General features: G+C 43.6%; 5 protein-coding genes across 6 annotated transcripts in view; 3 read left to right on the top strand and 2 right to left on the bottom strand.

The window, feature by feature from the left end:
* The window catches only part of SYNM (synemin), a 20,846-nt gene extending 15,316 nt beyond the window's left edge, over positions 1-5,530 (bottom strand). The window contains exon 1 of the mRNA XM_059858611.1: positions 4,670-5,530. Coding sequence (XP_059714594.1) covers positions 4,670-5,455 — 786 coding nt within the window. The 5' untranslated portion in view covers positions 5,456-5,530. The remainder of the gene's footprint in view (positions 1-4,669) is intronic.
* Positions 5,531-52,912: 47,382 nt separating this feature from the next.
* On the top strand, positions 52,913-224,710 carry IGF1R (insulin like growth factor 1 receptor). Of its 2 annotated transcripts, none has more exons than XM_059858610.1 (21): positions 52,913-53,867; positions 83,369-83,914; positions 179,952-180,264; positions 182,756-182,901; positions 184,368-184,512; positions 188,749-188,963; positions 190,960-191,086; positions 192,316-192,554; positions 193,007-193,174; positions 193,347-193,551; positions 197,692-197,978; positions 199,411-199,547; positions 199,847-200,006; positions 201,023-201,125; positions 202,465-202,535; positions 203,777-204,006; positions 204,267-204,377; positions 205,005-205,164; positions 207,303-207,432; positions 211,047-211,181; positions 217,179-224,710. In XM_059858610.1, the coding sequence occupies exons 1-21, from the start codon at positions 53,774-53,776 to the stop codon at positions 217,543-217,545; spliced, it is 4,089 nt and encodes a 1,362-aa protein (XP_059714593.1). In that variant the 5' UTR covers positions 52,913-53,773; the 3' UTR covers positions 217,546-224,710. The 2 variants fall into 2 exon arrangements, with proteins under 2 accessions (XP_059714593.1, XP_059714592.1); XM_059858609.1 differs by having other exon boundaries at positions 201,020-201,125.
* A 1,337-nt stretch (positions 224,711-226,047) lies between these two features.
* On the bottom strand, positions 226,048-228,116 carry PGPEP1L (pyroglutamyl-peptidase I like). Its single transcript, XM_059858112.1, has 3 exons — positions 228,004-228,116; positions 227,335-227,564; positions 226,048-226,411 (listed from the first exon to the last, which is right to left on the bottom strand). Exons 1-3 carry the CDS (start codon positions 228,073-228,075, stop codon positions 226,222-226,224), a joined length of 492 nt encoding a protein of 163 aa, XP_059714095.1. The 5' UTR covers positions 228,076-228,116; the 3' UTR covers positions 226,048-226,221.
* Positions 228,117-240,736: 12,620 nt separating this feature from the next.
* On the top strand, positions 240,737-280,522 carry LOC132333471 (protein FAM169B-like). The gene is made up of 9 exons (XM_059858608.1): positions 240,737-241,000; positions 252,824-252,954; positions 255,649-255,748; positions 261,785-261,870; positions 263,413-263,587; positions 270,185-270,367; positions 272,716-272,844; positions 275,479-275,549; positions 280,139-280,522. The coding sequence occupies exons 1-9, from the start codon at positions 240,967-240,969 to the stop codon at positions 280,358-280,360; spliced, it is 1,131 nt and encodes a 376-aa protein (XP_059714591.1). The 5' UTR covers positions 240,737-240,966; the 3' UTR covers positions 280,361-280,522.
* On the top strand, positions 275,577-280,128 carry LOC132333470 (crooked neck-like protein 1). The gene has a single exon (XM_059858606.1). It carries the CDS (start codon positions 276,517-276,519, stop codon positions 278,575-278,577), a length of 2,061 nt encoding a protein of 686 aa, XP_059714589.1. The 5' UTR covers positions 275,577-276,516; the 3' UTR covers positions 278,578-280,128.
* Positions 280,523-286,440: the final 5,918 nt, after the last annotated feature.

The raw sequence follows: 286,440 nt of genomic DNA, 5'->3' as shown, positions 1-286,440 counted from the left end.
AAAGGTTATATATATTTGCACTAAATGGCAGAAGGAAGAAAAGAGTAGAAAGTGCTTTAATCAAGAAAAGAGTAGAAACTGCTTTAATCACTGGTGTTAGCTCTCACACGAAGGGTGAATTGTCATTTATATATATATTAATACCAATTCTAACCTTGCAAACAAATATGATATAGATTGCACTTTGTTCTGGGGGCTGGGAAGACAGAAATTAAATATCAACAAAGGCCAAATTCTGTTTTGTTCACGTCACTCTGCACTATGCAGGAACTCTGAAATGTCATTTACAGAGCAAAACCTCATACACATGTACAATGCTATACAAGAATTCACAACAGTGTATTTTAGATTTCATCCTGAAAACTGCTTTGCAATCAAGCTGGAAAATGAAGGCACTGATGGTTTAGTATTAAAAAATTCAAAATATATCACTTATAGGCAGCAAGTGCTCCAGTATCACAGTATGAACAATAGCATAAAAATGAAGATATAGCAGGGGACTCTGCTGTTAATGCCAGCATGATGTGCTAGGCAGAAGTAAGAACTAAGAATATAAAGCACTGGCATGTCAAACATTAATAGTTTTGGGTTTTTTAAAGTAAAACCAAAAATAAAGCTCTATGAAGGAAGCTGCCTATATTTGCCTATACACGTGGGTACAGTTCTCTATATAACACATTAATTTCTTTCTTCATTTGCCTTTGCAGCTCTTGCTAAATGATCACACTGATGCTTCCCTTGACATGACAATCCTTGCCTACAGTCTTCAGTGTACTTAAAATTCCTCTTTTATGGCAGAAGACAAATCATATCTGCAATCTGAAAGAGCAGCACAAACCCCCCAACAGCCTCCTGCAGACTCCAGTGGAGGCACCATGCCATGGCCAGGCAGACCTTCAGCAGCTCTGTGGGAGCAATCCTGCTCAAGGACAGCACAGACACGACGGGAAATCCCGAGGTGAGAAGGGAAGAAAAGTACAAGTACTGCTTTTTAAAAGGAAAAGGCTATCCAGCAAGAATGGCCAGGGTGCAACAGAACCAGGAGTCAGCAGAAGGTGCAGAAGAAAACCAGTCCCTCAGAGCTCTGGTACAAAAGTTAAATGATTCAGATGTTTCTTGCCTGCACAATTAAACACAGAAGAACCTATACGTGTGCATGCATTCCTTAAAAAGAGCTTTAAAATGCAGTCCCAGAAAAATCCATACAGGAAATTTTACACTGGACTACAGAGTATGGGGAGCTCTGAAAGACAGGGGCTGTTCAAACCTATCCAACAACACAGGAGCTTCAGTCCTCCACCCCCAAGTTCTCTAGTCTGGGTTTGAAAAGCCACCTGGATTCTGCCCATGGGGCTGGAGAGCACTGGGGATCCAAGAGCTGGAGTTAATGATTACCATAAGGGGCCACATAGCCCAGCCAGCTGTGCAGTAGTTCCAAAGGAATTAATTCCAGTGGGAGCAGACACTCTATAGACTGAGTGGCAGACAGCCAGACACCCAGCCCTCCATCACTGATGCTCAAACATAAAGCAGAAGACAACTGGTCTCAAGTCCTGTCTCCAAGCACACCAAAAGCACAGAAACCAATCCATCAAAGTCCAGCAGACTGTGAGCCAACAAACCCATTTTGCAAAAGGTAACCTCTACTTGGCAGATTTGGTGTTTTCTTCACACAGGACTCTCTGGGAAAGATCTGCTTCCCAGCCACATCAATCACAGCCCCCAAATCCCAGTGATGTCCTGCTAGGACTAAGTAAAGGAATAGAAACTGTTTTCTCACCCTTCATGTGTTCCTTTCCAGGCAGCACTGGGAAATTTTAGAAGGGCAGCAGGGGGGAAAGAATTTACTTGGGTTGTCCAAGCTGTACCTACTGAGGGAATAGAGGATTCCAGGCCCTAGCCCTTTCCATCTGGAACTATTTACTGATCCCATAGCTCATTCATGGCTCAGCAGGGGAGGACCTCACCCTGCACTTGGCTGGCTCAAAACTGGTACACAGAGAAAGGAACATGACATATCGACATTAAATGTGCATTTGACAAGATGTTTTCTCCTTCTCTCGAGCTCACAGCACTGACACAGGAACTGATCCTAAACCCACTCTTATCAGTGAAAAATATCTGCCTGTTTCAGAGCAGCAGGATGGGCCATGGATGGTTTTACATCCAAATAATTCAGGGTTTTCAAACCACCAGAAGTTTTTTCATCAGTATTTTCGTAGCACACAGCTAAAATTATGGAAGTAAGAGATCTACTGAGTTCATCCCTTTGCACTCAGGACCAGTGAAAATTTTCCAGTGTATGATTTACTGCCTGCCTGGTTCAGCTACATTATAACTCCAAATACTTCTTTTCTATTTAACACTGCTGAAAGCTGCAGTGAGGATAAGGGCAGTTCAGGAGGCAAAGATGAACATATAAGGCAACTGGATGATATATGGAAAATATGAATAAATCTAATTGCCATTGCAGCTGCAATGAACAATAATAACTTGACTTTAATCTGCACATATGTATCATTTCTAAGTGACACTCTACAATAAATAAGCATGGAATTGATGCTTTTTAAAGAGTAGTTTAAATCCCATGCTGAACATACTTCAGCCAGTAGGAGAAATGAGTGAGGAAAAAAAAAAGCTTTGATCCCAAGAATGGAACCTGAAACAGCTGCTCCTACGCATTCCATAATTTTTCTTCCTGGATGTGAGCAAAAGATTTTATTTCTCATGTACAGGAGACTGGCAACTGCAAAAAGGCATTTCTCATTAAAGCCAAACATAATACCATGCAGAATTAATAAACCCTATGAAATATTTGAATATACATCTAGATAATATTTCGTTTCTCGTGAAAACGGTCAGATATTTTCGGTCACACTTTTTTCTTCTTCTTGTATTGCTAAGATATGAAACTATTTTTCCTATAAAATCTAAAGACATCAAACATTCAGGAGATCACCAGAGAAGTCTGTGATGTTGGTGCCAAAATAACAATCCATTTTGGAGCATTGCATCAGGACCATTCAAGGGCATCCACTGATTTTGATTGTTTGACTTCTGCAATAGATTGCTGTCATCTACAACGGGTTTCTCCAGTTGCTCTTTCAAAGAAAATTCTTTAAAAATATAACCAGATACAGAGATGACTGGTTTAAAAACACCTCCCTAAGCTGAAAAAGTTAAATAAAAGCCATTCTCACTGGCTGTAGAAGATAAACTTGTGGCATGGACAGCAAGCTATACAAAATGCTCTGTTTACTCCATATTTAGAGGTTTTCAGTTTGAGCAATGATGCCTCTCTTTATAAACTCCTAATAAAAATACAGACAGCAAGAAGGTCGTGTTTTGGACATCTAAGAAACTTTAAATATAAAATGGAAAAAAATGAAGAGATTTGTTTCTTCTTTAGATTTTCAGCAGGTTTTACCTGTTGGATAGATTTAATTAATGAGGGATTTACATATGTCATCTTCTACAGCTTTGGGAATGTTTACATGTGTGACTGTCAGAATGAATTGTCCTGTCAAAAATGGAAAAAAAAATATTTAAAAGTTAAGAGCCTTTCCAATTACTTTTTACATACCTAATCTGTCTCAGTTCACAGCATCTGCAAACTATGCAGCTTCCAAACAATCCAGCAGAGTACAAAAACCAGACACGCACACAGCCACAGGTCCCAGTCCCTTCCCAGCTGCCAACATCTCCATAATCTGCACAAAGCTGGGCAAACACGGGGTTCAGGCACACACCGAGCTCCAGCAGGGTGTTAATAAAGGGTCTAACAGTGAACAAAAGAAATGTTGCCCTCAGGAAACGGATGGATGGGCTGCATGATCTAATATGTGCTCTCCCCTCCGAGCTGGATGAGCGGATACTGCGCTGTTCCGGCAGGAGCTGATCCCCTCCTACGCACGGGGGATCGCACATCACACCGAACATCACCCTGACAGCAAACAAACCCTCAGCTGCACATGCTGTAACCCCTGCTTGACACCTCCAACATCTTCTCGCCTTTACACAAAGTTTTCTTAACTACGCTGGGGACCACAAGCTTTTCCCGAGGCTCAAGGCACACTGGAACCGGTGTAAAACAGGAAGAAATTCCAGATTATTTCTGTGATGGGGACAGGCCACTCTCAAGCCTCAGGGCCGTGTCCCACGGTTCATTTGCTCCCAGGGACTGCTCCGTGTCCCAAGCGCTCCTGCCAACCCTGCCAGGAGCCTGGCAAGGTCGTGTGCCTGCTCCATGCTCTTGGCCACTTGCCGAGGGCAGGTTGGGAAGGGAGCACCTGTCACCAGGATGATGTCCTCAGGGTCACCGTCTCCCTTCTGAGTCACACCCTTCGCACCCAGCTCTGCCCAAACCCCCCGGGGGCTCCGAGAAACTCTCCGCCCCACAAAGAGAAGGGCTCAACAGCGAAAGGATCCTGCTGGGCCACCTCCTCCTCCAGCCTGGGGAAATCCCACTGCCAGGAGGCAAAGAGGGGTGGGAAAGCCCTGGACCACACCGAGCCAGAGCGGCTTTAGCACCTCCCGGAGCGGAGCGAGGAGGAGGGACGGGAAAGTCGCTCACATCGCGCTATGGACCAGAACTGAAGGGAAAAGGCGAGTGACGGGAGCGTCAGGGGAAGCGGGAGAGTCCCGGGGCCGGGGCCCATGTGCCACCCACCTGGTACTCCTCCAGCTCGGCGCCGTGGCGGTCCTGCAGGGCCAGCATCTCCTGCTCCAGCCGCTCCCGCAGCGCGCACAGCTCCTGGCCCTGGCGGTGCAGATCCTCCAGGTGCTGCCGGCACTGCCGGCTCTCCTCCCGCAGCAGCTCCAGGTTCTCCCGGTTGCGCTGCGCCTCCTGCTCCTGCAGCACCTGGATCTGCTCCTGGTAGCGCAGCAGGGTCTCCCGGCAGCTCTGGTTGAGCAGCATCTCGTAGGTCTCCTCCAGCTCCTCCAGGCTCAGCCCGGCCAAGGGGGGCGGCAAGGCGGCCAGGTTCAGCCGCAGCTCCCGCATCTCCACCGCCTCCCGCCGCTGCCGCTCTGCCATGTGCCCGTGCTCGGCCTGCAGCTCCAGCAGCAGCTCCTCCAGGGCCACGCACTCGCCCCGCAGCCGCTCCAGCAGCGCCCGCTGCCCGGCCAGCTCGGGCTCCAGGCGCCGCCGCATCCCCAGCACCTCCGCGCCCAGCGCCCGCAGCTCCTCCAGCTCCCGCCGCAGCCCGTCCCGCTCCAGCTCCGCTTCCAGCTTCGCCCGGCTCAGCTCCTCCAGCTGCATCCGCAGCCAGGCCAGCTCCTGCTCGGGCACCTGGAGCCCGATCAGCTCCTGCTCCCGCAGCTCCGCCAGCTCCCGCGCAAGAAAGCGGTTCTCCTCCTCCAGCTCCCGCACGCGGGTCACGAAGACCCGCAGGCGGGAGTTGAGCTCCTGCAGCTCCCTCTTCTCGTCCCATCCCGGTTCCCAGCGCCGCCACATCTTGCCGGACCGCGGGGGTCGGGGCGCGGTGGCCCCGGGGCTGCGGGCGCTGCGCGGCTGCGGCGGGAGCTGCGGGGTGTGCGCGGCAGCGGGACAGGCCCCGCCCCCAGCCCCGGCCCTCAGCCCCGGCCCCGCCCCGGACACTCGGCCCCGGCCCCGCCCCGCTGCGCCGCGGCGCCCCCTGCCGGGCTCCTGGCAGCTCCCGCCAAGTTCCTGGGCGGGAATCTGAGCCCGCCTCAGGGAGCAGAGCCCCGCTTAAGGAGCTGAGCCCGGCTTAAGGAACCAAATCCCGCTAGGGGAGCAAAGCCTCGTTCAGAGAGCAAAGCCCTTTTGAGGGAGCAAACCTGGGCTCAGGAAGTAAAGTCGAACTCAGGGAGCTGAGTCCCGTTCAGGGAGCAAGGCCAGGCTTGGGAAGTAAAGTCAAGCTCAGGGAGCCAAATCCTGCTCGGAGAACAAGGCCCTGTTTAGTCAGGAGCCCAGCTCTGCTTAGGGAGCTCCCAGCATTGTTGTCCTGATCCCCTTTCCTTGGCATTCTCCTCCTCCCTGCTGGCACTGCAGTGTTGGGCTCATCCTGCATTCCCAGCACAGCCCCGGCTGCTCTGCTCCCCACGAAGGAATTTCTCAATTTACCCTCTTTGCCATCACCTGCTGCTGCTACTGCACCGTGGCTGGGCTTATGTTTATATAAAGTGTCAAATGCCACTTCATGACACTACTTTTAAGTGGAACACCTCCAGTTTTGATTTTGTGTCACAACCATAAACTTTTGCCCAGCAGAAGAACATCTCACCTCGGGGCCGAGGCGCCTGCAGCCTGCACGTCCCTGTGCCCGCTTCTCCCGGCCTCATTTTGCACCATATAAGGGCTGGATCCAGCTGGATCCTTTCATTGACTGCCTGGAACTCAGTGAGGAGGCAGTGAAGCATCACACCCTGTATTATCTACCAAATTAGACAAAAAAGACATGGAGTGACTCATTTCAGCCTTTCTCATCTCCCCAGGCATTCTTCTCTCCCTCTCTGACACACACACATTTCTATTTCACCCAGTGCTGCAGCACTGGGAGTTTTGCAGAGATTTGCTGCTTCACACAAGGCAGCTCAGCTCCCACCTCCGTGGTTGCCCCTTAGGACCACTCCCAACCAAAGCTCTCTCGTGGAAAAGACTGGAATTTGGCACAAGTCCCACAGATCTGGGATCAGGGCACAGATGTACCACACTGACCTGCTCTGGGCACTGCAACTCCTTCGCTGCTCTGTGTCACCCTTCCCAAAGCCTTCCCGCAGAACTGCACCTCCCTGCCCTCAGAAAGGCCCAATTCTGGCTGCTGCTTTGCTCTCTGCTGAGCAAGTTTTCTTCTAATCTCAGTAAAGCCTCCAGGATTTGAGCCTAACCAACACAGATAAATCGTTGGCTTTGGCCTAAAAGTCAGCCAATTTAGCCTTGGCAGATTTGCTCCCTCAGAGGTCACTGAGAAGCCGAGATTTACTAAAGGCACTTGAGTTTTCTTGGCTTTGTGGTCGAAGTCAAGTCCCTCGGTGACACTCTAACACCTGCTGTTCTTTTATGAGGGAAACCACTGTGCTTCTGGGAAGAGCTACCTTCCTGTGGTTTACGAGGCTTTTTCTCCCTCTGATGTCACTGTTGTCCTAAAAACCCCGAGTGACACTGACATCCACACAGAGCGGCGCCGCTGCCCCGGCCAGAGCCGGGCTAAACCAGCTCCCAGGGGTCCACTGGGGGTGTCCAGCCAAATGTCCAACTCTCAGCACCTTGTCATCTCTCACTGACAATCTGACTGCTCTCTTGCTGCAACAGTATTCATAAATTTTTATTATTTTGCCATTGAAAACAGTAGATGCTGAATCTCTGCTTTTCTGAAAAATCTCTGTTTTTTTGAAAAAACACCATAAGTAAATGTCTCTAGATGTGGGACAGCTTTCCAGGCTGGGGAATCTACCTCTCCACTGGCTGTATCTATATGGTGGATCTGCAATTGAGCAAGGAATTTGTGGGCTAGGGCAGGGAAGGCTTAAAGGGGCAAAGTTTGGGCAAGTAATTTCTGAGATCTTGAAGTTTTGTGGCTGGCTTCCAGCACTCAGTGGACCATGGAGAATTGCCTGATTGCTGCAAATATGTGGACACATTAATTCATTTGCACCTGCAGAAAAAGGGAAAGAAACCTGACATCGTCAACCAATGGTGGGCAAATTAAAAACTGCTAAAGGCTTTTGCTGCCACAGTTATTTCTCCTTCTCTGTGGGAAGAAAGATGTTGGAGACCTTGACAGAAGGGAAAGTGAAGACCTACAGCACTTCCAAGGTGGAGGTGTGGAGCATCCCTCCTTCCAAGGTAAATCCCTGCTGCCAGAGGCCGCATCCTGCCCCTAGGAATTCAGCTGTAATGCACAGGTAATAGAATCAAAGACCTGGGGAGGGGGAATTTACAATTTTCTTTGCCACTTCAGTGACAGCTGAGGCAAATTGGGTCTCTGTGTCGCTTCAGCTCCAGCAAAGGCCTTGTGCTTTTGCAAGGCTCCTTGTCAGCATCCTCCAAACTACAAAGTGTCACCCTGGTAACTCTTAATCCTGCCTCAGCACAGCTTGTTCCATGTGCTCTCTCATCTGCAGAGTTTAAAGGATGGAGCTGTCACTGGGGAAATGTTCTGATTCCGACGTTCCTGAGATGGATTTGACGCGAGGAAAACAGGGTTCATTAAAATGGTGCAAGATGTTGTGATTGCTATTTATATGGGAGGCTCAAAACAGGTTTTTGTTTACAGACAGTTCCTGCAATTAGATCAGTGGAGGAATATTCCCCCTGTGGTGGGTGGGAGGGAGTGTGAAGTGTGGTATTTCTCATCCTCACCTTTTGGCTTTCATGGCCACCCAGCCATTTCCTGTTAAAGGAATATCAGATATATCCCCAGTACCAGCAAAAGGTGGACTTCTCTGCATCCTCTTTCTGGGCCTCTGCAAAGCCTGGAGACCCTCAAAAACTGGCTAAAATGTTGCTGGGGCAGGGAGTGATTCTCCATGGGCCAGAACTGAGGCTTCTCTCTGCTTCCAGCCCAGGGGAATGCTTTGCCACTCCCACAATCCCTGCAGCACCTACACCATCCTGGCTTTATTGGGAGTTTTACAGTTTATAGATTCATTCTTTCTTTCAGGAAGATCAATTCCCTCTATGCCATCCTATCCTATTTGCGCCCCTTTGGATAAATCTTTGCAGAGCTATAACTCGAAATACAGGAGCGTGTCGGCAGAGTCCTTTGTGCATCCCTGCCTGCCACAGCCCCCCCAGCAAAGCACCTCCCTCCTGCTGTGACCTTCAGGTGTTCCAGGGAGCAGTGACCTGGCTCTCCTTGGAAAGGCCTTTGGAAGCAGGAGCTTTATTTGACCTGCTGCAGAAGGGCCTTTGTTTAGAAACTCCCGCGGAAATATTCATTTCAAAGAAGGCAGCGGTAGTGATTAAAGCACTTTGTTGCCTCTATCAAGGTGATTTTCCGTCCCGGTGGGAGGTTTAGCCGCTCCTGTCGGCGTTTTGCGGAGGAGCACTTGCAGAAGCGGTGGGCACCTCTAGATGGTGCGTTTTACTCAGGAGAACTTTGTGCCCGGCCCTTTACATAACTTTGCTCCTTGTCTGAGGCTGCAAACTCTCTCCAACCAAACCACACAGGTTTTAGTATTTCCTTGTTTTCTTAACTTGAGAACCTGGCTGCACTAGTGCAAAAATAATAAAAATGTAGGTCTTAGATGCCTTAAAAAGGTGTATTATGTGGCACATTTGGTTGGACCTCTGAGGTATCTACTATGTGGAATATCTGCTACATAACTGTTGGCATTCTCTCTCTTCTGGGCTCATTCCTGTGCTAATTAAATAAAAATTAATCTAATTTTTTTTAAAATACAAAACTCTGCTCTTGTACTTGAATGCAAAGAAAGAGGGAAGGAACAGAGATGGGTAATACCACAGAGATAAAATGTTGGTGATGTTGCAATAACTTACTCCATCTATGGCATTTATACTTCTTTTCTCTGGACAGCATTCCCCTGCTTGAAGGAACAACACAAGATAATTTAACTGCCTCAGTTTTGGTCACTTTAGAAAAGTCATGAGGAGGACATAGAGAATTAATATCACTAATTTGGGGCTGGGGATAAAGGCCATTTGGTTTTCCTACTTTTTGTTCTGGGTTTATTTTTGAGAAATTGAAAGAACACGTAGTTGTCTTTAGCATTCTTAGGCGTAGGAATGGTACAGTTAAATTATCCAGGAGCAGAAAAGACACTAACCTTCTAGCATTGTCCAGCTCTACAGACAGTAATCAAAATGGAATAAATTGTAAAAAAATAAATTAGATCAAAAAAATCTTCAGGGCTTTCATAAGCTAAGATGTTCTTCATAACACAAGTAAGGAAATTGCTTGTGCTTCTTCAATGGGTGCAAGATTTTCTCCATGATTTCTAACCTGAAATTGCTGCTTTTAGAAGCTTATGAAAAGGCCACGTATGGAATAAACTCTTCCAGTGCATTATGAGTAATATCTACTGCTCCTGTTTTACATCTCAGCCTAGCGACAGAGCTTCCTTGTAAATAAGGGTTATTTCCACTAAAAGGCTATTATGAAGTTATCTTTGATGCCGAGGCTACAGTCTCAGCTCCCAAGCGTAAAAGAACACTTTAGGATATAAATAGCTTTGTTCTGCCTGCCTAAATACCGTGTTTTCTGCAGGAGCAGCCCGGGGAGGAGCGGGGACACAACCTGAGCTGCTGCGTGCGACATTCCGGCAGCTCCCGGGAAAGGCCAGCGGGCAGGACCCGGCCTTTCATGTGGTTATCGCAGGGTGTTGCTACAGGGTTGCACTGGGCTTTTACGAGGAGATTGTTCTTCACGATAGCCGGGAGGCCATAAATGCCATGAGAAGCGCCTCTCCCGCCAGCCCCTCTCCGGTCTTGTTTGATGTCACCGGGGCTGGGCCGCCTCGTGGCTGTTGCTGGGTCCTGATCTCCTGCGATGCTCTCCTTCACTGGTTTTGGATGCTGGAGGTGGGAGTTGAGATTCATTCTTACATCATTTGAGTTTTTTCCTTTTTTTTTTTTTTTTTTTTTTTTGTCCTGGTTTATATCCCCCAGTTTCAGAGTGGATGACAGCTATTCCTTGCTGCAGTGCAGGAGCCACTGGGAAAAGATGGCACTTGGAGTCTTCTTGGAGGACACCTCTGTCCCCCTCCCACTTCTTCTTGGTCTTCTGGTCTTCTTCAACCTCCCACCCTCTGCCAGTGTCTCACTCCTCCCAGCCTCCCATTCCACTTTTGGGTCTCCCATTCCCTCTCCTTGGAACCCCAACCCCTCCTGGTCTCCAATTCTTTTGCAATCTCCCACTGCCTCCAGGCCTCCCACTGGATTTTGGCCTCCCACCCATCTTTGGCTCCCCTCCCTTTCTGGCCTCCATCTCACTATTCAGCCTCCATCCCCTTTTCTGCATCACAGCCCTTCCTAAACTCCCACTCCTCTTTTTGGCTTGACACCTTCATTTTTGCCTGGACATCCCCTTTTACAGCTGGACACTCCTCTTACACCCCTTTTTGAACCTCCCATCATTTTGAACCACCCTTCCCTTTCCTTCTGGGACTGCACTCCTGTTTTTCTTTTGCTGTCTTTTTTTTTTTTGTGCCTGCAACCCTGTTTTTACCTGGCACCCTATTTCAGCTGTTTTTCATCCTCTCACCCCTTTTTAGCCTTCTACATTGTTTTGGCCTCCAGCCTTCTCCTGCTGTCCTCCCACCCATGTTTTGGCTGCCCCGGTTTGGGGGTTGGTGAAGGGCAGCCCGCATCTGGGCTATTTTAGATTCTGGAAAACACACCTGATAGGCTGTTGATCACATTTTTTAACAGCAGGTTGTTTGCAAGGAAACTGCTGGGAGCATTTGCACTCAGAATTTAATCAGTCCCAAAATATTCAGAGGAGCCTCAGCAACAGCGCTGCTCTTCTGCTGTCTGTCAGCCGGGCGTCTGTGCAGGGAGAGGTGGCAGATCTGCTCACACAGATGCACCACCTCTGACTTCAGCTGCATCATCCTGTTTTCCCACATCCCCACAACCTTTTGGCTGTGTCTGACCATCAGCTGTAATTGTTATTTAAGGTTAAAAGCCCCTGTGCTCTTGGAGAGGCTGGTAGCTCTGAGGTGGTGGTCCTGCCTCAGCTGGGGCAATGGCACAGGGACAGGAGAGCCTGCTAAGGGCAGCTCACAGGAGCCAGGCTGGTCTCTCATCTCCTTTTAGCCATGGTAGCTTGGTTTAAACCTTCAAAATGGGAGTTTCCAGCCCGTGTGTTAATACATCTTCCCCAAATTTTCCACACCCCAATCCACTCTCTGTGTCATTCTGATTGGGAATGCACTGGCTGTTTCCACATAGGAGACACATTTTAAGGTTCTTCACATGCACAAAAACAAAAAATGCATTTCTCAAGCCATGCAACGATTTTCAGTGTTCTAGAAAGCAGTGGTGGGACAGACCTTTTCAAATTTATCCCAGTTTTATCTCAGACTTGTCTAAACTTCAAGCAATTGGATTGGCGGACAAATCTTAGCTCTCCTCCTCCCATGCCCTTGCCCATTTTGATGGTCAGCTAAGGGGGATGAGTTTAATTTGTTATTCCAGTCATACTGACCATTAACCCATCCTCATTTAGGACAATATTTAATCACAAGCTCAAAAAGCCTTGAAAGGAGTAATTTTTATAAATGATAGTCTGAGCCGTTTGTCCTGCTGAAGGCCTTGAGGGTTAACAACAGGAACATCTGCAAGGCAGTTATTGTGGCAATCAATCCCAAAATACAAATAACTCAATAATTTATAACAGACCCCCACCATTAAATTGTACTGTGCTATTTTCATTTATCTCAGTGCTTATTATGGTGTTACACTGATTTTTAATAATCTCTCTGGCCTTTTCATTTGCCTGCTGGTGCTTGTCAGATTTAGCTCTGGTTTGGTATTGGAGAGCCTGTGAGCCAGGCTGGATCTACCATTTTAATTATTCCAATTCACTGGATGAAACAAATCTGAATTAGGAAGTAACATTTAGCCATGTCAGAGTGATGAATTCCTGTCATTCAGAGGAACAAATACATGCACTTATTTTGTCTTTTCAGGGTTCAGTGATCCAGTCCCAATGTTAACTTTTGCCCCCATTTTGCCCCTCATTAAGTCTGTCTCAGAGAGTAAAGTCACCAGGCCTTTACCTCACCTTTGCCAGCACCTCTGAAGCAGCACTTTTTTGGTACATTCAGAACCAAAACAATGATCTGGTTTCTGCTCTGACATCTTTTATAACACCAAAGCTCTCAGCATTCCTGTGCCCTGGACACATCCTCAGCTCTCAGGTGGAAGCTCCAGCTCTGTGGTCAGAGGATGCAGAAGTGTAAACCCAGAAATTCAGCCTGTGAACAGAGGGTGTGAGGATAAGCAGACAGGAAAGAGGCACAAAGATACTGTGATTTTTGAGCATAGATGCAGTTCCTCTACAGCCTGAGGGCATCTGCATCCTTAGTCATGCAGCAGAGGTGGCTTGTGCAGGGAATGTGCTTCCTGTATTTCCCTGTGTTGGGCTCCTGTCAGGTTTTCCTCGCTAGACAACATCAAAACGAGACAGGCGTAGGGTAAAAGCCTTGGGACGAGCGTGTGAGGTGGTGCCAGAGGTTTCACAGGTGTTATTTCTGAGTGAGAGCAGAGGCGGTGTTGGGAAGGGTGGTGTGTTCTGCTGGCTGGGGTGAGTTGGGAAAACGAGGTCATTGGGGATGTTGTGCAGCACCGGGAAGGTTTTACAGCTCCGCAGCCTCGCCTGGGATTTCTGGTTCCCACAGCTTAAGCAGCTCCATGCAAACCCTCATTTCCCAGAGGAGTCGGATCAGGTGCTCGCTCAGGAGGATCCAGTGATTTGGTTTTCAGACATCTTTCACCAGAGAGTTATACAATTCTATTTTTTAGAAGGGAGGTCTTTCCACAGCCAGACTTGCTCACGCTGTTCCTCAGATGGTTTCCACCTCCCAGCAGCCAAGGCTGAGCTCCTGCTCCCTTGGCATTTCGGAGGGGTGGGCTGATCCCCGCCGCTGTTCGCGCACAGGGCTGCGCTTCAGTCCCCATGGAAACAATTTGGAGAGTTTTCCAGCTTGTGTAGCATCGCTGAGCTGTGTTTTGCCTTCCTTTTCACTTCCATCGGGAGGGCGGCAAAGCTTTAACGCATTCATGTTTGAAAAGCACTTTGAGGTGCTTGAGGAAGGTGCTACAGAGGAGAGAAGTGTTATTACCCAGATTAACTATTTCTGTTTTGCCCGGAGTCACAGCTGTGAGTGTCGCTGTGCCCGCTGGAAGCAGGATGGGGCAGTGAGGTCGCCGTGTGCCCGTGGCCTTCTGGGCAGCTGTTCTGCAGAGTTGCCTTGACACCAAGGGAAGGCTGAGCAGGACTTCCACAGCTGCAGTCAGGCAGGGAATACATTCTGGAAAGCTCAAAGGCCTGATTTGCACAGGCAAAACTGAGGGAATTCACCACAAGGAATGGCTCCACACATTTCAGGTGCAACAGGAGCACAAGGCAGGCGAGAGCTCACGGCCGGAGGAGCTGGGGATCTGATGCTGCCTTGGATGTGAGGCCCCCCCAAAGCTCTGTGAGGAGACCCTATTTGTGCTGTAAAATACCCGTGTCAGGGGTGTTTATCCACTCCAGGCACTGCAGTTGGGCCCGTTCCTGCTCCTGACTGTGAGTGCAGAGCGCTCCCAGACTGCTCTGAGCAGGCTGCACCCTGATGCTGTGGAAGGGTAAAACCACATACTTGTCTGGAGCCCAGGAATGTAACACGCTAGGGCCTAAGGGATTTTACATTTCTATTCCCTACCGAGTGCCTCAGCACCTTCCATGTACCTGCTGTGCTCCAGACACACCTGAACTCTGCCAACCCATCTGTACTTGGGAATCACTGCACAGCTCTGGCCACTGCCGCATGTAGGAATCAGGCTCCAGTTTCCCCAGCCCTCATTCCTCCACCTGCTTCCCACAGGGTGGGTCTTCTGCAAATCCTCTCCAGTTACTAGGCACACTGGCCTTCCTAACTCTGGAAGAGGAGCCTGGAGCTGATGACAAGGGTTCCTGAGGATCCTGCCAAGGGGTATTTTGTCTGGGCTGCCTTTTTTCTCTCCTCCTTCAATTCTGGTTAGGTTTGGTTTTGTCAGTTTTTGCAGGGGGATTGGTGGTTGTTTGCATTTTTCTAAATTATTTTTCTAAAATTATTATTTGTAACTTTCTGAAAAAGAACATTAGTAACAAACACCAGCTGAATCTACACTCCCTGCCTAGTTAAGGGTACAGTGAACTGGGACCACATTACCCCCTCTCTGCTCTTAGTTCCAGCAGCAATTAAAAAATCCAGTTATAAACCTCTTGTTTTAACATTTGAAACAAATCTTTTCCCATACATGCTCTCTCTCCAGTTCAGTGTGATCAGCTGAAAACAAACCATAGCAAAAAATGAAGGGATTGATTTCCATCTGCCAGGTCCTCACCTGCCCAAACCCTCGGAAGGGAGAGGCCATGGGACACACAGAGTGAGTGCAGCCAGAAGGGGCCCTCTCTGTCACAGCAAGCTTTAGTCAGCTTCAGCCACCCACGAGTACACCCTCACTTCATTCTCATCCTTCCTGGAAAGGCCCTGGCCCCTTCCAGCCTCTCCCCTTGCTCCTGGCCCTCAGCAGTGCCAGCTGCTCGCTCTGCCTGACCTGCCTCAGTTCCCCTTCCCCCTTCCATACGTCCTCTCTGTGCTGTTGCTGTGATTCATTAACGCTTCAGAGACACCAGTCTGAGTGGAAAAAACCCAAGCAAGCACCAGGTTGTGCCTCTCTGTACGTTTTCTATAGTGACTCACAAGCCTGACCAGGTAACTCCCCTTCCCTCTCACTTAGTCACTCTCTCCCTCCCGGATAGGCTGGTCTGACTCCTCACTTCACTTATTGCTCTTGTTTTCTTTGCTCTTTCCTCCCCAGCTCTACGTGTGAGCTTGAGGATGGGAAGTTCTCCCTCGCTGACCCGTGGCACACAATGAAGAGCAAAGGAAAACACTGACTGCAGCAACTTTGCCTGTGGAGGGACCACAGAGCAGAGCTGCCCCCCTTTCCCCGCTTGGGCCACGCACAAATTACTTTGTCATTGTGGAGAAACAAATAAGGCTTCGTTCTCATTACCATCCTGATGGGAGTAAACAAGTTTATTTACACTTGAGCACTGCTGAAGAATTAAGTCATAGAGAAAAGTTCAGGGTAGGTGGCCTGTCTTTGTCATTAGGGCCAGCTTTTACAAAATCCCTGCCTGCTCGGCCAGACAGGCTGCTATTCAGGCAGGCCCGGGTTAATGAAAGTACGGTGTGTGCTTGTTAAAAGGAGGACTACAACACTTGTAATCATGGGTGGTCACATTTTTATTTAATGATACGTATCTTTCCTTTCTCCAGCCTTCCCTCGTAACCCTTTGCCTCCCACTCAGCCATCCTTCTGCAGTGACTAATTGTGAGTCCTCAGCGAAAATCTGATACCAGGGCCACAGCCAGCTAAACCCACTAAACAAGGGATTTTTATTTTAAAATAATCTGTTCGTTTGCAGCCCTGGGATTCTATCAGGGCAAAAAGCCCTCAAAGCATGAGGGGCCCCACATGTGTAATCGCTGGAGCTAAGATAATAATAAAAGGACAACTGCAAACAAACTTTGGAGAAGAAAGGGCTGCGAAACCGAACTGCTTCCTCTCTTTCAAGGCCTTCGTGTGGCCCTGGCGATAAATCTGTTGGGACAAGGATACTTCAAAGCCAGAGGTCGAACTCTGCTCTCATTTGTGCAAGTCTCACAACTCGTGTCAATGGAGTTTCACCCAGGCAGGAGGCTCAGACCTGCTATTCTGCTCTCATGAATGCAGTGAAAGGCAAAGCCAGCCACGATGGGGAAAAATATCTATTTATCTATGACCCGACCTTGCTGAAGTGCTGAGTACAATCAAGCTACACTAGAAAACCTCCCAATGTCTCCCAACTTTCCAGCTATTTCTAAAGACTCACCAGTCTGAAGTGATGTGCCTGGGCTGAGGAGTAGTTCAAGCTCAAGTGTATTTTTTTTTGCATGTCCGGAGTGTATTAAGGATTCTCATAGAAGGATGTACTCACACAGAGGCATCACTCACCCAGCATTTTCACCTGCCTGTTGCAGGCTGTTGCTTCTTTCTGTGGTCATGGATGGAAGGTTTGTCTGTGTATACCCCACAGTCATTCTTGAACTTCGCAGTCATTTTTGACAGAGGAGCAGAGATGTGAGGACATTAAATTTTTCCAAATTTTACAAAACCCACAGCTGTGTGAGAAGCTGATGCTTTGGTACATGTAAATTATCGCCGTCACTGGGCTGTCTTATTCACAAGCATTTTCCACTGTCACTTAGGAATCTAAAACCCAATTACAGGCAGTTTTGGGAATGGAGAAGGACCCCTTCTCATTGAGACTTCCCATCTGCTGATCACCCGCATCCATTGAGGACAGGGAGAGCAAAATGCTCAAGACAAAGTGTTGTGCAATGATGTTACTTAGTTACAGTCTTTGTTTCTTTATGAGGTTGGAATAGACCTCACCTTGGTGTTCCTGCCCTACCTCCTGCTTCCCTCAAAAAATCTCAGTCCCCACATCCCATCTGAGGCCTGGGGCAGCACTTGAGCAGGAAGAGCTGCCTCTGATAGCAAGTGGAGAAGGGAAAAGGAGCAACACAAACGTGTCACTGCCTGCCCCAGTGCTCCCAGCACTCCCTGGCCCTATTTTCACCTCTGTTTCAAGGCATATTTATTATTCCAGAGGAAACAGCCTGTTGGCTCTATGAGTTATGATGAGAGGGAAGGAAGGAAGGACTTCCAAACCTGGGTCAGCCTGAGCCTCAGCCTGTTTCGGGTTCAGCAAGGAAAATCTCAGATGTCTGAAGGTACAATTCAGTAGTACTTGACACAGGGCAGTGGGAATTAGTTCCATCAAGGCTCCGAGTACATTCTGAAGAGCTCAGGAGCACTGCTGGTGATGAGCACCACCAAGGGGTTTGGTGGGGTGCTGAGGCTGTGCCTGTGTCCCAGGCAGGAGGGGAAGGAGAGCCTGGCTGAGGCTGCAGGTGGCAAACAGGGCAGCATGGCCTCTGAAGCAGTGCAGACTGATACATTTATTAAATAAACATGCTGAGGTAGGTGGCAATGCTAAACAATGTGCATAACTAATACTCATGGCTTGAAAATCATCAACCTCCCCAAGCGCTTTGCACATATTAGTGAGCATCCTGTGGAGCACGGCTGCTCTCCCCAGTGGGAGGCAAACTGAGATCCAGAGGGTGAAGGATTCCAATCCCTGATGACGTCCCTCAGTTTGGGAGCACAATATGAGCCCCTCTAAACTCAAGGGAATTCTTTGAAAAAGGGAGATGAGAATGAGGGGGTTATTGCAGAATGGCAGGAGCTGTATCTCCGTATTTGCAGCAGAGATTAATTTGGGTAAAGAAATTTCAAAGTGATAATGTGAACCTCTCCCTTTATCTACTGCTTTGTGCTCAGAGGCAGAAACAAACCCAAGCAGAGAATCAGGAATAGCCAAGCCAAGGCCAGGCTGGATGGGCCTTTGGGCACCCTGGTCTAGTGGAATGTGAACCTGCCCATGGCAGGGGTGTGGAATGAGGTGATCTTTAAGGTCCCTCCTATCCCAAACCAGTCTAGAATTCCATGATTCAAAGGCCTCCCCTGAGCTCTGCAGCCACCAAAGCCACCTCTGAGTGTTTTCCTTCACCTTTTCCTCTTTTTTTCCTGGCTTTTCCCCCCAGCATTTACAGAAAGCATCATTGGTGGTGTGAGGGTTAATGAGCACCTTGCTACAGCAAGGCACAAACTCATGAGTCTTCATGTTGTCACGAAGGTGTTGCTGAGCTTACGCTGCATGAAATATCCCAGAACTCCTGCAAACTGTGGGATTTAAATTCACAGGCTATAATTACAGAGTCTCCAGCACCCTCCCACACTTCGCAATGTCTTCTCAAGTGGGAGCAGCAGGAACACCTGTCCCGGGCTCCTGTGGGCTTGTAGGTCCTTGCCTGCAGCCAGGCAGGGCTTGCTCCCTGGCAGGAGGCTCTCAGCAAAGCCTCCTGCCACGCTGGGATGATGGGCTGGGAGTCTGGACTCTCCTGGCTGTGCTTAGGAAACAGCCCAAGGCAGAGTCAGCACGGTCACGTTTGCAAACAGGTGCTCACAGCCAGGTTAATTGGATGCCATTTCACAGGCAGCTTGATGACAGCCTTAAACACAAGGTTTGGGGGATTTAGAGAAGCAAGGGAATGAAAAGAACTTTCCTGGAATTGCTCCTTCCTGAGCGAGCCTGGGGAGCATCACAAGTGTGAACACCAGCAATGCTCCTGAGGCTCTTGGGGCTCCCCCAGATCAGCATCAGCACAGCAGATCTGGTGCTAACCTGGTTCCCAGGGTGGGGACCTGTTCTGATCATGGATGCTGTGGTGTAAATCAGGTCCACATGGAAGGGGCAGGTTCAGCAGGGGGTGAGGGAATGGTTAAATTGGTATAAAATCCCCAGTTACCAAAAATGCCATCCTGGGGTGATCTTAGCCTTTGTTAGGCCAGTACTGCTCAAGGTGAGGATCACCTTCATGCATCTCCTGTGTCCTGGCAGGGACCTGGGTGTCAGGCAGGGTCCCAGGGGCTCTGGGGACAGAGCAGAGAGTCCCTCAGAGGTTCCAGGCTGTCTGTTTTGCAGCGTGGATCCACCTCAGCCAGAGCAGGTTCCTCCATGGCACACAGCAGGGTCTCCTCGGAGCGTTTGGAGCTGCTTGGGAGCTGATGTCATGAGGGCTCTGCCTGGACTGGCACAGGCAGGCTCTGCACAGAGGTGGTTCTCTCTGCCTCCAGGGCACTTTTTGGAGAGTCTTCCACAGCATCCTCCCCTCCCTGCCCCTGCAGCAGAGTAGCAAGGCAAGGAGGAGGAGAAGGAGGAGGAGGAGGAGAAGAACTTCCCAGGGCCACCTCAGGAGCGTGGCTACAGCCTTACCCAACAAATCCTCCTGCCAAGTGGGTAAATGTAGAAGCTGGAGCTGCCAAGGATATCCACAGCCATCAGCCAAATTGCAGCAGCTCTGGTGATGGTGGAGCCTTGGGTTGTGTGGGGACAGGGACACCCCCATTGCGTGGGGTAAGTGCATTCATGCTGGAAAAGCTCCTCAGTTCCTTCTATCCTTATGTGCTTAATTTTTTTTTATCCTGTGCTGGTGCTTATCTCATCCCATGGTGATACAGGAGGGTATTTCTCTCCATAATGAGTTGGAGAATTAATATTGGGTCCTCCTTTGTGGCAGGAGGTGCATTTAGTGCTGCCTTGCTGCAATGCCTGTCCCTGTATTTGTGTTTGCCTTCCCCCTCCCCGTCTTGGCCCCTGCTGCAGCAGGACCCCCATACCTGGGATGAGCCTGTAACTCCTTCAGCCCACCTCTGCCCACAGCCTGCTCTCCCACCCCTGGCTGCTCTAGCAACGAGTCCTGGAGCTGCAGGAAGGACCTCACAACCCCTCTGGCATCCCAGTGCACAAACATCCTCTGCATCCCAGAGGAGCAGAGGGGACGTGGAGCCCCCTCAGGGGGAGCAAAGGCCCTCTGTGGGCTCTGCTCCAGCCTGTCCTGGTGGGACACCTGCTGGGTCACCAGAGGGGCCAACTGCACCCCTGAGCAGCTCCTGCTCAGCCTGTGCTGGCATGACCCTGCCTGACCTTTCCAGCACTCGTGCCTCTGACTCCTCTCTGCCTGGATTTGGGCTGAGGTGGAGCACCCCAAACTCTCATTTACTGGCAGCCATTATCACTGGAGCTTTATTAGCCCTTAGCAGTTGCTCCTCTGTGGTCTCACTCCGAGGTGACTGATGCAGGATCTGATAAAGGGCACCTGATATCACTGTGAATAGCTGATGTAAACTTAGCAGACAGTCCTGTGACACATCATGTGGGCAAATTAATAAACCCCTTCCCAATAAATTCAGCATATGTCCTATAATCCCAGTTCAAGGGCATCTCTTATGTCAACATCACTAAGTTAGCTACTCTGCTCCCCTGGGAATGCAGCACCAGGACTGTTCTGGTCAGAGGAATTCCCCCTCTTGCCACCACAGAACAGCAGCTCTGGCTGCTGTGGGAGTCAGCTTTATGCTGGGAGATCCATCAGCTCGGGGACAGAGCAGCTCCAGCCCAGGGCTCTGGTTTCTGCAGGGTTTCAGGCTGACACCCCAGTGTGGGACACCAGGGTCCCCACCTGCCAGTGGGGTGTCCAGGGTCATGGCACTGTTGGGACCAGCATTTCCCACTGGATTCTCATCCCCACTGCTGGGGTTCCCTCCTGCAGAGCTCCTGTACTGCTGCTGAGGTGGCTGAGCCCCCAGTGACCTCAAGTGCTCTGGGGGTCTCCCAGCAGGATCCCTGCATGGCCTGGGCTCTGCTGCTGCAGGAGGGTGCCCCCAGCCCCATGGCTCAGGGTCTGCTCTGTGCTTTTCTGTGGGAATAATCCCAATCCTGTGTGTCCTGGAGCAACGGGCAGCATCCCTCCCATGCCAGACACCAGACACCCCTTCAAAAAGGGTTCCTTCTGCACACAGATTCCCACTGGGATCAACGCATTGTGGCTCCTCAAATGAGCTGTTTCAGTGATTATTTTGCCCTTGCCCAAACAAAAAAGCAGCCAGAGGGATATGAAAAAGGCAGCAATAGTGTTTTATTTTTCAGAGTCCCCAGATGATCTGATTGAGGAAACAAAACATTTACCGGAGGTCTCAAACCCATTCGCTTGGCTCTGCGTGTCTCACAGGACCGAGTCGTTTGTCACAGTGCTCCAAATCACCCTGCCATCAGCCAGCAGCTCTCCCGGGGATCTGCACAACCCCTCAGGATCGGGGCAACCCCACGGGGGCCCAGGGCCACCCACGGAGCTCCACCAGCCTCACGCTCACTCCAGAGGGCTGAGCCAGCCCTGAGTGTCCCATCCAGGCTCCTTCAGGAGCAGCTCTGAGGTCCGAGGCTCTCTGCAGAGCCACCACCATGGTCCCCGCTCAGCCTTCACATCCTGCCATGTGTTCTGTGAGATCCCCTCAGCCCTGTTTGCTCTCCAGGAGCTGCTCCTGTCCCCACACCCCCAGCAATCCTTCCCTGCACACTCCGCTCGCTCCTCGGCATTGTTCCCCAGCGGGCATTTATTTGAAGGGTTTCATTAAATTATCGCACAACATCACTTGGTACACAGCTACAAATTAATTTAGTCAGTTTGCATTTGGCTGACCTAATATTCATTATATTCCAGTCAAGTGGATGTGTTTGCTGTTTGACGGGCTGCTCCACGATAAGATACGTGGTCCAAAGTACCGTACTTAGAACTAGAGGTAATATTTACAGACACTCCATGCAAATACTGCAATTACCTGATTAATTATAGCCCTTCTGTTTGGTTCTGCAGATCACACTCTTATCCCTCCCTTCCCCATTTCCATATTTGTCTGTAATACATGGGAATAGCCTTCAGATCTATACAAAGCAAAGCTGGATGTTTTTTAAACACTCTGTGGTCACTCGGAGCCCTGCTCTCCCCAGTGCTGTGCCTGCCTGCAGTGGTTTGTTGTGCCTGGGATGCATGGAGCATTACCAGGGCTGCATTTTAATAACAATCTCAGTCCAGGAGATTGGAAATTGGAATCTAAACATAGCCCTGAAGAAGGACGAAAAAGGAAGTCAAGAGGGACTTGGAAATAGTGTTAAATGTGCAGGGGTGCTGTAACTGCAGTTCCCCTTAACTGCAGGAATAAGCACACTCAGACCATGCTCTGGAGATGGACAGACAGATGGGTGGACAAAGAAATCTTACTGTTATACAGTTTTCATCCTGGGATCAAAACCACTGTGAAACTGAGCAAAATGCAGCTGCTGTCCCTGCAGTCACCTGTCCCTGCAGCACCAGCACATGTTATCAGCTGGTTCCTCTGCCCATGGTTTACTTTATTTTTTTTAAATTTACGGTTAATCAGAGAGAAAGATTCAGGCATCAACATTTGGCTTCATTCTTGTCTGACACTGTGTTTTGCCCTTCCAGTGTCAATGAAGCAATTTGTGATGGAGTGGAGTCACTCCTCCAGTTTAGGAGGGCCTGGAGATGGGTGGATTTTGCAACCCAAGCAAAGGCAGAGGCGTTTCCTCTGGCTCAGGAGGGAGGATGGCTGTACCCCACACCCCACTGATCTCTTCATGGGGCAGCCTGGGCAGAGGTGACCCTCTCCACCCAGTGGAGGGACCCAAAGCAGAGCAGTGGGATGGAGCTCTGCCCTGAGCAGCTGCAGTGGCACTTGGCACGTCAGCATTCCAGCTAAAGCCCCATCCATTCTCCTCAGAGCACAGTGTGAGTGACACTGGGGCTGGGCAGAGGGGAACTGTGCCCCTGGCTTGGCCACGTTTCCACATCCCTTTCCCACCTGGGAGAGCCACAGCACCTCTGTGCACTTACCAGAAAAGGTGATGGGAAGGGCTGGGGGACTGGAAAGTGCTCCCAGCCTGATGGCCTTGGCACAGGAGTGGGATGAAAACAGGAAGCAATGGAAAGGAGTGCTTGAGCTCAAACTGGCCCCATTACCCAGCTCAACATTTGCTTACCTCTGTGGGATTACCTCATCCTCCCTCTGCCACTTCATCCTCCCCTTGCCCAGCTGGGACTGGGCACCTTCAGCCTCTGCTCTTTCTCACCTGCCTGCAGGTACAACTTTTCCTTTACCTCTTCCCATGATCCCTGCCCAGTGCCAGGCTTCCTGCCCCCTGCCAGGAGGTTTCCTAGGGGCTTCCTTTTGTGCTTAAGCTCCTTGCAGTCGGGGACCCTACAGCAATGCAGTCTCATTATCTGCCTGCCAAACCCATCAATGAGAGGATCTCCAAGGTGAAATAAAACCATGCATTACAAATGAAATGCTCTGCTGCTCTCCTTTGCCTCCTGCCATCACCGGAGATCTTTGTGGTTAGTCTGCAAGACAGCTCTTCCCTGCTAATTAACATTTAAAAGTCTTCCTCTCTCACCCTGCCACCGTGACACAGGGGCTGCTATCTCCCAGGTTGTTCCTTGAAATAATTCATCACTTGGGAAACATCAGAGGCTCATTGTAATCCCACAGACCTGGCCTAAAACCAGATCTGTCCTCCTGCATTCCATACAGTAGTCTCTGCAAGGACTGGCTCGGGATGTCAACCAGATTTGATTCTCAGAAAAAACACCTTTCCAAACTGTGTGTGGCTGATTTTACAAGCAGGATTTTGTTTTTCACGTCAGTAAATAGAGCAATGAAAACACTCTGCGTGACCTGTGAAAAATCACTGAATATGTGTGTGTTTCCAGCTCTCTGTTGCAATTCCACCACTTTTTTTGGCTGGGGAGAGAAATTGCCCTCTACCTTGCATATTTGCAATGCTTAGTACAAGGGTCTAATTCCTCAAAGCTTTTCTCTTGTCCTAAAAAACACATCAAATATAATTTATCTAAAACACATCAAATATAATTTACCTACATCTTCAGCTCCCATAGGGGAGCAGAGGAACTCGGGGGACAGAGGCACTTGCTGAGTCCCCATTTCCACGGGGCTGTGCTGCTGCTGTCAGGTCATGGTGTGCATTGCAAAAGGGTCCCCAAGCACTTGGGCATCAGCATCAGAGAGATGGTGCTCACCCTGTCCCCATCCTGGCTACAAACCTGCAGAATCAGGGAAAACCCAATCTCTCACCTCTCATATCCTCAGGGCCTCAAACCACACTGGCAGATGCTCCTGTTCTCTCTGTTCATGGACTCTTGCAGCAGCAATGAACTTTGGAGGTCTTAACAGTTCTGGTCCTGCCTTCTTTTCCTTCCAGTGATATTTCCACTGCCAGATGGAGAGCAGATTGGTTTTCAGTGTAACCCAGCCATTACCCACCAACTGCTCCTGCCACAGAGCTGGTTGTGCTCAGGCTTTATGCAAACTCCTCTGAGGCTTTTATCAGCAGACACCAGGGAGTTTGTAGTTGGATCTGTGCTTCATTTAATCAGGGGAGAAAACAACAGAGTGGATCTTCACAGCACTGGCTCAGCCTTGGAAGGTGGAGGAAGAAGTATTAGATCAATGACTGTCAATGTCTCTGGTCTAAAGCAGCAGTTCCCAAGCTCACTTTGCTCAGGGACTATTGACATGACAGCAGGAGTGCTCTGGGGTTTGCTCCAGTTCCTGCAGCTCTGTTGATTTGCCATGGGATGTGACGGGGGATCTGCAGGCAGGACCACGCACGGCTCTGACAGAGGAGTGTCTGTGCCACAGCGTGTGCCAAGGGTGGGCAACTGTCACCTCAGGAGCAGGCCTGGCAAGGAAGCCTCCCTTGTTTTTATGTTCTTCAGCCTGGTTTGGGGTTTGTAGTGCTGCCTGCAGCAAGAGCCCTTGAAGGCTGTTGGAAATAATCTCATAAATAGAGCGGCACCCTCCGGGAACGTCTGCCTGGCTCCCCTCAGGCACAGCAAGTCCCAAGGCTGCTTTTATGGGATGTGCTGCTTGAACCAACAGCCCCCTCTAAGAAGAAGGATCTTGCATCTGCGTGTGCTGTACAGCAGCCAAAATATGGACTGTCCCACCAGGAGCTGCCTCTCGCTCTCCGTAGAGCACAGGAGAGTCAAGTTTAATCCAAACCAGCTGCACCTGTAAAGATCCTGCTCATGATATAAGATATGAAGGGCCAAGTCTTGATGATTACTTGGAAATGTGAGCTTTGGAGAAAGAGTCACAGTTTTGGGAGCGATGGTGACAGAACAGTAAATTACATAATGTCCCATAAATGGAGCCCGTTCCTAGCCCAATTACCCGTCCCAGCAGCCCCATGCAGTTGATTGCAGCGTTATATAAAGGGCTTTTCATTAGTCAGAGAGTCACAAAGGGAGCTCTTTCCACGTCCTCCTTAGGATTACTTAACCATCACTCTGGACAAGACCAGCAGAGCATTATTGGGATGTGTCAGAACAATACCCACCAACCTTTGCTCAAGCACGTCCGCTCCACTCAAGCATCATCCCGCAGAGGGTACAGGGACACGGTGGTTGCTTCGAGACAGGGTTACCCACACACCGTGTCCTGGGGTGGAGGGAGGTCTGCTGTGCCTCTGCCAGGGCAAGACATCTCCAGCTTGGAGCACCTGGGCCTCTGGTGTGGGCTGAGCGAGGGCAGCAAAACCCACCCAGCACCCAAAATGAGCCCCCGAGCACTGGTGAGCTGGTGGAGCTCCTCTGCTGCCACAGCCAAACAAATGCAGTGGCAGCACTTTGCAGATATCCCTCCCTTGCTCCTGCAACCCGGGGATTGACAGGCTTTTCCAATTTCCCCTGACCTGGTGTACATAATAAAGATGCAGAGCACTTGTGACAGCAGCCCTGGATTCGTGATGTTTCACCCCAGTGGAGGATGTGGCCAGGGAAGCAGGTCCTGATCACGTCCTTATCGCTGCCTGCTGATGTGACCTTCCAGAAGTTGCCTAATATAGCTCGTCCGCATTTCCCTCTCCCCGTGGCAGAGATAATAACAGTTCCTGGGTGTTGCAGAACTCATTCATTCCCATTTGTTTCTGCTATCTCAGATTATCAAAGAGCAGTCAGGAGGAAGACTGGCAAAGAACAAGCTCTTATTCACTTGTCAGTTAGAAACAGTAACCTATTTTAGACTAAAAACCGGGGAAAAAAATAATCCTGATAGAGGTTGTTCCTTGGCTTTTCCTGCTGCTCAATTTAAAATCTCCCCCAGCCTCCACCCTGCCATGGCTGGGGTGAAATGTTGACCATTTCACAGAGCACCAAATTGGTGTCTTCCCTCCCCTGACAGGAATGACAATGCAAACAAAAATAGATAATGCATTTAAAAAATCTCCAGTGGATCGTCATGGCGATAAATAATTGTAGCATGTTGCCATAGTAACTCTGGCTGTAATAAAGAGAGGCCTATCTGCAGCTTAGCTAAATTTAGTTGTTCCAAACTATTAAAAATATTTTCAAATACTCTGGTAACTCTTTTTAACATTTTCTGGGGTTGGAAGCAAGACTTAATCTTCATTCATGCCTTTGTGTTGTCTCCATATTCCAAATACATTTCATCACTGAAATAATCAATGCCATCCAATTAAAAAGTTGTTAAACGGAGGAAATTGCTGAGGATTTTTCTGTTTCCCACCTCTTCAAGCTTTTTCACCTGGAAGTGTAAAATCTGTGTATTGAAGATTCCCATTCTGCCAGGCCTGGTGGGAGCCCAGGATCCAGCCCCAGCATGTACTGGTGGGCACTGGGAGATGAGTGGGGAAAGAGCTTGTGTGTGGGTTTTTTTGGGGGGAATGGATTTGGGAGCCTGAGCCCTCAGCTAACACAGAGGAGTGGAGGGATGCTCTGCAGAACAGATGGGATCTCTCCAGTCCCAACTGGGTTGGGTATAACTTTCCCAGTTACCGCCTTGTTTAAAACAAAGCTATATCTAATGACATTTAAACACTGCTCAAAAGTCCCAAATCCCTCCCTGCCTACCCCAGCTCGCTGCCTGTTTGAACTGGCAGCTACATCCTGTCTGGAAACCTCTCCTCTACCAAATGGGCTTTATTTTCCCAGAAGGAAACCTTAATGCCTGTAATTCCTGATTTTTTTCAGGCTTTGACATTACTTGGTCTCTTCCAGCTACGTCTCTCTGGGAGGAGGAATGGTAACACACTGTGGGGGGTATTCAATTAATTCATTTTCTTGGTGGTGCTACCTTTGGGCTGAAAAATCCCGAGTTTCACCTCAGCCCCGTTGTTCTGCTCCTCCTCAGCAGGAAGGAGCTTCACACTTGTCCCCAGGGACAGGTTTTCCAAGTTGCCAGCTCTCAAAGGCACTTTCTGCCTGTCTGATTCTGCCTCCTTGGCTTCACATTTCTGAGCTTATCTGGCTCCACGAGAGCCAAACTTCCGGAACCGGAGCCTTTAATGAAAGCGCTCAATAACGGGGCTGCGGTTCCCCAAAACCCCCTGGGACCCAGAGCCACGGCTGGAGGCATGGGGCCTCCTCCCCACCTCCCCCCAGGACCCTCTGCTGCTGCTGTCTGCAGGGTCAGCTTGCTGGAGTTGTCTGAGATTTCTCCACTCCTCAATGAAAAGGTTTCCAGCTGCACTAATGTGGGTTTTTCCTGCAGAGGGTGAATTGAAGCCTCATGTCTGAGATGGCTGCAGAGCAGCAATGGAGTGTGTGCCATGGCCTGGGCTCTGTCCTGCAAGTCCTGGCAGCAGCAGATCTCCCTTGTTTTGGTGGGACCTGCTGGGCTGCCCAGGACACTTCTCTGTCCATCCCAGGAAGGTTTAAGTCAGCTCTTGCTGTCTTGCTTGATTTTTCTAAGCCACAGAGCAGGAGAATTCCAGAATGGTTTGTGTTACAAGGGACCTCAAAGCTCATCTCTAATCCCCTGTCACGGGCAGGGACACCTTCCCCTGGACCAGGGTGTTCAAAGCCTCATCCAGCCTGGCCTTGAAACATCTTAATGACCTCTTGCACAAGCAAAGCCCTGTTTCTAAAAGGCACTTTGCAGTGCTCTAGTATCATCTGAAAAGAAACAAAAGCAAGTCATGCCATTGTTTTCTTACTGACAAGAGACTGCAGCCTATGGCTCAAAACTAACACAGCATAAAAACAGGATGAGCAGCTCTGTAGGCAGAAATACTTAAATTCCAAATAACCGCATGATTTGGGAAAAAAAGAGACTATGCATGCCTGCTTGCCCCATGCAAAACCAGGGGAAAGCATCTGGAGTGCTCTTAACACATCAGTGCCTGTAATTATGGAAGTTTTCTTCCCTGAGTGCCCTCAAAATCCACTGAAGTCAAGGAGAGGGCAGGAAATACAGCCGCCAGCTCAAGGCAGGGAGAAGAGCAGGTGATCACAGTCCCAGAGCTTTGCTCAGCCTTTATCTTGGACTTTTGGTTGGACCCTGGGGAAAACCCTCTGCCACTGCACTGCTGCTGCTGCTGAGCTGCAGGAGAGGAAGGCATTTCCCTCTCACCCAGCAGGGTCAGTGCACCAGGGCTGGGCTGGGCTTTGCTCATAAACCCAGCCCAGGCTCCAGCCAAGCCTCAGCTGCAGTGTAAGGGACAGTTTGTGACAGCTCTTGGTCCTGCTTTCCCTCCCTGGCTGTGCAGCAGCATCCTCCTCCCCAGCAGGACCGGCTGACCTCCAGCTCTGTGGCCATGACTGGGATGTGTGTCTGAGCCCCTGCTGGAAGTGACAAATGGCCACATTTGCTGCTGCACCAGGCAGTCCTGGGGCTGGAGCCTGCACCCCTTGGCAGGGGTTGCTCATTCCCATGTGCCCACAGCCCTGGGGAAGCTCCCTGGCAGTGCAGGCTCATCCCTCCCAACCTTTGTGTTGTCACTTCATCCCCTCGTGTGTGCAGTGACAGCCAGCAGTGACACCCCAGCAGTGACAGAAACCCCAGCAGTGACACCCAGCAGTGACAGAAACCCCAGCAGTGACATCCCAGCAGTGACACCCCAACAGTGACACCCCAACAGTGACACCCCACCCTCCCCTGACGCTGCCAGGAGCTCCCAGGGTGGACCCCGAACCCCCTGGGAGGGAGCAGGAGGGGATGCTCTGCTTTTTCCATGGGACAAAGTCAATTTTTTGGGACAAACCGACACACAGGGATGTAGAGGCTGTGCCCTGGGCAGGGCAGGACAATTTGCTGCTGCGGGAGTCGCTGGGGGTGACACACCGGAGCCACCTGCAATGGGGGCAGGACAAAGGCTGGCGGCTGCCCCTGCCCAGCCCTGCCCAGCGGGGCTCCCGGCGCCCTCATTTCCATGAAAAACCACGGAGAAGGCAGCAGAATCCTGCCTCATTCATGTTCTGTTGTCACTGATATTTTGGAAACCAGCTCTAAATTAGGTTTTAAAAATAGAGCAGAGGTCTTTTTTTTGTCTTTTTTTTTTTTTTTTCTTTCTTGTTATAAACAGAAATTATTCTCTCATGGAAACATTTAACCTCAAATGGAACCTCATCAAATGTTTGCTGTGTTTATTATAGCCTGTGAAATAGGAATGAGCATCACTGATAGAACTCCAAATGGTTATGGAGCTGTGATGGGGCAGCTGGAAAAGCCTCGGCTGTTTGGATAAAGAACTGAAAGTTCTGATATCATCCTGATCTTTATTTGAGTGATCCCAACCTCTGAGGCATAGAGTATTGGCTCAGGAAGCTCTGGCAATTGTCTCTTCTCGTTGAATTTTATTGTTTTTGACCCTAGTTGTGGCTGCAATCAGAAAACACAAGAGTCAAAGGGAAAAATGCATAGCAGGTTGAAAAGTTACTAATTTGCTTGTTAAAAAAAAAAAAGAAAAAAGAAAACTAATTAAAAAACATTAGCTTTACACTTTTATTTTTCAGGTTATTAAAAGTTTCTGTAATGCAGTGTGTTGGAATTCATATTTCCCTTTTTGATGCAACACTAAGTAATATATTTATTATTATATAATGTAAATATTTATTTATCATATGATATACTGACTATATGAAATATATATAAAATAGATCATGTTAAATTTAATGTGTGTCCCTCCCAGCTCAGGCTATTCTGTGACTCTGTGAATATAGACAATATATAAAATACATAAAATAAAACTGTGATGGGAAAATGTTGCCTGATCCTACAGAAAATCATGGGTTTGTTTTCCTTTCATTTGAGGCAGTAGTTTTGACATTATAAACTTAAAACCAAAACAATACTTTAAGCAAATCTTACCAAACAGTTCCTGAAAACCACTGTGACTAAATCAGGTTGGGGAATTGAAGGATTATCTTTTTGGCTCTGGCTCTCCCCACTCCTGGGACACTGCAGCACATTTCAGAGCTGGGTTTTCCAGACATTGTTCTAAGAATCATCAAACCAGGGACTCCTTTAGGCTGGAAAAGACCTCTCTTGATTGGGATCTTGAATCCCAATGATCATAATCCAAACCAAGGCTGATAGAGCTGTGTAAGGACAGCACTGAGGTTTCAGAAGGGAGGAAGGGAATTTTTTAAGAATTTTTTTGATTTTTAAGACTCTTTAAGCTTCAAAGAAACTTTACAGACTCGTCACTTACAAATCAATTTATGCAATTGGGGAAAAGAAGGGTGTATTGATAAAACCATGCAATGTTTGTAATTTTTAAATATTCCTTTAATTTTTTTTTTTTTTTTTTTGAAGTAGAACACAGGATCAGCTCCTCTGGGGGCAGGACAGACCCTGCCACCACAACTCATATTTTGGTTACTCCTTGTTCCACGTGTCCCAGATCAGAATTTTTGACCCTGGTTACCCATGGGAGGGACACAGACTCTGCCTCCTTTAAAAACAGCCCCAGCACCATCCAGGGGAATGTCCCAGGAGTGGGTGGAAATTTGGAGGCTGCAATAGCAGGGAGGTTTGAAAAATAAAGGGGTACAAATTCCAGGGAGTAAATCAGAGCAAATCAGGTTTCCAGTTGGATTGCTGTTAGGAAAAGCTGCATTTCAGTGCTCCTCACAGTGATTTTACACAAACACAGCTCCACTGGGTGCAGCACTTACACCTGATTTACTCTCGTAGCATGAGGTGGAAATTGGATCTATCTCAAGGCAAAGCCTGGTGCCTGTTTTCAGATAAATCCGTGTTACACTCAGAGGAAAATTAACTTTGTGAAAAATCTGTGTACAGCACTGATTTTCACAAAGCTTCTGCAGAAGCCTGTTGGGAAATGTAATAGGTTTAATTTCATTTACTGGATATTCCCTAAAAAATCCTAAATTTGAAGTCTCCAGGGCTTTTCTAAAGGAAACAAAGAAATCAAAAATATCCTGTTAGTCTGAAAAAACAAAAACCAGAATGACCAGCACAGTTCTCAGGCCAATTGACTGGTACATCCTTTGTAAAGTGGTTTCACTCTAGAAATTGATTGTAGTGTTTGTAAATTTTACATTAAATCTGTGCTTAAAACAATTAACTTTCAAAAATAAAATATTAAAATAAGTTACTATTATTAAAAATGTTAAAATAGTTACAACGAATGCCTCTTCATGAAATGAACAGATAAATATTTCCATTGAAAATGGCAAAAGTGTCCTGAAGCACAAATGAAATATGGCAAATAAAAGGCCAATTATATTGGTCTCTTTCCACTGGAATTTTCCTGCCTTTACACATGGTACTTTTAGGGTAGAAATAATGTAACTTAATTTCAGCAATGCATTAAAAAAAACTTAATTTTCCTTGTGGGCAAGGGGTTTTAATATGAAAATAACTAAATAAAATTATGTTGGGGTTTTTTTTCAAGCAAGAAAAAAAACAGTTGAATAATCAAAGAGCTACATGTGATGAAAACAGAGATAATTCTGTGGGACATCCTTATTATTACTTAGGTTATTTAAGAATTCGATTGCTTTTTAGGTGCCCAGCATTTAATTTTTGAGTTGTATGCTCTCTGCTTAGCTAAACAGAGATTAATTTATATTCTGCAATAAAATGTTATCTACTATCTTGAGGTTTTTTTATTGCCTATTTAAAACCACCCAGAGATGAGAAATCGCTCAGTGTCTCAGGTTCATTTTACACAGCATATAATTTTAAATATATGCAGGGGCTGAGCTCTCTTTGTAGGTTCCCAAATACCCAACACCCATGATTACTCTGAAGCAGTAATAATAATAATAATAATAATAATAAATTGCCATAAAGCCATTTGGATGCCAGAATCATCCTGTGAGGGAAATAATTCTCCACACTCGTGGGGAGGGAGCAGCTTTTGGGGTGACAGCACCCCTGGTTCCCTGGGGCAGTCTCCAGTCTCTTTTTCCTCTTGGCATCTTGACTCTCCATCCCAATAATCCCATTTTTCCTGGATCTCCCTTTCTGTGCCTCACAGGCTCAGCAGGACCAAGTGGCCACTGCTGCCTCTCCAGGGGCTGGGAAGGACAGCATAGCTTTCAGTTCAGACAGAAAAGGGTTAATGATGAGAAGTGTGAGCTTGATCTTTCTGTCCTCAAAGCTAAAAACATATTGAAAAGTAAAAAAAAAAAAGGTTTATGAGCAATTACAGAACCACAGAATTGTTAAGGTTAGAAAAGACCTTGGAGATGATCAAGTCCAACCATGAAATGCTGCTCAGAGAGAGCAGGTCCCCCCTGGCTAAACCAGGGGAAGGGTGAGCACGTTTAGAGAAGGGGATGAAAGCTTCAAGAACAACATTTCAAGCACCCACATGGTGTGTGACTGGTCTGTGCTCTGTTAAAAATATAAATTTAATTTTCTGAGCATCTCAGGCTGCAGAGTTGAGCGATGCACTGAGGGGCAGAGTTGGGAGAGCAGCTTAGAGAGCTCAGAGATGGTGTTCAGGAAAAGCTGCCTCCAGCCCAGCCTCCTCCCATTCACACCAGAAAACATCCAGGGTGGCTTTGAACATGCCCTGCACCTCCGGGGCTCCTGGAAATTTGCCAGCATTTGTCTTGATGTCAGAAAGTGTGAGTGCTACATCATAAAAACAAAGAATCATTGAATCATTAGAGTTGGGAAAGACCTCCAAATCATCAATTCCAGCCTTCAGTCTGGTGCAGGAAGTGATCCAGCCGAAGGAAAATGCAAAAACAGAGAATGGTTTTTAGATTTCTTTCTTTTTTTTTTTTTTTTTTTCCCTCTCAGCCTGGTGCAGAAAACTTTAAGAAAGAACCAAACTTTGAGTCACCCCGCGAGAGAGGCTCCAGGTGAGAGGAGCTCTGGGCTGTACCCAAGTGTAAGCTCTGGCTGATGCTATCTGCAGGGAGGTGAGGAGGAGCACAGGGAGAGAGCTGCTCCCTGCAGCAAGTGATAACCAGCGATAAATGGTGTCCTGCTGATCCCCACGATTCATCTGGAGGAGCCTTCCCAGGCAGGGGAGGCTCACTGCAGAGGGAACAGCTCGCCAGGGCTGCCGGTCCTGTATTCATCAGGCAGCACTGACGGCCCAGTACTTAAACATTTCATTGATGGTCTTTTAATTAAGCAGGAGAGGGTGGCTGGAGCTGCCCCGGGCTCTGAGTCCCAGGCTCTCCCTGGATGTGCCAAGCACTTGAGCATTTGCTGACTTGGGGTTAGGGAAGGTGGAGGCACCGAAAGAGCCTCATTGACTCATGATATTTTCCAGCCCGGCTTGTTTGTTTTCATTGTGCACACAAGTCCTGTTTACCTGGATCAAAGATGGCAAAATCAACAACAACACTGTGCAGACAGGGACTTGCAAAATTCCTACTGAAGGCATGACTGTGCCCAGACCTGCAGCTCCTGCTCTTCCCCCCATCCTCTCTTTCTGCCATCACATCCTCCTGCCTCACCCAGCCCTGGCTGAGCCCTGTCTGCCAGCCCCCAGCCTCCAGTTGTTTTTCCCAAGAGTGGCACAATGAAATCCAAATTTCCCTGGCAGGACCAGCAGCAGAGATGGGAGGAAAGAGGTGCACAGGCATTGCAAGCTCCTGCTGCCCTGCTCGTGGGGTACCTGCTCTTCTCACCCCTCGGGACTCGGCAGCCACCCCTGGGTTTTCAGCCTTGCAGTAGCACCTCCTTGTCATGATTTATGGAATGAGGCCACTGCAGTGTATTCCCCACTGAGGGGCTCTCCTGGCTGAGCATGCAGCTGGCAGCCTGACTTCCCTGCACTGGGCTCTGCTCAGCTTTTGGGGATCAGGGAGAAGCAGAAAATGAATTGGGACAGTCCTGGAATTCCGAGCTTACAGTTGGTCCTGAGCAAGTTCCTGCACAGCCCCAGAGCACAAACCCTTCACCACCCAGATTAGGATCTTCTGTCTGCTCCAGCCTCTGGAAAGCTTCTGCTCATGCACTCCTTGAAGGAGACATCTCAGACACCCAGAGCGTGGAGTAACAAGAGAATTAAAAGTGGAGAGTTATGCAAAATCCTCCTGCAGCTCAGGGCTGTGATGCAACGGTGCAGCCTCGAGCAGCTCTTGCACAGGTTTGTGCAGCGCTTGCAATCCCAAGGACCCAACCTTGGGCAACACGAGCAGCCCCAAGCAGCTCTGTCAGCCCTCAGAGGGGAGACAGAAGGAAAGAAATGTCATTTTCTTTTTAAAAATTCTTTGCTCCCTAGGCCCATTTTAATTGTTTGAATTTAAAGGCTGTCAATTCTTTAGTTTAGGTTCCCTCTGTCCAGGGGAAATCTGTGGCAGCTTCTCCACCCGATCACAAGGGTGATGAATGGGAAAGGCACTGGGGAAAGTTGTGCTCATGCACACACTGGATGTTGTCAAGGGGATGCCCACTGTGGTCCTGCCTCAAGACTTCACAACTCCAAATAATTCACACCACACACCTTTCATTTCGTTTCCCCTCAGCATCCCAGCTTGGAAGATTTTATGAATAATCAAAGCCAAACAAAGGGACCAAGGCAGAGCCCGCTGGCATCAGCACCCAGGGCAGAGCTCTCGGCTGCAGTAAATGAGTCTAAGATAAGCAGCACCTCTTTACAGCGGGGCACAGCTGGGTTCTTGGGGGTTTTCCTTCTCTTCGCCTGGGATGAATGAGTTTCCCTGTGAGGCTCCAGGTTCTCCCGGCAGAGTCCGCCCCGTGTCTTGGCGCCAGCCCCCGCCCTATGTCATGGGCAAAGTATGCGGCGCCCCAAAACCCGGAGCGAACCTCGCCCGTGGGATCGGGACCGGCGGGGCACTCCTGGGGCAGGGACCGGGGGGAGCCGCCCAGGAGCATCCCAGCATCCCAGCATCCCAGCATCCCAGCATCCCAGCATCCCAGCGCCCCGCTCCGCACCGAGCTGCGGCCGCCTCCCGCAGCCCCCGAGCACCGGCTCGGCCCGGGCTGGGGGTGCCCCAGCGCTCGGGGCTGACACGCTCAAACACACAGACACACAGATACACAGACACAGACACAGACACACAGACACACGCGAGCAAAGTGCTTTCCGTGCCTCCCCCATCGGATGTGGGTGGTCCCGGCGGCAGGAATGCGAGCGGTGGGACCCGCGCTGGGATGGGACTGACCCCGGAGCATCCCGGCTCCGGCGCGCCTTCCACACGCTTCTGACCAAACTGATTTCTCCCAAAGCAAGCATCCTCAAAATCACAAAAGAGACCAAAAGAGAGGTGTTTCGGGGTGATTTTTTTTTTTTTTTTACCTCCACACCAACAAAAAAAGACGGGAAGAATAAAGCGAACCCCCCCGGTGCCTCCCCACGACACAGATTTACATCTCTGAGTCAGATCTCTGCAGCTCCCTGCATATGGTCCGCATGAGATGCAGTTCCTGGCTAGTGACTCACTCAACACCGATAGAAAGGAGCCGTTTCGAGCGAGCATCCCCAATTTTGCCATCTGGGGCTCGGCGGGATGCGGGACACAGGGCCACAGCCCCGGCCGGTCCGGCCCGAGCCGGCCCTCCTGGGATGAGCCAGGAGCGGCTCCGCCGGATCCTCTCCCGTTTCTCGAAGAGTTTCTTAAAATCGCCTTTCTGCCCGATTTTTTTTTTTTTTTTTGCTGTGGTCAAAACGGATGTCTAGGGTTACAAAAATTGAAAGAGATAAGAAGAATGGGTTTATCTCTTTTTTTGCAGGTTGTTTACTTGGTTCATTCGATATCACTTTGCGGAGAGGGTGTTTGGTTTCAGTGTTTCCACTGTGCGGTCACTCGGGGAGTTTCCTTTTGTTCTTCGTCTGGGTTTTTTTTTTCGTAGTGATGTAAAGAGAGTGAGAGGGAAAAACCTTTCAAACCTGGTTGTTAAAGCCACAAAAACTGGCAGGTGGACTCACACATGTCAAGTCACCGAAACCAAATCCAATCAGCGACTCATTAATAAAAGAAGAATTTATTGTGGAATTGATTAAATTTCCAGTGGACATTATGCTAGATGAGCTCATGGTCAGATCTGTGGTGTCAGGTTTGCATGACATTTAGACTGCATTTTTATTTTTTTGGGGGGGTAGTTTTGAAATTTTTAAGTCACTTTAAATACATGCAATTCAGCTGTCCTTATAAAAGAAAAATAACCATCATAGGGAAAATTGCTGAAATCACATCATTAGAATTTTTCACAAAGCTGGTTATCAGAAACCCCACAGAAACTTGTCTCTTGATTTTGTGGGCTGTGCTGGGTCCCTGCACTTTTTCCCTTTGTACATTCAAGAATTCCAAATTCAGAACCTGGAAATAATCCTCTGTAACTGAGCAAACAGACTGCAAAAAGTCTCAGGAATCCCAGAATTAATTCACCTAGCTATCTTTAACCTCTCTTCTTTTTATTTAAAAGAGTAATATGAGATCCAAAGCCATTTAATTAATTGGAAATTGTTACACTTAAGCATGTACAAAGGAGGGATCAAAAGGGTTGCTACAGCCATTAAATAATCAAATAGCAATACCATTAAGTAAGTGATTAGTATGTGCAATAAATGGCCAGACTGTGCTAATGAGATCTCCCATATATCCTAAATCAGGTCTGATCCTTTGCACAGGAAAGATCACCTCGAGTGTTGATTCTCTGTTGAGGGATGAGAGCATTTCCTTTCCTTTTCCAGGATATCTCCTAGGTGCACAACATCTTCTATCCAGCCTCAACAGCATTTGTATTCTCAGCAGTCCTTTTTCTAGGAAAGACTTCCAGAATGTTCCTGGAAATTCTGACTGAGGATAAAATCTGGATCCCTTTTTCCTGAGAGCACTGAGGGATGAAGGATTACCATCCTCCCTGATGGAATGAATGGTGGGCAGGTGATTCCTGTGCTCAGGTCCCAAGCCAGTGACTGAAAAAACAGAACATCCTCACTCCCATGATGGCTCTTCCACAGCCAAATGGAGGAAAATCCACAGGAATAACAGGTGCTGACAATAAGCAGGTGTGATAGATTAGAATAAAGGAACATAAAAAAAAAAAGAAGATGAAAAGCACAACATGATTTTGACCATAAGGTCTGTGGAAGAGTTCATGGCAGTGTTAAGAGAAGGATGCTTCAAACTGTGTCCAGATGAGACAGTCCTGAAACCTCCTCAGACCTGAATCTCTGCGCTTGTGCCCCCCTGAGCTGCAGCAGCACCTAAGGGTGCCTGGCTCCTGTACAGGTAAGGGCACCTGCAGAGCCCAGGACCAGGAAAATAAAGTTTAGAGAGTGTGGGCAAGGACAGGAGAAGTATCCTGGCTGAGGTTGCCAAACAGGTCAAAAAGGAGCTCAGCAGCAAACCCCAGGACTTGGAAATCCTCCTCTGGAGATGGTTCTTTCACCACACTGCTTTCACATGAGCACCCCACATACAGAGGATAAACAACAAATTTTCTTAAAAAGAACCTGGACCCCATGATAATGCAGGTGCAGCTGTTGGGATTTGGGTCAAAACTACATCTTTTGTGCTAACCACTAAAAAAGCCCTCAAGAAAACAGATTCAAAAGTAACCCAACTCCTTTTACAAGAGATTTCCTGATCTTGCCTGCTTACAGTCTGCCACCCTGGCTCTGGAAAAGTTAATCCAGGCTATCCACATTCCTGGGAGTGGATCCCACCAGACAATGTAACACTCTAATTAGTACCAAGGCAACTGTTTACAAGTCTGTTCCAAATGCCTCCCTTGCATTTGCACCCTCCTACCACAGCAGCAATATTTAGTAGAAGTGTCCTAGGTAAAACTCTCCTGGGGCTTAATCACATGTCAGTCAGCTCAGCGCAAGCACACTGGGAAAATGGATGAAAACAAAAGAGGATGAGTTTCTGCTTTCCTTGGGAAGCAGCAGGTTTGTCAGGAGAAGGTTTTGGATGCATCAATGAACGTTCTCTAGCAGAGGCTGTCAGAAATAAAGCAGAGCCCCATGGTGGCAAGGGCTGCCCTGAAGCCTGGATTCACTGCCCAGGCTGTATTCCCAGTGAATATTCAAGGGTGGCACAGAGGTTTTTGCATCCCTGTGCCACCAGTCTCTTCCTACCATGGCTGCTTAAGGAGGGTGGGAAGGCACAGCCACCCTCACTAATGTTTCCTCTATAGCCATGATGCATCAGCTTTTCTTGCTCTTGGAAGTGGGTTCTGCTGAGCTGGGGCTGAAACAAAGCAGGGGATGGGATGTCTGGGCTGCTTGAGGGACACTGGGAGTGCTCCTGTCACTGCACATCTCGGCAAGGAGGAGGTGGTGAGGGATGGGGAGACAGGAAAATGCTGCTCTGGGAGCTCAGGGTGTGATGGATGAGGCTCTGCTGTGGCTGCCTGCAATACTCTCCTTTTCATCCACCTCACACCATATGCTCTTGGCAAAATAGCTGTGATATAAAGGAATCACTTCACTTCCATTGAAATGCAGCTGCGTTAGACTACTCAGCTGTAATCAATGGAAGAAAAATACCCGGTGCCTTTTAAGCTGTAAGGGGAATTTACAGAAGCATAATGAAATTTTTCAATGTGAATTCAGCTGGGCTGTGAGTATGGGTAAAACCTTCCTCTTCCAAATCAAGAAACAAAACTTTATCCAGAAGTTACTTTGCTTTTCTGCGATCACCAGAAGGAAAATGACACTAAAAGGTCACGGATATTTCTGAGCTGATATGACTAGGTCTGACTCAGACCAGTGGAAATTACAGGATATTGTCTTGGAGGGCTCTTGTGAGTTAATATAAAGTTTCCTGGAATGATTTACAAATCTGAATTGCACAAAGGGATACAATGAAGGGAAATGGGGAAACTCAGGTTACACAAAGCGCTGCAGAACATTTGTGAAAGTCATTTTCTAACACTCATGAGTAAAGAGAGGACGTCTATGAGTTTCTGGCACTTTGTACACTGCTAAGTACTTATTTACCTTAATATGTAACATTTCATGACTAAAATAAGTAGTTTCACCTCTCAAGTTTGTTTTGTTCTGTTCTGTTTTTTTTAAAGGAGCTTTCTCAAGTGCGTTTCCTATTGAACCAGCCTCTGCTTCATAGGCAGGCTGGTGCATTCTTTTAGAAAAGAGGCTTGGATTAGAACTGCAGGCTCGCCTTGAAAATAGGTTGACCTTCAAACACTTGTTTGGGTAAGGCATGGAATAGCTGAGGAGGTAATGGAGGGCTGGAAGAAAAGCCTGGTTGGTAGAATCTTCAAGGGACAACTGAATAATGATCCTAACATCTGGCTTGCCACTCTAATGCAAACAGCATGACAATAAAACCTGCCATGAGGTTTTTACAATGGAATATCCAGGAAGATCATCAGACAGGTGACTTCAATGGATGTCTGATGGGTTATGCCAGCTGGAGAGCTCCTCTCCCTTGCAGCACAGGGAGGGGGTTGTGAAGAGAAAATGCAGGTGTGGAGGGTGGGCAGCAATCCCAGCCAGAGGCACCAGCAGTGGGAAATGAGTTTATCTCTCTCTACATGGAAAGGGAGGGAGCAGGGGGTGCTTCTCTCCAGGACCAAAAGGCAAGGAGTACAGAGGACATCTAAAGAGACAGTTCTTGGTTCAGAGTGAGTGTGAATGGCAGCTGAGAGCCCAGAGGCTGGCAATGATGGGGCAGGATGCCATGGTGGGGCAGGGCTGGCAGGTAACATGAAGCTGCACATTTCCCCCAGCATGTCTGCCATTATTTTGTTTTCCTTCCCACGTGAGGCCCCTGAGCTCAGCTCAGGGTCTGGCCCCTGAAAGCTGCTGTTAGGCTGCTACCAGTGAGGTTTCACTGGGAGGAACTGGGCTTGTGCAGTTTCCTGTGGCTGAAATGGCCTCAAAGTCTCCTGCTACCTCCTGTAGATTTGGGAAGGTGTATCCCAGCTGTTCACTCAATCTCTACAGAGGACTTGTGTGTATTTTCTTCTCCTTTTCTAATCACTCAAATTCAAATAGCAGGCAGATAATAGCTGTAAAATATTAACCTGTTATACAACACATTGTGTGGCAGACAGTCCTGGTATGAAGGGAATTTCTTCAGTGTTACACACTGGTGAGAAATGCCAGGCTTACAATTAGGAAGAAAAAAAAGGCTGAAGGAATGGAGTAACACAGCTGGATATTCCCCTTCTTGTTTAGAAGTAGGCAGCTAACATTGGACTATTCAGGATTCTGGCATTACTGTAGAAAAGCCCTAATTAGTATGCATGGAAGTTTTTTCATGGGTTTGTGGTGACAAATTTATATAAGTTTATCTAGAAGATTTCTAAAACTAATAGCATTTGTCGTATGAATATTATACAATTAATGTCTAGCTGAAATACCAGCAGTCTACTATTAATTTTAACATAAGAATGGAAACGTTAACATTATCTGAATTCCAATTAGTGTGGGAAGGAGCAAAATACCACTAATGGGGAAAAAACCTGGTCTCTACTATTCCCTTCTGTCCTGTGCTCACTGCTCAGGTGCTGGGACATGTCTGGTGCTGGGGAGTTGTTTCAAGGCTCTGGGAACTCAAAATGAAAAAGATTTTCTGAGCAAGACGCTCTCAATTTGAAAATGTGATGACATTTGGTGTATCACAGACTTAATTTGTGTTAGCCCTGCATATGTGACAGTTTATTACCAGCACCCAAATTTTCCAAAGTGGCAATGCATTGTACAAACACTGTTCCTGTCATTTTCCACTGCTGTTCACACACCTCTTACTGATGGCAAATAAGGGATGCATTGCAGTCACTGTGCTGCTTCTTGCTCAGTCATCCTTCCAAAAAAAAAAAAAAAATCTGGGAAAAAGAGTATTTTAACCCCTACTTTTCCTAAGTGCAGGAGCATCCCATAAAACCACACAGGCAATGTAAGCTGAGCTTGATCCTACCCACCAATAGTGACCTCAGAAACCTTCTCCTGCTGATTTTTTGAGGGATTTTTTGGTTTTGGGTGTTTCTAGATTGGTTTAGGGTTTTGGTTTCTCTTTTTTTTGGTGAGTCCTTCCACAGGAATGGAATGTCAGGAAAATATTTCAGGCACACCAGCCTGTGATCAGCTGCTGAGGCTTGTGTAGTGCCAGGAGGCTGCTCTAGGCATGATGCTCCTGTGACTCCTGTAGAGAGGCAGAGGAAAGTAAAGCCCAAAGGCAAGGCAGTTTTTAACCTTAATTTCCAGCTATTTTCAGAGAGCAGATGGGAAGATGGAGACAAGTTCTGCTCTCTGGACCCTCACAAGAATCCGGAGGCTGCAGAAGTGCCAAATGCCAGAGCTGAGAAGAGCATCATCCATGTTGAGTGGGGAGAGGGTTGTAATATAGCTCAAATCTTGATTATTCCCTTGCAGGAACAAGGACAAGCTGATTTTGGGGAGTGGTCTCATTGGGGAAGATGGAAAATAAGTTCTCAAAATGTTGATTTGATCAGGGGTGTTGGGTACACACTGTGGGATGTGCCACTTTGGAGGTGGCCTTGAGTCCTGGCTTGGGGTTAAAGTGTGGAGGAGAGCTTGTTCTTAGAGAAAAAACCTGGATGGTTGCCATGAGCAAAGAAAACTTATTCTCCCTTTGAAAATGTCTCTGCTACTGCAATGTAGGTCATCCCTAGCAGCAAATAAGCCAAATTCCCATCTTTGGCTACACCTGCACCACTGCAGAAAGCTCCCCCTCAGCCTCCCTGACAGCGCTGCAATCCTGAGCAGCCCTGCCCAGCTCCCCCTGGAGAGGATGACACTGATCCTGGGGACTGGGAGTGCTGGAAATCACCCCCTGCTGTGCCAGAATTCAGGAGCAGCAGCCCTGCTCGTTATCTGATATTCATAGTGTGATCTGAAGAGGCCACTGCCGCATTTGGGCTCTGAAGTTATACAGCACCATAAGCTGCTAAACACATAAAACCCACAAAAACCTCATATTACCCTCTAAGACCTTGATTGTCTTCAGTTTACTGTGACTGCTCCACAGTGCTGGGCTTTACAAGGGAGAATATTCCAGCACATGGGATAAAACTCCTGTATCATCACTACAGCCAGAGAGGCTCGTGCTGTGCTCCGTGGAGACTTATGGAGAAACCAGGAGGTTTCAGTGTTTAAATGCCAGGATTAATACCTGGGATCCAGAAGGAAAAAAAGTGATGATATAAACCTGTTCTTGCTCTTCAGGAGCAATGACACCCCCAGCCCCAAAAGCTGATATTCTTCAAAGCCATTTCCTGAGGTGTTTCAGGCTTGGTAAAATCAGAAGATGCTTTTCACAGTAATGTATTAAATACTTTTCTCCCTATTTCAGGCTCTGCACAAATATTTCTAATGAGGAAAATCTTTGGTTTGAACTGATGCAGGATGGTGTTTAGGACCATGAGCAGAAAGTTTGAAAGGCTCCTTTTGCAGAGCACATCTAGCACTGCCTGCTCGATCTTCTGACTCAGAAATCTCACAGTTTTTTCCCCTGGGCATTTTGTTCATGGTTCCTCTGAGTTTGTTGAAGAAGTTGATATTTCTTTAATATATTTTATGAGTTAAATGGTGTATCTGAGGTGCATGATGCACCGAGTGGCACTGCTGAATGACAGTCCTGCCCTCTGGCTCCTTGGAGGAAGGTGCTTTGTAGAAATCCTTTCTCCTGCTCTCCAAACCTTTGCCTTGATTTCCCCTCAACACACTGGACAGGGGTGCAACTCCTACACATTTGCTCATGGCCCTTGAACTACAGAGCTAATGTGTTACACAAGAAATCTGCTCTGAGGGGTCTACCTATAAATGACAATAATCTGGATTAAAAGCAATTTAGAAGATCCCACAATTACAGCATGGTTTTGTTTGATTTGTGAGCAGTAGCTGCTACTGTGAGTATTTGGAGTGAATGGAAAGCCACCACCTAGGAAGAAAAACAAAGGGAGGAAACACCTTGAATCTCCCTAGCACCCCTGCCACGCTTCTCTCTCTGATGGAACTGCCCTGCTGCCTCCTCAGGAAAATTCCTGCAGGTTTGCATGTTGGAAAGTGAAAATAACATTTCATAAATGTCCACAGGCAGATTTCTGCCAGCTAGAAGCCTACGAGAGGAGTTTTCAAAGGCTTGTTTGACAGTGAGTGTGGTGGCACTAAATGATGGGAGGAACATTTTGACAACTCCGCTCGAGCAGGTGAGGACGTGGCCTTGTCTTGGTTATTCCTATCTGGATTGAGAAGGTGGAGAAAGTAGCCAGGCATCCTCCTATCTCACTCAGCAGTTTATCTCGAATTTACATAAACTAATCTATGCCAAACTCCTGTGAGAACAGCCCTGCCTGATAAGAACCTGCCCCTACGATGATGGACATCCCCCTGAAAAATCTGCTCTCACCAGATTTCGCTGACGAATCGGAATCTCATGCCTTAACCCACACATCATTTTGCCTGGAGATTATAATGCTATTTTAATTTTTCTACACTTGCTGTTGCAAATACTACAAAATGCAAATCCTCTGGTATGAAGATACAGTTATGTAAGACCTCATTCAAAGGGTCTTATTTAAGAATGTACTTAAGCATATGTTCAGTTTCAGCGACACATCCTAAAATGTGAGGGTCTTAAAAATGCACCTGAGAGTTTTCCCTCCCCTCTCAGGGATTTAAATAAAATGCTATCTGGTGCTATTTTCCTCTGTAGGATGACTTAGCAGAAAGAACATTTCTTCAGACAAAATCATGCTCCTTTTCAGGAGAGATTCTTTCTGAAATTATTTGCATTAGAAGGTTTCTACAGTGATGTTTAAAATTCATTGCATAAGAAATACTGTCTCATGAAGAAAAAAAAAAAACCAAAATGAATTCTGCCTTTTAAGCCTCAGTTAAAAAAGACAAGGGATATCTTGGAGAGACCATCTTTAGACAAGGGGAAGTGGGAGCTCAAGAGAATGTGTCAGATGCTCACACTGGGGCACAATGGCAAAAGCAGCTCTGCAAGACTGGCAGGTATTTTTTTCTCTACAGTCTGTTGAAAAGACAGACTGATTCCTTTCCTAGGGACAGCAGAGAAGTGTATTAAGCTTTGGTTCATTCCCAGCATTCAGTGAAGAGAGTTTTTGGGAAAGGTGCCAGATACTATGGACCAAGTTCAGCTCCAGCCCAAGCAGACAGAATTCCCACTGAAATCAATGGGGGTTGCACCTGCTGACTTTGGAGTTGAATATGGCCCAATATGTGGATACTATAAAGGTTCTGTTTCCAAAGTTTCTTCTGGCTTGTTTTGTGGGAATGCAGACCTGGCGCCAGGAACGTCAGAGGACCAATAAATTCACTATGGGAACTTTCAGACAAATGACAACTCTCCCGCACAAAACAAATCCAGAAGCTCACACGATGCTGAAGGACAAATTGTCAGTGTTCCCCCAGTTCATTTGCATGAACACCAGTTCCAGAAATGCTGTGAGAGAAGAAAATTGGGAGAGTGTGTCTGGGAAAGATACGAGGGGAAATGCTTTGATTTGTTCTTCCAAATTGTTTGGATAAATATTTAAACGATCCCAAATGTTTGTTAACTTGCAGGAAAAGTGGTCCTAAGTCACTAAGGAGGGTATATTATATTTATACAAACTATTTGATGGCTGGTCTCAAGAGCTGCTATTCTACATCTTCCCAATTTGGATGGAATTTAAGCTGTGACTGTCTCCAGGGGCAGAATAAAAGTCCAGACAGGCTAGAGGAGTCCATCCAGAAAAAAAAGCAGTAGCTTGAATGTATCCACGTGGCACTGAACACAGAGGAGTTAACAAAGGCATTATGTAAAGGAGCCAGTTTGTCTCTGTTGGGGTTATAATTGGCTGGTAACTGGGATTTAAACAAGTGAGATTCAAAGTCCATTTTTTGAGTAATTGCTGTATAATGGCACCAGTCTCCTCAGAAAGCACACGTGTTCTTGGCAAGTGGTTTGGAGGTAGTGGAAGCACAGGAAGAGAAAGTTAAGAGCACAACACAAGAAATAATCTTGGAGGCCCTGCATTACAAAACTAGTCAGTTTTAATTCTCTCAAAATTCTAAATAAAATCAGCATTTGATTCAAGGCCTGTATTCTGATTTAACCTAAAGTTTGAAAGTATTTAAAGTTCATATTTCAAGAACCTTCTACATTTGACTGATTTATTTAAATGCAGTAGTTTTCTAAACAAGGTGTGGAGAAGGAGACACTTCATTTCATGGGCATTGTGCTCACTCTGAACACTCACACGTGGAAAAAGGGCAAGGACAGAGGAAGGGGTAAAAGGCAGTGAGTGCCCAGGTGCTGATCTGATGGAAACCCATCTTTCAAAGGAATATTGTAACTTCTTGGAGTTGGCATGTCTTGGAAAAAAAACTGTTTTAAGATTTCTTTTCCAAGCTGCTTATGATTAACAACTTTCTTTCCATGTCCTCCATCTCTAGCCCAATATTCTTCCTTCTTCTACCACTAAACCCATATGAGTCATCCCTTTTAAAATCTGTGGTGGTCACACAGAGCACTCACACACACACACAGAGCAAATTAGGGGAAAATTGATGTCAAGACCTATCGAGTATGAAGGGCCTTTTAAAACCAGCCTTCAGAATGTGCTAATATTTACACATTCCCAAACCACCTGGAAATATGTTCCAACAGCTTTAAAGCATTTGCAATATGATTTAGATGTATATGAGGCCATTCAGGGTTGCACATTAATTTACCCTAAAATCCAATTTGATCCAATCCATAATTTGATGTCTTTGAAAAAATACCTGCCCAGCCCTGGATTTTATAGCAAGTCAAAAATCTTATTTCAGCCAAGAAGGAGTCAGGGTTTTTTTCTTGAACAATTTTCAGAAACTTTTTTTTTTTTTTGCTTTTTATGCTAGAGATATAATTTCTTAGTCTTAAGGCTGTGCTTTTTCATAATGTTTTTGAACAAATGTTTTATTTCTTCTTGTAAATGTGAGATAGTTTGGCGTTCCTTAGATTTGAAGAAGTTTTGATGATAGCATGTAATTGAAGTGATGGAAATGTGGATAAATAAAAACATGTATTTTTGTATGTATTATGCTTCTATAATGTTTAGGTCCTTTTATTCTGTATCGAACTCTATCAAATATTTGATATAAATTGATACCTACAGCCTATAATTCCATTGTTTAATCCTATTTAATCCCCTGTTTACTTTATTTTGGGTTCCATTTATATGTTCTGCCAAACTAGAACAAATAATCTTAACTTTCATATATCCAGCTCCATCTTGAGTCAACTGCAAATGTAGAGACAAACAAGAATTTGATTTTGAAATCTGCCATAAATAAATTATTGTATATGAAAGGTTTAAAAAAAAATTCCCCCCCCCCCAAAAAAAAAAAAAAAATAGAAGTGGGTTTGGCTCTTTTAATTCTCCTCCAGGTAACAGGAGTGAGTTAAGGTCACTGGAGTAAATTCTGCACCTGTTTCTTTCTTCACAGCATCAATAATTATTCTCCTTACAAATGAACTGTGACATTTAATTGCCTATAAACACATTATAAGATCTAGTGATGATGTTATTAATCAATTGGAAAATGCAGCAAGTTTCTTCCAGGTATTGATATGAGCATGTCCCTTTCACTGCTGTGGGTCAGCATCACATCATCCCTGGGCCTGGCTCACAGAATCCTGGAATGGTTTGGGTTGGAAGGAGCTTTAAGCACCATCTCTTTCCAACCCCTCTGCCATGGGCTGTGACACCTTCATGTTCCATGTATGTCCATATTTAAGTTTAAGATGTGAAAACCCAAAGTGGTCAATGCAAAAATAACACTTAATACAGCAGGGACAGATCCTTGCTGCACAGTACGTGGGGTAAGAGTCAGATCCCTCTCCTTGTTAGCTTGGTGAAATCCTTGCTGGTGATGCTGAAGTTCAAATACATGTTGCTTTGAAAGAGTTAACAATACAAGATTAATAGCTGTTATAAGCACGGGGGTTTGTGCTATAAAACGTAATAAGCACACCAACAGATGGCCTGGTGGATGCTCATAAGCCACGGTTACAAGCACGCAATTGACCTGTTGGACTCTGCACCAATCTCCACAACTGACTGGCCACGTCTTCCAACGCCTCCCAGGCACTCATTAACTCTTTGTAAACTATTTACACACACACCATTAATATGCAGCGTGATCACCTCAACACTGCCTGCAACAGGAGCAGGACAGAGCCCTGATTACTTGCAACAGTTTATAAATTCAATCCATTAACAGGAGGCAGGTTCTGACAGCCCGAGTGGGAGCCAGCAGGCGCTGGGAGCAGCTGGTCCCCTGCACCTCTGGCTCACTCCGCTCACCTTCGAGGTGCCTTTTGTCATGAATTTCTCACACCCAGAAGCAAAAGAGGGGAGACAGGCACGGGGTCTGGTAGGGAAGGGGTTTGGCAGCTGCTGTGCCATGCCACAAAGGCTCGGTGTGGTTGCAGAGTGCACTGACAGCCCTTTAAAACCCTGTCAAAAAGGCACAAACATCAGCATAATTTATCGGTGGCTATTTTAGGCAGGTGCACGGGAACTCTAAATATATGGCATTCACCGCTTGCTGCAGTTGCTATGGATATGATATCTCAGGCCTGTAACTAGGGTTATAAATGCTGTTGTGTGCTTATTATTGTTGTTCTTATTAAAACATGAATTTTATAGTTATTCCTATTCAGCTGCTGCCCTTAAATCATCCATGTAACTGCATATCCCTGGTTTGAAGGAGGGATGTGTGTGGAAAGAGGTAATAAACAGTACCCTTTCTTCCTTCTGCTTTTTCTTTGCTCCAGAAGGGAACAATCTTCAGCTCCTGCTTGCAGTAGTTTTAGGGCCAGGGGAAATAGAAATCACTCAGAGCCAAAGAAATATCCTTTATTTGGGTCTATCTTATTAGCTCTCTGGTAGTTAAATATTTCACACATCAAACCATTTGTTTGTGTGTCCAATTGTTGGGGGTTTTTTTCCCCCCTTCTCTTTATCCTAAGAGGTTGTTCTCGTGCAGCTGCAGGATTCTGCACAGTCCTCTCAATGTTATAGTGAGATGTTCATTTCTGCCCTATTCCTGCAGATCTGGGAAAGAGAAGGTGGTCAGTGGCCAGAGGGGCTCTACAGACAGAGGAGTTAATAATGTCAACCTGCCCAGCTAGCATCCATCTGAGGTGTGCTGTGCTCCTGTCCCTGTGCAGGGAGGAGACTGAGCATCCTCCTGCAGTCAGGAGCCTGTGAAGGTCATTGGAACAGGGTGTGATTGAATACAGAGCAAAAACTGGCAAAAAGTGAAAGACGTGGTAGCAAGGGGCAACCCACATTTTGCCTGGCTTGTCATGAGTCAATAAAATGCTGTTTATAAGGGGAGATTTGGAGGGGGGAAAAGAGTGAATTCCAAGGATTTCTGTTTGTCTTTCAGGTGTACAAAACCTACTCAGCTGGGCTGTGTAAAAGATGTCTCACTCACCCAGGCACAATTCCCACCTGGAACTTATACCTACCCCCACCTCCCCACAATGAGAACGTTCACCCTGAAGCAGAGGCTGAACAAGGTGAGCTGGCAGCACCAGCAGCTCCTGGAGCAGATGAGGTGGCTGCAGTGGGTGCTCTCAGCTGCTGGCCCACGGCAAGGGCCATGCCAGGAGCTGCAGAGACCCTCCAAAAAGCAGCCCCTGGAGCAGACACAGGCAGGGCTCTGTGATGGCTGACCTTCATCCCAGGGAGCTGACACGGCTGGAGAAGGCAGAAGAATAAATTTCAGCAGCTCCCTTCTGCTGGTAATACAAAATGTTCAGATGCATAAAGGTTATGACAAGCGAGCGTCTGGTAAAGAGGTCAGGCTGCCCTGAATGTGCTGCAGAAGCCAAAATAAAGTCTAGTCAAGCCTATAAGGAGTCCGAGCACCGAGGCAGGGGAATGAGTGAGGCCTCTTCCTCCCCAGTGGTGGCCCCAGAAAGCAGTGGTAAGGCTGCTGTTAAAACAAAAGTATGGCTGAGTATGAGGATATTTGCCTTGGGCAGATATATGTTTTGGGAGACTGGGGTCATTGGCTGTTTTAACCACGTTGTTTCATCCCCACTGCCACATTTCCTGAGTTTTCCACTTAAGTGGCATTTTACACAGGACACAGGTATGCTGGTGGCATTCAGCATCACGCTCTAGAGGGTAAAATGTGTGTGTGTAACCAGGTGTTTCTTTCTGTCCATCTATCTCAGGGACCACAAAGCAGCAGTGGACAAAGCGGGAGCACAAAGCCTAGTGCAAACAGAGAGGAGGAATGATTGTAGAACCAACAGGTCAGAGAAGAGAAGCTAACATTTTATGATTTCATAATGAAGCACATTGTTATAAAAATTAAGTTTAATTTGTCCAAATTATAACTTTAATTTTGCACATGGTACAGGGACAGTGGGCTTGAGGTTTTCATAGTCAAGGATATAAACATGGTGTGGTTGCACGTGTTGAAAAATCCTGATTTAAATATCTCCACTGAAAAGAACTGGAGCCCTCCTGGAGAATGATGCCAACATACAGGAGCCAGATCTGATTAAAAGGCTTCACTAAAGCTGAGCATGAGCAAATGCATGGCTGCCACTGGAAGCTGCTGCACATGGGAAAGCGTGAGGAAAGCTGAACATTGTGCACAGCTCTCCTCTTAAGAGGTTAAGAGAACAGAGCTATGGGCACCTGGACATTCACAGAAAAAGGGATTCCTCCCTTGTACCTCCACAGAATAAAAGGTAAAGACATCCTGGCAGAATCCAGCCAGATAATTGCAAATTATGAATCTCCCATCAGCAGCTCAGGAGGATGGAGAGCACTGCAAACGCCTCCTGTTCAACAATGTGCTGTATGATAATTTTTTAAAAAAACTTTTTAAAAGAATCCAACAGATTCCAGAAACAAACTACATTACAACACCTATAGGGCTGTGTTTATATGAGACTGGAAGCTCCTTGGAGGCACAGCACATCTTTCTGCTTTCTGCCTGTGCGTCACCCAGTACAACAGGCTTGTCCATGACTTACCCTATTTGCCAAAGTAATGAAAGAAAGGCTATTTGACAAAGATAAAAGTTCTTTATGACAGCAGAATGATGAAGGATAGACACGCAGTTCCCACTTCAGCTCTGCCTTTACACAACAATACATTAATTGGTAAATAAGACATTACAATTTATGCTGCATCAATGCCATGACACAGACAGAAAGGACACTTGTTCTGCTCAGAACCAGCACCCGTAGCAGCCACAGCTGTACAGCAACAGTAAAAATTTATGGCACATGAAGATCTCTCTAGTTCAATTTGAGGACATGAGAGCCTGTGTGTGGCTGATAAAATCTACGATAGACACACACATGGCAGTCCAGGATGGTTTCACGTGAAAATGCCTGATTTTCCTACAGGGAATCTCAGGAGGGTTGTCCTACCACCCAAATGCACATAGTTTTGAGTTATTCTTGAATTACACATAGGTGTGCTCGTGTGGCAATCCTGTCCCTGTTGATCTTCCCTTCAATTTCTGTGACACAGAATTGAACCTCTCCATCTTTCCTAAGGGGTACAAGAGTTGATGAGTAACTCAGACCACAGGACCATTCTCACAAGGCAAACAGTAGAAAAATGGATGGAAAAACGACAAGAAGAAACACGTACAGTACAAGGTTGTTGGAAATGATGGGGTAGCATCACTGAAGGATATTGTAATGCAAGATGCTCAAGAAGAATTCAGGTTTAAATGTAAAAACTTAATTTTGATATTTGCATTAATAATGTGACATTTGCAAATTTCTTAATGTACTTCTTAAAAAAAACCCAACAACCAACAGCCTAGAATATAGCTAATGCTCGCAGATGTCTGCTTTCTTATACTCCAGCATCATTTTGCTATCTCCCCATGCCAAAGTATTGCAACAAATCTGTGATTACTCAGGACACCCATATGCCGTGCAGCATGGCTACTACGAGCTCCGGTGAAACAGCGGGAACACAGCCCACGCCTTCTGATTCCGAAAAGCCCAAACCTCTGCTGCTTCAACTCAGCCCAAGTCCCACCGTTTGGGGCCGGGTGTCCAATGTCATTGAGGGATACGAGTGAACAGCTGAGAAACGGAGTGACTATGTGGGAGCGTTGGATGGGGACGGTGAACGCGCAAGGGGAGGATGGTGAGTGTGGATGGGGACGTGTCCCACCGTGGTTTGTCCCCTGCACTGGGCCAAGCCTTGGCATCCCTTTCCTCCTTCCTGACCCGCAACCCTGGGAGCAGCGCTCCAGGGTCGGCCTTGGCCTTGCTCTCAGTATGAAATGGAGGAGCGGCTTCCATTAAATGACGTAAATAAATAAACATGCCATGTAAAAATCGCAGTTATGGATTTCTCCTTCCTCCTAACCCCATCTCTGTCTTTATTATATGTTTTGTTTATTTATTTATTTATTTAATTAATTAATCAGGAACACAGCAGCATTTCCACTGGCAGAGCTCACTCGTGGGCTCTCCCGCCGCCCCGCAGGATGCTCGCTGCACATCCACCAGGTCTCCTTCTCCCGTTTCCCCGTTAGGGAATGCCGGGGCAGAGGCAGGAGCAGCGGGGGCACCGCAGCATCCCGAGGTGCAGCATCTTTCCGGTCCTGATCCACTCCGGGTTTTTCTCGGCGCTCGCTCGCGCCGCCGCCGCCTCCGCGCGCGCCGCCGGCGCCGCCGCCTGGGCGAGGGGAGCCCGCGGGGGGGGGGAACGGGAGCGCGCGCGGAAGGGAAGGGAAAGGAAGGGAAGGGAAGGGAAGGCGGGCGCGAGCCCCGTCCCCGCGCGGTCGCCGAGCTCTTGTTTACCAGCGCTCACTCTCCGTCGTGCACAGGGAGGCAGCGCGGAGGAGAAGGAGGAGGAGGAGGATTGGGGGGGGGGGGGGGCAGACGCGGCAGCAGAGCGCTGCAAACCCTGCTGCAAGCGAGCGGCGAATTAATCGGGAGGAGCAGCAGAGCAGCAGACCCTTCCCCCCCGTCTCCCTCCCCGCCCCGTTCCCTCCCCGGAGGAATTACAGACCCTTCGCAACAAGCTCCTGGGGTTTGACCTTCAGCAAACCGGATCGCCTTCCTCGCCCCCCGCAGCCCCCCCTGCTCACACACACACACATACACACCCCCACACCTCTCCCGGATCCCCCTCCCCCTGCCTTGGGCTGGGCAGCGCCGGGGGAAGGTTCGCAGCGCGCGCGCACCCAGAGGAGGAGGGAAGGCAGAAAAAAAAAAAAAAAAAAAAAAGGAAAAGGATTTACAAATTCGCTGGGTGGTTTTTGTTGTTGTTGTTGTTGTCGTCGTCCTCCTCCCCCCCGCCCCCGCCGCGATGGCAAGGCGGCTCGGAGGGATGCGAAGAGGAGAGCTGCGGGGGGAGGAGGCGGGGTGCTGAGCGTTCCGCTCGCCCCGCTGCTGCTGCTGCTGCCGCTGCTGCTGCTTTGTGTGTGTGTCCTGGATTCGGCTTTTTTCCCTTTTTTTTTCCTTTCTTTTTTTTTTCTTTTTTTTTTTTTTTTTTTTTTTTTTTGTAGAAGGAGCTTGTGGCAGCCGCGCCGAGGAGAGGAAGAGGAGGAGTAGGGGGGAAGCCTTTTTAATTCATTTTCGACCCAAATTCTGCATTTCGAGCCTCTGCAGGCAGCCGGACTCGTGGTGGCGGCGGCGGTGTTGTTGTGGGTGGTGGTTGTGCGTGGGGTGTCCCCCCCACCCTCCCCGGCGGAGCGGGGAGCGGAGCCGCGGGGATCCCGCCGGGGCAGCCCCGTCCCCGCGCGGGGGGACGGCGGAGCTGTTGTTGTTTTGTAATAGGATTGTCTGGGTCGCGCCCCCCCCTTCCCCTCCCTCCGCGGCCCTCCCAGTTTTTGTGTCTCTGTGTGTGTGCGTGTGTGCGGTGTTTGAAAATGGAGGTTGAAGATGCCGACTGCCAGCCCCGATGTGCCTCGTGTTTGCGGCTCCTGTGCACGATGTACCACCGCAGCCAGCGCTGAGGGGAGACGGCGGCGCCCCCCGCCCGCCGCCCCGAGCCCGCCCCGCCGCCCCGGAGACAGCGTCGCCCCGGGGCTTCCATGCCTTGTTGTTGTTGCCGTTAATACATCGTGAATATCTGTGTATTTTTGGTGTGGTTGCTCCGGAAGATCAACACCCAGGGACCTCAACAACCCTCCGGTTTGCCGCTCCGAAGGGTCGTGGTTTTTTTTTTTTTTTTTCCTTCATTTCTTGAGGCAACGTGGATTTATTTACCCTGCCCCGCTGCTCCTCCGCCGCTCGTTATTTTTAGAGGACGGGGAGAGGAAAGAAAGCGAACAATTTTGGACTTCTTTTTGCTTTGTTTTGTTTTCGGAAAGGGGGATTTTGTCCAATTAAAGAAAGAGGAATGAAGTCTGGCGCTGGAGGAGGGTCCCTCGCCGTCGTCTGGGGGTTCCTGCTTGTCTTCGCCGCACTTTGTCTGTGGCCAACAAATGGGGAAAGTGAGTACAGTGCATGCCCGGGGGGTGCGGCGAGGGACCCCGAGGTGAGGGAGCCCCGAGTGAGGGGCTGCCGGGGAGGGGGCGAGGGCGGCGGCTGCTGTGTGTGTATTTGGGGGGGCGTGAGGGGGTCCCTATGTTTGTGTGTGGGGGGCTCCCTGTGTGTGTGTGTGTGTGTGGGGGGGGGGGTGTTATTCTGTGAATGTGCGTGTGTTTATGTGGGTGTTGTGCGTGTATGTGAGAGGGGGTCCCTGTATGAATGTGTGTGAGTGGGCTGGTGATGGGGGGGCCTCCCTGCGTGTGTGGATGCGAGAGGGGCTCCCTGTGTTTGGGTGTGCGTGTGAGGGGCTCCCTGTGTGTGTGAGGGGGCTGCCGAAAGGGTTCCTTGTGTGTGTGAAGGGGTTCCCTCTGTTTGTGAGGGGGTTCCCTGTGCGAGGGGCTCCCTCGCCGTGTGTGTGTGTGTGCGTGCGTGAGGGGCTTCCCTGCGTGTCTGGGCTGTGTGCGAGGGGCTCCCTGTCCTTGGGGGGGTTGTGAGGGGTTCCTGTTCGTACCGGGGTCCGTGTGAGGGGCTCCCTGCCCGTGGCTCTGAGGGGGTCTCCTGGGGCTCGCGCCGTTTCCCGCCGCGGCGCCGAGCGGGTCTCGCCCCTGCCTGCGGGGCTCTGCGTGTTTTCCTCCTGTTACGCGTCTGCTCCTCGAGCACGTTTAACAACCCGGGGCTGCGCGTCTCCCTCCCTGCCATGCCCGCCTTCCTTCCCGGGAGGCGGCTGCCTGCTTGTACACACGGGTCGGCAGCGCCGCAGCCCCGAGCCCGGCGGAGGGGGCCGTGCCCCTCCTTTGTGTCCCCCCCGAGCGCGGGGCAGCGCTCAGACGCCGCAGCCAGGGCTGCGAGCTGCGTAGTAAACACTCGCAGGGCTGGGAAGGACTCCGCTCGCTTTCTCCGCATGGAAGGAGCTTGATCTCTGTCAATATTTAGAGGCTGTATGCAGTAACCTGCCGTAGTGAGTGAGGAATTCCTGGAAATGAACGCCTTGCCTTTTATTGCCGCTTTACCGCCGAGGAGGGGTTTCACTCGCTGTGCGCGGGGTGCGGAATTACGGCGGCAACCCGCAATCTAAAGGTCACAGGCTGCCGTTAATAATAATAATAAAAAAGACTTAATTCGCACATTGACGCTTTACGTTTGTGGTTAAATGGAAAGGTTTGATGGCCGAACGGGCTGCGATCTTAGGGGTGATGCATTTTTCTGAGCGGCCGTGTTGCACGCAGCGCCGAGGCTGGAGCAGCGTGCGAGGGAGCCGCTTCCCCGGGAACACCGGGAGAACGGGGATCGTGGTGCGGGGCCCGGCTCCCTCCTGCCGCGGATCCTCAGCCCATCCCCGCGGCCGCCCGCCTCGCTCGGGAGCTGCCAGAGCCCCGACTTTGTTTTTGTGCATTTCCAACCTGTGATTGTGTTGCAGTGCCCGCCCCTCTCGGGCGCAGGGGGAATCGAGGGGGCAGGGAGGGCTGCGCTGCCATTGATTACACTGCAATCATCGCCGGATTAATCCCGGGGCTGATCGGTTTTCTCCTGGTATGCCGGGCTCACGCTGGATTGAGGATCTCTTGCATGAAATTAGCCTTCCCTTGTTTCCTGGAGTATCTCTGTAGACGGAGAGATGGTAAATGTGCCTTGGAGCCCAACCATTTTAAACAGTGCTCCCTCTCCTTCAGCGTCTGCAGAAACAGGGATGTTCCTGTACTGCATCCTGATGCTTTAATTTCTTCTGCCGTGTGTTTTTCGGTACACTCCTGGAGCTGTTGTTGTGTGCCTCTCCCTTTCAGAAAGATATGCGTTGTTGGAGGGAAGGAACGAGGAGATCAAATTTCTCCATTTTAAATGTAAAGGGAAAGAATTCAGGAGGCAGGAGGGCTTTTCTAAAAGTGGTGGTTTCAGATTCAAAAGAAAGGGAAGTTCTTTGGATGCACTGGCAGTGAGGCTAAGTACACAAAAAAAGATAAGTGAGCAAGAAGCACATAGACGGAGCCTGTAATGCATGTTGAGTAATAGTTATGTTTCGTTAGGCAGTAAATGCCTGTTAACTCCTTTCAAATTAAGGCCCAGTTTAAGCTTTTGGGCCAGTCAGGGCTGGAGAACTGCAGTCTTACTTTCATGAGTTGAACTTTTTGGCTAGAGCTGTTTTCAAGAGGGAAGATTAATCTTTAAAACCAAAACCCCCGTGCCCTTCCTCAGGGAAGAGCTTACAAAGGATCCAGTAGCGTGCAGAAACAGCGGGAGGAGGAGGAGGAGATTTGGTGCATTCTTAAACTGCTAGGATACACACTTAGAATTGTTTTCCTTGTCTTACCTGGTACAAAGTACCTTGAAAAAAAAATGCTCACCCAGCTCTGGTGATGAAGTAATGCAGGAAGAATATGTTAGGATTTTAGGTTCTAGTCCTCTGAAGTGTTTGTGGTTACCACTTACCTAAAATGAACATCCCAAATGAAATATCTTCTGAAGAAGATCCAGGCATTTAAATATGGGAAGATATGCTGAAAAACTTGTCTTAGCTGAATACTGCCTCTAATCGATTGTCTTTGTAGTTTACAGTTTAATAGCCTTTGTTTTCACGAGTTATTGCTGAAAGAATTTTGCTGTTAGGGGGAAAAATGATCTCCAGAGCAGATGTTTTACATCTCTTCATATTCTTCTCTCTCTCCACAATAGTGGAAGGAAGATTAATCTTAATTTTTATTTGTTTTTCATATATACTGTGTCATAGCTAAAAGGCACTTCCATTTTCGGTCAAACAAGCAAGGCATTCCTAAATAGGAATACAAAGGAGTTACAACTGGAGGGGAGAGACCCATCCCTTTAATGCTAAATTATATAAAATGTGTGTGTAGTTATGTGACAGAAACCTCTTTAAAATGCAGGTAGCTTCAGTGGGGAGCTTCTGATTCAGAAAAAGTCATTTTTAAATGCTGAGAATTCCCTGAGATTGTGTTAGAACGGCACAAAAATGGAAATGAGAAGACCTTTCATTAAGCTAGAGTTTGTGGTGCTGTACCCGTGCATTTGATGTGTAAAGCTACAACTGTTGGAGGCTGTTTGATGCTGGGGGTGGGTTTAGGATGAGGCATAAACACAGTGTTTTCTTCCTTTTCTCCCTAGAGCATGATGGGGGTTCTGATTTTCAGCCTTCTGCGTATTTACAGAGGGAATGTCTAGGAGGGAATGGGTTAAACACTTAGAAGGAAAATAATAATTTTAGGTGTGATAATACTTCAGATTGATGGATATCTTGATGGGTCTGCTCATGTTAGCACCGAGCTTTTGTTTGTCTATCCAGGCTGGATGTTGTGTTTCTGATAATGAACAGTAGCTCATGCTGATGCTTAATCTCTCTCCCAGGTTGCTTAGTAAAGCCCTCATGACCTGCTGAGTGTCGGCGTTACACACACCTCGCTTTTGCATCAGCATTTTCCTGTACACCCAGTGGTTAGGGAGTGTTGGCAACTGGGAGTTGGATAATTCCTGCTGTAATTGAGGTTGTGAGTAGAAAATGCCAGAGCCAGTAAGGAATTGGCATCAGGGGGTTCTGCAGAAAGAGGAGAGGAGGGAAGTGTGGAGGGAGTGATGGTGCCTGGAGTTTGGGGCAGGGAGAGTGAGCCTGGCAGTACTTGGACCATTTTTTGATTGTCTTGGGTTGGACTTCTGGTTTGCAAACCAGAACTGGAGCAAAGGCTTGTGTGAGTCAGAAACTGAGAGGGTTAGGAAATGGAAGGGACTTAACTAATATCAGGCAAAATGTGTTGAACGTGAGGAAGCCGAGGGATGGGTGTGGAAAAAGGGTGTGTTGGAAGTTTCAGTGTTGAACCAGCATTTGAGGGAGAAACACTGGGGTGTTTTGTATGTGTAAAGTGAAGAAAATTTTACTTAGTTTTTGTGTTCTGAGAAGTGGGGGAAGGAAGGGGCTGCTGAGAGCAAGAAGACAGATCAATTAGATTGACTTCAGTGCAACAGAAGACATGATTTATTTGGTTTAATAGGGAAATTGCTCAGATATGATCAACTACTGTGTTAATTTTCATGTCAGCTTTTCCCTGACGTGTTTTTCCTCCAAACTAATTCTAGGGTATAGTTAAAGCACACGCCAGTGATGCTGAAATTGTTTTCATCTTGAAAGATGCACACAAAATCTAATGTTAAAGAGCATCCACGTGATGATTTTTGAATCTGTCTTCATTGGTAAATAATTAATTTCTATCAGTATGTGTTACCATGGGAAAAGTTGTTTCAAATCCTGTTTAATTTTCTGCTAAACTGGCAATTTACTAAGGAGATCTTGGAGGAGAATTTTTTTTTTAAGCATCTAACATTTAAAATTAAAATCCATTTCAGGGCTGAAACTATTAGCTTTAAAGGATAATTTCAGTTCATGTTTAACTAATGCCTTTTCTCTTCCTCAGTAATTTTTGTTTTCTTTTTACTCTGAGGTAGATTTTACCAGTGATCACTGGAACGATTATCTCAGTGAGAGCAGAAGAGGCAGTTTTGTTAAATGATTAATTATATTGTGTGTATATTCCATCTGTGTGAATTGTGAGCTACCGCAAACTTCATTGTAGAGAAGTTTGTTTATGGTCCTGAACTTTGAGAGAGAGAGAGAGGCAATAACACATGCAGAAAACCTGTTTTTCTCACACTGGATGTTAACTTTGTGATCCCACACAGCAAACAACTTATCCAGCTCATCATCTGTAATGGCTCTAAAGTTCATAACTTACAAAATGTGCTGAATTGAATTATTTTTAAGAAGTTAATGTATTTATCTGAATTATCTGTAGTTAAATTAATGAACTTCGTGAGCGTTATTGTACTTGAAAAGCTGATGGCAACTGAAAAAATTCCTGGAACTTTGGTTTATGAAATTAAATACATTCTTGCTTGGATCTCAGTGTAAAGCTTTCACATTTGGAAATGCTTTCGGATGTTATCAAGTAGCAGCTGGTTTTTATTTATGTGTGATTGTGTACATAGGAATGGGTAAACTGCAGTTTATTATTGAAAACTATTGTGGATGCTAAATTTTAAAAAAAGCTGCAGTTTAAGTAATTGTCTCGGGAGTCTCATAATTAAAGTTGTTGCAGATTTGTAGTTGCAGTTTAATTTGGATCTTGACAGAGCTGAGCTTTTAAGGTTTCTGGGCTTTGGTGCTAATGGAACGTGCTGCTTTTAAGAGTTTGTGTGCAGAAAGACTTTGGGAATGCAGTGATGTGTTTGAAAGGTAGAAATACTGTTTTAGTATTTTGATCTATTTGACGTGTATAATTTTTCTATCACTGTAAATTGTATAGACAGCTTCTTTGTGTAGGTTACTTGGATTAGGTTTTATGATTTATGAAAGCCACTTAAAAAAGAATAGTTTCACTTTTTTTTTTTTTTTTTATTGTACAAAAGCAGAACTCAACAAACAGCAGTTGATGAAGACACATTGGTGGTTGTTAGCCACCCTGTCTTGTGTGTGGTTTTTTTGGACTGCTTTTTTTTCCCTGTTAGCCAAGTCATGACAGGTACAATCTGGACTGATTTCTGGAGTACTATATTTGTCTTTTTTTGTGTCCAGAACTGTCTGAGAGAAACTTTGAGGACAGGCAAACGATCATCAGCGCACGGTATTCATTCATTTGTTTCTGTGCTCTGCAAACAGCTGTACCGAGTCCTCAAGCTCAAAGATAGATTCTGGTTCCTTTAGACAAGACTTGTTGGGTTTGCTCATTAAGTTTGATAACAGTTTGACTTAGTAATTAATTAAGGAGATGCATTCTGGCAAACCCGGTTGTGTTGTGAAGGTTTAACTCGCCCTTATCACTGAAAGTTTTGCTTTCTAACCTTTGCAAATGCAAAACATGAGCCATTCCCTTAGGATATCTTGCAAGACGCCAATTAACTTCTTCGGTGTTGATATCCTCAGGAAGTTGCTGTTGTGGCACGAGATTGTTTAAAATGTGCTGAAAAGCAAAATTGTTTCTTTATTTACAGATTGATTTGCATATGACTCCTAAGCTTTAATGTAACAGAATTTTATTTATTTATTAATTTTGGAATATCCAGACCTGTACATTTCCAGTTAGTCTGTTTCTTTCTTGGTAAACTTGATGGTATGAGCAGAAACAAACATTTGTATATTTCAGCGACTTCCCAGGGAATTTTTTCAATGGGACTATTTTCTTTGACATATCTGAGGAGAAGGGATCTTGCACCCCAATAAAGTACTAAGTTTATTCCTGTAGAGAACCAAGTCCACCAGTAAATAATTGGGTAGAATATCAAATGCACACTTTTGCAGTAGCACAAAGTAATTTTAATAATAACTTAGAGCAGTAATTCCCACTGTCACTGAAGTGCCGCCCGGGTTGGGTTTTAAGACTTTTTTCATTGCTGACTTCAAAAAAGGGTACATGATACAAATAAATTTTTTAAAGCAGTAAACAGTCATACTGCAGGTGTATGTGCTTTGCCACCATAGTTTATAAGTTCGGTGTGTGTGTCCTGCTTTGGTAAATCCTTGGTTTGTGGAGGTGTGTTTGGGGCAAGTCCCCTGGCCGAATGAGCTTGTTTGCCTGTGTTGCCAGCGGAGCACACGTTGCTGCAATAGCTCTGTGACCGGTCAGGGAATGTTATCTCCAACCCCTTATTGGTGCCATTACATGCTGTAAAGATAGCTCTGTTTACTTGGAAGTGTGAGCATCAACTGATCAAAACACTTTCTCTTAACAGGTGGGCTTTTTTTTTGGAGTTCTTTGTCGAACATCCCTTCTGCCTATGCTGGGAGCAGTGTCTGAAAGTGACAATATCAGGCAGATGCAGGAAATATTAAGAGTTTTTAATGACAGAGGGGAACTTTACGTGAGTGGTTATCCCCTGCTGTTGAATTGGCGATGGGTCATTTTTATTGACTGTTTCCAGCAGCTTTGTAGTTTTTTCCTTTAATATGAACAATTTGCAAATTATTACATTACCATTTAAGTGAGCTCCTTACACAATACTGTTCAAATAGCAGAGGGTTTGGTTGGAGGCAGGAAAGAAGAATTTTTTGAAGTTCAGGATGCTTGAAATGAATACATGCTGAAGTAGTCAAAGATCCCTTGTACTTTATCAGAGAGCAGTCTGCTTGAATGAAAGGTACTGTACCTGCTGTTAAGTTTATAAACTTGGTTTATACAGATTACTTTTTAAATTATTCATGATGCTATGTTACAAGTATATCTGACAGGTTTAAAATAAATGGCTTGATGGTAAGAGGGAGCATGCATAAATTAGAGCTGGGATAATGTGCTCTTTGAAGTATCTCTCCCATTTGTTACTACTGGAATACAGTAGGTAACTGCAGCTGAGTGTGTGATTCTCAAGTGAGAGTACATCATTATCTTCAAACTGTGGTGTAGTGGCAGTTCTTGTGTAAGACAGATGAGACGAAGCTGCAGGGAGGACCAAGGTGCTTGCTTTGTTTTTAGTTACAGCCACATTTCTGCTGAAACAGGGAGAGCATTTATGGGATGAAAAGTTTAAGCACATCGGCTGAAAGGGTGTGCTGATTGCTGTGTGTTGCTGAGGTTAGGGCGGCATCGCTTTGTTTTATTTACTCTTTGTTAGCATTGCTGTGGGTTTGTAAGCGCTCTTCTAGCAAGGTGCCTGTACTTAGCGGGGCCGGTGTCTGATTTGCATATGGATCGTGGTGCTCAGCTTGAGAAGTCTTCCAGAAAAAGTTTGCAAGAGCTGAGCCATTGTGTTTGGAGAGTGTTATTGGTGAGGATAGAGAATTCCAGGTCTCTTGGATGCAGAAGCAGCTTCCCCAAACATACATTGACTCAGTGCTGATTTTCCTGATTCTGTAGACAGGCAGCTCATTATATTTGAGAAGCAAGCTCCCGAAGGAATTTATGGGATAGGGGAAAAAGCCGCCATAATGATGTGTGATAGAGCAGCCATAAAAATGATTGCAAGATTTTCTGAAAGTGGAAGGTCTTCTTGTAGACAGGGATAGTTCAAATCTAAAGCCTTAGTCAAAGGGATACAGCATTTTGGAGAAAGATCTGGTGACAGCTGCCCCTGGAAAGTGTCTGTAACCAATTTTTTACAAGAGAATTGGCTTGTGCTTGCAGGGAAGGGCTTTATCCTCGATCTCGCTGGGCTGATTTCCTTATTATTTCCATTGGCTTCAGTTTGGAGTTGTCTCCACGTTTTGACCTTCTACAAGTAGTACTTTTTACTTCCCTGCTGCTCTTCTCACATCCCCTTGGTATGTTTGTGTGAGAGTAGCCTTGAAAAGTTTGAAGAGTGCACTCTGTTCGTGTTGGGCAGGGAGTGAGGAACCAGCCCTGCACGGTAGGAAGGGACACGTGTTCGCTCAGCTCAGCTGACCTCGGAGTAACACTTGGCTGAAGTGTGAAGAGTTGAAATGGCAATGGAAATTCCTTGTTTGCCCTGTCCCTGTGCTCTGCCAGGGCAGAATTTAGTTTTATTGTGTTCTTTTTTTCTCTTTTTTGGGATTTTTGATGTGTAGTTCAGTTGTTGTTTTCCTTAGTCAATTCACTGTGCCCCACTGGGGATTTGGTTTGTTCTCCAAAATACTGCTGGACTTACATAGCATGGATTGTTTTTTTTTTTTAAGCTTTCAGGTAGTTCTACCTTTCTTTGAGCTGAAAACCAACTTTAGGGAGACTCAACAGAGTGATGAGACAAACTTTTATTTCAGAATTCCACTGGATAGAAGGAGGACCCACTGGAATTGTGATAGGACCCAACTTCCACTACTGGATTAACTGTTGCTTCTCTCTGGTTGTTCTGAGCCCCAGCAGGATGAAGCAGCTTGTGATGCTGCAGTTAACATCATCTTTCAGTTCATTGTGGCTGAAGCTTTTGTCACGTTGTTAGTCTGTGAGATTGATGTCAATTTATTGGTCCCTTGCAAACACTGTGTCTCCTGTGATGTATGGAATGAGTGAATGTCCACCTGTGCTCAGAGATACAGAGTAAGTTACTGTTGCTCTGTGCACTTTGCTCCTCTTCCTCAGACCTGAGAGATGGGGAACTGGGGCAAGTTGAAGGCCAGTAGGATGTGTGACCGCTTGTACGTGCAGGAGGATCCAAAAAGTCCAAGGGTCTGTTGTTAGTCCTGTTGCTTGTGCACCTTGGATAGGGAGATTTTGAGTTATTAAGTGATGTTGGTATTCCCTGCAGCTATGTCCTTGGTGGAGCTGGGGTCTCTACAGTTGTCCCTGTAGAAAAGAGTGGCAATGGGGTGTAAGAAAAGCAAGTTTGTTATTTCAAACTTGAGACTTGGCTTGGTTAGAGATTGACTTGAGCCTGCCAGGATGCTGCCTGGGAGTGACTGAAGGTTTGTTTGTTTCTTTTTCTGTGTGACTGCTAATAAAATGTTTATATTTTTGTCACATTGGAGTAGACTGACTACGTGGACAAATGTTTTCATTTATACTGTCTCAACAAGAGGCATGACATACATATCGAATGTTCACATTCTGGTGTGAGAGTCTCTTTTAAGATTCAAGCTTTGATATTCTTAGGTGTGTTGTGGTTCTGAAGTGGCCAGTGAAGGAACAAAGGCCCTTCCAAGTCAGTGTAGTTGTTGTCCTGCAGGAATCAGGCAGAGAAGTGCAGTGGAGTGTGTGTGCTGGAGGTTCTCGGCTGCAGCAGAGCACACATGAAACACACATCTGTTTGTACACGAGCTGTGTACAGCTCTTTGGGTAGTTCATTGTTTAAATAAACATGTTGCATTAGCTGTGAGGCTTCAGTGCCAAATGCCCACTGATGAGATGTATGAGGGTTTTGTTGTTCCCAAGCCACACTGAGGAACACAACAGCTTTATAATTCAACACGTTTGAGGAAGATTACAAAAAGAATTTGGGGTGGATCGAAATCAGCACTTCAAAAGCGACAGCTTTGGAGTAACTCAGCTACAGCGCAGCGCAGCCCATGGAAAATCACTGTCATCTTAACAGATGCAGTGTTATTTTGGAGATTCCACTGTATAAATACATGGACTGTGGTTAAATTGTGATGGCAACAGATGCAATCTCAGTTCTCGATTCTTTCATCTCCTTAATATTTAAAAATACCCCACAAAGTGAAAAAAAACCCCAGCCAACATCAAGGCTGAAAATATTCCTTCTGTAAATCGCTGGGGCTGTACCTTTAGGGCCTGGTATGATTTTGAGTGCATCACTGAGGATGAGACTTGGAGAGAGTAAATGCTCATCTCTGTGAGGGAGCTGGAAATGCTGCTACTCACGATTTATTGTACCATTTGCATATGAATGGAATTATTCAGCTCTGCTTAAGAAATGTCAGCGAGATTGAAGTCGGAGTTGGTTAACCTGGCAAAAAGATATTTCCAGTATTTTTCATGAAAGAAAGTGATAGTATGTAGACAAGAATTACACATTCCACTGGCTAAGCCAACACTGTCTGAGGATTTTCTTGGTGTCTTTGTAGTTGATATCAGTGACTTTATTTTTAAATTTGTCTGTAATGCATTGCAGCGTTGAAGGGAAAGAGAGTTGGAATGTGGGAATCAGATGCTGTATCACAATGCTGCATAGTTGTGTTCACATTTGTTTTTCTTTCCAATTTGATTTTGTTTATATACTGATTTGAAAAGTATAAATTCAGAGCAAGGGTCTTCCTTTTAACAAAGAGCAAACAAAACGTAGCAAGATGTTACTGGTGCATTCAACTTTATCCATCCACTAGTTGGATAGAAAAGCTTCAAGTTAAATACTGTAATTTTAAGTACTGGGTTTTAAAAGGAACCAGAGAATTTGTGTGAGCATTGGTAGTCATGCATGCTAAAATAGGGAGTGATCACATCTCGTGCTTCAGGAGCTGCCAGTATTGAAGGGTTGGGAAGAAATGGTATTCCTCCTCCAGGTGTCTGTATTTCCCTCCCCATTTGTAAAATACAGAAAGTGCTGTCCTTGGGGGGTGGTTAAAGGCTTAGTTTCTGCAGCAGGGATGTGACTTGGAATGCTCCTGTGGCCCTGTCATCCAGGTGACAGCACTTTTGCTGGGAAGCGGCTCCTTGCCAGGCGTTCTGTGACTGTACTCTGAACAGAAGTGTGAGGATGGGGGTGTTGGCATCAGCTGACTGATAAGGAGATAGTATATTACACTAAAAATACACTCAGGTCTTCACAGGCAGCTGTGAACATTACCTGGTGTCATGTGCAGCAAGAATGAAACAGAAGTTGAGGTGGGTTGAGCGTGGCTCGTCCTCGCTGTGAGGATGTGCTGGGATACTCTCTGCTCCTTCCATGGGATTTCTCTTCCTTCAGGAGCAGCTGCTCACGGAAGCGTGCAGCTCTCCAGTGTTTCCTGCGTGTTGCACGTGTGGCTGCAGCCCTTGTTCACTGCAGGACCAAAACACTGCTCTGAGCTCAGCATGACTGTCCCTGCTGCCAGTGTCTCGTGCCTCGAGTTCGTCTTCAATGCCCTTGCAGCTTCTCCCAGAGCTGCTGACATGGGAGGAGGTGAATCCTGTGTAATGGGGAGAAGGGGAGAGTGAAGGGGCTGAGGATGTAATTGCCATGTCATGTTTACTGATTTTTGCAGGGGGGGGAGGGATGCTCCATTTGGGATGTCTGCACACCCTGGTTGTGTGCATTCCCCTCTGTTCTCGTGGAAGTGCGCTGCGAGACGCCAGAGGGATGGGATCATGTGGCTTTGCAACCTTCTGGTGAAAATGTTTTGAATTTTGATCCAATTTGCCCTTCAAAGTTTATTTCTTCTTTAGCGTGAAGGCCTCAGAGCACTACTAGTATGTATTTTTTTCTTTTATTGATATGAAGTAAATGGATTTCATAGTGACTTATAACTGCAAGCAGGAAGAGCTTGCTCTGAATACAGTTTTAATCTCATTTTGCATATTTTTAGTTGGATGTTTTTAGTGACTGACAGCTGTTAGAACTCTGATTCACAAACAACCATTTTTGAAAGTACAGACCTTTTTGCTAGTGAATAGCAATGTGTTTCTACAAATTCATGTAAATAATTAGATGCCTTGTATGCATTGGCTCAGATCCTTAATTTTCACATTTTTAAGTGACAAAATGGCAAATGATGTATTTTCTGGTAGATTACTTCTCATTTTTTTATTTGGATGGAAAATGGTATTTTAATTGAAATGCAGAAGATCGGGGTTTTAAGACTTAATTAAGACTCCAAGTGTGAAGGAGAGGCATGATTAAAATAAAATAAACAGAGAAAATAGTTTGTCATTGTTTCTCCAAAGTTTAGAGTTCATACTGACTGTTTCACAGGTTTCTATGCAGGGAGTCCTTTTTAATTTGGGATTAAGAGCTCAGTTGAACTGAACTATTGCAGTAAACTGAAATGAGGCACTGCAGAAGTAGCTGTTGAAAGTAAAAGCTCTCTGAGCATTTCATCAAAGGGTGGCTCCAAGAGAGCGCTGAACAGCAAATTCACCAGTCCCAACTTTTTTTTTTGGTGTAAATTATATGCTTACTATTTTTATTTTATTTAAATTACAGTAGGCATTTGCCCTAATATATGCTGTTACAGTTTCATGTTAGATTTGTAATTAAGTTTATTTTTAGAAGAATGCATTTAAGTGGTTTATATAAAATGATTTTCTATTTTTGTAAATGAAATAATTGTTTTTTATTGACTTTCGATTTCATGCAAATGTGGGGTTTTTTTTGGCTTGAAGGTTGTGTAAGCAGAAAGAAATTAATGATTTGAGAGTGTTTTCATTATACAAAGAGTAGAAGATTTGTTGTCAGTAGCTGGGGACCCTGATGGGCAGAGTTAACTCTTATTTAGACATGTTCAAATTGAGCGAGGATGGATGTTAGAGGGTGTGGTACAGTTGGTTTATATAATAAATTATGCCATTGATTATTTTCCTGGTTGAGTTGAGAAAGGCCCATTGTGAGTGCGTTTGGGATCTGACGCAAAACCGTCAGAATGTCGCAATCCCAAAAATTTCGCAATCCGAGGCAAATCTGATGGACAAGTGAGTGTTAATTGTGAGTGAGCCAGATTTGCTATTTTAAATTTGGCCTCGCTATCACGTCTCTTCACAGATGAATTTGGAGGCTACAGGGAGTTGAATGATGAGTCACTATTGAGTTAGTAAAATCACAATTGATCTCCATTTCCTGTTGATTCCAAAATTACTGAAGTGTGAAAGCTGAGAGTGACTGATCACTTCTTGGAGGGGAGTTTGAGGGTGGAATGTGGAAGTGACTCTCTCTGAAGTAACTCAACGCTGCCCTGGGTGTCAGGACAGGGATGTCTGCAGTGAGAACAGGTGTGTGTGTGATGGTCTGGCCGGCTGAGTTACCTCCAAGGAATGATAATCCGCACACTGAAACACGCTCGCCCCGCAGCCAGGTGGGGGGAAGAGGTGTCTTCAGTGGTTAATGACAGAAGCTAAAGGTTTAAGTTTTCATGAGTCTCCTCGGTACTGGGGCTCTTTCTCACTGACCTGTGTTTCTGTTGCTTGGCTCGGACCATTCATTCTCCCCTGAAATCCCCGTGCTCCCAGTGCTGTTGCTGTGGCAGTGCCCTGCTCCTCTGCAGCGAGGCGCAGTGGCAGAGGGGGGATGCAGGGGCAGCAGAGGGGTGGGACACAGAACATTTTGTGTGTCTGTTGTTGTTTGCAATTACCTTTTGATGAGCGGCAAATCATCTGTCATTCTGCAGCTTTGTTCTTTTCTTGTGATGGAAATGCTCTTTTGACAGATACTAATTAGAAACACTGTGGTTAGTGCAGGTAAGATTTAAAATTTCTTTTTTTCCTTCCTAGAACTTACTGTTAGCAAAACCTTTTTTTTTCTTTGGTTAGGAACTATTAAGTCACATTACTAGACTCTGCCCACGTTGCATATATGAGAGTAAATTCTGCTGAAGGGGGGTTTGTTGGAAGAAATTAAAGGGAGGGTGTACACTGTTCTGAGTTATACTGGAAGCAAGCTATAAAGAAGCCTTGAATTATCTCTTCAGGAAGAGAGAACTTAGTTTAGTTCCCTGGGAGAATGCTCCTCTGCTGCATCCCTCACAAAATTCTGATTTTAAAGAATTTTTCTGAAGGGGTGTTCTTAAAGGGGAAGTAACAACCTGTGTTCTGCCTAACTTCTCAGATGGTCTTTGAACCACTGAAACTTGTCCTGGCTGTACACTCTGATATACTCTGTTAAAACAGAAATAAAGAACGAAGAGAAGAAGAAATATACCTTTTCCTTGGAAAGCATGTACAAGTTTTCCTCAGTGTTGCCATAATTAGGATTGTAGAAAACTGAGAATGGGGGGAAGAAGGGATGGCTGACCCTGCTGAGAAGAACTCGGGTTTTTGAATTTGTAAACAAAACAGGAAAAAAAAAAATCCTGCCAGCTTCCTGACAGGCAGGGTGTGCGGTTTTCAGTCAGAGGAGCTGATTCAGTTGGTCTGGCTTTTGCAAGGGAACAACGAGAGGAATAAATTGCTCTGAGAGGGTGTAAAGAACTTTCCTTTCCTCTAGAAAAAGTTGAGCAAACATGGAGCGCTGAGTTGCATGGTTGAAATTTGGTGAGGCGTGGAAAGGACACTGGTTTTCAGCAAAGTATGATGTTTGTTCAGAGTGCTGTGAATTCAGGAGTAAGAGTTGCCACACTTTAAAGACACCTCTCAGTCGAACTGAGGTTTAAAGGAGCTGCAAGAAGCTTTATGAGGAGCGATCTTGGCAGTTCTCAATGCTGCCGCTTGCAGAGGATCTTCAATTGCTCACAGCCACACCTTGATGCCTTATATCTTGTCTTGTAGGATCTCTGTTGATATGCCCACTACAAGAGCACTTTGTTAAGACCAATTAAATGTATAATATTTTTATAATACTTGTGTTTTGGAAAAATCAATATGACCAGTTTCCCTTTGAAATGACAAGATGCCTGTTGTGCTGACAGAGTAGAACGCATTAGGAAGTGATGCTTTGTATCCTCTCAAGAGTAATGTGCTCTTGTTTTCTCTTAATCAGCAGGATGTTCTCCTGTATGTCAGATGTCTTAGTTGTTTTTGTGATCTCTATCAGAGAAGAGTGAGGGGGGAAAATGTCAGAGGAACAGAACAGGTTTAAAAGCTTTATAGCAGAGAAAGCCTGCAGCCCTGCATTTCTGTTTAAGTAAAAGTGGTAATCACCACCTTAGGGATGGACACTTCATGTTTATGTTTGTGCTTTAAACAATAAATAAAAGAACAACTTGCCCTTCAGAACATAATTCATAGCCTGTTGAAATACTCTGGGGCATAAGGAATATAATTAATCCTTTTCCCTTTAGCGTTGTTGTGTTTCAGAAGCAAGATGTCTTACACATTTGCCAGTTCACTGAAGTAAGGATTTTTCAACTTGATTATCTGAAAATGAGATTTCTTTCTCCCTCCATTGCCTTCCCCTCCTTCCCTATTTTCTGACCTGCAGTTTCCAAATTTGTAATAGGTCTAGTAGTGGTTGCCTTTTTTTTTTTCTAAAAAAAAAAACCAAAAAACGCTTAAAAGTAGGCATTGAGAAGGAAAGCTCATTTTCCATCACTCTTGCTCAAGATTATAGGGAATAGATCTTGGAAGTTCAGGCACTTGTCCAGGCTTTTCAGAGGAATTTTTAAGAGATGCTTTTGATGCAGCGAAGGAAGAGCAAAGACTTGAAAGGACTGACAGCACAACCAGGATTTGGCTCAGTGCATGAACAAAGCCTCTTCCCGTGATCCTTGAATATTTTGTTTTACTGATCAGGTCTTGGGTAGCACAAATCAATTTTTAACTATTCCCTCAGATAGTTCTGGTATGATTCAGTGAAAACGGGCTGAAATAAGACAGAACCTGAAATGCTTCCAACTCTTTTTTTCCCATCTTGACTCTCCTTGAAGTATGTGAATTAGTGTGAGAAAGTGTCTGTAGCTCCCACCGGGTCAAATGGAGGTTAGATAAAAATACTCGTCTCTGTGTGTATTGTAATATTGATCGTGGTGTGGTAAATAATTCCTTGGCAGCAGGATTGCCAAGTCTGATGTTTTACACTTCATTTGTAAGTTCTGGTGCAGTCTTGCTTCTGGCTCTGTGCTCAGACCTGCTTTTTGTTCTTTGATAGATATCTGCTTCATTACTTCCTTTTGACCAGCCTTTCCTTTCTGATAAACCATCATCCTTTGGATTGGTTTAGCTGCCTGGAGCTCCCAGGGTCTGTTAGTCACAGTATTCTCTCTTTGTTGTGACATTTTAATAAATTAACGGTCTCCATGAAGACCCAGCCTCTCCCTGCACGGGTGTGCACCAGTTCACACCAAAACAAAGATTGCTTCCCAGTCTCTTTCTTCGAATTTCTTTGTTTTTATCTGTTCCATTGTACATGTCTTCACACAGTGTTACCCAGCACAGTCATTCCTGTCACTTAGGGACCTCCTTCTTTGGGCACTCGTGTTTTGCAGAGCGGACTAGGAAGTTTTCTGTTAAAGGCAGTGTGGCCCTTTCACAGATGGGGGTGGTTCCGAGTTCAGGACTTTGTCTGTGTCCTGAATCGTTGGTTAACTGTGGAGGCAATGAGGAGACCGAGTCCTGGTTTCTGACTCTGAAGCTGAATGAAGCTGGCATGTGGTAAAGCAAAGCACTGTCGGCTCAGATGTGTTTTCTTAACATGGAACCAACTAGCCTTGCACAAATACCGTGGTTTTCTCTCACAACAGCGGAGCGGGGCCAGCCGAGCTGTCAGACGGGTGAGGCGAGGCCGAGGGCTGTCCGTCACCTCTGCTCCCACACCAGCTCACCTTCAGGCTGGCAGCTAGAAAGGAGGGTGTTCTTGTCCAAATCCTTTTTACCTGTGATTTTTCCCCCTCCTTTTACTTTGTTTCTCTTTGTTTGGATGTGGATGTGGCACTGTTACCCGGCGCGGTTGTGCCACCGAACACCCGCCCCGGCAGCACAGCTTGTGTTGGCAGGAGCTGCTTGGCTGATGGGACTTCATCTTGTTTGGGTGGGCAAATCATAACTACAGGCAGAAGAATGCCTTTTTTGGGGTGGCTGTAGTGGCTCAGTGGAGATTAGATTCTTCTCCTACCTCCCAGATTGGCAGCTGGTTTTGCTGTTGATGATGGTGGGGAAGGATGTGGGGTGCTATAATTAGTTGTGGGATTTCAGAGCTTGGAGAAACCTTCCTTGTGTCTGAAGGAAACAGTCTCACCAGAGCTTTTTTGAATGTAGTCTTGGTCCAGAGAGAGGTTTGCTTTGATACAGTCGTGTAGCCTAATTCTAAAGTCTTGTGAGCAGCTTCTGGCCATGTGTCAGTTTCCTTCTCATCAGATATTCAGAATTATTTTTTGTGGTGGTCCCTCTGTTTGAGGGATGGCAGCCATTGAGGTCAGCTAATATTGTTTTGTCTGTCTTGCAGAATGTAAAGTGTCTCAATTGTTATCATGATAAAAAAGTTTCTGAATGCAATGAAACTAAAGATTATGTCACTTAGGTTTATATATTTAGGAGTGTATTACAGGGTTCATGTGGTTTCTCTTGCTTCCCTTTGTCTAGTTCCTCCTTTCATCTGTTGCAGTGGATAAAGTTCACTGTTTAATTTTTAATCAAAGTTCTCTAAGGAAAGATTTCTTACCATAGGTTAATTATAAATATATTTTCTATAATAATTTAAATATTAAATAGTGCACATTTGTTATTACTTTACTGAAGAAACACACCTGCTCACAGGCTGAGGTTCCAGGTGTTCTAGTGCTAAACCACTTTTGACAGCAGTTGCTCACTCCACAGTTCCTCCAGGGAGGATATTTTTATTTTAATTCCATCAACCAGGTCATGGCAGTTAAGTTCTATTGCAGTTAAGAAAATATGAGTCTGAAAGCTTCTAGTGTGTTGTGTCCCTCTGCCTAAGATGAAAATTGCTTTTTGAGGGGATGAGATATTTTGAAATAGTGATCTTTCCAAAAATGGTGCATTTCAAGAATCAGTTCAGGTTAAACCTAGAAAAGCCTGTTTAGATCTTCTTTTTCCTGGTGAATGCAACAAGCTAATTTTAATGAGGACTTTAAAGTTGTGTGCTTTAGATAAATCTCATTTTGTGTGCATCCCTCTGCAGATATCCACTATAAAAACAGAGCAAAACTTTCACTCAGTTGTTTTTCTTTCCTTGATGTTATCCATCTTTTCTGACTCAAATTTCTTCTAATTGTTTACATTATCTTCTTCATGAGCAGAACAAATAGTGAAATAGTACCAGGGAGCTGGGTGCAGTCAGATTAAGTGTTTGTTCTTCATTTGTGCCTTTAGGTAGGAGAGGGGTGTGTAAAAAAGGTAAAGGGTAAAAACAGTGATGAAGACTGAGCTCTCCATCTTGGTCTTGCCTTAATTTGTCTTCTGGAATAAATCTGTGCTGCTGCACATCCCAGTGAGAGGAGGTTCCTGAAGTTGGGAGTGCCTAGAGCAGCATCCAGGTTTGAAATTGCTGCTTGGTTTGTCCTAGTCCCATCTCCTGCAACTTCCTGCATCCTCTTCCCCCCAAAGTCTTGCAACACCCTTCTTGCAACACTCTTCCCCCCAGTTTTGGCTGAGAAGGGGGGTGGAGTAGGTAATCCCTGATGAGGAGCTGCTGAATGAAAGGTGCCATGGATTTATTTGTCCCACCCTGTTGGACCCACTGCTTTCTCACGGGGGAATTTGTTAGAAATGCATCAGGGTAACCTGGTGCACCCCAGGCTCTCCAGAAGCACCTACCAGAGGGTGAATAGTAATTCTCCTGCTTGCTCTGCCATTCCAGTGCTCTTCTGATGAAAGTGGATATGGTGACAGGAATTGCAGTTGCCAAGCAATAGAACTTTGCAGAGCCTGGCTGGTTAAATACCCGAACTGTTCTGCTCACCAGAATTGCAGCATCGTGCATCACCCACAGTGCATCTAGGCAGTGTCTAAAAACTGTGCATGGGGTTGGAAATCCAATGTCTTGGGCAGTATGTAAAGGTAAAACAGACAGTATGGGCTGAAATGTCACCTTGATTGTAAGTGTGGGAAGCAGCTGGGAGTAAACCACTGTTGGCTCATCTCTTTTTAACAAGTTATGTATATTTACGTCACTTTATTTTTTATTTTTACTGTTTTACAGTAAGATTCAATCAGTTGCTGATGAGAACATCTGCATAGATACGTAGAAATTCCTGTACTCAAGCTTTCCTTGTATTTTCAGAGAAATGAAACTCCTGGAGTTCTAGTGGTTGATTGTGCCTAAGGAGCTCTGGTTTCCCATGCTTAGCCTTGTTTATCTGGCAGCTTCTTACCTGTGTGCATTAAGGATGTTTTGTTTGAGGAGGGACTCACCTTGAGTGGTATCACAGAGGTGTTTGGTTCTCTTTTTCCATGGTTATTGTGCTGTGATGCCTTGGAGACAATAAATACCGTGTGAACACTGCCCTCGTGGAACAAAGGACACTTCCCTTGCTTGGGCTGGATTTGTGATACTAAAAGTAAGTCAGAAGCATCCAATTCACCAGAAAAGTGAGTTCACATAGGAACTCCTCCTGGTGTAGGAACTTTGCTTTGCATTTGCCTTAAATTGAGTTCTGGTGCAAGTGTTCTTGGTTGGTAAGTCCTGAACTATGTTACTTTGTCTCTGGCCAGCCCACGTGTTTTACCTTTTATTTGGAGAGGAAGGTTCTTTTTTCAGTCTAGTTAGCTCATGGCTGGAAAGCCCCACAGCACCTGCATATATGTAATTTAATACCTTTAAAGCCCTTTTTGGGGATTGCAAGTTGGTCATATTTTAACTGCCTTGAGAAAACAGGTTACAGCATGACCTATGTGATTTTTAAGCTGTGTAGCTGCCATGTGAAGGGAGGGGTGGAAGAGCTCCCTGTTCTGTTAAATGAAGTTTGATAGCATTAACTTTTTCTTCTGTTCAGTTAGATCATTATTTTTTTTAAGCACCATGTTAAATTTCTATTTTGTTGGAAATAAGGGACTAATGGAAGTCTTAGTTCACTTTGTTAAGACAGAAACATTGCTGTGGAAGGCCAGAGAATGTGGGATTTCTGTGTTTGATTGCTTAAGAGCTGGTTAGCACAGCATAGTAGGGCCCTGTGTTGCATATTGTTAAGAGTAGTTGCATCAGACTTGTAATTTTTCTGTGGATCTATGACTCACTATTAAATCCTCTGCTGACCATTATGGATGCAATTGTATGTTATGATATTGTTTTGTCAGTTGGCTTCTAATGAAGCTGAATGATCTGGCCTGATTATCCAGCCATTTTTGGAAAATAATAATACTAAGCAAATTCTCCAAAAGCTTTTAAAGAGTGACAGCTTTCCTAGATTACTGCAGGGTGGCAACCTGGCAGGCAACTAAGGGCATGGTAAAGTCTTCCTAAATGTGAGTTGCTGAGCCCAGCCACATGATGAATTTTCATTCTGGAAGAATTTGGCTGCTTATCCCAGCTACCTAAGTGTATATCCCATAGGTTTCTGTCAGCCAATTGCTGAGTCACTTGGATGTGCAGACAACTGTTTTAAAAACAAATAAATAAAATCATGCACACAACTATTTTTTCTTTAAAGGTGGAAAGAACAGTCCCCAGGAGAGACAATTTTTGCTAAGCTCTATTGTCATCACAGATTGTGAAACATAAATTCAGTGTTATAAACAGCTTGTAATTTCAGTCTTCCATTTTTGCTTTAGCAGGCATTAGACTGAAGCTGCTGGCATTGGGTTGAAACATGATTAGCACCATAAAAAAAGTTTTACTCTCATAGTTATTGATCATAATGTGCCACCTACTCACTTGTATGTTACATATTTTGTGTAGAATGGCACGTGCTCATTTTGTGATGCTGTCAGGGAAGTTATAGTGTGGGATGAGAAAAGGTGCAGAGGTTTGAAGTCTGTCTCCTGTGAGGAAGGGGCTCATCTTTAGTGATTTAGGCATTACTTGCTTTCTTCTGCAGTTTTTGTTGTTGTTTGGTAATTTTCTCACAAACTCGACCAGGCTGTGACTCTGCAGTGTTGCAGGGAATGATCCTGGAATTGCATTCAGCTGGTGCTTTTGACAGCTTTCCCTTGCCTATAAATGCACAGGAGCAGCTCGCTGGGGGTTAGAGTGCTCAGCTCCAGCCACGGTGAGGTTCAAACAATGGCTTTCAGTGTTTGACACCTACGGGTGTTAATGGGTGAGGAATTTGCTGGTGCGGTTCATCTTCGAGTTAGCAGAGACTCTTACTGGGCACGAGAGATCGGGGTTAAAAGTTTGCTGCTGCTTTTCCTGGCTTTGATAGCTGGGGGTTCTGGGCTGGATGTTATCCTCCCTCCATTCCTGCCCTGTGCACCCATGAGGATGAGCAGGAATCCGTGTCAGCTGAGCTACTGATGTGCTATTTCAGCAGCAGGAGGTAATGGATGTGGCTTCACAGGAACCCCTGAGGGATGTGGTGTATCAGAGCAGCCTTGGTCAGAGAGGATTAATTTGGGGATGACTTGTCATGAGGATGCTTTCACGTGAGCTGGGCTAATTCTAGACCTCCTTGCTCTGGTGAGCTGTGTAGAGAAGGCATCAATCAGTGTTATTAAAGGGATACAGTTCATTTTGTTGGCTCCATTTTTGCTAAGCTGCTGTTCCTGTTGATATTCAAAGTAAAATGTTGGCAGAGAGAACCCAAGAGAGATGAGGGACAAAAACGTGATTTATTCTGAAATTTTATTTGTGTAAACTTATGGGGTAGTTGGAGGAAGTTCATGGAAAGCAACAATGCCAGAGATATCTTTAGCCAAGGCGAGCTGAAAATTGCAAGAGCAAAAAGGCAGAGACAGTTTGAGTTTGTGATGTGGGTTGTCGTCCTTTTGTGTGTTATTTTTGTGAATGTTTTGTTCTGGTCAGCGTGGTAACACAGTAGCCCTTGGATTTGGAATATATAGTTAGTAGAGTGGCAGAAGAGAAGATTAAAGTAGGATGTGTGTATTTTTCTAAGGGCTGTGGGAGACAAGGAGAATGTGTGTGGAGAAGGGAAATCTAGTTGCCTTTTAAAGTATTTGCACCAAATTTGATTGGCCTCTTGTGACACCACTTTTTCCTTCCAAATCTGGGTGAAAATGATTCTGTAAAAGGTTGATAGGAGTGATGAGTAGTATGAGGTAAATTAATGATACTAGATTATGTTTCTCAGAAATTACAAGCTACATTGCAATATAATTTCCAGTCCCGTGAGTGTTTTGAAGATCATAGTGGTCTGGCTTTGTCTTCCAAAGCTTAACTTATAATTAAATGAAAAAACCCCAAGCCCTCCTTCTTGGCCTTAGATATATTCTGAAGAATGTTCTCAGGACTTATATTCAAATGGAAACAGCGGGGTTTTGTTTAGGTTTGAGTATTCCCTTTCATGTTTTGAAAGCCAAAGATGGCAGCGTTGTGCTAGTGCTGGAAATACAGAAGTTGAAATTCAGTTATGGTCTTGCTTAGCAAAATCTAAAATGATTGACATTTTCTGGGTCGTGGGGTGCCTTTTATCTATCCCCTCCCCACCTTGAGAGATGTAGCTTCATAAAATCTTGGTAAATGTAAAGCGGTTTATGTAGCATATTCAGTGAAGAGAAATAGTTCAGTGGGTAGGGAAGCAGCTTGAATCGTGATGTAGATTTAGTTCCCTCCTTGTTACTGGTTCTGACATCCCAAGAGGTAACACAGAAGCTGGCTTCCCTGGGAAGAGATGTAGTGATTGATGTGACACATACAGGATAGGTGAGCTTAGAGAGTACAGAAATTTTGTGGGAGGTTGTGTAAGTACATTAAAGACACTAAAATATATATCTCATTCATAGTGTCACTACGGAGGCAAAACCAAGAGCTCAGTGGGTGGTGGAATCCTGTGTTAATGTAAAGTGTCATAAGCAATCTCTCCAACCACTGATTTCTGTGAACTCCACATTTAATTTCTTCTTTGCAGAGTATGCAATTAAAGAATCCTGAGACTTCAGTAGTAATTTTTTTTTCCTTACGTCTGCAAATGGTGCAACTGTACTGAAACTTTTCATGGGCTCGAAGGGAAATTGTGGTTGCTAAGCTGTTCCTTCTCAGACTTTCTAGCTTTGCCTTCCTTGTCATTGAAACTACAGGAACAAAGAAGCCTTAGGCCCAAGCCATGGGCTGCAGTGACTCTCTGGAAAGTGATGATTGAGTAACACTTAAAGGGTTTTTTTAAAGGGCTATATGATAGTCCTGATGGCTTCCTTAAAAGATGCATAATTTGTAGGAATAAGAATGAAGAGAGATATTAAGGTCAAGTTACACTTTCCCCTGTTTCTAGAGTGTATGGGCATTACATTTTCAGACTATTCCTTCTGTTTTCAGTCATGTGTCTTGCTTCTCTTCTGAGCAATGACAGTCATATAGGATAGAGGCTTCTTATAAACCTGATGATTGGCTTTATCCTGAGTTCAGTTCCTTTTTCCTAACGTCATTCAACCTTTTAGTGTCTTCAAGGAATTTTTTCAGAGCCCTAAGTTTTTTTCCAGTGTGCCAGACAAGCCCTCCATTGAGTTGATCCAGTAGATAGTTAACATGTCAATGTGCAGCCCGTGGTACATTATGCAGATCTAAATCCACTCAGTGCAATAAACATGTTTTGTTGTTGTTACAGAGGGATGGGAACTCTGGAGATGCTTGCCTGAAAAGAGATGTGCTGCATGCTGGGAATCTGGGATGAGGGCAGCTGGACCACAGCCACATTCAGTAGCTGTTTTGGACTCTTTCTTCATAAGGACCTGCCATAGATTAAAACTAAAAAAACACATGATGAAAAGGAAGTGGCTCTGTTGGGAATAAATAACAACACTGTTCAGAAGATGTGCTGATCTCCCAGAAAGACCCACAGCTCTGAGCTGACATTACTGAGGGGTGATGTGGTCAGGCCTCTTTCATTAGAGCAGTTTGGGAGAGAGCAATGTTCTGCACTCAGTAGCATCAGCTCTCTGCTGACCAGAGAGCAGCAGTAGCTGTCTGGGAAAGCCAACCTCTTCTTGGAGTGGAGTGTGCTCAGAAAAGCCATTATTGGCAAAGTGAGCTGTGGTGGTGTGAGCAAGCTACTCTCTAAAAGTAGAACCAGCCACAATTGTGTTCTTGTATTAAGCCTTGTAGTTCTTTCTTTGTGTGGGAATTCATCCAGCACTGATGGTAACACACTGTGCTTGTTACCAGCTGTGCAGAATTTCAGGGTAGATGAGAAGTTGAGTAACCTCATGCCCTCCCTTAAAAAAGAGCCCTTTGGAACCTTGTGGATCACAGACTTGGCCCTCAGAATGGGTGTTACAACCCCTGGAGAGGAAAACAATATGGAATTAAAACAATTTCTGCACCTTTAGTGCTTGTTTTCAGTAACCGGTGTCAAGGGATGCTCTTTGTAAACTGGAAGCACTGAAGGTATCCTCGTTTAAGATTAACTTTGCATCTCTACTGTGAAGTAAAAAAAAAAAAACAATTCTCACAGAAGTGAAGTCAGAAGGGGGAAAACAAAGGGAAATCAGAAATTAGAAAAAAGGTGAGTGTGAGCTGATATTGAGGTTGCTGGTGAGATGCTCATGGCAGGCTGTCTATCCTCATTCTCGTTTCAGAGATGTAAAGGACTGCTCAGGCTGAACAAGTCTCTGTTGCTAGGGAAAGCCTGACCCAGCTGGGGTAGACTTGTGTTGAAAAGGCCTTAGGATTGTGAAAGGGATGTGCTGGATTGACTCAGAGCTGCCTTGGTGCTGCTTTGCCTGAGACCTTTTGGTGTTGAGAGAGCTGGGTAGTGGTGGTTGCTCCATCTTTAACTTCTGGCTAGTTGAGAGGATATTGGGACTGTGCAGTGCAGTACAGCCTTCTGATGTCATCCAAAAAAGTAAAGGGTCAAAGGCAAGGCTTAAAATGTTGAGGAGTGTGGCTTTTTCAAGAGAAACATACGTAGTTGTGTTTCTTTATAACTTCTAAATGGAGCAGCCTGGAGGAATACCAAACTTGTAATGATACCATGATGAAATTGCTTCTTGTAGGAGAGGAATCCTTCTCTTATTAAAACCAGTAAATGTGTGAGCTGTCAGTGCTGCCCACAAACACCTTGGTATTGATAGTGAATTAGCTGTGATGAATTTATGTCCAGCTGGATATAGCAAGCAGAAGTTGCAGTGTCGGGTGAATGTTGAACAGAAAGCCCTCTGCTGCTTTGTCTGTGCTAGCATGAGATTTTGCAAAAAGAAGGGAAGGGTTCCTTCCAAACACTGAGGGGCCAAGTCCTTTCAGCAGTCACTGGTGACCTGAAGTAACTGTGGATATAGGAAAAGTGAAGAGCTGCTGTGTGGAGTAAATGACTGTTTGTAAATAGATGGTGATGAGATAGCAGGTGTTTCTCAAGGTGACAAGGCAGCTCTGCATGTCAAAATGGTTTTAATGATCCAAGTGAGCTTTGGCAAATCATAGTTAAGGTCGAGAGGAATCTGCTGGATCACTGCAGTCTGTGACACAGCTTGTTTGGAGCCTGCCCAGCCTGTCCTCAGCAGTGGTGCTCTGTGTGTGTGTGTGTTCACAGCCCCAGCTCTGCTCCCAGCCAGGGCACCACTTACACAGAGACTTGCCAGGAGGCTCTGCCAGATCAAGGAGCATTAATTACTCTTGTCGTATGAACCTGTTACGTGCAATCACTTTTCCTGGTAGTTCATTGACCCCATCTCAGTTACATGAGCAGGCTTGGATCTGTCCTCTGACTAGGAACGGGCTGCAGATCGTCTGGATGACTGGGGTGTGGAGTGGGTATTTCTATTGCCTTTGGAAGTTTATATGCCCTGCAGTTTGCCTGTGGGATGCTCCCAGAAAAAAAGAGCACAACAGAACTTCTTGTTGGATACCAGGCAGAGCTCAGGACTTCTGGACTAAAGAGCTGTTTCCAGGGAGGCATTTGTGTTTGTCTGGGTACAGACTGCATTGCTCCACTTTGGTATTTTACCATACCGGGGAGTTATCTTTTAAGCAAATAAATACATTTGTCTTTAAAAAACAAATTCTGACCCTGAATTAGGTACTTGGTTTAGGCCGAGTCTCGTAAATGATAGGCAGTTTAAGGAAAGGCTTGGAAATCTGTAGGCAGCTGAATGAAAACAGCATGAATCTGACTATTGGTAATTATCCTGGGTGTTTATAATCTACCCAGAACTAGCGGGGCTGGGTCATAAACAGCTGTTGCATTTTTATGTTCTGTTAGTGAGCAAAATAAATACATAATAGTTAATTTCCAGTTCTGAATTAAATGTAAAACAAAGGCAAGTTATCCTAGTCATATTAAAAAAGTTCTCTAAACTGGAATATCCAAAACTGTTAAATGGAGTATAAATGCTCTAAAGAGCATTTTCTGTGCACTTCATTGTGTCTGACAGACCAGTTTATATTGTGAGTCCATATAAGCTTTCTCTCAAATGGCATCCAAAGAAAACACAGCACAGCCAGATGGAAATTGGAGTTGACTTTGAGCTCTGATTAATTTGTTTTTCATATAATCCTTTTCAAGGCAGAGAGAAAAACGTGAGAAAAAGATGATGTATTGTGGTATAATTAACTCTGGTGAACAATGTGAACTTAAAAGAAATTTCTTTTAAAAAATATCTAGTTTAATGGGAACTGATTTTTCCAAGTGTCAGGATGGCCCAAGATGCTAGTCCTATTTCACATTTGTGTCTCTGCAGTTCTCATTATATGTGTAAAGTTCTGTAAAACATAACTCACTAGATGAACTAATAAGTTCTTAAATCAGCAATGTCAACAGCCACTCATCTGTGATCAATTTCTAATGTGGGACCCCACTGGACTTCATCCTTTTCCGTACTTGAGGGGATGATGTTTCACAACTGAGGCAAGCGAGTGCATGCTTTTGCCATAAAGCTCTAGAAATTTCATTGATTTATAAAAGCATTAAATATCTAAAATTAAGTAACTTTTGAGCTGAAACAAACATAAAGCTAAAAGCAATATGACTTTGAAAGCCCAGCCTCAAACAGAGACATGAACAGATATATAATGCTTTAGTTAATGGTTGCTGCCATTTCTCTTACAAATTGTTCTTTAGGGTATTGTAACTCAGCTGTTTTTAAACCCATCACTCTGGAACCTTGCCTGCAAAATGTCAGCGCAAGTGCAAATTTTATTTCTTTAACAAAATAAAGGGCTTGGAGCAGTTAGGCTTTCTAAACTTTTATGGCAGGAAAATAAATTCCGCTACTTTTGCTTTGCCGTGGCAGGAGCCATACTGTTCACCTTGGCCTGCCAGCAGGCAGAGATGGAAGACAGAAGGGTTTAATGGGGGACACTGTGTGTGTTTTAACTTGCCTTTTCAAAACAAGAGAAGCCCACTGTCAGAGTGTAAATAGCCTTGGGGCAGAGGGCACAATCCCTAGGGTGGATGGAGGGTTCGTGGCTTTAGAAGATGAGTTCTGAAGTTGAAAGCAAGATGTGCTTACCAGCTCGTTAAAGGAATTTAATAAGGCTCGAGGTTGTTTTCCCTAGAGGTTCAGGGGAGAACTCCTCACTTGTTCTGCACTAACCAGTGCATCTCTTATCAGTTCTACACCTTGGAGTTCTTTAATGTTCTCCCTCTTCTATCTGGCTTCTAAAGCTGGATGGTGCCAACCCATTCATGCTTTTTCATGTTTTCCTGAAGTTCAAGCCTTGACACATATTCCAGCAGCAGAGCCCAATTTTTCTGGAATCAGTATGTACAAAAATGGAGATTTCCTGTCTCAGTGCTCATGGGGACCAAGTGTTCCTGGTGGTCCATTAGTCTTGGCGTTTATAATTTTTTTTAAGGTCTAGGGAATGAACTTTCTTGCACATAGCTACTTGAGTGCAGCAAGTCACATTTAATAGCCTTTGCTTTCAGCTTGAATCTTTACAGAAGGAAGATTAGGTAATAGTTGGTGTAGAAACATCTGTTTCCTAACAAAAATCTCGCCCTATTTTATTTTTTTATGCTGTCCCTCTAACCAGAAAGTCCTTTAGTCTTTAAAAGACTTAGAAGTCTTTAAGTCCTTGTTGGGTATTAGAGTTGCTGTGGTTGTAGCATGCTCATGCTCTGGATCCTTTGTTAGCTTAAGTTATTAGCCTTAGATAAGTGTTGTGGGATGGAAGGACTGCTTTCTATTGTCAGCGCAATTTCTGAATCTCTGGACAATTTGTCTGGGTTAGAATTTAAGTTTTTTGGCTCCAGTGCTTGTTTAGACCTTTCCCTTGTCTGAGGAAAAGATGTTTTTAAAATAATTAAGCCTAGCATGCATTAAAAGAGAACTTTTCCACAAAATTGAATTGCTTGGTGTTTATTTGAGTTTTGGGTTGCTTAAATAAATAGGCATTTTGTTTTGTTTGCTTACAAGCAGCTTAGTATCTCTAATGGGGAATCTTGTTTCTGTGTTTTCCAAAGAAGACCAGCTATGAGGGTTTTGAGGAACAACGGCTCTCTACACCCTGTAGTTCTTTGTTTTACATCCAAGTGGATTGTATGTGTCTAAATATTACACTGTTAACACACATATCTTCCAGCCCCTTTAATGTTGTTATTGTGATGTGTCTCTAATGTGGAAAAACTTAATGCATGGGTTTATTAGGGGATAATCCTTTTGGTCATTGTTTTCTTGAGAGTTCATGGAGTTCAATCTGCTGTTTTCAAGGAAAGATTCTTCACTGTGATGCTCCATGTTCTTGTAAATAAATTTATCCAGTGTTTCTTAGAACTCAAGAGACTTTTTTGTATCTTGGTGCCAAAATTAGTGAAACTTGGTTTACTGGAACATGCAACAGAAATTCAGTGCTATTAGTCCAAGCATTTTGTTTTCTTCCCAGTCACAGAGCAGGAAGTGCTGACCAGCTTTCCGTGGATTTAGTGTTGTTGCTGACCTACTGCAAGACTAGTATTCCAAGAATTAGGGCTTGTTTGGCGTGTGACCCTGGAAAGAAAGAGTGATTTGAGGCCAAAGTTGTAATTTTCTGGGAAATGCCCTCTTTGTGTGCATATGTCTTAAACGGGGTGGGGAGTGAATTAGTAATGTGATGACCAGTGGATCACTTTGTGTTTTACCTGACTGGTTTGAAGTGAAATGGCTCAAACCGTGCTCTGGACACACATTCATGATGTAATTTGAAGCAGAATGTGTAAATGCATTTGGTTTATCTTTGTATTCCTCAGTGTAATGCAGCTCTTGTCATCAGCAGTAATAAGCCAATGTTTCTCGGTGTGCTGTAGAGTATAGGGAGAGCTGCCATCCCCGTGCTGCTCCTGGTAGTGCTTAGTGTGATAGGTTAAATGAAATGAAGGTTCCATGTAGGCGTAAATCAAGCACTCATTTTCAGCCTAATTAAAAGTTAGAAATCTTACGGCCATCAGAATATCCCTCTTGCGTTCCAGTTTCAAAAGGATTAGGAACGTTATTTACTAACTTTTCTTCCTCCTTTTGCGTTTCAGTTTGCGGGCCAAACGTCGACATTCGCAATGACATCCATGAGCTGAAGCGCCTGGAGAACTGCACGGTGATCGAGGGCTTCCTGCAGATCCTGCTCATCTCCAAAGCGGAGGATTACCGCAACTTCCGCTTCCCAAAGCTCACTGTCATCACTGACTACTTGCTGCTGTTCCGTGTGGCAGGCTTGGAAAGCCTCAGTGATCTCTTCCCCAACCTCACAGTCATTCGTGGCAGGAACCTCTTCTACAACTATGCCTTGGTCATCTTTGAAATGACGAATCTTAAAGAGATCGGGCTTCACAACTTGAGGAACATCACCCGCGGGGCCATCCGGATCGAGAAGAACTCTGACCTGTGTTACCTCTCCACAGTGGACTGGTCTCTCATCCTAGATGCAGTGTCCAACAACTACATCGTTGGGAATAAACCTCCAAAGGAATGTGGGGACTTGTGTCCGGGAACAATGGAAGAGAAGCCATTGTGTGAGAAGACATCTATTAACAATGAGTACAACTACCGCTGCTGGACCACCAACCACTGCCAGAAAAGTAAGATTTAAGGGGAGACCCTGTTTTTGTTACCTCTTTTGAAGTAAACGTTTAGTTTTGTGGTTTTATTTTAAGCTCTTCAGCAACTGAAACTTTTATTCCAGTTGTGTATAGTTTGCATGAGTTACCCAGTTGCCACACAAATAGATTCTTCCACTATCAGTAACGGTTTGTCTCACTTAAGTTAAAAATTAAAAGAGAAAATAACAAATCAGCAACTGTAAAACAAACCCCAACAAACTTCCTAGGTCACTTCCTCGTGGAGAAGGTGGAAAGTGTAAGTATGGAACCAATGCCATTGTAGCAGAGCTGGAGACAGCTTTACCTGCCTTGAGGACTTTGGCAGGAGGTGGCCATCGAGTGCCATCTCCTCCTGCTGAAGTGACATTCCGTTTGTGCCAGAGCTGCTGCAGTGCGTGCTGAAGCTGTTAACTGGACTTTGTTTTTTGCTTCTCTTGGCATGCGCCTCCAGACATTCCTGTGATGGTAAATCCTGTACCTAAGGACTTGTTTACTGACATTAGTTTTCACAGTACAGTCTGTAGAGTCAAAGAGTCCATGAATATCTTGACTCCCAGTGAAGTTACTCTTGCCTGTTTTGTTCTTATCTGGCAGGTTTATGTCTTCCTGATAGCAAGTATTAGCAAAAACAAAACCTGATCTCTTCTCACTTTTTAAAAATAGAGTAAACAAACTCATAGTTTACTCAGATAACATGATTACATGGCAGGCTTTTTGAGTTCATCCTGTAACTTTAGGAAAGCTGAGCCCTGCAGTATCAGTAGGGCTTAATTACAAAGTAGCCACTGGGAGGAACAGTTCCTAAATTCCACATGCAGTCTTGACCAAAGCTGCCATAATGATAGGAAACGCCACAGTGTGCGAGAAATCAGGGCTATATTCAGGTTACCTTCATCTGGAGATGTTGTGTTTTTCTGAAGTGGCTTGTCAGTTGCTTGTGGAGTCCTCCTGTTCAATTAGAACTGCAATTAAAGTAGCTCGTGGGGCAGTTTCAGTCAACACATGCCAAAAATACCTCTGCAAAAAGGCATTTGGAGTATGTGCTTTTATCAATACTTACAGGAAATAAAGTTCGTTATTTTAAACAAAGCAAAGAAACCCCCTCAGCCTGTTACTGGGAGACTTTGTGCTTTGCTCAGGGTAAGGGGAGTGTTTCTATGAGTCCTGCAGGTCAAATTTATGTCTTCATTAACAGAGTGTAACTCTGTTGTCTACAGAGGGTGACCAAGGTGACTCCTGTGCAACCTCATTGCCCTCGGTGGTTTGAATGGATGTAACGAGAGTGTGTTTAATGAGATATAATGACTTGCTTTCTGTTGAGTGCTTTGTCTGTTTGGAGTAGACAAAAGTAACGTGCAAAAACCCTTTTTTTGGCATCTGAGTGACTGTTAAAATAATTTGGATCCCAAATATACATGAGAAGAAACTTGTTTAAATAAAATGAGGTCATAGTTAGACTGTGATAGCAGGACTTTGAAGGCAAGGATGTAGGTAATGGAGTTTTTTTCCATATATGCTTTCATCTCCTTTCATGGGAGATTGTGAAGAAGAAAGCAAGTATTGGAAAAGAGCCTTGAAAGGCTCGTTAAGAGCATTACAGTGTGGAAAAACAATTTGGTTTAGAGTATCTTAGGATGTACGGCATATAAAGAAATTACCAAGTTCTAATCAATAAGCAGAGTGAGAAATTTATACCTCTTCTAATCTGTTTGTTGTGATAAGCCACAGACTTGAAGGAAGATGACTTTAAATTTGTTGGCCATTCATGTAAAAAGAAAACAACCCCTAAGTACTCCTGTTCTGAAGAAAAACAAGGGAGCTATAAAAGTGCAGTTGTTCCAAAGGAAGCTTTTTGTCTCCCCTGCTAGATTGCTTGGGCACTTTGGCAATGAACTCCTGATCAGGAGAGGACTCTTGCAGTACAGAATCACACAAGACATGAAAAAGAACAGAAGAAAGGATTTTCAGTTACTGAGTGGTTCAGTTGGAGTTTTCCTACTGGTTGAGATATGACACCTATGTTATTTTCCAGGGAATATTTTTCTAGTGCAGTATCTAATTTAACCCTGACATTCTCCTTGTGCGTCACAGTAATGTCAAGCTGAAAATGCTCTCTATCATTCAGGGTTCCTTTGTGCCTTTTTATTTTTCTTTGCTCTGGCTCTGTGGAGGAGTGTGTATTAAATCTCTCTTGTCCTTGTTTAGTTTTTACGCTGAAAGATCTGAAGTTGGTGGGTAAATGTTGTGTGGGAACACTTGGTACTTTAAGTAGCCTGGCTTCTGTTTAGTTTTGCCATTGAGTGGAAGTTGTTTTTTTCCTTCTTTTTCTTGCCCACAAACAAAGGAAGAAGCTTGTGCTTCCTTCAATATAACTTGTGCAGGAACAATGCTGAGGGAGGAGGGAGGGAAGGATATGCTGTGTCTGACTTGGAATAATCCATGGACACTACTATAAAAGAGCAAGCTACAAAGAAACTGTAACTTCTAAATTTTTCTGGGTATTTTTAAGGTTCAGTGTAAAGCGTCAGCAGCTCTCCTGCCAGTTTGGTTGCCCTGGTTTCTGTGTAGTGTACATTCCTTTACCTTCGAGTGCCCCAAGGCAGCAGCAGTACTAGTTTGCTCTCTTTGGAGCTGCAGCATGTTGTGTTGGGCTTGGCAGGCTCTCTTCTCTCCGACTTGCACCTACTTTTATGTTGGTGTATTAAATGCCAGCTGTGCCTCGCTGGGGTTGCAAGGCCACATAGAAGAATCCCTGAAGATAAAAGGAGAGTACTGAAGTTGTTTGTTTGCATCAGTGCTTTGGGGCACAGGTAGAGATGGGAAAGATAAAAACTGAGTGTCCAGACATACAAATGAGACTATGGCCTTTTATGTTTTTCTTTTTTTTTTTCTGGCAGTTGTGACTGCTGGAAAGGTTTATGGAAGCTGCCTGCATCTCACTCAGCAACTGATGTGAGAACCAGAAAAACTGTTCCTGCTGTACCCCTTGCAAGACTTGTGTCTGATGACACACTAGCTCTGCCAGTCCAGTGGTCTGCTGTAAAGAAAACTTTGGTTGTTTTCTGTATTCCTCTTGCTGATGATTAACTTTTGAGGTCTGCTGCCTTAGTCACTAGGCCTTTCCAAGCCTGCAGAAACCAAATGAAAATTACACCCTTGAAAGCCTGCCTGGAAGTTCAGGATCCCTTGTCTACCATAACCTTTGTGTTCTTTTTCAAGCAAGTCCAGCTAATGCTTCCTAAGACACTTTTGCTATTGCTTGGGTTGTAAGAAATGAACTGGGCAAACTATTTGGGAAAGCAATAGCAAAACTAGCAGTGATCTGTATATAAGACCTGTGGTGCCCTGTTGGGTTTTTCCCCTATCTTAATTATTTGTCTTCTTTCCCTCAGTTAAGCTGGAGGTGCTCAGTGTCAAATACTTGCTGAAACTTTGCCTACTCAGAAAAGGCAATGGGTCTGGTTATGGGGGAGACAGGCTGTCACCTCTGTGAGGAAAGGGGTGTTGGCTTCAGCTGCTGCTTCTGTGGGTCAGGATGAGAGCACTGTCTGGGTCCCCCCCGTGGGAGAGAGCAGATTGGAGCTCCCACATTTCCCCAAGGGGGTGGAATAGCCATGCTTCCCATGAAAACAGTGACGGGGAGTATCTGAAGTGTGTGGGGAGCTTTAAGATTAGAGTTCAGGCATTAAAAAAAAATATGTAAGCTGTTGTTGTAGAGAGGACATGGATGAGGGCTGTAAGCATTAAGCACTTGGTTCAAGAGATGAATTTGACATGAAACAATAGCTCATATAGACCTCACTGCACAAACAGGAGAAAACTTTGAGCTTCTGAATGTGTGAAACTGAGGACCATGGAAAAGGCATGTGAGGATTTGGAGGCCGATGAAGCAGATGGCAGCTAAGCACAAAATGTTTTTAATGAAAATGTATCCTTATTCATTTTTGAATTAGTTTGACAATGGCCCGAGAAGATACAGTGTATGAGGAGCAGGAGGGAGAGAATGACAGTGAGTGGGAAGAGTGGTCCATATGTGCCTTCTACTAAAATGTTTAAACATATGGAGACAGTAACATGATGTATTCTCACAAATATTCGGAATCTGCTCCTGTTTGTTTACACGGAGCTCAGAAGATAATGCAGTTGAGTGGTGTCGTTTGACATGGCTCCATTGACTTGTGCAGTGCTTACAGTGTGCACCAGCTGGGAATCTGCTCCCTGTTGATTCAGCAGAGTAGTGCTGAAAAACATGTGCTGCATTTTTTTTCTCCCCCTCCTTTCTGTCCTTGTCTTCCCCTCTCTGAGGAGTATTCACTGTATTCCTCTGTCCTTTAGAAATGGTGAACATACATGAACTGTGTAGGCAGCAAGAGAGGGGAAGAAATTGGGAGCCAGAGATGATTAATCAAATTATTCTTATTTTTCTTAAAATTATGTTTGCATGCTTATCTTTTTTTTTTCTATTTGCTGTGCCTTCCCCCCCTTAAACACTGAAATATAGTAGATATTGTATATGTCAGCAGAGGACAACATGCTTTTAAGTTTTACTCTTTCAGCAAGCAAATTAGATGTGGTATGATGTTAAGTGCTGGTCTATGTAACACTAATCCTACCTTTGTTGGTTTTAAAAAAAATTAGGTGTCATATAAACCTGACCATATTTTGAAATGGACAGGTTGTTTGTTGGTTGTGTTTGGTTGGTATGCAAACTCTCCAGCAAATAAACATCTTCTGAAAGCAATAAACAGACAAAAAAGATAATTGTACAAGGCACAGTTGGTGTCACTGAGTTAGAAAAATCTGGAGTACGTTAAAAAAAATTTGTTAGTGTTTTCCTTCTGAATGAAGTTTTTTGCTGACTTTTGCTCCCCTCCTGAGAAGTTTGCTCTCCAGCCAGAGGTTTCCCAGAATTTTTATTATGGCTGTGAGAGCATATTTAATTAGTAAGCTGGAATGGCCGCAGAGCAGTTTAGGCCAATCTGCAGTTAATTACTGTAGCAGTGGTTTATATTCTGAGAAAAGGGCTAAAATTAAACAAATGTATACTTGCCGTTTTCCTTTGTTCTGTTATAACTTGGCATAACCTGGGAAGAATCTTGCAGCCTGCACTAGCCATCTAAAACTGTGTGATAATGTTAAGTATTCATCATGGCTTCCTAGTTTCTTTTGGCACAAGGATTTGTAGAGGACTGTTTGTTTTGAGAGGTCTTTAAACTTGGGAGTTTTATTTTCCAGTATGAAAAGATGATGCAGTGAGCTCAGTCCAGCGCTTTGCTACGTGTTCCAAAAAAAAAAAAAAGAAAGTAACTAACTTTTAAAAATACTTTGAAAAGATTTAGAACTTCCCCCCTCATTTTGGAATAAAGAATTAAAAAAGTTTGAAGGTTTTGGAAATACCCTGTGTCTTTTCTACTCACATTTACACGCACATTGATCTTCTGAAGACATCACATTTACACTTGCTTCAACTTGCTTTATCTTTGTCAGTCCAGAGGTGTGTTTAGGGTCACCAGGTGATGTGCAGCTGCATTTAAGTGGCCATCCATGCTATAGGAGAAATTTATTTTTCTTTGTGTTGTTTGAGATGGGAAGGGGTAATCCATGTGCTGTAGAATGAGACAGTAAATGAAGCCATATTTCAGTGGCACTACAATTTGTTTTGGTGGTGAGGTGATTAAATATATGTGCCCAGTTACTCTGAGTAGTACAAACTGTTTTGCACAGAGACCATTCTAATGGATTTACTTGAATTATCTTGTGCCAAGAAACTGTTTCACTGTCAGAAAAAAACCCTGTAGAAGTGTAGTTGGGAGGTCACTGATAGGAAATAGTAATTCCTTGGTTTTCTGGGTTTTGTGTGTGTGTTCATTCCTCAGCTGAGTTTCTCGGATGCTGTGTGGTAAAGGCTGGGGAAGAAGAGTGCCAGTTCTTCCTTACAGGAAGATACAAAAGCATCACCAGGTTGCATGCTGTGTGCCTGACAACCTTCTAATGGGGAGTGCTTGAAAAGAAGTCCTGGTCTAACCTCAGGTTCTGTGGAAGCTCGTGGGAGAAGGGAATGACTGCAGCCCAAGTGGCCTGAGGCTGTGGAGCAGAGGGGGAGAGAGAAATGATGGCTGCAGTCACATTCAGTGGGGATTTCTAGGATGATGTTTGTTTATTTTGAACTTAAAATAAGAAGAATAAAAGGAAGTGCTTTAAAACTTCAGTCACATCCTAAATTTACTTTTAGAGGTACTGTGTGTGTTAGTGATGCTTCAGAAATTTGGTAATCTGGTGCTAGCTAGGGTTGGAAATGGAATGCTTTTTGTTTTTCTTGCAGCACTTTGCTCTTCTTAATAGTTTTGATCCTGGAGCAGACTGAGAGTGATGCCCTGTTTTGAGAATTTTTTGGTTTACTTTCCTGTCCAGCATTGCCATGTTAAATCCATGCAATTAAATACAAATCTAAACTTGAACCAACTTTCATTAATGTGCTTAATGTGGATTTCCAGGCTCCATTGATATATATTAGACAAATGTTTGTTAATAGAATAGACAATTGTATTGGATAGCTAATTAGATGTAATGTAAGGCTTTAATTTTATGATGCATTTGCAAAACAACTGGGAGCTGGGAACAGCTAGCAGTGTTATAGGGAAAATGTCAGGGAAATGTCAAGTGTAAAACTAAAAGAAAGCTGTATTTTTGCTGTGTTCTTGCAGATGTCACAGGGACATGGCAAACTCAGTCTGGCTTAGCATTTTCTGCAGTTCTCTGTGGCTCTTATCCATGCAATGAGTCCAGCTTGGAGTGGGTTGTGAGTTTTTCTAGGGATTTCAGTTTTGGCAGGTATTGCTTGTATAGATGTCAGACAAGGGGTGAACTTGAGCTGCAGTCTTCTTATCTTGGTGGGGGGCCCTAAAGTGATCTGTCCTCCACCTGTCCAGTTGTCCCATTTTCATGGAATGTATAGAAATACATCTTTTGTGATGACTAATCTGCAATTAAATTTGAAATGGACTGAAGCAAAGGGAAACTTAGGTTCAATCCTGGATAGGATTGGTGTTCTCTAAAAATTTTGCATAGGAGGAGCAATTTTCCTATTTTTCTTTCCCAAACACTCGTGAATGTAGGAATTAATTGTCCCTAAGTGTTTTCATAAATTGTTTTTATGTGGCAAACAAGTTTTTCAGTGTTTAACAGTCCTGAAGAAGCCTTTGTTTAGCCTTTTTCCCCACTAATAGTGGGATTTCCTTCTCCAGTCTGTCTATGAGAATTAACTTCTAATAAAAAGATGCTCAGATAATGATATGTTAATACAGATTGTTGAACTGCCTTTTTCTTCTGAGGTGAACTCAGCCTGGTTCAGTTGTCGACTGTCTCTTCCTCCCCCTCCTTTCGAGCGTTGGGAATGGAATGTGCATGTGCTATCAGGCGAGCGCTAAAAATGATTTAGCAACGAGTTTGCCCACCATAAAATGGGGAGAGTCTGAGGTGCCCCGGAGCCTGGCTTTTTAAAGCTGGAAACTGTGTGCCATTCTCTCCGTATTTTTTTGTTTACTGTTTCTTGCTGGGCAAAGGGAATGTGTAGTTACCTGCCCAAAGCACAGTTCTGTATGCCCGGGCTAATTATTAAATGTATTTGTGTAGCCCTTGACAGTGTAGGCGAGAATGAGTTCAGCACATGACTCTTGGGAAAGGCTGGTGGTTTTTTTTTGGAATTTGGTTGCTCAGAGGGACTTGAGGGGCAACTCAAAAGTTCTCAGTTGTTGCTAGTTAAAGTTCAACTTATGCTCTTAGGTGGATCAAACTTCTACTTTGTACACCAAGTGTGACCCTCCTGATGTGTTTTTTCCTGGTTGCAACATATTGGGTTTATAGGCACTGAACTGTTCCCCCGTTAATGAACGCTGCTCCATGGCTGTCCAGGCTCATCTGCCCCCATTAATGGCTTCTCTTTTCAATCAAATATGGGGTCAATTTGTCTTAATTTGGTTTTTTAAATTATTTTTTCCAGTTGATGTGCTAGGGTTATAGATGGATGATTAAAGGTTATGGTTTTGGGAAATGATGCCATTTAGGAAGCATGTTTGAAGTGTTGGGCGCGCAGAGAAAGTCTTTTATATCAACGCAGACCTTGGGAGGAGGAGATGTTTTTCTATGTATAGAAACTTCCCGTATAGGATAGCAAGGGAAGGTTGCAGGGGGGTTGCCTGTCTCTTTAAGTGGGTTTATAATTGGCTAGGAATTTTTGTCAGCTTAGTCACTGCAGCATTCAGCGGATGAGGGAAAAAAACCACAGGCCCCAACCGTTAGGGCCGTGGATAGGCTCTGTCATCCCAAAGGAATGCATGTGAACAAAACACTTTGTGCGGTGCAACCGTTGGCCTAAACAGTATTGCATTCTTAAAGCAGGCTCTGAGTCACATGGAGCAGATGGATTGTTTCACTAAAATGGAAGTTATGTATCACTGAATGCTCTGATCGAGCTTTCAAGTGTGGTTCCAATAGGTCAGGGTGATGAAGGGGTGTAAAGGAAAAAAAAAATAAAATTCAGCTCCTTCTTGTGTGGTTGAAATAGTTTCTGTGGTGTTGAAAAGGTAAGAAAAGTGTTTCACTTTGTTAATTACTGGGCTGGCGCGCCGGCCTCAAAAGTTTCTCCTTCGATTTCAGACAAGCGTGGTCTTAATTCTGAGGCACTTTCTTTTCATGCTACCCAAACTAATCCAAAGAAACCCCTGTTTTGAGGGGGACAAAGAGAGGAGAAAACCCTGCTCTAAGCCCCAAACCTGTTGGCTCCTCTCCTGATGCACCCAGCTGCTCTGCTCTTCCCCTCCCTGCCAGCCTTTTGCCCCAAACTCTTTCTTGAAGCTGTTCTCTCCAGAGCCTGGAGTATACTGATCAGTGATGGAGTAGCTCTGTCTCTGAGGATGCCCTATCCCTTTATTTGGTTTTATCTCTTCGCTTTGAGGGATTTGAAAGGATCTGATAGGAGCTCCAGTCTCCAGCCTTCAAAGCGTGCAGGGGAGGAGCTGTGACTTCTGGCTAAACAAATTCAGAGCTGTCAAGTGGGGTGTTTTTTCTATTTTCTTCCCTTCCCATTTTGTGCGGAATCCTCCTTCAAGAGTGCTCTAGGATTTAGAGGAAAACCCAGCCTCCAGTTGGTCGATATTGACAACTGCTGTCATTTGGCAGGCTGGCAGTGGTAGGAGTACAGCAAGTTTGGAGGTCTTAATCCAGTTATCACGAAGGCAGGTGTTTCGGAATTAGTGCCTCCCTGTGTTGTATTAATTGAATCTTAAATCATTACAGCACAAAGGGGAAACATTGACTAAATTCCCTTCCATCTCTGGAGCTTTCCTCATGAAGGCAGCCCATGAATAAGAACTCTTTCTTAGAGAAGCTGGTTTACTTTGAGTGCCTGTGAAGGCTGTTTGGCAGAATCAGAATTGACTGGTCCACGTGAAGCGCTACATGCAGAACCGAAATTGCAGTGAGTCACTGTCTGCTCTGTCTTTTGTGATCTGAGAGTCTGGGATAAAGTACTGCAGTGGGTGTTACAGATAAAACCAGTATGCAAATCCCTAATTCAGAGATGAAGCCTTCTTCCTCTTCTGCTCACTGCAGTTGTTTGTCTGTGTGCATCCATTTCTCTTCTGCAGAAAAGAAATTAAAATAATCAGTAATACCTTGCACCAGGAGATGAAGAGAGTGGTGGCAAGGAAAATAAATTCCGCTTCCAGCCAACCAGCTGTAGAGAGATCTTAAATTCAAGGGCTGCTGTAGGATCAAGTGGTTTATAGGAGAAATAAGTAATTGGAATTCATCATACAGATGAAAAAAATCGGTGTTCCTACGCAAAAATTTTATTATTTTCTACCCTTAGGATGCTGCTTTGAATGGTTAGAGTTATCTGCACCTGTCAGATGATCTTTTTAGGAGAAAGGTATGAGCGAGTGAGAGGGCATTTTTGGAGTGGAGAATGCACTGGAAATCTTTCAGCATGACTGTGGGAGGCCTCTGAAGTCTGTGGTGACCACAGGTCCCAGCTCCAGCTTCTTGCCTGGTCTAAAAGGAACATTTTGCTCTGTGAACCAGCGTTGCTGTTTTAATCATGGCACTGTGTTAAGGGTACTCAGATCAGTGTGCTGTACCTGTCCTGTGCTGTTCATGCTCTGGATTCTGGGTACAATGTCCATATGCTTTCCAGTAGATAAATTCAACATCGTGTGTGTAGTACCTGAAAACTTCAAGCTGTGAAGCTCTCTTGGTTTTCTTGTCTACTTATTAAATATTTATTGAAATGGTAGCTGGCCTGGGATGAGGGAGGAGGAGGAAATGTTGTTCAACAACACAGGGCTCACCTGTTACCATAAATGGTGCAAAGCTCTGTTTACATTAAGTGTGCTGTAATGGGGTTACTTCAAGGAAATTGCATAGCAAGAAGCAAAAACATTTGCTTTTCTGTGCATGCTGAGTGGGCTGCATGATCTGACCTGTACGTGAGGGTGCTGCCTGGACAAAGAATGTCATGAGCAAGTGGACAGCTATTTTGCAATGTTATCCTACTCATTCTTCTAGTATCCAGGAGACACTGGAATTGGTGTGAATAACTGTGCCATGCCTGGTTAAACATGATGCCCTAAAGAAGGAGTTAAAAACACCCTGAAAGGATGACATTCCACCCCTGAATCTTACAGCAAAGGGAAAGGAGGTTCCCACAACAGCAGCACGTGTGGCAGTAACTTGCCTGGGTTCTTGCAAGCTGTCTTTCTTCTCAAACCTCTGATTCTCTGTTCTCCTTTCCAACATGTGTTTGGGAAACTGGGAGCCTTCCCGTTGCCTGCCTGGCCCTTATCTCTGTTCTCTGCAGCAGCACAGAAATGATGTGCCTGTCCAGTTCATTCTGCTGCTTGGTAAACTAATGAGCAGAGGCCCTGCAGCTGCCAGGAGGAATTCCTTTCCAGCAGTTTTGCGAGAAAAGTCAGCAGGATTAGGGCCTGGTTCAAACTTGATTGTTCAGCATATCTGCTATGCAAACCATTTGGGTGAGGGAGAGAGCAACCAGAGTGGCGACCAACTTTGCTTGAGGCAGAAACAAACTGTGGGAACAAGGAGGAGACTGTCTTGTTCTTTATAAACCATAGTCTGCTTAGAGCATTTTGGTGTGCTTGAATACAGACATATATATATGTATATATATATATGTATTTTTTCTTCTCTGCAGCAACACCCTGAGTTAGTGTCTGTCCTGGCTTAGAGGAAACAATTATTTCAAAAGCCTTTCTTAATAGCTTTCTTAATCGCCTTTTGAGCTTCTCTCATGTTTTGCTGCTTGGATGTGCCTGCTCGTGCCAGATCGTGCACTGGATCTCACAGTTCTGGAGCACCTACTTAGTTATCTATCTAGGCAGGGAGTATTGGGGCGCCTCCCAAGTATTTAAAAATAGAAATAAACATCTCATGCTTACTCTTCCTTCCTTGATTAAATTTATAGGGTTTGTGCTGGCCTTGTTTTGCGTTGTGTGGGTGAGTGGGTGTGTCTTGTGGATGAAAAATTAATTGCGAGAGAGCTGGAATATGTTTGGGAATATGTTTGTCCCTCAGTTTGGAAGCTGGTCTTTGGTCATTTTGCTTTCTGGAGTCAGTTTACATGAAGGTTCAGCTTTCTGTGCTTTAAAGTTTATTTTGGTGGGGTTTTTTTGGTTCTCAGTGACGATCTAGTGAAATGCTGCTGCAATGGGAGGCTGCACTCCCAGCAGTGAGAGGTGATCTCTTGGGTAGCTTGAGCCATTTCCATGGAGCATTGAAGTATCTGGAGAGAGACCTTGAGCTGTATCACCTGGAATTGCAGGTACAGAAGGTCGATTTTGTCATTGTACTGTTGGCAAGACAGTCTGGAAACAGGAACTTTCTAGGATATGATAGCTGAAGTGTAGTAACTGCAATACCAACAGAGGAAGAGTCTAGAAGTGTGATTATAGCAATGTGTTCCTGAGTAGAATTATGTGAAGGAGGTATTCAACTCTCTTTTAATTTACTTGTTAAGTGCTTTGTTGCACTAGTAATTTCTTTTTCCATTCTTGTGAAGCAGGTGTGGGTTAACCTGCCCACATGCTGGAGTAATAAACACTTAGTGTTGTATGTAATACATGGAAAATAAGATTAGCAGAAATAATAAAAACACAGTGTTTGTGCTGCTGCAGATGTGAGAGCTGAAGGGACAGCCAGGGGCAAGTGATGAACCAGTTAAACAGGGACCAGGAACTCTGGTTTAGCAAGCCCTTCTCTTCTGAGCACAAACATGGATACAAGTTACACTCTGATTGCAAACTTGTTTGTTTGCCTTTGCCTCCCTGCTCTCTGAGCCAAGCTGCCTTAATTATACAAGGGAATTGCTTCTCAAAACGACTTCCAGATAAATCATTATCTGTACTTGAATGACTCTTACATCTGTAGCAGTCTTGTCTCCAGGTGAGGAAAGTATTCCTGAGGGTCTGTTCTAAGTGCATTTCCTTTGGAAGGCTCCTCTTGACATGCTTTAGTCTGTTTCCTCACTACCTGTTGTGTAGGACTAGGCAAGAAAATAGTAATTGTAGAGAAGAATATTCTGGGCCAGATGGTTTCCTTTGTAGCATGGAGTATAGAGGGCTGCTTGATTTCTTATATCTTTTATTTCTGCTACTCTGGGCTGTGCCTTGAGTGGAAAATCTCTTTGCTAGCTTGAGACACAGTGGTGCAGGTATCAGCAGCTTCAGGTAAAGCCTAGACTGGGGTGTGTTTTAGAGGCCTGTCCTCATCAAGTGAACTTTAATTAAGGAAGCATCTCATATTCTACTCTCTGGACGTTCTGCCAAAATGGGTTTGCAAACCAGGGCTTCTAAATGAATGCTGGGTGTTTCTCTGTGAATGCATCACTCTCCATTCTAAGACAATATGGATAAAATAAAGCACCCTCCAATTTATAGGAAGGATTTTTGTATATATCAGCTTTCTGTCCCTGGCAGAACTGCTGCAGCCTTGCCACTGATTTCTTATCTTGTTCCCTGCTCCTTATGTCATGAGTGTGTTTTTTCCTATGAAGCACTGGCGTCATACTCTAACATAATATTTGGATTCTCATTTTAACAATTGACATGGGTTATCAACATTTTCTGTGAATGAAAAAGAAAAAAAGGTGAAATTTGGTTTGTCGGTGACATACCCTGATTAACAGATTTTATTTCTCTTAAGAAGTGTTCTGGTCCACAGCTCCCTGGTGGGTGGTCTGACAAATCAAATGTCAGGTGCCTGAAACCAGTAGTCCTATTTGAAAATCTAGGCCAGAGGACTTTGCCAAGTGTAAACATTGTCTCATGGTGTGAAAAACAACCAAACAATTTTGGTTCATTAATATAATTTACTTGAAGACAGACAATGCACTTGACATGGCTGTTTATACCCAGGCTTTTATGCCATTCATATATCTGATGGGTTTTTAAATTGGTTGGTTTAGAGCAGGCCAACCAGAAGTGGCTTTTATAATCCATAGTAGTAATTTCTAGATTCTGCAATTACACTGGATTTATTTATTTAAGCAGACACCTTATAATTAATCTTCTAGTTGGCTTTGACAGCAGTTTCGCTGGGTCTTTCCATTGCTTTTTTTCCTTTTTTCAAAGCCTGGAAGTCAGAGAGCTTTTGATTATTGCAGCTATTTCTGTAGGTAGCTAGAAAAAAACCCCCAGCTTAGCTGTGGAATTGGCTTCCATTCCACTCCTTTTGGAGCCAGTGGTGGGCACTCCTTGTGATTTCACTGTGCTTCATGGCAGAAGCTCCAAGCCCAGCATCTGCCTCTTGCTGGCTGCCCTGGAAGCACAGAGAGGTGGGGAAGGTGCTGCAGGTGTGTCCCAGCCTGGGGAAGTGTCCTTTCCTGGACAACCAGCCTGGCTGGGGACAGAGCAGCACCTGGGCTGTGTCTGTCTCGTGCTCCATGCACAAAGAGCAGGTGGAAGTGCCGGGCTGTTGCTGTGTCTCTTCCTGTGTGTGAATCCCTTTGAATTTTGTGGGCTTTTTTTTTTTTTTCCATTTTTTTTTTCTCAGAGCAGTTCCACCCCACGTGGGTCACGTGGCTCTAATTGAGCTGGTGGAATCTCCACAGTCCTGTGGGTTCCCCAGGGTTTGTTGTTGTCAGACCTCATTTTACCCCCCACACCCTTCATCCTCTTTTGTTACTCCATCAGTTTTGGGAATGTCGGAATAGTGTTTATTACTTTTATTGTTTGGGTGGGAAAATGGCCATGGAGCTTTGATTGTTTTATGGTAAGAGAGAGGCCTTGTGAGACCCCAGGCACTTTGTTGTTTTTGGGTTTTGTTTTTTTTTATTTAACCCCAACAAGGAGTGCAGAAAAGTAACCAGTAATTTAATTGTAAGTGAAGAATTTCTTGCTGGTTGTAGCCTAGGGACATGTTTTATTTGAATCCAAAAATCAACCAGAAAATAAATTTAATTACTTTCTAATATGTCTTGTTAAAGCATGGATCAGTCTGTGCTGCAAATGAGCTTTGGAGGTTCTGGTGAGAGAGAATGCAGACTCCAGTTTTGCTGGTATATTAAATGCTGGATGTCAGCATTTCTCTGATAACAATGTTGTTGAGAACTGCTCTGGCACACCAGATTCCCCTGCATGCCTGTAGCTTGCTGGGGAAGTAAACTCAGGACTTCAGCTTTTGTCATGCTCCATTTAGAAAGTTTGGATTTCAGAAGGGGGAAAATAATGCTGCCTGCTTTTAGCATCTAAAACAAAATAGTAGAAAGCTGGAGCAACTGATTTTGAAGCTTGTGAAAGAAATCTTACATATCTTCAAAGAATAACTTAGTTTTATCTTGTATCTTTCAAAAGCTCAATCATCAGATCATTGGTATTATTAAAATATCAACAGACAAATGATGAATGTCTTCCCTTGCCTTGCTGTATTTTTATTGGGTTGTTTAATTTGGATTTGTTCTTTTTTTTAAGATACTTTTCTGCAAGACAAAGCCATTTCTCCCAGCACATTTGACATGTATTAAATATATTAGTTTTAGGAAGATGCTGAGCAGTGCTTCTTATGCCCTGTATTCATTCTCCTTTTCCTGTGGGCAAAGAGAAGAAGCATTTAATTATTTACTGTGTTCCAAACAGTTTGAAAATAAATGTTTGTAGACACTTTGTGTCTTTGTCAATTTACATGCTAAACACTGTTGATAATGATGGGAAACATGTCAGCTGAATGTTTCCTGTGTACAGAAATGTATGTGGTTATGGGTTTAAAATTGTCCTGACTGACCCTAGTAAGAGAAGTAAGGTAATTTATTTCTATTGTTCTTTGTAAAATACATTGAAAAATCCTTAAATGGATTTTTTCTTCTCTTTTCCAGTATTTTTAAATCTTTATAATCTCTGACATGTCTGAATTTTGAAGGACTTTACCTGATGCTATGTGTCTGTGTCTCCCTGTGTTACATCTCTGTGTGGGCAGCTCTTTAAAATGGGTTTTGCATTTTAAGGTGTGAGATTAAACTTGGTTTATGAGACAGTCGCTTAAGTTGCAGTGTCTCATCTGTCCCATAAGGAGGATAATCTTATTTACCATGAGTATTGTGGTGCAAGATGTTTGTCAGTGGCTGCAACATAAGAATTAATGAAAATCTTGTTGTTAAAGGTATTTTTTGTTACTGTATAACCCTCTTTTCTTATATTTCCCTGGACCAGTAATGTATAGGACTATCTATTACATATTTCAGCTTGCTGCTTCTGGAAAAGAAATCTGGGTGGGTATTCTGGAGTTGTTCTGGAAGCACATAAAGCAAAACAGATTTAAATTCGTCACTTGACTATAAATACCCAACAGGACAGCTTACAGATTTTTCTTCCAGCTTGCTGCATGGGGAGTTGAGGTGCTGTAGAGGAAGGAAGAGTACCCATGAAGGAATACCCACTTCTCTGTTAATTTTTAACTCCCTCTTTTATTTCTCTACTCATATATGTAAGGCAAGAACAAAAAGCATGAAGTTTTTTCTTAACTAAGGGAACACACAGTCTGTCTAGATAATATTCTGATTATCTTGGTGGTTATCATATTAATTGTTCTGTCACTACTGATGGAGAAGTAGCTAATGACAATTAACTGTATGGGCTCTGGAAGGCCTGATTTTTAAGCTTCTCAGTGAGAGAAGCCAATGTTACCTGTTAGCAGCTTGAATCAATCTCTCAAACTCTACCTTTTTTAAAAGACTGAAAAGAAATGAAATACTTTATTTTAAAATTCGTTCATGATTCAGTTCTATTAGGACCTTACCTGTTTTACTTAATTGTATCTGCATGAAGAACAAGACAAATTTCAAACCCTTCTCTCATCTCCAAGGCGAGTTTAGTTAGGTATAAAAGGAATGTAAGCACTGTGAATCTAGAATTGTGTAGTCAAGGTGAATGGGAAGGTGAAATGCATTATCTGCTGAAATGCTGGTGCAGGTATGTCTTTGGGAACATGAACTGCTGTGCTGATATTTGCTGAGAAGCCTGCAGTGTGTGTGCATCCTGACACTGCTTTTCCTCCTCGTGAGGGAGAACAGTCATTTCAAAAATAACATCTGCCATGACAGCCTGAAAACCCATGTAAATGAACCCTCTTTTTTTTTTTGAATTTCTAGTTGAAAAGTCTCATGGGGGTTTTTTTGATTTCTGTTTACAGTGGTGTAAAAACTGTTTTCTCCTTTTAGCATCTTTCTGCAGCCAAGTTCAGTTATGATGGAAAAATGTAAATTTGGCCTAGGAAAATAGGTCAGTTCTGTACTTAAGTGTGTGTGTAAGTGGTAGTTAGTGGGTAGCCTGCAGAAAGGAACAGTGACTTTGTTTTGTTGATTGATAAACATGTCAGCCATGGCACAGCCCTGCCTGGCTGGCTGATCTGGCCTCTCAAGGCCATTCCAGACAGCACAAAAAAAGCATCCCTGCATGTGAAATGACAGCTCTGGTCAGATTAGTTAGTCCAGGTATCACTCAGCAATATATTATGTGTAAAGTTTTGGTGCATGTTTATTTTCATTTTAAAGGAGCAAACTAACACTGGTGTGTCTTCTGATAGTCAGCTCAAGTCACCTGGAATGTTCTTTTGAGTCTTCTAGGAGCATGACTGTTCTTTGGGACATAAAAGAAATTGGAAAGGTTTTCCTGTAATAAAATAAACCTTTAGCAAGCAGAAATTTTACGAAGAGGAGATTTTGTTTGTTTTAAATGGAACAAGTTCCCTCAGGAATAACTGGTTTGCGGGAAGAAATACTGAAATTTAAATGTTGTGGTAGGAGAATGTTGGAAAGACAGAAGTTTATGTCAATTTCTGTGAATGAACCAAAAGCTCTTCCTGGAGGATTCTTTCTCAGAAGGTGAGGCATGGTTTGGAAAGGTAAAGGTCAAGGCAGCTTGAGGGAGAGAGGCTTAGATCTGCACACGAGGGAGAACATCCCAATCCTCAGCAGCTTTGCCTCTGGGATAATGCTATTGGAGGGACGAGGCAAGATGTGCTCATGTGTGGGGAAAATGAGATGCAGGACACTTAGATGGCTTGATCAGATGCACGTGCCTTAGAGGGTGGGAGTGGAAGGAGGGTCATGTGCTGCTTGTCTGGTAATCCATCAAGGAGTTTGTGCCTCGCCAGCTTAGTGGCAGTGGCAAGGACATGACGTTCAGTGGGAGTTCCCTCCATGAACTTGCTATGCCTGTGGATTTTTAAACTTAGAAAACCTTTCCCTTTGTGCATCTGTTTTATGTGTAACCACAGTCCACAAACATGAGTTTGTTTTTCTGACTCTTTTATCCACCTATAGGAGTTGGGGATTTACTGGAGTGTGGATGGATGGTGAGCATTTAGTTTGTTGTTGCTAGAAGTAAGATGCAGCAAACTTGAATTCTGAAGAAGCTCAAGCTTTTTTAAAAAAAATCCTCCAGGGAGTCTTCCCTGTGAACTGCATTGACTGAGAAGCATTGACTCGGTCAGGTTACCTTTGTAGAAACAAACATGTTTCCCCTAGCCCTCGTTACAATTCCGAATGGTTGTTTTTAGAGTCCCTTGTCCCTGCGAGCTGGCTGGGGCACTGTCAGTGCTCTCTGTGCTCTGTTTGGATTCCCTGTAGCTGGGCTGTATGGCTGGAGAGCACATGGCTTTTGTGTGGCTCCTAATCCTCTGGCTGTCTGAGCATCGTCCTCCAGCTCAGCGCAGAGAGATGGAAGCTGTGCCGCACAGGAGTTCAGCCAGCAGCATTTTTATCAGTGAGCTTTTATCCAGTGAACCCCAGCAAGCAGAGGAACAGTGGCATTTTTTGTAGCTCACAGGTGGCAAACAGTTTGCTGTGGATGAGGAGTTGGGGTCGCTGTTCCTGGGTTGTAGCTTGGTGGTTTTTGCTTGGCTCACACACATAGACGAAGCTCTCTGTCCAGGCTGCTCTGCCAAAGTCTAGGGCTGGACAGTATTGAACTGTGACCTGCAACAGTTTACTTAGTAATCTTCCATGTCCCTGTTTTACACTGAAGATTCTTCTGGAAATGCCCAAGGGAAAAATAAGGGGTTGGAGGTGGCTGGTTGTTGAAAGCAGTCAAGTTGTAGTAAGTGGGCCAGTTTGAGAGTTACTGGCACAGTTATGTGAATTTATTCATTATATTTGGCTTGTTTTGCTTTTTGGATAAGACTTACATGAAAGGAAGACTTCAGACAGTGAGGAAGAAATTACTATTTCAGTTGTTCCTCCTTGCTCTAAAGCAGGTAGGGTGGTGTTACCATTTTCATGCACCAGCAAGGTCAAAGTGGCAAACTTCTTTAGGCAACATTTCCAGAATTGTATGTAAGACTATTAAATTCCCCTCATTTCCCTGCCAATAGTAAACCTTGAAAAATATGCAAAGCATTCCAAAACTCCTATGTACCAGTGTGCTGTACTACCAAGTTTCTGCATTTTTAGAGCCCCATTTTAGGTGCACTGTGGATTTGTTTATGTTGTTGTCCTGCAGGCTACCCTGGGCTGCTGCCTTGTCAGATCTACACACAGGAGGGTCAGGACTGCTCAGTCCTGGAAGGGAGAACTTCAAAGAAAAGCCTTGGAAGACCTTGACTGATTGGCATTAGGATTCTATTTGTAATTACTGATGCTGCAGTTTAATACTGGAGGCATTGTTGTGCTCCAAACAGTGGCTTTACAAAGCTCACTGCAGATCTTCACTGCTTGAATCAGCACTTAGCAAAGGTACTTTTTCTCCAGAATTACGGGAGCTGTGTCAGTAGCTCAGAGTATACAAGCATTTGGTGTTTTTCTTGCTTTTCAATTTGATATTGTCATCGTGGCTTTGTGGACTTAAGTGTGATGCACTATTAATCACTTTCAGAGCAGCTGCTCCCAAGAAGTGAGTGAAAACAGGATACAGATTGCAAAGCATGGTGGGATGTTTTCAGATAAAAACCCCTTAATCAACATTATTTAGATCAGACAATCTTTTTATTAAGTATTTGAGCCCTGTGCTACAGGATGGTGCTCTGAGACAAGACAGTTTTGCATTTAAAAAAGTATTATCCACATCACATAAATCAACGATGTAATGTTGCAGTGTGCTTTTATGTTAGGATCTTGTTAAAATTCTTCAAGAGATTACCTTTGCATTTTGCCTGATCTGAAACCCTGAAATGCTTGATGTTAAATCTGTGAAGTTTTTTATTTAAAAAAGTCAGTGCAAATCAAGCAAGTAAAAGGAAGAAAACTAGCCATGCTTACATGCATTTAAGTAGATGTGTGAAGTATTTGGATTTCATATTTGCACAAAACCAATACATTTTTTCAGACAATTAAATATTTTGCAAATTAGTCACACTTAAACTGGCAATTTTTTGAAGTAACCATAAAAGCGTTTACTGAGCTAAAAAAGTCTTTTGTTGTTTCAGCTCTAATCCACATTAATTTTTCTAATTCATCTACCCATCATTGCCTTTAAAATTCCTTGTTCTTTGAAATGCACAAATAAATTTCATCCTTGTATTTGGGAACAATTTTATAAAAAAAAAATTAAAAACCCTTACCATTGTTTTTTCAATTTTGCCACACCCACCACAAGATAAATTCCTTAATTTTGTGCCTGGTTTAGGGTAATCACAGGGAATGGTGCTCCAGCAGCTGCGTGTGTTCAGCTGCTGTTTGTGACCACACCTACGTAAGTCAGCATTGAATGTGGATTTTTGGGATTGTGTTGGAAGTAAGAAAACTTCATCTGGGAATTATCTCTAGTTGTAACGTGCTGAATTGCTGAAAGCTGCAAGCCTCTCTTGCTGCACACACATCTACTCTGTAAGTACCAGTGCAGTGAGGCACAAGATTAGAAATATTAAAAAAGTAAGGCAAAGCACTTGGGGTTTGTAAGAGTGAAGATGTGTAGTGTTATGTCTCTATTTGGAGAACCATGATCTAATCTTATAAATAAGTATCAAATGAAGAAGGAAAATACACTTTCCTTGTGTGCTCAGCATCAGCATCTGCAAAAAGATGGCCCTTATTTCCTTTAAAACAAAATAATCTCATGAAAAAGGCTGATTAGAGGCACTCAGTGGTGATTTACATTCTTGCTAACATATTTCTTTGCTAGGTCTAGGTTTGAAACTGAAAATACTTCAGGCCTGTGGCTGATTCCTTTGGTATCAAGTAAAGGCCATACTTGCATCAGCACCTCCTTGCTGAAGCTGATTTTCCTGTCTGTAGCTGGGCAGGAGGACATGAGCTGGTGGTTCCCAGCGTGGGGCTGGGATGGGTTTCCCATCTGTTGTGCAGAGTGAGGCTGACACACAAAAAATCCTTCAGCTGTTGCCACTGTGAAGAAAACCTTCAGGTGGTGGGGAAACGAAAACCTGTGGAGTCAGAAATAAGTCATGATGAGTGGGTGGGGTTTTTTTTTTCTGTGTGTTTGAACTTTTGGGGGGGGGATTTGGTCGTGGTTTTTTCCCCCTTGGGTCCCAGTTTGAGTTCTAGGAATCTCACCTTAAATAGAGCCACAGGTATTACTGATGATGGGAGAGGAGGGGATGTTCAGAGGGGTGCAGGGCTGGGGGAACCCTGGATGGCTCTTTAGGAGGATCAGGGAGTCTAAGGATTTTTTGTGGATTGCTGTAGTGGCAATGAAATTGGTATTACATAGGTATTAAAGGAAGAATACCTTGAAGATGCCAGTCATCAATCCCAAGCACAGCTGTGCTTTTCTTTTTCTATTTTTTTTTATTCCCCTCCTCCTAGTAGCATGGCTGGCTTAAATGCTTCCTTGCCCTGTAGCAACCTCTGAGCTGGTACAATTGTTTATGGACTCAAGAAGGGACTGGGAGCAGAGAACTCCATCTGGGTTAAAAATAACTTGGTCCCAGAAAATAAACTGTATTTTTAACTTGGATCAAGTTTCCTGGTCCAGAACACTGTACAGCCTTGCAAATACTTGCAGTGACACAAGGAAGGTGCTGCCCTAGTCCTTGGGGCAACTGGGGCACTTTAAGCCAGGTTTTATGTTAAATCCCAGTTGTAATAAGCTTTGCAAAGAGACATGGGAACCATTTTCAGCTGTATCCCAAGCTTGCAGTGCAGGAATGTGTTTTGTGGGTGTTTGGGGCCTTTTTGAGGTCTAAGTATTGTGTTAACAAAACAGCTTTTTTTCTTTTTTTCTTTTTTTGTCAAGTAACCAATCAGGCCTAATTTTCAACAATAATAATAGCTAAAAAAAAATTCCATCCATTTAATACTGAAATATTTGAGTGGAATGGCTTGGGGAGCCTCTGCCATGTGAGGGAGAAGTGGTGAATTCTGGAGGCTCACAAATTGTAGTTCTGCAGGTTCTGTCCTCCTGGGTGCTTGGTGGGGCTCAGCTGCAAAGGTAGGATGGCATGGGAGGCTTGTCACGTGGGGACAGAATGTCATCCATACCTTTTAGAGTCATCCAGGGGCTGCCAGGGATCCACGTGGCTCTCAGGGAGACCTTTGGTACAAGTGTGTGTCCTCCACCTGATGGGATGTGCCAGTTCACCAGAGTCTGTCTATTGTCTCCTGTCACCCTCCCTCGGTGGCCTCTTTCTCACATCTTCCACTGCCTAGAAAAACACATACTGAGCCATCTTCTAGTCCCAGCAGTGTCATAGAAACAACGCAGGTCTTTGGGACTTGTTTTTTAGCAGGTGAAAATTGGAATATTTCGGAAGCAAAACCATTCATTTTTTCAATTCTAGCAAAAAGCAAAGCCCTGTGTATCTTCCACATGGATAGCAATGAACATGCAGTTGCTAAGGAATGAGCATATCCTGCTTTTCATGTGTGAAGTTTGCCAGAAGGCTCAGTCTCCTTCTGAATGTGGATCTTAATTTCAGGCTTCTCCTCAGGACAGCAAAAGATTGGGTGTGGGGAGGAGGGTGGAGTGCACCCCATGGGCTTGGGGATTTTGGTCTTGACCATGCAGCTGGTTGAGACAACTGAGAGTGCCTGGGGTCAGGCTTCTGCCTTCTTGGGACTTTGTTTCTGCCTGAGTGTCAAGATGGAGAGCTCTGAGGATCACAGCTGAGCCATCAGTGTTTTGGGAGCAATGGATCCATGTGTGATGTGGGGTTGGGGGGAAGTTGGTATGTTTGTTGCTGTGGTTGTTGTAGTTTTTTTTTTAGAGTGTGATTTAGAAGTGTTAGGAAATGGAGCAAAACAACCTTTCTCTTGTTAGTTTTTTTCCCCCCTTCACATCAGAAAACTCCTCTAGCATGGTCAATCTACTTTAATGAGGGATCTAGCAGTGGGATGCCTTGGTTCCTAATATGGCAGATACTACATCTGCTTCCTGCATGTTATCAGACATGTTTTTGGGTCTGGGCTGTAATCTGCAAAGCTCTTGTGGAACTGGCCCTGGTTATTTTAGGGGCCTTTTCAGTCTGTGGTCTGGAATAACACAGGGGCTCCAAGTGGACAGGGTTTAAAGTGATACTATCTGGGGCCATGGGGAGCTTTCCTGGCAGCACTTAGCTTGGAACTCTGTTGTGTGTGATACCAGCCTGAGCCTGGAATTCATGGGTTTTAGGGTGAGATGTGAGAAGATGGGTTTTACAGCAGGTTTATCTGTGCTGGTAGCTATGAGAATGCTCTAAGTGAGGGACCTTCTAAGAGACTTTCTCTGTGCCAGTGCCTGAAGATTATGCCTGATGTTCTTCAGGGTTTTAATTTTTTTTTTTCATAATTACCGTGTTATTCTATTTCTGAATTTTTTTCTTTATCTGGTAAAGAAATAGCTTCTATTTTGCTGTAGTAAAAATTACCTTTTTTTGCCTATGTCATGAGCATAAATTTAAGTCAGCATTTCTCACAAGCAATTCTTTAATCTAGTTTGGGAGGTGTATGTGATTTTCAGAGATACTCCTATTTCACACTCCCTTTGGATTTTTCTGGTGAGAAGAAGTAAATTCCAATTCCTGAAATTTCTCATGTATAAAAATCCAGACTATTTGTGGATGTCTGCTGCTGAATGAAAACGTGTTGGCTATCGGATGCTGAGATGTTTGACAAAAGACTTCAGAGTGGCAAGAGTGGAGGAGGTGGGGAGAATAATGTTTGTTTGAAGATCAGTGCACCCTGGAGAAGAAATTTGTTATGATAGTATCAGAATAAATAAAGTCCTCCTTTGGTGTAGCTGTGTTTGTGTCTTTTTAATTAGCATGATTCCTCGGGGACTGCTGGAGATTGACCTGTGTGGGTTTATGATAAGGATGAGTAAGAAATTTTTTTGTATTTTGTTCTAAGTAGGGTTTTTTTTTTCCTCTACAACTGGTGGTTGTAACTTTGGTTACCAGTAACAAAGGAGAAAATTTCTTCTTAATCATTCTGTTGCAGTGGGTGGGAATTATCCCAGGTTTAGTGTTTCTGGTACTGTGTCTGCTGTGAAAAGAGAAAAGGCAGAAGATGCAAGCTCAAGTTATGAGTTCCATTTCCTTTGTCCTGCATTCTGAGGTCAGCATCAGCATGCCCCATCAGAGAAATGGGACAAGTCCCAGACCTTCTCCGTTGTGGCAGGTATTTTATGTTAGGAGAAGCATATATTATGTCAGGAATTGAGTGGAATTGGCATTGCAGATGGAAGGCAGAGCACTCAGATAAATGCTTATTTTAGCTTACGAGTAAAGCCAGAATCTGTGAACTCTGGGGATGTTCTGAGGGCATAGCCTGCTCAGAAATGTGACTTTGTTTTGTGCAGCAGCTTCTTCCCCTTCATTGGCTTCAGCTGCTGATCACTGCCTTTCCCTGCTGTGCATGAACCTTATAATCTCCCCTGGAGTCACCCAGGCCTCAGAAGCTCCTTTGAGTGTTGCCAAGGCACACAACCACAGCCCAAGGTGCTGAGCAGATCTTTGGCACCCAACTCCCTCCTGCAGGCACAGGGGACGTGGGCAGAGCTCCCTGTGTGTCAGGCAGGGAAGGTGGAGGACACTGGCAAGGCTTTGCCTGCTCTCCTCCAGTGCCCAGTGCCACATGCCAGACAGGGAAGGAGCCTTGCTGCCAGTCCTGAGCTCCAGGGCTGCTTGTCCTGCCTGCTCCAGCACTGTCTTTACTTCCCCAGCCTGGATTTATAGGGTTAGGCTGTGCACCAATTAATCCACTGGTGTAATTTTATGAAGAATTGAAGCAAATTGCTTTCCCAGTTATGCATTTTTACAGAGAGAGGAGTAGTTTGTCTCATAATTCCATGAATTATTGATTACTCTGGGCTTCCTTTCCATGTCAGGTCGTGCTGCTGCAAAGGTGGAGATGTCCCTGCTCTGCAGCATCGCTGGGATCTGGTAGCAGGGAGGGGATTTAATCAAGTTCAGTGTAAGAGTGAACTAACAGTGAGATAGCAGAAGCTATGTGAGACACAGGGCTACTTTAGCCTTGGTAATCACCACTTACAAGAAGTGTGTCTGTGGCTAGCAGCAGATCTGCAGTAACACAGGTCACTGTGATTATTCTTTTACCTTGAAGAAGGCAGCGTGGTTGGAGAGCTTTGTAATGTGTGTGTGTGTGTTCTCTTGTCCCCATCCCTGGGACTTAGACTGCAATAAGGAAAGTTTTCTAAAGCTTCCAGTATTATTCTTCTTTACTTATAATAAAGGGATGGAAAAACCCTGTCATATGGTATTGGCATCAAGTACTTTGCTTAGAAAATAGGGTGTTGCAGTTTCCCTAGACAGTAGGAATTAGAGCAGAGACACGTGGGATTTTCTGTCTTGGAGTGGCTGATGAGTTTGTTCTCTGTGCTGCTCTCAGCTGAAACATCACCATTTTACCTGTGACCTGAGCCTGTGGTTTGGTTTTTTTCTTCTCATTTATAAGAACTGAGCACTGCTTTCTTGCAGGACTGCCGTGCCTGTAGTTGACATTGCAGTGGCCTTTTTCTCTCCCTTACAGAAGTGCACTCAGCATGTGGCGTGTGCTGCTGTGGGGCTGCAGGTCAGGCACTGTGCAAATGCCAGGGTGTTGCTGGAGGGGCTGTAGAAATACCCATAATGTTGCTGCTGCTCTAATCCTGCCCTTGAAAGCAAGAATGTTGGTGGAATCTTGGTCGTATTCTTTAGGTCTTGCATTCCTCAGTAAATAACAGGATTTGACTGTAAAATGCCTTTTGGGGTTTGAGTAAGGAAATGCATGAGAGGCCCAAATGCAGTCAGGATGCTCTTGGTCTGTGCCTTCTGAGCAGGGAGAACAGGCTGTGGAGTCAGTTTGTGAGGCTGTACTTCAGCTCTTTGCTCAAGTGCTGGAGATTTAGATTGTCTTTCCTCTGGAAAAGAAACACCCCCCTGTCCTTACTCTTTTCATGCAGAATTAAAGGAGGTAATTCTGGGATTTTTATCTGCTGAGGTGGAGGCTCAGTGTTCTGCAGTGTAATGCTCTCTGTAAGAAATGCGCTGAGGTTGATCCTTTCTCCCATCTGACAGTAATGAGGGGGGTTGACTAGAGGCAGGAAGCATCTTCCCATCCTTCTCTGATAATCCAGGCAGCTTGGAAAAGCTTAATCAATGCGGGCCGGTTTGCACTGTTTACTGCGTGTGGCAGAGAAGAACTGCAGCACTTATCAACCCTCCTGTTTTTCCTGTCTCTAGAAGCTGAAAACTGTCACTCCTCAGGAATTCCTCATGCTGCAAATCCCCATTTCTCTGGTGTGCTTGTGCTTCCTAAATGACCCTTATCTGTAGTGACAAGGCTTTAGTGACCAGTCGATCTGGATCGGGGTGGCCACTCTGTCTTATCTTGCCACATTGACTTTATTTTGAGAGCAAATTCTGCTGGTCATAAATGGAAATTACTGCAGTTCTTGCTGACTCCCTGACAGTTTGAATCCTGCTTTGGAAGGTGGATAAGAGTTTTTAGATAAGAACCCTTAAAAAAAGTAGAACAGTTAAAAAGATTTGGGCTTTTGAGACTGCCTTTCTGATGGTTGAATGTGGGACTGGTAAACAGCTCTGCCATTAAAGCAATGTAAATTCCAGCATATCCAGTATCCTGTGGTGGCTGTGCTGACTTAAATTGTATTAGTCAGTGCAGAGGGCACAGTCAACTGATGCTGGTGTCATTCAGGCAGCTGCCTCTGGTAGTTTTGTTCATCACTTCCTTTTAATCACACAAAATTCCAAAGGCAGTGCATTTTTTTCCTCAGTTGATTAATTTAATAGAACAGGTAGAAACAGTGTGGACAGTGTCCCTCCTGTAAGGTCAGGCATTGAGGCCATGGTGTCCTGCAGCTGGGTTGAGTGGCTGTCCCCATCACTTAGAATGAAAGAGAGAGCCAGTGTTGAGTGGTTTTGAAAATCCAGCAGCAAAGAGCTTGGTCTGCTTTCCAGCCTACACCAGAATCTTCTGGGGAGGCAGAAGTAAAATGGAGAGCACACCACTGTGGTGTTGGTGGGGTTTTTTTGTTGGAAAATGTCTCTGTTTGAGGGCTCTAGTTGCACAAACTCAAAAGGGAGAGTGAGGCTTTGTTGGCAGTTCTTTGTCCCTGTGGATCTTTGGAGGTTTGTACAATTAGTCCCCTATCAGTGTCAAACGTGTTTGAAATCTCTCCAAGGCTTATAGCTTATGTTGAAGTCACATCAGTATTTTTCCATGTTAGAAGGATTCCTCTGATTCAAATGAGATGCATGTGTGAGGACAAAAGCTGTCTGTACCTGTCAGGCTGTTAGGTCAAGCAGATAGCAGGGAGCTCTGGCTTTCTGTGCCCATTGGTTTAACTTTTAACCCATTGGGGTCCAGACCCCTTGTCTTCCCTTCCCAGTACAGTGTGGACATCCAGCATCTATTTAGAGGACAGAGGCTTCCCTTGCTTCCTAGATGACTTTAAAAGGCATCTCTCAAGGACTTTTGGTTTTGAAAGACATGTGGGTTTGTATGAGCAGTTCACCATGCAAGCTAAAACCCCCTCTATCATGGTCTTCAGGAGAGTCCAGCATGTGCTGTTACTCCATAAACGCCTTTGGCAGGCCATACGTGGTAGCTTAGGACCCTCCTTAACACATGATGCTGTACTGTCCTACCAAAATAAAATCTCCTGGAGTGTCCCAGTAAGCAGTTGCAGACAGGAAACCTCCATCTCACTGAGGAGAGCGTTACTGGCTCTTGCAGGGACCTCAGTGATACCATTTTTCTCTATCTTAATGAAGCATTACAGTTAGTTTACATAGTGATAAATATAATAATTATTGTAGAGATGGCTGTGTGCCCGAAATGCCTAGAAAGCTGAACATGAAATCTTCTTAATGGCATCATAATGGTCTTTGTAAGTGTTACAGATTTCCTAGTGGTACATATAATAAATAATGCACATTATTTTCTGGTGAACTTGTACAGCTCGACAGTGTGTACACACAGAAAAGACTTCATCTTGAGAAGTTTCATTATTTCTGTGGCAGCTTTTTCTGGTTAGACAGTGTTCTGCAGTGGAAATGCACAAGTTAGGCAAACTTATTTCATTAGGCCAAAGCATGTTTGTGAAACTAGGGGGTGATGAAATGGAAAAATAAACCAGGCTTTGGAGAGTAAGTTCTGTGTCTCCCTCCCTCTTCACTAATACGTTTTTATGCATTAATTTCTGATTTGTAAATAATGCATTTCAGAGAACACCCAGCCCTTCCCCAGTATGCCTTCCTTCCCTTCTCCCTCTTAAATCTCTCAAAGGAAACAGTCTGTAGCAAGTGTGAGATGCTTGTTTGTGGATTCTGCTTCACTTGGCAAACTATGACTCTTTTCACTTTGGGTCCTATTCCTGGCAAGGGTCAACTGTTTAACTACAGAAATCAGTAGGAAGCTGTTGGACCAAGATGCATCAGGCCAGAGAAAAGCTGTTTGTACTTTTTTTCTTTGGTTCTTCCGGCAGATTTGAATAAAAAGTATGTGGAAAAGGGTTAGGCCCTTGAATTTTTAATACTGGAGTGTATTCCTTCCTCATATTTAAAATTCTGTGCTAAGAGTGTCTGCACCACAATAATCTGTTGAAGATGAACTATGAATTTTCAGAATTAGTGCTGAATCCTATATAGCCCCACCTTCCCTTATGCCTAAGGAGCCAGGGTTTCCAGCAGCTCCACATTTTTAGGATGCGTGAGTCGAGAGTTAACAGTCAAACTATTAATGCAGAATAGAACAAAATACTGCATCCATGGCAACTACAAATGAGACAGGACTAAAATCAGTGATTTTTAAAAAATGCCATATTTGTAGTGTTCTGTGAAAAGCAAAATGGGAACAACTAATAAGATGAGAAAATATTTATATCTCTAGTGACTTTCAGAGCCATGGTTTATTACTTTGACCAATCTTGGTAATTTAAATTATTGCTTGTAGAGAGCACTGTCAGAAGCATCTGGCATGGTGATGTGCAGATACTTGGTGAACTCAGTATTAGGCACCTATTTTTCCTCTGATTTTGATGCTTTGGCAGGAAATAGAATGAAAAAGGGATGAGACAAAAAGGGTGGGTAGAATAAAATATATAGCCTTTTCCTTTAGGAATACAATGTATGTGGTCTGCTCTCAGTGAAGGTTTTTTGAAGTCCTCATTCCAGTGAGTTCAAGCAGAAATAAGGGTCTTTTAAAATTCTGGTTTCATTATGAATCTTGTCCAGCAGGGCCTCTCCTGCATATCCAAGTGCTTCATTTGCTGTGTGGTTGTCATATTCCAGCACTGCCTTTGAACACGGGCTTCAGGGTATGTCCCCAGATGCACCTGTAGCTAAGGAATGGGACTCACCTGACATGTGTTCTAGGGCACAGCTTCTCCTGTTTGTAGGCCCAGTGCAGCCTTCTAAATATGAAGAATTTTGACACATCCTGAAGAGCACTCCACAGACTTGCACTCATATTCTTGGATGTCCCATGCTCTGTGTAGGGGGTGTTTGTTTGGAGGGGGTAATGTTTGCTTTTTGCATATTCAGAAAGAAATAGACTTATAATATGCCCGCAAATATTTTTATACTGTGTGCAAGGTAATTAATCTAGTGAATCTTTTATATTTTAATTACCCTCTCTCACCCTACAGACTCCCAATTTAGAGGGCTGAGCAGTCCCAGGCTAGTAGTCATCAGTCTTGTCTGATGTTATTCTGTTTGAATTGTTGCTTATGCTTCATTTCTGTCCTAACCAGAGGCTTCTCAGGCAGCCCACAATGCCCAGATGCTGTTCATTTGCAGTGGTCAATATGTTGAAACAGTGTGGTGGATGTGGAGGTCTCTTGTCTTTTCCAAGGTGACTGGAAGTGCTGGTTGTGGATTCAGTCACTTTACACTGAGTGCTGCTCCAGACTGTGAGCTCTTTACTCCTCCATGCCACTGGAAATAAATGGGTTTGCTTTGCCCTTTTGGACAACAAGCTGATGTGCTGGAAGATGATGCCAATACCTGTTTTTCCTAATGGTTTAAAAAGCTCATTAAATCTGCTTGCTTGGTGGAATTGCCTGTGAGCTCCTTCATACCATGTGAAGTGTTCCCTTGTTTCTCTCCTTGGGTCCTGGGCGGCTGCTGGTTGGAACAGGGAGCCTGGCAGCAGGGGTTTGGTGCCTCAGGCTGCTGCATGGCTAAAAGATGTGCTTTGAGAAGGAGACATGAAGTCTCCCTGGCTGTGGAAAGCCAATTACTGTGGGGCTGTGCAGTGTTAGAGCTAACCTTGGCTCTGTGGTGAGTGTTGAGGGCAAATGTGCAGCTGTGAGATGCTTCCTCAGAGCTCGTGTTGGCCCAAGGAACAGAAAGAAAGGCAGCCACAGCCTCTAAATCTGCCCTGCTGAAATGCAGGAGCAAGTATGCACAGTGGTTGGCAGTGCTGGGAGAGAAAACGGAGGGAGATGTGCTTTGGTGCAGCATCATGCAGAAAGCCAGAGGGGTCTGTGGCTCAAGCTCAGGGCTGGAGGTTACCTTGTCCAGAGCTCACATTCGGGACAGACAATATACTTCCTCTGACCTCGAGTCAATCACTTAATCTGAGTAATCTTACTTTGTGGTTTGTGTTCCTGTTTAAGGTAGGAGTGATAGTGTTAGTGGCTGCTGTCTGTCTCAGGTGTGCTGGGATTAGTGGGTTAAATTTAGTTAAGACATGTCAGGCAGAAGTAGGACATAAGTGCAGCAAAACTGCTGCTGTTACTGGAATGCCACCTAGGAGTAATCTTCTTGTAACACTTCCCAGGCACAAGTCTGCCTTGGACAGGGCATTTCAGAGTTTGAACTGTGGAAGGCAGAACAATACTCCAATATTGGGAGTTTCTAAATCATACTGAGGTGGGATTATTATTGTCACGTTGTCTCTTATAACCACTAAACCATTTTGTTCACATAAAAAATCAGTTACATACAGCAAATGAAGCTGTCACTTTAAGTCATTCTGCAGCATGTTAAAATGATGATTGTGTTGTGGGGGTCAAGTAGGTGTGTTGGTGAAAAGGATGACAGGCTGCAGCTGAGCTGGAGGAAATTCAAGTTGTCTCAGCTTGTTCTCACTGAGATGGACTGCATGCCCAGCTTGGATTACCTCTGCAGCTCCTGCTGTCTGGCACAGATATTGTTTCCCTCTGAAGGCTGTGAAAGTGAGGGTTAACTATCACTGGAAATTTCGGCTGCCTAAATTGGCTACTTCTGACTTGGCTAAGCAAGATAATGAGTTACTGCTCCCTGATGTAATAATTTATTAGCTTATGGGGTTTTTAAAGGCTTTTAAATAAGTCCTTCTTAGGAAGTAGTATGGAAGGAATTGCCAACTCTATTTATTTATTTATTTTTTATTCCCCTCTCACCCCCCCTTGGAGAAACCTTAAACCTGCCTTGAGTGTGTAAGAGGGGTTTTTGGGGGGTTGGGTGGGAGGAGCTGCAGAAGTGGAGGGTATTGGATGTTTTGCTTCTCCCTTGGCTGGAATGCCTGAGATTGAGTAACCAGGGTATCGTCTGGCATATCTGAGGCCAGGGCTAAAGCTTACAAAAGAGCTTAAGTCATTTCAGTAAATGAATTTAGCTGTTGTCCATCTACATCCTGTGCTTGTTGAGACTTTGCTGATTCCCAGCTGTTTTCTATTGCTCCTGTGCCAGCAGTTGCTCCACCTCCTCTCAAGAGCTGGTGGAATAATTGGAGTGCTAACTTCCTCCAGGCAAAGTCTGTCAAGTTTGCCTAAACCTCCCAAGTGATGGGAAGAGCGGGGCTGGCTCAGGCTTCTTCGGTGGATTGGGAGTGCTCCTGCAGCTTCTCCTTCATCTGTGCACTCGGGGTGCCAGTGGCTTCTGCCTTTGCCTTTAACTGCATTTGGAGAAGTGATTTTGATATCCTTGGGAGCATTTATCTTTCGTGTACGCTGAGTTGCACTGGTTCTAGTGCTGCAGCAGCTTGTTGGAGTAGAGGAGGAGGGAAGCTGTAGGAATGGTTTCTACAAATGGCTCAGATTTCCTGGAGGCAGTAAGGGACAAGAATGCTGTGGTAATGTTTAAATCTATGGGAAGCAGGGCCTTTGCATGTGCTCGTAGGAAGACTGTCGATAGTAAAAGAGTAGGAGATTAAACATGTGTTTTTCCTAGAGAGTGTGAATTTCCAGAAAAGAGGAAAGATAGTTGGGGTTTCTGGTCTCCTTTTTTATGCTGCCTGTACCATCCAGGTTAAAGTTATCTGTCCCATCAGATCTATAGAGGAGGATGATTGGAGCATTGTAGATACCAGTCCATAATCTCAGCCAGGATTTCTGTATTCAATTCAGTCCTATAGGATTGGTATGATAGAGAATGCATTCAGGCTTCTTCTTTGAAGAACAAAGAAAGAGGTGATCTACTTTTCCCACAAATTATTTCTCATGGGCTAAAAAGTCAATTTTTCATTTTCAGTCACTTTGTCCCTCTGATTCAGTAAAAATCTCCTAGTGGAGTCTTTCTGAAGACAGAATGTTTTTATTAACTTGGAGGTAGTCAAAGTACACGACAAAATCCCTAGAAAGTTCTTTCAGTGCTCAGATTTTTAACAAACACAGCCTTGGGAAACTCTTAAGTATTTAGAGGATTGTTATGATTCACTTTGAAACACAGGGAAATGAGAGGCAGGGCTGAAACCTGGTCTGCAGCTCTGAATGTTTGGAGGTCTTAAGCTCTTTGTATGTAACTTTTTTGCCTGGAGTGAAGTCTCTAAGTCTGCATTCAGTTAGTGTTGGCTGGGTAATAAGGGAACATGGAATAGACTTGTCCTGATTGTAACCTGGGAACCTGGAAATGGTTTTAAATTGAGAAAGTGATCCAAATTTGTGCTTTTGTTACTGAAAACAGCCATCCTTGGGGCATCTCTCTATCCATCCCTCTGTATCAGTCATGAAATATTACAGGTTCTGCTGGGATGAGAGGGGGCATAAAGCTAAAAGGATTAGTCAGAAATCTCTTGGAATACTGAACATTTTTCTGAGTACTGGAGGAAAACTTGAGAAAAATTTATCCTTTTAATACTTTTCCACTCTCCAAACAAATATTCCTCCCCAATCAGGTGGAATTTTAGTATCACAGGTTGAGACTCGTGGCACTGATTTCAGTGTAGCTTCTGCCACTCTGTGGACAGAGGAGCTTGTGTGTCTCCACGTTTTCTTCTCTCCCCTCTCTCTTCCCCTACTTGTTCTGGAATCCTGGGATTCTGCAGTTTCTTCAGTTGTAGTAGTTGCTCAGTGGGAGTGTGAGAACTTGTGATGTAAAGCTCAGTTCTCACTTTCAAATTTCTTAGTAATTGGTACAGGAAAATAGACCACTGCAGAACTGCACTCACTGGCTAGTCAATAAATGCAGTTACAGAACTCCTCAAAATAAGAAAAAAAAATCTATACATGGTGTCACTCTCTTCATTCTGGCAGTCTCATTCTTGGGGCACCTCTCAGCTCTGTAACTGTTGTTACTAAATTAAAATGAAAATACTCTTTATTAAGCTTTGACTAAGTAGGGCAAAACTTTTAACAAAACTTAACCAGACTTACTGCAAAAAACCCTTTTAAAATGAAGTGACTGAAATAATTTAAAAAGATTAATAAGCTTGATTAGTTTAATGTGAGGCGAGCATCTAAAATTAGAGGTGTTTTGCATTGGTTCATGTTCTTGCATATATTTTGCTCTCACTTATGGAGGTTATGTTTTCTGAGCAGGGATTAGGAGCGTGGAACAAGTTATGGATACTTAACTTGGCAAATAAATCTGTCCACACCTTATTTTCCTTCTGGGAGAGAGGTGGTATGAAAGCAAGAAAGGAAGATGTGGAACTTGTGGGGAAGTCACAGAGGTTGCCAGATCACCCACCAAAACAGAGACTGAGCTGCTGCTGGCACTTGTTCCCTGCAGTGCTGTGTAAAACCTGGAATCCCAGAGGGGCTGCTGGGGGTGCTGGGGGTTTCAGGTGAAGCTGGATTTCAGACTGGATTTCAGGATTTGTGTCGCTGCCTGGGATACATTTATGCCGAGCTGGGGTTCTGGGGCTCAGTGGTTCAGGTTTTCCAGCTGCAAACAAAAGGTGTTGCTTTTGGAGGTGAACCTTTCCTCATTGCTACTGTGAGAGCACAAGGAGAGCCTGACAAAGCTGAGATGGTTCATGTTCTACTGCAGGGAATAATCCAGTGGTTTTTATCCCAAGATGCTGTTTCATCAACATTTCTCAGCCAGAGATGCTGTATCTAAAAGCTGTTGGTGTCAGGAAGCGGGAAGAGGATTTGGGATTAAAATTACTTGCTGCCTGCTATGTGCTATAGATAGCTGTGAAATAGTGCAGTTTGTTCAGGGACAGCTTTGCTACCTGGAAATAGAAAATAATCCTGGAGGGAAGCTGTGTCCCGCCGTGCAAATTTGGTAAATAAAGAAAGGAGCCTTGTCTGGAATGACAGGTGAAGCCACCCAAGTCTGTGTGCTGTCAGAGGTGTGTGAGCACAGCCCTGCTGTAAAGACAAGTGTTCTCTGTGCTTTTGTGGTTAAAATGAAATTAAAGTTCTGGATTGATTGGGGGGATCAAATAAAATTGCATGTTGGATAAACGATCTTTAAACTTGTTTCTAATGATTTGACAGCTCCAATGTACATAGAATAAAGGGGTTGAGACAAACCCCTCTAAGAATTAAGTACCTGTCTGCCAGTGTGCTGCCAGCAGATCAGCAGTGACATTCTGTGGTTAACTGGGATGCTGAATAATATTTTTCCATCATTGAAACCTACTGTTTCCTTTTGAATTTATGGATGTTCTTTTTCTGGAAAAAGAGTGTTTGCTTTACCTTGCGTTCCTGATAAAGATGTGGAGTTCAAACCAGAACAGTTTATTGAAGTTTATTTATGTAATGAAATACTAATTTATTTCTGCAACGGTCAGTTGGCCAGAATCTGAACTTTGAACTGGCACTGGACTGTACAGCACTTGAAGTACTGTTGTTGTAACAGGGTCACTGTCAACTTCGTTCTAGCTCTAAATTTAAGTCCTGTTTACTTAATTTTAAGAAAAGAAACAAGGCAGTGGAATGGCTTGATATGAATAATGTTTTCTATTTTAATCAAAAATGGTTGGTTTATCTCCTCATCCCTAGAAGGATCAGCCCCAGCCCAGAGCACTGCTCTGGGATGCCTTTGTAACTGGAAGGGGAAACTGAGAAGTGTGATCTATTGGGGTGGGGAAAGTTTCACTTCACTGAAACGCAGGAGGAAAAAGTAGTCATGAAGCAAAGCCACAAAATGCATTTTGAGTTGATGTCAGTTGTGATGATTGATTAAAAATAGGTAAATAATTACACACAAGAGTTTTTAACAGTAGCATTTATGAATGCAATATTTTTATAGCAATGGAGCTTGTGAATTTTCATTGTCCTGGGATAAAGCATCCATTTGAGATAAGGAAAAAAGTAATCTAGATGATCATTAATCCAATACTTGAAAACATGCAACCCCTTGTTTCTGAAAGGATTAAAGCATCCCAGCTCTTCTTGCACAATGAAGTCTGTACCTTAACAGCTGGTGAAGTGACTTGTTCAAGGTCACAGTCCCTGGCATCGCTTGAAATAGAAGTGGGATGCCAGACTTGCTGTCCTCTGACATAACCACCAGACATGCTCTCCCCAAGTGCATCCTGGAGCTGTGGCTGCTCCCAGCCTGAGAGCACAGGAGAGCTCTGGAGAAGCAGCAACTGATGTTTCACCAGCCCTGGGTTTCCTTTCTGCACACAGAGAGCATGGTCTGAGTGCAGGGAGGCAGTGTGCAATCAGGTGAAGGCACAGGAATTACAGTTATCTGCAGAGAACATAGCTGACCCTAAAAGAGTCAGTTGGCTTCATGCAGTGCAGCAGGGTTTTCCTTAAAAAAAGGCTGGAAACAAAGTGAATGTAAACAGTTAAATATTTCTGTTATCATTTTCCATGACTTTTTGATCTATCAAGCAGGTATTCCTCAAATTCCTTCAGTTCTTGATGAATTACTTGAACAAACATAGACTTTATCAAGGATTTATTCTGGTGTCTGGTTGTCTGGTAGTCTGTCTACTGGTTTTTCTCATTATGGTGTTGCAAACCTTTTTTTCCATCTTTGCTTGCTTAAAACCTAAATCTGCAACTTCAGAAATAATTTGCACCATTTGAATAGAAGAAATGGAAAAGCATTTATTTGCAATGCATAGATATGTTTTCCACTGGCTGCCAAAGTCAGCCTAGTATTTAGGCATCAAAGATGCTGCTACCAGAATTTGAAAATGTTGCTAGGAGTTAAGGTTAAAGAGTAAATTCTCGTTGCTGTATGGACAGCTTGTAACAGAGCTCATGAAAAGCTAATGCATGAGATGAATATAAACCTTTTTTCTTTATTTTTTTCCCCCTCACTGAGTGTACAGAAGATTTGCAGTTCATTTTGGGAAAAGGATGCAGTGAGAGGAATGGAGTAGGAGGGATTCAGCTCTGATTTTAGAGGTTCACAGAAATGCTGGTACTTCAGGCAGCTGTGACCCCGTGGAGTTCTCTGAGGTGCTGTGGTTCAGAGGCTGGGATATGTGGATCCTGCAGCTTCCTGGGCAGCTTTTGCATCTAGAATTTTTCCCCAAGAACTGGAGTATTATTTGTGGCTGGAGTAGAAGCAACTCCTTTGTCACATATATTGAGCTATATAATGATCTCAGTGCTTGCCTTCCAGGCTTGTATTGTGGAGTTACACTAATTTTGGTAGTCTGTCCTTTAAATTTCTTCGAATTCCAGCACAACAAGCACCAGCATAGTGTATTGTAATACTGATTCATTGCCAGGGTAGACCAAAAATGGGTGATTTCTTCAAAAACACAGCCAGCTCTCAGCCTATTTCTGTAGCAGAGCTTCTCCCTCCCTTGGAGCGTCTTTGTGGCCTCCCTTGGCCTTGTTCTAGCAGCTCCACATTTTCCTGATGTTTGGGACCCCCGAACTGAGGGCAGCACAGCAGGTGGCATCTCACCAGAGCCGAGGATGAAAATCCCCTTGCTCAACCTGCTGGGGATCAGCCCAGGACAGGGTTCTAATATGTACCTACACGTTTTGGTATTTCTAATTTTTTAAATGAATCAGTGATGTATATATAAATATCAATAACAAATCATTCTGAGAATTGGCTTGAATGTTTCAAAAATAAGTGTTGATGCAATTACTTAATGTTTTTCAGGTTTAAGGAGCTGTGCTGCAGGTTTGTTAGCTGCAGAAGGCTGCTGAGGCAGTTCACTTAACTTTGTGCTTTGTTCACTGGTGTCTTGATTGCACCCAAAACTTGGGTGTGAAATCCAATGCTCTGCTTTCAGAGCACCGAGGTTGGTTTGTTTTATTCCCAGAGCCTGGTCAATGTCTCTGAACGTGTCAGATGCCATCTCAACCCTTTGCCAGAGCAGCAGTTGGAGCAACAGTTGGTGATGCTTGGAAGCATCACCTGATGGCTTTAGTCGTCCCAAGGCTGTATTTTTGTCAGGGCTGCTGGAGAGGTGTCTGCAGGGCTTGGATGGCTCAAAAGCTGTGCAGTACCTGAGCAGTGGTTTGGAGTTTCCCTTAAGGCCACAGCAGACTTATAAAACCCACACAACAGAAAGTATTAATGTTTTGTGCACTCTACTGAAAGCTTTTACTTGCTGTTGGAATAAACTGTGTCTCATGTTACCAAAAGAGATGGAAATAGACTGTAAATGTGGTATTTTCTTTTTCCCCCTCAAGTTTAATTCCTTTGTATATTGGCTAAGATCGGTTTTCTAATCAGTGGCAGGTTTTTGCCCTTGGCCAAATCAGCCTGTTGAGAGGGGATGGAGTGCATCCCACATGGTGAAGCCTCTTTATTGCTCCCTAGAGGGAAGAAGGCTTCAGATCTACCACCTGGACCCCTGCCCCTCGCTGCTTAGACCTCACTTGGCTGCTGGATCTCTGCTGGCAGCCACGGCTGGCCAGGGAAGCCTTTCATTATTTCCTGGAGTACTTCCTGAAAAGTCTGTAGGGGCTCAGTGAGATAAACCTGCTCGTTTCCTCTAGGGTTTCCTGATGACTGGTCTGCAGTATGACTTTTCCTGTTTCTGAGATGGGGGGAAGTTTTTCTTCCCCACCCATCTGACTGGCCAGTCACAGTTACGGGATGTTGGTTTGTCCATCCTTTAGTTGTAACTATGTTTTACCTTTCTGGTGTTAGTTTTACTGGGTTTTTTTCCTCATCCAGACAGCTTAGGAAACATTTCAACTTCTGCCATCCAGATAAGGAGCTTTTTTGTTTGAATTTTTTTCCCCCCTCAGAGCAGATTTCTCTCTGGGATCCCTCTCAGTGCTAAAAGAGTCAATGGCATTTGTACTCCTCAGCTTTTAACCTCATTATTTTTCTAATTGTTAAAACTTAAACATATTCTATTGCATTTGGTAGGTTCTCTGATAATTTGTGATCAGAGCTTTCCCCTCAGCTGAGTGAAAATAACCCCAGCTTTGGTGGTCTCATTGCTGCACTTTGTGTGTTGGCGACTAGTTCAAAATACAAGTTACTGCATTAATTTAATTTGCAGATTGAGTATATTGTGATCATGTATGAGTCTGTATAGTATATTCTGTGTACATGTGCAATGTTATATATAAATGAATAATGCATTTGTTCTCTGTAAGTAGTTTGTTTCTGGCTCCTTCAGAAAGGAGGTAAAAAAAGAGAAAAGAGAAAAAAGTGGATAGATGCATGTTTTTATGTTTTTTCTGCTGGGTTTAGCTGCAGTCTGTCATCGCTTTCTTATTGTCTAGTTATCATACAGTCAAGTATTTTAACTGCAACTCCCAACTGATTTATGGTAGTTATTTTTAACAATAAAAATAATTTCTGCTACTTTAAAATAGGCAAATGTAGTCAGGGAACTAAGAATGCAAACGTAAACTTTGTTTTGGGTGGGAGAAAAGCCAGAACTGACTAGAAGTTAACTTGCAGTGGTAGTTCAGGTTGTAATTAGATCTAAGAAACTGGAAGTGCTATAAACTGCAATGTATTTCAGGCTTCTGAATTTCCAGAGCTTTGAAGTGAAGAATAATAAGTGTAGCGTGTAGGAAAAAAATTCAGGACAGTCAAATCTGTTATTTGTGAATAAGTCTTAAAAAGAGTGTCACAGCTTACAGCAGTCTAGATGGCAGTTCAAGAATGAACTACTGCACCTTGCACTTTAGGAAAAGCAGACCTTTAACTGCATCTTTAGCCTAATTGGCTGCAGGAAATAACCTTACATTTTAGCTGCCTTGGACTTGATTTTCAGTTCTTTTCCATGCCTTCCCTTGCATGAGCCTGTGTTAGGCATGCCATCCTTGCAGAGCTATCAGTGGGCTAATAAATCCTTTTAATTTAGCTTAGGCATCATTGATGGTACAGAGGCAACCTGAGTTTCACTATGTGTGAAGCCACACACAGACAGTGTGTGATGAGCCAGCAGTGCTGGTACTTCAGATACAGGATCAATGTGTTTCCTACCTGTTAGGCAAGTTACTGATTCCCATCTCTTGTCGTACACAGAAGTGCCTTTGAAAGGCTGAGACCTGAGCTCGGCATGGTTTTGGCTTTTGAAAAGCCTGAACACGTGGCTGTGCATCTTAGAGCCACTGGCTGCTGTGAATTTGTATTGCTCTGTATTAGTTCCTTTTCCCATGAGCAAGTTCTTTCTGTAGCTGAAATGAACAGGTAGCCTGATAGTTTGTATTATCTGGTGATGACACATTTTCTCTGACTTTCTGTAGTTCAGACAAGTCCTTACTGGTACTAACTTGTGGAAGAAGAGGAGGGAAAGATGAATGCTGTAATGGCAGCTTGTCAGTTAAATTTGTTTTTCCCCCTGGTAGTATTGTGTTAATTTGGGGGGGAACTATAACTTTTTCATAATCTTGGCATGGTGAGGAGCAGCAAAGCCAACAGCTGGGAGCGTCTGCTCAGTGGGGACCTGCTGCCAGAAACTGAGCTGATAATGATGAGCAGCTCATATTAACTCAAACATCTCCTCCTACCTTAAGCAGAAAAATCCAGAAAGCCTGTTATGCAGGAGAACAGTCAGGAGTGGGTCTTGTTGGGTAGAGGCAGCTCTAAATCCATGTGTTGAAAAACAAAGGGAAGTTCAGCAAAATCAAAGTTCATTGTAGAGGAATGTTTGATACAAACATCCTACAGTTTCAGGACAATTTCCACGTCATGTTGTGCAGATCCTTCCTCAGCATTCTATTCCTGGCATGCACCACTCCATGCTCTGCTGGAGGATTCCTGAGAGTAGTTAGAAAGGTGGTGTTGCTTCCAAAGCTGGAGGAGGGTGGTGTACTGGCTGTCATTTAGTCTGTGCTCTGGTGGGGACAGCCAGTGAGTTGGCAAGACTTGGAGATCAGGATGACCAAGGGATGGTCCCAGGGGATGGTTTGTCACAGCCTGGCAGTGTCCTGTTGTGTTGTAGGGGCAAATGATGAGTTCCTCTGTGAAAATCCTCCTCTTGTAGCCCCTGAGCAGAGGGCTCTACTGCTTACCCTTCTCTGTACAGGGAGCTAAGTGTAGCTGTAAGGAGTAGCTGTACATTTTTTCAGTGGATATTAAAATCCAAGAATCCTTTAGAAGAGTAGCCAAGTGAGGTTGAAATGGATTTGCACCCCATACAGGAATGCTGTGCTTCTCTTGTATTTGCTGTGTGGATTTTAAAGCATTGCAAAGTTAAAACACTAGAAAAAGGAAGTTTCTAGTGACTTCACAAAAGTATAGAAGTATTGAATGTGTGTAAGTTTGAATAACTCTGTTTTGAAAATGTGTCCTGTCCTGAGAGGCTCAGTTCTGAAGCTTGTGCCCGGCATGCAGCATTGCAGGGAATGACCAGCTGCTCTGAGGAATGAGGCTGGTGTGGCAGGGCATCAAAGCTCTGTAAGGTGCTTTTCCTCAGTCTAATCAGTAATTAGACAAACACCTGGAAATCTGTCTTTCCACTTTCCCCTTTATGAAATGAAATTGGCCATCTCAGGAGTGTTTTGAAATCTTGCACACAGAGAACACATATAAGTTCTCAGAAAAAGCTGTGGACTGTGCTTCATTTGCAGTCTTGATTCCTTAGAAAGGAAAGAGATGATGTTGATGACTGAAATTTTTAATACTTTGGACAACAGGTTTCTGTGGCTGTGGGGTGTATACGGTATTTTCTTGCACTTTTGGAAAACATCAGCATTTCTTTTGCATAAAGATTGATGAGCGTTTATCAATCTTGAAGACTTGTAATGCTTCTCCAGAGTTGCTAATTTCATGTGTCCATGGGGCAGATTCTTGCTCCTTGTTACGGGGAATGTGGAAGTGCCTTTTCTGCTCCAGGTGCCTGACTGGGATGTTGGGCTGTCTGTGCAGCAGCTCTCCGGGCAGAGGTGGTGCTTTGCCATACCGGAGGATTTTTCGGTGCCAGGGATGTGTTTATCCAAGTAATGCATGCATGTAAATCAGCCCGTGTTTATGATTTCTTTATTCCAGGGTGCGGTTGTAGCAGGCTGGCGCTTTCTGTGCTCCGAGTCAGGAAAACAAGCAGCAACAACAGGAGGGTGAACAGAGGAAGGGCTGAGCAGCCCAGAGTGCCGGATGAGGGAGGGCAGCTCGGTGCCTCCTCCTCCGTCCTTTTGAGGCCCCGTGTCTGTTTTAAGCTGCTCCAGGCGTGAGGCGCCTGGAAAGGGGAGAGGAGAGGGTGGCCTGGTTCTGCCCTTTGAGTCCGTGTGTGTGGGAAGAGGAATGATACGGAGTTTGGCTTTCCCCACGGCTTTTTAAACCCATAGCCTTGCCATGCTTCAACTGAGGATGCTTGTTTGCCTTGGGACCAGAGGTTTTATTGCTGCTTGTATCCCAGAAAGAGGTTTCTCCTGGCTCTGTTTAGAGGCAGTGCTGTTTGAGCTGGCTGTGACTGGGAGGAAAGAGGGAGTGAGTGTTGTGCCCTCTTGTTTTTCTCTTGTACGGGAAGAAAAAAGCTGAGGAGCCTGTCCTCCTCCTCTGAGTCAGCTGTGGTTACCGTTTGCTGAGTAGGCGTGCGTGTTTGGAAGGGAAAAGTAGCTTCAAATGAAGTCAGCTAAGTACTGTACCCAAATAAGTTTGGGGAGGTTCCCCCACCTTGGACAGACTTGCTAGAACTGACAGCTTAGAGTAAAACTGGTTTATGATAATAATTAAAATTATTGTGTGCATTGGGTAATGCTTGAAAACAGGTTCCGTGCCCTGGTGAGGTTTCCATTTTGGTGGCTGTTGTTACCACAGCACATTGAGGTACAAATCCATATTAGGAGTAAACATGGCACCAGATTAGGATCTCCCTCCTGTAGGTGCATCCAGATCTGGGTAGAACATCAGGGATGAACTCTGCACATGTACTGTGTGCATCACACTGGGTGACTTGTGGGCAATGTGGAAAAAGAGGGTCTGGAAGAGCACTTGCTAAAATTAGAAGGTAGCTGGGGAGCCAGAGTGAGCATCTTCATCTGATGGAAGAGCAGATGAAAGGATGTCCAAGGAGTTCCTGTAGGAATCTGACAAACAAAGTAGAATGGAAGTTGATAGGTAAATGTAATCGTGCTATGAAGCAGCTCTCTGACAGTATTAGAAAACTGCACAGAGAGACAAACCCCTGCTGTTGTGTTTGGCCTCTGTGTCGTACACAGCAAAACCATTTGTGGAGAACCTCAATTAAGAAACAAAATAACTGATGAATGTTTGTCTTCAGCAAATGCTTTAAGACTATACTGCCCTTCAAATTTGTGAATAGTCCTGTTGATACTGGTTGAGTACTCCAGGGAAGTGAGAACTAACTTAAGTCAGCACCAGTTCTTTCCATATGAGAATAAATGTGTGCTCTGTAAGGTGTCCTGCTTCTCTTTCCAGTATCAACTGTGGAAAGTACTGGGACACTCTTGAATTTCTAACTGAGCCACACAGAGATGCTTTGAGATCAAGTGGTGACACCTGCAGTCCCAATTACAGGGCTGAAATGCTGGCTGGAGGTGATGAGGAATGGACTGACAGGTGAGTGAAAAAATGGGAAGTACAAGAATATCAGTGTCCACGCAGCAATAAAATGGGTGACCTGGTGCTGAGATAAGATGGAGATAAGTGAAGTTCCTGTTCCAGTGGTGACTCAAGGACTGTTCTCTGGGGTTGGGACACTGGGAATAGTTGATGCTGGCTTGACTCTTGCTCGTGATCTCTCCAGTGTTTTGCAGGACAGCCTGGCTCCAAGCCATACACCTCCTGATGGTAGTTGCTAGTGTAGAGGAAATGGTAATTCCTTACTTTTGTCTCCAATTGCTTTATCTTTGCTAACAGAAATAGTCTCTTCTTGTTTGGCGACAGAGATGGAAACTCATTTGCTCTGCTTGTTTTTGTGTATCTTATCTTTTTTTTCCTGCTGGTATGAACATAATATGATTTGTACTGGTTATTTTTTGGACAAACTGATCTGAAATGGAACGTAAATGATACTGTGTGTTTTGCCAGCACAACTGAAGTTCTAAGTATACATCCTGTTTGTCACTTTGTTTTGCTGTTTTGTGAGGACTTTGATCATGGTGAAGTTGCAGGAAAGTACATAATGATGTTTAAGTGGAAGAGGAATGTATAAAAGCTGTTTTGCTAGTCATAAGCCAGTGTTCAGCCTATGTAAGAGACTTTGAGCTGACACCCCCAGGAAAAAAAATAGAAAAATATGTGGGCTTTCTGGCTGGCTGCAAGAGTAATGGTTTTGATGTATATTAAGTACTAAGCTGTCTCCTAGAGTTTCTCATTTAAGGTGAACAAGTTATTTACATCACCTAATGTTGTCTTGGGTCTTGGTAGATTGTAGAGATCTGAGACCAGGTTTCCTCCTGCAAGATAAGATCGCTGGCACTTGCAGCTTGTGGCTTCTGGTTTTGTCCCAGAAGCTCAACTTCAGCTTTAGAGTGTTGGGGTGTGTCTTGTGGCTCATGGTGTTGGGGTACAGGTGACATGGATATTTGTGGTCATAAAGCATACCTCTGCTGCTTGAGCTCATGGAGGATCGAGGTTAAGGCAGGGAGCACCTCGTTCAGCTTGCCATATTTGCTATATGAGAAGATCTAATTCACAAACAAGAGGAAGAGCTGTGGTTTATGGGCTGCAAAAACAACCCAGTGTGTTGTTTATCTGCAAAACTTGATCTGCTTTTGATACAAAACAACATGGTATTGCAGAGCTTTAAAGGATGTCCTAATCCAGAGTTTGGATTGCATTTTGGGTTTTTTGTTTGTTTGGGGGTACCTGAAGGGGCTGGTGCCCTTCTGAAGCTGTCCAGGGACTATCATCATACCTCTGCAAAAGATGTACTTTAAGGCCATAGACACAAAATTTAAGGGAAATTGAGGAACTTCCTTCCCCTTGGGTTGTTTCCTGGGATGCTGTGCTATGAAGCAGGCTGAAATAAATATATAATGTCTGTATATGTATTTTATATGTATATGTATGTGCATAAATATAAACATGATTGCTCATGTGGCCAGTGTGCAGTGGCTCAGGGCATGTGGCCTTGTGCACTGGGAATGTGGAACTGTCCAGTGTGTGTCTTGGCCAGACAAAAAATTCCTTCTGGATGATTTGGGCCAAACAAGCAGCTGGATGGGTGATGCCCTTTGATTTACTGTCCTGCAGGAGGTCCAGATGATGAACACAAGAGTTTGGTGTTACAGATAGTCTTCTGTCCTTGCTAGTGCTCTTTAGTGAAAATGGTTCCACCAGTGTTAATGGAAATGACACCCATAGAAAAGTGGTGCTGATGTACTCATGTTCTCCTGCAGGGCTTGTGGGTTCAGCTTTTTTTTGAGAGTAGAAAATCTCCAGGGATCACACCTGTGGGGAGCAACATATTCGTCAAATGCCAGTGGGAATTTCTCTCCAGAAGTATGCTTTAGACTTAGACAACTTGCAGAATATTTCACAGATAGTTCTTTAGGGGAGAGATGCCAGCTGTGGTTTGCTTTTGGCTCTGGTAACAGTACCAGTTCTTCAGAAGCCACACTATGGATTAAAAAACTGACTTACAGGTTTCACAGACGTGTGACAAGAGGAGATGGAACCTGAAGGGTGATGTGGGGTGGGAGCAGGGTGGACACTGCCTGCATTTTTTAAGTGCTTTCTGAGTCTTAGATGATTGATGCATGTGTGGAGTAAACTCCATTTGGTAACAGCAGACATCCAGCTGAATCAGGTGTGCTAATGGTTACCTGGTTGTTGGGAGTTTGGAAATTCTCTTTTGAAATGCCTGTGAGATGATGGATCAGGGCTGAGGATCTTGCACCATCTTCACAGTATTTTGTGGGCACTTTTTGAAACGTTGACATGGAAATATCTTCATCTTTAATCTGTTTGATTCAAGTTTGAGCTTGTGTTAATCCAGATCCTTTTTTTTTTTTCCTGGTTTAGAGAGAAAACTGTTTTGGTGATAAAAGATGTAGCTGGGATCTTGAGTTAGTTCTGCAAGACCTTTATTTTTTGTGATCCTTCCTTTCTTCCTACCCAGTGAAAAATGAAAAGCAGGAGGGCAGGCTGCCTTTTCCTGCTGGTGAGCTGGGCAATGCCTGCTCTCACTTGCCTGCTGTTTGGGCTGAGGCCCCTCTGGAGGGTTAGCAGAACGGAAGAGAGATATTATTTGTCATCTTTTACATTGTCAAATTATTCTAATTTTGGAATAAGAAACTGCTTTCTTAAGGGAATTACTTATCTTCTTGGAAAGTTGGCTGTAGAAGTAAGTCTGTTATTAAATGGCTTTGTAGGAAGTGGATTAAACTCTTGATTTATTGTTTAGCAGGAGAATTGCTCATTTCCCAGCAGGAATTTGTTTGTTTACCAGGAGAATCAGAAATAAGTAACTCAGATGGTGACAAGTTCAATAAGTTAATTTATTTTCTGATAATGAAATAAGGTCCTTGATCAGGCCTTGGCTTCCTTCACCATCTATCATTAATTATTCGGTTTTTGGGCAATGCCTAGAAACACTTTTCTTAATATTCCTGGATCTGTGCAAGTCCTGAGCATAACAGGTGGTTCTTCACCTTCCTTCATGCATCACTTCTGTGCACATTTTCTTTCATTTTTCTTCCTTTTTTCTTTTTGAAAAAAGCATTTTGGAAATTCCCCTTTGTAGCTACAAACAGTAGGAAACTGTATAGCCCATGATTTATTAGTACTGATATTGTTATGGCACGTTTGAGTCTTGTTCTTCCTAATTAAAATGTTCAAATACAGGGAACACCAGAATCACCTGCATTCACCTAAGCTGGCCATGCAAAGGAAAGCTTGTTCATTGCTTTTCACAAGACAGGGGTGATGATTTCTTCTTGAAATCCTGCCTCCTTGGTTTGTTTCTCTGTGCACACACATCCATGGTGCCGCTGGGTCAGCCCGGCTCGCTCTGTGCGTCTGTAGCGATCCTTTTCTATCGTTCTCCTGCTCTGGGCCGGGCTGGGCTGGGCTGGCAGGAGGGGTGCGGAGCCTCTGGAGCCTCTTCTGGCGGGCAGAGCTCCCCAGAGCCTTCCTGCGGCCGCGGTTCCCGGCGAGGGCGGTGCTGGGGAGCGGGGCAGCGGGCGGTGTGTGCGGAGGAGCGCGGCGCTGCCAGGCCGGGCTGGGCCCTGCGCAGCGAGCCCGGCTGTGCCGCCAGCCCCAGCAGCCATTTATGAATGAGGCACCAGAAGGGGAGGAGGGACTGCAGCTACAATAGCAGCCTGCGCTGCCTTTCATTCACCCGCTGCCTTTCAGCAATACTATGTCCTGGTTTTTTTAAAAAACAAATTACATCCCTTCTTTTTTCTCGCGGAATCTGCCGTGTGGCTCTCTTCGCCTCCGTGCTGTTGCCTTCCTGCCCCCGCTCCCCTTTCCCCCTGAAGCCCACCCATACACTAAAGCTCGTGGCTCCTGGTTTTGCCTTTTCTCTAAACCAGCCCACCCTGTCCTTTCTGGCCCGAGGGCAGAGCTGTGTCCCCTCCGTGTCCTCGGCTCGGTGCAGCCGTGGGGCAGCTCCCCGTGCTGCTCCCAGCCCCTTGGCACGCAGAGCCCGCTTGCAGGGCCAGCACAAGGGGCACCGCGGCTGTGCTGGGCTCCCTCTCCTTCCTCCTGCCCGACTCCTTAGGTAGCCCATTATTGTCGGCACTTCAGAGCCCTTTGTTGTGACTGCATTGAAGCCGGGTGACAACGGCACCCTTGCTTCCTATTCACCCAAAATGAAGAGACAGGCCATTGTCCTGAGCATAATTGAGCTTCTTTCAAAACAAACCCGCAAGGAGAAGGGCAGCTCAGTTAAAGCTGCTGGTTTGAGCTCTAACAGTAGAGGCAGTTTAGGGCTAGGAACTTAATTACAAACAGTAACCTTTCTAAAGCCAGGGCAGCATTGCTTTTGAATTTAAGGTTTGCAAGTGAATGTCTCTTTTTAATACATTGACTAATTTACAAGTCATGATATTGCTGATGACAGCTCGCAAAACACCTGCTTCCCAAATGTATTTTTTGTAACCCAGACCACGTCCACAAGATATCACAAGTTCCAGCATCAAAAATATGTCCTCAGCTAAGCCAGGAGTTTCAAAACAATTTTAAACAGCACGTGCTGGGTTGAGTTTGTATTCTCTTGCAGTTTTCACTTTCTCCAGGGAAGTTCTGGTGTTAATGCTTGTTCATTCTGTCTTTGGAAGTCACAAAAATAATTTCCCAGAGAAGCTGTGGCTGCCCCATCCCTGGAAGTGTTCAAGGCCAGGTTGGATGGAACAGCCTGGGATAGTGGGAGTTGTCCTGCTCATGGCAAGGGTGTTGGAATAAGATGAGCTTCAAGGTCCCTTCCAACCCAAACTATTCTGGGATTCCATGATAATTACTCATTTCCCACTTCATTCACATGAGTGCATCATTTTTCTGTAATCAGTCTCATCAGAACTGCCAGAAATACCCGATTTGTAAATTAATTTTCCTAGCCTAGATGGGAAGTATTGCAAGTCGCTTCACTGCAGGTCATTACTTGGATGTAGGAGAATTGTCTCAGGGGTGGGGGAGGCAGGTTCATCCTGTTTATTTCCTGTTAATATTAGGATTCTGAAAGAATTTTTTAACTGGGTGGGCACTTTACCTTTGCATTTACATTCCACTCCCCATGTGTGTGGGCAGGCAGAGCTGAGCAGAGCTTTGCTCACCTCCCCAAAGCAAATTCTAGCCAGACTAGTTTGCATTCTGGTGATATCAAAGTAAGCAGTGATAAACTTCTAATGATATAAAATCTGGTTCCCTCTGATCCATCTCCTTTTTAGTGTTGGCAGGTTAAGGGCCACTTTGTGACTCGTACCCATTAGTGCAGACTCCTCTCTGAAGAAAAGCCTTGAGGGATGAGTAAGCTGAGATGACTTGAGAGGCTTGTGAGCTACAAAAGGTTGGCTCACAGCGACTGGATGAGGCTTCAGATTGCTACAGAAGATGTCTGGAAATGATGTTGGTTTTTTGATGATGAGCAATACACAGATAATGGACTATAGTGCAGAAATAAGTTTTCATGTGAAGAGTTGGGTACTTGGGGCATAGTTTGGGCATAGGAGTTGCACCTTCAAGACCCAGCTGATGGAAAGCTTTTGAACAGTAGAACCAGGCAGAATTGGCTGTGCTTCAACTCAGACTGCACAGCCTTATTTCCATTTATTTTTCCTGAGTCACCCAAACCAACATGTTGTTTCTGTGTGAGTGCAGGCTGCAGACATGTTTAGTATGACCCCACCAAAGCCATGCAGAGGCATCTGCAAAATCCTGCTCTAAATGTGTTGGGAAGTGTGTTTGGGACAGTTTTTCTTAAGTTTTCTATAAACAAGAAAGATACTGGAATACTTTGGGTATCTCTTCTGGAAGGACCTTGTCAGTCTCTCTCTTCAATTCCGTATCAATTATTTTGGTAGGATGCTCAACAAAGTACACACTAAAATATTTTGTGAGATTGTTGGCTTATCATGTTTAGTTCAGGAGATATCCTTGACACTGAAACTTGTGATCTCTTGTGGACCTGGCTCATTTAAAAAAAAAAAAAAAAAAAATCCCATTTTGGGAGTAGATGGTTTGTGGGTTGTCGTCAGCGATATCACCACTTGTAAATTCTTGCCGAGCTATTTTTTTATATATTTGGAAATGTGCAAAGCCTGTCAGTGTGCCAGTTTTTTTAGAAGTGTGGAAGAAAGTGTAGGAAAGAGCTCATCTTGCACCACATAAGTGAGCTCTTCCTGTGGAGGTTAAGTAAGCGGACTCTGAACTCGGCGGATCAAAGGCAGGCGCACTTCGCCAACGAGCAACTTTAGAGGTTTAGCTCCAGGCAACGTTCAGTGGTTGCCCTCCAATTCTGAGCCCTCTGCTAATAAAACTCCTTTCTCCTTCCCTGAGCTTTACCTAGTTGCACATTAGGGACTAGGACTTGGGAAGGGAAGTGGGGAGGGATGTGTTTGTGGCTTTGCAGTTTCAGACATGTTCTTCGGGGGTTTTATGTGCTATTTAGTGAAACTGAGCTGAAACAAAGAAGGAAAATACCTCTTAGTTTCCTCATATTAATATATTATTAAACAAACAAACCCCTAACAATTGTCAGTTATTTTTAGTATGTGGAAAATATATATTATTTTATTTTGTGGTTATCTTTTCTTGAAATTAAATTCATTTGTTGCCAATGTTAGGCTGAAAGGAGATGGGGAAATCCCAGATTTTTTAATCTTTATATCTAGCATGAGCTAAGCCTCTGTTCTGTGCTCGTTAGGTGATTTCCATTTGAGCAGCTCGAACATAAGAAAATGAAAGATTTAAAGTGAGCCCGTGGGGTAAACTGATGGACTATTCCCATTCTTCCAAGAGAAGCCATGTGGAGAGAGCCAAGGCTGGCTGCATGCAGAATTCTGTGTAGGTACATGGAGCTGTGACCTTGCTGCAGGTTAAAATCCTGCACAGACTTCAGGCTTGGATACGCTTTTCAGTTCACACATCTGAGAAGAAACTCTGTCCTGCTGCATCTTGGCTGCATCTGGTTTTAAAACATCCCTGTGATCTCCTTGGGAATTCTTTTTCCTGTAGGATACACCCTTAGTGCAGTGCTTCCAGAGCAGTTGGGTGTTTTGAACCCAAAGAACATGTTATCTCTATCTCTGCCTGTCTCACTGATTTCTTTCCTTGCAGAGCTTTTCTTGCATGACGTAAATTTGCCTTTGCTTATTTATGTCTGGGGCAGAAACTTTTTATCTGTGGTTCATGAGCAGTGGGCTGATAAATAAGGTGATACTGTGTGATGTTATTACAGATTGTTCTGGGCTTTAGTTGATTCTAAGCTACTGAAGGAATTTTTTAATTGCCACTGACCTGAGCACTTTTTAAACAAATTAAAAAACAAACCCCAACCCCACCACCAAAGCAAAACATTGCCCTTCTGTGTTATTGTGTGCTGGAATCTTTGCCTTGAAGGTAATTAAAAATATAGCTGTTCTCCTTTATGGGATTTCTACACAGCTGTATTTTTTACCAAGCAAGTCTGTGTGCAGCTGGCTGAACAGAAACACAACAAACATGAGAAATGGCTGGCGTTGTACTTAGGCTTTTGAATACATGTGTGTTATATATTTGTTTAAGAGCAGATCCTGCAGAGCAGCTTGAGCTATACAGAGTAGCCTGGAGAGCTTTTTGAAGTGACCTTGGGAAAGGCAGGGGCAGTTATGGGGGGCAGGTTTGGCTGGCACATCTCTGTCCTCTGGCCATGCAGATGCACAGACCATGTTGTACTTGCCAAGGGAGGTGCAGTGGGGCAGGTTATTATTTGCTTGTGTGTATTGTTTCTTTTTATTTTATTTAGTTCTTTGTTTTGTTTCTGTTTTTTAGACTACTGTAGCAGGACTCTGTGCCCCTGTATCTCCAACAAATAAAAAAGATGGGCTTGGATGTAGGTCAGAGCTGTAATTCCTTTCCATTGGGGATGACTTGCTTTGAAACTGGCCCCATCTATGATAACCTTGCTGTTTGTCCTTCTCAAATCATAACTGTGTACTGGGGACTTGACATCTCATGGCCAGAGATGAAAGTCTTTTATCATAATTTGAGCACCCTGACTTCATTGAAAGACGAAACTCCACAAAGCACACTCAGGGGAAGGATGGTACAAAGTGCCTTGGCAGCCTTGGGTTGTACAGTTTATGTGGTTTTTCAGTACTGTTTTAGGTGTTTGCTCCTCTTAGGTGGTTTTGAAGGAGTCCTGTTTAGCAATAACTGGGTTTTCTTTTTTTTTCCCAGCAGTTCATGGCAGTTTGGTGTCCCTTGTATGTCTCCTTCCTCCACAGTCTAAAGCACATGCAGCTCACAGCTGAGCAGCTTTGCCTCTGTGTGTGTTGCTATCCCTGCTGTGGGGGTGCAAAATACCTGCACATTTCAGTTCTCCAGGTACAGCTTCAGAGCTATTCAGTTTTTCTTATGTAGTAATTCTGACCTCTGGATCAGGACATGCTTTTTTCTCTTGCCTTTGCTCACTGCCATTTTTCAGGTAGCTATTGAGGTACCTCCACCTCTGGAGCTGACAACCATAGACATGGAAGCTGTGGGTGCCTGACCTCCTCCCTGGGTGGAATAGGACAAACAGGTTCGACAGTGTTTGTCAGCAGTGCTTTTAGCAGGGCTGTGAGGCTGGGAATGTAAAGAAAAATGCAGGATCACCAGCCTTTACCTTGAAGGCAATGCATTGCCTCTGAAAGGCTTGGCTTGTAGCCTGGGAAATTTAAGGAAAACAAAAAAACAACGATTGTGGTGATAACAGAGAAGGTTATTGACCAGCAATACTTCGGTTGCTTGGCAGGACTGGGAGACTATGTCTTCTGCTTCTCAGAAAACACAGAGCTCTAAAGTGCAGCCTTGGAAAACAACAAAAAACCCAGCAAAATCCCCCAGCCAAGCAGCCCCACCACAGAAGCAGCCTTTGTTCAGCCTTGGGTGTTTGCAGGTGCTGTGTTTCTGCTGCAGGGCTGACCTGCTGCAGGCTTGCTCCCAGGGATTCTTTGCAGGGTGAGGAGCCCAGGCTGGCCAGGTCATATTCAGAGTCTCTCTTTACTGGGCTGGCCTGCTGAAACAGAGACCAGTAAATACAAAACTAAATATTATGTGTTGAGCCCTTGATGATGCTGCTGTTCATAAATAGGGAACCAAGTAACAGCACGTGGAAGTTGTCTCTGGGTTTCTTCTAACGGACTGGAGTACTGAATGTACCCTATCAAGTTATTACATGCTGCTTTCTTTCCATTGCCATCTGTTATCTCTCTTCTGGTCCTTATCTTTAACTCTGCAAATCCTCTTAGAATTTTCTTGAAAATACTGAGAGGGGAAGTTGGCTCTTAGGTAATGCTTTTATTCATAGGGTATTTGTTTTTGTTTGCACCACCCTCTTTATTTCATCCTGGTATCTTTTTGTGTGTTTTGATGTGCAAGGCTAGTGATCTAACTTGTTGATTCCAGTAACACCATGTCATGTAATTTAAGAAGGAAGCACTAGAAATCCAAAGTTATGTAAGCTTGTCCCTCAAAGTAAAAATGAAATAGTATTAGGTGCCTTTTCAATCTGATGAACACCCAGTGTATAAGCAATTTATTTTCATATTCATAGAAGCTTTTTCTTCCCAGTCTCAAATTTTAGAAACCCTGAGACTGAGCTCCTGCTACATGTAATGCCTTATGTTTAGTGTTGTTTCAGGAATTTAGTTCACATTTGGAAGGTCAGTGTCAGTTCCCAAGGATTCTCTCTCTGTGTGATACTGATGTTCCTCTGTGTTTTAATATTCTCACACCAAATTCTTCTGATCTAACGAATCAGGGGGAATAAAAGGAAGACAGGCAATAAGATGCTAATGATGTTTATGGCATTTGGGGTGTGAAAGCAAGGAGAGTGTATGTGAAGAGCTTTTGGTTATGTGCTTGGATTTTTTTTTAGGATAAGAAAACTACTATCTTGAAATGCTGCAAGTCCTTATGGCTGCAGAGCTGCTTTGGAGTATTGAGAAGTTTCAAAACAGGGTAACAGAAGGATTGTTCTGTTTGTGAGGGTGGGAAAGGCCTTTCCCCCCTTCTTTCTGTAACTCAGAATCCTTTGGTTTTCTCGCTCTCAAAATGAAGGCAGTCACAAGCGATAGCTGAATATGATACTGTTTGTTCCGTTTGTATAAATTCTGCTTTGAGTTGAGTTCTGGCAGCTTTGCTGAGTGGGAAGCTGATATGTTTGGCCTCTGTAATGGCTGTGTGGGCTGTCATTAGGAGGTGTTTTGCAGAAGTTGCTGTATCTTACCTTCTCACTTCGTTACAAAGCTTCAACATGCGATCTGCCCTCTCCCAGCTGGCACTGAATTTGTGGGTCTGAAGTGGTTTGGAAATCCTTGGGTTGGAAATCCTTGGGTTGCCAGGCTTGCACAGAGCAGAGCTCGTGTTGTGGATCGGGTGGGAGCTGCTGCGCTGCCGTTCTGCTTTTGTACCCAGAGTGTTTTTACTAGCAAGGTACCTGCCTTGCTGTGTAATTATGGAATAGTACCTTGCATTGCAAAGCAGGGCTTCCACATTCAGATGAGCCTATGCACATGATCCTAACCTGGGATAATTCTATATCTTGTTGGAAGCAAAATGGGATGGACTGGGGAAAAAAACCAATGAGGACCATGAAGGAAAGATGATGTACCCCAGGTCACTGCACAAGGGGCTGTGCTTGATTGAGAATGGTGAGAAACTCCTTGCTTTGTTAAGTAAATGGCTCATCCTACAAGGTCACAGAAATAAATTATGCCAACAAATAAGCTTTTTGAAAGTCAAACTAAGAAATGAAGTTACAGAGAGAAATAATTTATTTTTCTGGCAATTTGTGCATGTGACTTATGGGCAAACTTCATGGAGACCCCAAGACTGGTCATGTGGGTATGTAGGAGATTCTTGACAGTGTTGGCAAAGACTGCACTACTTGTAAAGAAGGCAAATGTAGTTTCTGCATTCTCGAGAAAAACACAGGAGATTTCCCTCTAAATTATCTCTATGTGTGGAGGAATTTTAACTTGCATAGCCATTAAATTCTCTTTAGAGTTTAGGCAAACATTCATTGTGGAGCCCTACAAAACATCAAGGCAGAAATGAGAAGAACAGCTAGCAGATAAGCATTGCAAATGCTGAGATACTTATCTGAATCTTTTTGGTTTAGAAATTGGGTTTGGGAATCTTGAGAGAGCCTGTTCTCACGATAAGGTGCCTTGTAAAGCCTGGGCTCCCACTAGTCAAGAATAGCACAGGTTTAGCCTTTCATTGGAAGGACTGAATCCCAGTCCTGAACTGAGGTGATGTAAGATGTGCCTCACATCTAAATATTACAGTTTGGCTCTCAGGATAAAAGTTCTTGGGAAGTACAAAATTTGGTATTAGAAACAAATGTTTTGTTAACTAAGTAACTGCTTTTCTTAAAGTTCTTGTGTTTTTCATCCATGTTTTTCAAAATGTAATGCATGTGGTTTACAAAGTATACAAAGTGTAAAAAAGCAGTAGGAATAGGTATAAGTGTCCTTTTCTGGTGCTTGGCTCTGGTGATTCACACAAGGTCTGGATCTCCCAAGCCCTCAGTAAACCAAAATATGGCTCTACCAGTGACTGACCATTCTCCCAAAATCATCCATGGTCTGAACAGGGGGATTTACTGAGCCCAGGCTGGAGATTGTCATGAGAGAGGAGAGTCATGTCATTGTCACGAGGATGGAGTTTGGTCGAAGTGGGCTGTGGGATGAACTTCTAAAGCAGTTTTGGACTAATTTGATTTAAACTCAGGATTTTCACTCTCTAGTGTATACATCATGTTACTGTGTCTCTCAAATACATTTCCACGTGTTCTAACTTTAGTCAGAACCTTCTGTTACCTGAGAAGAGAGAAACACAGAACCACTGTAACCCCAGACCAAGCTCTTACAGATACATATTGTGGAAATGTTAGTTGATGGGTGGTGGCTTAAATCACTCTGCAAATTATCAGCAATAAGTCTGGAGGTAAAAATAGGTACATGGGTGTAGAGAGGTGGGGCAAATACTTCTGACCAAAAAAAATAAAGTGCTTCATTAATTTTGTTCTTTGGTTGAGTCTCTTTTAGTTTACTTGGGAAGTGCTGGTGCCCTGAGGTGGACAGGCAGAGGCTGAAGGGGCTCCAGAGTGCAGAGGAGCCAGTGCTGCCCTGCCAGGCCAGGGCTGGCAGAGGTGAAGTCACACAGCTCTGATTTGGGGCAGGGAGGGACACTTCAGATGTTCAGGTGTGTTTTGTGGCTGTCACATGATTTAAAGAAATTCTGCTTTTGTAGAAAAGGAGAACGTTGTTCAAGTGCACTCTCATGTCTCAAAGCACGTTTCTAAAAGCATGACCAGGTAAGGTCAGTGAGAAGGTGATTTTGCTCCATTAGCTTTTCCCCCATTTTCTCTGTGCCTCTTTATGCCTTAGCCTGTGGAAGAACAGGCAGTGACTCCATCTCTAGATGCACCTTGGAAAGTTTTTTCACTCTACATTTTCCTTCTGTATTCTGTGTGGTTCTTTTTTTCCTGCCAGTTTTGCAGCAGGTGTTTTGCATAAATTTGTCATAAATTTGGTTTACTTTCTGTGGCCAGCACCTGTCCCTTGTTTTTTATGCACCTGACGTGGTGGGTGTTTTGAAGTGTGGTTCAGATCATTTTACCTGCACTGATGCATTTATTGACGTCTTTTTGCTGCACTTCAAAACCCAAACAAAACAACCTGATTTATTGCAGACTTGGCACAACTCCTCCTGCTCTTGCAACTGGCCAAGTGTCCTCTGCTTGTTTCTCTTGTAAAGAAGAGTCTGTTTGGTCTCACAGCTGACTTCATGCTATTATAGCTGGTTTACACAGAATAATATACTAGGTTATATATAAACAATATTACAGTAAACATGTGGCTTTGGGGAGATGACAGTGCTGAGGTGGTGCAAGTACAGGCTGCTCTGCTAAGGAGAATTAATGCATATTTTGGGCAGGCAGGGTTGGGCACTCCTGTTACTCTGGCTTTTCCCAGCCTGAGTACTTCCTCATGCAGGTGATAAAAATACATATATATATAATTTTTTTGAGTGTGCTTATCTCCAAGGTGGGGCAGGCACCTTCAATCATCTGTTTGGAAGAAATGTGTTGCACAGAGCCTGGGACAGGCAAAGCTGTTGCTGGTTTGGGTTCTGGGCTGGCACAGGAAAGTGGAGCAGTGCCTGCCTGGGAACTGGGGAGCACTGGGGAGCACTGGGGCTCCTTTGCCAGGGCAGGTGGTTTTCCAATTCTGAACGTGAAGGAGGAAGGTGACTCAGTCCAGGCATTACAGTGCTCAGCTTGCCCGAGTTGAATGGGTGACTCTTTCAGAACACCTTATGGGCAGGAAAGGTCTTTTGGTTGTTTTCTTTTAATATCCCCAGCTCTGCCCTCAGACCTGAGACCCAGTGAGAGGTTGGGCTCCTTTGGGGGCACTCGGTGGGCCAGGGGAGCAATGGGAGCAGTGGGTCCAGCCCGTGGCTGTCACTGGCATGCCCAAATCACTCCCCAGTGTCCTCTCCTGGGGAAAAAAGAGGTGTTGCTCCATGTGAGGTCTCTGGCAGGGCCAGAGGGGCTTCATAACTTGTGTTTGTTTGCTTTTGCTGCCTGTTGTTGTGTGTGTGCAGCAGCAGGCTCCGATGGCCGGTCCCAGCGAGGGAAGGGAAGGAGTAGGAAGGGAGCAGGAAGGGAGCAGGGCTGTCGGAGCAGGAGCGAGAGGCCCCGAGCCCTGAAAGCCAGCCTTTGTGTCCCCCTCCCCCCGGGCCCTGCCTGGGGCAAAACATTACACAATCCAGCTATTGTCTGCTTGGAAAAGTCTAGGCATCCTATTGCAATTATTTATGAAAGGAAATATTTGATGTTTTTGTGGAAGGTGGGTGGGGGAAGCTGAGTTTACCTCTCTTCTTATTTGGAGCTTAGTATTGCTTGCTTTTGTTCTTCCTGTCCAGTTGTTCCAATTTTTTTCTGAGCAGCAGAGAGTGCCCATGCCTGCAGTCTGTGCTGCAGGGAAAGTCCTGCTCTGATACCAGACTCCCCCCCACCTCCAATTCTACAGAATTTCATTCAGTGTTATAAATAAAAGATACCCACAAGCGCCTTCTTGGGTTCATGTCCTTCACGTTTTGTCTAGTATGTTTTTTATATGTGGCAGCATTTGGAGGTGTTAGATTTTCCTTAGTTTTCCCTGGAAGTGTAGGCGTAGTGAGAGAAGGAAGGAGCTAGGGAGGATCCAGAAGCTGATCTTGATGGAGAGACTCAAAATAAATGGCATCACTTGAACCTGTTTTTCTCAGCTTGAGCCCTCTCTGCAGGTGACATAGAAGGCATTGCAAGTGTAGTTTCTTGCTAATAGATGCAAGCCATTCCACATTTGCAAAAGGGAACTAAACTAGAAAATACTAAAAGCAACGAATAAATGTCCAGCAGGTGTAATACCTCGCACTTTGTGCCAGTACTGTGCAAAATAAATCTCACAACCATTTTCTTAAAGGCCAGGTTGTCCCATGTTTGTTTAAATTGAGAAACTGTTTTAGGTGACCAGTGGTTGCTATAACATGATTTCTGAAAGAAATCCACCTGAGACTGCTGCTCATCAGTCTTGTTTCATCAGCTGGGAGCTTGCTTTCTTTTTATGTTTGGGGAGGTATTTCACTGCATTTGGGAACTTCCATGCTCTGGCTTTGATTCATCTGTAGAAACTGTCTCATGATGCCTTGTCTTGCATGTTCTTGCCACTGCCTTGTGATGGAAGAATCCTCTCGCAGTGGTGACTCTTCCAGTCCTCCTCTTGGGACATTTTGGGCTGAAACTTCTGGTTGGTTGGTTGGAGGAGTGTTAGAAGGCTCACTGAGGTCTGTGGTGGTTAAGGGCAGAAGTCTGGAAACTTTCACAGCCTCATAGCCAAAATCAGGGTGAGCAGAACTCAACTTCATAATTCTTTGAGAAAGCTGGATCAGACCAGCCAGTAACATTTTCCTTTTGCCAGAGGAGCTGGAGAAGTGCCATTTCCCTGGAAACTAGGATGGTTCCCCAAGGTAATCCCTGCTCCAAGGTATGCTCAGGTGCAGCGTTGGGTGCTCTTGCTGAGTTGTGTGGAGATAGAATGAGTCTTCTTGTGAGTGATGAGAATGCTCTGCTTTGTGCAGAAGGGATTGCTTGGGGTTTTAGAGCATTCTAGAAAGTGTGTGATAAATGAAGAGGTTGTTACACGTTCTGCTTACTGCAGCCTGTTTTGCTGAAGTCAGGGAAAGCTGTCTGAGCCAGAGGGCTCAATGTGGTGCTCCAAGCATGACCTGCTCCCTTGTGATGGTAGCAGAGAGCAGATCTGTCTTCCAGCAGCTCTCTGTGCCTGCTGCAGAGCAGGCTGTGTAGCAACTCTACCTGTGGGGACTTCACCCTGTTAACCCAGCTCCACACGTGCTGAGGAGATCAAATTCTGCATTTTCAAGTGTTTACTCACATGGCAGGAAGAAAACTTTGATCACTGACATCATGGTCGGTGGAAAATACCCTTGTGAAATCCCATATTCCAAACCACACGTGGTATACAAAAGAAAATCTCACTCTGTATTTCCTTAATTTCACCAGTGGTTTTCCCTCATCTTGTTGCTGTCTGGGAGTGGAAGCCAGAAGGGTTTTATAGCATTTTTATTTCATTTGCACATAAAAGAATTATTGTCCTGGTAAAACATGCCAAGGTGGGAATGTCACGAATGAGTGTTTTAAGGTTGCTGTGGGGGGGAATTGGGGATGCAGCACCACAAGGAAGCAGTATATATTAAATTTAAATTAAGATGCAGTCTTAAAAGTAGTTCAGGAGTTTGGGGGATGCTTTTTAAAATAATACCAAACACATTGATTTAGTGTCCTGAAATAATGATGTTCTCTTAATATAGGAGAAACAGTGGCATCATAAAGTGTAAAATTGATGTAGGGTAGTGATGCTGTATGTGAATTAAGGTAGAACTTGAAGTTCTTGAATTTATACAGTGGTTTGTGGTAGTGCCTGTCATGCACAAGGAGCTTTTCTTGGTAGGCTGTGTTGGGACAGCAGTGCAGCCTGTCTGAGCTCCACTCCTCCATGGCAAGGAGCCTGTCCATATCCCTGGGAATGGGTCAGAGGCTCAGGATTTGTAGGATGGCTGTCCCTCAGATAGTGTTCTTTCCATGGGATGGTGTGGGTTGTGGGATACACACTTAGAATGCAGGCTGCTGGGAGTGAGCAGAGAATGCATTTTGTAGATGATCTCGTTTCAAGAGCATGATTGTGTTTGTTTAATTGATTTTGTGTAAATTGCTCATAACATGTATTTCAGATGCAGGCTCTGCAGGTGCTTTTGGATCCATGAGCAGGCGAGTGCAGTACACCGTGCCTGAGAGCAGTCACTCGAGCTTACCATTAACTTAGGTGTTTTTGTACTTGCTGGAAACTGATCTTTTGCCTGATTGATCTGTGTTTGTGTGCACATGAATAATTCACAGATATATGCGTTTGGATATCCACACACACATCCTGGTGCGTGCTGAACAGAAAACATACTGGGTAGTAGGTACCCAGAGGCAGAGCAGCCCTTTCTTCAGTTTATTTTCCCAAAGCATTGTTGTAGACCAGATATATTTTCCTATTCTTGTATGTGCTATAAAATAATATTTTTCAAGATGGGGAAAATATCAAGTTACTTCCATTCTGTGCTTTTACAAAAATCACTTGAGAAATTAACATTCTTGTGTATCAGGTTACAGACATCCGAGTTCAGAAGGGGCGAGCGTGTAAGGGGAAGCAGGATGTGAGCTTGGAACAAAGGCGGCCTCGTGTTGTGGAGGGGCAGTCAGGGATTATACTGCTTTGTGGTGGATCCCTTATGGGTGCTAACAAAAGAATGGATACTGTGGATGAGCAGTCTTTGCTTCCATACACGCTGTTATATCCATGTGCAATTCCGCCTGTGTGATGGGTGTTGTTAACTCTGCTGTTGCATTGCATGTGGTTTCCATTTGCCAGTCTCCAGGTCTTTTTCTGCAACAAATTTCTTAAGGATTTTGCTTTAACTCTTGCTGTAAGCCCATGACCCCTGGTTGGCCTCCCAGCACCGTCGCCTTTCCCAGCTCCAGAACAACCAGAGGGGCCTGTTCTCCTCCGGCTGTTCCGGACGCCGAGGTGGGGACGGCGGCTCGGACACGCTGCCTCGCTCCCCTCGGCTCCCAGGAGCTGTGTGAGGTCCGGAGGTCCCTGAAAGGGGGAAGCTGAAATGCAAACATGAGGCTGAATAATAAAATGATGTCACTGGCAGCCAATCCGGAGGGCTGATGTCACACGCCTGGCAGCACCAGCAGCCCCCTCTGCCCCCTTGTCCCTTCCTCACCACCGGGAACTGCCGAGGAGCAAACCTGCTGAAGTTCATTATTTCAGAGTTAAGTGCACATAAAACACAATCCATCACTCCTGCAGTTCATGAGATTCCTAAGTTTTCCAAGACTGTAGAGCTGGGTGGGAGCTCTTCATGGAGCACATGACCAGCAGGCAAAGCGATTTTCTTTGGGGCTTTTTTCTTTACAGCACTTGCTGTTCTTGTGTGTGCTGGGTAGGATACATGTGTTTGGTGCTTTTGATGTGTATTGTACACCATTCTTATTTCCATATTTATTTTGTGTTACACATTTAAGCCTTATTTTATATTAGCAAATCCCACAGATAAGCTCTAAATTGCTCACGTTGTTTCTGTCTCTCCTATCCACTCAGCAGAGGCTGTGTTGAGCATCTTGGTGGTTCAAGCTGTTGGAGGCTGTAAGAGCTGTTTATTATTTCTGAGTGAAATTTAATAGTTTTTCAAACCAGAGAGCTGAGGCACCCTTTCTGATATTCAAAACAATGACTGTATCTACAGTTTGAGGTGGATTTAAGAGAAATAAATGATTTTACTCTATGAGGTCATTGTTGATGCCAGGAAAGAAATACATGGGCAGACAGATCCAGAACAAAAATGCAGATTTATAGGATAGACAAAGGCCTCTATTATAATTTTTAGCACTTCTTTTATTTTATTTTTATGTTTTTCTTCAGAAGTATAATGGTGAGGAGGAGGATGGAAGGAGGAAAAAAGGCTATAAGTTCTGTTACATAGACTTCATCTGCATTTGGGATAAGGAGAAGTAGTATCAGAGGGCTCTGATGGTTTTAGCTATTCAAGGATAGATAATCTTCTCCAGTCCAGGTACTGGAACTTCTTTCCTGTTGTAGTCTACACTGGATTTCCCATGACAAGAGAGATTTGATCAAGGACAGCCACGTGACCCAGTTTGGGATGCTTGAAACTCCTGCTGGAATGAGAGCCAAGTGCAAGGCTTGGGCAAGGTGGTGTTGAAGTGTGTTTGGGATCCTTTCTGTAGGTCATGAGCAGATAGGAGATGTGTTGTCTTTATAAACCAAGAAATGGTCACATTAAAGCAGGTGGTTCCTCCTGAGTTGGAGCTGCTGCAGGCAGGGAGTGAAGCAGAGGAGCAGCCTGAGTGTCCTGTACAAACCGTTCAGATCATAACCCAAATTAGAGGGTTTTGTTTTCATAGGGCATTATAAAAGTGATTTAATGTTTTGTAATTGTTTTCTTGGGGGGGAAAAATAAGAAATTTATGTGGGCTTCAGTTAAAGATGTAGCTACTGTAATTCATCTCTGAAGGAGCTGGAATACTTTTTAAATGCATGCAGCAGTCTAAGATAGCTGTATTATTGAGAAACCACACTGGAGCTATAAATCAAAAGGCATCTCTGAATTTATTTTCTTCATTGCCAGGTGTATGGAGAACTGTACCATTAGGCCAACAGGAGAAAAGATTTAACATTTCAGTCCTTCTCACAGTTTTATTCTTTTCTGGTAAAGAATCCTGCTGTAATGACAAGCACTGACATAAAAATAAGATGTTTTAGAAAAATAATTAAAATAACATGAGGCATTTAAGTTCATCTTGAGTGGTTTAGCAGCATTGCTGCTGAGCTTAGGAAGGTGCTTCCCATATTTTACAGCTATCAATGTGTTCCAAAGCAGCAAAAGAGACTAAAATATTCCAGCTGATGGATGCCTGCTGGTGTGGACTCTTGTATGTGCATAGAGATAGAGAGCGTGGATTCCATGAAAATGGAATGAGCCAAGGGCATGTGGAGAGATTCACTTGAGATGAGCAGAGGAAGATGCTCCCAGAGGAACCATCACCACTGTGCTGTTCACACATTTCCTGTGCTCGTGGCAAACTTGGATTGGTGCTTCAGGACTTCTGTGACAAGGGAGGTGAAGCCCAAGCAGATCCTTGTCCCCTTTAAGCAGGGAAGTTACAGCTTTCTGTACTGGACAGCCACTTGTTAGAGGCCATTGTTGAAAGGCAGCAACTAATTCTTTTTTTCAGTCTCAGTTTATAGGACATCTATCATACGTGGTTTCCTGGAGAAGCATTTGTTAGCTGAAAGCAAACCCAGTAAAACTTAAGAGCTTCCATTAATAGCCTGTTTAATTCTGGAAAAACCTTACATAGCTGAGTTGAAAACTGATGACTAGACATAAGGATCCTTTTCCTACCTGCAGCTGGCACTCACATTATTTCTTGATGCATTAAAATGGTAAATTTTGTATTGTAACAAAACCTGAAGATGTTTGTGGGGCTGAGTTTGCCAGCAGAATGACCACAGAATAGATTATTTGGTAATAAAAATAAGATAAAGATGCAGCAGCCTGTGTGGCCCAAGCACAATCAGTAAGTGTAGGTGTATCCTTGTTCCTTCTGCACCTGTAAACAGGGCACAGTTGGGATTGTTTATGGGAATAGAAATAATAACTTGGCATAGGAGATTGCTTGTCTCTGAAGTAAACCTGGTGGAATGGTAACATGCTGAGCTTGTACCTAGCTGCTGAGGTCCTTTAATCCAGTTTTATGTTCCTAGGGGGGAATTGTGAGCCGTGTGAATTGGGCAGTGCATCAGCAGTGCTCTAAATCTTCATGAAGTTCTAGACTGGCCTTTTAGGTCCCATGTCAGGAATTTCTGAGCTATTGCTGATGTGTTTGACTTGTGCTGACTTACTTGATGGCCTGGTTCTCTTCTAGCAGTTCAGTGTGGTGGTTTGTGAAGATTTCCCGCTGTAGCACCAGGGCTGGGGGATGTGGTGCTAACTCAGCTGGTGGTGGAGATGACTCCAGTTTTGTCAGATGGCTTGGACATTCTTCCCTCTCCACCCTCTGCACTTCCCCTTGAGCAGCCCCTTCTTTGCCAGCAGGATGCTTTGATAGAAGAACTGAGGTAGTGGTGAGATTTTTCTCCTCTTAAAACCCAGGCTGGCATTTAAGAGGCTGAATAAAGGAGCTAGGGGTCGAACTGTAGGCGGTTGGTTAGAAAATGTTGGCTGGCACTGCTGGAGGAGTTGAAATCATACAGCTTCCCTTTCCATCAGAGCCTTCTATTGCATGAACTTTAATTTTATGTGTCAGTTATTTGACCAAAGCTGCATTCTGAGGTTGGACTCACTTTGAGTAAGCTGATACTAAATTTAAATTGATAGACAGAGTTACCCAGAGGGCTTGGATCTGTTTGTGCTCTTTGTTCTCTCCTTCCTCTTTCCCACTTCTCTGTTGTTGGTGGCTGAAGTGACATCCCTGGAGACGTCTCCATGGAGCTGCCCAACCCAGGCTCTGTGTCCTACCTGAGTGCTGCAGCATGCCTCAGCCTCCTTGGATTCCAGAGAGTTGGAGAGAGCAGTGAGCAGGACTCTGGTGTTGCACTTTGGGATTCTTGCCTGTAGAGGGATGGTGGCTGCTTTAATTCAGTTTGTTTCTCTAGGAAGTAGACTGAAGAATATTGGAGTGATTTTGTCCCAAGAGAGCATCGTCCTAGTGACTCCAGGCTGTTTTGGAACATTTTGTGGCTTTTAAACTTATAACATGTACCAATTATAACCCCAAAAGAGGGTGGCTGTATTGGCATTAGCCTATTGGAAATTTTTTCCTGGATATGATCAAGCTGGAGACCAAAACCATTTCAAATGGACAAGGAATGACATCAGGCCATTTACGGTCTTAGCAAGGCTCAATGAAGCTCAGTGTTGATGCTCTGTTTTCACCACCCTTTTTGGTGGAAAAATAGGTGTTTCTTGTTTTAATATGAGCTTTTGGTAATTTTGCACTGTTGAGACTTTTAGCCATTTCATTTCTGACTGCCCCTTCAGGGAATAACAGTCACAGCTGGTACCCTTCTTCCACATCCAAATGGATCTTCAAGGTACTAAGACTGACAAAATACTGTAGAAAACCATTTAACTAGAATAAAAGTTTAGGGAAGCAGCTTTTTAATGAACTAAAAAAGCAAGTGAGTGATCTGTACTCAGGATTTCCTAATGAATTTATACATGGGCCTTCATCAGCATGATCTGCCCTGGAATGATGGATTCTCACTCTGGGATGTGAATTCTGGGTATTTTTTGGCATTGGAGCCTGTTGAGTGTGGAGTAAAATAAGCTTTTATAAACTCAAATGGGAGTGTAGAATCTTGTGGCTAGTTTTGGATGGGAGAGATTCTTGTCTTGCAGAGTTGTCCTGTTGTACAGTTTTTGGTAGCAGTACACAGGATGGGGCATGAGGAGAGTTTCTTGAATTAAAGGGATAAATTGTACAATCTAGCTTCCATGTAGAGCTACTCACAGTGTACAAGTCCACCTTATTTATGCAAATCTACCACACATTTGAACATTTGAAATTCATGAGTGGTCACATGGTGCAGGAGTGGTTTTTTTATTTGGAAATAATAACTTCAGATTTCTCTGAAATGTCACACGTTACGCCTTAGTTTAGACAGAATCTTTTAGATCAAGTTGTGAACTGTTGAGGAAAATGAGTTATTAATGGGAACACAGAAAGTTAACACCAGTGGAGTGAGCAGTGGAGGTGAAATGTCTCTCTGGAGAGAAATGCAGCATCTCAAGGTAGAAAAACATTTTTTTAAAGAAGGCACTATTTCAAAGGCTGAGGGTTTTTGAAAACAATTTGGTGCCAAAAGCTTAACCTGTTTTTCATAAACACGGTTGCTGGTTGGAGCCAAAACAAACAATTAAGGTCCTTAAATGAACTGAAGTGAGGAATCATAGCTGCCCCAGCAGACTGCTAAAAATTAAGTGTGGCTACATGTGAGCCAGGGAGGACAGTCAGGAGCAGGGACCCGGGGTTGGGCTGGTTTTCCTGGTCACTTCTTCCTTGGTGCTGCTTTTCTTGGAGGTGTACAGGAAAGACGTGGTGAGGAATGGAGCTGGTCATGCCCTAGCCTAGAAACCAAGGTGGCTGTAACTTGACAGAAGAGCAAAGCCAGTACAGACTGTGGGACATGTGAGCTAAAGGTGTTCCTGTGCTGAGTATTTTTATTCATTATCTTTGCACTTTCTCCTTTTTGCCTCCTGCAGCCCCTCCCTGAAGGTTTCATTTATGTAGCACAGTACCTGTGTCACAGCCCAGCCTCTGCCTGCCTGGGCTGACACCTATGAGCTCTGGTGGAAAATGTCCCCACTTGCATGGCCTTTGGGGCTGAGCAGCTCTCTGGATGCCCCTGAGGTGCTGAGGGAACTCGTGCACGTCCAGGGGCACCAGGACAGGCAGGAGGAGCTGGATGTGTCTTCACTCTGAGCACGCAGTGGCTGCAAGATGCAGTCACAACATGTTATTTTCAGCAGTTTTAAAAGCAACCCTCCCATACCACCTTCCAGAATATTATTATTATTATTATTATTATTATTATTATTATTATTATTATTATTATTATTATTATTATTACTACAGATTTTGTGGGATGGGTGTAGGGCACTGGGAAGGCTCTGGCATCTGTGGGGATCTTGGGCAAGGCTGTCTATGATTTTGCTTTGATTTTCTTTTTTAAACTGCCTTTAGAAAGATCTGCAGGAGAAATCCATGTGTTCTGCTTGGCTGTAGAATTGCAGATACTGGTTGAGAGATGCACTGCATGGACTTCAAATGGCATCAGCTATCCAAAAAAATGGAATTTCTGGAGAGATACCATTATTAACTATCGTAGCTATTTAATTTAATCTGTTTTTTGTACATTTCTGCTTGGTAATTAGTTCCAAGCTATTCCAGAAAGCAGAGGGCTGAATTACAATCAAGATTACTTTTTTGTGGACAAATATTCTTATTTTGAGAGACACTGTGTAGTGGCAGTGTTTCAGTTCACCTGTGTGTTCCTTCCCTGGCAGGCTGGAGAAGCTGGCAGGGAGGGAGGGTTAAGCTCTAGAAAGCTGTAAGAATGCAGTTTTTTCATATGTTCCTTTATAATCACAACTGTGGAAGGACAGGCAGAGGTGAGGATTATTCACAACCATAAAATGAAATGGAGTTTGAAGTTAATTTTAAATTTACCTACATAAACAAACCACGGGTGGTACATTTTTGTTCCTCCTTTTAGCTGTGTCTGTGATAGAAGTGTCAAACTGTGCATTATTTATGAGCTGTTGTAGATGTTGGACTTCTGCATGACATCCTCACCTCATAAATGCCTTCATGGAGAAAGAAGAATAGGTGGTGTGTCTCATTTTCCAGTCCAACTCCACAGCCATACCCTGGCTATCTGAGGGACTGTGGGGCAGCCTTTAGCAGTCCAGAGATTTTTGCCAAGTGAACTTGCAGGAAGTACTCAGAGAGATCAGCTGGATGTGTGCTCAGTTCACTATAAACAAAATATTTGTCCTTAAGCATAAACCAAAAGGGAAATGGAGCAAAGAGATGTTAGTAATCCTCCTTAAAAACATCCTAAGTAACAATGTCAGTGTTAATTCTATATTAAAAAAAAAAAATCATCTCTGCCTGTTAAAATGCTTCTCTGGTGAATGCAGAGTTTTTTCAAAGGCAATAGAATTCCTGTCTCCTACAGAGATACTTGCTGGTGGTTGGACTAGCATGGCTTTTGCATTTTTAACATTTCTTCAAATTTGGGAGCTAAATCACAGCTTCAGGACCTATGTATTACTGGAGAAATTGTTTGAAGGGAGTGGATAAAGGACTCTGGGATGGTGGAACAGGGACACTCTTAAACAGGATTTGAGCAGTGCTGCCCAAGAGCTGCACACTGCCTGCACAGTGCCTGGCTCCTGCTGAGCAAGAGTGAGGAATTCTGGCCTGATCCACAGGTGGGTCATAGAGGTTCCCTTAGCTGGAGGTGGGCATGGCGAGCTGCAAGTCTGTGTTACAACTCAAACCTTGAATTTAGTCATGGGAAAGAACCTGTGGCCTTGGACTGGGACTTCAGCTCATGTGGGAGCCCTGCTGACACCCCTCTAGTGCTGAGTTCTTCTGTGGGTATATTCTTACCAAGCGTCAACAAGATTTTTCTTGTTGAAACCAGTAAGAACTGTGCTTTTTAAAATGTTCCCTATGGCAATAGCCAAGTGATAGAACCTTTCTGACTAGTTTCAGTGAGGAGAAGTCAGATGTCAGAACTATGGAGAGCAGTGATTTAGTAAAGTACTTAAAACTAAGGGAGAATAAACCTTGACTAGTGGAGAAAAATCTCAGATATTTCAAAGCACTTGGATACAGCTTTTAACTAGCTGTTGCACCAGTAAATACTGTGCAGGCAGAAGCTGAAATTGATATCAATGTGAATGCCATGTTGGGGAGATTCTGCAGTGCAGAATCACAAAATACCCTGTTTCTTCTCTCGTCACCCCAAACCAACAGATGTTGCCCTGGTTGCAGGGGTAGAGCCCTGTGAGAAACAGAAGGATATTTGGCAGAGCACAAACAAATTCTTTAAATACTTGAGAACTTTTTAGAAAGCAGCTTTGAATCTTTGTTATCGCTTTGTTGCCGAAATAAATGTTAGGCTCCTTAGCAGGCAGAAACAAATCATGAGCCTAATGCTGGACTTTGTGCAGCCATGGCTGTAGTAGATGAGGATTCTTTTCCCTCTCCAAAGGAAGGGCTTCTCTCTTTGTTTTTGGCTTTTGGCACACGTTACCAAAATATTTGCAGTGCAGTAACGTGTATTTTTTCATCTGGAAAGTGGGAAATAAAACATATTTGTTCCTATGTGTAAATACTCTTTCCCCACAAAAAACAATGTTTGCTTTGTAAATCCAGCCTGCTTCTCCCCTCCGAGTGTGAATTCCTGTGAGCTCTGTTTGGGAGAGCAGGCACGTGCACTTCCAGGTTATCACTGAATTAAAGGGGGCTCACAGCTCTCCCCTTCACGTTTGTAGGAGTAGGTGAGACTTCTTAAAGGAAGGACCCTTTAAAGTGGTGGTTAAAGTGACCTTCTTAGGAAATGCCATTCATGCCAGAGCACATAACCTTCCTCCCCATCTCTTCCCATGCATAGGAGGGTTTGTGGGATACAAAGCAGCCTGGGAAAGGGAATGCACATTCTTCTGTACAAAGGAAGCTCAGAACCTCATGGTATATACATAGGTCTCTCTGTCTTCCCCCTTAAAAATGTTTTTCTTTACCCTGTAATCAGAGAAATTTTTCCTTATTAATTTTCCTTTGGGTGGAGAGAAAAGGGGAAGATCTATTGTTGGGCTGGAAGTTGCTGCCGGGGGCGACAATTGGGCCATTGTTGGGCTGTAATTCTAGTCCGGGGGCTCCAGGGGAGGTGGAAAGGAGGAACAGGAATATGAACAAACCCAAGTATTAACTCTCTAATGAACTCCTGTTGTTTACCTGAGCCAGGACAGCCAGAGGTTTGGTTTTGTTTTTCCTGAAGGCTGATGAAACACAGTGTTATTACCACTGGTGATGTTGCTCTCCTGTGAGCATCTGGGAGAGGGGGAAGAAGGGAACTTTCTTCCCTCTAGCTGAGGACATGCAGTTATTTTTCTAAAGCCCAAATCAAAACTGTTAGTTGAAGGCAGAAACAGGCCTCAGGAAATGCTGTTTCTTCTGGCAGCAAGAGACAAAGATCCTTGTTCTTTAGACCAGCCTTTGTATAGTTCAGAACAATAATAATTTTTTAAAAATGTCTGATAAAGAACAAGTACTTATTATCATAATGTGTTAACAGAGCTATAATTAAGATTGTTCTTGTCACTTTTTTTAATATTCCATCTTCCTTTGGGAGTTCTTAATTGTTGAAAAAAATTAGTGTGTATTTACATTTGTCAAAAAGAGGTTTGGGGACCAAATGGTTTAGAGCAGCACTGTTTGCTTTTCTGGGCTCTTACCATGAATGCAAGAGAGAGACACTGAGAAAGAAATTAAAAGATCCTGGGGATTAACTCAGGTGTTGCTCAGGCTCCATTCAGAGGAGGAAGCAGTCATTTCACCCCTGCCTTCTTAAAGACTTACTGGGATTGCTTTGGTATCAATCCTCACTCCCCCCACTCCATTCCTCCCCAGGACATGCTGTCAAGGCATTTACACCACCAACTGGAATATGTGCTTCTGCTTTGAAAGAAACAGACTCCTTTTGAGGTTAGATAGCCTCTTTTATTATTCTGATTGCAGCTAGAAATGTTCATCCTTCTTGGTTTTTAAATTTTGTTACACTGTATTGATCTCGAGCACTGCCTGGTTCTAAATGCTGGTGCTCCCCTGGACACTTTGATCCCCTGATGGAGAAGTCTTGTGTGTTCCAATGAAGGCTTGAATATTCAGTTTTCATTAGAACTGTGATTTCATCCTCAGTGAAACATGGGATTTTAATGCTGTTTTCACCTGTGGCCCTGCCTGACGGTGCTGGGCAGGGAGGGACCTGGAGGTACCTGAGCTTTGCTCACTGTCTGCTTTGGCAGCTGGCTGCCTGCCAGAAGTAGGGAAGGTTGTCATTAATGCTCTTAGTTTTTATGAGCCTTAGAGATTTAAAATGTTTACTCCATGTTGTTGGCTGTAGAGCTTTTGTATTTAAAATAAATAATCTTGTTTTAAATTAGTGTTTCCTGGAGGAAGCTATCTGGCTATTGTAAAGTGCTCTGTCAACAGAGCTGCATCCTCATAGCAGCAGAAGGGGAAGGATCTCATGTTGATACACAGACCTTGGGAGAGCTGACACAGAAGAACAGGGCTTTCTGCTTCCTACTTTTTTTGCAAAGATGGTTCTCTTTGTTTTTGATTAAACATTAATCAAAAATCAATTTATGACTCCATGTAAGTGGTATTAGATAAGTCTCCGTTTATCCACGGTAAATAAAAACATTGTTCAGACATGAACAAACAACAGTCCTGGTTTGGTTTGAGTTTGGGTAGATGGGGATAGAAAATTGTAATTAAAATTGCAGATTTCATAACTGAATGTGTTCTTTTTTAATGAGAACATTTAGTTTAACTGTAGCAGGATAAAAAACATAATTGAACTAAACATCTGAATGTTTTGCAAAAGAACATGAAAATAGGATTTGAGAGATCCTTCAGTAAAAAAAGGTGATCTTACGGGTGAAGAGGAGATTTCTGAGGAGGTGAGGTGTAACCTTGAGGATATTGGACAGTTTGGTCAACCCACAAGATTTTGGAGTCTGAATACTCTGATTTGCTTCAAAAGCAGAATTAATTCCTGTGCATTAACAGTATCTCTGGGTAATAGAATGTGGAGGAGCAGTCCGGTTATTAGTAGGAATTAAATGTGGGTTTAAGCATTTTACTTGCAATTATTCTGACAGTAACTGGTTTGTAATTCTGTCTTTTTCTTCAGGCTGAAGTACTGAAGACAAGTCTTTGTTTTCATGCATGTGTGAATAGTTCTGGGTCTTTCTTATGCTGCTTTGTGCCTTTTCCAGTTTTTTCCCATCCTTTTTGAGCTGAAGGGCTCAGAGTTGCAGTCTGTATTTGAGATGTAAGCAACCTGCACTTCTCAAGTGTTAGAATGATTTTTAATTTTTTTTTTAAGTATTTCAACAAAGTTTCTGCAATTCCAAGTCGTCCCTGGGGTGGGTTATGGTGAGGTCACCCCTCTGGGTCCCAAAGGGAGAATGCAACTGTGGGAAGGATGAGGAGAGGTGTTCTGGGGGGCCTCGGCACTGCGGCTTCCTGTTATGTGACAGAAAATGCTGGATGGAGCATTTGTTGAGCATGAATGATGTAGTACTTGGAAAAACTTTTTGGCCAGCTTTGGCATGTTCTGTTTGTTAGTTTTGTTTGCACCCAGAGTGCAGGGAAGAGGATTGAATTAAGCTTCAGCATCCTCTCAGTTATTGGGCCAAATGCCACTACTTTCACTGCCAATACAGCCTACAGAAGATGTGTAGGCATGGAGAGTGTGGGAGTTTCAGAATACACAGCATCTTTTAATTGACACGGGATTTGTAAAGTGCAGCTTGTATAACTGGTGATACCTAATCTCCCCTGTCCCTTCCAAGAGGCACGTTGATGATCCATATGCTTGATGGAGGTGTTGCTTTGTCTACAGGAGATAAGAGCTGCAGAGTTGATCAGAGATGTCTTGCCTCTGATTTGCCTGCAGGCATGCAAATCTAAGCCATAAACTCTGAATATTCTCTTGCCTAAATGACGGTTTTATTTTTTAAGTTTTTCAAAGAAGTTTTCCTCTTGCAAAGGGAGACTTGCTCCCCCTTTAAAAGGGGAAAAAGGAGGTGTGGGGAAGAGGGAGGGAGCTGCACTTTTTGGTGTAGGGTGCATAATGAAAGGTTACACCTCGAAGCCAGGTGCTGAGTGTTGCTGGCAAGCAGGTGGATGCAGGAAACACTGCTTTGCAGGTATTGTGTTACTTGCTACAGTGTCACTTCTCCCCAGTGACTCCGCATGTCTAACCTTGCCTGATCCCCAGGAATTGTCATCCTGCTTTTCCAAGGTTCCTTGTGGAGGAACCTGTTAGGACAGCAGCTACAGTGGCTCTGGCCTTTGGGAATGGAAGGTGATGGCTCACACAGAGCCTGCTGTGGGGTCTCAGGAGCCTGTCTTGGGAAACAGGAGATACCTGAACCATGGAGTCATTTAGGTTGGCAAAGAGCTTTGGGGTGGTTGAATCTAGCCATAAATGGAACACTGCCAAGTGGAGCAAAAGTCAGGCTTAGGCAGCTGAAAGTGAGTTTTCAGAGAATGTATGTCCAGCAGAGCAGAGGAAACTGGGAGAGGGAAGAAAGGAGAATGATCCATAAATATTTTATTACTAGGTATAGAAACACGGTGTGCTGACATCTGTTTTTCTTTCCCAGTGCAGCTGTTGCTGTGTAGTGTCTGTGGAATAGTTTCAGCCTTCCTGGTGGCTCTGTCCTCCTTAAAAATCAAATCAAGCAACACAAAGCCCCCACAACACAGAGGAAGTGCAAACTCTACTAAGCCTACTGACAGTAAGCTAGCTGCTGTTTTGTTATTAAGACTGCTTTTCACTGGAGCCTCTGCATTCCAGGCTCAGATTCCCTGCTCTGGGGGTTTGGGGCATCCACTGTGCTCAGTGCAGCAGCCTGGGGCCTTGGGCTTTGTTGGTTAAGATCCTGAAGTTACTTCCTAATTGTAAGCACGGGTAAAACCATGAGATTTAAAGTAGGTTCTTCATAGTCTTCGAGTCAGTCCAGAGTTTTTTTGTCATCACTACATCAGGAATTTAATGGCAAGACATGAAAGTGGGTACTGGGTGGATTGTAGTTCCTGCTTACTTTGCAGATGCTTTTACAGCAGGTCTTTTGTCCCTCCTCCTAAGCCCTTCTGTTTTGAATCTCAGCGCCCTGACAATCCCCATGTCTCTTTATTTTCTACTGTGTATTTGGACAAAAGATTCAGTAGTGAGGAGCTGGGCACACATCTGAGAGCGTTTTCCCCCTCCCTGCACCACCCCCCCTCTTTTTTTTTTTTCAATACACAGATTTTGAGTGTTGTCAAAAGGTTCAGTCTGGTTATTCTCTGTTATGAGATGATGGAAACAAAATGTCAATGATGTTTCATTTAAATTTGTGTTTAATTTAGTGTTTCTTGATGTGTGATATGTAGGCAGTGGTGGTAGGGATGGCTGCATACAGCTGTGTAAAAATGAGGGAATGCTCTGTTGTAGAGGAGTAAATTGAGGCTGAATTTGTGCTCCCTTATGATGCTCTGTTTCTGTAGAACAGTGAGTTTTTTGATTACTGTAGTTGTGCAGTGATAGCAAGGAGGACAACTTCTCACTGTGATCTGATTTTTAGATATACTTCAGTTCTTATTTACTGCTGCTGCACTTTTCCCTTTTTTTGCTTTCAACATTTCCTACAATGCAGGTTGCTTTTAGAACACGATGCTGAGACTGTCGTGTCTAAAATACTCCAAATGTTTTCAGAGCTGGCTGGTTCCAGCCCCAACACACAAAACTCTGTGCCTCCCAAAAATAGTCACCTGAAGGGAAAGACAGAGGCTGAAATGGAGCTGCTGAGCCTCAGCCTGCCTTGGGCTGTGCTCACATTCCTCCGGCAGGGCCTGGGCCTCTTCTGAAAGCAACCTTTCAGCTCATGGAGCTGCATTGTGTAAACATCTTCAGCAATAATTTATTCTCTTGAAAGAGGCCAAATTAATCCCCCCATCCTGCTTAGAGCTGCCTTAGATGTGACTCTGAGCGACACATTTTCTGTCTTGCAACAAGCGTGACATCACTCGAATATAGCAACAGAATGTGGTCAAATAGCATTTTTAACAAATTTTAAAATCCTCCCCTGTGGGGCAGATTTATTTGGAATGTTCTTCCTTCATCTGTATGTTATCAAGCTAAATACCAAGCCTTGGTTTTGCTAGTATGTTTCTATATGTGCAGAAAAACCCGTGATTGATTTGAGTGCATTTATATTTCCCTCCCCACCTTGTTTTCTGTCTTGGCAGAAAAAGCAGATGTTTGTAAAAGGAGGAGAAAGATCTTTATAAAATCTACCTGGATAGAAAATAAGTAAGATTATTTTCTGAATTTCAGAGCATTTGTGAACACAGTTTGTCGTAAACAAACTCATAAAATCCTCTGGAGAAACATATGACTTTGATTTAATTCTGTTTTTTTTTTCCTCTTATAGGAGCAGCATTCTTAACTTTTGCCTTACATCTTTTTTTTTTTTTTTTTAGCACAGCCTGAGAAGCTCCATGTTGTTTTTGTCCTGTAATAGCACTCGCTCCAGCAAGGACACGGCATCTTTGGGGTTTACCTCTGTCTCCAGCCCCTGGGAGGTTGTTTACTACTTTCAGCCTGGAATAACAGGCCAGTCCCAGGGATCCTCCCTGGGGAGCAGGATTATTGGCAGCTGCCAAAATACCGCCTCTGTGCTGGGCCGGGCGGCGGCGGGATGCTGCCCGGGGCGATGTTGGGATGGGGCTCCGGTGACCGTGGGGCAGCGGGATGCTGCATTCCCGTGGGGATGCTGCGGTGGGATGCAGGATGCTGCTGAGCTGCGGGGCAGGCACAGCCCCCGGCGCTGTCAGCTCAGCCCATGGCTCCTCTCAGGGCGGGAGGGAAACAGTGAGACCCTTTTCAAAAACGAGGTGTGCTGGAGCCTATATTTGGATGCTGCGCCTCTTCTAAATTTGGTTTTCTCCTCATTAATACAGGAGCTGTTTCAGTCGCCCTGTAGGGAAAAACATGGGGTTGCTGTAGGGTGGGTTATTCTGGGTTTTTTTTTTTTCCACCCTTTATGAAAGGCCGAGGTCTGTTTGGAGGGCTGGAGGCGAGGGAAGGTGGAGGAAGGGGTGGAGGGTCCGCTGCTCTGAGCTCCTTTGTGCGGGAGCTCCGCGCTCGCCGCTCGCCTCCCGCCGGGTGGGGAGGGGGCACCGCAGTGGGGGCAGCTCCTCTGCCTGCTAATGAGGGCACTGGGGCGGACACGGTGCCCAGAGGGGCTCGGAGGCTCTGCCGTGCCAGGGGGACCCAGGTAATGGTGTTTCCATCTCCCTTCCCCAGGCAGAGGCAGCCTTCGGGCTTTCTGCAGGGAGGTGCTTGTCCTCGTCTCGGGCGAGCGTGGAGAAGGAAGCGTGGCAGCGTCGTGTTAAAATAAGCGGATTTGTACCTTTTGCCGTGACCCGAACCAGGTTTCCCCCATTGCAGCAGCACGAAGAGCTCGCAGTGGGTGTGATGGGGGAGTAGTGGATGGGAATTATTCGTGTCGGGGCTGCTGGCAGCCGTGGAGCGGAGCCGTGCGTGGGAACGGGCGGCGAAGGCAGCCGGGCTGCCACGCTGCTGTCACTGTGAGCTGGGACACGCCTGGTGCTGGCCCTGTCACACGCCTGGAGACCTTCCCTGGGCTGCTGGAGGTGTTGGTGACCCTGCTCTGCCCGGCGGGGTTACAGGGATGTGGACAGCTGTGGGTCACATCTGGCTGTGGACGTGTTGGTGCTTTGCTCTGCCGGCTGTGTGCCCTGGGGGCTGCTCAGGTCCAGCAGCGGTGCAGTGACCGCCAGAGCCTCCACATCCGTGTGCTTGGTGATCCTCACTGACTCCAGGCACGGCTGCATCCCCCATCCTGCCCTTACTTAGGGACATCATTTACTGGTGGCCTTGGCATCGCTGCATTCATGGTTGGACTCTATCTTAGGGATCTTTTCCAGCATAAACAACTCTGTTCTTTAGGTATCTCTATGCAGGTCATGGTGGAAGTCAAGTTTCAGAGCAGGTGTTGGTAAATATGAATAATACGAAAGAGATTTAGGTCCCCACAAAATGTGTAAAGTACAAGTCCATCAGGTTATTGCAATAAAAGCATAAAGGACTTTGGGTACTAAGCTTAAAAGTCCAGACAACCCAAGGAAATACAACAAAATTGAATTAGTTGCAAGAATTAATTAATTTTTTCTAACTCCTGCTATTAATAATTTAAATGACCTGGGATGGAAATTACAATTATAATAGCTACTTTTTGCTGTATTTCAGGGTACTCTCCACTCCAACAATTTGACCTAGTTTATTGGTAGTTTAATTGCACTCTCTCATTTTGAGCACTTTATTCTTGTTACCGGCTTCATCAACTCTTCTAAATATTTTACTGTCTGCCCTGTTCCAGGGTCAAATGGGACAAGCATTAACTTCTGGCTAGAGAAAAACTGTGTTGAAAACCAGTGCTAGTGAAATCCATTAATGGAACAGATGCATCTGACCTGAAAAATTACATGTGTGCTCCAAAATTTACTTCCCCCCTCGTTCTCCAAGAGTATCTATTAAAAGATTTTTCTGCTGCAGAAATCCCTTGCCCTTATCCTTAGACCATTCAAGCATCCAAACCCCACAGCTAACTACCTTTCTTATACATATTTGCTCAAGTAAGGGCTTTTTCCCCCCTGCTTTACTCTTCCCGTAGTCTGTAGTGAAGATTAACTTCACAACTAGGATTTGCTTTTCAAAAAACAATGTTTGCCTTTTGTGAAACTTGTATGAGTTCCTGCTGGAATTATTTGTTCGCTCTGAATTTCATCATGTTGCAGAAAGGATGCACGTGCTGCAGGGGAAGCAGCAGATTCCAGAGGCAACGTGTGGATGGAGAAATCTTGCTTTGTTGTGATAGCTCTCCTTTCTAGGACAGATGTACTTAACTAATTTTTTAAAATAAAATTCAAATCATGGGGAGTGCGAGGTGGCAGTTTACCAGTGGCTTTTGAAACGTGTTTTCTGTGAGGAGTGAAACGTGTGGCTTAGAGCAGCAGGCAGGGTATGAAGGGTTCCTTCACGTGTTTATTGAGGAGCAAACCCGACAGGTCCTTACACAAAAAGAACTATATTAGTGTTTATCCCTTTGACTTGTGCTCTAACATATTTTCTAGCAGATCTCTTCAAATATGTGGACTATTGTGGATTTGATCAAATCCTTCTAAGGAATTAGGCCCAACTTGTAACGAGTTAAGTGTAGCAATTAATATTTCTACTGAGAGAATTCTGCTAGCAGAATTATTTCACTGAGGTTAATCTCCTGACTTCCCAAGCTCTCTTCTGATTAAATAATACAGGCATGTAATTTCTTCTTTCACCAGAAAAATGGTTTTCTTGTGCTGTATGGTGCCTGTATATAAAGTATCACATTTCTGCAATGATTGTGAAAAGGCACAGTGTTATTCTATGGTCATATTTTTGGCTTTTAAAATCAACAGCAAAAGTTTTGCAGAAAATAATTTCTGTTCAATTATCTCTTATTCTTGAGCAAAAATAGAGCCTTTCCACCCCAGGTAACCATCCTAAATGCCATGGTGCCTAAACCAAAATTTTTAGTTTTCAGAAGTCAGGAATGGAGTGCTGCTTTAAAAAAAGTTAGAGAAAAACTTAAATATGTTTTCTACTTTGTTTTACTGAGCTGTGTGGGCTGATGGGCTTCCTGTTCCCTTCAGAGCCCAGCAGACTTGGGGTTTTGTGAACTTAGCAATGAGTCCTTTTACCTCTGCAGGCTCCAGGCTGTGACCTGCATCTTCAGGTTTGTTGTTTCTTCACTGTGTCAGAAAGGGGAAAAGTCACATCACCCCCCAGCTGGTGTTTGCTCCTGGCTGGTGAGACATCCCAAGTGAAGCAAATGCCAACTTTGAGTACTGGAGTAGCTGCTTCCTGGGTCTCTTTGGGTTTTGTGGCCCAGAGCAGGAGGCCACACTACCTGATGCTCCTGCATCACTCACAGAGACCTGGGCTGCTCAGGTAATTTCAAAAACAAAGCCAGAAATCTAAAGTCCATCACCTGAAGATCAGCTCTGAAAGGCATTAGGATAAATCATTCCTTCAGTGCATTTAAAATAAGAGTGCATCTAGGGCCCATGGGATTTGCTACCTGGATCTTCAAATTGATGGGATGTCTGTGCAGTGAAAGAAACAACCACCAAGGGGTGATGGATGGGGGATGGCCTTTGCAGCAAATCACAACAGGGTGGGAAATGAGGGGTAGATGTGAATGACTGATAAGTCTAGACTTATTGTAAGGAGCTTAAAAATAAAGGAGTAATCCCAGAGCAGCTACAACGCGCTGGAATTCGGGATGTGTCACTTGTAGCTGTGCTGAAATCTCTATTGCAGCTCTTCTTTTTATATCCTTTGTCCTTTGAAATACCTCACTGCTAGGGTTGGGCTCTTATTTATTTATTTCTTCCGCTCGGCAGCTGCAGTGCTCAGACTGGGAGAGGCTGAGATGCTCACAATGCGCTGCCTGCTGCCAAGAAAGGAGGTATTTGCATTCATTTTCACTTTCTTATTCTGAATACAGAAAACAAATAACCCCCCCGTGGTCCTACTGAGTCCTGCCTCCCCTAAACTGTAAATACATGTGCAGATACATGATTTGGAGGATTTAGAGGGGGTGTGGTACCATCCACCAGATAGGTAATAGGAGTGTCTGGATTCAGTGAACAAAGAAGTCTTACAGTAATCCAGAACAGCCATTTAAAAAAAAAGTGTAAGAAATATCAGTAGTATGTTTCATAGCAGTTATTTAAGAGAATTGAAGCCTGATACTTTATTCACATTATTTTTTTCTGAATTATTTTCTTTTTTTTCTCAGAATTGCAAGTTGTTCATACTGATCCTGTCAGGAGTAGTCTGTGCTCAAAAGAAGCAAATTATTCCCGTTTTTCACTCTTTAAGTAATTCTGACAACGATGCAAGGAGGAGAGATGAGACATTTGTTTGAAGTTGTGAGCAGTGCAGCTTTTGAGGTGCAGAGCTGGGTGTTGGAGTGACTCCCATATGGATTGGGGGCGTTCAGGATGCGTGTGGGAGGCCGTGCCGTGCCTCTCGCTCCCTCTCACTGGCAGTCTTACGAGTGGGAAACAAATGGGATCACAACCTTTCTGAATGTGGAGCTTGGGATGTGCTGACTGGATTATGAAGGCAGCAATTTAACTAAAGGGACATAATTTAGGTGCTGAGGCTCAGAGAATCCCAGAGGTTGAAACTCCAGATTTTTGTATCGTGACATACTGACTAAAACAGATAGCAAAAATAATCCTACTGGCATGACATTTGTTTTTGTGTGTCTGCTCAGGTTTTAACAAGGCTCTTGTTATGATTCAGAGCACAGCATAGAAATGCACTGTGCCATCTTTTTTTAATGCATTAAATGATCTATAACGTGTTTCTTTTGTGGTGAAACCCCACAGCCTCAGCATGAAGAGTGCACATGTGTATTTGTTTAATTCAACATGTTTTCATCTCTCAGTGCTGGAAATAGGACATTTTAGTTCTCCAGTCATCACTGCAGCAAACCAGTGCATTGTGTGCAGTTTGTGTTTAGTTCTTCTTTTCCACCTGAAACATCAGTGTGAAAAATCAGAGAGCTAAAGAGGAAAAACCCAGTCTGCTGCTGGTACTTGTTTAGAAATATCAAATAACCTCCAGTGTGAGGTTTTTATCCCGGAGTCTTTGTGATGAGAGTGGTAGAGAAAAGGCACGTGAAAGGCTGTGACAGTGTAGCCTGTAGCAGCTTTGCAGATTGATTCAGATGTTCCATTCAGAGCAGAGATTTGATACCCAGTAATGAAATCAAACGGCTTAAAATCATCTTCTATTGATTTTTATGAAGAGAAATCTATACCTGCACAATCCGACTGAGGTTACCATAAGCTCTGCCTTTAAATTTTTCTTTGTTTTGTGCATGTGAGCTTTTAAAAGAGCTTTTATTCTGCACTTTGAATGGCTGCTGCTCCTGCTTCCCTTTGCTTTGAAGCCTGGAGTGAAGAGCTGCGTGCCGGAGCGCTCCGTGTGCGGGGTGCGTGTGCCGGCCTGGGAGGGGATATTTTTCCGGAGCTGTGGCGTGGGGGCGGTGGCTGTCCCCGGGTCCCGTGGGGGCGGTGGCTGTCCCCGGTCCCGTGGGGCAGCTCCTCGTGATGCTGCTCCAGACTCACAAACAAACCATCACGTGGGCGGGCAGCGCTGCGAGCGCCGGGCGGGCACCGGGAGGGAGCCAGAGGCAGCCCGGCCTCGTCCGCGCTGCGCTTCCCCGCCGAGCTGCGGCTCCTTTCCGTGCTTTGGAATCGGTGCTCAGTGAAACAACACAAGGCGCTTTTTCACCCTCTTCTTCTCTTATTTTCCTGCTTGTTTTTTTTTTTTTTTCCCCTCAGTTGTGGGATTTAGGAGACACAAAGAGTCATTGAACCTGGAAGAAGCCTCTCTAATGCAGGTGTTTGCAGTGCAGGCTGATCTTCTTTGTTGACAAAAATACACTGACACGAGCAAGAGCCACACATTTTCTGTCATGTGAGAAGGTGTAGAGGTGAAGATAAAATAATGATTATACTTGAGAATTTAAAAATCCTGTTCTATGCATCTTTTTTTTCCCCTATTTAACCAATAGAGTTTTTATTAAAAATGGATTTCTCTGGCATGTAATTACTTAGACCACGGTGTACCCGGTGGAAGCCACAGCGCTCTGGAATGTGACACGATTCTTTGGACTGGTCTGCTGAGCCCTGATTTGGAATGATTAGACTTCAAAAGTATTTAGCTCTAAATGTGATTGTAGCTCAATTATTGAGTCTTTTGGTTGACATCATGCACATTATAAGTGAGTAGGATGTTGTCCATGAAACCATATACACTGCAGGACTTCACTAAGAAAATAACTTGGATCATGAGATTAGACTTAGAGCTGCTGAATACTTCTTAGTTGTGATCTTCATCCTTAGCTACGGGGGCTCAGCTGTGATTTGTTGGATGTATGTCAACATTGTTGTTTTATCATGGTAACCCTGATTTAAATCAACAAAAACTAGATTCACATGTGCATCAACTTTGTAGCTTCTGGTTCTTGATAGAGTGCCCAGTAGGCTGTATGGACGTTTGTGGAGTACCAGGTTCATGAGGATACTTTTTTAATGCTTTGTGGGTAATAGCTCATGAGGTTGCATTTTTAGTAGTCTGGATAGGAGCAAGGCTTGAGGAGTGATTTAAGAGCTCAAGGAAGGGGCTGCCGAGTGTGCAAGCTCCGGAAGGATAATTTAGGCTAACAGGGGAGCAGGGGGAAGGCTAATGTGGAGCAGGAGATGGCAGAGGGAGCAGGATCCTGTGTTCATCTGTCCAGGGATGAGAAAGACGTGAGCAAAGCTGTGCACTGCTGTGCAGGTGAGGTGAAATCTGAGGAAATGAGAAGCTGGCCAAAGGGGCTTGTGGCCTTGTACAGTTTCTTTTAAGTGTAACTTGGCAGATTTCAAACTGCATTTAAAAAGATTTTGGTTTCCACAGACATTGTTATTAAGTTATTTGTTCTGAGCCTATTTGGGTTTTGTTACCCATTGCACCAACAGCCACAAAAGGCTTTTTAAATTGTCTTTTCTCCAAGAGCGCTCAGGAACACATTGACCTGGTAATGTCATTTTCTAAATGATAATTTTTAAGGCAGATGCATTTGTTAATCTTAAAAAAGGCAGTTTGGGGCATTCTCCCAGGTTGAGATGCAGATGCTTTGGACCATGTTCCAAGCAGTGCAGCTGTGGGCAGCTCATGGAGACTCCAGGTTCCATCTCTGTGCTATGGGTGAAATCCTGTCACATCCCCACTGGTGTGTTGTTAAATCCAGCTGTGACTGCAGGGTCCTGGAGCTGTTGGTGGCTGAGAAAATCCAGTTGTGGTTGACACTGGTTGTGTAGTAGAGTTTCCATCAAACATTGGACAGTCAGGTGGGGACCAGAGATGAGAAGATGGGAGCTCTGTCCATGTGTGTCTGTCCCTCAGTGGAAGAAGTCACCATTTCTCTCCAGTGAGCAGGAAAATAATTAGATTAACTTCTCTCGAGTGACAAATTTGGCAGTGTTATGCCTTAAAAACAATTATTGGCATGAAGTTAATTCAGAGACACTTAATGATGTAAGCGTGTAAATTTTCCCAGGTGGCACCATCTGCATATGTGATTAAAAAGCTCAGAGTGACAAAACAAAGAAAAAAATTGTATTTTAAAAAGTGAAATTAATAAGCCAAATGGCTTTGCCAATTAATTAGAAGACGTTCAAAAAATTAAAAAGTCCTTGAGTTCAGATATCTAAGATAGAAACCTTTGGAGAAGACACGTGGTGCACATTTTCTAAGAATCCCAAGATTCTGCTTTGCATTCTTTACCCTGCTGTAGTTTATAATGAGCCTTTCTGCAGAATTTTACCGTTAAGTGATGTGGTGCTGACTTGTCTGGATCAAATAAGTCCTGTGAGGAGCAGCTGAGAGAGCTGGGGGTGTTCAGCCTGGATAAGAGGAGGCTCAGGGGTGGCCTTATCGCTCTCTACACCTCCCTGGCACGAGGGAGTCAGGCTCTTGTCTCAGGCAAGCAGCAACAGGACCAGAGGAATGGCATCAAGCTGTGCCAGGAGAGGTTCAGGTTGCCCATCAGGCAGAATTTCTTCACTGAGAGACTGGTCAGGCAGTGGAAGGGGCTGCCAGGGAGGTGGTGGAAGTCCTTATCCCCATAGTGACTGGACATGGCACTCAGTGCTCTGGTTTAGTGGCAAGGTGGTGATGGGTCAAGGATTGGATTTGATGTTCTTGGAGGTCCTTTCCAACCTTTATTTTTTGTGATACTGTGATCTGTCTTGTGTCACTGTAAAGCCTTTGGCTCAAAACTCTTTGGTCAGACAAGCCTCACTGCTTTCCTTGCCAAAGATGTTGCCATTTGTTGTCATCCCTTAAAGCCTTCAGAATCATCAGCAGAGTGTCTTTGTCTAAAAGACCCAAGTTGGATATTTCAAAGGTATTGTACATTTTAGACTAGGCTGGAGTCCTCTCTACTAGAGTGAAATATGTGGCTTTTTGTGGCTACTGACATATTCACTAGTAGAATTTTTTACAAGTACTCCCAAAGCAAGCTGATTTAAAAAATAATTTTAAAAAGATCACTTGGTCTTTTCTGTATTATGTGCTCACAGCCTGACAAGAAAATACTTGAGCCCCAGGTCCTCTGAATAGCGTTCAGTAGTTGTGTGCTGAAGTCTGTAATTCAGGACTGTTTGCATTTTAAAAGAAAGTTATTATGGTCATGTAGTGTCAGAGGCTTTTGCATATCAAGGCAAATAGCTTCTTCTGTTCCTAAATCTTCTGCCTTTTGCTGTAACATGGAGTAACTCTTCTTTTTTTTTTTTTTTTTTTTTAATTGCATTTATCCCCCCAAACTCTGCATCAAAACCAGCCACTTGATTAGATTTCATACTTTGTAAAGCATTTTGAGAACTGCTGATTAAAAAGCACTGTATGAATGTGAAGTATGTATTTTTCTGTTACTAAGCATTCATCAAGTTTAATTTGTGGGAACCAAGGCCAAGAAGCTGATGCTGGTAGGAACAAGCGCTTTAAAACCTGGGAAAGGGAGGCAGAAGTTTTGTCAGATGAACTGTTGGTTGAAAAGCACTGCCCAGGAAAGGTATAAATGGATTAAAAGTTTGCCATGTGGGGGAGAGGGAGTAATGAGGAGTTTGGAGATGTTCTGTAGCAGTTAATCCTGCAGCAGCAGCACGGCCACCCGTGGATGCTGCATCCTTGGGGATGATCTCTGATCTCTGGGAAGCTGCTTTACTGTCTGCCATCACTTTAATGAGCCGTGGTGCCTGCATAAAGTGCATCAAATGAATCTGAGAAATATCTAAGCTGAAATATGTATTAAGGGTAGTAGCTGGCCCAACCCCTTAATTTTTCCCCACGTCATTCCTAATTCATAAAAACAAACCATAGAACAGCCTTGAACTTTGTGCAAAAATCTGTTGCTCTGTAATTTGCAATTTAAATGATACTTCTGTATTTGACTGCAGGCAAGATCAGCTATTCTATTCCCATCCAATTTAATGCTTTTAGTTTTGGGTGTGTGCGTGGGACATCCTGGAATACTAATTATTTTTTCCCCTCCCTGTTTCTTGTTGCAGAGCCATCAACAAGCAGGATCTACTGTTTTTGGTAGTTCCCTTTCATTGTTTTTCAGTGAAGGTTCTGTCTGCAAATTTGGATTTGTCTGGGATTTGTTTGTTTGTTTAACCAGCGTGATTTTTAAACAGTGTGTTCTGGCTAGTGTTCGCATAATTTACAGAAAACTTAATTTAATGGGTATGGAAGTTGAGGTTCATATAACTGCAGAGAAAGCTGGGCCTGCCCTTCTTGAAATAGAGACAGATCCATTTGTTGTTTTATGTTGCAGTTGTAAACATTGGAAGAGAAATACCATTTCTAATGATGGAATAGGAAGGTGGTTCTCAAATTAAGTGATGGCAATACAGCCCTCTCCCCCTCCAGCTGGCTAAAACCAGCCACTGGTCCCCTTTTATAGTGAGCACCAGCTGGACCAGAGGTGGTACCTAACTGTCCCAACATTTCTCAGCATGAGCATTAAATGTTTGTGGGGGTGATACGGTATTGATATCTGCAGCATGGCCAGAAATATTTTGTGCTTGGTCTGCTTTGTGTTCTGTAAATATAGTACTGGAGAATGACAGAAATGGCATGGCTGGTGTGTTCAGAATAGATCAGTGCAAGGAGGAGGATGTACCTCTGAATAGTGAAAATGCAGGGTAGCATCATGAGGAGGTGGAAAATGGGAAGTGTGGTGATGCTTTCACCCCTTTGACCTCTATAACCAAAGATGTCTGCAGTTATTGGCTCAGGGAGACCTGTAACTGGAAGAAAAGGTAATTGCAGTCTTGTTACTATGGTATTATTGAGAAATAAAGCTTAGAATTCAATAAATTTTCCATTTGTAGGTGTTAGTGTGTGTCCTATAAATCCAATAATGTCTGGGGTAAACGAGGTTGTGGAAAGTTTCATGGTCTGTCTGAAGTCTGCACGTTCTGCATGAAGAACCTGTAAATACTGATATTACTGAATTGCAGAGCTTGTTTGTTTTGGAAACCTGGGTTTTCTCCTGTGACTAATACTAGCCCTCTGCAGAATTAATGAAATCCTTAGTGGAATTTTAACATTAAAAGAGAATTTCTAAAACCTGTAGAAAAGGGTCTGTCAAATTATCACATGTTGTGGAAAAACATAATTGCTGTACTTCAGCAGAAACATTTTTTAAAGTATGTAAATAATATGAAACTTAAAAAAATTAAATTGCAATACTAAGTTCTGCTCTATTTAGTTCTTCAGAAATCTTTTTATGATTTTACTCAGTCGTTTAGATGGATGAAAACATAATCCATATTTAAATCCTTTCCTCAAAGTGTAGTGAACTTTAGCTCCTTTGATAAATTTAGATAATTTTTCTTCTTGCTAAGCTGGAGGAGTGTTAAATAGCTCTTAAAAGTTTGTCTTGTGTGGCAAGTGATGGAAAACAATTCCACCAGTAGAATTGCTGTAGAGATGGGGAGAGGTACAGATCATGTTTTCTCTTTGAACATCTGACTCACCAGAGCTGCCTGTTAATCCTGACAGCTTTATTGCAAAGCACAGAGAGCGGCTGAATAAATTCAGGGGAAAAAAAAAGCTGCAGCACCACTGCCTACCCACAGCAGAGGCAGTGACCCTGGGATTACAGGGAAGGAGGGGCAGGTGTTCCTGGTTGGCCTTCTAGGAGGATTTAGGAGCTGTCATTCTCTCTCAGCTACAGTATTCTAAGGGAACATTTACTTTCCTAGGGGAAAACGTTCTCAGTTCAGTTACACAAAGTTGTCCATGTTCACCACTTGCTTTCCTGGTAATGTTTTATTTGAGCTTTAAACTTTCTGAGTGTAGTCCAGATCTTGCCTTGCTTTTGTATGTGAAGCATTTAGACCCCTAGATAAATTCTTCTGAACTTGGTTTTCAGCGAAACCTCTTAGGAAGACCTGTGGGTTTCTTGCCTTTTGTGGGTTTTTTATAGCTCTGGTACTCTAATGAATCAGTGAATGTCAAGGGTTGGAAGGGACCTTAAGCTCATGTAATCCCAAACCCCCTGCCATGGGCAGGGACAATTTCCACTAGACCAGTTTACTCAAGGCTTTATCCATCCTGGCCTTGTAGGGAATCCACCTCCATGAGTGTTAGACCCTAATCCCAACCACCAACAGCATATTTTGAGTTTTAAAAAATGTCTGTACCTATTTTCCCTCTGCTCTTTGGATAAATATTTATTTATATTGAGCATATATAGGAGCTGTGAATTTATTTATATTGAGCATATATAGGAGCTGAAAAAAAAACTTTGTGCCCCACAGGTGCCTGGCATGAGTTAAAAATGCATCGTGAGGCACCTCTGCAATGACAGAATCTCACATTCCTTGCTGGGATTTTTGAACTAGCAAAGTGTTTCTGTTTAAAAGATGGGATATGATTGCATGAGTCTAGGGTGGATATAGGGTTCAAGTGTCACCCAGACCTCATTTGTATGTAATCCAGTTTTTTCCTTATTTTGCTGCATTTAGATACCTGATAAAGTCTCTTTCTCTGCCAGCCACTGGAGGTCTGTAGTGGGCCAGAATCAGTGAACACACCATGCTCTCAGGGGAGTTCTGGATAAAATCTGAGGGTTTTGCCTCCTTTGGATTTTGAGGGGCCAGTGATTCTGTCAGGCTTGGGTTTGCCTGGTGCCTGTGGTGTGTCTGTGCTGTGGTGACCCAGGAGCTGCTCAGCGCAGCGCTGGAATCGCTGGGGTGAGCGTGTAGGAATCCCACGGGGGCTGTGCTGCAGACAGAGCATCGATCCCCAGCCCGGTGCCAGCTCGGCATGTCACTGCCCAGACATGGCCTCTAATACCAGCTTCAAGATGAGCTGCCAAAACCACAGTGCTCAAGGCCTCTCCCTCTGAGTTGGGCCAATGCTCGAACGAAACAGCCCCCAGCTTGTTCCTCCGGGACACAGGCCTGCCTTGTTAGGAAATCGGTGAAGTTTGGGAACCCACAATACCTCACATAGCTCTGTGTACAGTAATGGAGGGTGGAAATAGGGCCATAGGCATGAGCAACCAGACAAGTTATAAATATAGAATACTCTCTCAATTCCAGTTTCGTTAGTCATGGGAGGACAGTGAGAGTTTTATAAACTTATAAGGAATATACAAACAGTTCTGAATTTAAAATAACTCTGTATAATTTTTTTAGTGTGTGAAAAGAATATTCTTTTTTGAGAGCATCCTTGTAAGTATCTGCTATACACAGAGCGTAAGGATCTGCGTATTTATATGTTCATGTGAATGTGACTTGAGATGACAAAAAAAGGTACCGGAGAAGAAAAGCGTAGCTCAAACGTGCCAAACTCGAGCAAAAACAGAGTGGGAAGCAGCGTGCTTCCCACTTTGTGCCAATATCAAAAACACAAATCCCCTCTTTTTCTTGAATAAGTGCTGTCTGATGCCGTCTCCAGCTTCAGAGCAGCCATGCAGTGTCTCTGAGCTGGCTTTGCTGCAGCCTGGAGCCCCTGTCAGATCCAGGGACACAGCTCACCTTGGCTGTCCTTCCTACAAATAAATAAATAAACCTCTGGTTCTCCCTAATCTGATCACAAATCCTTACTGCCGGGAAGGATTTAGCAAGTCCGAAGCAATGTCATTATTATTTTTTCCCAGTCATGCTAGCAGGAATTCCTCAAAAGCATGTGGAAGTGTCTCAGCAGAGAGCTCAAGCATGGCAGCGTGAGCTGTGTGAGAGCGCGGCCGGCAGCGCTGTGCGCGCTGTTCGTCCCGTGAGTACATTCTGTGTGCTTGCAGTTTCTGGGGGATGTCACAGTCAAACAGTTTATTTGTCAAGCTGTTGGAAGAACTGAAATAGTTCAGTCTCACAACGGAGGAGGTTTTTAAAGATAGTGAGCTGAGCGCAGGCAGGATGACACTGTCATCCCTCACTTGGGTTAGCAGGAAGCACTGAGCGCTCCCAGCTGCTGCTGCTCCATCCGTGCTCCTTGCTGACCCAAGGCACTTTTTCCCAGTGCCTTCTGACTCAGGTGTTTAAGTTCTTTGCTTGGCTTGAGCTGTCTGGGGATTCAGAGCTGCTGAACTTGCAGTGTTTCACTTGGGGCCTGCTTTGTCATGTCCAGTGCCACAATGGACTGGGAGCATCCTCGCACTTCCCAAAGCTGGTTCTGCAGCCCAGCTCCAGCTTTCCTGTGCACACACAGAGCTGGTCAGGAACCCATAAGCAAACGGGCAACTGTTGTAGCAGTTCTGTTGTCTGCAGATCAGACCATGGAGGGTGGAGTTAAAAGTTTAGATCCAGATATTCAGGGTGATTTACAGATTATTAAAGCAATTTGCATCAAGTCTGAAAAGATAATATTTTCCCATTTCTCTCTGAGACGCTTCCATCCACGGTTGTGATGTATGAGAGGAAAGTAATTCTAATACAGCTTTAAAGTCAGCTGTATCCTTCCCACTGTCAGTGTTGCCTGTAAATTTGTTAAACTGCATTAAGAAATGGATTCATGCACAATCTTCCTGTCTGCTTTTAGGTCTTAGAAATTCTGGAACTTTCTGTATTCCCTCTGCATTTATAATAGAGGAAGTTTTAGAATGAAAAATATATTCCGTGGTTATTAAAACCAAGGAAAGAGCTCACCCTTTGATTATTGTGGATCTCTAGAGCACAATCTTCAGCTGCTGTCAGATTTGCTTACACTCTTGTATTTCTGGAAGTCCTGAAGGAAATACTTTATTTGATCTCTTTAGCATAATTGCCTTAATATTGTTTGGAGCATCGTTGGCTGTTGTTAGCAGGGTGCCTTTCACTTGCAGTGTTCAAATATTGTAAGTGATGTCATACTCCCAGATTTAGTAGTTTTTTATTTGAAACAAATGCACCAGGTGTCTCTGATAACTTTGCAAACCATTAATATTCTTGCAGCTTGTTCTGCCCTTCCAATATCATCCTGCTCTTTTCTTGGGCTCCTGAACATTGGGATCTTAATCCTGGTTTTAGTGGCCTATCTCAGTGACAGGTGAACAGCTTGAAAAATCTTGCTCTGCAGTAAAGCAGTTTGAATGGTTTTGGTTTTTCTGGTTTTTTCCTTGAATTTTCATCTTTCCACCGTTTAGAACTCGACAGGTATTGTTATTTGTAATTGTCGTCTCAGTTGGAGATGAACAAAAGCTTTCTAGGTTTACCCCACTGTGTGTGTTATGAGCAGTTTTCCTGAAGAAGCTTTTTTTCCCTTTAATTTTAGCATAATTAGCCTTTGGCTGGAGCAGTGTTGATTCAGTCTCCAAGACGAACATTCTGTTTCGTTGCTGGTGCCAGAATGGTTAAGCTCTTGATGGGTGTAAGGCATGAAAGCAAAAGGGCATTCCTGAAATGGAGCAGGAGCTGAATCCCTCCGAACCAGTGACTCTTGGTTGCCCTGGATTAAACTGCCGTGATCCTTCGGCATTAAGAGAACTACATAATTTAGGCCAGTGTGATAACGTTATCAGCCTGTCTTCCTCCTTTAGAATAAATCTGGAATGTGAATAGTAGTCCTCCTCCAGCTGGGCTTTTGCCAGGAGATGGCTGACCAGCACTCCTTGCTTGCAGTATATTAATTAAATCCTGTAAAGCTTATTGCCTTACACTCACAGCATTTGGAAGACAGGCAGATTAAATCTAGCTTTAAGCAAGAACAAGTAAAACCCCAATATATCGCTCGTAATCTGCAGCAAAAAGAAAAATAATTTGCCTGAGAGCTGTTCCTCAGCAGCACTTTGCTTTCCTTATCTGTTACTGCAGAGTTCAGGGACTTCAGTTGTCCCTTTAGGAATGTGGACGAATCTGTGACAGTGAGTGGTGGGGGATGGCAGTGGATGGGGAGCAGCTTTCACCACCATGGGGGGACCCTCATGTTCCTGCCTTCATCCCCACTCTGGTCAACGTTACTGTTCTGATTTGCATCTTCCAGTGGGAAATTTCCTCGTGCGTAGAGGAAATGTTTCTGGAACAGTGCAGTAGTGATGGTAAAACATTCCCAGCCAGTTTGTTTACCCAGTGTTGAAGATAGAGTGCAACTGGCCCCAAATCCCCAGAGATGGTTGTGTATCTGCCTCTGTGGGGTTTGTTTATGTGCTGAATTCATACTGGCGTGGAAGGGACTAAATGGACTTGTTTTTTTCCTCATTCTCCCGAGTGCCAGCTGCAATGATGCCAGTCTGGGCTGTGCTGGGCAACATAAACTGTTTTTGAAAGAGAATGCAATTCGTGCTTCCTGGGTTTGTCAATAACTCGTGTTTGTTTGCACCTTCCTTACGCACTTGGGAGCAGACGTGCACTACCTGTGCTGTCCACGAGTTCCTGTTGACTGTGGGATAAGGTGGTTGTTTTCTTCACTCAGGTTTCCATTTGCTCTCCTTTTGGTGTGATGGGAGTTCCTGTAATGCTGCTGGAGCATTTAGCTGGGTTGATTGCTTCATTTGCAGAAAGCTGAAGGGATATGGGAGTTTTGCAGTGCCAAAGAGTGTCCCCAAGTCTTCGGCTCTGAGTGAAATGGATCTGGCACACGTGTTGTTTTCTATCACAGCTGGGAAGCCTGGAAGCTGTTTTGGTATAACTTCCACGGTCAGGAATGAATGAGAGGTGGCCAAAAGAGGGATCAAACTCTAGTGTATCCAACTGGATGCACTAGAGTCATCAAATTTGTGGAGTCATCAAACTCTAGTGTATCCAACTGGAAAATGCTCATTGAATGATGAACGTTTCCTCTCTGCTTTATAGACCTCATTGCATCTGGTTTAATCCGAGAGTTTTCAGGTGCTGAACCTTTCTCTCCTAACCTGTCTCCCACTCCTTTCTTCCTCTTTCTTTGCTCCAGAATCATCTACAGGTGCTTCCATCCGAGCAGTTGGCTCCAACTGCTGCACAACTGGCTGTGTATGTTTTTCATCTGTGGAATCCTGAGGAGGGGAATGCAAGCACAGATTCCTTGATCAGTCTTTCATATGATTAAAAATTGTGCAGTTAGTGGGCTGATATCAGGCTGGGCAAATCCACTGAGGTTATTTTGAGGTTCTGGATGCTTCATCACACCCACTCCTTCATGCAGGGATAAAGGCATATACAGCATCTGTGGCAAACAGAAATACCAAGAAGCAAGAGACCAAAAAGCTTTGTGTGGAGGCTAGCCAGGTGTAGTGGGAAGAAAATAATTCCCTGAACAACTTCAGAATAATTTCAGGATCCTTGGAAAGATCTCAGGATACAAATGGGTTGGTAGTGACTAGGATTTAAACATGGAAACACATGACTGATCTCTAGTCAGACGTAGCTTGTGGGCCATAGGCTTAATATCCGCTTGGTGTAAGTTTCTGTATATCCAAGTATTTTGGTGGTGGACATGACTCTACATACTGGAGGTTTAAAAGGAGGAGATGATCTCTTTCAGGTCCTAGATCAGTGCTGGGTTGAACTGAACTTTTGAGATCTGGCAGTTAATGTCAAAAGCTGCCAGACTTTGTGCATTAACTATTAGAAAGTGGTTCAACATGGCAGCATTTTTTGCCTTTAGGATTTTTTTATTGAGTATGAGATGACGAGTTTTAGAGATGGGGGAACAGAAAAGAGAAAAATTACACCATTGTTGATAAGCTGCTAATGGTTGTTTCTGTGGTAATATAAAGATTTACACAACTGCTCTGAGCAGCCTCTAGAGTGCCTTGGAGATGACTTTTACCCATATTTCTGTGATCAGAACATGCTACTGCATGTATTTAATATGTGTATTTCCTTTTATTCTGTACTTTTTGATTCCAGCCCTGACCATGAATCACTGGAACTGGATTTTCTGAGTAATGTCTCTCCAGTCTCTCTATTCTCACAGAATATTAGGCAAAAGAAATCAGGTCTTGTATAGGCTGTTTGAGCATTTAAAGTCAGCTGTTTGAAAGGCCATACCAAAGTTTAGTCCATTAAAATGCAATATTTTTAAAATCCTGTCATGTAGAAGGATTAACATTCCAAAAGTGACTGTATTTTTCTGTCTTTGTGGATAAATTTAGACAGCTAATTTTTTTCAGTAGTTGGCTAGGAGAAAACACTCCCTTCCTCCTCTGGTTTCTGCTCGAAATGAGGTGCTTTTCCCCCCCCATTTTTTTTTCCTGAAACATTATTTTATCTGAAGGATGCTCTAAAAAAGCCAAAAAGAGTATACCCCAAAAAAAAATAAAAAAACCAAACCCAAAGAAATATCAAATATCTTTTTACAAGGAGAGAAAGAATCTTTAAAAAATATTTATCCCACACTTGGCAACCTTTTGCTTGCCCGCATGTGACTGGCGCGGTGCCATCCTTGGCCGAGGCCGGCGCCTCTGCTTGCCAGGAGTCTTCCTCCTCTGGCTGCATTTTCACTCCCTGTGACTGATTGTTTATTCACCTGATTTTTCTGCTCCAGCATCGCTGAAGTCATGGCGTCGTGGAGATGATAAGAACACTTTGTCTGCCCGAACTGTACGATAGCCATGATGTCAACGCGGGGCGTTTGCGGCGAGCCCTGGCGTGCTGCACACTCCGCATAGCAGGCAGGGATTAGATGTCAGACAAACTTACTGCCACCTCCTCAGCCTCAGCCTGTCCAAAAGAGAACTCTTGTAAATACAGGCAGATGATTTGTTGCTTGCTTTTGAAATTTTTTTTTTCCCCCCAGAGCTGTGTTTGAGGATTTCCAAACCTTGCTTTGTGTTTGTGCAGTTCTGGTTTAGCATCTTGGGGGTTTTAATTGAGGATAATGAGTCTCTGAGTCAGATTCTCTTGGGGCTCCTCGTGTTTCTAAGATGTTTCTGGCATTTAGTTTTAAGGTGTCCCCTTGCTGTATGTCAGGTCTGAATCTGATTTGCTCAGTAAGCAGGCATCTTGGAATGAAAAATTTTGCCGCCTTTTCTTTTTTATCAGTGATCACAGAATCTTAATAGTATTTGGAAAATATTTGTTGGCAGGGAAAACTCATTTGAAGAAATCACAGAGAAGGTGAAATATGGATGGACAGTGAAAGTTCTGTTGTTGGTTTTGCTCCAGGAAATTGGATTTGTGGCTGTTGATACTCCTGTACTGTCTTTCTCTGAAGATCTGACACCTCTTTCACTCCCTAAATGTAAATGGGTGCTGGTCTAGTCAGGCCTCCATAATCTCTTTATTAAAGTGCTTAAGGGTCTGCCCTTCTCCACGTCTTGCTTTGACTTCCTCCTCCCATGGCTGCCCTCCAAGGTCTCTGAAATTTTCCATTATTTTGGTATCTCCATGTGATGACAATTAAGTATTTTTTGCCCTTGGGCTTGTCAGCAAGGATTTGTTCAGGGGATTGTTTTTTTTTTTCATATCGTCATCAGCCTTCGTGTTCTGAGACACTGTTGTACCTGGCTGATAAGTTCTGTCCCCAAATGTCAGCCCACTGTTTGCTCCTGTTTGTCTCTAATGTTCTTGCAGAGAAGTCAACAAGTTACTGAGTGTATTGCAGGGCACTTTTTTTGGCCAAAGTATTTGGAACCTGTGTTTTGCATGTTTTGGTGCAAATCTAGGAGCCCAAGTAGCACAGTTTGGGAGGGTGGGGGGAGGATAGATGGGTCTGGACTGTGAGGTCAGCCAGTGTTGTTTAGTAAGATTTTTAGAACAGGGATATCTGAGGGAGCTGGCGTGTAAGGCAGATAAGGCTTTTTTTGTTGTTGATAATATGTCCTACACACACACACAGAAGTTCTTGTTCTGCCTCTTCAAAGAAACAGGATACCCGTATTGTCTCCAGGCTGAAAACTCTGCCAACGTTAGCAAGAACAAGCAGAAAATAGGACTGAGGAAAAAGCGAGGCTGCTGAGCTTTTAAAAAATTATCTTTATAAAGTTTTCAGGAGTTCCCGTTAAAATGGTTGTGATTAAAATATTACTATAGTTTTGAAAACCTGTTTCACTGATTGCCTTTTTCATGTGAACTTGTGTATCCTTCTGTGTACCAATTTATATTTCCATAGACCAGAGTCAGCAGATTCAGCAGGAGATGCAGGGAATCCTATTTTTATAGCAGACTGCTCATGAATGGCAGAGGCATTAAGGGAATACAGGAGTCTTTCCCAGGAATGAAATAAACTTAATCTATGTTTATCCCAATACTTAGTACAGCAGTGTTTATTTTCCAGCAAATTGTTCAGATGAAAACAAAGAAATCATGTATTTAATCAATACATCCAGTAATGAACTTTGTGGAGGCATGGGGTGGGGTGTGTGTGTTTTTTTTAGTAGGGCTTTGAACTGGAAATGTAGCTACCACATGAAATCTGAGTTCTGGCACCCACTCAGCACAGCAGTCCATCTGCTAGCAAGACACACTGATTTATTTTTTTTATTTAATCCCTTAGTAGTGCCAGATGCAAGTCCTGTGTACCTTAAGGTGAAAGGCAATTTGTGATGCCTTACTAAGGTGGCATCTGGGCAGACTTCTTTTGCACTGGTGCAGATTACAGTCAAAAAGAGAATACACACCTGCACTCGTGTTTTATTTTGGTGTATGAGTTTGGTGTAGATTTTTGGTGTAGATGTTTTCCTTTTCAAGAGAAAAAATCATCCAGCATCTTCAGACAGTGAATTATTTAGCAGTGATTGCCTCTACATTCCTGCTGTCTGTAGTCTTACAGGCTCTGCAAAAATTTTCTTAATTTGGTTTTCGTGTGATGGTTGTGGTACCTGAGCAAGCACCAGCAGTGCTCATGGTCCCACCTCTTTGTTCTCACAGTCTCCTCCCTCCATCTATTTCAAAACAAGGTGATTTAAATTAATCAGAGTCGATATAGAATCATTCTGACAAGAAATGCAAAATTCTCCAATGGCATTTTGACAAGTCCTTTTCAAGGTGGGCACTACTTAAAGCTGTCAGAAAATGTCTCTGTTATTATCAAAAGTCAGTGTAAGGTGTCAACATCCTGGATGCAGAGCTCTGAGCAATGGGGGTTTTTAGGGTTTTTTTTGTGGGGGAGTTGTTGTTGTTGTTGCTGTTATTATTAGTGCTTAATAGCAGTCTTGAGCATTTTTTCCTGTGTCAAGATGGTGGAGTTCTGCTGAATGGGACTTTAAGAACTGGAAAGCCTGGACTTTATGGGAAGAGGAGGGCATTAAAATTTTAGGGTGTTTAGTCCTGCATTAAAACAACACCATAGCTGCAAACTGAGAGGTAAATCAGAGTGAAGAGTTTGTGTGGAGTTTCATCAGCTGCTTCCGTGGTCATTCTGGGATGTTAACTTCTCTCTTGATTCTCTGCTTTCTGCTGAAATCATTCAGTTTAAATGTCTACATTGCTTCACTTGGGTCTCTCTGTAGTGGCACCACTGAAATCCAGTTTTCTGCTGTTGTTACTGATACAGTGTTTTAGCCAAGTTAGAAAGTGGCAAACAGCTACTTAATGCAAACCAGATTTGCAATCTGTGTGTTTCCAGAGCCTCTGGCACACGGCTCATGTGGCTAAAAGGCCATAGAGTGCTGTAATCAAAATGCTGTTGTTACATAAATATAATGCTGCCACTTCTTTTGATCTAGCAGTGGTGAGCTCGGCTGCTGAGGATTCTGCTCTTTGTTCGTGTCTTCCAAGCTGAAATGCTTTCACATAAAACAAATGTCTCCATAAATTTGCACCCCTTTTTTCCCCTCCCTTTCATATTTTGTTCTGTGAACCCAAAATTTGAGGATAAGGCAGAATTCTGTTATGCTCTTCTGAGGAAAATAGTAGCTCCATAATTCCTCGGTATTTGATGTGGATGATGATTTGATACTTTATTAAACCGCATTTTGCACACATAAGCAACATTGGGATGCTACACTGGGGTCAGCCCAACCATGTCTGCTGCACAGAGCAGTGCTTCCTTCTACAAGTGTAATTAAGTTGTTTTGAAGGAAGCTTGTTTTCTTGCCAATAAAAGACCAATTTGAAGTACAGATAGGAAAGGCAAGAAATGCTTAGAAAGACAATAAGTCAGCATGCCAAAAAAAAATTGGTCCATAATACCAGGGCTATGGAAAAGGTTCCAGTACTGCCTGTTTCCATTATCCTTATGTTGATCTTGCTTTCAGCAGTTTTCTTTATTACTTACTTGGTTCATGTCATAAATTTGATCTGAGAAAAAGATACTTTGGGCCAACTAAAGCTGAGAAAACCAGAATTTTTTTACAGTAGTGGGTTTGGTTTTTTTCCCCGAGATGCTCTATAGCCCAGGGAATGAATTACCATGGAGTTGCACAGAGCAGAGTTTCTTCTCTAGTGCCACCCACCTCAGCAGGTGATGCTCATGCTCCCTTGCTTTGTGTCCTGCAGTGTGCCCCAGCTCGTGCGGGAAGCGAGCCTGCACAGACCAAAACGAGTGTTGCCACCCCGAGTGCCTGGGGAGCTGCACGGCGCCCGACAACAACACGGCGTGCGTGGCCTGCCGCAACTACTACTACGAGGGTGTGTGCCTGCCCACCTGTCCCCCCAACACCTACAAGTTCGAGGGCTGGCGCTGTGTCACCAGGGAGTTCTGCTCCAAAGTCCCCGCCACGGACGCCAGCGAGTACGAGAAGTTTGTGATTCACAACGACGAGTGCATGGCCGAGTGTCCCTCGGGCTTCATCCGCAACGGGAGCCAAAGGTAAGGCAGCTTCTGCCTGCTTGTCCTGTGTGGGTTTGCCACTCCCTGTTCAGGGCAGCTGGGGGTGTAAATTACTTGGGGTAGGGGGAGGATGTAGGAGCAGGAATTTCAGTGGGGGATTGCGTGGCTTCCTGGTAGAAGCTGATTTAGACCCTTCCATGAGGAATCCACCTGATGGGTGTGTGCGGTCCTGTGCAGCGTCAGTGGGCTCTGGTTCTTCAGAAGGGCTGGAGGAGGTCATGCAGTGCAGAACCAGGTCTTCAAGTGGAGAGTTACAAAGCAAAAGTGAAGCCTAAGAACAAAGCCAAGCCCAAGGTTGGAGTTGGCTGATGATCATTGTCACACAGAACAAACCATAGGAGTTATCTTGCCTTGCATGTTATTTGCTTTTTGTGTGCCTGCATTTTAGACATGTGTATTCTTCAGTGCATTTAATTTAATTTCCCTTTTTTCACTATTTCCAGGAGATAACAATGGTGTTTTAGAAGGAAGTAATCATATAGATGGTGACAAAAATAATGCAGCAGCCAACAGTATCACACAGAATAATTTTTTGTACGAGTGTCACTCTCCTCCTGTTATTTAATTCTAGCAGTTGGAGCAATGTTTGCTTGCGATTTTTGTAATTTCCAGTGGCTTAAGCAAGCAGCCTTCATTGCCTACTGTCCCTTGGAAATCACAGACTTTCAGTAAAGGATAGTCAGTGTTCTAAAATTTGTAGTGCTTCAGTATTATGCTAAAAGATGCCTTTGTAGACTGCTGTGTTTTCTGGAAAGGTGATGCAGCAGTTGTGTGTCTCCGTGTGCGTGTCATCCATCTGTTCCAGGCAGTCTCCAGTTGGCAGTTGGATACAAGCAACTTAACACAGCCTTTGCCCAAATCCAGATATTCACCTGAGAAATGGAGCTTTTGTTATCTCCTGGAGCTTGTAGTAGCAGCTGTTTGAGCCGCTTACGCTGGAGTGCGCGGCCATCCTGTCTTATCTCGGTGTTGTGCTCTCTGCAGAGATTGAAAGGAGCTGTAACTCAAGGCTAGTGAATGTTCTGTTCCCCAGAGGTGCTGTTAACAAATAGTTGCAAATGGAAAGCATTTCCAGCATTCTTTGTACATTTAGTTGAATCCTCTTTCTTGTGTCTGAAGCTTTTAGTGGTTTGTGGCATGTTAAAGAGCAGGATTTTGAAATAGGAGCTTACTACTTAGAAAAGGAGCTTCTTTCTGTTATGGTTTATGCATGGAAAACTGTTATCAATTTACTTGTTTCCTTAAGCCTCAGAGGAAAGTGGGTTCACTTTCTTTTTAAAAAAATAAATAGCAAGCCTCTGTCCATCAGTGTTGTCAGCAGAAGCCTTTGTCTTTGGAGCTGAGTTTGGTTTTTTTTTCATTTTTGTTTTTCCTTTCTAAAGTGATACTAGGTGGAGTAAGTAATCATGAAATACTAAGTAAAATGCTAGAATTAATTGGAAAATAAAACATTACCTTCAGTGGGGAAAGATATTTACCAGGAAGAGTGATCAGAGGGTCTGTGTTGTACACACACAAAGTGTCCAACTTTGAGATGAGTATGTAGGAAAAAACATGGAGCTTTTAAAAAGCTCCTGCAGCCAAAGGCTGCTCTGCCCTGAGTTCTTGTTGCTTGAGTTTGGCTGCTAAAAATGCTTCTGAGTGCCTGTGAGTATAAGGAGAAATGAGCCTGTGTTTCAGTGTTGCCTCCCAGCTTCTGGCAATCTGGTTTCTCTGTGTTTGGGGATGTGTGTTTCTTGATGTTTCCATCTGTACTACCCATTTTGAACCTGCTTAGACTTCTGGCCTTCCTCTCCCAATTTCTGTTGCCAGTTAGTTGTCCTTGCATCAAGACACAATCTTCTGTTTCCTTAAACTTGCTGCTTTAATGCCTCTTAAGCTGTAAGAAGTAGTGACTAATTGACTGCTCACTTTCTCCACATCCCTCCTGACTGTGTGTCCCCACAGTTGTCTTTCTGAGTTAAAAGGCCAGGAGCATGGAATTCCCTAGCACAGAGCTTTAAATATTGGTTTATAGACATGGACACAGACAACTTTATAGGAATGTGAACAGTATTTTCCCATCTCCAGTTCCTGGCTGGCCTATTTTGTGTTGAAACCTCCCTGCACTCTGAGGCTGCCTTTGTAAATGAGAGGGGAGGGTTTCCTGGGAACAATTCAGTTGGAGTAGATGCACAGTTGTAAGGGCACTGGCTTTTACCTGAAGTGCCTTTGACTTTGGAAGGACCACAGAGCCTTCCAGAAGCTGGCAGACCATGGGTATGGGTCACTGTATGATGTGCAATGCTCCAGCTTCTCTGGAGTGCAGCAGGCAAGAGTATCCTGAACAAGCATGGCAGCTTTCATTCTGGCCTGGAGGATTTGCCAAAGCTTTAGAGGGAAATATCTTCCAAAATTCAACTCGGAGCAGTCTGTAGACTCAGTGTTGCATATCACTGTTTATTTTCTATGTCCTCCTCTTTCCTCACAGCATGTTCTGCAGCCCTTGTGAGGGACCTTGTCCCAAAATTTGTGAGGATGGGAAAACAAAGACCATTGACTCAGTCACATCAGCACAAATGTTGCAGGGATGCACAATTCTCAAGGGGAATCTGCTGATCAACATCCGCCGTGGCAGTAAGTGATCGCCCTCTCTTTTGGAACCCTGATAAGGCCACTTTTCACATTTTTCCTTCTGTCGTCAGCGTGATGATAAGAACATTAAAAACTCAGCAAGCTGTTTGCTTTCCAGGCCCAGAGCAGTGCTCCTGTTTGATTTGGCCCTCTGCAGCACTGTCCTGCCCCACGTGGGTGGAATGGGTATGCAGCTCCCAGGGAAAGCTGGGGTTTTTTTGTTAGTTAGGGTTTTTGGCAGGACGAGGAACCAGGATTAGGCAGTTAGATGAGCAGTGGTCCCAAAGGAGTAATAAAGGCCCAAGAAGGTGGAAAAGTTGAAAATCCTTGCATCTGGGTAGGTAAAAAACTTGTCACATGGCATTGTAAGACTGCAGAGCTTCACTTTTTAAGGCAAGGTGTGGTGCTTTGCTAGAACAGGGAATCCAGAGTGCTGAGAGCTCTTATAAAGCCTGGCACTGTGCTGCTGGATGGTCAGCATTAGTGAGCTGGCCACTTCTGTCACATGTCTTAAGCAAGCAATGGATTAAATTTGTCAGAGCAGTGATTCATCAGCCAGGGAGGTGTTGACAGTTGATGAGCTCTTAAAAGCAGAGTAAAAATTGCTGTTAGTTTTTATTGGACTTGTATGTCCCTATGGAAGGTCCCTTTTAGTTTCATGAATAAGATTGAAAGATTGGGATCTGTTTGATTCCCTGCCTCATGCTGAATGAAAGTTCCAGGGTTTAGATACAGCAGCATGTGGATTTTTTAATTTGTGGTCCCACTGCTACAGGTACAATCTTCCCTTAGGGAACATGTTCCAGTTAGCTGGGGCAAGCATGTGGCTTTTTTAAAATTTTATTTACGCATTATTTTAGAGTGCCAAAGAGCATCTGATTATTTGGTATGGGAAAGTGAGTTATCTGGACCATGCTCTGTGGCAGGAGGACTTCCTGATGGTTTTATCTTTGCTGTTTCATCAACTGGTTCAGTTTTGTAGCTTTTCAGGTCATGGAAAGCAATGCTCTGTGACCCAGAGCAGAGCAGAAACATACCCTCTCCTCTTCATTTTCAGTCTCATTCTCTGTTTTCCAGTGGAGCTTTCTGCCTGACCTTTGCTCCATACCCAAAGAGCAATTCCATCTCATGGTGGGTGCATTTAGACAAGGGTCTTTTCATCCCTGCCAGAATGCTGGCTCACCATTTGGTGCTGGCTTCAGAGGGCAATGCCCATGGAAAAATCAGGTGTTCCAGTATGGAAAAGCAGGACTGGTTTCCCACTGCTACTCTGTGGCTTTATTTTGCCCTTCAGCCATCTGGCTGCACAGGCAGCTGTTCTGGGGGAGGAAAAGCAGTGTCTCTCATTTTCAAAAGCAGCAAGTACAAACATTATCTTTTACTGAGCTACTGCTGGACAAAGCAGAATATTCAGAATAGTCAAAGCTGTGAATTCTGTTACAATAATGGTTATCTTTTTCTCACTGTAGACAACATTGCCTCAGAACTGGAGAATTTCATGGGTCTGATTGAGACCGTGACAGGGTATGTGAAGATTCGGCATTCCCATGCCTTGGTCTCCCTGTCTTTCCTGAAGAACCTGCGCTACATCCTGGGAGAGGAGCAGGTGGATGGGTAAGTGTTCAGATATTTGTGACTGCAATTTCACTGCAATAGAAAGCTGTGGAGGATAAGTCTCCTTAAACCCATTTACTTTCATTTATGGACTCTCCTCTTCCACTAATATGCAGGGTTTCTCTCCTCATGAACACCTCTGCACAGCATTGCTCATTTGCATTACTGTCCAAATCAGCATGTTAAATTGAGTATATGACAAGTATTTTGTGTGCTTTTCACTTTAGGTTTTTCTAGCTAGATTCTTTACATCAATAAAGCAGTTTTGTTTGTTCTTTTTGCTCTCTTTGAGAAAAGAGTGCCTTCAGAAACAATTGGATTTCTTTGTAGTTCTTTACTGTTGGGTTTTAGAAGAGTTTTATGGAGGAGTCAACTGAAAAGAAATAAGAATTTTACTGGCCAGTGAGTGCAACTGGAAGTGAAACACAGTGCAAGTTGCAATTGTTTGCAGCTCCCTGAAATGTTAGCATTACATGGATTATCTACTGAGCATGCAAAAGATTGGTCAGGAAAAGTTGATCCCTTGAAATGTTTGCTGTGGATTATATTGCTTCTATAATTACCATGTGATGCTTATTGCTGTACCTAACTCCTGTTTTTCTGTGATGGTAAAAGTTTGTCAAGGCAGAAGTTTTTATTCCTGCAGAGTGTGTGATGCTGAGGTGTGGTGAGGGTCCTTCAGTGAACTGTCTTGCTCTTTCTCATCCCAAATCAAGTAGCCATCCCAACTTTAAACCAGTGTTCTGTGGAAGGAATCATTCCCCTCCATAATGACAGAACTATTAAATGAAGAATTGGGGGAAATTGTAGAACAAAAGGTAATGTGAGGGTCATTGGAAAGGTTGCTCATGTCTGACATCTGCCCTGACTATATAAAGTTAAAGCACCAGGGATTCTTCACAGCTTCCCTCTTTCTCTCAGGATACTCTTTGGTCAGCCTTAAATTCTTAAGATTCCATCATCTGACAGAGTGAGTGCAAGGGCAGCTCTCCCTCTGCCCTTGCAGAGCACGCTGTGTGCTCAGGAAGAGCACTGGCTCAGTGGAGGAGTTGGTTTCCAGCTGCAGATCCCATGGGATTGTCCATGCCCTCACAGGCACCCCAGTGATGGACTTGGCTTTGCTTCTTTCCCTTGACCTCTTGGAATTTGGGTTTAGCTTTGTGTCTTGGGTGGTAATTGTCTTTATGGTAGCTTGCCTGGCAGCAAACAGAGCTGAACCGAGGGGAAATGGGAGGTTTAGCAGTCAGATTCCCAAACAGAGAAGTAAATGGGTGCAGCTTTGAAGAAGAAAATGGGGCTGAGTGGGGAGGTAAACCAGATCTGTGGTAAAGAGCTGCTTGTGCTCAAATTCCTGTGTTAGGAAATGACTGCAGTTACATACCAAGGGGCAGGGGCAGTCTCTTTGCTTGGAAAACGCCTGGCATAATTTAGCTTTACCACAGTCTAAATAACATGTCCAGAAATACTTAGGTGGAAGTAGCACCTGACAAGGAAGGACTGAGCCTGAACAATTACTTGGGCAGAACTGGGAACAACAGAGACTGGGATCTTAACCTGGAAAGCAGTGGGCTGCTGGAACAAGAGCTGTTTGTGCCAGCAATGCCTTGAGGGGTGAGGGAGGGGGTAACTCAAGGCCCCTTAGAATTGTAGGTCATTTAATGACTGACCCCACAGCCACTGTCCTTTTATTTATTGGACTGGACTGACAAAACAGCACTCAGATGTTTTGTTCCTTATTCAGTTGCTGTTGCTTGCCTTGGTTATCATGGAAGGCAGAAAGTTTAGAGGAAATTTGCTTTGTTTGTCTTTAGAGTTTTCATTGCCTCTTTTGAAAACCGTGTCTGTAGTGAACGTGCTTCTACAGCAAGAAAGTAATTTCTCTTTGCAGATAGGGAAATGTGATGGAGCTGTGCTGCCAGAGGGCTCTCAGTGTCTGTTGCAGGGTTTTGTTCCCTCGTCTGGTGCTGATTCTGCCAGGCTCCTCCATCCTCTGCTGGGCTCTGTGTGTTCCCTGCTCTGTGCATGGATGGTGTGTAGGCAGCGCATCCCAGAGCATCCCAGGCTGGCTGCTGGAAAATGAGCAGTATGTGGCCTTCAGGAGCAAGTGGGGAGATGATGACTGAGGAGGAGGTTCAGTTGTGGCACTGACCTGCTCTGATGTTGTGTTTCAACCTCTGCAGCAAACTGGGGGACAGCCTCTAAAATCCAAACAACCCCCCTCTTGTTCTCTGCACCATTTTGAGGCAGCGGCATCAGCTGTCAGGCCTGTTGGAAGGTGTGAACAGAATCTCTGGATGTTGTGTGGTTCCTCACTGAGGAATTCACGGCTTGTTTTCCTGGGATCATTGTTGTCAGGGTGTGGTGAATTCAGACAGTCTTCAGGAGTGCAGCAAGGCCTGATCTAACCACAGCATTCCAGCAGAGCAGGCACCCTGTGCTGAGGGTGGGTGGGGAATGAATGACACCCTCCAGACCTGTGGTGACACCTGGCTGCAGTGCAGGCTCCCATGGGGATGCTCCTCAGCTTGGTCCTGATTTTGGGGGGTTTTCTCAGCTGCCTGTGTGTGAGTGAAGTTTGAAAAAGTGAGTTGGGTAGTTTGTACACTGAGGTGTGAGGCTGGGTTTGTATGGAGGTTTCAGAAGCTCATATATTTAGCTTTTCAGCCAAGGCAAGAAAACACTGAACTTTAGTAAGGTGCGGTACTTTCAAATCAACACAAGGTTTGGTGATGTCTGTCAAATCCCACAGGCAGTTCAGCATCCTTGTTCTCTACTGGCAGAAAGCATTTAAAGCACAAACATGTCTCTGCTCCCGTGTTAACTGAGCTCATTCTTCTCAGCATCTGTGTGAAGTGGTACCAGGTATAGCAACTTCATTAGAAATCAAGTCCTGGGTAATTAGGGGACAGATGGAAATAAGAAAAACAACTTGGCATTCACATTATTCTGAAAATACACTCTGCATTACAAGAAATGGCAAATCCGTGCAGATTGGAGCCAGAATGCAGTTTTTGTTTCAGGTTGGGTGAGAGAGGAATTAATGCTATATTTTAAATGGAATAAATGATGGAAAACCATAAATGAATAATATGGCAGCTTTTTATGAGCCCTGTGGTTTGTTTGCCACATTTCCCTGCAGAAACTCTGTAGTTAGAAGGGTTTGTAGAAAGCCCAGTGTAGCTCTGTTGACAAGGGCTTTTAGCAGTGTAAGATGGGCTTCACTGTGTTAATAGTGGATTTTGTGTTGCTGTAGTTAATGATGGGGGAACTTCCCAGTAGAAGTTCCCCCATGGTGGGTTATCTTGATTTAGGTTCATCAGCTTCACAGACCTTTATCTTGTTTCCCAGTGGTGCATTCCTGTCCCTGCTATCCCAAAAATCAGTGTCCTTGCAGGTGTTGTCTTGCAGCTGATGTAGACCCTACAATCTTGCTTCTGTTGCATGGGTTTTTGTTTTGATTTTTTTTTTTTACCAATTCAGCCCAATTGAGTAGTACCAGGAATTTCTTCATAATATTTAATAGGCCTTTTGCATACAGCTTTGTATACAGTATCTGTGGAAATAAAGGATGTGCATGTTATTCCAGGGCTGTGCTTAGGGAGTGGGCTCAGCACAGCTGCCTCTGTTTAGTTCTGTGCTCTGAAGTGTGGATCCTGTGCAGTCAGTACAAGTGTTTGCTGTTGGATTTTGATGTACAGGTGCAGCTGTACTTGGTACAATGTAGGAAATCTTTATTGGGCCAAGAGGTAGAACAGAAAGGCAAGGAAACCTCACTATGCAAACTTAGAGAGTTGCTTTTGTAAACATAAGCAAGAGCTGTGTTAATGACTGTGTTTTATTGTCAGAACTCCAGAAGGCTTTTCCTTTCATAAAGTATCTAAGGTTACTGCTTCCCATTTGCCACCAAATGGAAAATCCAGTGTAGAGACCTGCTGTTCAAAGGACATGAATTTATATATTCCTCATAGCAGCTCTTTTGCAACTCTTAAAACATGTTGGATTGGGGTGTAGATGGTGTGGTGTCACCTTTGGAGTCCTGTGTGTCACCCTCCTTTCCTTGCCCCCTAAACAGTCAGAGTTAACTTGCTCCATGGGAGAGAAGAAAGCCCTTTGCTGAACAACAATTTAAAGTAAGAGAGAACAAATACAGTGTTTCAAAGTTTTCTTATGGTAAGGTAATCTTTGTTGGAATGAGCTTTGAATTAAACTATTTTTTCTTCAAAAACTTCCTTCTAGGAATTACTCCTTCTATGTGCTTGACAACCACAACCTTCAGCAGCTGTGGGACTGGAACCATCATAACTTGACAATCAGTGAGGGGAAAATGTACTTTGCATTTAATCCTAAACTGTGTGTTTCTGAGATTTACCGTATGGAGGAAGTTTCAGGAACCAAGGGACGACAGAGCAAAGGAGATATAAATCCAAGGAACAATGGGGAGAGAGCCTCTTGTAAGTAAACAAACAAAAAAATGTCAATGCCAGCTGCACAGGAGGGTGTCACAAGAACAAACCCAGCATGCTGACACATTGCTGACCATTGCAATATTTAGAGTTTAGGATTTGCAGGAGGCTTTCAGCCCTTCTGCTTGTTCAGGCTTTAAACTGTAACTGTGAAGGTACCTTTACATGAGTGGAAAATGATGGGGTTACACAGTCCCTATCTCATCTGTAAAACCCACTTGTAGGAGATGACTTCTTCCCAAATGCTCTGTTTTGTGACAGCAGCAGCAGACAACAATAGGAGCATACGTGGGAAATGAGAAATGAAATCCAGTAGTTTGGTGTATCCAACAAGGAGCAATTCCTCAGTCTCCTTTGTAACTGTGCATCATTATAGGGGTTTTCCTCTCTCTGATACTTATTCTTTCTCGACACTAAGGAAGCTGCTGAATAACAACTCCATAGACACCAAAGCAAACTGTTTCTGTTACAGTCACCTTCATTTAAGCTCCTGCCAAATATTGTACTTGGTTGCTAGAAATGCTTGTTCCAAACTTAGCTTGCTCTGCTTCGTTTTCAAATTGCTTGCCTTTGAATTCAGAACACTTTTTAATGTTCTGCAGTATTCTTAAGCCTGAGAATATCTGCATTTTGGATGCAGTCTGAATTTTGGATTCTGCAATGGTCAGAGTTGTTGGAAAGTCCTCTCTTGGCTTTGGTGGTTTGCACATCAGGTCTCCAGGTGTAACGGCACGTTTAAAAGCAATCTCTCTTCTAGGAATTAAGAATGCCTACAAGTTTCACCTCAAACCCTTAAAACTGGCAATGTATTTTTCCCTTGGTTGCTTTGTGGTGTTTTTGGAGCTGAGTAAACTAAAATGGATCTTGTGTATAAGTCAAGTCCCCTTGTTGTGGATGGTGCTTACAAAACTAGGACACGTAGTCTGCTGAATGTCTCTTTGGGCGCGATGCAGACCCGCAGATGGCCCAGATCCTTCTTGTAAGCACCCTCCATTCTTTGCACGTTCAATAGAGCAAAGCCTTGCAGTCCTGGAGGAGTTACAGACACACAGCCAGGCCTTACTACCGCTGAGGCCAGTGCCAGCCGCTGCCTGCTTTTTTAAGAAACCAGTACAGAAAGCTTTCTGACTCTGAGAAGGGCAAAAGAATCAACAAAAGCTCAACTGCCTTTGCAAAGATAGCACCAACAGTGCCAGTGTACACGAGGGTGAAAACCTCTTTATTTTCAGAGCTTCTATGGAACATTAGAAACCAGCTCACAGTTGACAGAACGCAATTTCTTCATCCAAGAATTAAGTTTTTAAAATGCTATTTTGTTTTGGGTTGGAAAGCTCAGTGAGTTGGTAGTGGGAAGCCATTCATTTCAAAGCTGTGGGCTTCCATCCAGGTCTGTTCAGAAGAGTAGCTGGAAGCTGCTGCCATCAAATGGTTGTGCCGTATATGAACTGAGTTTTGGAGTTCTTGGTCCAGCCTCTGATGAATGGGAATGTAAACGCCTTTGTCTTTTCCATGTTGTTCAGTCTCCAGAAAAACAAATGGTAGTTGTCAAAAGTTGTCCTGGAGAGTGAGCGCACAGAGGCCAGTGACTGCTCCGCGCGTGCTTTGGAGCCAGATGATGAATTCAGTGCTTCCAAAACCAGTCCTGTGGATAAACAGGGCTTCCATTCCTCCCTCGGGGTAACTCTGAAGTAGTTTTCAAGAGCTTTCTGATGATGCATTAAAAGAAAATCCGCTTCAAAAAAAATTAATAGCAAGTGGCTTAAGCATTTTTTAAACGGATTGCCAAGGTCACTGCTTATCCTTAAGCACTCAAATGTAGTAGGAGGAAAGAGGAAGCTCTGCAGAGACAAAGGCTGTTGGTTTCCTGTGGTGTCATAGGTGCTACTGGAAAGGCTCTTCAGCTAAAACTGATATCTAAGGAACAAAAAACACTGAAAGGTGGTGTGATGCCTACTCTGGCATATCCTGTCCTTTTGCATTGCAGGTGAAAGCAAAATTCTGCATTTTGTTTCCAACACGACCCTCAAGAATCGGATTAAGCTGACATGGGAGCGGTATCGCCCTCCAGATTACAGAGACCTCATCAGCTTCACTGTTTACTACAAAGAGGCGTAAGTAGATGTCATCAGAGATGAACCAGGGCAGTCCAAGGGGGAGCAGAAGATTCTGTTCCTACTGTGGGGAAGGCTCATCCAGTTTGTGCATTTCATCCTCAAGCCCTGCTTTTGTTCTGATTCTTTTCTTGGTGGAGCACAAGCCTCCTTTAAAAAGAGGATTGGTTTGAATGAGTCCTACAAATGGATTGCAGATCCATCGGGAGGTTTCAAATTTGAAAAAAGAGAAAGGTGGAGGGCTTGGCTCTTCTCAGGGGTCTGATTTGGAGCTCCTCCTAAGTCTTCATGTTTACTGAGATGCTTGCTTTCTGTAGTCAAAGAATTGACTAGAGAGCATCCCAGGTCAGGAGTTTGCTCTGCCACCTGGATGAATTGACTGTTCAGGGTTTGGGGTTATTTAGACTATCCAACTTTCCTGCATGAGTATCTCTTGATAATGAAGATGTGGAGCAGTTACTGGAGAAACCTAAATTTTTTGGGAGATGCCTCTGCCTTTGCATATCCTTGTAATGGCTCAGATTTAAAATAACAAAAAAACCCAAATGAGCACAGAAATAACTCTCCAAGCAGTCTGGAGGTGTGAAAGGGAGGTTTGGAATGCTGGTAATGATATATGGAGCAAAGATATGAGACATGGAAGCACAAATGGTTCATGTCCAGCATCACTTTAAAAAGATCGTTGTGATGTTCTTCAATGAAACCAAGTGCTGGCAAGTGTACAGATATTAATAACAAGAGTTTTTATGCTCTTTCACCAGTGTTACAACTTCTGAAAAGTAGAACAGTATAAATGTGTTTGTATTGTGTGGAAATAAAAGGGTAAAAAGCCCACTGGATGGTCAAGGCCAGTCTTGGAACTCTGGGTTCTTTATGGTTAAAAGCTTGGCCACTATCAACAACTGTTTTGAGTTGCTTCTGTTTGATATATGTTTATTTAAAGACTAAATATGTCTGATGCATTTCACTGCCTGTTTTGAGTAAAAAAACAGGGTAAATTTAGAGATTTTGTTGGAGAATATTGCTTTATTGCTCATGACTTAAACTGAACTGTGAATTTTTTACTGCTTGGAAATACTTTTTTGTTTTTCTAATATATTCTACTGTGGAAAGCAAGTAAGCTTGATTTGTTTCATTGGGCAACTTTGAAGCGAGGCACTCTTACACATACATGACAGTCTTTGGGAGACAATAAATATTTGTGCTACTTTTTTCTTTGAATATTTCAGACCATTCAAAAATGTGACAGAGTATGACGGGCAAGATGCATGTGGCTCCAATAGCTGGAACATGGTTGATGTTGACCTGCCACCAAACAAAGAGAACAATCCTGGAATTCTGCTGCAAGGGTTGAAACCTTGGACTCAGTATGCCATTTATGTCAAGGCTGTTACCCTCACAATGATGGAAAACCATCATATTCATGGAGCAAAAAGTGAAATTATATATATTCGAACCAATGCTGCAGGTGAGATGCTGGTCTCTGGGGTGAGAGGTTGATAATGCTGCAGGTGTGATTAGTGCATTATTGTACAAGCACTGTTGTTGGTACAGAAATAAAATTCCTGTGCAGATGATGTGCATAGTGCTAGCAGTTTCACTAATTATGAAAGTAGTATTAAAATTTGAATTAAAACTCAGTTTTTGAGATACTACTTTCATTAGGAACTATGGGAGCTTCTTTGAGTTAGAATTTCAGGCTTTGTAAAGATTAATTTAAGTACAGCTTTGGGTTGGGACTTGGTTGAAGTTGAGCCCTTAACTGTTGGCATAAGTAGAAAATCCTTTCTTTGAAATAAGTTGTTTTTCCTTGCAGTATAGAAATGCATTGGGATTCACTCAAAAGCTTGCATGGAAATACATTGTAGAGTGCTCTAGATTTAAATACCTTTCTTCCTAATTTGTTTTTTCCTTTTCTAGTGCCATCCATTCCCCTGGATGTTATTTCAGCATCCAACTCCTCATCCCAGCTGATTGTGAAATGGAATCCTCCCTCTCTTCCCAATGGGAACCTCTCCTACTACATCGTGCGCTGGCAGCAGCAGCCTCAGGACAGCTACCTGTACAGACACAATTACTGCTCCAAAGGTAGGAGAACCAAATGCCCTTGTGGGGAAATGCCTGGGACTCTGCCTGCCAGGGCTCTTCACTGGCAGGAGCTAAATAACAGCCAGTAGAGGGAATGGGTAAATAGGGATTGTTGTTGTATCCGTCATCTGGAGAGAAAGAAAGCAGCTCTGTTCTTTTCTTTCCTTTCAAGATAAAGTCCCAATTCGAAGATATGCTGATGGGACCATTGATACAGAAGAAGCCACTGAGCCCACCAAGCCAGAGGGCTGTGGGGGAGAAAAAGGACCTTGTTGTGCTTGTCCCAAGACAGAGGCAGAAAAGCAAGCGGAGAAGGAGGAAGCAGAGTACCGGAAAGTCTTTGAGAACTTCCTTCATAACTCCATCTTTGTCCCCAGGTAATGGGTTTTGGACAATTCTTCGGAAGTAGGGCTGATAATTTCATCTTTTAACATCTCTCAGAGCTGAGGTTTCCCGGACATGACAGCACACAGAAACACCTGAAACACTAAACATTACCTTTCCTTTCATGTGAGACAATCCACAGCCTTACTTTGCAGTTTCTCTTATTTGCCAATTTTCATTCCTTTCTTTCAGTTCTAGCCCATAGTAAGGGTTCTTACCTGTATTGATCAAGGATTTCAGTGATGGTTTCTTTTCAGACTCAGGAGTCACTTAAGGAGCCTGTTGTCTCTAAGGGTTTCAGAGACAAGCAACATGAGGTAGACAGAGAGTTTCAGAAGTGATTTTTCTCTAAATAACCATTTAAGTGCTTGTGTTCCTAATCCGAATATATCTTTGAAATTAAGGGCACAGTTGCCTCACAGAATTGAAACTGCACCAATTGCAAAGGGCTTGTGTGTTTCCTGGGTCAGCACTGCAGAGAAGTATTAAATATTTCCACTCTTCCACCATAAACAACTGCTTACATGTTAAGTGGAATTTGTAATGATTCTGTGCTGCAAGACAAAGTAGATTCTACTGAATTAATTGGTGATTTTAATCCTTGAGTTTCCAATTTATCTCTCAGATAAGGTGTTGTTACTTTGGGGGATAGGCTGCTGGGGCAGGGCCCACAGTGTACAGCTGTTGTGTTACAGTCTTTAATACACTGTTGGATCTCAGTGGTGCATCCTGTCTCATTCTCCCTCCTGGCAGGGGAAGTCCATGGTCAAATCCTCTGTTTGAGAAGTCTAGTGTGGCATTGATGCTGGTTCATCTAATTCTCCATTGTGATTTTTTTTGGATTTTTATTCAAGGATGTGTTGGATTGACTTGTTGGGGTTGAGACTTTGATATTTGCAGTGCTTCTTAGCTTTATCCAAAGAATGAGGAGCTAGATGCTGCCTCTCTTGGGATGTGTGAAGTATCTTATCTGAGCTGTGTTTGGGTTACACTGAGCATTTGTGCAGTGATGATGAGAAGCAGCAGCCAAGATCAGGTACAGGGAAGTTACAGCCTCCATGTCTGATCATGATGGAAGTGCTGAGCTGTGGGAAATCACAAGATCTGATTTTGGACTTCATGAAATAGCACAGCAAGGAGTTTTGGAAGCCATGTGTCAAGTCTAAACTACTGGAAAGTCTGTTGAAAAGGAAGTTTTTCTATTTCCCCAAACATTTGTAATTCAGAATGTGTTGTCTTCTCCCAAATTTTCTTGCAGTCCTTCCCCCCTCCAAGAAAAGTCATGGAACCTTGAACTCAGTAGCAAACAAACTGATCAGTTCACAGAGAATTTCCTGAAAGCTTGTCCTTTTCTCTTAAATTACTGCCATTAGGGTGTTTTGTAACAGCAGGAGCAGATAAGGGACAATGCTCAGCAATAGCTGCATAGCCAAGCAACTTTTAAGAGACTGTATGTCAGGGAAATTAAAGTTTATGAGCTGGTGAGACATCTCCGTGGGACAAATCTAAGCAGCTTGTTACTTGATGTCATTTTTTTTCTCTCTTTCCCAAGGGAGAAGTTAATTAATGTGTTAGTGAAAGCCTCAATAGTAGTATTTATTTCCAGTGCTCTACCTGTGTCCAGGTTATTATGAAAGAGTTGCAGTATGAAATACAGCATGGAGGTATTTGACTGGGTGATTTTAAGATTGTTTAAGAAGTCTGTTGATCTAATCTCTTGTGTAACTTCTGGATGACCCCATGTGTGTTAGTGCCATGGTGGATTTCAAACAGAACTCTGCTTAGTCTTGAAGAGACACTCACTACCAGAAGAAAATGAGTTTCTTCAAGGTTTTTGTTTCTCTGATGAGCAGGATGGGACAGGCTCTGTGTATAGTCTGAACAGTAACATTAAAATTGCCATGAACTACAGAAAGAGTGAGCTTTGCTGTTAAATAGCCCAAGTTTTTTAAATGTTTCTGATGTGATTGAATTTTTATAGTGTTATTTTTAATTTTTGTATTGCATTTCTTTTCCTTCTTCACCCTTAACAGAATAAATGATTTTTCAAGTTTTTATCTCTAGGCTTTTCCTTACTTCCTTGAATTTTGCCTTTATCTCTGCATTTCATGAATGCAGGAAGCTGCTTGACCAAAAAGCACTGAGGTCAAATCTCAAATGATGTTCTAATTACTTTTGCCTTGTGGTTATCCTGCAGCTCTTTTCTCTTCCTGACACTGCTCTAGTTTTCACCAACAAGTTTTTTGTTCCTTCATCTTTTTCTCCAAAGACAGGGTAGGGCTGTACTCCCCTCCACCCCCAGATACCACCAAAGATTTGAAGCTTCATGCATCCCATAAAAGCAGTGAAAAGTCAGGCCTTTTAGGTTCTTGCATTGGCACATGCTTTTGTGGTTGATTAAGAATGAACTTTTTATTTTCACTGCTTTGACCACAGAACCTGCACAAATGTTCATCAGTTCAGGCTTAGGCATCCAACTTAGTACTGATGAGAAGTTTGTTCTTTCCACTGAGCTAAAGCAGTAAATCAATACACATTGTAAACAGGGTGAATAGGTTTAGTAACTTCCATAGATACCACTGTAGACAAGGCACAAATGCTTCTGTCCTATGAAATTGCCTTAACTGACAAGACACTCACTTGTGTGTTGCTTAAACAATTTGTTGCTAGCTTAGGAAATTCTTTCTTGTCTGTGTTTATTTCTGTGACATGGTTTACATGGTGGTTAGAGTGTCAAAATGACTACTCACTACGTAGTAAAGGGATTTTGGAAATTTTTGTAGTGAGCTCCTAAAGAAAAAAATTCATCCAGCCTCTGCCAGAAGGTTTCAAAACTGAGTGAGCCTGTTCTTGGCTCTCTCTGCAATGTGCTGCTCTGTGGCTGCATGTACTCAGATGATATATTTGACAGTGAATTAAGTTCTCCTGTTGAGTCATCTTTCCTCCTGTTGTGTGTTCGAGGGAGGCCTCATTTGCCTGGTTTGTAATTTGCTCTCTGCTAGAGCTGTTGGACCTCATGCCCTTGGTACCTGTTGCACTGGCCAGGTGTTCTATGGGCACTGGTGAAGTGATTTCAAGGATAGGATTCAAGCCCAAATTGGTTTTGTAGTGTGACTCTTCTCCCTTTCTCCTTTACCTCCCCTGGGCTGTTGTTTTCTGGGTTTGAGCATTCCTGCAGCCCTTGGAGACAAAGGGGCAGGAGCAGTAAAGCCAGACTGTCCCTTGTAGTTGGTGCTCCTGCACAGAACAGCCTCAGGTCTGGGGCAGGACCAGGGGACAGGTCCAGTGTATGGCCACAGGCTGTTGGTTTCCTGATCCATGTGGTTCTCAGAAGATCTTGATCCTTTTTCTGTCACTTGGGGCTGTCCACTACAGCAGTTCCCTGGGCTGGAGAAAGCGATGATGTGGCTGTAAATCCTCATCTTCTTAACTCTGCTTAAATTTCACCCAGATGCCTGTAAGGCAAAGCTGCTCATTGAACTTTTGCCTCTACACAATATTAGTGCTGAGTTTTCTCACACAGGAGGATTGTTCCTTTGCAGAGCTTTTGTTTGGGTGAGAGAAGCAGAGATACACAGATGACCACCCGAGTGGTGGTGAACCTTCATGGCCTTCAGCTGCCTTCCAAGGTTTCTCCTCTCAGTGCAGTACATTCTAATTTCATCAGAACTGCAGAGCTAACTCTCAGTAGGCTCAGCTTCCTTTGCTAATCCAGCAAACTTCAAAATAATTTTTTCCCTCCCTAACCTTTTCAACCTTTAGCATCTGATTTTTATTTCGAGCGTCAGCATCACTGTCGTGAAACACAAATCCAGGATGCTTGTTGAGTAACGGTGAAGCTGTTCTTTGCTGGTTGGTTTATTGTGTGAGGTCAGAAATTTGCACATTCATCTTGGGGTGCAGCGTGAGCTTCAGAGATTTGGTTGGTTCCTGACCAAAAGAGAGAGAAATGAGATGTTCTGACACGTGACAGGTTTAGATTTAGAGAAAGTTTTCCTCTTGTTTTGCAGTTTCCTTTATTTAGCTTTTTTATTAGCTGTTGCCTTTTTTGCTGGGGTGTTTGGCGCAGTTTTCTGGAGAAGAAGTGGATTTTCTCTCAAGAGCCCTTTTCTGTACCTGTGTCTGCTCCTCAGGCCCGACCGGAAGCGGAGGGACGTGTTCCGAATCGCCAACGCCACCTTGGCCACGCGGAGCAGGAACGCCACCGGGACCGAGCACTTCGCCAACGCCTCTGACACGGAGGAGAGCGAGGTGGAATATCCCTTCTTTGAGACCAAGGTGGATGGCAAGGAGAGGACTGTGATCTCCCATCTGCAGCCTTTCACTCTTTACCGCATCGATATCCACAGCTGCAACCACGAGGCCGACACGCTCGGCTGCAGCGCGTCCAACTTCGTGTTCGCCAGAACGATGCCCTCAGGTATGCTCACACAGGGCAGCTCTGCTTTCTGGGCAGAGATCAAGCTCAGGGGGACAGGCTCTACCAAACCTATTAGAATTACGTTGGGGTATAGTCAAAAAAATTCCATGCAGTAGGATAAATTGGAGCTGCAAAGATTTTTTTATTTTGTGTCCTTGACTGGCGTGTTGTGTGTACTGAGTGATGTGTTTGAGTCTGTGCTGGGAGCTGGAGAAAGGGAGAAGTTGACTGCCAGGATAATTAGGAGAGACTCTGTTTCCCAGCAATAGAAGTGAGACCCCCAGACATGGTGGGCTGAAAGGTTTTGTTCCTCAGCTCCCTGTGTGCTGAATAGAGCCACAGCAACGTTTCTCTGCTAATGTTTGGTTTTGCTGTGCTCACTCGGAACTGTTTGCAGATGTTGGAGTTTTGCTGGTGGGAATGTTTGCCAAATGTTTCTTCTGTCACAGTACGACCATGCATTTGTCCAGCCTGGGAACAGGAGGAATACTGTGTTCTTTGTGCCCAATCCCTGGCCTCTAGACTACTTCAAATAGGAAGCATTGAATGCTGTGCTCGTCGTTGGGACTTTTGCAGATTGTACTTCTGAGAAGAATAGAGATGATTTTAGTGTAAGCTCATATGCATCCAGCAACGAGCTTCTGACTCCAGCAGATGTCTGGGGATATTGGATGCAGAATGGTAGCAATTTTGTTTTGTTTCTGGAAGGAAAGGCTATCATAATCCAGATCCAGCTGTGTCAGTAAAAAAAGCAAAAAGTATTGCTTATTTCAAGGAAATAAGGAAATCTGTGAGAACAGGGAAAAGGAAAGAATCTGTTCTCAGATTTTTGACACATGCTCTGAAAATCAAAGGCTAAACAATCCTGTTTCTTTCTGGTATCTTTGAGAAGGTGGTATTTTTTCAGTCCAGACTGAAATGCGCTTCACGGTCCTGTTAAGTTTTTAATAAGTCATGTAAAATTATTAGGAACTAAATTGGGGTAAAACAGTTCTTGAATTGCTGCTGAGACTGTTTTAGATGGGGATGGATTTCCTATGACTGTTTTAGGAAGAGGCTGTCAGTGGGGCAGATGTGTGTTTACAGCTTTTTGCAGCCATTTGGTGGGAATAGCTCCCTTCACTGTTTTGGTGTTGGGGAGAGTTGGGAAGGAAGAATCAGGTGCTAATAACCAGGAGTTTTTGGCACACAGAGCCCATGCCTGGTGGAGCTGTGTGCTCTGCACTGACTTTCTGAGAAGCAGTAGTTCAGACTGAGCTAATCTCCAGCAAGCCCTTGGGCAATGAGGTTTGTTCCCTGGATTTGAATGGCTCTTGCTGCAGAGCTTCTGCACCTGAAGAACATTCTGAACTTTCCATTTTCTTCCACTCTTGCTGAAGTTCCTGCTTCAGTCCTAGGTGTTGTTCTCACATCACCTGTAAATATTTTGCAGAGGGAGCAGATAACATTCCAGGAACGGTATCATGGGAAGCAAAAGAGGAGAATACCGTCTACCTGAAGTGGCTGGAGCCTGCAAATCCAAATGGGCTGATCCTGATGTATGAAATCAAATACGGGCAGCATGGCGAGGTGAGGATTTGACATAACTGCTCATAACTCTTAATTTATATACAAAAAAGGATCTTTAGTAGCATGCTTTTGTGTAGTGCTGCACAAACAGAAATTGTGATTTCAGACACTCAGCACCTGCCACCATGTCTTTCCTTCATTTCCTCTGAGTTCTTAAATTCCACGTGTCTCCTTATGGTGTTTGAAGTAAAACTGATCAGGTGGGGCTTTTAGTTATAAAAATGAGCTTTTCCTGCAGCCATATTGCCTTTTCCAGAATTTGAAGAAAAAACCAATTTACACATGTTATTTTCTTCTAGGAGAAGCGTGAATGTGTTTCCAGACAGGAATACAAGAAGCTTGGAGGAGCTAAACTAACTCACTTGAACCCTGGAAACTATTCTGCCAGAGTTCAGGCCACTTCCTTAGCTGGGAATGGCTCCTGGACTGAGCCCATCTCTTTCTATGTGCAGCCCAAATGTAAGACAAGTGTTTATAGTCTGTGTCAAATTGGGGGTTTATTGTCTTTTTAATGATTCCTGATGTTGCTGTGACTGGGTATCTGAGCCTCTTGCCTCTGAAGACTTCTCTTGCTGATGGTTCTTTGGGAACTCTTCTCTGGTCCATTTTTTTTGGCAAGTGTGGACAGTCAGGAGGGGTGTGTGAGGTGTGGTCCTTTCCTTGCAGCTTTGGGTGTCTGTGAGGGGTGCAGCCAGGTGTGGGGGTGGAGAACACTCTGCTGTGGCTTCCTGGGGAGTGCAGCTATGTTGGGAATGTGATGTTAGCTGTAACAACAGGGAGCTGCCATGTACAAAACCTGTGGCAACAAGGCAAACCTGCTTAAAATTGCAAAATAATTGGAGAAACAAATCATTTGTGTAGATTTTTGGCTGGCAGGTTGACCTGTTCTGAGTGACATTTGATAAAAAAGTGTTCTGATGAAAGGGTGATGCTGGTCCTGACAATGGCAATAATTTATATTTTGGAAGAACATGACCCCAGAGACCCTCTTTAAGATATTCTGTGTTTAGTTGTAGAGAAGATATATTCCCAGAAAACTGCTACTCCACCTTTTATCCCTTTTGGATTTTCTGGTTGCTGAACTTTGAACAATTTGAAGTAAAGAGCAGTGCATGTATATTCTGAACATAAGCAGCTGCAAGGTGAACAAAAGGTGGAAAAAGAGGTGAATGTGCAAGTGAACAATTGGATATTGTTCACTGAGGAATGCAAGTCCTTTAAGCACAACTTGTGAAAACAAAGCCCAGACAGACACTGTTCTGTACAAAATTAATGCCTTTCAGTGTCTGCTTTCTTGTTTCACTCATCTGCAGTCAGGGAGGGTTTCCGAGTGCATTTTTCCACATCTGACAAGAAAATGAGAACTTTGATTTCTTCCCTGCATGGAAATACACTGAGTGGGTATTGAATGTTTCTTTGTTAACAGAGGTTTTTTAGAAACCCTGATACAATTGTTTTCTTGTTGGTTGCAGCAGCAAACTATGGAAACTTCCTGCACTTGGTAATTGTGCTCCCTATTGCTCTGCTGCTCATCCTTGGGGGATTGCTGATAATGCTCTATGTCTTTAACAAAAAGAGGTGAGTTCCATGTGCTGGGGCTTAAACCTGCAGGAGGGGAATTGTTTATTTTCAAATCCGTGCCTGTGGAGCGAGTTTGAGATTAAAAAGAGAGATGGCATTCAGAGGAGTTGAGAGGCTGAGGTAGATTCTGCCTTCTTGGTATGGAAAAGGAGGTGGTTTAGAGTTAGCAGCATCTGGCTGCTGCTGCTGCTGGAGAAATGGAGAGGGTTTATATTGCAGTGTCATGTTTGACTGGGAAGAGGAAGGCTGTGAGGAACACGTCAGTGGGGCATTGGTGGCCCACACTGGACCTGTATAACCAGAAGATTTGACTGATATATAGGTCAATATAAATAATGAAAACTTAGTTCCATTTAGGTTAATCTGATTTTTTTCAAATTCTGGAGGGTTTTTTAAAGTCTTACATCCACTTAAAAAATTATATTCTGGCCAAGAGCCGTCACTGGGACTGTTCTGGTAATTTGTTTTCCTCAGTTTTGTTTTTTGTAACTAATGATTTTTTTTTTTTAATCTCATTGAAATACGTAACGAGAACTTAATAGCAGTACAGATGTTCAGTCTTGCAGCTTTCTAGCTGTGGATGTTTTATATTACTCTCACATTAATTATGTTCATTGAGCATCCCATGATTTCCAGCTCTGATTCACTGGTAGCACTGCAGACAGTGGTACCAGTTCTGCTCAAGCCCTCCAGAAAGGGCTTTGTCTCTGGTGCTTACAATACCTGCTTTGCCTTCCTTTGGCTCTCCTAGGTGAAATTCCTGATAACTTTTCCTTGTTTAAACTGTTCTAACACAAGAATATTTTCTCTGTGAGCCCGTCTCCTGCCAAAGCTCTCAAAGTGCATTTATCACATGTCTTATTCTGAAAATCATCCCTGTAAAATTGGGAGGTGTGGCATTGTGTGGTTTTAAAATAAAGTATTAGAAACACTTAGGAAACAGTTGAATGGAATCCCCCACTTTTGTCTTTTGCTAAAAAACTTCACTCCCCCAGCAGAGCTGATAATGGTGAAGTGCATTCTCAGCCACGGTTCTCCTGGTTGTATAAAAATATAGGTGCCTTTCTTAAAAGAAAGCTAGAAGTTTCTTGTGTTTACATTTTCCTGCTGATTTGGTATAGAGAAGACTCCAGAACTCCTAACAAGCTATTCTGGACTGGGTTCCCATTGATTATGTGAGGTAGATAAGATCTCAGTTTATCCTTTTGTCTGAAGAACTCCACATGCAGTAAAGAATATTCTGTGGTTGAGCAGGCAGTGGAAAAGCTGTACAAGAGATGGTCTGAAATATACTCAGATTTAAAGGTAAAAGAAATAAACCCCAATGTTTCTGCAGGAACAGTGACAGACTGGGCAATGGAGTACTTTATGCTTCTGTGAACCCTGAGTACTTCAGTGCCTCAGATGGTGAGTGTGACCTTAACTTGTGATGCTTTTACTGTCCTGTGTTCTGTTGGTGTCTGACTTAGAAAGGTATGAAACCCTAAAAGATGTGCTGTAAATGCCACTTTCCCTATTTCATTAGGACAGCTCTGGAATATGTAAATGCCACTTGTCTGTTGAAGTTGGGGAGTTTTTGAATTGTTTTCCTGTACTTTTATCCACCTCAGGTAAATTTGGATTCACTAGTTTCACTTTCAGTTTAACATCTGCTCATCCAATGATGTTTTCACTGGAATGAAGGAAGAATGAATAAATTTGTAGTCTTTCATTCATGTTTGCCCTATTGAAACAAGCCCACTACTTGAAGAAATCACAGCATCAGACAAGTGTCCTTGAGGCCTCAGTTCTCCTGTTAATGGCTTAGTTTGGTGCTGCTGTTGTAGAATTCTTGCTGGAATAGTATTTCCCAAAGCCCCCAGGAGAGTAATGGGTTTACCCAGAGTGGCAGCAGATTATTTTACTGTTATTTTTTGTAGCAACACCATTAGGGTTAAAGGTCTGTCACTGTTCATGCTATAATCCTCTGTTTTCATCCTGTCATTTCACCCATGCAGAGCATGTGACACAACTGTCCCCTCCTTTGGTGACTGATAGGCAGAAGCATCAGTGAGTACTTGGATGTCCTCTTGCCTGAGGCAGTCCTGCCTCCTGGCAGTCACATTCTGAGAGCTCTTTTCTGCCTCAGATCAAAGACCTGCAGCAGCAGCAGCAAGTTTTGCCTTTGCTGGTGCAACGGTGTGTGTGCAAGGGATCAGAATAGTGCCATGCAAAGAACTGCTGGATCAGAGTCTGCTTCCCTCTAGCCATAAAATCAGTGTTAATGGAGAATACAGCAGACACTACACTGATACAGATGATCAAGTCTGTTTGATGCTGTCTGGGAGAATTGGGAGAGCAAGGGTTCCAAAAAAAGATTTAACCTAAAGCATTGATTTGAGCCTCTTCCCACTCTGGTTTTGGCTTTGAGGTTCCTTATTTCTATCTCAGTGTCAGTACCATAGTGAGGCCACTTCAAGTCACCACCTTTCTTTCAGATTTATTTGTATGCCACCATCCCCCTGCCTCTGTATGGAACAGCCCCTGGCCTGTTTGCACACATGGTGCAGGGTCTCAGCATTCTGTGTGGGTTTGAACCCCAGAACTGTCGTGGAGCAGGGAGGGATCCCAGCACTGTGGAACATAGAGCCTGTTCTCTCTCCCCCCAGTGTACGTTCCTGACGAGTGGGAGGTGCCCCGGGAGAAGATCACCATGTGTCGGGAGCTTGGGCAAGGCTCCTTTGGAATGGTGTACGAGGGAATAGCCAAGGGAGTGGTGAAGGATGAGCCAGAGACCAGGGTGGCCATCAAGACGGTCAACGAGTCCGCGAGCATGCGCGAGAGGATCGAGTTCCTGAACGAGGCCTCGGTGATGAAGGAGTTCAACTGTCACCATGTGGTGAGTCCTGAAGATGTGACCAGGCTGTGACTCACCAGCCCTGGTGCTCATGGGCACGAGGCTGTTCCAGGACTGAAGTGGGAATTTGGGATTTTAGCTTCAATTCTGTGCAGCTTTGTGAAATTATCATGAAACCCCCGTCAGAAAGTGGAACCAAATCTACATTCAGCCCTTTCCCATGGGGCTACATATCAATGTGACTAAAAGATAATTAGCTGTGCTTGTATACTTGTACTGAACATTTGTTTTTCCTCTGCCAGGTTCGGCTGCTTGGTGTTGTTTCTCAGGGCCAGCCTACGCTGGTTATCATGGAGCTGATGACACGTGGGGACCTCAAAAGTTACCTGAGATCATTGAGGCCAGACACAGAGGTGAGTCATGAGTGGCTGGATGTTTATTTCTTCAGTCTGAATCATCTTGAACAAGACAGCCTCACGTTGGAAGCAGCAGGCAATTAGCCTTTCCTGCCCTTCTCCTTCAGTCTAAGGACAAAACATGAGCTGTTGTGTGATCTCCAACAGCTCTTCATGAGGCAGCCCAGGGTGCCACATGGAATAGGTCCCTGCTTGTGCCACCGAACCCTCTTTTCCAAATTTCATTAGGTCTCTTGTCTGATCTACTCTCTCATCAAGATGTTACAGAAATTGGCTGGTTTAAGAACACGTGTTAGGATAATGGTTTCATGTTGTGTGTCCTGCCCATTGCCCCTGCTGGAAAGTAAATATCTGTTATCTTAGCTCCTGCGCAAACTCTCACGCATGGGCCATCAGTCTAACAGCTAAAATTGTCTCATATGATGCAGACTCTGAAGGATAAAGATGACACACGGGTCACTTGCCACTGAAATCACAGCAGCCTATGCAGAAAATGAGCTCAGCAGCTTTTGCCCTTGATCTGGAAATTCCAGAGTGGATAAATTAAAGGAACAGAACACGAGGACAGTATGTGCACAGGAGAGTGGATGTGGTCTGTTAACTGTTTGACCCTGTGTTGCTCAGAACAACCCCGGGCAGGCGCCGCCGACGCTGAAGAAGATGATCCAGATGGCCGGGGAGATCGCCGACGGCATGGCCTACCTCAACGCCAACAAGTTCGTGCACAGGGACCTGGCTGCCAGGAACTGCATGGTGGCTGAGGACTTCACAGTCAAAATTGGAGGTGGGCTCTCCTGACCCTGGCACAGCTCATAGAATCACCCTGGAAAATCAGTCTTAGAAAGCTTTTTTGTTATTTTTTGTTATTTTTTCTTAGCTGAGCTCTAGTTGAAATATCTGCAGAATGAAATACGTTCCTTGTGAAGATTACTGTGATTTAAGACCTGTGAGCAGTTAACACTGAGTTGAAACCTCTGGAATACCTCTGCTTGCTGTTGTTCCAGTGAGGCAGCAGTACAGCATGTGGGTTTAAAAAGAGGCAGTGATTTAGGTTCAGGTACTGCAGACATCTGGGTGGATGGTGTAGTTACCACTGGTGTGTCATTCATGTCTGTTACAATGCACAAAAATAATTCTACCTCCTGTTTATTGATTCAAGAATGAGAATTTTAGGATTATTTAAAATCATATCTGAGTTGGAAGTGGAATGACTTCAGCTGGGTGCTTTCCAGTCTAAACTGGAGTTCTGCTTCCCAGACAGCTGAATGGCTTTTCTTCTGCTCTGCTGTTAGATCACCAATTTTTTTTTTCCTTTCACCATCCCTCCAAAATAGTGTCAGATGAGTTTTTTCAGTCTTCTCTCCAGAGAGAGTGATTTTAAGCTGTTGGCTGTTTTTGAGTTGTGCATATTAAAATAACATGTATAGCAACAGCCTTCTGCTGTAGGAAACTAATTCTTTTTCTCTGAGCTTAACTCAGCTATTTTGATAATTTGTGTAAGTAATCCTGTCATTTGGGAGAAAGAAAAAATGATTTCATTTTGAGTCAGTTAATTAGGAAATAAGATCTTTTGGGGATTTTGTGTATTTTCTGCAGGTTCGTGGGAAGTCAGCCTAAATCCTTCCTATTGCAGTTTTCTGCTCCTGCCCCCATCAGCTTGTTTTACAATTCTGTAAACTGAAGATATGGTGCACTTCTTCCCTTTAATGTGTTCATGGTTACCCCAAAAGCACTTTGTGAATGTGCTGCACTGCTCTTGTTTATGTAGCAGCGTTGAAAATCCCCTCATGCTGAAACAGTTTAGGAGCATCTTGGCTGGAACACACCAGCTCAGACTGTTCAGATCTCAGAGGAAGAGCTTTATGCCACACTACCCTATGCTCACTGCATGTCTGTTTCTTATTTGCATTACATTTTGCAAAAATCTTCCATTCAGCTGGGATAAAGTCACCCTGGTGTGTGGGAGTGATGGAGGAGCTGCACAGATGGGCTTTTGAGTCATAATCACCCTGGGTACCGGTGTCCCTGGTACCCCTGCTTGGTCACTGACCACAGACTGGTGATAGCTGAGAGACCTGGGGGGGTTCTGTGCATGTTTCCCGGGGGGAAAAAAGGGGCAATTACAGGTCTGTGTTGGTAAAATGGATTTTGCCCTGTGTGTCATCAGACAGCATTTAATATCAGACTGATGACCTCTAATTTATTAACTCTTTGAGAACACAGTAACTGAATTCAATAGGCAAGTGTGAGACCCAGCAATTCTGTCTCAGACTGATTGTAGAAAAAAACCACCTGAATAAATCTTAGTTACAGTCGGGGGGATGAACATTGTTAGATCCAAGTCTTGCAAATGCTTATGAATTTACAGCTAAGCATGGATATAAACCGGAAGTATGTCTTTAATATTTGGGTGTGTTAATCACAAATGAACAGCATAATCCTCTGTGGCACTTAAAATGAAATATTGTACAGAAGCTCGGAATTACCTTTGGAAATAGGAAAAAGAAAACCAAGAGAAGTATTTCCTTCAGCATGTGAGATTGTTCAATTAAACACAATGGTTCTAAGTACTAAAGGATCTCCTTAAAAAAAATGAAAAACACTGAATTTGGGGAACAATTAGTGAATTATGTGACCTTCAGAAGACTCATCTTACTGCAAAGCTTGAGCATAAATGCTGTAACTTTTCCCATTCCTATATTTAAACCAATCAGACTTGTCACCCCTGAAGTCAGTGGCACAGTCTGGTGGTGTTGGGAGGGAAGGTCACCAGCCCTGAGGCAGCAGCTGAAGTGTCTGCAAAGCCAAGTGTCGTGGGAACACAGCGCAGATTCCTCACAGCCGAGTGTGATTCTCTGCCTTGTAGGAAGGGGAGATGTTCCTCATTTTCTCACACAAACTCAGAGTATTTCTACCTTGTAGATTTTGGCATGACGAGAGATATCTACGAGACAGATTATTACCGGAAGGGAGGGAAGGGTTTGCTGCCTGTGCGCTGGATGTCCCCGGAGTCGCTGAAAGATGGAGTCTTCACAACGCACTCCGACGTCTGGTAACAAAACAGGGGCTCTGGAAAACTGCTTTAACCTCCTTCTTTCTAGCCTCTCTTCTTGTTTTAGTAGCCTTAACTAAGTGTACTGCTTCCCCTGTCCGTTCAGAGGTGACTCTCTTGTTCCGTGAGTTCACGTTTCAGCAAGAACTCGTGAGGTTGAATTTTGCTCTCAGGGAGAGCAGAATTAAATGGATTTCCAGAACTGGAGGTGGCAGCGTGTTTCCTGCTGTTAGTTGTAAAATCAGTTGTGCAGTGAAAAACATTACCTTCGCCTGGAAGAGCAAGTTGTCATTTTTCAAATTGTCCTCCTTCAAGAAAAGCTTTAAAAGTTGCCAAGAATAGAGAGAGGTTCCTAGTGCTGACCTGCTTTTTCATTAAAACCTTCTGTGTAAATAACATCACTTTTCCCCCAGATGGGTTGTGTACAATTGCAGGCTTTTTTGGGGAGTTCTCCCTTGTGCATATCCCTCTCCATTTGGAGCTTTGTTTGCTTGGTTTTTATACTGCAAGATGCAGAAATAGGGTTTTCTTTCAAAGCACACTGCATGCTTGCTGTATCTGTGCAGTTATTAATAGAGGCGTGTACTTGGGAGAAGTAATCCCCTGGAACAATTCCCCACACACCCCCCAGCTTTTGGAGATAGGTAGAGAGGACTTGGCAGAAGATGGTTGTGTACTGGCAAAACCTCTCCTCTGTCTTTTATGGTTTCTCTGCCTTCCTAACAAGATGTTTTTACTGCTGATCTGTTACAGAATTGGCAGCTGATTGCCTCCAAATGTCTAGAAGTCAGTAGGAATGGTGTTTTAGGAGTAAACTGCATTTTCTGTGAGCAGCTTGAGGAGTTTGGAGTCAGTGGTCTGTAGTTCACAGCACCAGCTCTGAACAAAAAGTTCCTAAGAGGAATTAAAGTGAAAAAGCAAAGCACCAGAATGATGCTTAAATTTTATTTTACATATGGCTAGTAACTTACTTTTGAATCCACTAACCCAGACTTGGAAGCAGATGAAAACAACCACATTGAGTTGAAGGGAAGCCCTGTATCAGCCATTTATCTGATTGAACAGTGCAGGCATGCTTTTGGCAGTCCCCCCAGTAAAAGAATTTTGGGACTTGTAACGGCTTCACAAAGCAGACAGAGATTTGGACTCTATCACTAGAAAAATCCCCAGATGCAGAACTGACCAAGCCTGGAGTGAGGAGCTGGCAGAGCTGCCTGTTCCAACCACACAACAGGAATTTTCAGGTCCAGCCATTGCCTCCAAAGGGTTCAGTAGCAGCTCAGGGTGGGCACTGGGGATGTCCCAGGTGTGTTCCACACGTGCTTTCTTTTAGCCTGGGACTCTTAAGTGATGTTATTCTTCATTAAATATAACTCAAATTCCAAACAAAAAAAAACCCAGGTGACACCAAATAAGGTGTCAGAAATAAATTAGAGCTGTAGTTGTTGCAGGAAGTACATGAGTGCTTCCCTAACAAGGAAGAGAGGAGGTTTAGATTGAATTTTGGAAAGAATTTCTTCCCTGTGAGGGTGGTGAGGCCCTGGCACGGGGTGTCCAGAGGAGCTGTGGCTGCTCCGTCTCTGGAAGTGTCCAAGGCCAGATTGGATGGGGCTTGGAGCACCCTGGGATAGTGGAAGTTGTCCCTGACTGTGGCAGGGGGTGGAACAAGATGGGCTTTAAGTTCCCTTCCAGCCCAAGCCATCCTGGGATTCCATGATTTGGCATTTGTTGGTTGCTCAGTCCAAAGGAGGATTGTGCAAACGGTATTGCACTTCATCAGTGCAACAATCTGAGTGAATATCCTGGCCTGGAAAGGAGTTTACTGATTACAGGATTGGAAAGCTGAAGGGGAGGGAGCAGTAAAATCTTGACAGATTTTTAGTTGTAAGCATAGAGAGGGAAAAAATGTTTTATGGAGAGGAGGCTCACAGTACTCGTGGGTATTTCAGAGAGTTTCTCCTTGGGAGGGTTTGGCATCTTAATTGTTGGAAGGGATTTACTCTGCAGTTTGGTTCACAGGGGTGTACTTGTCTGGAGGCACAAAAAAACCGGGCTCAACATGGGAAATTGGCTGTTTGTTTAGAACATGTATCCACAGCTACAGAGAAATTTCAATCTAAATTCCAAATGTGGTGGGACTTGACTTAATACTGTCATGAAATGCTGTCTGTTTACTTGATCTGCTTATGGCTAAAAGGATCATTCCTTCTCAGTGGCTTTTACACCAGGCACTGTACATTGGAGATCTCTTCATGCCAGGAGAAATTCCCTGAATCCTTTTATTGGTTCAGGTTTGAAGTTGCTCAGTGTAAACTGTGGAGCTTGGCTGTTTTAGGGGCCATTTATTTGTATCAAACAATAAACAAAAGGTTGAGATCGTTTTTCCTGCTTTTCTGGGCAGATATTGTGACATGTAGTTCCATGTTCTTCAAGATCAGTTTTAGAAGCCAAGATGTCAAAAAGACAAAACCCTGTTGAGTAGTTGGAGTCCAGGATTTATAAGCTGTAAGGTGAAATGGCAACTGCAGGAAGGAAGAGTGTCTGGAGGTTTGAAGGGTGGAGCTTTATTTTAGCAACTCATTCTTTTAATGCTTTTCAGGCTGAAGAATGAGGTAATTAGACAGGGCTGGTTTTGTTGTAGTTAGGGAAGGAGGACATTTTAAAATTAATGCAATACTGTTCAGGGTGAGGGTGGGTTTCTATAAATAAATCCTCAGCATCTTGCATTCTTTCAAGGCTGGCAGTTGCCTGGAAGGAGCAGTCTGAGTTTATTTGTTAGGATAATCTGACGAGTAGGTGTGCAAGACTTGTCCTCATTATCCCTGTGGTGATCAAAGAAGCTTCAAAGGCACCCAAATGTTGAGTTGACCCCTGTCCCTCCCTCCCCTAAAAGGAAAACAATTGCAAGGCAGTTTGTGGCTTCTGGCTCCAGATGCAAACCAGTTTGGATCCCAGGGATATCTGAAAGATAAAACCACAGGGCCATAACCAGCTAATGACACTGGACTCCTGTTTTCATAACTCCCCCCCCAGTGGAACTGTGTGTTTTTCACTCAGCTTGACTCAGCATTTTACCACACAAGTCAGACAGCATCGAGATTTTCCTTCTTTGCCCAGCAGCTCTCAAACTAGATGACTCTTCAGTGCAGGGCAGACAATTTGAGCTGTGTCTGCTCAATAATCTAATTTTAAATGGAGATATTTTTAGAAAGTGTCAATAGTTACGTCCAACTACCCAATTACATAACTATGCTTATCTTCCTTTGCCAGTAATCAATTCCTATTATTAGACAAACTGCTTTTTTCACTTCTGCTGTCCTTTGTAGTTATCTGGAAGGAGCTGGAAGCTGTGTTTCAAGAACACAGTTACATGCATGTCACAAAGGGGTAACTGAGATTTTCTCACCCGAGCCCTTTTCTCACTAGAGTGGCGGTGTTTGAAGTCAGCAGTCTCGAGGGAGGGGTTGTGACTGTCCCCACAGGCACGTGTTTTTTGAGCAACTGGAATTCTTTGGTTCAAAAAACCACCCATGGACACCCAGCACTCAGCATCTGGTAAGAAGTGCACCCTTGTGAAGATGGCTGGGAGCCTAAAGCTGTGCTGTTCCCTGCAGGTCCTTCGGAGTGGTGCTGTGGGAGATCGCGACGCTGGCGGAGCAGCCGTACCAGGGCATGACCAACGAGCAGGTGCTGCGCTTCGTCATGGAAGGGGGGCTGCTGGAAAAGCCTGACAATTGTCCTGACATGCTGTAAGTGCCACCACTGCCCTGCAGGGTCTGCTCTTGGCAGCTACCACAGCGGGGGCTGCCCAGTCTCTGTCAATCCAGTAGTGAGACATTCCAGAAAACAACTTTGCTCGTGGCCAGAATCTCACCTTGGGCTGTCTCCTCTAATAAGCAAACAAAATCCAAGCTTTGTGTCACTAAATAAAATTAGGCTTAATAAAAATGTCACTTCATAAGTGAGGTTTGCTACATCAGGAGGCTCTGTGCCTAAATCATATCTCTTCTGCTTAAAGTAATTGTGTTGAGCATAAAGAGAGCAAAGAGCATGGGACAAGCTGAAATGTGTGTAAACACTGGAATTCAGCTTTTTAGTTCAGTGTACAGATAAATCAGTGTATCTGGAGCTAGATTGGATCTGCTGTTTCAGTCCCAGCACTTGTCCCATTGAGATAAACCAATCCCCCCTGCTAACAGTTTCCTTCCCTGCAAGCACAGGGTGAGGTTTTCCACAGAAAAACCTCTCCCTGCCCCAGGGTCGACCCAGAGCTTCACAGCAGCAGAGGGTGTGCAGTGCAGCAGCTTCAGTTTTTAGCTTTACATTGCTGAAATACTTCTGCTGGCCTTTGTGTACAGCAGTTTCAGTTGTTCAGACTTTATTGCTTTGATATACTTCCCAAACTGACTTTTGGGAAGGAAATACTGCCTCTTGCAGTTATTGAAATTTGTTGGAGGCCCCCAGAAGGGATACAATCACTTAAGGGCCTCAGCTGCTTGGGATTCTTAGGAAAATAGCTTTTTTGGCTGGAGCCTGGCTGTGGTTTCAGATGACAGGCAGTGTTGTTTTGTTGTTTGAGGGGGGTGGGTGGTATATGCAGGGGGAGGTGTAGCTGCCATGTGATTCCTTGGTTTCACATTCCTTCCCTTTCGAGATGCTGTGGAGAATTCCTGGCAGTCGGATTGACTGGACATTGTTTAACACAGTCAGAGCTGTGTAATGGGGTGGGCACAACTGGGAAGGGCAGGGATGTGATGGGTTCAGCTCCCTGGGTTCACAGGAGAAAGCACCTCTGCAGTGAGAACAGCCTCTCTGGGGAGAGATCCAGCATTAGAGATTCCCTGTTAAGCTGGGGTGTGTGTGGTATGAGCAGGGTGGGAGGGGAGTCAGGCCAGAAGTTCTCTCTGCTGCAGCCCACCCAGTTCTCCTTCCTCCCCCTCCTCAGGGAATCTCCTCTGCTCCAGGGCTGTTGCTTGCTGCTGGGGGAATCCACTTGCAAGGTCCTGGCTTGTGAGCTGGGAGAACTTGGTCAAAGTCTGGCAGAGCAAATCTTTGCACTGGTGTGTAAGAGCTGAAGCCTTTCTTGTGCTGCTCCTCATGGAGAAGCTGCTCACAGGCTGGTTCTGCCCAGCAGGACTCAGCCTGACAGTGCAGAGGTGCTGGATAAAAAAAAATAAAAATTAATCTGCCTTTGAATTGTGCTGCTTTGCTCTGTCAGAAAAAGGAATGAGGCTGAACTCAGACCTAAGGCACATCCACACTGGTGGTGATTTTTTTGGTTTGGTTTTTTTTAGTGATAAAGCTGTGTATAAAACATCTTGGCTTTATCCCAAATGTAAAAAGGGGGGCCGTGGGGGAAGCATGACCTTATTGTGGCTTGTCTTTGCTCCCTTTCAGCTTGTTTTGTCTTTGTTTTAGTACTGACACCCAAATCTGCTGAAATTCAAGTAGGCATTTGTAGGAATAACAGTAGAGAGCTCCAGGAGTAACCTTCACCTTTGTTCCCTGCACATGCACTTGGCAATCAGAAAACCTCCAAAAACCTGTGGTGCTTTATTCTTTGCATGTTTTCACTTCTCTCCCTGCCCAGGAAGCTGTGACAGTGCTGTGCCACCCTGTGTGACATCCCCACTGCTCCTGGCCCTCACCCACACACTGGCTGGACCAGACCTGCTCTGTAGGCAGAGGTCCTCTCCAGGGCCCATAAACTCCTCCTCAGCTGGGGACCTGCAGGAGGATGAGGACATGGGCAGGAGAGTGTTTCTAACTGTGTCTAAGAGCCCTGAAATTGCACATGGATCTTACTCTGCATCCCAGGCCACTGCTTTCTCCAGTGCTTTATGAAAGTCTTTGTAAACCAAGGGATCCTCTTTGTGGAGATTGCTACAGGAGTGTGTTTAAAGGCAGGGTTTGGGCATGTCTGTTCTAGTGGGAGGTACTTTTTAGGTAGCACAAAATCTTGCTGGTGGAGGCTGCTCTGTGATACTTTAGTATTGACTCCTGATATTAACTCAGGATGTCCCAAAAGCAGAGCCTGGCTGCAGGAAGGTCACTTGGGCTTGGTGCTGCCTGGAAGCAGGTGAGAAGGGGAGCTCTGTGCTCCTGTGTCTCACAGGGTACCTACAAAAGCACAGGAACTTTGTTCTTTAAATTAGTTTGGCTTGGAAGCCACTGAAATTCTGGTCAGAACATCAGTGGAGCTGTCTGTGGAGAGAGGGGAGTGTGCTGACAGAGAGAAACCTCCAGAACAGGTGGAGGAGGAACTGCTGTGGGGAAGTGTAGATGAGAACAGCGAGAAGAATCTTGCTGTCACCAAATCTGCTATTTTTAGCCATGCAGGTGATGTGATGGTGACACAGCCCTGCACCCTCCAGCCACGGAGCAGGAGCTCCCCTCAGGACCTCGTGTTCCCCCCATGAATTCTGCTGGGTGCAGGCAGGCTGGGACCCTCTGTGTCTCCATCCCTGCCACGCTGGTCATGCTTGTCAGTGCCTGTGCTCCCCTGACCCTGGCACAGTGGGTCAGTAGCTTTTAGGTGGAGCTGGAAAGGTTCTGTTCCACAGCGTGGCTGAGCAGGGCAAAGGATGCTTGGGCAAAGGGGGATTTTACAGGGGGTTGTCCCGTGGCTGGGAGGTGGTGAATCCCTGTGAAAAGGGCAAAGCACAAAGGGGAGGGTATTTCTGGAGGCCCTTTGCTGTTGTGCAGGGTGAAACAAGCCTCAGTTGTGTTTATGCTACACCCTCTTGGCATAGCTCGTGTGGCTCTGCAGACAGAACCGTGCAATAAGACAGATGGTTCAGTAAGACAGTGCCAGGAGAAGCTTTGCTGTTTTTCTCCTCTTCCTGTGCACTCAGTGATGTTTTTATGTCCTCCCATTGTTATGGCACTGCTCATCAGGTGACGGCTGCGTGGCACCGAGCTTTGGTACAGCTGAAGCTCTCAGACAGTGTGTTCCCATGGGGCTTTTAAAAGTTGTGGAGGCTGGAATTCCACTCTGTTTTTGAAGCAGGATTGCTTCCCCCACATGCATTGTAGACTATTTACGCAGTGCTGATTTCCCTTTGTTCCTGCTTAGAACCCGGGGTCTGCTCTGCAGAGGCTCTGGCAGCACAGGCACCAGCAGGGGAGGAGAGGTCCTTTTGCTTTTCCCCACCAAATCAAGTATATTGCAAAGCACAAATGGAATGCAGCTTCTATAGGAACTTTCCATTTTCTGTTTTGTTGTTTTTTATTGTCTTGGTGCAAAACAGAACTCAGTTTCTGCTCAGTTCCTTGAGCAAAAGATGCACAGAGGGACGCTGGCTATTCCCCTAACCCATGGTGGTGCCTCCAGCTCCCTGGAGCTCACTTGCCACCAGTCAGGAACGAACTTTATAAATCTGCTCAGGTTGTATTAGCAGCCTGTAAATTCCTCCATTGTCTATTGGAAAGGTTTTTAATTTGTTTAAGATAATGTAAACAAGGCCTGTGAACACACAGAGTTAAAAAGGAAAAAAAATCCTTTTATGGGAACTCTGTAGGGTTTTTAAATCTGGAATGGCTTAAAAGAAACATCACATGTCCTTGTTTGTGCTGATGTCACATGCATTACTCCGCTGCTTGTGGTATCTCCTTAGCAGTGCCCTTAGGCCTCGGGGCGCAGCGCCAGCGAATATCCAGAGTTCCTGGCTCCAGCCAAGCTTCTATTCAGGGACACAGCAGTCAGCTGGAAGGGAAACAGCAATGAAGTAACAGAAATGGATTTTATATATTTATGTCTCAAGCTTTCCTCACCCTTGTGGGTGAGGGTACGGTGCAGTTTTATAGTCTGGCTCCGCTTTTGCTCTGAAAGGCTTTTCAGACTCAAAACCAAGCAGGAGCTGGGCAGTGTTTACGTGTCTACGTGCGGTTACAATGCAGCATTGAGTACCCGGGGAGTTCTCCCAGCACAGACTGGTTTTGCCAGCTCTGCTGGGTGTCACAAGGCCATTCTCAGGTGGCTGACGTTTGTTCATGGGGAGCGCTGCCAGTGGAGCTCTGGCAGGGATGTTGGGCACTTTAGATGCACTTCAGTGAAGATTGCTTTGGTTTGCTTGAAGCACTCAGCAGTGTTTGCAGCCCAGACTCAGCCACTTGCCCTCTCTGCTGGTTCACCTCAGCTGAGAACACAGTGGAGGTGCAACAGTATTTCCCAATTTCCTGAGTTTCTGGGCCGGGGTTTTGTTTCAGGCTGGGGCTCCTGAACTCTCTCCAGACCCACCATGGGCTGCAGAGCCCAGGCTTCTCCAGCTCTGTGTCAGTCCTGTTGGAAGGGTTGTTCTAGAGCAGGGACATTACTCTGGGATGAACTTAGGTCCGATACAAAAAGAGAGTGAATTTGTTTGGTTTTGTCTATTGAATTTAAAAATAAAATTTTTCCACACTGATGCAGAGATCTGGTCAACTGAGGGCACGAGGCAGTGAGAGCTAATGAAAAGATGAAATAGAATTGCTCGTTTGCACTCTGAAAATCTGTGGAAGTTGGAAATATGGTGGTGTTGTTCTCTAGAATTGAAGCTAAAAGTTCAGGTGACCTGGCTTAAGGGAAGGCTGGCAGAGGTGGGAGATAAACCCCAGCAAGCCAAGGGGGTCTGACTGGGGCTGCAGGTCCCAGTGCAGGCAGGTGAGTCAGAGACATGCATTACCTTAACTGAGAGATCTTTCTTGGCTTTATTTTATTTTTAGATCCATTCTTACTCTAGCACACAGTAGTAGTTTTGGCCAGCAGTGACTTCCTCCACACAGCATGTTCCTCTGAGCACTGTGTACACAGAGGGTTGGCTCGAAGAATTAATGCTAATCTTCCTTTTCTTATTTAAATTTGTCCTATTACTGTGCTGTGTTAACAGAAGACATCCCTATTCCACCTTCACAGACGGTGAAATCCTTTCTTGTGTTATGTTTAAAGCTCAGGGCGATCTCCTGGGAATATCCAATTTTGCTGTGTCATGAAAATGCTGTTTTCATTATGTCTGTATTACAGTTTCATTTTGTGGTTTTGTTTTGCCAGCATGGGACATTGTACAGATCTAATCATGGATGTGTTTAAACAGATGATCTCACACTCTGTAAAATATTAATGCATCCCTGGCCGTAAATGAAAACAACCTAATTTTAAAATAAAAAGATTAGACGATGTCTTTGAGATTGGCAAATGTCCACTGGGGATTACAATTAATTTTAATGCAATTTTCTTCTTTCAGGGGAAAAAGGCGGTGCTTTACCTTGCGTGTATTTTCTATTTTAATTTTTTTCCAAGTCAGTATTGATGGGGTGGGATGAGTTGTTTGAAAAAGATACTCCAAGAGGTGCAATCATGTAGTTTATGGCTGAGTAAGCACAGAGTAATTTAGAGGAAAAAGAGAAATACCAAGTCAGAATAAAAGTATGCAATGGTTCTGGATGTCAGGTACTCCCAAGACACAAGGTGTGGGCAGGTATGTGGGAGGGAGCAGGAAAGGTGAGGTAGGAAGTAAATGGGTGATGAGAGGGAAGGTGGAAATGTGACACAGATTGACAGCATCTTGTGAGCTGCAGGGGACCCACCAGGATCATCAAGTTCAGCTCTTAAGCAAATGGCCAGGTGTGGGTATTGGACCCACAACCCTGGGGATCTCTGTCACTTTGGCTTCCCTGGGGATGGAATGGTTCTCTAAAACGTGTTGTCCGACCCAGTCGTGGCTCTAAAGCCCCTCAGTAAATGTTTCTCCTGTGTGTTCCCTGCCCAGGTTCGAACTGATGCGCATGTGCTGGCAGTACAACCCAAAAATGAGACCCTCCTTCCTGGAAATCATCGGTAGCATCAAGGACGAGCTGGACCCTGCCTTCAAAGAGGTCTCCTTCTTCTACAGTGAAGAGAACAAGCCTCCGGACACAGAGGAGCTTGACCTGGAGACTGAGAACATGGAGAGCATTCCTTTAGACCCCTCCTCCACCCTGCAACCCACTGACAAGCACTCAGGACACAAGGCCGAGAACGGCCCCGGCGTGGTGGTGCTGCGGGCCAGCTTCGAGGAGCGGCAGCCGTACGCGCACATGAACGGGGGCCGCAAGAACGAGAGGGCCCTGCCGCTGCCCCAGTCCTCGGCCTGCTGATCCTCGCGGAAACAAAACACACACACACACACAGGCGTTGGGGGAAGAAAGAAAGAAAATCACAATATATTCAAAAGCCTACTGTACCTCAGTGGATCTTCAGAACTGCCATAGCTGCACTTGGGAGAACCCTTTTTTCAGTAAACAAGTTACCGTCTTTTTTTTTTCAATATGCAAGCAGATGTTTGTTTCAGTCAAGGACTCCAGTCATGGGGCACACAGTTGGCCTTTTAAAACTCTTAAATGTTAACACTTAATAGCAACAGAAAACTTGAGATCTGATGTCTCTCTCTCCTCTCTCCTTTCTCTTCTTTCTCTTTCTTTCTGTCTCTCTTTTTGCTTCATAATGGGAAACATATCTGCGTGCAAGTTCAACCGTACAGCACTTTTATCAGATGAAAGATGTTGCAGGCCAGGTGGTTCCCAGTACCCCTGCAAGCACCTGCCTAACACTGTAGGTCTTTATAAAAAAAAAAAAACCACAAACAAAAAAACACAAACAAACAAAAAAAACCACACACAAAAAAACCCTAAACTGAAAGAGACTGGATTTTTAATGTTGCTCTTTAATCTTTTTAGGAACATGTAAAAGAATAAAAAAGGGCCATCATCTGTGCAAGGCTGTTACCATTTTCAACGCTGCCAAATTTTGCCAAAAAAAAATGAACTCTTTGTTTTTTTGTTTTCGTTTGTTTTTTTTTGCTTTCTTTTTTGTTTTTTTTGTAGTCATGGAAGGAGCACAGTAACCAACTGCTCTGTTCAAAACAGATCCTGACCAATATGTTCTATTCAGTCATGCACTGGTATTTAAAAAAAAATAATTTAAAAAAAGTCAAATTGTCTAGATCTTCTTTCAAAACTGGACAAAATGTGATTTTTATTTTTTTCTTTTCTTGTGATGGAGAAGATAAAAGGGATGGGGTAAAGAACCAGCCCTCCCTCCACCCCTGTCCCCATCCCAGTGAATTCTGGACAAAACTGGCAGTGGTGAGCTAAACAAACACGTGCATTTCGTACAAAAAAGCCAACCGCCCGCCAAAAATGAGTTACGAAAAAGCTGAAAATAAGCGGCCGAGATCTCCATCGTTGCAGCCTGCCGTCCTTCCCAGGCTAGCAAGGAAAAAACACCTAGAAACACAAATTGGAGAAGACAAAAAAAAGCAGTAACCGGATTCAAGTATATGATGCTTTGTTGACCTTTTCTCTTTATTATTAAGACTTCTCGAAGGGTCTTGCAGTTCTATGTTAGACCATGGATCATTTGCATACACATTGTCTTTTGTGTCACTTTTATAACTTTCTTACGGTTCAGATACTCATCTATATGTCTGTACAGAAAAAAGCTGCTATTTTTTTTGTTCTTTATCTTTGTGGATTTAATCTATGAAAACCTTCAGGTCTGCCCTCCTTCCCTTCCCTTCCACTTCAACAAATTTTCTTATGCTTTGTACTATAGTGTGTAACTTTTACTTCCTCCTTCCCAGTAACTGATACCTTTCATATGATTTGCCATGAACTGTTTAATGCCTTTTTATAAATACATTTCCTCCTTTTTTTTTTTTTTAATTTTTTTTTTAAATTTTATTTTCCTTCCCATTAGTTGTTTTACAACATCTTGGCTGTGTGGGCTACAGGGCTTTGGAGGGGGACAAGGAGAAAGAAGGGACACCCCGCACAGGAACACTCTGGCAGTGCTGTGGTGTGGTGTTTTTAAGCCCCAGTTTTCCTTCCTTCCCACTAACCTCTGCCCAGACAGCATGCGAGTCTCTTACAGTGCAAGGCGTGATACAAACTCAGGTCAGAAACAAAAGGTTAACTATTTAGTACATCCTTGTTCAGTGTTTATGTTCATTGTTGTGCAAGGTCCTACCCCTCCTGCCCTCCCCGCTTGTTCACACATCCACCTGCCCATCCCCACACAGACACACACAAACACACACACACACACACATACATGTATTCTTTTTAAATTATTAGTTGGGTACAACAGCAGACACCAGGCTTTTGGGTCACTGATCCTTAAAAAGATTCTTTTAACCCTTCCACCCTGTGAACAAGAGCTGTGCCAGGTGCAGCTGGCAATGCCAGGCATTCCTAAGGTGGCCATCAATCACCTGGCTCCGGCCAAACCCAGCTCTTCACCTTCCTGATGGGGAAGCCCTCATGGAGGGCACCTGGGCTGCACTTCCAGCCCCAGTGAAGAAAACCACCCCAACCAAAGGGGAGCCCCTGCGCCCTTTCCGTGGGGCTGGTGGGAAGCTCAGAGCTGGGGCCGGCGGCTCGGCTGGCAAACAGTGAAGTGTTGGCAGCTATGGAAACCTGTACAAGTCCAAGCTTGTGGCTGAAATCACAGACCAAACCTCAGAACAAAAGAAGACGAGTGAGCTTGTTTGTTCAGTTGCAGAAGCCTTGGCGAGAGGGGAAGGAGGGGCTGTCAGGAAGTCGACACCCGAGGAGTCGCACCAGTTGCTCATCTTACCTTAGTTCCAGTCTAGGCCTTTGTTTAGCACTGATCCAACCAAACGATGGCAGGAAGAGGTGGTTCTGGGATGGAAATGTTCAAATCTTTTGAGTAAGAACAATGAGAAAAATTATACTGATTGCTAGTTTTGACTGGAGATTTTTAAAAGTTTGTAGTGCTTTTTGCTTGTGTAGTTTAGGTCCCATTATCTTCTCTTGCCTCTGTCCCATAGTTATTTTTCCCTTTTGAAAATGAAAAAGACAAAAAAGTTAATTAAGAAGGTATTCTATGTAGGATTTTTTATTTATTTTTGTGATATCAGTTTAAATCACTGTAGAGATGCCCCATAACGAATTTAAATACTGAGATAAGGGTTTTAGAGTATGACAGGGGACAGTTTTTGATTTTTTTTTTTTCAAACATTTATCTACCTCACTCTTATTTTTTTATATGTGTGTATATAAAAAAAATACATCTCACATTTCTCAGCAGCCAATAAATGCCGTTGATACTGGTAACCTCTCACTCCATATACCACATGCTCTAGGTTCTGGAGGGGAACAGCCACTGCCTGTCACAGAGGGTCACCTCAGAATATTTGCCTCAATTCCAAGGGGTTTCTCCGATTTCTTAAAATTTGTTGTTGTGAGGAGAAATCCAAGAGTTGTGTGACTTAGGGGTGACCATTCTTTAAGGAAGCACAGAGGCTTTTTAATGTGCTGTCACAGCAGCCCTTGGGTCAGCAGCAAAATGCTGCGTGTTTGGATCAGTGGAAATGCAGCTGACCTGATATGGGAACTTCAAATTTGTGAGTATTTCCTGTAATCTGTTACAGAAATCAAATGTTTACAATGTTTGAAGGTCCAGAAGAAATACTAAAGGGAATGTTCTTTCTGTTTGTCCTGTAGAATGGACTAAGTCATTCCTGCCAGTTCTTGCTCAGATGTCACAAGCATCAAAAAGATACTTGGCTGAATCAGAACCCCAAAATAAATTGGCTCATATGGGATGGCATTGCTTTTTTGACCAAAACCTGTCACTGGCTGCTACATCAAATTTACAGCTTTGGTCTTTGCTGCTTCTGTTTGATGAGAGCACTGAGTTTGTTTTTGTTGTTTTTTTTTTTGTTTTTTTTTTTCCAAAACTAACATTGAATTGATTTCTTTTAATGTGCCAGTAAAAATTCAGTTCCCTTTTCTTCCCCTGTTTATATGCATTGTAACTGTGGATTCTGATGGGCCAGCCATCAAATTTTAACTGCCCTCTGACAGCGTGTAACTGGTTTACAAGCACACAGGACTAACACGAGCTTGCCATCAGCTTGCTGTATAATGTTTCCTTTTTTCCAGCTCTGGCAGCTGTTCGTGCAGGTGTTGGTTGTGGCATCTGAGTAATGTGGTGCTTGGCTACTTGGAGTTGTACCCAACTTCTTGGATACACAGTGCTGTGGTTAACTACTACAGTTTGTCTTTGGAGGGAGCGTTTCTCCCTAGTCCTGAGAAACCAGCAAAATTTGAAGTTTTCAGTATATTCGTTTGGTTTTTCATGTTTGATGTTCAAGTGACCTTTGGGTGCAGTGGCTGTTCCCCTCCCTTGCACATATTGATTACCACAACTGGAGATCCTCAGATCTTTCAGCTGGCTAGGAGGGTTTTGTTAAAACTGTCCGAGTTTCTGGTGTGTAGAATTGTACGTAGGTGGTTTTACAATGCATTAGGAAGAAACACTAATGACGTAGCATCACAAGAAGCATTTCAAAAAGCACTTCAGTAGAAGACAGCCACGAGGCCTCGTGTCCGTGTGTGATGGCAGTCAGCTCTCCTGGACCAAACCACCTTCATGATACCATTGCATTCTGTGTTTGCAGTTCAAGCTTAATTCCTTTTTTGTTCTGTTTGTTTCCATAGCTTTTTTTGTTGTGTTTTGTGCATTTTGAATAGCTTTATTCACATGGGTTTTTCATGCAGACTTCCCTTGGACAGTAAATCGAGTTGTTTGTGCATGTGAACAACTGAGAATTAATGTTGGCTTGATAGAGTCATAATATGGTTTGTAATGTTGTTCTTCCCTGAGACCACTGGCTTGTCTGGTATGGAAAATTTATTTAGAACTTCAGCTATGTTTGAATAAAGTTAAAGTAATCCAGTTTGTTTATAAATTAAACACAAAAGCCCACCCAGCCCTGAAAAGCAGCGTTTGAGGAATGGCACCAGGATGTCCCGATGCGGTGGGATAAGGATCTGGCGTCGCCGAGCGGAGCAGGGACTGCAGGGCTCGGCTCTGGGTCCCTCCTGAGTGGCACTGCAGAGTGGCACTGCCCAGTGCCCTGGCAGAGGAGGTGGTTTGCTCGCAGGGAGCACGATTGCTGTGCAGACACAGCCGTGGCTCTAAACCAGGTGCTCCTTGGAGGGACGATAAACCAGAGGCAGCAGCCGAGCACGGTGCAAGGTGCGGAGCCACCCTGTGTGATGCCCCTGCTCCTCCTAGCTGGTGCCAAGTGCTGTGTGGTTCCAGGTGCACTGATGTTCCTCTTGGTCTCTTAAAACAAAGGAAAGAAAGCCCAGTTTGCCCAGGATGACTGGTGACCAGAGGGGGCTGCTGTCAGGCCCTCTGGGAACTGCTGAGGGGTGTTGGGTTCAATCCAAGTCTAAGTGAACAACACCCCATTGTTGGTGTAACTCCATACATATATATCTATATATACATATAGATATCTGCTTATGTATATCTATAATATAGATATATATATATTTAAACCCTTTTCATTCCATTAGTACAAGTAACACTTGTTTCCTGTTATTCTTATTTTGTTTGTCAACCGTGTATTCAATCACTGGGCTGAACAACAGTGGAGGAAGGTGCAAGGGATCCACTCCCTACTAACCAGTGATAAAGCCAGATATTGCAACTTAACCCATGAGTAGATGTGCAGACAAGGATTGAAGAATGATGTGTAGAAACAACACAAGTGGCCCGGGGTGCTGAAGATACAGAACTCAAGTAGGCAGGAGGGCTTTGAAGGACACCTCAGTTCAGAACTGGTTGCTCAGAGGTGCTGAACAGCTTCTGACATGGAGCAGCTGGGTCAGTCAGCACGGAGGAGTTTGTGGGGAGACACCTGACAACAAAGGACGCAGCAGTGGGCATTTACAGAGACACAGGGCTTGGCAGAAGTTTGGAGGTAGTATCCTGAGCTTAATTGGTGGGACAGCAGCGACGCTCAGGTGTCCCACTTGTGATTGTTGGCACTTGTAAATGAACCTCTGGACTTTGCAGCTGGAGCAGTCAGTTCCTTACCAGGAGTGTGACAGTGGTTGGTCATCGGCCTGTACGGATCGGTCTCGCCTGCAGTCGGCCTGTTCTGCAAGTACCTTAGGACTTCACTAGCTTGTGTGTGTGCATATGCGTGTGTGCTCAGATATATTTTTTTGGGTATGCGTTCTGTTGATTAGTAACCATTAATTAGCATTTTCAATAGGGCTTTAAGTCCAGTAGATTACGGGTAGTCAGTTGACGAAGATCTGGTTTACAAGAACTAACTAAATGTTTCATTGCGTTTTGTAAGTACATAGAATAATTTTATAAAATGTTTGTAGTTTATAAATGCCTAAGATATAATTTAAGGGCACTTTTCTGTGTCCGTGTGTGGGTGTGTCTGTCTGTGATCAGTTTTTCCATGGTACCAGTTACTAGTTAGCTTTACAATATGCCAAAAAGGAATCGCTGACTTGTCCAATTCATGGCTTGTCCCTCTCCCCCGTCCCGCCCAAGCTTTGTGACCCAGTATACAGCGAGTGAGTAAAGGAGGTGGGAAAATGTTCTGTATCTTCAGTATCCTGGTCTTCCAGAGCCCTCTGGTTGGGGTGGGATCCTCTTACCTGGTCATTTCACTTTGCTGTCTAGGGCAGTTCCCTTCATGGATGACAGGAACCTCACTGGTCAGGGAAGCAGAGTGGGGTTTGCTGCTCCCCAGGCTCCCGGGGCCGCTCGGCACCTGCGCCACGGGGGCCTCGTGCTTTGAAGGATGTCACTGCATAAGGGAAAGAGGGAAGGTGGCTTTGGTAATTACTATTGAAGAGTTCTTTGCAAATTTCTCATCACTTTAAATGCTTGTGTGCAGCCTCTAAAGCTGTTGAGCACCATTGGAAGCTTTGTTGAAATGAGCAAGGGAGGGTCCCTATTTATTGTAATTTAAAAACCTTGAAGATCCAATCTCTGCTGTGGACAGGGACACCTTTCTCTTCTTCTGTTTTCTGAACCAGTGAGGTTTGAGATGAAATGATTGGCCAGAGTTTGTCTACCTCTGGGACAAAAAACTAGAAAGTGCTAAGGAATGGATGCAGTTGCAAATACATTTTCCAATTTTTCTTGTTTAAATTTTTTTAAGAGAAAATGAAACAATAACATGGCCAATTTATTACATAAAAAGACTTGCTGTGTATAAATTATTCCTAAAGAAATTCCTGTGTTTATATTAAAATGAATCAGTAGATAAAAAAAATTTCAAAATGTTTTTGTATATTCTGTTGTAAGAATTTATTCCTGTTATTGCGATATACTCGGGATTCTTTACATTATGAAAAGAAGAAACTTTGTCTATTTTGAATGGCTGAAGCTAAGGCTCCTTTAGTTTCTCTTACTCTGCTTTTTTCTAGTAGTTTCAGTACTACATGATTTAAGTTAAATAAAAGAATTCTGTATGCATTTGTTTGTTTCTGGTTTTGTCGCTCCTTATGCAAACCAAGTACAGGTTAGAAAACTCAGAGCAAAGCTGCTCTGGCCTCCTTCTGCCCTTTTGGCTGCATCTAACTGAGCTACTCTTAATAGGAGTCAGTGCTGCCATTGTTTGATTGAAATCAAAAGCGTTTTCATCCAGAGACACTGAGCTTTTGGATCCTTCATGGCTGGGATTGGGGCAGTTTGCACGAGGTGGTTCCTGTGAATAAGGTGAGCATTGTTAGTTATTTACCTGCAGAGCAATCCCCATGTGAGGCATTCAGCCAGCCAGCACCTGGCTTTCAGCTTTCTGTAACACTGGAAAGGATCGTGGCCAGAAAACCAGCATTGTCTTGGCATTTCCAGTTCCTCAGAGTCTTGGCATCAAGGTGTTGACTAAAACAAGGCTCAGTGGTGGCCTGAAGCCCCAGCAGCTGCCTGTGCTGGTGTGTTTGTCTCTTGTCCTTTTTACTGCTGGTGCTTGAGGAACAAGCTTTTGTTTCCCTCAAAAAATCCCAGGTGTCCAGATGAAGCTGCTGCTGTGCTGCTCCTGACTGATTTCACCTTGTCCGTGTGTCCTGGCAGCAGGATTTCAGAGGAGAGCATGGACACTCCCTGTGTGCTGAAGGGCAGTGCTGTGAGCCTCAGTGGTACCCAGCACTTCTGTAAGGAGCTGTTGGGGATGTGGAGGAGTCTGCTCCCATGTTTTACAATTTGGGATCCCCTTTGGTGCCTGTTCTGGAGGTAACCTCACGTGCCCTAACCCTCCCCACAGCACAATGCTTCAGGATTGCCTCTCTTGGGACAGGTTAGCTGTTGGATTTGCCTTTGGGATGCGCTCTGTGGAAGGACTGTGGGGTTGTCCCTTGGGACAGGCACTGAGAATTTGGGCAAAGTGTGTGCTTTGGGTTGAAACTCAAGTTACCAACAGCATTACAGATCCTGCTCGTTTCCAGTTTTCTGTGTTCTCTGAAGTCACTCTGGGTCAGAGCCCGTTGCCGATGTGGAAAGCAGCATCCACAGCAGGTCAGTAAGAGAGAACTGTAACACTTCCCATACCAGAATCCCCAAGTGTGTTTTGGTTTCTCCCATACCCAAATTTTTTGGGGCCTGAACTCTGGACTCAGACCGGGCTGAGAGGGATCTCTGTTACATCCACCCCGTGCTGAGTCCTTACAGCTGTGAGCATCCATCTGGGGTCAGCAAGTCTTTATTGATGCCTTTCTAACAAACAGAACCAGGATTAAGCATCTGAAATGTTTTCAATCCAGTTTCACACTTTCTGAAATCTGAACAACTTTATTGTTAGCAATATGAACCACCAATCATTTGGGTTTTTTCCCCTCAAGCCTTTTATAATAGATGCAAACGGTTGGTTGGGTTTTGCAAGGAAATTTCACCGAAAATAACGTGAGCTATAAAATCCTTTGTGTGTGGATTTTAAATAATCTTTAGCTCTGCTTCATTTCAGAGGTAAGGAATTGCATTCTAAGAAATCCTCATTTTTTCCCTCTGTGATCCATCTCTCTTTGTTCCCCACACTGTTCTAACATTGCTAAGATAATGGTCTGTAATGCTTTTCCTAGAAATTCTGCTGTTACCGACTCAGACAATGGAGGGACGTGGATGAAAGCAGCTCTTCCATTGCCATAATACAGAGAAGTGTAGTAGGTGTAATCACAGATGTACCTGCAATATGAAGAACGAAACAAAACCAGGAACCTGAATTAAGGCTCAGTAAACCTTGATTAAATTTAAATATTCTAAGAAGCCAAACCAGATCTGGTTAATGAAATTATTAAGAACATATTTGCTTAGTGAATAAAGGAAATGCTGAAATAAACCAAGTTTGAGAAACAAATGTTGCTTATCTGATGGTTTGGTTTCTCAGACACCCACCCACAAAGAACTTTAAATAAAAAAAAAAAAATCACAAGACAGGCATTCTTGTGGGGTGGGAAAGGTAACACACCCAGCTGGAAATTACAACCATATAACACAGTTTTTGTCTAAGTCATTAAATCTCTGTCTGAAGAGATTTTTCTGATCATTCCACTTTTTAAAATTCAGGTGCAAGTCTTGAATTTGAGGGCCAATATTAGCTAATTTTTATTTAAAATAAAATTACTGCTTTGTTTTCCTTTCCAGTGAAGACTAGCATAGTAGAAAATTGCTTCAGTGCTCCTGGAACACATAATGAGATCACAGGCCTGGTTCTAACAGTACCTGTAATTGCTCTTCTCCAGTGTATCTATTTACATTTTGTATCCCTCCCAGTTGAGAAAAATAGATTAAAATCTGCTACTGGTCTGTATTGCTTTCAGACTCTCTTAATAGCTGAGGTTTACTGGAGTTGCTCATCACAGGGTGTGCTATGTTGGAACTTGTTTCTTACGGAATTTACAAATCTATGGAAAAATATCTACTGGCTATAGCTTTTTATGAAGGCTGCTCTACATAAAATTTAAAATCAACCCAGTTTCATACTTGTGCCCCTCTGAAGGCTTTGCTTCAAAGTGATTTTGGTTGGAAGAGGGCTCATGGCAAAGATTCTCCAGGGTTAGATGAGCAGATTGAGTTGTTTTTGTGAGCCCCTGATAGGTGACATTTACCTTCCCGCATCTCTGGAAAGGATGATATCAATCCCTTCCACTGAGATGTTTTTCCAGAGAGACTTCATATTAATTGTAGATTCAATCTTCTCTGGGCCATCTAGCACGCAGCAGGCACCGTCTGGGTGAAAACCACAAGCATCCCTCTCCTGGTAGCCTTTGTTCTTCCCACACTGCTCCAGGATGATGAGTGCTGTGGTGGACGAAGCCAGCCCAACGTGAACTGTAAGCTGGTTTTTCCCACCAGAAAACAGGAAATTAAAAATGAGACCTGCTTTTTAAAAACATGTGATGCAAAAGGCCCAAGCAGTATGTGAGTTACTGGCTTCAAGGTGGGGAGTCTTGCTCATGTCTAAAGAAAACTTTGATAAGGTGTTATAAATGAGAACCAAATTAATCTGTAGTTTTTGGTGTGTCTAGTCAGGACTGCAGAGCAGCAGTACCTTTTTTGCAGTTTATGGTAGATACTTTCCTTTCCTTTGTTCAGCATCAGTTATGCTGTTTAAGTGGCAGAGGGGTTAAACCAGCATGCTCATGCTAATTAGTGTGTGCTCCACAGTTTCAATAGTCGCTTTCCAGAGTTGTTTGATGTTTTGCAATACTCTCTTGGAGCTTTTTTCATTGTATTCAGGGGAGGGGAGGAGTTTGCTTAACTTCATCATTACCCACCAGTGGCTGAAGAGTTGTCCATATCTTGCAGACTTGCTCCTTTGCTTTTTGGTAAACCACTGGCAGCTGCATGATCCGGAGATCAATGTTTTCACCAAGGCCTCTCTTGGACAGCTCCTGTGTTTACAAAAAAGCCACCACGGACTTGAAGGAGCATTGGATTTCTGACTGATAAAGAAACTGGGCTGATTCAACTGAGAAAACACCTGAAAGAGCCACACCTTAGCCCATGGTTCCTGAGCATCGGTCTGCAATGAGATTTGTTTTGTGGTTGCTCCCTCTCTTTTAACTGGGAGAGACTAAAATGTGCTAAACAGTTTCCTAATGTCACATCTATCCGTGAGGAGCCATTGTGGTGTTTTCCAAGGAGATGCTCAGTGGGAGCATCTCCAGTGGGTGGGAGGGGTTATTACTTTGGGACTGGTCCCTGGGGAACCTCTCAGAAAAGCTCCACCCTTGAAAGCATCTAAATAGGCTTTGCTGTAGGTAAGAGCTGTTTCTCTGAAAGATCTGGTAGAAAAAGTGCACTGCAAGAGACAAAACCAAGGAGAATTTGCCTCAAGCATGACTTCATCACTCCAGGGCCATGAGATCTGCTGGCTTGACCAGGTTCAGCTAAGCTGTGTTGAAGGTCACTGTCAACACGAGGAAGTCACATTTAGAATGAGTTTAATTTATTTTTTGGTCTAGAACATTTCTCTAGTAAAAGGAAATGTCACTGAGATGCTACTTCTCTGTCAATTATGTACAGCTGAATTTCCACACAGGACCAATTTTCCCGAAGAAAAAATTATGCCCAGAATTGAGGTGCATGGAACAAGAGCACCCTTCAAAGCAGCAGGTTGGCCAGGTGGTTGGAAGATGGTCTGGAGAATAAATGTCACATGGAAGTGACTTGAAATTATTTTGTCAGTGGAACAGGGCTACCAAACCAGGCCTAAGCCTCAGCAGAAGGTAAGCAGCCGCAGTGGCAGGCAGGGTGCAAAAGGAATTAATCTGAGGTGGGAAGCTTTGTCACAGAAAATAGAATGGTGGTTGAAAATCCTTGTTCCATTTGAGTAAACCACTAACAAAGGATGGTACAGGTTAAGTTTTTAAGGGGGCACAGGCAAAAGTGGAGGTGTCTGATTAGCCCAGGAGACCTGTAACTATTCAGTGTCATCATCTTCTCAGGTTTTTGTTTCTCACTCAGGATGCCCATGTGGATGAGGCCCACAGTTCTGGGAAATCTGCCCTTCAACACTCGCTTCCTATATAAACTGTTCCAATTTTCTTGTCAGCGGAAGCATTGATTAGCTGTGCTCAATAAACTATTTGACACAAGCAAGGAAACAATGCCTGCAGGGAAGTAAACACATTTGGAGAACAGTGCCAGCCTTTTTTCCTGTGGGCGCTGACAGTCTTTGAGAGCCCATTGCATCATCTTGCTGAAGAATGCTGTACTGTGCCTGAGCCTCCACACAAGAAAACCCCAGCTGGTTCACAATTAGCATTTTCTTTTCCAAAGCATTTTTAATTTTTACATGTAATGAGAGTCTTTCTTTTAAACTATAAGGCTTAGAGGACTCGACTACCCCCAGCTTTGGTGCAGAACATGAGACCCAAAGGCAGCTGTAATGCTGTTCTGCTCTCGTGCTCTCTGTCACCAGTTGTCATGGCAAAAACACAGAGAAATATTTTTGTGCAGGACCAAACTGAAACTGGCCAATAGCAAATGGCTGAGAATTTGTGTCAAAGGAAGATGGTTCTCTATGTCCTAAGCAATTTCAGTGTGTTGTCAATAAGGTGTATTACTGTGGTGTCTAACCCCAGCCATGGGCTTACACGCCGTTAGACCAGATGTGTAAACATGGAGCAAAAATAAAGGGCTGTTCCTTGTCTCAGCCTTAACCAGAACTGATTTTGCATTTAAGGTGAGAGACTGAAGATGGTTAGAAGAGGGTAACTGCACCTGGAAACCAGAGCTCACACTGGTGAGTGAATTCAGTAAACAAGTGCCTGTCTTTTGTAGTTGAAACAGGAAAGGAAATTTCAAAGGAGGAGAATAGTTTTGGAGAATTGTTTTATGGGAAAAGTGGTTCAAAAGAAAACATGAAGATTCTTTCTTGGGAAGTTCTTCTGGAAGGGAGAAGAAATCCAGCATTATCAGCTGCTGACCTTGAGCTGTTGTGGGTTGTGGTCATGGTCCTGGTCCACTGGTGTTCTGGTCCAAAGAGAAGCAATTTGCACAGCACTGTGCTCAGGTTGGTGCTGGAAACTCTGTGTGTTGGAAATAGCTTGAACTTCTAGAAAACTCTGGAAAACATCACAGATTTTGCCTGAGTTCTCACTGATTTGGGTTGCTGGCAAGGTGGTTGTGTGTGTTAATTTTGTGAACTGCTCGTGCTGGTGCAGAAAGGAAACCAGAAGGTTTCAGGGGGCCCTGCCAGACTGCAAGTACATTGCAAACAGAGGTGTTCTGTGTGGCTGGTTAGCAGGGTTTTGTTTATGTGTTTGGTTTGGGGTTTTGGTTGTTTTAAGTTGGGGTTTATTTTCTAATCCTGTAGATAACCTTCTTAAAACTTCAGGGATGTAAGAAAGTTCCAACACAGAAATGAAGGCACTAAATAGCAATGTCTTAGTTTCTCAGATGATGAAACTGAAGCAGAAGGGGAGAGAGACAGATTAAATGACAGATTTCCAAAGACCACATGGTCAGTGGCAGGATGAAAAATTTTACTGGGAGATCTGATCCTCATCTCCTGATAGCAGACATAGTTCCCAGAAGCAGTTGGAAATGTGACCTGTTCTTTGCACTAACAGTTTAATTGCTATGAATGTTGTCACTCAACTTACATTTGTGCCCTATTAACTGGGGACTCTGACCTTGATGGTGGAATGCCCCGATGGGTCATTTCACTGCCAAGCTGCAGAAAGGACTTTCTGCAGGAGGAGACACAGCAACGGGGTTGGATCAAGGGTTATTAGGTGGGACCATTAATCTGTAGCATGGAATAAATAAATCAGGGGATCTGGGATTCTGAAGGTCCCATGTGGTGCTGCAGCACTAACACATTGTGGTAACTCTTTGATTTGTCAACAAATGCAGAGTAAATACCTGGTGGGGCTTTCCTTTAGTGAGACTGTCCTGCACTTCCAGAGTTAGAAGTGTTGCTGGCAGAGCTCTCGTGCATATTTTAGGAGGGTATTTCAGGTGAATGAAGTTATGAGAACCATGAAGAACTTAGTGAGACAGGTTTCTAAAAGAAAAGATGTCTTTCTAGTGCTAGACAACCATGCTGGGCCAGGTGATGGTGTCTGTAAGAGCTCTGAAGCTTTTCTCCATGACCTTGAATTGACAGGTTTGTCTGTGCTTTTGGGTCCATTTGATCCCCTTTTCCCTGAATACTCGAGGGGTACCTGCTGAGGAACAAAAACTCCATGGATGAAGAATGCAATGCTAATGGATGCCATGTGTGAGAGTCTCTGTCATGAGAACTTAGGTCCATGCAAAAGCAATGGGGTATTCCTCACCTTCTTGGAAAATTATATCTTCATATTCTTAAAGAGGAAATTCAGGACAAATACTCTTTTTAAACCAGTAGATATAGAGATTTGTAGAGTACTACTCACATTTATCTTTGTATTCCTGAGGACTTAAAGGGAAATTGGCTTATTCACCAAAAAGGCAGTAGTAGTACATAATTAATTTGTAAGAGAAATAATATTTTTCTGTGTGCCCATAGAAGGGATGTAGCTATTGGAATGGGCTGTGCTCCTTGGATCAATCTCTGATCCTCCCTACAGCAAAAAGAGAGGCTCAGGGGCACAGCTGATCCCATCAGCAGCATCTTCTGGAGGAGCTTAAGGAAACAGTTTGTGAGTAAGATCAAGTATTGCTTACAGAAGGGCAGCCATGGGTCTTTGGCCAAGGATCCATTTCAAGAGCATGGAGAATGAGGCTATGCTTTGGAATTAGGACACTGGAACTGTTAACTGTATTTTTACAGGATTTCAGATGCTTTTGGTATGAGGACCCTTCTGGGATGTGAACTTCTAAGACTGTGTGTATCAGCATTACATCATCACTGAGGGTGCTATCCAGGCTTTTGATAAGCACCTACTTCATTTTGGGATAATAATTAGGATAGTTCTGGGTAATGCTACAAAGGCATTAAGCCTGACCAGTCATATTTAGTAGGTCTGGCTGCTCAGCACGTTACTGAGGATGAATCTGAGTGCACACTTGCGTGGTTCACGGCAAAGAGACTTGGCAGGAGGGTTTTATGTCACTCCAGTGATCTATGCAGGTACCCCAAGCCAAGACAGGATTACTTCCAGATGTAAATACTAAATTTTGCTATCTTTAATATATGTGCATAAGCTTCCTGAAGATCATAGGGCTACTCCCATGAATGAGGCCAATGGAACAATACTACGAGATTGCTATTTAGTGTGGAGGAGCCTATCGAAATTCAAAGTGCTTCCAGATCTGCAGCTAATTTCTCTGAATTGCCTGAATTAACCCCCTTTGCCAGGGAGTAGGAAACCAAAGCAGCATCCCCAGCCTGAATACAAATTAATTCTACATAGAGGGTGCCACATCAGAGGGAAATGGATTTGTTTTCCTCCATGCACAAGGACTGACATCTGTTTTGCTGGGAATGCTGTGGCCCTTGTTATGTAACTCCCTGGCATGGCCAGCTCATGGCATTGTTACAGAAAACTCATCCCACCGGTGCGTCCTTGCTCCAGGCTGTATTGCTTGCAGATAAAGAATATTCTCTATTTTCAGGCAGAAGAGGATGATCTTGCACCCAAAATTAGAACCAATAGGAATCAGGAAATAATGAGCAAGAACACTCAACTGACAAATATTTGAGGTTTAGGGCACATGTCAAGTTGGAGTTAAGATAATTTATGGGTCTCCTGTCATGACTGGGGTGTGGAAAGGTATCACAGAAGTATTTTTGTTTCTTGTTAGCCTACAGGGATAACAGCCCTCCTGACTTGGAAGGGGCAATAGATTTATTCTACCAAACACCAAGCTGCACTCAGCATTCTTGGCCCAACAAAGCTAGAATAGAATATGTTTTGGTGGAATTACTATAGCTTTGGTCTTTGGGAAAACATACTGGCTCTTTGTTTTTCAATCATCTTGGCTTGAGTGCACTTCATTTTCAAAACAGATATTCAGTAGCTGTCACCAAAATTTGTACTATGGTTTTGGTCCCATAGAGCCATCACCCTTCTGTCACTACTAATACTTTCCTATAGCTGACCTTCTCATTTCAGTGTCCAAAAGCATTAAAAAATGTTTGGACTTGTTTCAGTCTTCATAATAGAACACAGCCCCCTTGGTTTGTTTTACTTGTCCTACTTTACATTTTACCAATATTATCTGTCATTTCTTGTATATTTTGGACCAATGCTCCAATTCAATTTTACTACTTTGTCTGTTCCCCCACTAGTTTCAGATTTCATTGTGTAACCTCCTTTCTACCTTAGGATTGCTAAAAACTTATGTGGAAGTTCCTCTCACAATAACTCTGTTCATAGGTGCCTTATGAGGGTAACTGAACTCCAGGAAAGGCTGCTGTCTGTGACAGGGAGAATGAATCAGCTGATGCTGAAAGCCAGGTATCCAAACCATGCCTTTGTATCCCCCAGCTAAATTTGTTCTACTATACAGATTTAGGAAACATCAGGAATTTTCAAGACTGCATCTGAGACTTGTTACTGCCAGTCAAGGTGTATGAAGGAAAAAACCCCTCTGAATGACCTTGTTTTCAATCTAACTGTAGAATTCACTGTCATTTGAAAGTGGAAGCCAAAGCTGAAATATGAACTCGCAATCAGAGCTGGCACAGTTTAGGTTCTGTGTTCCTGAAGCAGGCAGTGAGAACTCAATAGGCTACACTTGTGTAAGAAGCAAATCACCTCACACAGATAGGATAAAATGAACTGTGGTAGGAGAGATGATGGTTTACTGCAGACAGACATAACCTGTGGCACATGCAATAGTTGTAGAGAAGTCACCATGAGCACAAACAAATTTTTTAAATAAAGGATAATATTTTAAAGTGCCTAAATGGCACCAAAAATAATGTAAGCAAAATAATATTTCACTGCATTATCCTTGTTCCATGTTGGGTGTCTGCTCCATGAGGCACAATTCTGTTTAATGAATATGAAAAGGGAATGGAAAGCCTAAAACCAGTTTGTGTTGGGATGTCTAAATAATAAAATGCCTCCCTCCCTTCTTTTTTTTTTTTTTTTTTTTTTTTTTTTTTTTTTTTTTTATGCCTACCTTCACTGCTTCCCAGCTAGAATTAATCAGGTATTGTCTGAAGGGACCAAAACCTGAAAAGAAAGAAAGGTGGTTTTAACCTGTGCTTACTCTACAATTGCAGATTAGGTGCTGATGTGTGCACACACATATTTGATCTTTATCTTCCTATTTTTGGTTATGGAGGTTGAGTTTTTTAGATAGGATTTAGCTTTAGTAACACTTAAGGGAATAGTATTTTCAATTTGTATATTCACTGATAAAAGAACTAATTCTGCAATCATTATTCATGTCAAGCCTTTCTTATGAGAGAGCCTTAACTGGAGCTGGATAAATGTACCTCCAATAGGACAGATCATGTAAATGATGATTTTGGGGAAGGGTCATCATCCATAGAAATACCACTTCTAAAAGTTATGCTATTAAATACTCCCAGGTCACAGTTAATGTATCATTCTATTGTTAAAGCTCATGAAGATGAAGACATGCATATTTAATGAAAATGTTTGAAAGAGTAAAATTTATTTAATCTATGATTTATTTTAATAGCAAGTAATGAAAACTTACAGTTTTCTACCTGGGAAAATGTGCTTTTTTGTGATGCTGGGAAGAATGTCTTCACTTTTTCCCCCAGGAAAAGAGAGGAGAAAAGGGGAAAGAACACTTTGATTCCACAGTATTACATTCAATGTTATACATCTTTTTTTTTTTTAATTTTTTTAATAAAAAGGGAAAAGACCTAATTTTGAGCAGATGGGCATTTTGTCATTAAAAAGTTTGAAGGAAAACTCCCACTATCTTTATTAATCTCAGGTAATGGTCTCAATCCAGAGTGTTGCTAAGTCCTAGATACTGTGTGTCAGGAAAATGAGTTTGTGAAATGGTTTTAATGCTATACCTCCTAAATATTTAAAATCCTTAAATGGACAAGTAAATACTTGACAGCAGATGATTGCCATTTTGCACAGTGAAAGCAACTTGTATGTAGAGACAATTAAGCCTAAATGCAGGCTTGTGACAGCTTAATTAGTGCTAGACTTTAAGCATTTCTTAATTTGTTAATATTTATTTCAAAACTGCTCCATCTTTTCTCTTTAATGTTATGAAAAGCTTATATTTTTGACAATATTTTCTCCAGGTTTGAGTTTCTCCTGTGGTGAGGGAACAAAGAAAATGGTGCTCATTTCATATTTCCAGGAAACATAAAACCCCATTATTCTCACTCTGCTTTGAGGGCAAAATTCGGGTGGCACCTGCTCCATTTTGGAGCTGTAGTTGTACAAGTTTCTGTACCTGTGTGTGCAGAACTGCAGAATTTTATTAAAGTTATTAAGTAGCTCACAATGAAACACTTGTGTCATTGTTAGAAACTACTCCTTAGGATAAAATTGCTATGAAAAATAACTAAATGTACAAGAGTTGTACTGCAATACCTGCAGCAATGTGGAGAGGTAACTGAGTGAATGTTACTGGGCTCCATATAATAAACTGGGCTCCCTGCCAGCAGGTTTATATTCTGAGCAGGTGAAAATGTGACAGAGACATGCTGTGATAATCTCTGTAGTAGATTAAAGATGCACGTGTGTCTTAACTAGTCTAAAGCTTTTTGACCAAGGAGATTTCGGGACATAAATGGTGATCTAAAGGGAGGAAAAAACTAACAGGGTGCTAAGAAGTGTTCCCAACAAGGGTATGTGCCATAAATATCATAGGAGAGAACCAGACTGTCAGCCCTTTAGGAGGTTAGCAAATACCTCTTGCCCTCTCCTGCACTCCCATCCAGCTCATCTGCAGTTATGGCTGGAGCAAGCCAGACTAGTTCTGCCCATCTTGCAGCTATTAAACAAAAAACAAAAAACAAAAAAAAAAAGAAGAGTGTTTAATTGAAAACAGCAAGATGCAAATCTCTTTGATGTAGCTTCACCCTCATTCCTATATCCTCAGATGACCTGCAGTGGAAAATTATCCAGCAACTCACATGTCAAGATATGTGTAATGATTGCCCTTAGATGAGCCAGTGGCAACAAGAGGAACAGCAAGCAGCAGCATTCCTTAGGAGCTTTAACCTTTTAAAGCTCAGCACTCTCTGAGCTGCTGGTTCTGCCTCTGTGATGCTGCACTAGTTGGAGCCAACAAGAGAAACTCCAAATTTGGTCCCTTGTGCTGCATGTTCAGGCATGTTCCTTTGGTATATTTAAATGGGATGGTTTAGTTTAGCAGTGATGAGGCAGCATCTCCTGTTTAAAACTCCCTTACCTTGCCATGAAACTGAGCCCTGAAAGTTGCCATGTGCTGCTCTAATTCTGGACACTGACTGTATGACATTGTGATGCAACCTGGTTTTCTTGCTTCAGAGCTTCTTTTGGGTAAGCTTTATCTAATAGTAGCCTGCACTGCCTTGAGCTATGTGGTTTGGATCAGAGAGAATGTCAACAAAGATTAAAACATGGAGAGAATGAACAACAAACCCAACTGGATGGCAGTAGAGAGGGCAGACTGCAGTCTGTTTCCTCTGACATGCATCTGATTTATCTTAGGAAGGCACAGCAAGTTATTTTCCATTTGGAAATGTTAGTATGACCATTTGCTACTCTTTTTCCCTCCAGGAAACTGTTTATGACAAAGATCAAGCATGCGTGCATACCATCTCTGGCTCAAAGAATGAAATAAAAATCTTACCAGTCACCACCACAGTGTTGGAATTTGAATCCATGATATCTGTGCTCCAGAAGGTGGAATTTTCTTGTCTTTCAGTTCCAAAGAGTATTATAATTCAGGTATCTGTGGCAAACTTCATTTGGGACACCTTTTTTCTTCCAGCTGTGGTGAGTCTGGCTTCACATGACAGGGATGATTTGTGACTCATGTAACTTTTAAAGCAAAAATGATTACGTCTCTATTAAAGATAGAAGTCTGACTGACTGAGACTGCCCCAAACTCTTTTCTCTCCCAGGCATGGAGTATTTAGGAAGAGAAAAAGCTTAAGAAATTTCCTGCAAAATATCCAGCAAGTGATTTTTCATCACTTGTTTATGTGCAAGTAAACAAGAAAATTAATTGAATCAGTTTGATTATATCTCTGTGGGTATTCTGTTTTTAGCAGTTGTAACTCACTTTAATGGTGAGGAATGACAACTACAAAAGATTATCTGTCCATTCCACTGTTCTTGGACTTCTTCTTACTAACTTAAGCTCAGGGATAACTTTGCTGTTCCTCTTCACAGCACTTATCTGATTTACTACTCTTGATCTTTATCTCAGGCTTGTTATGAAAGAGTCCAAGAACTGTACACTTTTCAAACCAAACACCAACAGGAAAATGTGTGTATTTGCTAACCCAAAACATTTACTCGGTAATACCCTTTAACAGGCAGCATGTTAGAAAATCTCACTCCAACTTGCAAGGTCAGAGGAACTCTGGAAGCTGGGTTAAAGCTTGCTGAAACTGGTGAGTTTAATAGCTGGTCTGTCTTCATTAAAGTGGAGCCTGAGAGTCAATGGGGGGGGGGCTGAAATCAAAACATATGCACATTGTCACTGCCCAAAACAAAAGCATATGCAAGTTCTCTTGGGAATTATAACTATGTGGGCAGAGGGTTTCACTGGGTCTTGTTTTGAGTAGGAAGTGTGTGTGTGTGTGTGTGTGAGAGAGAGAGGGAGAGGGAGAGAGGGAGAGAGAGGGAGAGAGAGAGAGAGAGAGAGAGAGAGGGAGGGGAGAAATAAGCTAATAATAGAAAGCCACTATATTATCTCAAGAGAGCTGGTAATTGTGAGACCTTAGGGGAAAAAAAGAAAAATCCCTCATGAAATCCCTTGGCTTGGGTGGTAGCTGAATGAGGTTTGGAGCCATGACCTGTGTCTGTCATTTAAATTGTCCTGTGCTGAGACACAAAAAGATGTGTGGATTCTCTCTATTTAAAAGACTCTGATTCCACCATCCATTTCTTCCCCTGACTAACACAACTAGCAGAATTAACTTTTGCTGGCTGCTAGCGCTAAAGGAGCTTCCAATACAGAAAATAGCTTTAAATAAGGCAGAATCTGCCACTGGCAGCACTGAATTACTTTTAAAATCCTACAGTCCTTCATACTCCTATGTAAAAGATTTTTATCCATTAATTTTTATGTTTGACCAGTTATTTAAACACTTCCTATGATTCTGAATAGGGCAGTGACATACTAGCCTTCTCATAGTTGTTTTTGATTTGTGCTGGTTCTTTTTAGAAAAAAAATCTAAGTACAGGGTGGTCTAATGAACAAAGAATTTGCAAGGAATAAGGCAAGATTTAAAGTCTTAATTAATTTCCAGAGTGAGAATTTCTATTTTCTTTGGGACATGAGAGCTGCTTTATACATATATATATGAAGGGTATTGCTTCAATGCTGTAAAATATTAGGTATTTCATGAGATATTCTTCCAGAGGGGAGATGTAAGTCTATTAGCTCCATGCACTTTGTAACAACTGATACGATCTTTTTGGAATGTAGTACTAGTTTTTAAAGTTTTTACAGCTGGGAAAAGGGAGTAGAAAAGAAATACAGAGTAGCAAAGATTAATTCACTAAGCCTTTATGAAGGAGCTGATAGAAATTTGTAGGGGGGGAGAAGTATTGTCTTGAATAGTTAAGTTAGTCCCTTTTCTTAAGCAGATGTTTGTTGAATTGGAAGTAAAGATTCTGAGACCTGATTCTGATTCAGTGTTGGCAAATGCTTGTGCAAGTGTGGGAGGAATGCTAGTGGTTTAAGTAAACCAGAATTTGACAGAGACCACTGAAATTAATTTTTGCACTGATTTAATTGGTTGCTCATGTTCCCAAGCTTTGTGTGCATGGTAGTATACTTGGAGGAATAATGCACTTATTGCAGCTGTGCCACACAGTTAAAAATTAATTAAGAGATTTGAATTAGGCCTTACTCAGAAATCATTCAGAGATTAAATAAAACCTTTTCTTTCCTCTAACATTTCTTCAGCTGAAGTTGAAGCCACCCTTGAAGTTTTTGTTAAAGTATGATTGGAGCTTTAATATTAGCACTCCCATGGGTATCTGTGCCCAAAACAATGGATTTGAGGGTCACTGGATGTTTGAGTTCTGTGCAAATTAATCTCCCCATCCATAATTAAGAACCCAAGCCCTTGCTATTTGAAGGCAAGTCACAGACACAGCTGACTCAGCTAAACACTGGTTGTTTTTCTTCTTGCTACACACAGATGTGATTGGCACGGCACTCATCTTGAGGTAGAGAAGAAATGGAAGCAACTCAACTATGAAAATCCTGGTTATCACCTTGAATATTTTTCTGCACATTTGTCTGATACTTTCAAAAATTGTTTGAACTGCTGCTGAGTAAGAGAAAAATATATTTTCTGCAAATGCATTCTGACCACACCACAGAGCTGGCAGCACATTGCTTGAGTAGCTTTTTAGTAGATGGCAAGAACAGAATATGGCCCTTCATTTAGAAACAGCTCTTTAATTTTTATCTCTTTTATTATTACTTATATATATTTCTTTTATTTCTTGTTAGTGGCAGGCACTGACCAGTGTTTTAAACTGTGAAGTGGAAGTGTTTAATATATTTCAATTTTTATCTCAGCTGTTCAACACTTAATGAGAGGAGGGAGAACTCAAGCTGTTATGCTATTTAACACTAAACTATAATGGGACTTTAAATAGAAATTTCAGGATCTAAAACTCCATATTTTTTTTCTGTACTAATAAAAATAAATGGTCCTCAGGAAAGACTGAAGCTGGTCTTCATGTAGATAGAAAGCGGTGTCACAAAAAGAGAGGACAGAAACGTTGTAAAGATCACTGTTCCCTGTGGAAAGAGGCCTCTTCTACAACAAAATCCATAGAAATGGTAAATTAAAAAATATAATGGTAGTTTCACTCAGGGTTTTTTTGGCAGAAACACCTTACAGTCTCCCAGGTGCTCCAAACCCCATCCAAACTGGCCCTGAACACTTCCAAGGATGGGGCAGCCACAGATTCTCTGGGCAAGCTGTGCAGGTTTGATTTTGGATAGAAATTGTCACGCATTTTATGTTGTTTGATTATTTATTTTAGTTCTTCAGCAATTGAATCCATTGGTATATATCTATTTATATGGGGAAAATTGCAACTGAATATGAGTTGAATATAGCCAAGCTGCTGAGTGGCTGTTATATCAGTTTTGGTCTTCTTGCAGAATCAGCAAAATTAATAGCTGTATATGGACAGGATTTTAAATTTAATTTTTTGTTTATAGTAGGGAGAAGGGACTTAGCAGGGCACAAGCAACCCAGTTAATTTCCCCTCCTAATCCTTCTGCCTCACGCCACCTGCGTTAACACAAACTGGCGCTAGGTTTATGGCTTGTCATTCTGTGCCTTTAAAAGAAATAATTTGAGATTTTTGTCGGAGTTTCGTGAGTTCAGACGCAGCGTGGGCCGGCCCTCTCCCAAGGCCGTGCTTCGATGGCTGAGGGCATTCCCTGAGCCTGTGGGCACTGCCCGAGCCCACAGCCGGCCTCGCCAGCCTCCCCTCGCCTTTACGGGCACAGCCCCGCTGCTCCTCACCTTCCTCTGCCCCCTCACCCCAGCCCGGGCCCGGCACGGCCCCGCTGCTCCCCGCCTTCCTCCCTCCTCTGCCCCCTCAGCCCCATCCCGGCCCCGGCCCGCCCTCAGGGCTGCCCGCGCCGCCCCGCAGGAAGTGATGGCGGCCGAGGGAGGAGGAAGAGCCGCCGCGGGTAAGAGGGAGGAGGCGGCTCGGGGAGGCCACGGGCAGCCGAGACGCCGCGAAACACTCGGGGCTGTCCAGGGAAGCTCTGCCCGGTCGCCTGCGGCCGTGCTCCGCTGGGGCCGGGCCCCTCACGGCCGCGCTCCCGGCAGCGCCTGGGGGAGGCGGACAGCCCGAGCCCTGCGCGCAGGGTCACCGACAGCAGGTGCCGCAGGGTTTATTTTCCCCTTTCCCAGTGTCCAGGTGACTTTTCCAGGTGTTCGGCTGGTCCAAGCCTGCCCAGAGAGAGCCGGCCTGGTGGGTCCTGCACGCTGCTGTTCGGCAGGTGATGCTGGGGAGAGGATGATCCCCGAGCTCCTGGTTGCAGTGTGTGTTTGGGGTCTCAGCACTGGTGGATCAGAACCACCTGTAGATCTCAAGTACTCAGCCATTAAGGAGCATTGGGAACACTGCATAAAAACACTCATTTTCAAAGGCACCATCGGCAGTTGTTTACCCAAACTGAACAAAAACCAGGCTTTAACAAAACAGCAGGGCTTTGCAGGGACAAAAAGAGCAGTAAACACGTTGGTTCTTGACCACACAAAAATAGTTGGACTGATTTGGTGTTGAGATGTAAAAGGCTTTGTATACTGCAGAGTAGTGTGCAAAGTATAGTACACAAATATATTACTCTATACATATAGTACCCGTCCTTTTTAAAGTATTCATTAAAGCTTTTCTTTGGTATTGTCGAGGTGACTAGAACAAGAAGCACATGGACACAGAGGATGAACTTCTTTGTGAAAAAGCCACTCTCCCCTTTGTCTCCTGTCAGCAGGAGTTGATTTGCTCGTGTTTCTTGTAGGGGGTGAAGAGCTGCTCTGCCCAGCAGAACTCAGCCCTTCAGTACCTGGTGGACTTACAGTGCTTTGAAATGAACAGACATTGTGTCAGTTCCAAATGGCCAAGCTCCCAGTGCTTGGTAAGGGACGTGATTTTAACACAGGTGGATCTTCTGTACATGCTCCACCATGGATTTCCAGAGGAGTCTGGCATGTGCAGTGTTCTGGGTTTGTGTTTGGCTAGGAGGACTTCCAACAATCTCAGTTCATGCACTTGTTTGGATAAGGGCCCATTGCATCACCTCAGTTAGCTTTTGCACTGCTTTCCCTCCTGCTCTGTTTTTATACTCTTCTTTCTTAATTTGTCACGCTAGCAGGTAAATGGAGAGAAAGTGAATTTATCTTCTGAAACACATTTTAAGTTGCTGCCATTTATCTAAAGCACCTACTTCATCCCCTTCAGTAAAATAATGATGTTGTTCATTAGTTCCTCTAGCTGCTCATGGCTAAATGCACTGCAGTCAGATTGCTCTATTTTTCCCCTCCTATCAACCACTTGTGGAAGTCAGACATTTGTAATAATGCAATTTTTTTTGGGGGGGGGGACAGGGAGGAAAGACTCTCAGTTCTACTGATTCTCTGAAATAAAATACCTCTAGATGAATAGAACTTGGTTTTCATGTCCAAGGAAGCATTGTAGTGTTGGGCAGTTTGATTAATGTCTACATTTTTCCCTTTTTCATCACCCTCAGACTGAATGTTTAGAATAGTTGTTCTTCCATCCCCTTCCTCTTTTGGGACAGCTGAGTTTTGGTGTAGTTATGTAATTGCATAGGTCTATGTTTGTAATCATTATGGAGCAGTTGTCAATAGGCAAGTTGAATATGCAGTACACTTTAAGAGCACATAGAGTCAGCCATTAGCTCTTGTGCAAATACTGCTGTTCAGTTCATGTTGTGCTGTAATTGAGATGCTACAACTCAGTCTTGATTGCTTTTCCTGTAACTGTTTTTCACAGGGAAAGAATGTTTACACTTCCAGGTTTCTAAGCCCCTTTACAGGTCCCAGGCAAACCTCACTGTTGAGAAGCAGCTGTTGACCTAGAACTTGAGGTACTTGTTTTAAATTCAGCCTTCTTGCAAATTCATTTTGATTATAGAACACCTTGAAAGGCAGATTTGTATGTGTTAACCACCTAACAGAAACAGTGAGCAACCATGTATATGCAGCTCTGGAGCCTGAGAAACAGTGGATGAGAAACCTGTATATCTAGTTTGGCAATTGCATTAATGAAGCCTTAAATTTCCATCTGTCTCTCTAGGAAGATGGAAATCTCCCTGCCCTCCACGAAATCCGTGTTAATCTGTTTATAGGAAGGAGGTCAACAGCCTGGAAGGTGGAAACACAAAATTCAGGTAGTGTATAGACACTGGCAGGAATGTGGCCTCTGCAGCTAAAAAAGCTTCTCAGACCTCTAAGGTGAGACTGATTAACAACCAGACTCCTACAGTGGAACTAAAATCTCATGTGTGGAACAGGTAGAATTTGACTCAGACTGTGTGTACATAAGAGGTAAGGGCTGCCACAACATTGCCACGGCCAAGGCAAGTTGTTGAAACCTTGCTGTCTTTAACATAAATATGTAGTTACGGTCTAGAAAGAAAAGAAATCAGGAAACAAAATCCTAAATACTTCCCTCAAAGGAAAATTACTGTCCAAACCCAGCAAACAAACCAGAGTCCCTTTCCATAGCAGCATTTCAGTGAACACACTCCTTCCCTTGAGGGAAAGTTTGGGAAAACAAACAGCACAGGAGAAAGTCTGGCCGGTTTCAATTTGCAAGTGGGAGGTGTGCAGGCATTATGGCTGCGAGTGCGTTATGGGAACCTACGTGATGAGGCTGGTATGTATTTGCCACATTGTGTAAAGGTTGCATACTGAGAGACTTCCAAACGCCTCGCCTGGCAATTCCCAGCTCTGGCATGTTGTCTTTGCAGAATGATTGGCAGACCCTCAGGTTGCACATATCTCTGAAGGAAACTGTGTCCTGCTCAGTTACCCAGAGGTCTGTGGATGCTTAAAAACGTTGTGTTTGTAACCTTTGAAACTGCTGTCTGGTGGCTGGGCTTTATAGTATTACTGACAACAGATGGCAAATGGCTCTGCTGATGTAATTCTTGCTGGTGTTTCATTCCTGTGAAGTTGCACAGTTTCAAAATCTCAGAAAGTGCCTCCATATTTTTCCTGCATAATGATTTCAAGCCAAACTAAATAAAAACATTTTCTATTATTCAGATTCCAGTGGTGTCATGTGACACTGTGGTAAGGATTGCCTTGCAGCAGTTTCAGATAAATGCACGTTTGGTAGCAATTTTAAGGCCTGTGTCCTTTAAGTAATGCTTATTAGGACGTAACAGATGCCGTTTAGAAACATTATGCCTTTTAATAGGCTCTGCTTCTAGCCTACGTGTTCCCATTCCAGGCAGACTGTGGATAAGGCAGGCTTGGAGGTATGCTGTCGTTTATGCAAAGCCTAAGTCAATTTTCTGCTCTGAAGTCGAGCCATGTGTTTTTCCTTGTTTCTTCCATTCTGGTCATAGCTGCCTTGCTGTGTTTTTCCCCCTAGTCATATCTTTGGCTGATTGTCAAGCAATTGCAATCAAAACCTTTTGCATTTTTAACCACCAGCAGTGGTTTCTTTTGTCCTTACAGAAGAGCCTGTGTAAACTGAATTTGAACACACTGAGCCTCACTATCAAGAGCACAGCAAGCACAGAGTTAGCCCTCTGTTGCCAGCCTGTCTTTCCTTCCCTGCTTTTTCCTCCTCCCAAAAGGAGAAAAAGGGAAAAGCAGAGCCATGCTGATTTTGGAGCACCTTCAAAGGCATGTAGAATAGCTGACACAATGGCACAGAGAAACAAGAGAGATGTTTACATATTTCCTCCACTACTGGCAGCTGTTTATTAGAGCAAGTTCTGAGACAGCCTTGTGATAGCTGGTGCAGGTGATGTATTAATTTGTAGCCATGTAATAAATACAGCAAAGTGGAAATTACTGGGGGAAGGGATTTTGGTTTTTGTTTCTTTCCTTCCCCCCCTCCCCCCAATTCAGATTAATTACTTTATTTTGAAATTATTCTGGCTGTGCAAATTGGTCCTTGCAAGTAATTTGGAGAAAGGCTTCTAGCCTTTCATAGGCAGACTTATGCTCTCTGCTGGTGGGAGCAGTAGGCCTGTCAGATGTAAAGCATTTGCAGCTCAAATTATGTGGTATTTGAAGCTGGTATCTCTGAAAATCCAGACAGTTGTCTCATATTTTCATCACTACTCTTTTGCTTGGGGAATATTGTGCTTTCTGGTAGCAAAGCAGGGCTTTCAGGTATTCCTGGTGTGCCACATTCTGCTGTGGTTTGTAGGAGGTGATGTTAAGGGCTGTGTGGCATGGCTTTAGGTTTCTCACACTTGCTTTGGGTGATGGTAGTAAAGGGGAAATGTATTTGATGTGGTACTTAAATCCTAGCCCTTGTGCCAGGTTGTAACTGTGTGTGTTTCAGTAATAACTTTTAATTACTCAAACACAGCCGTTTTCTGAAAGTGTCCTGTTGGGCTGCCTGGCTTCTCCCCTTGGGATGAATTCATCTCCATGCTGGACCATTTGTCAAACTCGGTTGTCATTTCCTGCCATTTCACCATTCTGTGTTCATCACAATGAGAGTCATTGTTTTCCTCCTTTCCCTCAAGTTACAGGATGACTTTGGAGCAATGCATCCTCCTTTCTACCTTCTATCTTTGTAGAGGATTGAATTGTCACTATCTGCGTTTACACTTGTGCTTCATAAAAGATCTACTGCTGTTCACAGAATCTTTCCTGCCATTTTCCTTCAAATCAGCCTCTTTCCAGTTGTTCTGGAGAACTTGTGTATTTTACTTTATTTAAGGGATAGGCAAATAATTGAGTTGACAAATTCTTGCCATTTGAGTATTTGCTTCCATATGCAAGAAAAGACAAGTCTGACGTCAGAGAAGCTGTGGCTGCCCCATCCCTGGAAGTCTCCAAGGCCAGTTTGGACCAGACTTGGAGCAACCTGGGATAGTGGAAGGTGTCCCTGCCCATGGCAGGGAATTGATGATCTTTAAGGTCCCTTCCCACCTGAATCACTTTAAAATTCCAAAATCCATACCTCTGCCTACAGTAGTCAAGTTTATGCTTTTCCAGGAACATGTCTGCCCATTTCTTGATTGTATGAAAACCAGTATTTATTAAGAACTTGATGCTGATGTTCACAAATTCAGAAGGATTAGCAGCAATCACCCTGAATCATTAGAATTTTCTTTGAGAAACCTGATGTGAACATGAACCTCAAAGCCTGAATTAATGACAGTCCTGAATCTCCATTTTCTCCAGCACTGCATTTTCCCCTGAATTATTTTGTAAGCTGCCTCTTTCTTTTTTACATCTAAGCTCTGTGAAAAACAAAGTTAAATGTGCAGAAGTATGAATTTATATGTCATAGCTATAGCTGGTAGCACTTCCATGGTTTAACAGTATGCTGCAGTTTTTATTTGTGAAGTCTGTTTCTGGGCTGTAATACCTCAGCTTTTTTCAATTACATTGGGTTAAAACTTTGTGCTAAACATGCCAGTCCAGATGTGCATTGTGTGTGTAATAGGGCAGGGGTAGCCTGTTTACACAGATGTATTTTAGTTTATTTGTACTATGAGTTGGATGTAGATTTATATTTGTGAGTGTAACACTGCTAAAGAGCCATCTGAGAAGAAACAGATATAGTTGGAACCTATTTGCTTTAACTTTCATTAGGGGACTAGTGCAGGTTAGAGTGGAGGAAATATCCCTTCAGTATGCAGTCACCATTACGTGATTCCCCTCAATATGCACTTGCTTTTCTAGCCTTCAAAACATTTTAATTAATGTGGTTTCAGCTAAGTATTTTTATTTTAAAAGCTAAATAATTAAATCAATTATTTAATTTCCTCGTCTATTTTTTTTCCATTTCAAAAATTGTGGATTACTTTAAGTTTTGGGAAATGAAAAACATGTGTTTTATAGACCTGGTAATAGAAGGTTTGGAAGGCCTTCAGAGCTTATGGAAGAGTGTGAAAATTGAAGGTGTTTTCTTTTTTCTCATCTATGTTCAGATAAAAAGATGAATATACCTAAAGCTTTTTTCTTGTCTTTTCTGAAATCAGTAGTAAAACTGTGTTTGTGGGAACGGCATGGCTAGTGGGATAGCAGCCTGTGTTTGCAGTGCCTAGGATTTGGTTTGCCCTCCATTTGAGTGACAAAATTTGTAGTAATGACACGTATAGCTAAACTCATCTATTTAATCAAACAGGTTTCTTGATTGAGAGTGGGATTGGGATTATTTTCCCCCCTCTGCCTTAAGTTACTGATTCCACAGTTGAGGATTGTTTACAGACAGACTTTTATTAGTTTGTGTCCTGAAGCCCTTCTGGCCATTTGAGTTGTGACAGTATAGTAGAATAGTAAGTGATACATGAATGGAATTTTGGGACTGAAACATACAACCCTGAAACCTACATCCTGAATATTCCAAGAGTTCTTGTTCTATTGGAAATGGGGGAAAGCAGAGCAGTGGGCAGGACATTGTTTTCATGGATGATGTGCAGCACGTGGTGCAGAGCTGCCTTGCTGTGCTGGACAGGTACCACAGCACTGCTTGCATTCGCTGGCTCAGCTGCCACCACACACTGTTATGATACTGCAGTTTCACTTCCACCAGAATTTGGGCTTTTGACATGTATTTGCTCAGTTAAATTCAGGATGTGGGAGTCAGGTTCTGCGTGTACTCCCGGGAGCGTGCCAGAGACCTCTTCCTTCCTCTGAAAGGTTAAACAAATATGGTTGTCTAATGATAACCACATGCCTGGAGCTGCTCAGGCTTATGGGGAGGGAAGGAGAAGAGTTGATGTGAAGCCCCTGCTGTTCATCACAGAGCTCCTGCTCCTGTGAGAGGGTGAGAGACAGCACTTCAGTCACGTGTGTATGGTTCAGTAGGGCAAAAAAAAGTAGTTATTCAATCCTGGACACTGTCCTGGGTGTGCTTCTGTAGTATGGCAGTGGCAGTCCATGGAGAACTGAGAACAATTTATGTTATGTGACTTCTTGGTCTTTTTGAGTAGTGGCTTCAGAGGCACTGATAAGGAAAACATCACACCCTTTTGAAGTGGTAGATAAGACACACTTAACTGATAAGGAACCAGTCAGAAGATGCAGTGATTTGTTAGGGGCCACAAAAGCGCACCTGTGTTGAGAATAAATCTCAGGACTTCTAGTCTCAGTTGCATGGTTTAATTACAACACTCCCTCCTAAATATTGACCTGATACACTGTCATTTTGTTTTGGTGCATGTTTGTCTCATATTGCAAAGTGGTTTTTGAAATAAAAAGGAAAAAAAGGAAAATACTTCTTGAAAAAGTACATCATCGGAAAAACTTAAAACCTGCTGAATTTGTTTTTTTGGTTTTTTCTTTCTTTTTTTTCCCCCCTCGTTTGTTATTGTGAAATATATTGGCATGAAAATAAGGCCAATAAACAAAGCCAGTACTGCTATTGCAAGCATTAGAAATGGCAAAATTGAATTAAAAAATACTGAAACTTGAAAATTAGAAATTTCAAGTTCTTTTTATTTTTCTTGTTCCTACACCACTAGAAATCTGACTGAGGTATTTTTCATGTTTTTACATGTAAAATTATTCACAAATTTGCCCAAATGTACAAAATCCAGATACAAGTCCTGTGGTGACTGATGGCTCTTCTGTAAACATACAGCTCTTAATGGATGCATGTAGTATCCTTCTCTGTGTTTGTAAAACATGAAAAAGTAGTTGTAGGATAAATGATTAATTCACTTCAGACATAACACTTTTCATGCTTCATCTACGGTGAGGTTGATGTATTTTGCTTTACAATCTGGCTGCATCCTAAATGCCCTTACTCTGAAATGGGCATTTCAACAAGCCTGACTTTCCTGGAAGGACCAGCAATACCTCAGTGCATCTTAATCAAGCCAGTGCTGTGTCTAATCTGGAAAAAAACTGCATCACCAACTTTGTTGGCTCGAGGGAACAGTATTAATTACCAACAAGTGAATGCAGGAATAGAAGATTCTTAACAGGTAAAGCAAATACCCCCAATCCCTGGAAGTGTTGGACAGGGCTTAGTGGAAGGTGTCCCTGCCCATGGCAGGGGGTTGGAATGAGATGATCTTTACAGTCACTTTCCACCCAAACCATTCTGTGGTTCTAGGAAATATCTCTTGTTTAGTAAACTGTGTATTGGCTTCATGGTCAAGAATATAATCAGATACTTCAGAGTATGTGGTTAGATGGACATTACATTACTTTACCTTTGGACATTACAACAGTCTGTAGTTTCACTTCTGGAATTTCACATATGACTGCATGCAGCATGTGTTTTCTGTTGTATTGAGAATAAATTCTTTTGCCCATGGAAAAATATTTCCTGCTTACTTTAACTGGTAGAAAGAAATCTTGCTGAATCTGTAGTGATGGGGGTCTGTCTCTAATCCATAAAAATTAATGCTGTGTTAGGGTAGAATATGGTCTCCCATTTTGTGATTGCATTTATGTACCTGATGCAGAACATGTGTGTGCTGATGAGATATATCTAGATTCCCACATATTGATCTTTTTGGGTCCTAAGTGAAGTAAATTTGTCTGACTTTTACCTTTCAAGGAGGATGTTTGTCCACTTGATGAAACCCCCATGAAATTTGGTTCTCTCTTCTGGAGGAGACAAGGGATAGAGTAGCAGTGGGAGTAGAAAAAGCTGAGTTTAAGGGTCTAGACTGAAGCAGGGGCCTTGTTTTATTCCTTTTTGGCAGAGTTGGACAATTTTTTAGGCTGAGGTTTTAGAGGGTAGAATCTCCTAAAGATGACTGAGTTGTATGGGCAGTGCCTGCTGATATTTATAGCTGGTTTCAGCTGAATCTTTTCACTTCAAAAAATCAGATTCTTGGTGCAAATTGATGACAGATCACCAGAGTGAGAGGAGATGTACTTGCACATCCTCGCTTGAGAATGTGGCCCAGACTGCTCCATGGAAACAAAAGAGAGAAGCAGATGCGCTGCTAGTTTTTGCTTTAAAATCTCTTCTGCACGCCTGAAATGGAAATGTGCTCGTTGGGTTTCTCATTTATTTGCCTCTAGATAATTTTTCCCTGTGGAATTGCAAAGCTTCCATGTCCTTTGCCCTGAAAGCCAATGCCCTGCAGAAGACAAAGGCTGGTACCTGTCTGTCAACCCCTCTCTGTCATTGCTGCTGCACCATCCACCTCGAGGATGCCTTGACCTTGTTGAGCAGCTTGGGCTGTTTAAGATGTCAGTCCGAATGTCAGGAATCTCTGTGGTGCAGGAGGTCTCCTGTTCTAAATTTACTCTCCTGCTTTATGGTCCCTCCTCTGTGGCTGCAGCAGGAGGCCCCTCGGGTAACCCTTTGTGCATAGAGCCCTCACAGGAGCTGCTGGCAAGGTCCTGGCAGGCTGGCTGCCACCATGTGCTCTTTTGTTGCTGCTAGGTAAGACCAAATTCAAATAAAATCCTGTAATTCCAATTAGGTCACCAGGCTGTCCTTGGAATGCTGCAATTTTGATATCCTGAAATATGGATATGGGCCTCGGACTGAAGTACTCCTGGGAGAACAGCACTATTTTATTCTAAAGCAAAGTCAGATTATTTTGCATTTGTTTTAGCAACCTTTATAACGCCCTGTTAGCCAGCAATAATTATGGCTTTAGTTGAATGCCTAATAACAATAGTTATGGATAGACTTTGAGGGTTTTTTCTTGTGCCTGTGTACAAAAGAAATGTAAAAGGGACGCATACAGCAGGGTAAATGTTATTTTGTCACTTTACACTAGGAAAAACTGGGAAACACATTAGTTAACATAAAAAAAAATTCAGGTGACACTTCTGTTCCATATTGTTCCTAAAACAACTTCAGTCTCTCTCCCTTGTCGACAGTTTTCTTCTTCACAAGAAATTTTTTTATTCTGTTTGCATAGAAACACGTGCTCCTAACTCACTTGGGCCTTTTCAGTGTATTGCACGGGAAAGACAAGTTCACTGGAAATCTAAAAGCATTTTTTGAAGGAAAAGATTACTTCTGTGCCAAGCTGTATTGATGGAAAATTGATCAGAAGTTTCCTCTAATGCCTCATTATTTAATCTGTTACCTTGTTTTGTCCTTCAAGTGGTCCTTGTTACCTTAGAGTACAAGCATATTATGTAGCAGAAAGTGAATTGCTTTGTTCAGTGAGGAGAAAACATGACTGTGCTGCTAAGTTGCATTGGCTGCACCATGGCAGGAGGGAGCCTTGTAAGCAGCACCTCATGAACAGTATTTATTCGCATGGCAAATATTTTTCTTTGTGCTAAACTCAAGTCTTACATGCTGCTCTTTTGTAAAGGATTAATTTACTAGTAAATTTGCTTTTGTGAATTACCAAAGTTTTGAATAATAATCTTTAATTTCTCTCCTGACATAAGTTCTTTTCTCGATGGTGTTTAAGTTCTGCCTGGGATTTTGTAATGTGACTTGCCAGTGCTGCAGTGCTCTTTTTTCTCCCATTTTTCACATACAAACATGCTAGAAACCCATCTAGAGAGTAGCTTCTCTTCAGCATTCTGAGTACACAGCTCTGCTGCCAAGCCTCGGGATGGAAGCTGGTTGCCTGCAAAGGGCAGGAAAATAGTGTTTAAAGCATTTTAATTTTCTTATCCTTTTCCTGAGGAATCAGATACTGATCATTGCTGGAGGGAGAGTGGAGGGACCATGGGTGAATAGTCTGACTTGGTACTACAAATCCCATGCTCCTACTTTTATGTGGAAAGGTATCATTTTCAATATGGTACCTATATGATTCATAATTTGTTAATCTTAGTATAGACAGGTCTTGCACTGGTCCTTTTAAGACTTCTTGTCTCAGCCATTTACTATCAGTGCAATTGTTTCATATTTAACTTACCAAGGGAGGTGCCATGTGAGACCAAACCATCATTAAAAAGGAGGATTCAGAGGTAAGATACCAACTACAGCTATGGGTAGAAGATTTTGTTCTCTCTTGGGCTTACAAGAGTTGCAGGTGTGGCTTGTTGATTGAAAGCCCCTTAAATTGAAGCTGTTTTATTTCTGTGATAAAACAGTGGCTGGACACCATTTAGTTTACTAACACATTTCCTGTCATATTCTTTTTCTTGGGCTGGTGATGAGCCGCCAGAAAGTCTCATTTTTTATGTCAGAAGGAGGTTGTTGCTTCTTCAGGAACACCAAGGTGGAGTTTGCATTTAGGTCACAGGCATCAGATATATATAATTTTTGTTTGCATGCAATTAACAAATACCCTCCAGCATTGAGTCACATGGATTCAAAGTTATATTGCATAAAAGAAGATGTTACTATTTTGGAAAAGCTTGTGTAGGTAAATTTTTTACATGACTTCATTGTTGTGAAAGTGCCCAACTGATGTTAGTCAAAAAGGAGAAGGAAAAAGTTAATGACAAACAACAGATCCTGGACTGACCCAAAAAGGGGCAGTCTTCCAAGAAAGAATGGAAGCTTTGGAATTCTTTCCCTGTTATATTTTTGGACAGTGCTAAACTCAGGCTGTGTTTTGAAGAATTTTTTGAAAGCTCTTCCAGCTTTAATGCAATTTTCTTACACCTAGAGAAATTTGAGACTGTGCTTGTTGAATTCAAAGGAGACAAATGTGAATTGATGCTGTCATGGTTCTGCTTTGTAAAGTTGCATGTCAAGAGGTAAATAACATACAGATGAATAACATACAGGCAGGTTTTTACCAGCCTTACTATTTTAGACTGGGCTTATACAAAAGGCTCTAATGAGATCATTAAGGGCCCAGCCACACCAAGCAGCTGCTGGTTTTAAGACTTAAGTTTCTTATTTAATATAAAAAGTAAAAATATCTTGTTCTTTATTTTAATCACAGGTCGACTTTACTTGGTTGATACAATAACAGGAGATCCAGAGGTTCTGCAAGCAGATGCTGAAACGTACTATGAAAAACTCTCAAAGAAGTCATCCACTCCTGATGTTTTTTCCATCCCTGGAAGAGGAGAGGTAGTAGGCTGATGTTTCTTATGCTGCAAGTTAGATACTTGCAGATTTGTTTGCAGGTTGTGCTCATATATGCTAATAGGAATAAACTGGTATGGCTGGATTGCAGAAAAATTTAGTAAATCCTGCATTATTTCAAATCATTTGCATGCTGTAAATGAGAGATAAGCTTAAACTCCAAGTCTGAGTGTTGAAGAGGGTCTGAAGTACTTTGGTGAACTTTGCATCTTGACCTGCCTCCTTACAGGACTGAATCAAAAGCGAATTTTATAGAGATTTATACCACGGTGCTGCTCTGTATTCTGCCTCTGCTGTGCAGTTTACACAGTCATTGTGATACAGTCTGTCTTTTGTTTCCATTCTTTCCAGTACTTATATTGGTAATTTGAAGTGTGGATTTTCCCAAAGGAATTCTGTTCCTAAGACACCTGGGTGGAATAGAGATGACTGAACAGTAAAAAAAACATTTTTACTGCAGTCAACCTATGAAACCTTTAATTCTGGCATTTTGTAGATCATAAAAGGTGTGCTGAGGTACCTGTTATTGTGCTATCAAAGCAGAAATTGGATTAGTTAAAATGAATGTTTGGAATACAGTAGCTTTTCTGCAATATAGGAAAATAATATGCAGTAGTTTCCAGAAAAATGCTGTTCCAGGTGGGATCAGCTTCGGCTTTGAGCTGGGAATGTAGTGAGGTTTAAATACTCTTTTAATGCCCTCTAGTGGAGCCTGTGGGGCTAAATACAGAGTGAACATGCAAAGATCCCCCAGTTTAGTGCTTCTGTGTCCTTACCTTCCATGCCTGCTTGTACTGTCAGAGGTTCCAGTAGAAGGGAGAGTAGGTTAAAATCCCAGGCAGTGCTCTGCGTATTCCTGCAAAAACTGAGATCGGTTAAAGGTGGACTTCTGGCTTTTGACTCACAACTGTCTAGATTTTGTGGCTTGTCACCAGCCCTTAAATATATCACATGACTGATTTGAGTCTCATAGCAACACCTTTCTCTTTGCATTCATTTAATTCAGATCTAATCTAATCTGCAGTCAGCCAGTCAAGGGCATAAGTAATGGTAGTGTTCTTGCTGTATTGTCTTTTTCCTTATAGTCTGTAATAAATAGCCCAAAGAATGTTGATGTTTTGTAATTTAAAATAATTCAAATGTAATAAGGCAAAACTCCCATTCCCAGTGAACATCCCAGCTAACAGTCTATATTACAGACCCACAGCCTGAGGGATGAGGGGTTTGGTGTTTGAATAATGGCTGCATTACCAAACATTCTTTTCCCCTTCTGCATCTGAATTAAAGCAGGTTTGAAGTGGCAGGACTGGCAACAGTGAATAATTATCTAGCAGGAGTTAAGTGGCTGTCAGCCCACTTGCTGGGGTCACAGAACTACTTTTTGGTATGGTTTGGTCAAGCATTCAGGACACAAATAGCAAGGATTACTGCAAGTCAGGATGAGAGCCCCACAGGTTGGCAGCAGCCACACACAAAACTGTGCTTGGCTCGTGCTGCTCTTGTTAACACCTGTGAAAGTGAACATTACCTTATCAAACAAAATAACAATCATGGCAGTATTGGAAGTACTCCTGGCCTCTTCATTATGGAAATTCTCCCAGGTGCTGTAATGACATTGATGCTGTTATGTTTGAAGCATGCAAAGAACAACTGAATCCCCAGATTTAGGCAAGCTCATGAATTTCAAGCAGATTTCAAGCAGTTTTCAAGTTGTTTTTTTTTTTTTTCCTGGAGTCCAGTGTTTGCATAGATGCTTCCAGGATTCTGGCACTCATCAACTACTGAACACTGGTTTCAGCTTAGAGTTGTTATCCAGAATAATCCATATTCATATTTCTTCCATGTACCAAGAAATATTAAATGTAACACGTGACTGATTTGAGTTTCATAGCAAACTGACAAATGGGTGCAATTAGAGAGAGAGGCACACCCACACATACACAATGGACCAGATTTTGGAAAGTACAGTACATACTGTGCTAAGTCATGCACGCTCTTTGCCTGTACCTAAACTTACATGACAGCATTTGCAATATTCATATGGAAATTGTCATTTCTATGCATATAGAGCTGTTTGAGCACAGTTATTTTGTGTTTGTGTCACATCATTTAAAAGTTTAGTCTAAGAGCAGAAGCTTGAGAGCTGCATTTTGATTTTGGCTTTGCCTTCAACTTAACCACCTTGTGCCAATTATCTACCCTCGCTGTGCCTGGAAGATAAACTGCCCAGGCACTGCCCTAATGCTTTGATACTCCCTGTACCCTGAGGCTTAATTCATTGTTTGCAAAACACCACAAGTACTCAGCTGGAGGATGCTGTAAGAAGTGCAAGTTGTATTTGTTTTCATTTGATGTGTCTGGTCTTTCATAACACCATTTGTCTGCGTGTGACAGTGCTCAAAGCCAGGTTATGTACCAACCAGGGCAAGTCAGCATTAAGGTCTTCACTAACTTCAGTAGCTTGATATCTTTTAAATTAGCTTTCCTTATGGGTGATATTAGAATACTGTGTGTATTTCAGTGCCTTGAAGTTGAGGATTGGGAGGGTGTTGTGCTAAGCTTGTACCATGCATGTCAGCAAAGCAAGTCGATAAAACGTGTCATAAGTGCATCTGATATGTGAAGTACTTGTTGTGAGCTTTGCAGTACAAAGAGCTACAGGGCTTGTTTGTTTTTTAGGTTAAACTTGAAGATTCCTGTGTGTGTTTTGTCCCTCTCTACCGAAATAATCCTACTTGCAAACTGTTGCTGTTAACTGATCCAAAGGATAAAGAGACAGGTTAGAATTGGTCAAAATATTTTGAAATTTGAGTAGTTGTAATTTCTTTACCTTTAAGATGGTCTGTTTGTTTATGTATTTAAATATTCTCGGGTTTGTTTTGAATATGAAGTGGTTTCAGTTTATCTGTCAAGGATTTGTGTCAGTGGGCTGCTGATTAGATGGAAGAATTGACAATCAGGGCTTTTAAATTCTATGCATAAATTCTCTGCTGATAGCTGAAAAATCTCCTTGGGTAAATCTGTTATTCTTTCTGACTTTATTCAACAGGATAATATTTTTCTAATTCAGAATGATGTGAAATTTAAACACATTATGGTTTGGATAGAATCCTGAAATCCTTAAACAATAAAATACAGGTATGAAATTGTATTGCTTCTTACTGATTCTTACGCATATTCTTTTACTTTATGATATTTTTTCCAATCCTAGGTTTAATTGACTTATATTTCCAGTGCTGGTGTGTGAGGACTATCTACTGGTGTGTAGATTAGGTGAGGAGTGTTGCTGTTGTTGTGAAGCAGTGGGCTGTAGAGTTTTTGGAATATTTGCAACGAGGACATGAACTTTTGCATTGACTCACTGTGTCACTTAGGAAATACAGAACACATGAAACCTCTTAAACTTCCAGCTTCCAAATGTGGCAGCCAACTAACGATGTCTGTCATTAAAAGTGTACTTTTTTTTTAAAGGATAAGCTATAAATTATACCTGAAAGGCTTTAATAGCCAGTATTCTTAATAATACAGCAAAGGCAGAGCAAAATCCTCTGTTCAGTTCCAAATGTGGCAGGTAATGATCTTGCACTCCTAGAACAGGTTCTGTTAGTGTAAGTGTTCATTGTTCAGTCCTACCCTGTGACCAGGAAATTTCTTCAGAAGAACAAAAAGCAGATTAAGATCACCTGTGGTTAGAGGTGAACTCTGCAGTTTTCCAGCTCCTTCTACACAGGATTTCAGTTGGACCTTTGCTAATGGGCTGTGGTTCACAGGAGAAGGTAGGAGGCCTTTCCAAGTTCCAGGTGTAGTCAAAAGACTTTCTGGTCCCTCTAAAACTGTTGATGTAGAATTACTCTTCTGACACTAATTTATATATTCCATTAGTGTTTTTCTGAAGAGAGATACACACTGGTGTGATAAAGGGGAGAAGCATCTACACCAGAAGCCAGACTGGCTCTTGGTGCAGTTGTGCTCATCTCCTGACTTGTGTTCAAAGGAACGTGGCTGAAAACAGCACTGAGTTAGTTTAGGCTTCACAAGAGGAATGTGGATCTGTAACTACAGTGCAGAAACAAAGAATTATTAAATAGATGCAGGTGAAAGTGCATTTAGAACAGCTCTTCAGTTAAATGATCTCATTTAGTATTAGGAACAAGAAGTATTAATGAGATACAAGCACAGAAGGAAAAATGATTTCTCACAGGAACAAGTCAAACAAGTCCAATTGGAGCCTAAATTACATGATAGCTATCTTCATTAAAAGCTTAAACCTAGCAGAATAAACACCTTATTATATTATAAAAAACAGCCTGACTGACTGCTGTGACCCCCCCCCCCACTTGCAAAATTTCAGCTAAAGTTACCAGTCCAGAGTAATAGGAACAGAGAGATCTCTAAGCCTGCTACTTCACCTGGCCTTTGATATTTCCTTCCAAAAGTGTGATTTAAAGGATTTTCAGGAAGTTCTTTGTTACTGGATTTTATATACTATAAACATGTGGCCAGTCTTCTTGCACACATCAGATTTGACCAATGTGATTTTTTTTTCTTCAGATGAGTGTTAATAAATTTTCATTAGTTCTTTAAAGCCTGCTGGGATGTGTGTGCATACCTATACAGATGGGTATATACGTTTGAAGTAGTTTGTCCTATATTTTTTCCAACAGCTCAGCAGATTTGGAATTGACTCTTAGGGTGGCAGACTGTGCTAATGGGGAAACTCCACCTGGATTTGCTCACCTACATGACCTTTTGTTCTGACCAGTGAACAGATCAAATTAATTCAGAACCAATTCCTTCAGAGAAAGGCAATATATTTTAACTTGGTCTTTGTTACTTTAAGGACATTTGACTTTAAGGGCAGAAAATGCAAACATTTAACAAGTTACATAATTTTCTTTTCCTGATTTGAGCTTTACACTTTTCTTGTGAAACAAGTTTCATCCAGATGGAAGAGGGAAACAATCTTGCTGTCGTTGATATCTTCTCTTCCTCTACCTGTCCTCTGCCTCTACGTTTTAGTTTTCTTCCTCAGCAGGAGTACTCTTAGAAGCAAATTTCCTGGTTGTCCCCAGATACTGTGTTTCAGTTTAATGGTGTTTAATTCTTGAAAATTGGTTTAAAGCAGGGTGGATTCCACCACTGAGATTTATTTCTGATCATCTTGATAAGATGGGTTGTCCAGAAGTGATGAGTAGCTTGTGGTTTGAAATGATCTGCATATTTCAAAGAGAAAATGGGTACGGCAGCTTTTCTGTAGGACTTGGTCTTGGTTGGAAGCATTTTAAATTTATTTTTGATGGGCTGAGTGTTGTGTTCTGTTAGTATATCTGTACAGATATTTTTATGAGAATGTAAATTGCATTGTAAGAGCTTACAGAGCATAACACGGGTGATTAACATCTTTATAACTCTAAATAAACATACCTTATTGTGGCATTTTCTGTATGCTGCATGTAATAATTCACAATAACTGTGAGATGCCTTGGAACATTTATCACAAGACATTTGCAACAAATCACTGAGTGAAGCTTGAATAGTAAAAGAAAATGTAACTGGTTGCAGGAAAAATCTATCTGAGATATTTGAATGGCTGCCATTCCAGCAGGAATCTGCCTGCCTCCCAAACTTTAATATATTTGTTTTGATAAAATTCCTAGAAAAGAGTGAGAAATGCTCTTATTCCATTTTAAAGACAGGGAACTGTCGGACCCAGCTAGTTCAGGGTATGTCAGTGCTGCAGAATGCAGTTCACAGTAGGATTTCTGACCTTGCTCCAGTATCAGAGTATTTCCACAGTGGAAGTCTTACAAAAGTGACCTCTTTAAGTGTGTCAGCAATCTGAAAGAGTGACAGGATTAAGGTAAAGATTACTTTATAGAAAGTGCCACTACTTTATCTTAGATATTTATTAACTCTAATTACATCTCTCATATGTAACATCAACTTTATTTAGTTTGTAACTGAGGGATGTCTTTCAGCAATTCAGATAAGGCAGGGGAAAAAGAAGAGCCAAGCTGGATGTTGCTTTATTTTTTCTTCTTTGCTCTGTGTGTAGAATCCTGATGTGCACATTTCATTTAAATAGTTGCACACCAGTGTGGGAACATTTGGCCAGCATAGCCTAGGAAGTAAAAATATAATCCAGGCCTCAGTTGGGAAGGGATCCATGTTTTCCCAGCAAAAGTAGACATTTCATAATCACAATTGCATTATGCTTGGTGCCTAATTCAGTTCAGTCCTGGATTCCAAACACCCTGTGCTGTAGAATCTTGTGCTCCACTGCCTCTCCACAGCTTCTTGCAACACTCTGTGTTTGTCTGAGTGCAGGTGATGAAAGTACTGAGGTTTAGCAAGCTGGTGCTTACAGGGCAAGCCACCCACCCGAGCATGTGTAAACCCCATTAATTGTGACCTGAAATGCATTTCACCTGGTCTTGCAACTGCACAATCAAGCACATCAGGTTTTGCAGTTGCAAGGTCACTGCAGTCACACACATCCTGATTCACAGGGTGCAGATGATGTGTGTTGGCAGAAACACCATCTCCTGTGATCAGGTGAACTTCACTGAATGTTTGGGAAAGAATAACAAGACTGGGAAGGGGGAGAGAGGGAACATGTGGTCTCACAAATCACTTTTGCATTTGAAGTAGTGTTCCTCAAAGTTGATTATAAAATGAAAATGAGAGTACGGGGAAGCATGGATGGATTTAACTGTGGACCAGATGTTGACTTGAAAAATGATAACAAAAAGCAAAGTACATATGTTTGTGTGAAATCTGGAGAAATGTTTTTCCTTCAAGGAAGGCATCCATATAGATAAGGTTGCTCAAGTAATGTGATGTGACAGTTGCTATGTCAACTAGTGTTCCCTTCCACACATTTAAATTATTGAAAAGCACAGTAAATGTTCTATAAAGGCAACTCTTTCCAACATGGTTATGCATCCTCCTGTTTTCTTCAAAGCTTTTAAAAACTTTTCTGACCTTTACTATGTGTCTTGTATGTCTGAAATGTGTGCCAAACCTCTTTGCAGCTCTTATTAAAGTCAGCGTTTGGCCCATTATGTCCCCTTTGTGTGACTCAGCTCCCTTTGTAGCTGCATGTTTCATGGATGTGTAATGGAGCAGTGGCTGCTGCATTTGAAAGCAGAGGGAAGGGTTTGAGGGAACAGATTGAATCCATCACAGACAGAGTATGAAAATCCCATGCAAGTAAGTGCATAATATTTAATGAATTGAGTCTGCTGCTATAAACAGGCATCTGCCCTTGCGTGCAATACTTCTTCCTTGTTAACCCAGCACACAAAGTGTAATGCTTTTTGGCACATGCTTTAATAATTTATTGGAAATATAAGTTAGCTAAGCTGAATCTCCAGCCTTAAAACCAGCAGGAGTGATAGAGGCTGAAGCAAAAAAGGAAATTAACCTCTGTGCATCAGTGACAATCGTATAACCTGAGGTTAAAACAGGTAAATGGTGAATCCTGTCCTTAAAGTAATTTCATTTCCTTGTGTGTGAACTTGTTTCTAACTCACAGATGGTTTTGAACTTTCTTATATTTGTTCCTAGCTGGGTAGGTTAGAGCCAGTTGTTGGAGCACTCTTTTAAGACTCAAGACATATGAACTCTGCTGTTCTTTGCAACATTCTTCCTATATTATATTCTATCTTTCTATATAAAAATGGGCATGGTAGGTGCCCTGTTTGGAGATGTTAAAGATACTGGTGTTCATGAGCAATCCTGAAATCATGGCCACATACTTTAGGTGAATGCCACCAGTGTACAGATACTAAAAGTTCTTTTGGCTGAAGCATTTGCTGTTTGATCTGTTTGTGGTCATAAATGATCAGATTTCTGTGTTTATTCCAAAACCTCATCTAAACCCTTGAAATTTATTCTCTGTCCTTTGAAACGACCCCATGTCAAAACTTTTCTTTCTGAACAAGGCTTGGAAGTAATTTCAGTGTCATTCTTGCTGCTTCAAGTCTTTTCCTTGTAAATCTATTGGCAGGCAATGAATTCTGTAGATGAACATGTAGGAGTAGGGTTTAAATACTTGTTCCTGCAAATGTGAAAAATTGAGGAAGGATGGGAAGAAGTGGGGTGCAAGTTTTGCATCACACCTACATGAGGACTTGACTTACGTGGGTTGCTGATACACTTTTGCTTCAGGGCAAAGTGTATCTTATTATGTGTGTCTATGTCTGTCTTTTGTTGATAGGAACCTCTCTGTGTGCATTTGAACCTCAGAGAATATCTGTCCATGTAGAGATTTAGGAGTCTGTACTCTAAAGCTATCCATAGATAGAAATTCAATCACAGAGAGAGCTGAAAAGCTGTTTGATAAAACAGATATGAGAATTTTCGTGTTTGACTTGCATGAGTGCAAATATGTGCACTCAGATATATGCAAATATGTGTGTGTGGGCAGGGGAAAGTTTGAAAGAAACTTGAAAACTGTAACCTTTATCCAGGTAGCTCCACTGTCCCAAATGCCACTCAAACCTACTCTGCTACTGAACTTAGTATTAAATTAAGCAGGAAGTGCTTTTTTCATATGGAACACAGGCTGTCACACCAAAGTCACATCAATTCCTGAGAAAAATTACCTTCCCTTGATGCCTCATGCAGTACTGAAAATTGGATATCAAGGGACATGGAGGTGAAATTGAAATACAATTGTTGTTCTTCTGTCTCACAGCAGAACAGACTGGAGTCAGCTGGAGGGAGAAGTAGATCTGAGGCTGCCTGTGGAAAAATTGAGAACCTACTTTGTGTTTGTGGGTAATGTGCTCCCCTGTTTTTGTTTCTGTAGTTTTGGCAGTTTATTTGAGCCAGCGCTGGTGGCCTGTGGAAGATGTTGTGAAGACAGCTGATCCTGCTAGAGATGGGCTCATTTTGGTGAGGATGCTATTTTGAACAGTTGCCTTTACCCTGGAGCTTCCCAGCCAGAGCAATTATATGGAATTGTCTTTGGTCTGCAACAGCTCCTGCTCTGAACCTGTGGGATCTGGGCTCTGTGGCTCACCAAGTGCTTCACATCTCCAGGACACAGTTACATGCACCTTAGCCCTCTCTAAACAATTCTGTGCATGCAGCTTATGATTCATCTGTGGGATTTGTTTTCTTTTGGTTTTTAGTTTACCCTCACTGCCTACTAAAGGAATAATCATAAACTGAATTACTACATTAGCAATAATTTCTCACATTAACTGTCTGGTGGGAGGTGTTACTACCCTTTGGAGCAATGTCTTATCTGGCTAGTTATGATATTTTTTCCCTTGGATAATGTTTATATTGTATTCATTTTATGAAATGGTTGCTATTTGGTCATTTCTATATCCATAAATCTTTTTCCAAATAAATTATTTTGGTAAGATAGAACTACTTTTTCATAATTTGAAAGATTTGGGTGGCCTGGAGTCTGTTTGCAACAAAAAAGTCAGATGCCTGCTGCATATGAGCTTTGTGTTGCCATGAGGTTATTAGTCAGTTTTGTTTCCTACCCAACTCTCAGTATCTTTGGTCCTTAACGATTCCATTCTTTTAGCATCTTTTCCTGTCACACATAGTGTTTAATTATTTGTAGAATTAAGTAGGCTTTTTATGGGTAACTGAACTGGAGGGATTTTGAAGTACCAATCCTTGCAAGATAGAACTTGGAGCAGGGACACAGGCCTTCAGGCTTTCAAGCATCTCTGTATCAACAGAGACTGAAAATAATGTCTGAAAATTGAAATCTTACCCCTCTAGCTCATTGCTGAAAGGTAAATTGCCATTACACATGGAAACTCTCATTTCTTTTTCAGCATTCATATGAAGCTTGTTGGCAGCAGTTTTTACCTTGATGATCAATATAATCTTGTTCCTTTATATTCCTTCATCTCCCTGTCCTGTCATTTGTCTCCTAAGAAGGCCAGCACAGAATGATTGCTCGCGTTACACCTTGATTATAGCTGGTTGGGACAGACCATTCTGTGCTTTGTACCATGCCTATCTCAGTAAGGTCCTGACTCACGAAATTCTTGGATGCTGTGGCAACACAGGTAATAGGGGAGCGGTGACCAGGCCCATAGTGTGAATCCAATCTTCATTTCACTTTTGAGCAGATTAGATTGCCTTGATCCTGGTTCCAAATCTCTGACTGCAATCAAGATACTTCTGCTGCTTTAGAATTCTTCTCTGTGACAACAAGAGATATGTCAAGCTTTATAAATAGTTACTAAATTATTCTATGCCCGCTGGATAGAGGGTGAAACACTAGGAAAAACTGTTTTTGTTATTCTGGTTGAACCAACTCAGGCGGTATTTTCCCCAAATTAAGTGTACATGTTTCCTGACCTCCTCCTTCCCAGCCTCTTTTGATTTTGAAACCTTTTATGAAATGCAAAATACTATTCTCTGCCTCATTTTTCTTTGGTCTGTTTTTGTTTGTTCTCTTAGGTCCAGACATTTGGAGAAAGGATTGTCCTCTTTGTTCTGAACTGCATTATTTTTGGAATGCTGGAAGGGAGTTCAGCTAATGATGCATTCTTTCTACCTCACTCTGCCACCGAGCGTGCCAAGATTCTCTGGAGAAACGGCGAGGCTGCTGCCTTTTACTCAGTCAAGATGAAAGGTAAGGTCATTTTAGAGACACATTTCCACTGGTTCCTAATAGCTAGAAATGTAATCCTTTTGTTTATCTTTCAGTATAAATAATCCTGGCTCTCATTTACATTTTTATATGAAATCTCCCTCAGAATTAATCTGAGGAACAAACCTTCCTAGAATTTGGAAGCCAACCATGTTACTTTCATTTAAACGTGATAGTTCCAAACCCCATTCTGGTCTGAGGTACTGGCTTACTCCAATAAAATATTCTTAATGAAGCCAAGTAGGAGGTTGTACATCTAGGAACAAAGAATGTAGGGCCTATCCGCAGGATGGAGAACTGCATCCTGGAAAGAATGATACCTGAAAAAGGAGTGCAGTTCCCAGTGGATAAACATATTGGGAATTGGTGGTGGCAAGAAGAGGAAGGATCTTTGGATGTGTGAGGAGCAGTGGCTAGGTTGTGTAGGGGAAGGTGTGTGTACTAGATGAGTCCTGGAATGCTTTGTGCAGTTGTGGTACTCCCAGTTTAAAGGATGATGATTAATTGATTTCATAATTAATTGATTAAGTGGCATAGAAACAAAACAAAATGTGTTTTAATTCTTTAGGGATACTTGATTAACTTTAGTAAAGGTCTTATGAAACACAGAGTCTGTATTAATGCAAATAATTGCTGTTAACCAGTCTGGAGTGGAAGAGGCTTAATTGGAATAACTCCAGTTATGCAGTTGAGCCTGTGCCCCCACATGGGAGCTGGTTACCAGCTTGCACTTAAGATTCATGGGAATCACCTTAATACCAGCAGCTTAAACACAGAGAAGGTGGGATCTTTGGAAGTAAGATACTGCCCAAGTCAGGACTCAATATCCATCCATCCAAAATGGGAGAAAAAAAACCAGCTTGAGAGATGGGTTATTTTGGATTCTAGAGCACACTCTGAAGGTGCCTTCTCTGCTGCAATCCCAAAGGCCAACAAGAAGAGATGTTCTGCTCCTTTGGACGGAAAAATCCTGATACACACAGAGGTGTAGCTTGTACAGCACCATGCTGGTGCTACTGTACTATTAATGAGGAATCAGGACTCAGCCTCTGATCAAGGAACCTTGTCTGTGTCTCTGATTATGCTGATGAACTGGTTTGTAATGCCAAACACAAGTGCATTTTCCTTTAAGTCCATAAATATTCCTGAGCAAAGCTTTTGGAAAGAAACACTTGTAGGGGCTGTAATGATTCATGCTCCAGTGAAATGAATGTGCACAGTAGTCTGTTATGGGTGGAGTATTAGCCAAGTTGAAACTGTTTCTGAGTAAGTTGAGAGTCACAGTTTGGTTTTAAACCAGGTCCACATAAAATACAAATCCTTCAAGTCCAGCTTTGTCAGCATCTGCCTTTTCTTGCCAGTGTTTTTTTTCTCTGGGCAGCTATATTTGTTAGTTTTTGGCCTGTGTCACAAATTACTGCAGTCTTTTGCCAAAGCCTTTTCGGGAAGCTTGAAGCTGATTGTTTTTGCTGCTTTTTGTTATTTGATGTACGCATTTAGGAAATAATTCCTCTTTCTGAAGTTCTGTGATTTCAATTTCATACCAGCCGTGCTGTGGCTGATTCTATTCTTTCTGCTTTTTAGAAGAGCCCTGGATTTATTAGGCCCAAAACAGACTAAGATAAATATCTTCACTCAGAAGCTGTATTTCACAAGGTTGTTTTACATATTTTCATAGTTTATTTTTTTAAATCATAATGTAAGTTCTTTTTCCTTTTGCTGTCCTGGTCAGAACATTTGGTAGAGGCAGCTTTAACTACAGGACTTTATATTGTGCTGGACCTCTGTCCTAGGAAAAAATTATTTTCCTTTGTGCCCACCATGTGATTCTAATTCCCTTTATTTCCATGCTCTGCAATTACCTGACCATTTTTTCCAGTTTGATTTTCTTCACTGGATAATTGAGATTCTCTATTGATGTTGTATTCAACTGTATTTCTCATCTGTGAATTTTTCATTATCTACAGCATGACAAAAAACATGCTTCAGTGGAGGCAAATAAGCCAGAAAAGGTCTGTGAAGTATGGCTCTTTCAAACATGTCTTCTGGGTGAATCACAGAAGTGGTGACCAAGGAACAGTGAGTCTGTTCTGTCTTTGCTACAGACTTAATGTATCGTTATGCAAACTAAATTTTCAATGGACTTCAGTGATTCCAATTAACTATCTTGGCAATACTGTAATGTCATTTCCATTTGCCAGTTCCTAGGTGGTCTGTACAGAGTGAACTTCGTAATTTTGGTTCAGTTCCATGCTTCCATCCATCTTATGACCATCCTTAACTGGATCTCTTTTAATAGTCCAGCTAAAGAGGCACAGATAGTCTTGAGCACCCGCCTTGCTCAGAGGTGCAGTAACTACTGCAAGTCAAGGTTTTGAGACACTTTGGCCACTTCTGGCACTGGCCACCCTGCACCTGTTGTATAGAGAAACACAAGTCTCATTCTTCAAGGCTATCACTTTTCGTGAGCATTAGACACCTTTATTAAAGCAAAATTTATTCATGACTGCACAGATCATCAACTTGGCCTCTCTGGAATGTGCCTGTTCCTGTCCAATGACAGGCATGCAGCATTTACCACTGGGTATACTAAAGATTGATGAGATGTACTAAGCCACTAATGAGGCTGATAAGACACTTGTCACGTGCCAAGATAAATGTCTCCAATTTTATCTATGTCAGCGGCTTCCATATCAGACAGCTGAGCAGTTAGACCTCACTAAATGGAGCTACTTAAAGGTACAATAGGAAATGACAGTTCCCTCTTCCTGTACCTTCCTCTGCAGGCAGTAACCTGAAAATGAAATATTTTGCAGAAAGCCTTCATATAGATACTTGGGGTTTGGGATCTGTTTTATGTTGTTCAAAGTATTTATTTCATGCTCTGTGTGAAAACCTCAGAAAGAATGTGTTCTGTGTAGTGATGTAGGATTAATTACCACGGTTACTGACACTTGTTTCTTGTGCAGTGAGACCATGTAATTCCCTGAAAGTTTTTCCTTTCTTATTTACTGAGGACTAGTAATTACTGAAAATGGACTTTACCACCTTCACATAAATGCCAGGAGAATGTAGAAGATTCATGATGCAAAATAAATCAATAAAGAAGTTGGAGGATGCCAGGAGTGAGCCAGGAGTGTTTTAGTGCTTTTAAGAACAAACCAGAACAAAATCTCTTTTTTATAGACCTTTTTTTTTCCCCCTACTGTTATGTATTACAGTCTCTGCAACACACATGAGCTTCCCAGCTGCAGACCAAGTTGTCTGTGGTATGAAAAACAAAAGAGTCAGATTGTCAAAGCTTGTCCCTTCCCTCCTGACGAATCTTAGTAGTAAAAGTTTGGAGTGTGAATCAAGCCAGCCTTAACCAAACGGAGTCCTCTGAGAAGGCTGTAAAACATACGGGTGTATCAGGAGTAAGTGTGTTCTTGGCTTCTCATTCATTCTTTAGAAATGCTCCACAAGTCACAGTTTGGGAACACCTGACTGCAAAAACTGTTAAGCAGACATGGAGTAGGCAAGAAAGCATCCCTGGTCCTATCTCTGCTTTTTTCCTACACCTGAGCCTTAGAGATGATCCTTGGAAGTGGCTTCCTGAGCTCAAATTCATTTCACACCTTTCTTCATACAAGCCATTGGAAATACTTTTTTATATTGTTGGCTCAGGTGCTATTCTGTAGAAAAAGATCTTTAAAAAGATAAAAGGATTTTATTTTTTCATCAATTACATAAAATTCTTTTAGGAAAAAAAATCGGTGTTGAAGTTAACCTGACAGACAATTAGCTGAAATCTTGTTGAATAATTGCTTTTGTCTCCCTCTGTTTGCTAGCAATAATATTTTTAATGTGCATTTCTGAGGCGGATTGAAGGTTCTGGCTGTAAAGAAAATAAAATGACTACATACCAGTCCAGACATGAATTCATTTAATTTTATTGAAGCCAGAACCTTTGTTCGCCTTCTCACATACAAACTCACACAATGGGTTGACCTTGGGTTCTGCTTTGCAGAAATATTCCCCACCCTTTACACAAGGGCTCAGGCCTGTCCAAACATGTGTGTGCCAAGCCAAGTTGTTCAGCAGGGAAATAGTCAGTGTGCACAACCTTGTTTTGTTTGGGTCTGTTGGATGTGGGGACCGGATTGTTTTTTTTTTCTGGTTTGTGGCTCTTTGGGAATGCTAATGGCTGTCTGCTTTCCTGCCCTTGTAATATCTGTTTGCCATTTTGCTGGCTCCTAAGTTGGTCATTTGGCACTCCTGACCTAACCAAACAGATCAAAGGCTTTCAAAGGGCAGGCTGCATGAATGCTTCCCTCTCCATCACCAATGCCCTTATTTTCCCTGTCTCCTCCCTCACCTCAAAACTTTTTCTGTGTGTTCCAAACAAACCTTTCAACCAAATGTGTGAGAGCCCAGTGGCCACCTCGGGGCTACCATTAGCTTTTGGTAACCTTGTGCTGTTTGATGGGAAACAGAGACAAAGTGGCCTTTGTTCCAAAGGTTGGTTTGTTTGTTTATTTTATTTCAAATGCCTGTGGGCTGTGACTCTCCTAATGTGTTTCCCAGGGACAAGGTGAAGAATGGCTTCATGGTTTCTTTATTTACAGTGCCTTTAGACATGACAAGTTTTTGTCATCTTCTCAACACAAAATTAGGAGCTCAGACATAAATCACTCAGCTCCTGGGATTGCTGCACAGCACTCTCATCAGGATTTATAGGAGACAGACTATATGAGATAATAATAAACTTAGAAGAACACTTGCAACATACAGGGATTCTTAAAGACTTCATGAGAAAAATTTTGTCCCTTAGAACGTATGGTGCAATTCTGCTGGAATTTGACATCTCTGTTGGGTTGGCAGCTAACAATGGGACCGGGGATATACTCAATTTTTTGGCTCATGACAAAAAGAGTAACTACCCATCATGTGTTACAAATATTGAAAGGTTATAAACACCACCACAACTCACCCTCTTCCAGCAATGTGCTGGAACATGTGTTTGAAGTTAAGCATGTGCTTTGATTAAGCAGGAGTGAACCAAGCTTAATCAAGATGTGAATGGATGATTATGTAGCTACATACTCTTGTTGTATGGCTCAGTCTGTGAGATGTGGATTCTTGCTAAATGGTGAGCTTGACAAATCAGGGTCTAGGATTAAGAATAGTCATGTATGCTGTGCTGGATTGGCATCCTAGAAAAGAGAGTAGTAAAAGTCAGGCCTGTCCAGTATCAGGGAAAGTTGCTGGACACCAACCAGAGGAGCAGAAATAGACCCCAGTTTAAGACAGTCGTGGGAATGTGACAAAGAAAAAATGGATCTGTTAAGTAGAAGTCTTTTACTGGAATTTAGGAACAGGAATTCAACAGGACATTGATAAAACTGTGAAATATGTCTTAGTGAAGTGATGAAAGCTTCATGTCTCAAAACACTGAAAACTAGACTGAGTCAGGTCCTCTAGGAAGTAGTAAGAACCATAGACTGAGAAGGTCTTGATGAGACTTAGGCAACAAAGTATGAAAATGTAACTATTTTCTGTTATAAAGGCCTGGGTATCCATTTCTATTTAACTTGTTGTGTGCTCAAAAGCAGCATGAAATCTTCATAAATATTTTCTAGAAATTAAAATAAATCCATGAGGTTTTTCTATGGGGACCTTCTCCTATATGCAGGTGGTTGAGGAACTGATGTTTGTTATTCATTTCAGAACTGAGTGCTTATGCTGTGAAGTAGTTTGAAGTTCTATTTTTAGGGTATTCTGCATGCAGCAATAGGACCCTAGGCTGGTTAGGGTGAACATCAAAATTTTGGATGCTGAATGTCTGTTCTTAATCAATTCTCTCTTGACTCCAGTTTGAGTTTGTGATTTGTGTTTGCAAAATAAATCCCTTGATTCTGTGTTTTGGGGTTATTTTGGACAATTTTCACTGAGAACTAGTTTTAATAGTTTGGAGGCTTATGCTTGAGTCTGTATTTTGTCCACATGTAGAGCATTATGTCATGACCCCGTGATTTCAGTTAACTGACTTAATGTGTTTGTTAGCAAGGAGTGTCCTTGAGTGAAACCCCTGGTTTAACACTGATAGTGGTAGTTCAAGGGATGGAGTAGAAGCACCTACATGTGTGATAAATTATCACTCAGTAGAAATAGACTCACTTACAATGGAGCTCTTGCAGTGCTTTCTTAAAATGCACCACTCTGTTGCTTTTTTAAAGGAGTATACTGACATTACATTCAGAATATTTGTATCTCTTTGGTTTTAGACCATTTAAATCTTTGCAGTGAGCTTTCCTATATATATTGCCTGTGTACCAAGATAGTGTGATGAAGAATCAGAGTCTGGAAAAGACTCTGGTGAGACCTGTCAGCCACATTACGCAGGTCCTCTCCATTTCATGGAAAAATCATCCTCCTGGAAAGTGTTTTACTGTCTGTGCAAATACACTTCAGCTGAGATCATCCTCACAGCCTGTGGAAAGGTACCAGGGTGGCGTGTGTGGCTGAAATCACGCAGCAGGTAGTGCAGCAATAGCAATTTTGTTTGTAAATGGATATGTTTTTCCCTGTCTATTTCAGGGAGCCTGTGTGGTGGTACAACCAGTCAGTGTTACCTGCTGCCAGTTTTGGATACTATATTTGTCCAGAGGAAGTACAGAAGAGGTGGCCTAGGGATGAAAATGTTGCATGATTTCTGTCAGTCTTTCCTGGCTGAGGATGCCTTGGGGATCAGCTGCCCTATTTCTGCTGCCATGTATCAAGGTAAATCCTTTGATGTGGACACGTTAGGTAAGGGTCATGTATAATGTATAATTTTCAATATGGTCTTGGGAAGATTGTCCTCACTGTGTAAGAGTTCAGTGCCCTTGTCTGAACCAAACCATTGTTTGCCTGCACGGGTTCCTTTTCTGGAGCCATCTGGAATTTCCTGTGGAAAGGTAGGCCAATATTTATGTAAGACAAGAAGCACAAAACTCATGGTGCCTGTTTGACAGTTTGTGTTCCTAGAGCTGCTCTCTCTCAGAACTATGTCATTGCCCTAGACAGGGACTTACACATTTTATTTGACACCACAGGGAAAAGACTCCTAAGATCTTGTCAAGCCCACACTGATCACATAATGCTCTGGTAGATCTTGCATTTTTAAGAAATTACATTTAATAAGCCAAATACCCAGGCTCTGCTCAGTCATACAGTTACATCAGTACTTGTTTTGTATCAACTGTCTTTGAACATTTGTCACTTTTAAAAGATCACAAAGTAGTCCTATATCTTCTCTGTCTTCAGGTCAAAACTCTGGCTTTGCTAGTAAAAATCACAGAACAAAAATCCATGCTCACATTATTTATAAAAAAGTACTTTCTTTAGAAAAGTACTTTTTTTTGAGGTTGCTCTCTGTGTGGTGCAGTCTTCACCATCATTTCTGGGGAGATGTTTTGATTGACTTACAGCTTTCCAGTTATTTTCTAATAAGTGTCAACAAAATTTTGGCCCTGTCTGTTTTTTCTCTTGGTTATTATGTGCCCTTAAATGTATTCAAAAGCACCTGGGCAGATACTGCTGTTTCTGATTTCAGGAGGGAATAGTATTGACAGTATTCCTTCTCTTCTCCCAGTAATATCCATTTTTCCTTTGGCAGACCTCAGGGCTCTAGAAAGCCTGGAGGAAAAAGCTGCATTTCTTATGTGTTAACACTAGCAATATATTGGAAGACTGTGCTTTTGTCTCAATTAAGTTTAGAGCTAATAGTGAATAAGTTTGACTTGCATCATGTTTTAATTAGGCTTACTTTTATAAAAATACCAATACTGTTAGTTAAATTTTGAGCATATTGAAGTCACTGTCTGTTTTTAATTTCATTGGAACCACATTTTCATGCTTTGACAAATGAATGCAACCTTTAAATCTCTGCACTGAAATCTTTGAAGCTGTGGACAGTTTATTTAACATGGACATGGTATTTAAGCTGCTGTAGAGGCCTAGAAGGTAGGAAAGAAGCTATGTAGCAGATACCTGGATTCTAGTATATATGTTAGTTTTAGTAGCTTTTATTGGAATGACTAATTTAGTCTGGATATCCTTGGATAAAATTAATGTCTATGATCTGGTCATTAGTGTAAAGCAAATGTTTACATACCAGAATTAGGGTTTTTGTTTCGACACCCCATTGTTAAACTCAGCTGAATGTTGAAGATAAATGACCCATTCTGTAGCATGATGAACTACAATGAACTGAGAATGACAGTAATTTCGTTGTTTACAGATCACTATCTTAGAGCAGTTGATGCAACTGATAAGATGGTGGTTAAGGGAAGGTGAAAAATGCCCTTTAAATGTTTTGAACTGTTTGTTCTTGACCTCCTCTTGACACTGCACACATCCTAAGGATGCCAGTAAATAGAACATACTTCAGTTTGATAACATAGGCACACCTAAATTTGATTGTTTATCTAAATTTTTGGATCGTCAGTGTATACTGACAGTGGTAGGAATCTGTGGCAATATTGTTTATAAAGGTGATTGTACATCTGTCACATGTATCCTGTAATTTTTCTGTTGGTTCTTCCCATTTCTTCTTTTCCACATCCAAAGAAATAAATGAACCTAACAATGGTGTGTAGGGGTAGCAATAGTGAAAAGGAGGGTGATTTTGGCCCAAAAGCAAACTGAAGCAGAGCTTTTTTTTATAAACAGAAATTGAAGTAGCATTCTGAATGGCCAAAGGTGGAAGATAGAGGAGCACCTTTCCTTTCAGTGTAGTTGGGGTAAAAAACACCACACTGCCATGAAACCCACTGAGTGGCTGGACATTGTTCTGTGGAGCAGTGCCAGTAGAAGGTGCTCAGCAAATCAAGTCTTTTATTTCTGCATTCACAAGGAGATAATCTAGACTGAAGCAGATGGCAGGATGCACTCATGAGTGTTCAGGCCATTTTGCCTAGACTTTTCCTAAAAGTCCTAGCTAAAACGAAGAGGGGGAAGATGGGAAGGGAGAAGAAAGATTTCTAAAGGATCTAATGAACTGAGAGAATTTCTGGGATAGAACATTCTCCCTCTTCCAATGTACTTTTCACTCATTCATACTTTTACCCCTTGGTTTCTCCTTTCAGTATGCCAGAAATTCCTGCAGGCTCATCCTGAGGAGCAGAAGCGACTGTGGGAAGTGGAAGCACCAGGAGATTGGAGCCAGCGACTGAATATCTGGTTAAAAATTCAGATGGAGTCATCCCCTTCAGGAAGTGCGTTAAAACAGGCAGTGTGAACTTGTCTGTGTTATAGTTCCATAAAGATAAGAAATGTAACCAAGGGTTAGGTAGTGATCATGGAGAGGTGATGTCTCTTGTTTGCACATGGAGGAACTATTGAGTGTGCAGTCCAGTTTCCTCATCATTTCACAGTAAACAGGACAATTCTTAGAAATTATGAGGTAATGAAATGGAACCGCAGAGCATCTGAGAGATCCTGAACAAAGCACAGCCTTGGCATAAAGTGGCTGGGACTACTGTTGCAGTGCACTTAGAGCAGGGTAGAAGTTAGCCCAAAAAAATCCCTGTTGCACAACACATTGTCTGGGTTATAGACAGGGGTTTGTTTCTCTGAAATTGTTATAAAGAAAAAATTTGTATGGCCAGTGGGCAGTGTGTTTAATTACCTTCAGTTGCTGCCAATACCATTCTTGGATGGAAACACAAAGGTTTTCATTATGGGTTTTGGAAGATTCCAAGTACTCTCCTACAGGGTAAATCCTTTTTGCTGGGAGCATTTTCTCCCTGCTTCTCAAAAGATAGCAACAGAATGGTGAAACCTTTTGACAGTTCATATGGGGATCTCTTTGATGTAATCTGTTCAGGTGGCTGGGGGACCCAGGCAGGCCCCTCTGCTGCATGCCCACAAGCTGTGATAAGCACTGGGTTCCAAAAACAGGGCACACATTGTCTCTTTCTGGAAGTGCAGCAAATTTCTCCCATGCCTTCCCACATCCATCCTGCTCTGTTTTGGCTCAGAAACCTTCTGTTGAGACACCACGTTTCATCTTGTCTGCAGCACCCACAGGAGAGTTAAGTCAGACTTTAGCCCTAGGCTGGGTTCCTCTGAAGCCATTATATCTGTGTTCCTCGTGCTTTAAACCAGCAAAACCTTTAATCTTGCTAAGTGAAGTTTATTAATGGCAACTGAACAGAACTACGATCAGATCAAAACTCAGCAGATCCTGGGGGAGAGGATGCTTTCTTTTTCCTTTCTTCTTTTTGCCATCTTCTAGAAGAAACAAATAGATGAATGACCCAAAGAATGGGGAAATATCATTCCGCCAGAATTGCTGTCAGTAAAAAATACACTTGAGGCTGGGGAGCTGCCTTGACTGCAGCTTTCCACTACCTAAAGAGGGACATTAAGAAAGATGGGGATAAAGGTTTTAGCTGGCCCTGTTGCAACAGGACATGGGGTAATGATTTTAAACTAAAAGAGGATAGATTTAGGCTAGATATAAGGAAATAAATTTTTACTATGAGGGTGTTTAGGCCCTGGTACAGGGTGCCCAGAGAAGCCGTGGCAGCCCCATCCCTGGAAGTGTCCAAGGTCAGGTTGGATGGGGCTCAGAGCAATGTAGTCTTGTAGAAGATGTCCCTGCTCATTGCTGGGGATTGGATTAAATGACCTTTAACAGTCTCTTCCAATCCAAACTATTCTATGATGCCATGATTCTATCTTTAGCGGTGTCTCTTGGGAATAACGTCTTCATTCCTACTTTTCTCTGTTATGCAGAAAGCAAAACACAATGTAATTCAATATTGTCAGCTCCAATCAGGATCTATGGCAACAACTATGAAAATAGACAAGTCTTACTCTGCTCTGATTTCTTAGATTCGTGTTGACATTTGCAATGCTGTGCAATGCTGTGTTTTGGAACAAAATTACTGAGAAGAAAAATTGAATATTTTGCTCATATTATGGGCTTTTTCCCCCACACCAGTACTCAGGATTGAATACCATTAATGTTCTTGTAGGAATTCTACAGTCATACATATTCCAAAACAGGTTTCTGTAATCTTGAGGTCAGAATATTCAGTTTTGCAAGGTGGTGTGGCTGCATCTAGTGGCAGTTCATATAAACTGCAGCTCTCTGCTGCAGCTGATTCTTCAGTTTGGATCTGCACTGATACATAGGCATATACACACACACACATTTCTGTCTGCACTTATATCTATAAAAATCAAGCTTTTTAGCATATTGTTGCACATAGCTGCATTAATTCATTCTGAATTAATTCTTATTGTTTGAAAAATGTAGGAGATTTAGTTTCATCAAATTAGTCTCAGCAACAGGAACATGGTGACATTTCTCTTCTGGGGCTGATTGGAGGAACAGAAATCGTTTCACATGGTTTGGTCGTGGTTGCTAAATCTACCAGGCAGTGAACGGAGCTGTTTGGAAGTAGTTTAGTAATATCCATAAAGCATGTAAATGTGAAACTAATGCAGAACCAAGCAGGCTGAGAAGAATTAAAATAAATTTCAAGTGATTGCATATAATTCTTCATCAGAATTGGTCAGAGTACCTGTATTTTCTGGAGAAATTGATACGGGTTTTCTGGGTGTAAGAGGAGAACAGATTATCTATTTAGCAGAGCTTTCAAGATCCACAGACAGTTTGTTTCTAGTATAGTTGTTCACTTTAGGTTTTTGTGGGAGTGTCATGGGGCACTCTGGTTTGGTTAATTAACAAAAACAAAGCAAGAGGGATTGTAGGTAAGAGTCAGGTGGCTTTTTCTGGTTTTTTTTTTTTTTTTAAGTGCAAATAGCCATGGGAGTATGGTAATGTTTTTTCCTTTTTAATCTCTTTCTGGAACAAAATATTTCCCCAATTTCTCCAGAAGATGAAGTGGGCTCTTGTATGGAGAAGACTCCAACTACTAAACCCAGACATTTAGACCAGATGAATAAGGTACAGTAACTATATGCCATCTTGTGATCTTGTTTTCCATTGGTGGCTTTCTCCCTTTCTAAACAGTCATGTACCTATGGCATTAAAATGAAACAAAGGAAAAAACCTTACAATCAATAACAGCAATAATGTAGAATCATCACTGACTCTTCTGTGTTATCTATGGAAGATAAAACAGCAGAGATTGTAACAAGCAATACAATCTTTGACAAAATCAAGGGTGAGCACACTGTATCTTCTTTATCCACAAGCAGGTGTTTGTCATTGTTTCATCACAGCTGTTTTAGTTGGAGTTGTTTTATCTCTTAAAAGAAAACAACTTACAATCTTACAACACAGAAAAGTAGTATTTGACTGTCTTAGATTGCACTGCAAGATGTAACCAGGTGTATTCTATCAACATCTGTTAAAACCAGGTGGGGCAGTTTTCCTTTATCTCTTGCATGACCCATCCTCCCTCCAGGAGATATCTTCTGTTAATGGCCCATTTAGCCTCCCTGCATGACTGATAAGATTTCATCATCCCATTGGGAGATGCTCTGCCCAGGGGGAGGAGCCAGGCATTCCCTCCTGGATATAATCTGAACCCTGGAGCCCACAGGCAGCCTTTTTCCACTGGATTCCCAGAGGAAGACTGGACACTTCTACGCCAGCACTGGATCTTCAGAGGGAAACTCTACCCTTCTACAGGATCGGTGCTACAACAGAACCACACCTGTCATGCCAGGAGGACTGCAGCCACTGTTTATTTAGACTGCTGCCAGCACCCTGACTGACAGGGTGTCAGGTTGTATTCTGACTTGTCTGCTTGAGCAGTAAAATTTTTTTTTTTGTGAGCGAATTATCTCTAAACTTTAAAGAACTGCTGCAGATAAAATTCAAGGTTATAGGATCTAGTTAAGAACTTAAAATTAATTGCTGCAAATAACCTTGGGAGAAGAGGAGAGCCACGGGCCAGGGCAGCAAGATGGCATCTATGGAGGCTGGGAAGCAGCACACCTCCAGAGTGGCAAAGGTGAAAAACAAGGCACCAGCTGAAGTTCAGATCACAGCAGAGCAGCTTCTGAGAGAGGCAAAGGAGAGGGAACTCGAGCTTCTCCCACCACCTCTGCAGCAGAAGATCACAGATGTTGAAGAGCTAAATGACTATAAACTCCGGAAGAGGAAGACTTTTGAAGATAACATAAGAAAGAACAGGACTGTTATCAGTAACTGGATAAAGTACGCACAATGGGAGGAAAACCTGCAGGAAATCCAGAGAGCCCGTTCCATTTACGAGCGTGCCCTGGATGTGGACTACAGGAATGTCACCCTCTGGCTGAAATATGCTGAGATGGAGATGAAGAACCACCAGGTCAACCACGCCAGGAACATCTGGGACCGGGCCATCACCATCTTGCCCAGGGTGAACCAGTTCTGGTACAAGTACACATACATGGAGGAGATGCTGGGGAATGTTGCTGGGTCACGGCAGGTGTTTGAACGGTGGATGGAGTGGCAGCCAGAGGAGCAAGCCTGGCATTCCTACATCAACTTTGAGCTCAGATACAAGGAGGTGGACAGAACACGAAGCATTTTCGAGAGATTTGTCCTTGTTCACCCCAATGTGAAGAACTGGATCAAGTATGCGTGTTTCGAAGAGAAGCACAGCTACTTAGCCCATGCCAGAAAGGTGTATGAAAGGGCAGTGGAGTTCATTGGGGAGGAGCACATGGATGAGCGCTTGTATGTGGCATTTGCCAAGTTTGAGGAGAACCAGAAAGAATTTGAAAGAGTGAGGGTTATCTACAAGTATTCCTTGGATAGAATTCCAAAGCAGGATGCCCAGGATCTCCTCAAGAATTACGCCATCTTTGAGAAGAAGTTTGGAGACAGGAGGGGAATTGAGGATGTCATTGTCAGCAAGAGGAGGTTCCAGTATGAGGAGGAGGTGAAGGCAAACCCCCACAACTACGATGCATGGTTTGGCTACCTGCGGCTGGTGGAGAGCGACACAGACACGGAGACCGTGCGGGAGGTGTATGAGAGAGCCATTGCCAACATGCCCCCCATCCAGGAGAAACGCCACTGGAAGAGGTACATCTACCTCTGGATTAACTATGCACTCTATGAGGAGCTGGAGGCAAAGGATGCAGAGCGAACCAGACAGGTGTACCAGGCATGCCTCAACCTCCTGCCCCACAAGAAGTTTACATTTGCCAAAATGTGGCTGCTGTATGCACAGTTTGAAATTCGCCAGGAAAACTTCCTGCTTGCCAGAAGGGCTTTGGGGACATCCATAGGTAAATGTCCAAAACCCAAACTGTTTAAAGGTTACATTGAGCTGGAGTTACAGCTGCGTGAATTTGACCGTTGCCGAAAGTTGTGTGAAAAATTCCTGGAGTTTGCACCAGAAAACTGCACGTCCTGGATTAAGTTTGCTGAGCTGGAAACCATCCTTGGGGATATCGACCGTGCCCGGGCCATCTATGAGCTGGCTATCGGCCAGCCCTGGCTGGACATGCCGGAGGTGCTTTGGAAATCCTACATTGACTTTGAGATGGAGCAAGAGGAATATGAGAGAACCAGGAGCCTTTACCGGCGGCTGCTGCAGCGCACACAGCACAGCAAGGTGTGGATCAGCCTGGCCCAGTTCGAGCTGTCGGCGGGGCAGGGGGAGCGGCTGCAGCACTGCCGGCAGATCTACGAGGAGGCCAACAAGGCCATGCACAGCTGTGAGGAGAAGGAGGAGAGGGTCATGCTGCTCGAGTCCTGGAGGAGCTTCGAGGACAAGTTTGGCACCAATACCACTAAGGAGAGGATAGATAAACTGATGCCTGAGAGAATAAAGAAGAGGAGAAAGCTGCAGGCCAAAGATGGAACTGATGCTGGATGGGAGGAGTGTTATGATTATATTTTCCCAGATGACACTGCCAATCAGCCCAACCTCAAACTCCTGGCTATGGCAAAGCTCTGGAAGAAGCAGCAGCAGGAGAGCAAAGCTGCAGCCATGGATCCTGACAAGGACATTGATGAAAGCCAGACTTAATACCTTGCCTTTTCCCACCCTTTTCCTGGGCTATTGTACAGTATTTTCATTGGTGATAAATAAATGTATTTGCAGAGTTTCAGTAAAAAAAACAACAAACAAAAACAAACAAACAAAAAACTATAAAAAACTCCAATACAAAACAAACAAAAAAAACCCAGAACTGCAGTGGCCAAGCTGTGTTGGGGCATAAGTCCTGTGGCTGGACAGTGTCCAGGCAGAAAGGGACCTGGGGGTACTGGTCAACAGCTGACTGAACGTGAGCCAGCAGTGTGCCCTGGTGGCCAAGAAGGCCAATGGCCCCTGGCCTGTGTCAGGAATGGTGTGGCCAGCAGGAGCAGGGAGGTCATTTTGCCCCTATACTTGGCACTGGTGAGGGCACACTTTGAGTGCTGTGTCCAGTTCTGGGCCCCTCAGTTTGGGAAGGACGTTGAGACACTCGAGCACATCCAGAGTGGGCAACGAGGCTGGAGAGGGGCTGGGAACACAAACCCCGTGAGGAACCACTGAGGGAGCTGGGGGTGTTTAGCCTGGAGAAAAGGAGACTCAGAGGTGACCTTATCACTCTCCACAACTCCCTGAAAGCTGTCTATGGTCAGGTGGGGGTTGGTCTCTTTCTCCAAGCAGCACTGACAGAACCAGAGGACACAGTCTCAAGCTGCACCAAGGGAAATTTAGGTTGGATAATTGGAAAAAGTCTTTCCACTGAAAGAGTGATAAAGTTCTGGAACGGCCTGCCTGGGGAGGTGGTGGAGTCACCATCCCTGGATGTGTTCGAAAAAAGACTGGGTGTGGCACTCAGTGCCATGGTTTAGTTGAGGTGTTGGGGCTGGGTGGGGCTTGATGATCTTGAAGATCTCTTCCAACCTAGTGAGTCTGTGAATTCTGTTTTTGCATATGGAGTAACTTTCTGAACTCCACTTGTGATCTTTTCTGTGCAGGAGCTTGAGTGTGATTTCAGAATGAGTATGCCTAGCTCTTTATTGTCCTAATTATTTTATCTCACTGCTGAGCTGCAGATCTGGCTGTGTCTAGCTTTTTTTAGCACCTAGGCCTAAAACAGGCAGTGAGGTTTAAATGAAACCTAAGCCATGTATCTGAGAAAACAAATCACAGGAATGAAGCTTTTTCAAGTAATAGAGAAAAAGGTGAGATGAGTGGAAGCAAAACAGAGAGCTGCAGGGGTTGTTTGCCCAGCACATTTTGGTTGCCACACAATTAAATCAGTTTGTTTCCTTCAGCCCTGAGTGTCCCAGGGGAGCTGTGATGGCTCCAGCCCCTTGTGGTGCATGCTCTCGTTGTGTGCTGTGGCCACGGTTTCAGAGCCCACCCAGCCAGATCAAGGCTCCCTGTGCTCCCAGTTTTCCTTATGCTGACACTTTGGGAAGGCAGGCAGAGCAGCAGGAATGAAGCTGTTCTAGACAAAAAATGCAGCTGAGTTTCTTGCCTTGCACATTTATGGCAGCCGTGGCCGACAGAAGTGTTTGACATTAGGATCAAGTCGCTGTTTATTTTGTTTGTGTATAATTTGCTGTTCCTTCTGTCTTGGCTGTACTTTCAGGGTGGTGACTGCTTTCCTGGAGTTGGGCAAGTGGCAGGAGATGCCATGGAGAAAAAAGATGACACAACAGCAGCAGGGACTCTCAACTCACAAGGTCCTGAAGAGGAGAATTCGGAACAAAGTGCAGGTGATGCTCAGCAACGTAAAGGACTCAGGAAAAGAGAAGGTCCTGGGGACTTAGGTGGAGACAAGGCCACCAAACAATTTAAAACTACACCATAATTGCAATTTCAGAATCAGCAAAATTCAGTATGATCTTAGAAGTTGTAATTGACTGTTCTTAATTTGTTACAGTGGAGAAATTTCTCCAGGTATGATGAATTTTTTTTACAGTACATGTTCTTCATTTTATGTTTTGCTTTAAATAAAGCTTTTGTTTACTAAGTGTGCTTTTTTTTTTTCTTCTCACCAAGTAATTAAGTAGTAGCTGAGCCTAGTTATTTCCCTGCTCTGAAAAGATTTTATTGGATTGCATGAGGTGTCCAAAGGGGAATAATTGGAGGGCCTGTAGGTACTGATGTAAGAAGATATTTCTATGGAAACCACATCCTGCATTATGGAAGAGAGATACCACAACACACGTTGGTATCAGAATGACAGTTGTAACCTTCCTTTCAGAGTGAACAATTTATCTTGAATTGCTTTCATTTGAGCTTTTCTAGCAGAAAAATCTGCCTTAAACCCTGTGGTGGACAGGATGGCACACAAAGGCCATTCATGCAGAAAAAGTTTGGTGCAGAGAAGAAGAGTGAACAAGCTACAGGCATTAAACTGCCTTTCAGTTCAGGCACTGTGATAATTCTGTGTGCAAGCTCAGGGTGTAGAACTTCATGTAGATTCCATATTGCATGTTTTATTTCCTGTAGGCTCTTTCCTTATGTTTGCATTCAATTAACTTGGAAATATAACATACTTCACTAGATTACCATGCTGTGGCTTGGTAAAGAAATTTTGCTCTCTTACCACAGGCTGGTTCTGTGTTAGAATATTGTAATTTTTTTTTTTTTTTTTTTTTTTAGTGGGGAATTTCAAAAGCCTGAATGTTGTGTGTTGTGTTAATGAATTTCAGGTGAAACTCATTAGGATCAGATCTTTAGTCCAGTGGCAGAGAAGGCTTTGCAAAGAGGTGAACAGCAGGAGAGTTCTGATAATCCTGAACATATCCAGCAACCTGTAATTCTTAAGTGGCTGCCTTGGAACAAGGAGAGGTAGTTGTTTCTTTCCAGAAACTAATCCAGCATTTCCAGGGAGACAGATCTGTGGGCAGGCATTGTAGGTACACTGTAGGGATGTATATTTTTTCCCTGTACAGCATAATTGCTCACACATAGCCCAGTCACCCTGGTTTTGTTTAAGGTTGTGATTTAATGTAGCATTTATTCATGTATCCAAGTAACTCCTTCCCTGTTGAGCTGCTCTGTAAACCATATGCCTGAGACACAGTGAAATCAGACCTTCCTAAGCATCTCTTAAAAAAAAAAAAAGAAAAAGAAATGCTATAATTGGAACTTACAAGTTTTTGCCAAGAGAATTAAAACACTGCCAGCCTTAATCATGTTGCTATGGTTCTCTTGTTGCAAAGAAAGTGCATTTAGGACTAACTTTAAAGTCAGTTGATCCTAAGGTTGTTAAAAAGTCACCAAGAGTGTGCTGTGAAGACTTCTGGAAACTCCTTGTCCTCCTGTGGAACAGCCTATATTCTTAATAAAGGTATGGTTAAATACATGCTTTAAAAAAAATTGTGAAGAGTTGCAATACCAGTTGCTTTGAAATATGATAGGAAATTATTATATCTCTGCTCATGAAAGCTGATCTGGACTTGCAGTGGCCTGGCAAACTGAACTCATGTCCAGTTTGCTCTTTGTATTATAATGGCAGAGTAAGGAAAACTGGGATTGTTACAGCAAGTGAGGAACATTAAGAATTTAAATCTGAATTAAGTCTTTCAATAAAATTTTATCTAAGAAGGCCCCAGGAAACTCTAAATGAATTTATATGGGGATAAAGGAGAAATATAAGGTACTGTCTGGAATGGGCAGATGACTAATTAGATTAAATCCATTCTATATCTGGAGACACTTAGAGGGTAAAACCATCAATTTTTCAAAATTCTCAGAATGAATTTCTGTTTCACCTAGTAGCCAGTGATCCACAGTCACATTAGCAACCACTTCTGGCTGTTGTCACAGAAAAGTTGCTTCTTTCCTCTATGTATGAACCTCCTTCCTTGATTTTGTTTAGGTTTTTGTTTTCTAAGTATCTCTTTTTGTTCTAAGTATCAGGAATTCTCATGATGACAGCTGAGGTAAGTAAAGGTGCATTTGCTGAGGTTGTGGTGGCAGGTGCTTTGCTCTCTCTAATCAAACAGAGCTCATCCTTCTCATCAAAACTTGTGACAGTTAGAGCCAGGAATTCTGAGGTCCTACTTAACTGTACTAAATTCCATGGCTACAGGTTCCAGGAGGGCAGAGGCTTCTTCCATGTTATTTCAGAAATGCTGATTTACAGAACAATTAGTCTGAATATTGATTTTGTTTTCCTTTTTTTTTTTTTGGTTATATTAGTGCCTTAAGGTATCTGATTAATGCAGAAACTTGGATCTTCAACTCATTCTTAGCAGTCTGAAGCACTGCTTGATGAGATCGGAAGAATCCTAAGACAGTCTGAAGCAGAAACAAATTCAATATTTTCACTGTCTTAATAGAACAGAGTAGAAAAACCACACCTAATAGCACAAACACATTTTTTTCTTTCAGTGGAAGATCTTTTATTTAAAACAAATCTGCATTTACATAGGGATAGTATTGTTTCCGTGTGCTGAAAAAGTTGTCAAAGGCTTGGAAGAGCATTCCAGTTTTTGGAGGAAAGTTTTCAAAAGCTCAGATTTATTGTCTTTCTGAATCTACACTTTGGTCATGATGAGACATGGTGCTGGTTCTGCTCAGGAGACAAGGAGGTGAGTGAGAGAGGGGTGGCAGATCTGCAGAGAGGGAGTTTGTGTCTACAGTTCTTACAAGCAGAGACACTGAATTCTGGCCTGCAAATAAGATGTTAAACATCAAAATTAATGTTAGCAGTCATCTGGTGGGTATGTGCCAACTGAAAAAAGGATTTGATTTGCTCTCAAGACAAGTAAACATATGGATTTTAAGGCTAGAAATTTCATTAGGTTAATCTGTCATGTTTCACATAATGTAAGCCAGACAATTTCATGCATGGTTGCTGTGTCAAAAAATCATTGGTTTTGGTTGAAACAATCCATTTTTTAGGGGGATTGTTTTGATTTGGCAGTTTTGATTTTGAGATGTGGCAGATTTCCCACTGCCCAACGTTTGTTGGCAAGTTGTTCTAAAGTTTTGTCTTTACAAGTGCATCCAGTTTCTTTAGCCTGAATTAATTTTGTTTCAGCCTCCTGTGATGGATTTTGGTTTTCTGTTTAACACTGAGCTGTGGCTCTGGTACTGTCAAGATGCTTTCAGATGTGGGGATGGAGACCTTGTCGTCTGTCATGACATCAGTGAACAGCCCTGATTTTTGGATCTGCCTCTGTGAGGCAGCTTTTCCTGACCTTGCTGTATGCTTCTTGTCCTTTCAGATAGATTTTGAATTTTTCAAATTCATTTTAGAAGCAGAAACATCATCAGAGCCCCCGCCCTGGTCCTGGTCACGCTGAGCGACACGGGGCTGCCGTGACCTGTGGTTGTAAATCATCACTGAATTCTCTTGTGCTTTTGGATGACCAAGCCCTTGGTAAGGTCATAACTGGTAAAACTTAACCAATCTGTTTTGATGCCTGGTTTGTGATATCTGCACAAAAAATGCAGCCTTTCAGTGTCCCCCATCACAGTACCACGAGATGGCACCATTACACAGCGGAACTTTGGCGTCATCTCAGGGCTAGAGACCCTGCCTGGGGTTTGGATGCATCCCGGCTTGGCCAGGCTGCCTCGGGAAGGAGGATGGGGATGTGGTAAAGCTTGTCTTGTGTTTGTCATTCGGGCTCATTTGTCTCCAGTGGGCTCCGGGATGATTTTTTTCAAATATTTGTAAAGTCCAGGTGAGGTCAGAGTAGTGCAAAATGCAAATTGCACCCAGTTTTTGCCCCTTTATACTCTTGTCTCATCAGGAACCCTGGGTGTGACTTTCTATGTTGTATCTCATTGTTTCCCAGCAGATGATTCTGGCACTGTTGTGCAAAATTTTTGGATGTTTGGGAATAGAAATGAACACTCAGTAACTGCTTTGACTTGTATGAGTTGATTCTGAGAAGTGAACTATCCAAAAGTCTGACAAACAAGTAGGTGCCAAAGTAGAAAAGAATCACAGGTGTTCATAATATTCACATTTTAGTGTCCTTGCCTATGGATGTAGAAGGGAGGGGACAGTGTAAACTTCATCAACCTGGATACTTCTTAACATTTGCATATTAAGGATGTTGCAGAAAAAGGGGAAAGTGAAGTGTCCAAATTGCTTTGTCAACTTTGTTGCTCAACTGCATAAACAAAGAATGCATCCCTCTGTAGTTCATTGTTTGTTACTGTCTTTGTGTCCTTTATGTATTTCTTGTTACAGATGAGCATGCAATAAAATTAAAGTACATGGGAAACCAAATTAGGAGTTTGTAATTAGCCTGCTTTGCTATTTGTTTCCTCTTGCAGTCCAGCTTGATGGTAAAGTCACAGTTTAATCTCCTCTATTTGCATTAGGCTTTATTGACTTTATCTATCTTGAAGGTTGTTGGGGTTTTTTTTAAAGAAGTGTTTTTGGTTTTAATTTAAACTGAAGGCTCCATTTTTGGAAGATCAATAAACTCCATCTGGAAGAATTCTTTTCTTCCAGCCACCTGACACTTAGATGAAGTTGAACTTTTTTGTTTTTTTGCATTCTCAGGGAGGAGATCAGAGGTTGCATTCACCATGATGAGAGCATTTGGGGATGTCGGCATTCATTCACCAGCACTGGATTTGTAAATTAATAGCTCAGCCTCTCTGGACTGTGGTATGTTAAAGGTCAGTGACCATGAGAGGAGAGACACTTCAGAGCTGTGTGTGCCCTCTGGTCAGCACAGGGGCCTTGGCTTAATGGCTTTAATTTCATGCTGCTTTTAAAAGATACAGATGTGCAGCATACCTTCAATCCTCCTACCTGGAACCAGTAATCCTGTCCCAGCTTTCTGCAAGGAGTGGGGTGGGGAGGGACAACACAGAAACCCTTCCTAAAAGGATTAGTTAACTGACTAATTTTCTGAGTTTCTCCTTGCGTGGCATGTCCCCTCTGGTTCAAGTATCTTAACCAAGATGCCTTTTGGTAAATGCTGTCTTCAAGCCTCATGATATAAAAGAGCCTTCTGATTCCCCCGCCCTCTCCAGATCTTGGGGCTGGTTCAGTCTTTTTTAAAGCTATTTCACTTGTGCTGCATGCAGAGCCCATCTGCTGTAATACAGACTGAAATGCTGCTTTTATCCTTGTTTGCGTAGAAGGTTGATGGGTAAATCAATTGGAGTGAAAGACGCATTGTCCCTCTTTGCTCTATGTCACAAGCACAAATATCTTCCTTTTTAAGTGTCTCTTGGCAGAAGCCAAAGCCTTTGGCACAAGCCACCTCTGCTAGTTTGACCCCTTTTGTGCATCTGGGATGGAGGAGCAGCTCTGAGAAGCACAGAACAAAACCAGCAAAATAGCAAGAGAAAAGGTCAAGAAGGGGGTCTTGCTCCCTGTAGACATCAGAAGTTTCTGCAAGATGATATTTAGCATGTCCTGCCTGAACAGTTAAGGCATCAAAGACATGAGCACTTGGATAGGTAATATCCTCATGAGTTGTCAAATAGATTGCAAAGCACGTTGCTCTGCCATGCTGGGCATGGGAGGGAGGGACCTTATGTCTTTCTAGTCATTGAGGTAACTGAGACCGAGAGCTTCAGAGAGCCTTTGCTTCCACAGATGGATATTCCATGCTGTGCTCTGTCCTTGCCTGGCTTTTGACTTACAGGCCTAAGCTCACGGAGTGGTGCTGTGGGCCTGCAGAGGAAGGGGAAGGCAGATTTCTACCAAAGACAGAGCTGACATCAGTTCCCAGCAATAGAAGTGCTTGATTTTTTGCCTCTGTATTTTTGCCTGGTTGCAGCCTTGCAGTGACTTACTCTCAGACCAGTCAGTCTCTTTGATGCAGTGTAATTACAGTGGCAGAGATGATTCCAGCAATGGATCTGAAGGGGAGGTAACACATATGTGGATAGTTCACCTCTCAACATAGAGGGGTCAGGACAACCAATATTGCCTGTCCTAGTCAAGGGAAAAGGTCA

This window comes from Haemorhous mexicanus, chromosome 13 (genome assembly GCF_027477595.1).
Source record: "Haemorhous mexicanus isolate bHaeMex1 chromosome 13, bHaeMex1.pri, whole genome shotgun sequence".
Lineage (NCBI taxonomy): Eukaryota > Metazoa > Chordata > Aves > Passeriformes > Fringillidae > Haemorhous > Haemorhous mexicanus.
The sequence above is the reverse complement of the archived record's forward strand: the minus strand, read 5'-3'. Positions and strand labels throughout refer to the sequence as shown.

Bases quoted from the DNA above. Each gene is read 5' to 3' on its own strand.
- IGF1R (XM_059858609.1), top strand. From the start codon at position 53,774: ATGAAGTCTGGCGCTGGAGGAGGGTCCCTCGCCGTCGTCTGGGGGTTC. The intron at 193,552-197,691 runs GTAATGGGTTTT...TCTGCTCCTCAG, and splicing joins AACTCCATCTTTGTCCCCAG to GCCCGACCGGAAGCGGAGGG. The intron at 211,182-217,178 runs GTAAGTGCCACC...TTCCCTGCCCAG, and splicing joins GACAATTGTCCTGACATGCT to GTTCGAACTGATGCGCATGT.
- LOC132333471 (XM_059858608.1), top strand. From the start codon at position 240,967: ATGGCGGCCGAGGGAGGAGGAAGAGCCGCCGCGG. The intron at 241,001-252,823 runs GTAAGAGGGAGG...TTTTAATCACAG, and splicing joins AGGAGGAAGAGCCGCCGCGG to GTCGACTTTACTTGGTTGAT. The intron at 255,749-261,784 runs GTTAGAATTGGT...TTGTTTCTGTAG, and splicing joins TCCAAAGGATAAAGAGACAG to TTTTGGCAGTTTATTTGAGC.
- LOC132333470 (XM_059858606.1), top strand. From the start codon at position 276,517: ATGGCATCTATGGAGGCTGGGAAGCAGCACACCTCCAGAGTGGCAAAG.
- PGPEP1L (XM_059858112.1), bottom strand. From the start codon at position 228,075: ATGCAGCTGCCAGTGGTTTACCAAAAAGCAAAGGAGCAAGTCTGCAAG. The intron at 227,565-228,003 runs GTGGGTAATGAT...GGGAAAAACCAG, and splicing joins GGACAACTCTTCAGCCACTG to CTTACAGTTCACGTTGGGCT. The intron at 226,412-227,334 runs GTAAATGTCACC...TTCATATTGCAG, and splicing joins CTTTCCAGAGATGCGGGAAG to GTACATCTGTGATTACACCT.